Here is a 246936-nt window from a genome sequence, read left to right as displayed (position 1 = left end):
TGGTCAAGTCTGACCGCCAGGTGCACTGTCTCTGAGTCTCCCGGGAGGTGCAAAGTCAGCCTGTGCCAGTGCCTTGCCCAGGGCCACCCAGCATGAGCTACTCAGCAAACCATAGTTGGCTGCTCCTTGTGCTGGGATTGGAGGTGCCCAGGAGAGGCCCAGCTATGAGCCAGTACAGCTGCCGCTAGTGCCAGGCTTGGGGCCTCTTATCAAGCCGTATGGGGAGCTGCTGCTTGTTTGAGAGATTTTAGGAAAGTCCTAAGCATGAGGCTCGAGAGGCCACTTGCAGAGAAAAGTCCCTGGAAATGGCCTGGATGAGCTGCAGGTGGGGAGGGCGGGGCCTCCGGGAATCACGGGGCGGGGCCAACGGCGTGAGTCAGGTGCCCGCGATTCAAATATGGCGCCTGCCCGCCGGCTGTGCAGGGAGGACTCGCCACAGGAGCCATGGCCTCCGCCAGCCCTTCTGCCTGGAGGAAGCTGCCCTCCGCCTCTCGCCCGGATCTCAGGCAGGTTAGTTCCTCCCCGAGTGTCCCGGGTCCTTTCAGGCCGCTGCCCGGCGCTGGGCTCAGAGGGAGCGTCCGAGTGAGTCCGTGCCGGGCCCTTTAGAGGAGCTGCTGGGGCTCCCGCGGCCTCCGCGACCCTCAGGGACAGTCCCCGCTGGTCTCACAGCCGGAGTTGTGGGGACGTCTCTTCCCGGCCCTGGAGCCCTGGCCTGGGCGTCTTCAACCCCTCGCTCCCCCGGGAATCCCCCACCACCAAGATGTCCCTCCCCAGTTTCAACCTGGGCACTGGGTGTGGGCCCGCGGCCGCGTCTACGAGATTCAGCCCCGACCCGCCCGCGTCTCCGCCCCTCCTACCGTCTCGGTGCTGCTTCAGCTCCCTGGTTGTGGGGCTTCTGTGCAGCCGGATCTCAGGGGGCTCTGCGTGAGGGTGGGTCTGTGTTTTAGTTCAAATTTCGATGTGGTTGCGGGAGGCGGCGGGCGCAGCTGTTACCTACGCCGCCATCTTGTTTCTCTCCCGGAAGAACTTCTTAAACTTAAATTTTAGCCAAAAGGGCTTTAGAGTCACCTAAATGGAAAGCCCTCTCACATTATTTTTGTTTGTTTTATTTTTAATTTTTTTAGTGATTCCTCACCAGAGGATATTGTTTCCATTGAGTTTTAGAGACAGTGGAAGGGAGGGGGTGGGGGAGAAAGGGGGAGAGAAACACTGATGTAAGAGACATGTCAGCCCGGCCGGCGCGGCTCAGCAGGTGCACGTCGACCTAGGATCCAGGCGATTGGGGTTCGATTCCTGGTCAGGGCACAGGCCCGGGTTGCGGGCTCCGTCCCCAGTCAGGGGCATGCAGGAGGCAGCCGATCAATGACTCTCATCATGGATGTTTCTCTCTCTCTCCCTCTCCCTTCCTCTCTCTGAAATCAATAAAGATATGTTAAAAAATATATATATATATACAGGCAACTTTTATCTGAGATAGATATTACAACTCCACAAACCTAAAGCCCCTCGATATGGACATCCTACTGGTGTGTGGGGTGTGTAGTGTAGACACGACTGCCTGTGGATTGGATACAGTTTGTCCAGGCCGGACAGAGGCATGGAGAGGGGTACACCACGGACTGACGCTACGCCGGGGACCAGCCTGGCGAATGTAACAGTCAGACTTTGGTTCAGGAGAAGATGCCTTAGACCGTTGTGCTGTGAACACCACACAGGATGCTGTTGCTATGGACGGGAGCCCCGCGTGAAGCAATGTGCTGAAAATATTTCAGAAGATTAGGCCCCTAAGGCAAAGCTTTTAGGTTCTAGGGATGACTGCCAACACTTACTTTTAACCCATAATTCTAATATTTTAGTGATACCAGGTTGAAGGGAGCTTGGTAATAATTTTTTACTTGTTTTTAAAATGCTTAAGATAATAAACCATAATAAGTAAACACCTAGCATTTCTCAAATCTTGTTCATTACATAGCCAGATTCCCTTCGGCTGTGTTTCTGGGAACAGTTGTAAAATTAAACCTCAGAGGATTTCTTCTTGTTATGTGTATTTCCAAACAGCCATCTTGCAAAAAAAGAAAAATAAAGAAAAGCTCTGAGTGTATAGTTTATGAAATATGAAAACAATATGTGTTACTTTGTATTTTTCTGGATGGCAAACTGATAAACTGGTTGATTTTTATGGCCTAGAAATTTTCCCAAAAAGCACAACAGGTTAAATTAATAAAAAGTATGTCCTATTGTTTTGGCATATTGTTTTTCCACACGACCTGGTCCCTAAGCCATCCTGACCTCACCACTGTGTTATGGGTTTGTTTGTTTGTTTGTTTTTAGGAACAAAAGAGAAATAAGAAACTGATTTGATGCAATACCTCTCCTGGGGAAGGCAGTATTGCATTTTTTCCTCAGAAGGAGTGTGTAGTTAAATAAATAAGCAAGCCAGTCAGTAACTGTTTAATATGTGCCACAAACATAAGTTGCTTTATTAAGTGAGTGTTAATAAATTTAACTTTATATTTGATACATTAATACTTAAAGAAATAATTCTATTTAGCCTTTCAAAACTTTGCACTGAATCCTGCCTTATTTTTAAGTTGAAACTTAGAGAGTGATCATGAGGCGAGGCCTTTAGGAATTAATTGATCGCCGCTGTCTTTTCAAGGTGATATTTGGGGAGCTAGCTTTGGACACAGAGTACGCTCGTGGAGGTGACAAATTCATAGACTTTAAATTTAATTGACTTGATTGATTTCTAATGAACATCACCGGTAGGTTCACTGAGGAACAAAGATAATGACAGGGTAGAAGGGGACGGAAGTAGTATTTAAGGCTTGGCTTAAAATAGCTATTATTAATAGTAATTACCTAATAGCCACCAAGGGTTAGGAGAGGCATTTAGTCTGTTTATTCACTGCTGCTGTTTTAAAATCTTTACTGTCAAGTGTACATCGGTTCATAGCCGAGATGCTGTGGTTGGGGAACAGGTGGAGTGTTTCGTAATTAAATATAATCAGAAAAGTAGTAACCTATTAATATTAAAAACTCCTGGTGATTCTTTGTTAGGTTAAGGTATGGAGTTAATTTTTTTCTTTTTACTGAATATACTGTATACACTGGTCAACAATTACACAGGCCTCAGGTGCACGATTCCACAGCGCGTCATCTGTGCACTGTCAGGGCCCCTTCCACCAGCGGGTGTCCCCACGCCCGCCCCACGCCCCCTACCCACACCTCAGCAATTCCCGCAGTGCTGTCCCTGTCCATGAGCTGCTTCTCTTTTGTGCTCAATCCCCAAGGCTTCTGACATCCCTGGAAGAGTGCAGAGGTTGCATGAACAGGACAGTTTTCATTGTTCTCGAGCTTTTTCAGGGACACTTTGGGGTTGCCACTGGATGGCTGTGGCACCCTCAGTAAGTGCCGTGGTTGGTGTGTCGTTTGTTCTGAAGGAAACGGGGTCCGTCAGGCAGGCTGGACCCCCGGCCCCTCCATCTGAGGCTGTCTGCTCGCAGAGACCCCCGAGCCAGCAGCAGTTCCAGCTGGTGCTGGTCCAACCCACAGAGCCTGCAGGATGGGAATGGAGGTTCCCACGGGTCAGGTCCAACATATGCCTTGTGTTTGGCTGAGAGGCTCCCACCCCTGTTTAAGAGGAGCCAGAATTTTAAAATCAGGGGATTTGACCGTAAACTGTCACCGTTCCAGTTTTCCTCCACCAGTCAGAGGCGCTGGTAGTTTGGGGCCCTTGTCCCAGATGACAGCCATCACCTGGAGCTGAGGAGTCACTGGCCACAGAGGTCCCGCCTCTTCAGCCTTGGCCAGCCACTGGGGCAGGTGTTTCCCAAACCCCGGCCTCAGGCCCTAAGCCAGAAAGAAGGGCATTTTTCCAACACCCCGTGGGCTGTGGGGCCTGCTCTCCCAGCCTAGTGGGTCAGGCACCTCTGGTTTCCCAAGGTGCCCTAGCTCTCTCCGCATCCCCCCTCCAGCTGTTTTCAGGTGATCCTTGGGCAGGATCAGTCGCTGACTCAGTGTTGTTGCCGGGCAGAAATGTCAGCCCTCTGCCAGTCGACCCTCTGTTAGTCACCACCCCGCATCTGGCTGTGGCCAGCGCGCCCCCCCCCCCCCCCGTTGGACAAGCTGAGCCCGCTGCTGGGTGATGGGCTCCAGAAGGTGCTTCCTCCAGCCCAGGGCATCCTGTGATGTCAGAGCTCAGGGACAGGTGCTTATCTTCAGGGAACAGGGCGCAGGTTTGCCTGACCTGGAAGAAATCAACCAGCCTTCTCGAGGAGCAGTCGTCTCACCTACAGGGCCGCGTGTCCCAGTTGTACTTATGCCTGGGTTCAGGGACAAACCAGCTTTCACAGACTAGCCCTCTGCCCGGGGTCACCCTAAGCAACACGCAGAGGATGTCCAAGCCCACAGCCTTCGCTCAGAGCGACGCCCTGTGTCCACGAGGAGGGACACCTGTAATGGGATTTTCAGTAATTTGAGTGTTGCCCTCATGGAAGGAACATTCAAGGGAGAGAGAGACACAAGTAGAACTAAAGATAAGCACCACGAAGTTTAGTCTCATCTCCCACTTATAGAAAAGAGGGTTTATAAAATTGTGTTGGCCTCGGGAACTTGGAGCGAACAGGGTTCATCAGAGCTCTGGGCTTCAGGGGGCCGTGGACGGGACAGATGGCGGGAGGGAGTGCTCGGGAGAATGGACAGGGGAAACTTCTCGTCTCAGTTTAGTGGCAGAGTAGGGGCGAAGCCAGGAGGGTCTCCTGTAGGTGCTGTGAGAAGGGCTGCTAGAGATGGGCTTTGACAGGATGGGTAATGGGTTGGCGTTGTTGCCATTTAAAAATTCCAGCCACTGCCCGGCCGGCCGTGGCTCAGTGGTTGAGCGTTGACCTAGGATCCAGGCGATCAGGGTTCGATTCCCCGTCAGGGCACATGCCCGGGTTGCGGGCTGCAGCAGATCAATGACTCTCATCATTGATGTTTCTATCTCTTTCTCTCCCTCTCCTTTCCTCTCTCTGAAATCAATAAAGATATATTTTTAAAAAATAAATAAAAGTAAATAAAAATTCCAGCCACTGCCAGGAGTGACCGTCCCTTAGTCACCAGCTGCCTTTTTGCATTAAACCAAGTTAGATAACGAATGAATGAATGAATGAATGAATGAATGAATGAATGCAGAGAGATGGGCTTTCCTGTCTCAGTTGTTCCTAACGCCATCCCCAGGAACTCCAATAAGGACACATCTAGGGTCTCCCAGAAATAACCGGAGACACTGGCTTTGGAAATGATATGATGTATAGTAGGAAACACTGCGGAGGAACCTCTTGCTCACGTTGAAGACGGTAATGAGAGTGAGCTCCCCCCACACGGACCTCATGCTTCCGGGAGCCACACTCGCTCTGCAGCTCTGCACCTCCTGCGCCACCTAACTGCCCGCTCTGTGATGTGGGCCTGCGCTCGGTCCTGACACAGTAGCCTCAGAAAGACTATTTTCGGGGTTTGGAATGCGCTGGTCTAATGGAAATAGAAAATCTACTCTAACACAGTGCAGTAAATGTGAGGATTGAAACCGCCCATGGAGTTTCAGAAATGGACGCAGACCAGGGGAAACTGCACCCTGCGTGGTTGGTACGCGATCTTCCCCCTGAGCCTGTGCCTGGGCTCGAGTTCAGCCGTCCAAGCAGAGACCCCGGCCTCCTCCCCACAGGTGGGCACTTGTCCCTGCTAACAAGGGCGGTTTATTTCTTGCCCCAGTGACTGGTGAAAGTGGGTCAGAGAATCCAAACCAGACTGTGAGACAAGCTATTTTTTTTTAAATCAGGTTGCTCAATTAGGACAACATTAATCAGGGTTGAGAAGGAGCCATCTCGACTCACATAACAGAAAAAAAAAGAAACCTCTGTATAAAGAATGGAAGCAGGAGGATTTCCCCAGAGCCAGGAAACCCAGGACTTGACGACGTCACTGGAGTTCCTGGATCAAGTCGTTCCTGAAGCCAGCTGGACCCATTTATAGATTCTCAACCCTGTAAGACAATACGTCGCCTTTGTGCTTAAGCTAGTAAAATACACAAAGAAATCGGATTTATAACTTAGCGATGGAAGGAATCCCAGACACATGGTAAATTTATTTGTCTTCAGTATGCTTTAAATGTGTACTTCACAGAAGCAGAATGAAATGCAGCCTCTTGCAAATCCGGGCTTCACATAGCCTAGCAGTTGGCAGTGAATTAAGGTCCTGTTCCTTCCAGGGGACAGTGGGGGAGGGCAAGGCGGAGTGGGCAGGTGATGGGAAAGCTAACACTCAGCTGAGTTCAAGAGCAGGAACAGGGCGCACCCTGTGTCCTGAGGGCGTGGAGTCTCCGCTTCTGACGCAGATGATTGGCGTCAGGGGCTCAAACTAGAGTAGCAGGTGTGCCCACTGTGGGTGCAAAATGGTCCCAAGGAAACGGAGCAGGTCCCTAACTGACAGTGCAGTGCTACAGCCCCTGGGAATAAACTTCGTCCTCGGGGGAGACTGAGATGTAGACAGTCCCCTGGAACAGAACCTTAGAGCCTGGACCAAGTAGAAATCAGTACTACAGCTCAGGGCCCAGATCCTGCGGAGCTGGGCTCAGAGACTGTGGGAAAAACCCAGAGATCAGGAGAGAGTGACCCTGGGGCAGGGCAGGTGGGAACATGAGGCGCTGTTCTTGAGGCAGGACCTGTTGGGGGTGGACCGGGACCCACAGGGAGCTCAGGGACTGCCTCTAGGAGGCACTGGAGAAAGCAAAATATCAAATTGTGAAACATGTATGGACGGTCATTTAATGAGGGCTTCGTAAAGAAAGACACAATGAAAAGTATAGGAAGGTTCACGTTCAGAGATGGCTTGGTTGGTTTAGAGAAAATAAAATGTTGGTTTTTTAAAAAAATATTGCTTTATTGATTTTAGAGAAACATCAATGATGAGAGTCATTGATCGGCTGCCTCCTGCACGCCCCCTGCTGGGGATCGAGCCCACAACCCGGGCATGTGCCCTGACCGGGGATCAAACAAACCCCGATCGCCTGGATCCTAGGTCGATGCTCAACTGCTGGGCCAGGCTGGCCTGGAAAAATGTGGTTTTTTTTAGTCAAAGATCTGTGCTTAAATTCTAGGTTGCCGCTATATAGTTGTTTAGTTCAAGAAACTCAATATCTTTAAGCCACAGTACCCTAATCTGAAAAGTGTAAAAACTAGTATCGACCTCAGAGTTATATTAAGGATTAACTAAGAAAGGATGTAAATGCTGCTAACACCCTGCTAGCGTGTAGTTGGCCATCAGTAAACAGTCACTGTTATGATTGTAATTTAGGTAGTAATATAAACTCTGAACTTCTGTTTTTTATTTCTGATAGGTGGACAAAATACTTATCTTTATCTATAGGTCATCTTAATAGAAGACAAGTTATTTCTTTATTGCTGAGTCAAAGCAATTTGGGGGGGGGGAGATAAAATAAACACATCGTAATATATTGCTCTGCTCAGTCACCCTGTATTTTTACATTCTTGAGCTAATATCACATACCACCCCCCCGAGAATTTAAATGCAGAATCTTAAAATCGGTGTTTCTGAAAGCGAGGTCTACTTGTAGCCAAACTACCAAGGGGCTTGTTAAACACTCCGCTACCCAGGCCCTCTGAACCAGACTCCCCGTTGCGTAGGCTTCTAAACAACAGAAAGTCCTTGCCAAATACAAAAGTTTGAGTCCCTGCCGTGGGGTGACCACCGCCACCCAGTGCCCAGGACCTTCCTAGTGCCTGCACTGACCGCCCGTCCAGCGTCCTGAGAATCCCGAGTCCCAGGCAAACCGGGGAGGTCAGTCACCCTCCAAGTAGAACAGACTCTGTCCCCCAGATCCGGCCGTGACAGCCAAGCAAGGCAGGGTTTGCAGAGCCCTAGCATTTCGGCTAAGCTTTCGAAAGGCAAGAAAGATTTAAGTCGCAGTTGCACTAAAATGGCATTTTGTGAAGAATCAAGACCGGCCGCTCTGAAGAGGGACAGTCCGTTCCTGGGGTTTCATCGCCCTCTGGTGGGTGTGGCGTCAACTACAACCCCTGGGGAGCAGACAGTTCCCGCGAACTGGACTTTTCTTCAAGGTTTTTTATGACCTTTTCTGTCAGGAATGACATGTGCGGCCTCTCGGCTTCTCTCGGTCGTCAGTCTGTGACTGTGCGGCGGACGGGCTTCATCGTGCCGCGGGGCCGTGTGGCCCCAGGGTGGGGAGCGCGGTGTGCCCCGAGCCGCCGGTACCCACGTTTTCTTGGTTCCTAGTGGGGAGCATCTGCTTTACCGTGAAATCGATGACAAGATCGAACACTTACGCCTGAGTCTCTGAGTGCTGGTCTTCACACGCGGTGTGCGCTCGCCCTTGACAGACTCCCAGACGTCCCTGTGTGCTGCTCCCGGCTTCCTTCAGACCTGATGATTACACGCCACCTTCCTGACCAGTCCTTCCTGACTCCTGTGTCATATAAATAGCAGTTCTCCCCCCGCACTTCCATTTCCCTAGCCAGCGAGTCCTCCCGGGGCCAGTCAGCACCACCCGAGACTCATCTCCCTCTCCCTCTCCTTCTCAGTATCTATCTATCATCTGTCTATCTATCATCTGTCTGTCTGTCTATCTATCTATCTATCTATCTATCTATCTATCTATCTATCTATCTATCTATCTAGCTATCATCTATCATCTATCATCTGTCATCTATCTATTCATCACTATTCCTGCTAAAAAAAAAAAGCAGAGACTTTGCCTGTATTGTTTACTGTTATACCTACAGCTTCTAGGACATGATGCCAAGTAAGTACCAGGAGGTGCACAAGGTATACTTATTGAATGAATGGTCAGTTTTAATGAGCATAACACCAGCTCTCTCTGAAAGACAGCCAGGAGCCAAGCTCAGTGCACGCGTCCTTGCAAAGGAAGGTTTTAGTGAAACGAAACCACAGTAACCAAAGAACAATGATCAAAATTTAAAAATTAACATTGATATGATGATATAGTCTACAGACGTTTATTCAAAGTTTGCCAATTGTGCCAATAATGTCTTTATAGCAAGAGAAAACCCTGGCTCAAAGGTTGCTCTCTGGGTCTGCTCTAATCTAGAACACGCCTGTTTTCCTATTTTCCTGACCTTGGTAGTTTTGAAGAACACAGCCGGTGGTTTGGGAGGATGACCTTAAACTTGCCTTCATGGGAAAGGAGACCCAGTGTGTACATTTTGGCGGGAATATTGCGGACGTAGGTTGTGTGCCCTGAGCCACGTGCATCAGCTCGTCCTGTTCCTGGTAACAGTTATGTAAGTTTCAGGTGTGCGAGCCCACGATACTTGGGCCACTTCCTTAGGTGGTGTCGGCCTGTCCCCCTGTGCAAAGCCCTATTTTTCCATTGTGAGGAATAGGTACATTACGGGGGATAGTTTCGGAGGGAGGACTGTAAATTTCCTGTCACTCATCAGAGTTACCTTCACCCACTGGTTTTAGCATCTGCTGATAACTCTTTTGCAATGAATTATTACTACTATGGTTGCCAAAGGGGGTGATCATCTATTTTCATAATAGGGCTGCTTTAATCAGAAATAAGATATATTCTATAATTGTGTTTATATTTTCATAGTTTAATTATTTTCTTAATGGAGTTTTATGTTCTTATCCCCCCCCCCACGGCTAGATTTATCTAAGAGATCTATAAAAATTGCCTCGGTCATTTGGTAAAAAGTTACTGATTTTATAGTTCATTTCCTTTTTATAATAGGTAATCAATTGCATTAGCCATATTATTTTAATAATTTTAAAAGTAATGATGCCAACTATTCAAAGAGTGCAACTTTTTTTATATTTAAAGGGATGTCCTTAGGACAGCTTGTTGCCTTAACCGCCGGGTTCAGGAGTAAACATGGGCATCAGTTTTGTTTTTGTTTTTTTAGTTCTTACCTGAGGATGTTTTTTCCATTGCTTTTCAGGGAGTGGAAGGGAGGGAGGGAGAGAGAAACACTGATGTGAGAGACACAGCGATAGGTCGCCTCCCGCACGCACCCCATCCCTGACCTGGGATCAAGCCTGCAACCGAGGTGCGTGCCCTTGGCTGGAACTGAACCCAGGACCCTTCAGTCTGCTGGCCGATGCTCTGACCACTGAGCCAAGCCGGCCAGGGCCACGGGGGGTCATTTTTTGGACAGCGCTCTGATATTGGCAGCGGAGAGCCAGGAGCTGTGGGAGGGTTTTCATCACAAATGACGTTTGTTTTAATTTCTTCCTGTTTCTTAACCACGTGGCACCACGTGGTTAACGTTACGCTACAGCAAAGAGTCTCTACAACTTCCAAATTATGGTTCTTTAAACAATGCCGCTTTAGAAGCAACACTGTGCAAAAAGGTTTTTAAAATCATATATTGTTGAACTTGTCTCTGCAGCGGCGTTTATAAAATTTACCGGCCTGAGTACACACACCCAGCTCCTGTTCTAAGGATCTCTCTCCGTATGTTACGGGCCTACGGAGGTGACTGAACGGTCACCACTCCACAGTCATTACCCTCGCTGTAGGCACACTGTGTGTTGTACTGCGTGCTCACCACCCCAAGTCCAGCCTCCTCCCCTCACCATCTAGCCCCCTTTACTCTCCCCCGTGGTCTCCACAGTGTCGTCCGTGTCCATGACTCTTTCCTTCTGTGTGCTCTCCTCTCCGACACTGTGCTGTCACTTCCAAGCTGTCACTCCCCACTCTGTGCCCCTTCAGTCCACGGAATCGGAGCCTCTGGAGCCCTCTGGTGCGCTCGAGGAAGTAGCTTCTTCCCCTGTTCAGCTTTCATGTCAGCATTTGGCTCATGGCCTCAGCGCTCTGCTGGGAGGGCCACCGACTGTCCTCACACACACCTGCGAGTCACGTCAGCGTCCCGGCCTCCCTCTGCTCTCTGATAAGTCCTGAATCTGCCTCCACATACGGAAAGGGGGGGTATACTTATCAGTCGCTAGTAATAAAATGCTAAACCCAGGGTTGCTGGGAGGACTGCATACGGTGTATTCATGCAAAGGACCTGACACATCGTAGGCATTACAATAAAATACATGATGATTATTTACAGTTGACCTGACTGTCCCTTCCTCGTAAGACTTGAGTGTTCTCGTGTCAGTGTAACTCCTTCCCCCCAGCGGCCTAGGCTAAATACATGAAATGGAAACCAAATTACTTTAAACCATGTGTAGCTCTATCAGCACAAAAAGACAGCATCGTGACTCAAACGTTGCAGTAAAAACACTATACCAGGCATCTCCAGAGAAGCAGAGGAATAAAGAAGCATGAAAGTGCTCATCTTCATTAAAGAAATCCATGAGGTGTGACCAGCGATGTGGCATAACGGGGGCTTCGAAGGCTGCCTCGCAGCCACACGCACAGTGATCCCCCTAATGGTCTAGTTCAGAGTAGGGGCCTTAGAGTCAGAGTAGATAAGGGGTGTCTGGTCCTTGTACATTAAACGTAGATCTCATTTGAATTGCATTTTAACCACTGTGTTTCTGATGTCCTGAAATAATTCATTATACTATAAGGATGTCTTGAATTTATGAAAGTCATCAAACTTTTTTTCCTGGGATTATCAAATCATCGTTATCCTTACAATATCTAAAGTGAAGTGAACAGCATTTAAAACTGATTTGTTGGTGGAAAAAATTACATCTCATTTGCTTCTGGTAATTGGACCACATTTCACAATAGATAGAACGTGAAGTTTCTTAACTTTCCCCATATCCTTTGGGGCATATGGAATGGCATATTGTTGAATGAGCTTATTTTATACTCAAAATCTACAGTGCCGCTCACACAAATCATCCTAACGGCTGCCTTGCACACTTTTACTTTCATTATCTATCTAAAGGCCTCTGTTATTTCTTAGGCATTTTTATGTGACTTTCAAAATTGTGTCGATCGTGCTTCTTTATATTAGGCATACGTGTGATAATTTACAGTGTACTATGGAACTAACACTTTGGGATGAAATTTCAGATCATGGTCATACTTCCCAATCTTTCTTTTAGGTCAGTGTGGGACCTAAGCCTGGTGTCCTGAGAAAGGAGAGGGGGAGGGTAATTAAATCTTGTTGGATGCCACCAGGAGCCAAAGCTGAGGGCTTTTACATGGGAGAGACACAGAGTGAGCACCTCGGGGCAGAAGAAGTAGAACTGGTACATGAAATGTGATGAGACAGCATCACAATGAATTGTTCTCTAGAGAGAAAGGAAAGGGTGGGGATATCCCAGAGGCAACATCCATGTGAAACTCTGGCTAAGCTCACAGTCACCCATCCCACAAAGTGTCCCCTATTTTGTCTTTGGGGAACAGCAGCAGAGGACAGTGAAATTCACCCCCGGGAGAATCAGCTGTTAATGCTGAGTAGGTCTGCTATTTGGGAGTGTGGGATGGTTGGGTTGGAGGCAAGGATTCACTGGCCAGACCTATCAGACATCAGGGCATCTTCACTAGATCTGTCTTCTGGCCCACGACCCCTTTCAAGGTGCAGTGGAGGGGGGCCTCCATGGTTTGAGAACAGAAAGAGCTCTTGGTAGGTAGGGGTGTATTGTGGGGAGCCTGGCTTGTCTAGAGGAGATTGTGGAGAACAGACAGAAATGCTAGGGAGATGTGTTCAGAACTTGCAGGTCTGACTGGAGTAGATGCATTAATCAAACCATCTCACCTCTCCTAGGTGTTATTTAGTTATTGCTGTCAGTAGGCTAAGAAGCAAAGGTTAGCTTCACCTCAACTCATGCCTCCTGTGCTGTTATTAGGTTAGTTAGTAGCTGGGGGAGGGGATAAAGTAATCAAAGACTTAACCCAAGTGACAGCTACCCGGATTCCTTCAGGGGAATGAGCCAAGCCCAGTCCCTACCCCCTCCCATGAATGGGGGGGAAAGACAGTGAAATCTACAGTGTACTAGTCAGGCATTTTCCCCGATCGATTGAAATGTTAGGTGAATGAAAGGAGTATAGTGCTGAGTGGAATTAAAGACTCCTGACCACTTCTCCGTCAGAGGCCAGGGAGCTAAGAGACCACATTAAAAAATAATGATGATTTTAGTCTCAGGATCTCAATACGTCACATTCCAATTTCTCTGTAATGAATAGCTTCAATTTCCTCAGCTCAGATGACCACTGGGCACTCCTTGGCAGTGCCACATTTCTGGGGGACTTTGCGTCATCCCTCGCTTAGGTAACGTCTCTCAGTCTACCTCTCCTTTCTTCAAACCTTATATGACCCCTCCTGTTCGAGTTCTTAAAAGAGGAGCTTGCTGAAAAATAATAGCAAAATTAAAACAAAACAAAATGCCGTGAGAAGGAAACTCTTGTCCTGTGACCACGCCGACAGTAGAACCTGTGCCTTTAGTTTCCCCCCCTCCCCACTCTTATGGACTATGGACTAGCTGGTCTGCAATCATTAACCCTGCCACTTGCCACCCCCTGCATCTCCAGTCTCTCCCGCCCTCCTGAATTAGTCAACCAGGCACATCACCCTGCTCGGAACCAACCTTCCTCTGACCATGCCTTTCTGATTTCCATTCGCATCCCCATGTCTCTTCTCCCTCTCTGAGCAAATTCTCTAAGAAAATGCAACTTCTCCACGCTCCCTTTTCCTTCACTCCTCAGCTCAGTCTACCCTCTTTCATCACCACTACTCTTCAGGTATTGCTCGTATTAAGGTCATTAACTATTTTCAATTGGCCAGCCTCGAAGAGTCCTTCTCTGGACCTTCTTTGACCTCTCAGCAGATCAGCCCATCCTAGAAACACCCTCTCCCTCTGCTTCTCTCGCAGTTTCCAGGCACATGGGCCACATTGAATTTCTCTGCTCTTCACCTTTGACAATACTTTCTCTAATTGTTGGGGGAGGTCATGCAGAGGACCTGACTGCCAGTTGGTCAGTAAGCTGGACCTGGACAATCAGAGGCTCCTTACCCCCTTCCCTGTCCTGGGAATGTACCTCTAGCCCACGGAACTAGGAGCCACTCCAAGGACACGGCCTTGAGAGAGCAATGTGTTGTGACCACCTGGACAGCATACGGTGGGTAGGTGTGGAGGGCTACTCACCTTGCAACGCCCAGGACAAACCTCGGAGCTAAATTCCCTTTCTTATTAAAACTGCCACCTCCCAACCTGGAGGAGTCGGCCTCTTTCTTAGGTCTCCCCTGCCCTCGGTGTGTACAGGGGCCAGTTTCAGCTTTACCTGGGGAACCCCTGACTCCCAAGGCTTCAAAGCAACAATAGTATTTCACCAGTGATCTCATCACTGCCAAATCCAAGGAAACGTTTCAGACCTCGTCGTATGTGCTCTGCCCGTGACGTCTAACCCTGCCGACGTGCCTCTCCTCTTGAAATTGTCCTCCCAGGACTTTCTCTGGGATCTTTCTTGGCCTAAGAGGATTCTCTCCCACTCTTATTCATGGACTCCCCTTGCCCACAGTTACGAAATGCTTTTGTGGCTCAATCCCCATTGTTGGTGTTCTGTTCTTGTCACTCTACTTTCCCCCTAAATGAATCAAACCATTGGCGGTGTTGGAATGACGTCCGGCTGAGACGCAGAATGTTCAACCAATGGCCTACAGTCACTCTACGCCTAGATTGAACCTTTTTAGTTTGCAATAGAACATGGAATGAAATTTTCCCGCTGCTCTCAGAGCTTAGTGAAAGCCTCAATTTCGAGTTCAATGGTTGGTAAGAACCTCCGTATTCTAAAAAAAAAAAAGAATTGCTAGTCACATCCCCACAGGACCTGTGCAGAGACGCTCATGTGGCAGGGCTGGTGATAAGGGATGAGTGGGGGATGGTTTGAAGGCAGAATCTTAGGACTTGATGGACAACTAGGCGAGAGGAATTAGGAGTCAGAAATACTAGAGAACTGGCATTATGAATAAAGTATATGAATTGTACCATGAATTAATTGCCATGTTTATTAAATTCCCATATAAGATGATATAATTCATTAAATCTCAGGTGAAGTAATGGCTTCTCTGTACCTAAGATCCAAGATACTGATGCCCATTGATATGGTCCCTGTAAGATGGATTACTTAAACATCAAAATTGTGATATATTCACTTATAATAAGCCAAAGGAGGGCAGTGTCATGATTTTCATTATTAGATGGCGGCATATAATCAGTTATATCTTTATTGTATATTCCAAAATTCTTGTAAGTCCCTGGGAGTGTCTAAATAGTTACGAGTTACAGTCAGTGTTGAACAATATAGCACCCTCTCCCTCAAGCACCTGACAGCCCCCAGGTCCCAGGAAATAGTGCAGCGAATTGATTAAGATCGCGGGCTCTGGAGCACTCAGCTTGGGTGTGAGTCTCGCCTTCCTGTTTATGACCTATGCGGCTCCGGCCAGTGAAATACTTCTTTGTGGTTCAGTTTCCACATTTGTAAAGTGGGAATAACAGTATCTCCCTGATAAGATTGTTGTGAGAATCACACCAGTTACTATGAGGCTCTTAGAACAATGCCTGACAGTAAATTGCACTTAATTCATGTTGTTATCATTATTCCATGTTGCGGCATCATGTCATCTTTAGAGAATTATAACATCTTGAGATAGCTCCTGGGGAAACACGTGGTGAGCTGCCTCCGTTGACCCGAAAGCTGCGCTCCTGCATCAGTCCCCAGACACCCTCGTCTGAGTTTGCTGAAGGGTGGGTGAGGGTGCTTTGCTGCAGCCCGGGCAGGGCAGAGTTTCCAGCAGGGATGCATCCCGGCTGCTGAGCGCTTGGCACCGCGCCGAGGCTTCTCTCCGCTCCCACAGGGGCACTTCCACCCACGGGCCAAGTGCTGTCACAGCCCCTCCCAGGGGCGGCCCCCCTTAGCCAGCCGGGCGCATCGGTGCGGTGAGTCTTTGAGTCTTTGAACCACCGGCTCTGCATCATTCGGGGGTTTCTGCCAAGCGCGCTCTTCGCTACCTCCGGTGCCATGTCCTCCCCATCGATGCCAGGGCTCCTCCGGTGCCATGTCCTCCCCATCGATGCCAGGGCTCCTCCGGTGCCATGTCCTCCCCATCGATGCCTGGGCTCCTCCGGCCGGCCCGGGCGCACCGCGCTTGGCTCTTCCCCTCGCCCCTGGCACAGGCTCGTGCGCTTCCCGGGGGTGCGGTGCGTGGAACCGGCAGCGAAGGCCCTTTGGGGCGCTAAGCTGACTCCGGGTGTGAGTCCCGCGGGGACGGCCGGTGGCCCGCGGAGTCACGTAGTTATTTTCTGCTCGCAGGGACCTTCCAGGTCACTTTTCTGGGTCCTTCACTTTACAGGTTGGGAGACGGAGTCGCCGGCAGCCCGCGCCTCCCGCCGGGGAGCCCGGCGCCCCTCCAGCCGCGCGCCGGACTCCGGGGAGTCGGGGGCTCGCCCAGCGGCCTGCGCGCGGGGGGCGCGTGTGCTGGGGGGCGGGGGGGGGCTCCCGGTGCGCTTGAGGCAGAGGCCTGGGCGCCTGGCTCTCCCGAAAGCGAAAGGGGCGCTGAGGGGGAGCTCGGGAGGAGGGGGCCGTGGCCGGAGGCGGCGGGGAGGGAGGGGCGCGGGCCGGGGCGGGGCCTGGCCGACTCCGCGGGGCCGAGCGCAGCGCAGCGGAGACCAGGTCCTGCAGCGCCGGGGCGGGAGGGACGCGGACCTCGGCCTCGGCCATGGGTGAGTGCGCGGGACTCGGCCCGCGGGGTGCGGGAGAAAGGGGACCGAGGTCCCCGAGTCCGCTCGCAGTCCCCCCTCGGCTCCGCTTCCGAGTCCCGACCGGTCCTGGGAGCGGGCGGAGGGGACCGCGGCCGTCGGGGTGCGCCCTGGAGCGGGGCCTCGTGGGGGGAACAGGGTGCCGGGCGCGGGGGGGGGGGGGAGGTGCGGGGGGGGGCAGGGGGCGAGCGGGGGGGGGGGGGGCGTGGGAACTTCCAGCAGCAACCCCGTCCACCTCCGGGGGCGACGCCCGACCCCGCCTCGCCCCTGTCGGGGGCTGGACGTTGCGTCCCAAGGCCGAGCTGCCCGCGCCTGGGACCCCAACTGGCTCCGGGACCCCAACTGGCTCCGGGACCCCAACTGGCTCCGGCCCGGGTGCGCGCAGATCGCGGCGCTGGAGTTCCTATAGTCCACGCGGGACTTTAGTGGCCGGGCCGGGAGCAGCCCCGGGAACGCGGGTGGGGGTGGGAGAGCTGGGGTGGGGGTGGGGTGGGGTCCCGGAGCTGCGGCCCCGCGTGCGCCCCGCCCGCCCCTGTCGCGGGGATTTCTCGGGCGGAAGGCGCCCTCGGGACCCACGAGTAGCTCGGGTGGCAGCTCCCGAGTTCGCGGGCTCGGGTTGGGGCGCAGATGCCGACCCGGGGCCGGGGGACGGCAGCCTGGACGGCGGGACGAGGAGGGGGGCACCCGGGGCCGGCGGCCGCAGCCCCCCTCCCGACGGGGGAGCCTTGGAAAGACCCACCTCGGGGCCTGGACGACAGTGCCCGCGGCCTCGGGAGCGGGCTGTCCTGAAAGGTTCTGAGACAGGAGTGTTTCCAGGTGGAGACGAGGTGGAGCAGTTCCCAGGCGCGCAGAGTGCGGGTCGGGCCTCCCTCCCTCCCTCCCTGGCGCATGGACGTGAGCTCCGACGGACGGACGGAGCGGCCCGCGGCGCACAGCTCCTCAGGGGAGGCCCGAGCGTCGGTGGGGGCTGGTCTCCGACTGTCGGAGGCATTAGGATGGCTGTGGGTCCCGCACAGGGTCTAGAAGGAATGGGGCCTTTACCCTGTAACCTCCGGCCTGAGGGGTTCCCTGCCCGCAGGCCGGGCACTCATGATTTTGAAGGGACCCCTCTAGCTGGCATCTCCCGTCTGTAATAAAACAGCTGGTCCCGGATTTTGCTTCAGGCCCTTGGGTAAAGTTGCCTGATGCCACCTTCCAGGCAGGCCTTGCTGCGGGGCGCAGGTGCAGCTGACCCGGGCGCTCAGGAGAATCCTGGGCATGGTTTCTCACCCTTAAGAACCGGACAGATACCTAGTGTCATGGCTTCTTTCTGCCCCAGGGAGAAGTGGCATGTTCCGTATGGTAACTGAGGTCACTGGAAACTCCCTCCTGTTGGCGTTGGCTGGCTGGGAGGCGAGAGCGGGGAGAGGAAGCGGGTGAGAACCCAGAGGTCAGGGAGGTAGAGAAATAACCGGCATGCAGCAAAGGAGGGTGAGAGCCTGAAGCCGGGACCGGGACAGTGACCCAGACCCAGTCCAGGAGGAGGGAGAGCCAACCAGCAGACGGGCCGATGACAGAAAGAAGGAAGGAAATCCGTCCTGAAACTAGAGCAAAAACCCTCGGTCACCTAGAATCGTCTTTCCCTCTTTAAATCCACTGGCGAGAATCACAGCACTTCCTTGCTTAGAACTTCTTGTGCTTGGTGGGGGGGGGCGAGGGCCAGCGCTGGAGGCCAAATCGCTGGGTGAGGGGGAGGCAGTGTAGGCCAGTGCCCCGCTGTGCCAGCAGCTGCACCCATCTTTTCCTGCTGCCACGATTGCCGAAATTTATCGTTTAAAGACAGGAAGGTGGTGCTGTGGGGTGACCACAGCATCGGTTCCTGTTGGAGGAGAGGAACTCGCGCTGTGGGAGGGTGGGAGAGTGGACGCGTCAGGCCATCCGGGGAAGTGATGGTCGTGGCATCCGTGGTGCACAGGCTCACGCTCAAGGAAAAAGAGCTGTTTGCGAGGGAGGCACGTTGAGATACTGGCACCTCCTCTCCCTTTTCCTTGCTTCTTTCCTCAGCCCCTCTAAGTATGCAGCAAGGGTTCCCCTCCGCCCCAATCTGCGCTCCAGAAAGGGTATCAGACGCAGGCCTCTGCATTTGCTCAGAGAATTTCCGTTGGGCTGCAAGGTCCGCTTCCACCTGCAGGCTCCCTAATTGTGGAATCTCAGGCCAGTGCGCGACTCCCTTGTATCTTAAAAATGATGCTGAACGTTATTTAGCTCCACAGGTAGTATTGGGGAGAGTTTCACGAAGGGGGGGGGTGTCGAAGCTGGTTTGGAGGGGAGGAGGTGTTCTCGCTGGAATAACAGGCCCCCCTCAGAGCAGGAAGGAGGACATGGGAGCAGCTGGATGTGGAGCGGGGCTGACAGGGTGGCGTGGATTCTGAAGAGCCCCAAATACAGCCGGTTAGAAGTTACACAGCAGGAAATAGGGAACCATGGGAGGCTTGTGAGCAGGGAAGACTGCGAGGACATTAGTGTTTGGGGAAGATACGTTGAGCAGTGTTTTTAAGACCGAGGATGAACTGGAGAGGGTAGACCCAGCTGCCACTGTCATCCCGGATGACATGGCGTAGTGGCCCAGTCATCGTGGAGTTGGGATAGCCGTGGAAATGGAGGGGAAAGGTGGATGAAAGACATTTCTTACCATCTATAAAATTAGGCCATCGGGCAATAAAGAGGAGAATCACTAAGATGTTCTCTGGAGATTGGAAACCTTGACTATTGGGACAGAGTGGGTCCCTTGGTAGAATATTTAAAGGAAAAACCAGATGGTTTGTTTTCTGGTTACTTTGGACTGAAAATCCATTTTTATTTTTGAAATGTTAGTTAAGAGGTGATGGCTAGACATCTAAACACAAATGTTCAGTAGGTTGGAAATACATCATGAGAATTTAATCAGAACGCAGGACGAAAAGGAAAGATTTGAGGGTTACTGACCTGTAGTGGGGGGTAGCTCCACATGATGGTTATCTGTTTGAAGGTATGAGTGGAGGGGGTGCTGGCTGAGGGACAGGGAGAGAAAGAATAAACATTGTTTGTAGGAAATGGAGACTCACCCACAAATATGTACTGAACGCCCTCCGGTTAGGACAGGGAAATGCGACATCTTTAACATTTCAGGATTCCATAAACTTGACCAGGGAAGAAAATCAGCAGAAATATTTTGCTTGCCATTCAATTTCAGTAAAGATTGATTTGGTTAAGGAGCCATAAAATCGCTCGCTGACTTAGGCAGAGACTAATGAGACATGGTATTGTCTTGAACTCACACTTTTTCCAGGAAAAATATGCCCCCCTGGAGGCAGTTATGAGCAAGGCACAAAGAGCCGAGATTTAAAGCAGGAGTAGATGATGGTCCCTTATGTCTTTGGGTGGGTCCTGTTAGTCTCCGGGATCCTGTTTACTCTTCTGTTTCATGAGGCAAGATTCTATAATTTATGTAGCTCAGATCTTGATTCAGTAACAATTAGAGGAAAAAACATGTAAAGGAGATAAGGTCCAGCTATTTCCATTAGGGAAATCAAGAACATTTTAATGATGTTAGACTACTAGGTCAAATTTTTAAAGGCTCATTTGGCCTCTAGTATGTTATTTTCACTAGAAAATTATGAAAGTCTGATAGTCTGATAGTCTGAACCTGAGCAGAGAAATATAAACTAATATTCTGATTATCTTTGCTGTGTAACAACTATCCCCCAAACTGGTGAATTAAAACATCATTTTTTATTATCTATCATGGCCCCGTGGGCTGGCTGCTGAGCAGTTCTTGTTTGAGGTGTGCTGTGCCTTTGCTGTCCAGGGCCCGCTGGGGATTCAGCCCCACGAAGACCTGTCGGGCTGGTTGTCCAAGATAGCTCCCACATCTAGCGGGCAGTGGATGCTGGCTGTTGGCTGGAAGTCCCGCTGGAGCCATCCCTAAGGGGGCTGGGCTTTTCACAAGTGGTGGCTGGGATCCAAGAGGGAATATTCCTAGAACAAGTGTTTCAAGAAGCCCAGGCAGAAGCTGCACGTGTTCCTCTGACCTGGAGCAACTTAAGTCCTCCCAGAATGTCACTTCTGCTACAAGGATTAATGGTCACAAAAGTCATTCAGAGCCATCATATTCAAGGGCAGGGGCATTAGGCCCCCCTCTTGATGTGGGGAGCAACATGCCTGTTCAAGGAGAAGGAGCTGAGGTAGCCAAGGAATGGGTCTTGTTCCTAAAAGAAGTGTCCTGTGAGCCCGCTTCACAAAACAGACATCAGCTTTATAACTGAAAATTTGATAGAAGTTTTCTGAAACACGTATGATAAATGTGCTCCTTTAATTAGACATACGAAGAAATCTAGACAGTGACACTAAAATTTCACAGCAAAACATTTGAGTGTGTAAATTTATGCCTGGAAATGCGTTAGTAGAACGCTGGGAAAACTCAAAGTAATGTCACACAGTCAGCTAATCTTTCTTATTTTAATTTAAATCTGAAGTTTCTGAGGCTGTTTCAGATTACTGATTATTTTACCTGGAATTGAGTTTGTATCTTAAATTGTAATGTAGGTCAATTAGCATAAGTCCTTTATTCACTATCCCACTGTCACAATAGACTAATTGCTTTGGAGTGAACTGTTTAGAAGCTGGCTTTATTATTCACGTATGTGTTAATTGCACAAGATACATAATTTGAACTGGTATTGTGTCGACTAAAAGTAAGTGTACACTTAACTGTACTGTTTTTGCAAGATATGCTTCTAAATTAAATATGTAAGATGCCAATTTAACAAAACTTTAAATGTAAATCTCACTTTATTATTTTTAACAGGAAAGGGTCAGAGCTGTCATTTGTGATTACAAAAATATAGGGCTTTAGCCTAGACAATTGAAAAACAAAGAAAAATTGGGGTAAGATGGGTTTAAACTCAAGGACGGAATTCGTTTCAACCTAGAAACTTAGAGGCCTTAAAAAGAATTAGATTCTGTTTCAGCTTCGTCGATTTGAGGTCATCCTATTTTCACCTGTTTGACAAGTGATGAGGGAACTAGGATCGTGTGAAGCCACATGCTCTATGCACACTGCTCATGATCTAGTAAACAAAACCACGTCTCCAAAAAAATAGGGCTGACCTGCAAGACCAATAGCTTAGGAAATACGCTAAATACTAACTCCTGGGCCCCACTAACTGCTGGGATCAGGTTGAGAAGGTCTGGGCTTGAGCAGAGACGTGCGGTCCGACACGCAGTCCAGCCCGACCGGCGCTGGGCGGGACGTCGGGGCTGCCGTCGGAAACAGCCATTGCAGAATGCCGGCTCCCCGGCTGGCTGAGCACCGCAGCTGCAGCCTTTCCTCGCCTCTCTGCCACTTTGACATCGCCTGGAACCCCTCGCCGAGTCCCGGCTCTGAAGGTGTTCCCGAGAGCTACGTCTGGGGGCGCGGTTACGTGTCCCTGCTGCGCCTGCGAAGTCTGCAGCTGCCGCCTCTCTTCCCCACCGGTCACTCGTGCCCACGGGTGCTCTCCAGAGTTTACTGAACTCTTCCCCCGAAGACCACTAATGACTCGCAGCCTCATGGTTTCAGGTGGGATTTATGTGCATATAGTTCCCAAATCTTTGTCGCCATGCTCGGGTGTCTCCACCCAGCCACCTCTCTCATCCTCAACTTCAATATGTTGCAGCGGAATTCATCCTTCCCAGACCTGGCTGGTCCTCTCCCCGCTCCGTTTTCCCTGATGACTGGAATATGCCCGGCCTGTTGGCCTCCTGTCAGAACAGCACTTCCCGTCCATGTGGTTTGTCGTATGTGGGTGCCCCCGCTCTCCCTCAGCTCCTCACCCCTCCCGTGCTAGTGAAATGCGAAGTATTTTTATTTTGCATATTTTGCAAATATTTCTGTGGTGTTTACTATGTGCCATCGCCCATTGTAAGTGCTTCATGAGTACTTAGTAAGTCACCTAAGTGCAGATAATGGACACTGAACGCTGAGGGTGTTTTCTGCATTCCTGATTCAGGTTTTCTAAGTAGTCCAGAAAGGACACATTCACGACAAGGATATATGAGACGTGTGACAGGGTAGCCATTATTGTCGCTGTCTTCGCATTCTTTCCCTTCTAAAGAAAGATTTACAAAGAAGAAGCCGCGTCTGTTTGTTAGTCACTGTGTGTGTGAGAAAGTGAGTCCACAGTGAGAAGTCTCCAGAGAGGGCAGAGCCGGAGCAGCTATTACTGTAAGTGCACAGTTTGTAAGTAATCGGCTGCTTGGTACAAATGAAGTAGAGACCACTAGAAAAATTAGTGCTATTAATTAGTTTCATTCATTTCACAGCAATTATCTTAATGGGCTTCTGTTTACGCGACATGATAAATGCATCCTGGTTTAAATAAACTGCAATATAAAGTGGTGACCACCTCACAGGAGGTAAAAATTTTTAAAACCACCAATGAAAACTCATGTATCTCGTTGCGTCATATTAAAATCATCACTGTGACAGAATCATTGCACGTGGGGTCCCCAGCACTTTATGATAAATGAGTACTCTGTAGCGTATGCTTGATATTTTCTAGGAGAGTAGATCTTAAGTGCTCTCACCATTAAAGTAAAAACATAACTCTGTGAGATGATGGATGTGTCAATTAACTTAATTGTTTCATTTCATAGTGTACACATATATCACATAATCATGTCGCATACTTTAAGTATATACAGTTTTGTTCGTCACTGACACCTTAGTAAAGCTGAGAAGATTTAAGAAAATAAAAACCGAAATTAAAAATCAGTTTTAACATTGACTTCACTGAACAAATATTTCTTAAGGGTCAATCACATGCCCACCCTTCTTCTAATTTCTGCTGCAAAAGGGTGTTAGTTGCAGATATAAAACTCACAGAGAACTATTTGAGAATTTTATAAGATTTGATAATGGAGGTCGAGATGAAATAAACCGATTGCTAAAACCATTGGTCCAGAATGGAAGGTCGGCGGAAGCTCGGTTGGTCATCAAGGGAGGTTTTCTGAATGAACTTGGCGGGCAGGCCGCCGGGCAGCGGGTGGTGGTGGTGTGGGCGGAGCCCCAGAGGAACCTGGGCAGCCCTGGAGGTGGGGGCCACACGCCCAGGGCCCCTCTGCAGAGCTTCCCCTGCACCTGCCTCACGTGGAGGCTGCTGAGTTTTCCACTCTGCTGACCTCTGGATGGGACAGGGCCCCACCCTGAGGAAGTGCGCCTCTTTGATGTTCAGTCTGCTTGTCCATTCGGCTTCCTAATTGACCTCTGCAGCGAGTCCCTTCCTGCTCACTCTCTTTTGTTTGTAGAATACGTTGCCAGCTCTTCGGTTTTCTTCCTGTGTTCCCCAAGATCTTGCAAGCATGTCCAGCCCATGTGGGCAGCCCTTTCAACAGTAATTATTTCCATCTCTGAGACTCTATTTCACTCTCGGCTTTGTGACTCACCCCTGGATTTTGTCATGAAGTGGGATTTTTTTGAATACATATTTTTTTTAATTCTTTTTTTTAATACATCTTTATTGATTTCAGAGAGAGTAAGGGAGAGGGGGAGAGAGAGAGAGAAACATCAATGATGAGAGTCATTGATCGGCTGCCTCCTGCACGCCCCCGACTGGCGATCGAGCCCGCAACCTGGGCATGTGTTCTGACCAGGAATTAAACTGCAACCTCTTGGATCCTAGGTCGATGCTCAGTTGCTGAGCCACGCCCAGCCGGCATATTTTTAAAAATTCTTAACCCCCTTCCTCTTTTCCACTGAATATGTAAATTAAATATGTTTAATTTGTTTAAATAACACGATAGCAATTACGTGCCAGGACCTCAGAGGGCATGATTCACGTTGTATCACATGTGAGCCAAGGAGTTCCAATCAGTGGAACAAAATGTGAATGTGCCCTGGTGGTGGGCAGAGTGGGTTCTGCTAGTCCCAGCATCTCATCCTTCAGGTCCTCAACTCTGTCACCAACTCCACAGCTTCTCACTGTCCCCACATGGCCCTTACAGCCGCATCCCATTTGCTTTCTTTCTACTCCAGCCTGTCATTACTTCTTTCCTATTCAGTCACGGCCCGTAGTTACAACCACTCTGCGAATATCCTAGACCCCCTGGGCCTTTTGTCCCAAGAGCCTGGATTTTGGCAGCATAGATGGGGGGAAGGCTTGATACGAGGACTAAGAGCATGGTTCTGTCACAGGACCTTCCCGTTGCAGCCCTTCAGAGAGGGAGCAACAGGGGACTTGGCAGATCTCAGGACAGATGTAGTTGAAAGGAAGTAAGTAGCAGCGAAAATGAGAACAAAACTATCTCCTTCTGTTTTAGAATAGCAACCAGTCCATGCTGGTATCCGATGGAAGAGGCGGCCATCGTCCGCACAAGGACACTGAACATGTTCACATTCGGGCCGGGTGGCCGAGTGCTCTCCCAAAGCCGAGTCTTCTGTTTTCTTTGTCACTGTCGTTCCTCTTCTGTCCCAGAGGCTGTAGCTCATTGTTCATTTATTGGCTGTTTAGTAAGAAAAAGCCTCTAGTCTTTGATTGTTGACAGACAGCAAACGGGAGCAGGGCCTGCCCCTCGCAGCCCGCTGGCCGGGAGCAGGGCCTGCCCCTCGCTGCCCGCTGGCCGGGAGCAGGGCCTGCCCCTCGCGGCCCGCTGGCTGGCATCCTTGGCTGTCAGGCTCTTCACTGTCCTGAAAGTTTAAGGCATCTGGCTGCTTTGTTGGTTGTTTTCCTGTTCTTATGAACAATTGCCAAACCCTTTCTCATGCCTCTTGAGAACCATGACAGCTTCTAGGTCGAGTTTCAGTTCTGATCACAGCATCCTTAGAAGTAACGTTCAGGACAAGAGCCATTTCCTTCCCCGTGACGGCGGTGGAGGCCTACTGGCTGCAGGCCGGGTCAGAGCAGCCCGTCCTTTAGGCACCTCAATGAGTCTCTATACTCCGAATATATAACTGCACAGAAGCTTCGTCTCCTAGGGAAACAAATGCGCCCTTTCACTAAAGAGCAACTTCACGGGGTTAGTGAAGCATTTTTTGCTAATGTTCATTTCTGAACTAAGCTAGAAATTATTTGCACTCCTTTTTTTTTTCTTCCAGTTTTCATAATCAGGCTTTCAGTGGACTTAATCTTTTAATTTAAAAATGATTATTTGCTGAATTGTTGGGTGCCATTGCTTAGGTTACAAAGCTAAGCAAACCCGGCAACAACAAGGAGAGGTGCAACGAAGTTGCTATGAACACGGCATGACAAATACTTAAGTTTTGTTTTCAACAAAGACCCAGGGCATTTTGTAGTCCAAGATATTGTCTTGAGAGGAGCTATGGTGGATTTATTTTTCTAGAGAAAGGAAGTTTGGGAAGGTAATCTATTTTTTGTATTAAATTCTACTGCTATATAAAATACAAATAGAAAAGAATTTTTTTTCTTTTTGTTACAAGCCACAAATAATTATATTTTCTTCCTACATAAAAAATATTTTGGAGACGGGGGAATTATAAAGTGTAGACTTCTCTCAGACAGGTTAATGGTGGAAAAATGGTTATAGTACTTTACTTTATATATCAACTTAACCAGAAGTTTATGTTTTCTAGTTCATTAATTTCTAAGCAACCTGAACAAATCAGCCCTCCCTGGCAAACTCATGGCACTTTTATTGCATTTTTTTAAATTTAAAAACTCTGTTTTCAATTCCTAGATTCACTGCTTTGAAAAAGTGATCTAATCTCCCTGTTATTTGATTTTTATTTGTTATTTGTGGGCATGATAATACTACTATGTATCACCTGTTTTTGTTGACATGAATAAATAAGGGGATGCATTTAAAATAGTTTAACAAAGTGTGGGACCAAGAGATGGTACTCAATACATGTAAACACGTGTGTGTGCATACGTGCATGCACACACAAAAATTAATTACAAAAGTAAGTTTCTCTTAACTAAGTCTTTAATATTAATTTCTTTTTAAGTCTATCACACAGGAAACTCTATATTTGTATCAGACAAACTTCACTCAAATTAGTGCTTTCCCCCCCAAAACCAATGTACAGGATAGCCGTGTGTTTTCTTAGGAATAAATGGACTAGCTGTGGCTTTTATGGGTAGAAGTACCATTAGGAATAAAACAGAATTCGAAGCAAGACACCACTCAATACGTGTTTAGGGATGGTCTTAAAAATCAGAATTTGTAAAGCCTATCTGCCTAATCCATTCATCAGGCAAATTTTAAACTTGTGAATCAATATAATGCAAAAGAAAGCTATGCACTGCATATTCATTGGTGGAGACTAAATAATTTATCCTTCCTCATGTTGTTCAGTAGCATGGACTAGCTAAGATTCCTTTTCGGCTCCCCGCCCCCTGTGTGAACTTCTGGTGTGGTTCCAGATCTAGAAGGCCAACTAAAACTCAGGAGCCCCACAAATTAAGGTTAAAAGGATTAATACTTGCTTTGGTTATGGTTTAGAATTAGACTGTTGAACTTAAGAACAGAATAATTGACTCAGTCGATGTGATAATTTTTGCTTATCCTACAGCATCTGGAAAAGTTGTGTTTAAATAACCTCTTAGGCAGTGTTGTGATGAAATATTCAGCAGCATAGATTGGAGACTGGAAAACAAACCATTAGTTCACAGAATTGAAATAGCAGTGAGGTAGCTATAATGTTTGTAAAGTTATACCTCATGAAACCAGAGTTCGTTTTTACATGACTATGGCAGTTGTTCCTTGGTGGAAACTAAATTTTTTTCAAACACCATGTTCTGACCAAATGAATATTTATTTTAACTAAGGAAAGGCTAACATTTGCCTGAAACTAAAGGACAAATTCATTGGAAGCCATTGCAAAATATTTATGGAGTGTTTTTGCTGTAAGGGTTCCAGGATTTCAATGTGTGTTTTTGTGTTTGTAACTGGAACCCAAGTTCAGCTACCTGCCACCACAAAAACCAAACTCATGAGACATATGCTGGTGAGAAAGGAAAGAGGTTTATTCAAGTGCCGGTCACCTGAGGAGATGGGAGACAAAGCCCATCTCAACATCTCAATGAAAGCAGACATTTTTATAAGGTGGGAGAGGCAAAGCAGAACAAAGAAATCAAGGGGAGGAGGGTTGAAAAGTTCTCTGCATGCAGGCCAGCACAGTCCATTCAGATAAGGATCTTGAAACTGGTCAAGTGATGGGCCGGTGTGTATCATCTTGGTTCTGTGGCTAAAGGTCATCAAATCTCCCGGAACTGGGATGACTGAAGGTCTGAGTCTGTATCTTCTGAAGTTAGTTCCTAAGATTCTTAGATAAACATGCTGTTTATCTACAAGCTAAATATTCATCAGCATCGGCATTTACAGAAACAATGGCAAAAGAATGGTGGGGTGGGTTATAATTCCTACTGTAACACCTTCAGTTGATAATTTTAGGATTTACATGATCTAGGGTGAAACAGATAAAATACTGGATTAAGACATTACCTTTACTAAGATTGAATGTAAATTTAGCTCCATGGTTGGCAGTGGTTCTCAACCTTTAGTTTGAGTCAGAATCTCTTAGAGAGCTTTTAAAAATTGTGATGCTTGTACCACCCATAGAAATACAGTTTCATTTGATTCAGGGTGTAGCCAACCCACTGGCATTTTTAAAGAGCTTGGTACTTGAATCCAATATTCACTCAAGATTGAGAGCACCTGAATGGACACTAGGGTCTTTTGTTGAAAATTATTCACTTTTTCAGGATAGGCTAAATTGCAGCAAAAAACAGTTCCTTCCTCTGTGGCTCACACAATAAGATTAATTTTTCCCGTAAGTGACAGTCCAATGTGAGTGTGGGGAGGGGTGTGCCGAGGCTAGTGGGTAGGGGACTGACCCCTTTAATCTAGTAGTGTCATCGTCGTCCCCTAATGGCCTCAGAATTGTCCACATGGTAAATGAGGGGAAAGAGAACAAGGAGGATCAATGGGAGACTTCTGTTCGGCCCTGAATTGGTAAATGTATGTACATCCGTATTACACTGGACACTTTCAGTCTTGAGGTCTCCACTTAAGCTCAAGGAAGTATGAGATTCTTATCTAAATTTGTGCTCCGGAGGAAAGGAAACAGGGTGTGTGAACACATGGCAATACCACAGTTTCTCTTTCCTTAATTGTTGACACTATTACAGATGTCCCCCATTCCTCCCCACCTTTGCCCCCTTCCACCCAGCTTCCTTCACCCAATCTTCACCACATTGTTGTCTGTGTCCATGGGCTATGCATATATATGTAACTTCTTTGGCTAATCGCTTCCAGTCTCCCCACCCTCCTCGCCTCTGAGATCTGTCCATCTGTTCCACACATCCCTGCCTCTGGTCCTATTTTGTTCGTCAGTTTATTTTGTTTGTTAGATTCCACATATAAGTGAGATCATATGATATTTGTTTTTCTCTGACTGGCCTATTTCTCTTAGCATAATAATCTTATTTTACACATGGTCATAACATTTGGATTAAAGACTTTTGAAGCTGAGATCCAGTGAGGAGAGAGGCCTACGGTCAGTATAGAGAGGTTGTGTAGTGTGCTCGGGAAGGGAGAGGGTTGAACTGATGAGTTTCGGAATTCAGCAATGCCGTAGAGGAGTTCAGGGTCACATTTTCCCACCCTTTGATTATCAAAGATTCACCTCTTAGGAAGGACCCCAAATTCCTACTTTTACTTTGGTGTTAATGTCAGTACATCACACAGATATTCAGTTTGTATATACACTTTGCTAGTCTGCCTGTTATTGATCGTCTCACTGTAAGGCTGCTCATGTGGGGAAGAGAGAATTATTGTCTTTAACTTTCTATGTGAATATTGTGTTGTATAAATATATGTTTTGAATCACAAGGATTTTTCTATCAGGCTGCTTTTTAAAATAGGGTTAATTCATTGCTACTTTCAGATTTGGAGAAGAATATAGCATATTTCCATTCACCAGGAATGTCTGGGTTCTTCTAACAGGTATGAAGAGTTAAGGGTAAATTAAAGCCAACACCCCAAGGTATAAATAAAGAATAGTAAGACTTTTATTCTAAACCCAAGAAATAGAAATAAATTGCTTATTTAAATACTCTTTGACAGTATGTTCAAGATAGAATGCTAAATACAATACTGCAAAAATTTGGTTTTACATGAATATTTTTAACCACTGTAAGGATACTAAACATTTAAAAATTTATTTTCAATTTATGAAAGGAATTTTCATTATTAGCACATCAGAAATCAGTCTGTTTCATAGTTGTGTCATATTCTAAAGTCTGACTTTGACAAATTCTTCTGTCTCCAATGTGCTTTCTTCTGGGCAAGAATTATTCAAGCTGTTCTAAGATTTATTTCTTTGATTTGCCTATTAATCATTCATTCACAGAATAAAATATGTTAGCCTTTCAATCTGATTTCAATGACTGTATTAACATATTAGTCTATTCATTTGCAGAATATTTAGATGATTTTGAAAGACCCGATAGTTGCCAGTGGCTTAATTATGTAAATGCATGAACACATCTAATATCCAACCATATTACAGAATATGGGGTTTCATATATTCTTTATTTTTCTAGATATATTCAATTCTATCTTATTTTTTCTGTTTGAATCTAGGGACTTCTGCTTGTTGGTTATGCCATTTTTGTGATTTATTTGAATTCTCTGAGTTTCAGCTTCTTGGTGGGCAGTTCTACCTTGTAGGGTCATGATGATGGTCGGAAGCAGTGGGTTCTACGTGACACATGACCGAGTTTGTAACGGAGCTTTCTGTTGGATTACCATTGATCTGTGTACCCCCGGCACACAGTGCAGCCTCTGGTTCCTGACCATCTCCACTGTCACCTTTCATTTAGTGAGTAGCGTGGTACATGCTGTTGGTTCTGAATCACAATGTCACACTATAATGTTTGGTGTATTTAACAGTTGTCTACAGTGAGCAAAAAGGACAGTTTTAACATGAGAAACTGGTTTGAGAGACAGCATATTTAAACTATAAACAATGAGTTAAAACCTGTGAAGTAATTTAAAAACTGGTGAAAAGCATCAGTGTAAAGCATCATAAGATGATTTGTTAAAATTGGGTAGGACAAGTCTGAGTTAGAAGTCTGAGTCACTGAATTTTCAAAGGCAAGTTGCACATTTTTAACTCCTAGCACAGATAAAGAGCTCAAAGCAACAGTTCCCATGGTTTGGGAAAGAAAAATCTTTTCTTTCTACCTCAATGAATAGATGAGAATCATTTAAAATTACCTCTGCCTTCTATGTAGGAATTAATTTAATGCTTTTAATATAGTTTGTTTTCCATATAAATAACTAATGAAATACTTTTCAAAGCTAAGACTCTGATTCTAATTACATTATTTTATCTCGGATTAATCAATCTTTCTCATTGAACAAAAGATGTTAACCTATGATAGATTAAGTGATCAAATACTAAAATAAGAGCATAAGAATTATTAATGTCTTAATATATGGTATAAATGTTTATTTCTAAAGAGTGAGCTAGGAAACAGTAAGAATGGAAACTCTAGAAGCATTAGTGCAGTACTGAGAAGGCTGGATTTTTATTGCTCTGGTGGTTGTCCATTAATTTTCTCACTAAATAAATACTGAGTGCCCACTATGAACCTACTATGTGCCAGGCACTCTGCTGGGTGCTGGGAGCATCTCGATGATGAAGACAAGTGTGGTTTGTAATATCAGATAGTCATAAGCAATGGGGTAGAAGAGCGAGTGGGTGACTATGACTCAGACTGGGAATTGATGGGACCTGGTTGATAAATGACCCTCACCACACATTCAAGTTGGATTGAAGGCAAATGCTCTGGCAGATGGAACCTACAGTGTGAGCCCTTTTACTACTGAGAGAGAGAGAGAGAGAGAGAGAGAGGGAGGGAGGGAGAGAGACCTTGGAGAGCAGGACTGTAGCTGGTCTCTGCAAGGGGGCTTGCTGGTACTTCAGCTCTGAGTTGGACGGACTTACCCAACACAAGGGGTGTGGACCAGCAGCCGCCTCTCAGAGCCTACCCGCTGATCCTGCGTGGCGCAGAGGAGCAGAGACTCCAGCAGGAGCTGGTGTGTTCCAGAGTGGATGAAGGCAGTGGAGACATGAGAGGGGGTGGACCCCAGGGAGCTCGGTGTGGTGCAGATCGGTGCATGAATAAAGAAACAGTGTTAGCCCAGATGTCTCGAGGAACATGGTGCGGGGCCTCGGGTCCACGTTAAGAAGCTTCAGTTTTATCCTAAGAGCAGTATAGAAGCCGCTGGGGAATTTTAAGCAGAGTCGACATAGTCGCATTCCTTTTTAAATGTCACCTAGAAAGCACTGTGCGGCTGGATCCGAAAGGGGCAAAGCAGCATGAAGGTCTGCGCAGCAGGCCGCTTTCCTAGTGGACAGCAGAGGTGGTGCCGAGAGAATGGGAGGAGGACAGCCTGAGCAGACAGGTTGGGGGACGCTCGCTCCTTCCTCTTGGAGCCTCTCAGTCGCGTCGCTGCTCATCAGCGCCTCCACCAGGGGCTGGACGGAGGAGCCGACTCAGGCCTTCCCAGGGTTCTTTCAGGGCCTCTGGTCTGGAGAACCTTAGTAATTCTTTTAATTGCAATTAAGAGTCACAGTGTGGTTTGGGATTAACTGAGAATTGCACTTATTCATCCTGTCCCAGGATCTCATTAGCATGTATGATTGAGTTGGAAGTGATTTTAATTATTTAGTTGACCCTTTTAATTACTTCATTTTGCCTGTGACGGTCTGTGAGCTTTCTACACGTTTTTAATTTGATCACATCAAAGGAGTCTCAGCTTCAGGAAGAGGGGCCCTGCTGGAACCAACATCGGCAAAGCCATGTTTCTAAGTTCTGTGAAGCTCGCCTTGGGATTCGATGAAAAGCTAAGTCATTTCTTGGATCACGCTGTATTTTTGAGACTAAGCTCCATTTTGTGTAAACCTTGTTGAAGTGGTTGTTTTCGGTTGGAAGACCTAGCGTAGGCACTGTCCAAAGGCTCAGTCATTGTGGTGGTGTCTCAGCCCTGGCCTGACTTTGGAAGCTGTTGAATCTACAAAACTGAGTCTCTTAACTTTCCCACGTCGTTTATTTAACCATCCGGTCCCACATTTTACCGTCTCTGTGAGATGGGTGTGAACTGCTCTGCACACATTTTGTTTTCATTGACAGCCCTGTAGCGGCATCATTAATGGTTGGAAATGACAGTCGTGTGACCGTCCACCCCTTCCACTGACGGTTGTGCCCGGCACTGTCGATTGTCCCCTAGACCCAAAGATGAGTACATCTAATGATAGATCTAACTGTTCATGATAAATATTAACAGACATATCTGCCATCACTGCATAGAGAAGGGGGGGACTAATCTGCCCTATCAAGGAAGGAAACTTTGGTTAAGGGTTTGAAGAACGGGAAAGAGTGTGTTACACACAAAAAGTAAGAGTCAGCCAGCGGAAGCATTAGCACAGGCAAAAACCGCCCAGAAACAAAGTGTAGGAACTGTCCTGTGCTTTTATTTTCTCCCGTATTGCCAAGGAGCATTCTCTCTGAATGCTAGATTATTGACTATACATGTCGATCCTAGAGCTGCTAGAGCTGTAAGTTGTCTTTGCAGATCCTGGTCCAAAACCACCTATTTTATAGTGTGGGGCCTGAGGCCCAGAAAACCAGGGACTCCCCCGAGGGGTGTGGTGGATGTGAGGAAACATTTACGCTCGTCTTTCCAACGAGCAAGGGGATAGCAGAGGGGTCTCTTCTACCCAAAAGGCTCATGTGCTCGCGGCTACCAGGTCAGCAGCTGCAGGCACAGCGATTATAGTGAGTACATGATCGCCACGTTTCTTAGAATTTAGAAACGTGCACTAAGTCTGCGATCTTAAATCATAGAAGGTTCTAGGGAGATGTTTTTTCCATTTGCTTTTATCTGCCCAAGCAGCTTATAGTACAGATTCATCTTGAACAAACCTGGGTGATTTTAAAAAATATGTAAACTAACAGTTTTCAAAACAAAGATTTCAAAGAAAATTCTAAAAGGTCATTTTAGAATTTAGTTTGCCAGTGAAAGTGTATTTCAGATCAGTTTTACAATTTCCCAGTCGGGAATTTTGTTATTGTTACCGTCTGCTAGTCGTTAGAAATAATCCCTGGCATGAATTTAACAATCACCAAAGATTTTGCACTTTAATGCACATAAAATCACCTTTGAGCAGAATATCTATACATTTTATGATTTTTATTAAGATACACTGGAGTATTGTATTGTTTTAAATTTATTTCCAGCACAAGGAAATTTAAAACAAGTTCTAGCGCTGTTAGTAGCTGCATCTGACACAAGTCTAACAGCATTTGGCTCTTTATAAGTCTTCGGGCTGAGCTAGAGTTCTCTGAATGGGCCGAGGAAGGGCAAAGTGTGTGCGGAGAATCCTAATGTGAGGGGAGGGGCGGCATGAATGGTCGCCCGGGAGGACCTAGGTCGGTCGCACTGCACGTGACTGTCCTGTGACTGGAACATTCGCAAGCAGAGAGCAGCGGGCTCAGCTGCCACCCGCCGGCCGTGTGGGGCCGAGGAAACCACCGGCCCCCGCCTCAAGTCCCGGAGCCCGCGGCTCGCTCACGATGCCATTGTTATCTCTCTTCCTTTCCTTCTGAAACCAAAACGCTACAAACTAAGCATCTGCAGTCATTTCCTATAGCTGATTTCAACACCGTCCCCAGCCTACTTTCATTTTCTGGAAAAATATGTTAAATACTTTATTTCAGAGATTTTACTTTCAAAAAGAATCGATGATCAGAGCCTTCAAGGCCGCTATTTTTCCTGTCTCCCCCCCCCCCCCCCGTGTCACCCTCTCCCTCTCGGGCCACCCTGCACCCCCTCCCTTTTCTGGGCCGTTCTCTGGTTGGCTGGATCCTGCTCTGTGTTCCCTCTGAAGAGAGGACAGGAGAGCTGGGGAGAAGTGTAAAGGCACAGAGGGGACACATTCGGGGAGTGGCATCACGGGGAGCCAGTATTTAGGGAAGTGTTTGGTCTCGGTTTTATATGGAAGAGATGAATTCTTTAAAAGTATGCTCACATGCTAATTAGGCGTATCAGGCCCCTATTTTATGTCCGTATTTGATTCCAGCTTTAACAGCAAATCTGGCTCGGAGGGCAGGCTGGCCGAGGTGGTGACGAGCGCTCACCTCAGGCAGGTGCAGGCTCCTTTCAGTGACCTGTGTTCCTCTAGCTGGTGAGGACGGAGCCGGTCCCCGTGCTGCCTGAGAGGCGGGATCCCAGGAGCGTGGCAGCCAGGGCCGGCTGCGCAGTCCACAGTTTGGGTCCAAGTGGCTAAGACACCAGGACTGTAGAAAATCCGCACACGCCCTGTGCTATAGAATCGGGCTCCTGACACGCCTGGAGGCTGGCGCTGAGACGGCAGCCTCCTTCCAGCCATCGGACCTCTCGGGGTCTGTATCCCTTACTCTCCTGACTGAGGCGCACTGTGTCTGCAACGCTCCCTGCCTCCCCGGTGCTCCGCGCTGGTTTCCTCCGGCCAGGATTATGCCTGCAGGCCCCGGCTTCCCTCTGTCCTGCAGCCTGAGCTCCTCAATGGCACAGGGACGGGCTCTGAGCATCTGGTGGCACTTGGTGAGCACAGCGACCTAACATTCAGAAGATTCGGTCTCCCAGCAGCTTATGGATTTGAATGGAAGGAGCGACAAAGGACGCAAAGTCCTGTTTTTCTAGAGTTGCTTTTCCTGCCTCGAACCATGGCCTCATTTCAGCACAAGGAAGCCCTTGTGGCTTGAAGATAAGGGTCTCTGGGATCCCTTCTCCTTTCCCCTGTTTTACCTGGGATGGTTTAAGCTCCACAGCTCTGCATAGTGACCCTGTGAGCCTTGTTTGAATAAGAAATATGCTTGGAATGAATTTGTTTTTTTCCAGGAGGGAAAGAAGCTTGTCCATCTCCTTTAGTTTATGTCCCTTACGGCTCCCTGTTTAATAAATATTCAGCAGTGTCCAGCCGGCGTGGCTCAGCGGTTGAGCATCAGTCTAGGATCCAGGAGACCGAGGTTCGATTCCCGGTCAGGGCACATGCCTGGGTTGTGGGTTCGATTCCCAGCCGGGGGCCTGCAGGAGGCAGCCGATCAATGACTCTCCCATCGTTGATGTTTCTCTCTCCCTCTCCCTTCCTCTCTCTGAAATCCATAAAGATATGTTAAAAAATAAATAAAATAGATATTCGGCAGTGGATAGGTGTGTGAAAGCACACACACACAAACACGTACACACACAGAGGCGCACACGCACACACATACACACACACAACCAAGAACCACATTACAGGCTCTTTTGCGCTTGGTCACTGGCATTTTTTTCTTCGCTTATTTCTTTTTACATATGCTCCCCCTGGGCTTCCTCGTATCTGGCCTCTGAAGCTGCAGAGCGCTGGACGGGACGTGGCCCAGTGCTCACTGCAGCGAGGATGTGACCTTCGACCTGCGGCTTCCTTCCCTGTTACAAAGCACACGTCTGCTGTGTTTTTGTAAAAGCCAGAAAAGCAGATTTCCGACGAAAACACACTTGTTTATTGAGAGGTGGCGAAGTGCATGGGCACATGAGCTTGTTTCCCAGGGAATTTGCCAAATGCTTTTTGGTAGGAAAAGTTTACTTTGATGTAAAAGGCAAAAAGGGGAAAGGAGGCCACAGTGGGGTCTTTGAGAGGCATCGTGTGTTAAAGATCAATAATCATCTCTGAAAGCTATTGCTGAGTTGGCCTTGCAAATAAAGATAATTTAATAGCTTTATTTTTCAAGCTCGATGACTACCCATCTTCAGCAGAATCAATGTGTGCTGGTTTGTGGTACTGATTTTAAAAATTAACAGGCTTTTTAAGAGCAGTTTTAGATTTACAGAGAAATTGAGCAGAAAGTACACAGAGTCCCTACTTGCCCCCTCATCTCAACACAGTCTGTGGTATTATTAACATTTGGCATTAGTGTAGTTCATTTGTTGCAATCGATGAATCCTGTCGGTGCATTATTATTATTACCTAAAGCCTGTAGTTCACAGTAGAGCTCATTCTTTGTGTTGTGCGTTCTGTGGGCCTTGTCAGAGAGAGGACAGGTATCTGCTATTATAATAGCACACGGGATAGTTTCACAGGATGAAAACCCCGTGCTCACCCGTCCATCCCTCTCTCCACCCACCCAGGCCCCGGCCCCGTCCGTCTTTCCACGCTCACTGTTCGCCTGCGTGCTCACGAGATCTACAGTCATGTGCAGGAAACAGCGCCTGCGTGTCCCGTTCCATGATTTGCCTTTATCCCTAATTATGGAAAAGGGGCTACATCTTGCAATTAACTATCATTTTCCCCAAATTCAAACAACTTTGTAGTTAAATGTGACATGGATTTTGTTCATTGTAATGTAGTAATGCTTGGGGATTAGAAATGGTGCCGCGGAATTTGGGAATTTGAAGGAATCCTTAAAGTCCTTTAGTTTTGTTCTCATTCTACAGGTCAAGCCTGTAAAAGCAAAGCGTCTTGTCAGGTTTCAGACGCGAGAGCTGTGTGTCGTGGCTTCATGGCGTCTACTAAGTTCTTTGTCAGTGTGACCCCCAGACTTGGTCCTACAGCAGGTTTAGCTCACCCTGCTCTTATTTGCTAGGGGAGGGGACTACGGTGCAGTAGGACTTTCAGTGAGGATCCCGAGGCCCCGAAAGATTTCAGGGCAGCATTGGACTCATCACAAAATGTCTAAATTCTATGCCTAGAATTCTCTTCTAGTTTTAAAACATTTGTACTTTTTATATTCAAATTATTGAGAAACCTACCTCAAGTTTGGCCACTCTGTCAGAAAAGGGAAGCTTAGTTAGAACACCCTGGTGGCAGCTGTGTGACTTAATAGGAGCTATTTAAGAAACTCGGCCCCGATGGTTTTGGGTTCCAAAGGAAACTGTTTGGCAATGATTCTGTGTGTTTGATAGAGATGCTGCTTAGTGACGGTAACCACGGGCGGGTTACCGAACCTCTTGGCACCTCAGTTTTCTCCTGTAAAATGGGATGTGGTTCCTAGTTTCTCTCTCATAGTGTTATCATAGGGACTAAGCAGATGAAATGGGTTCCTTGCTTAGAACAGTGTCTGGCAGGAGTTTCCTAATTAATGTTAGTTGTTTTGATCGAAGAGTACAGAGAATGGACCCTCAGGATTTGTGTGTTTGGCCCTGGTCCCTTTAAACCCTGTCCAAAACCATCCAGGGTAGACGATTGGCCGTATCTGTGTTACCTCCAAAATAGTTCCTGTCCTTCTGCCGATTTTGTAGGGATATGTGCGTGCTGGGGAGGTGATGAAGCAGGAGTACGTCCCGGGAGTTTCCGTAATTGGCTCTGCTGTCACTCAGGGCAGCCAAGACTGGTCTTAAAATTCGTTGCACATAATCATACTTCAGTGGAGACTGAACGAGCACAATCCCCAGTTCCTCTAACTTTTTTTAAAATATTTTTTTAATTGATTTTAGGGAGAGAGAAAAAGTGAGAGGGGGAGAGAGAGAGAGAAAGAAACATCGATGTGAGAAACATCCGTCGGCTCCTCCCGCACGCCCCCTACTGGGGGTCGAGCCCCCAACCCTGGGGATCGAACCAGAGACCTTTCAGTGCAGGGGATGGTGCTCGGCCAACTAACTGAGCCGCACCAGCCAGATGCCCCCTGACCTCCTGATGTGTTCGTCTTGTCTGTTACCTAATTTTAAGTACGTCTGCGCCGTGGCAGCAGTCACTGGACGGTGTGCATGTGACAAGCACGTGTGTGTGCGTGTTGAGGATTCTCTCCAGGTGCGTGAGAGGTGATGTTCAGGACCTCAAGTCATGAAGCGCGGTGCTGGCCACGTAGCTCTGATCACGTCAGAGTGCTGAGCTGCGTGGTGATGAGGATGGAGACACTGCTGATTAGGAAATGTGGGTAGAGCCTCCCCATGACTTCCAGGCCCCATCCACCCAGACATTTGGAAATTAGTTCATTTTATATATTTTTTATGATTCATCTCTGTTTTCGGCCAATATCTCTGGAGCTGGTTTTGTGGAAGGATTGGGTTTGCCTCTCCCCACCATCCCATCCCAGGCTGCACCTGTCCAGTTCCTTCGACACTGGCTTGAGGGCAAGTGTTTTCTAAGCTGGGATTCCGGGCGACGTCCTGTGGGCCCCTTCTCCAGTGACACTGTTCATTCACTCATCGCGCTTGCCGGCCTGTGGTACTCAGCCCCCATACGAAGACGAGAGATCCGGTCGTTTGCCGCGGGGCGGGATTCCGATCAAGTAGCTTCTGCCCAAAGTGAAGACTATATTGAGGCGGCAGTAAGAGCGTCGACTGGGACTTTGTGGGGTGAAACCAAAAAGGGCTCCTTCGGTGTAACCACGCCTCCTGGAAGCCCTAGCGCTCTGGCAAAGCAGATAACACAGATGTCGGCAGATACGGCCACGGCTCATTTCAAGATGCGATCTACGTTCAGGCCTAATGGACGCCTGATACATACTCACTCAGCTTGACTGGAGGCCAAGGCTCTCCAGAGACGCCCAGGGATCTGTGGAGACTTGGCTTCCCGGTTGGCGGGGGGGGACCAACATCTTTGTTTAGGGTACAGTTTCGGCCAGTTTTGCATGTTGCCCCATCACCCAGCAGGGAATTTAGAAACAGGGTTTGAAAGCTGCTTTACAGTTATCAATGGCAGGGGCCTTGAAAATACTTTCAAATACAATCGCCCTTCACACACCCGAAACCTGAGGACGCCTGGCAGGACAGCAGACCCGACTGCACCATGTCTCCCAAAGGTTGTGGCTTTGGTTTCCTTAAGTGCCCACCATTCAGAAAGTGCTTTGAAGATGAATGATGCCACTCAAGCACTTTATTTGGCACAATGAACTTTTCACAGGGGAAAAAATGCACAGCGCTCGAATTCACAGCCAGTGCCGCAGGTCACGGGTTCCACGAACACCACGGCGGCAGGCACACACGAAAATTAGGTGGTTTTTATGCCTAATTTCTTTTGAGCACAGGTGAACACAGGGCAAATGAACGGCGTTGGCGTTGCAGAGAATTCATAAGTAGATGTAATCCACTGCATCGAATTTCATGAATCTGGAGAATTCATTTAACACCATGTAAAATTTTTAGTGTCTCTCGTGTGTTCCTCGAGCGCCTGGCTTGGCTTCCTCTGCGCAGGGACCTGCCGTGACCCTGCAGGGCTGTCTCCAGGTGGAAGATGCAGCGTTCCAGCTGTTGACCGTCCACGGACTTATCCCACACCAATGACCTTCATTTCCACTCTTCATAAGCAGCCTGTCCCCTTGCTCTTCCAGGGGACAGTGCACAGAGTCATCCCCTCTGAAATAGTAAATCCACGATTTTCCCGGGCAGGTCCTGCAGCGTGAGATCCTTTACCTCACCAACCTCTTCACGTCTCCACTTCCTTTGGCTCAGCCTTGGTTCACATGCTCGTCTCTTGCCTTGGTTATGAAGATGTCTGGCTGTAGCCCCCTGTCCCCCCCCCCAAGGTTTACCTGCCATGAAGTCACCGCCTGCTCTCGGTTCTAGAAGTGCTGCCAAGCCCAGAGGCTTAGACACCAGCGGCTATTGAGCGACTTGATTTCAGTTCACTTTAACTCATTTGAGTTTAAATAGCCTCAGGTGACTAGACTCTCATTAGACGGTGCAGCTCTAGACTGTGCTGTCTCTAGGACAAGTCAAGGCGCACAGTAGGTCCGGAGGAAGAGCTAGAGGGTCTAATGGTCCCATCCCCCCGCTTCCTCCCTGCCGAGCTCGTCATGACTGTGGGGAGAGATGACTCCAAACCAGCCGGTTAACGTTACTCAGCGCCTTTGAACATCCCCCGCAGTGATACTAGCGTAGCCTGTAACCCACCCTGCGTCCAGCAGGCCCCAGCTGTTGGGGTGTCCTCACGGAGAAAGCAGTGACACTGGAGTAGCTGAGAATAGTAGGCGTTAAGGGAAGCACCGTGAAATTCCTGCCGCACAACACTGTGCAGACGTTTGGCTGCTCCTGACGTGGCTAAAAGCTCCCTCTTCCCAGCGCTCTGTGCTGTAAACCTTGCAGTGGATGTCATTTGGGTTCCCGAAAATGCCATTTCCTGAGCATTTTCAGGCCTAGTGCATGAATTATCCTCTTAGTTCTCTGTGGAGAATTGCCAGCGTGAAGCACAGGCCCCAGCACGGCACAGTGTATTTATAGGATTTTCAGCTGCAAAAACTATAGAATATTGGGACCAGTTTGATGTAGAATAAACTTTCCCTGCCCCTCGATACCCTCCTTTGGTAAGCCGAGGACTGTGGTACTCAGGATGCACGCTGCGATCTCTGATGAAGGCGCAGCCCTCCCATGTCTGACTGGTGCTGAGCGGCTTCTGTTTCCGTTGGCCGTGTCCTTCGCAGAACCGGCCTCGTTAGAGGACAGTCGGGCCCTTACCCACGTTATTGTGGGACTGCGGGGCTTTCGGGGAGGCGCCTGCACAGAGGTTTGCACTGAAGAGGCTCCCACACGTATCTGTGGAGCAGGTGGGTGAATTCGTGCTTTTGACATATTCCAGCTTGATGTCGTTCTACTCAGACCTTCATCTGATTGGATGAGGCCCACCCACATGTTGATGGGCACTTCGGTTTCCCAAAGTTCACTGATTTAAATGGTAATATCATCCAGAAGCATCCTCCGAGATGACAAAACCAGCGATCACAGTAGCATAACGTGAGGAAGCCCTGGCTTATACAAGCTGCGGAAGTCTGGGCTGGAACCAGGCGCTTTTCAGGAAATTGTTACAGTCCATTCATGTTTACAACCAGCTACTGCTTCTTAACCGTGCGTATTATAGGTGCTTTCAGTGCCTGGTCTCTTACCGTTTCAGTAACCTTCCAGTGGGACAGGGAGGCTTCGAGAGGTCACTTGGCCGGTCAGTGGGAGAAGCAGACTGCGGTCCCCGCGTCTGACTGTTCATGAGCTGATGACGGGAAATGTCGGGATCGGAACCTGTGCCTGTTTCTGCCCTTGAGCCGCCACACTTGGCTCTGTGTCCACGGAGCAAAGGGGTCGCGATGTGCGGTTCTTCCTCCTCTCGCCGCTGAGCCTCCAGGCAGATATGCTGCTTATACGGAAAACGGCGTTTCAGGTCCGCTGGACAGATAATCATCTTGAAAAGGTGACATTTCTGCCCCGTGGCGAGTTCAGTCGGAAGGATGAGAGATGAAGGTGTCCTGTCGTTTATGAACATTTCACACCGGAGACGAGCAAATTCTAGGCCGTGGGAGGAAGGCTCTTTCCTGGGGGCTTTGTGTAGTGGGTGCACTCACTGTGACAGAGGCCCGAAATAATAAAAAATAAAAAAAGCTTTCTAAATATTCCCAGGAAAGAAAAATGCCTTTCAAAAAATACCTGCTTTTTCCTTCCGTGTTTTCCAAGCGCCTGGTAGAGATTTCCATTTCAGCTTCCTGACAGGGCTAATTATTTTTGATACTTTGCAAATTAATACAGCTGCATTTGTGGTTGGTGATTTTTGCTCTAATAATAGGACTCCTGCTGTTAATCATTTAAGGTAACGGGAAAAGGCATTTAAACTATTGTGTGCCATCTAAAAAAGCTTTTATCAAAATAATATTTTTTAAAATTAAAATGAGAACTATGTCCCCTCATCTCCCCCCCCCCATCCCCTCCACAGGTAATCGCTCAGGAATAGCAATAAACAGGTCGGCAGGCACTGCCCACACTGTAGACTTTCCCAAATGCTGAACTGAGTGCTTTTAACATTTTCTGAGGGATTTCTTTTTTTTTTTTACAAAGTCATTTTGCTCAGTGCTGCTTGTATGTGCTCTGGTCACTAATAACCTGATCTTCTTTCACTCACGGATTTAAAAATATATGACCTGCAGACTCGCAGAGCTACAAGTGCTTTTCCTATTTGATTTCATGAATTGTCATCCACAAAACTTAAAGTCAGTAAGCAGATAATTTTTAAAGCGCTGCTTCAATACCACCTATTCCAAGAATGCACTAAATGTGTGGAATGAAGAGATACTGTACAGCCTTTCGGTTCAACTTTATCTTCTGCATGCTTTTTAAAGCAACCTGCCAAAGGACTGAAGGGTCAGCCAGAGCAGACGCCCTTCTAAGCAGGCTCCAAGGAACCTTCATGAAGGCCCGCCCTTGATGAGAAGAAACAGGGAGTGCTAAGCACGGCTCTTCTCGTAGCACTTGATGATTTAGCATCTTAGACTAAATTTAAAAAAACTTTTTCTTAGACAAAATGTATGTTAAACATAGCTAAAATAATTTTAAGATCAGATACGAAATTTATATTATTTAACTATTTAAAAAATTTCCCTTTTATTAAAAAAGCAATCTATTTTTTATTGTAAGCAAATTAGAAATTATAGGTAAGCGTAAAAGAACGTCAGTATCACTTGTGATCACATCAGCCATTGATTAGTACTTTTAACACTTCTGTTTATTTCTTTTGAGGACATCAATGATATGTTGGGATTATATGGAACACTGGGTTCGCTGTTCATTTTCGGAGCTGTTTCTTGACTCCTGAGTTGTATGGAGGGGACTGTAGCTGTGGGAGGAGAGCGGCCAATGCTTCTCCTGCCCCCATCCCTGTACCACCAAATGCAGCCTTCTTGGTGGAACAGGCAGAGTGTCTGGTCTTTCCCAAGAAATTAGCACTTTTTTCAAGAAAATGTACTTGATTTCAGCAGTTGCCCTTTGCTTGGTAACAGCTGAGCGGTGGTCACTGTGGCTGTTGTTATCGGTCGCAGCATCAGTATTTTCGTGCTACTGGAGGCAGCGTAGGCCCAGGGCATGGCGTGGCGGCAAGTGCGTCAGCGCTCCCGCAGACGCCGGGGTGGAATCAGTTACAGTTCTCTGTTCTACTTCACTGTTTCTGATTTCCTCTGTGGTTGTATTAACCCATTGATTTATTTCTATATTTGAGTTAAAATTATGCTCTATGTAAGGCTTCGTGGGATAATCAGCACTTCCTAGTTTAGATTTTCTTTTTTTTTTTTTTTTCTTTTTTAAAATATATCTTTATTGATTTCAGAGAGAGGAAAGGAAGGGGGAGAGAGAGACAGAAACATCAATGATGAGAGAGTCATTGATCGAGCCCACAACCCGGGCCTGTGCCCTGGCCGGGAATCGAACCCGATCGCCTGGATCCCAGGTCGATGCTCAGCCGCTGAGCCACGCCCGGCCGGGCGCTAGTTTAGCTTTTCTAAAGCAGACAGTGTAGAGGAGTCAGGACGAGATGAGGTGTGTTCGTTTAGCCGCCATAACGGAGGGCACAGGCTGTGTGGCTGAAGAACAGACGCGCGCTTCTCAGCGCCCGGGCTGGAGGTCTGAGGCCGGGGAGCCCGCGCCGTCGGGTCTGTGGTGAGGGCCCTCCTTACTTGCAGAGGGCTGTCTTCGCGTCGCAACCTCACACGGCAAAGAAAAATCATCTCTCTAGTCTCTCTCGTCGAAAGGGAACTGATCCCATTGATGAGGGCTCCGCCCTCACGGCCTAATCACCTTCCAGGGCCCCACCCCCTCGTAGCTACCGTCACTGGGGGGGTAGGATGTCAACATATTAATTTTTGGGGGGACACGTTAAGTCCACAACAGGAGGATTCTGTGATAATGGAGAAGGGGTTACACAGTCCTGCCCCTTTCAAAGGGTTTATTAAGCCGCACGTAACGCCCTCAGGTGTCTCTGAAATGGGACTCGGTAGGAACGTCAACAGGTGACCTATTGCTAGGGACTGTTGCCAAGAAAAGAGTGGAACTTCACTCACTCATTTTTGTCCCTCTATTGATTCACCCGTGCGTTCGGTGACTATCTAAGTGTCCGCTGTGTCCCAGGCGTCTGGCTAAAAGTCTAGAACACGATGAGACACGGAGACTATGAGGTTTTCAGTTTTTCTTTAAAAAAGCTGCCAACATAACAAATGGAGACAATGTAACGTGCTTGAGAAGAAACCCGGATCTCGGTTCTCCTACCGACGGTGTAATTAAAACCTCGGCTCTCTCGCTGCATGTTTGCAGTTTGAATTCTAGCCGAGTGACCGCAATGCCTGCTCTGCCAGCGGCCGTTTGGAGGAGCAGGCGCGGCAATGAGAGTAAGGCCTCTGCAGGAGATGCTGCAGCGCAGATGCGCCTTTCCCGGCCTGAGGTGCTGTGGGCGCCGGGTGCTTGCCCGGGGCTCCTCTGGCGGCAGCTGGCTCCCCAGTCCTTTCCCTTGGGAAGCAGGGAGACCGTTCAGGGACGTCCTCCAGCGGAAGTCTCCCCCTGGTGGGTGCTGCGGGAGTCACACGGGAAGCTTCCCACAGGTGCCCAAGTGGGAACAAAACCAGCCAAACTAAAAGAATTTAAAAAAATTATTTCAAATGATGTAAGAGGTTAGCTAGTTGTTTTTAAGGCCATCCAGTTGGGCTTTTAAAAATTATATGTTTGAAAAGGAGGAGGGAAATCCTTTGCTCCTTTTGCGGTGTCTGACCGACGTGAGTGTCCATGCCGGTCGGGCGCCCTGGGCATGCGAGGAGCAGCGGAGAAGGCGGCACTCTGTATCTCAGCACGGGCACAGAGGTGCTCCAGTACTGGCTCCGGCACGGCTTACCTGCCCACCTGGTCTGTTCACCTGGTCTGCTCTCCTGGTCTGCTCTCCTGGTCTGCCCACCTGGTCTGCTCTCCTGGTCTGCCCACCTGGTCTGCTCTCCTGGTCTGCTCTCCTGGTCTGCTCACCTGGTCTGCCCACCTGGTCTGCTCTCCTGTTCTGCCCACCTGGTCTGCTCTCCTGGTCTGCCCACCTGGTCTGCTCTCCTGGTCTGCTCTCCTGGTCTGCTCACCTGGTCTGCCCATCTGGTCTGCTCTCCTGGTCTGCCCACCTGGTCTGCCCACCTGGTCTGCTCTCCTGGTCTGCCCACCTGGTCTGCCCACCTGGTCTGCCCACCTGGTCTGCTCTCCTGTTCTGCCCACCTGGTCTGCTCTCCTGGTCTGCCCACCTGGTCTGCTCTCCTGGTCTGCTCTCCCGGTCTGCCCACCTGGTCTGCCCACCTGGTCTGCTCACCTGGTCTGCTCTCCTGGTCTGCTCACCTGGTCTGCTCACCTGGTCTGCCCACCTGGTCTGCTCTCCTGGTCTGCTCTCCTGTCTGCCCACCTGGTCTGCTCACCTGGTCTGCCCACCTGGTCTGCTCTCCTGGTCTGCTCTCCTGTCTGCCCACCTGGTCTGCTCTCCTGGTCTGCTCACCTGGTCTGCCCACCTGGTCTGCTCTCCTGTCTGCCCACCTGGTCTGCTCACCTGGTCTGCCCACCTGGTCTGCTCTCCTGGTCTGCTCTCCTGGCCTGCTTTCCTGATCTGCTTACCTAGTCTGCTCTCCTGGTCTGCTTTCCTGGCCTGCTCACCCAGTCTGCTCACCTGGCAGCAGCGCAGTGGGAATCACCCATCTGACTTCCTCACAGGAAGGGGAGCACACATGTTCTGGCTGAGTGCGCACATGTGGTCCTTACAGGTAGGGCCAGAAAATCATTTTAACTTGTTGGGAGGATTGGTGCATTTAGGAAATCTAGCCCTGACATGGCCATCCAGGTCCCTGTCATCCCTCCGGTGCCTCCCCACAGTGCTCCCTGGGCTGCCATCCCCCTGTCCCTCGGACACTGCCCACTGCGGCGTGCTGTTCCCTACTCCTGTCCTGCCCTTGGTCATGTCGCTGGCTGCCGCGAATGGGCTCAGACCTCACCTACTGCAAGCAGGTCTCCCCTGACCACCGGGCAGACTGGGCCCTGACAGCTCACCTTTGTCCCATCGCCACTGATTCACTTGAGGGCTCTTATCGCCAACTAAATACTGTGTAATCTACTTACTCACTAATTCGCTGTCTGTGTCCCTCCCGGAATGGCAGCTACGCAGGCGGGAGGCTTGTCTCTCTCGTTCACAGCTGTACCCCGGGGCCCAGCTCGGTACACGATCACCACGTGAATGGAAAATCGTGTTAACATCAACTAATTGGTGTCAGTCGTTTAAAGTTTTACGGAAACATCACATAGTCTTTCGTGCCCCGTCTTCGCTGAGACTCATTTTTCCATCTTTGAAACGATTTAACCTCCTAATTTATTTCAGATTGGAATAAGGTTTGGAAAAGGTTTACAGTTCGTCACACAGAAACTCTGTTATGGAATCAGGAAATTGAAGCATTGGGGGAGAACGTTTAGGGGGTGCTGGCGCTAAACAAACAGCATGAAGCTTTTACGTCTTTTTGATTAAATTCGACTGGAATCCACAGCTTATGTGGCGAGGTACTCAGCGTCTTACACCCTCACACAAGAAGCTGCTTCACAGATTGAGGGGTTTTTCTGTCTCCCACGAAGAGATAATTGCTGTTCACACTCAAATGCTCGGCTTCCTCAGAGGCTTCTGTGGCCTCGGTGAAGGACTGAAGAAAAAAGCCAAACCTCTTCTCAAATGGCTCACTTTTTACACCTTTCATCAGTTTTGATTGTTCTCGTTTGAAACTGCTTTAAATATTCCTCAGATTCTTTCATGTTTTTTAGACCAAACAACATACCCCGAATGCTGAGCCTCCCAGGAGAGGGGGTGGAGGGACCGCGCGAGGCCCCCCGCGGCCTGCAGGGAGCCTGGCCCGCGGCCGGAGCAGCTGGGCTGGCGGCTGCCTCCCCCTCCCGTCCGCCTGTGTCACCTGCTGACCTGAACCGGCTGCCGCCGCCACCGGGGGACAGGTGGTTTTGCTGTGAATGTGCGGCAGAAAGGCGAAGACTCCCCAAACCGAATTTCTTACGTACATCTTCTGCCCTGTCATTGCCCTGTTCCCCATGCAAGCAGGGGCGACGCGGGCGATTGGGAGTGTCCCCCCGAGAGCATTTGTAAAGAACCGAATGCTCCCCAGTGGGAAAATGATCTGAGTCTGCTCTGACACCGCGCGTGTGTGTGTTTACGGAATAATGTGCTTTAACCCATTGTCGATGAGTGATAGGAACTGGAAGAAAATTAATATGCGTTTTGTAGACAGTTCTGCTTACTGCAAGGACGTTAAAAATAAGCAGCCTTGTAACCGCGCGCCATTGGCTGCTTCAGGCCTCCCTGTGCGCTCCTCCCGGCCTGCTCCCGTTGCTATAGTTACAGGCTTAATCAGGGTGCGCAAAGCACTTCTAATTACAGTAAATGCCAGCGCAGAAATTAATTCTCTGCATAGCCGAGGCCACCAACAGCTTGTGGCTGGTTTTGTGGGTTTTTTTTGGCACTTTATTACCACATATTCAGAAAAAGACAGTCATACATAATTTTAAAGCTGTTATTTTATGCTATTTGTTATTAACATGAAAATTAGTCTAAAGTAGATCGGTGTCCAAATAAGCAACACAAAAAGCTTATAAGAGATGAGGGATCATCTCTTATTATTAGTATTATCCATAACATATGACCTGATAGTGTTTATAAGCATTGGACACTCTTTTCTTATCAGAAAATATTACTAACAGGATGTTCCTTATTTAGAAGCCAAAATTATTAAATTGCTGTGACTAAGCAGTTGAGCCAGAAACCATAATTTGAGCATTTATATTTCTAAAAAACGGACAATTTGCATCAAAATCCCCTTTATTGAATTTGTAAAGGATCTGAGAGGTCGCTTAGTACAAACCCTTATTTCTTATTGTGGGTCACACGCTTGCATACCAGCGACAGGCAGGAATGTTTCCAACATCATGCAATGAGATGGAGGACTGGCCAGAAGGAAATCGGCTTTTCAGCTCCCATTCCAGTCATCCCGACTGTATCAATATAGTTGGAGTCGATACAAAAAAATATGTTATAGGCATTTCTGTTCATTTTTGTTATTTTTCCAGCTTAGTAGCTCTTTTAAAATATCAATGAATTATTATCAACAGTGGAGATTTAGGGTATAATTACTTTTATGTATATTTTTATTGCTAAGTTAAAATGCTGTTCTTATTTTTAATATTTTTATTGATTTTTTAAAGAGAAGAAGGGAGAAGGAGAGAGAGAAACATCAATGTGAGAGAGAAACATTGATCAGCTGCCTCCTGCATGACCCTACTGGGGGTCAAGCGCACAACCCGGGCATGTGCCCCCATCACGAACCTGGTGACCTTTTGGTGCACGGAATGACGCCCAACCCACTGAGCCACACCAGCCATGGCTACTCTTACTATTTTTGATTCCAATATATTACCTCCATTTCTGCCTTAGTAAAATGTTTGACAAACAAAAGCATTATTTTTTTTCCTCACAAAATTACAACATATCTTTTCCCCAAACTTACAGGTGAATGCTTTCTGTTAGATTGTTCCAACCAATTGCTGGTATGGGTTGGCTTGGTTATGCTCCCAAACCTAGTTGAATCGTAAAGGCCTTGGCCGACCTGCACAGTTGCAAAAGCCATCAATGTGTGGTGCCTCCCCGACTCTCCTGGTCCCAGACCTCTTACGTATTTCAGAAATGAGAGTCCACCAGGCTGTCTCAGGTTCGCCGATAAAACTGGCCGCAAGCGCACAAAGTGTGTTTCTGATATAAATAAGCGGACTGTGCGCGGTCGCCGCTGTGCCCTGTGTGGCGATGCCACCTCCCCCGGCCCGGGACCTCTGCAGCGGGCGCGCGTTTCCCAGAAACAGTGCGCGGCCGGGAAGGAGGCCCTTGGGTTCCGTTTGCGCCCATGGGAGAACCCATGGCTCCCAAACCACAAATGTTTTGCCGCCTGTTAAGACTGACATGGGTAAACGTAAGGTGAAAACATGGAACATGCCCTCCTCCAGAGACTAGCGTCTTTTTCTCTTTGCTTCTGTGTGAAATGGTCCTGCTCCACGTCTAGGCCAGGCTACGGCTGCCCTGGTGCCTCGTTCATCACAGGATAAGCCCCAGCTCCGGGTGAACCTGGTTCTGACTTCTGACCTATGTTCCAGCTCGTGGGCACCTGTAACCAGCGCACTGTGTTAGCTGAAATGGCTTTAAAATTAGTGAATTAGCGAATTGCCATTCAAATCAGTGAGGAGTGGCCCCTCTTTAATTGGGGGAGACGTTTATTGGCTTTTTATTTGGCGTTTTTAACTTGCTGGCAACAAATGAAAATGAGCCAAAGCGCCTGTAGCTCTACTTATTTCAGAGACAGAAAGCTCTTGGCTGGTGTGACAGTTTCCCACCGGGAGGAACGCAGGCTGTAACTCGTCCGCAGTTCTCGGTTCTCAGGACCTGGAATCGCAGCCGTGAGGATGGCTGTGTGAGCTTGTCTTTTTTTCCAGGGTTATTTGTTGTCCCTCTGGCAGGACAGCAGCTGTTGGCTGTATTTGCTGGGACAATATCGGGTCTTCTCACGAGTCCTGGGTTCTGGCTCATCCATACGTGTCACGGACAGAACTCAGGCTTCTGTGCAGACACTCACTGGCCATCAGAAACAGGGTTGACGCTTTTCAGTACAAGTGCCTTTCAAAACAATTTTAATAAGCCAGTTTAAGAAACTTTCTTAATTTGCAAAAATGAATTAATTTTAAAAAAATAAGATGATTGACTGTAAGTCTTAGACATAAAAACCTGAAACCTGGACTCTATTACCCATTTACTTGAGGTAGATTTATTTTTTTTACCAAACATTTAGCCACTATTTCTATTCAGTTTATTGCATAATACTTCACGATCTACTTTAACACTTAAAGTCGTGATCATGACTTTAACACTTAAAAATATTGCTGTAATGAATTGACATGTTTCTGAACTTTTACTAAATAACATTGTTGTACTTTTTCAATTATTTTTTAGCGCGTCTGGCACATTCACTCCCCAAGATCAACTTCGGATTTGTTTGTTTTGTTCCATAAAACTTTATTATAACTTTTTACTGGAGTTTACTGATTTGCTAGATAAATTAGGGGGAGCACAGGGCACTTTATCGTCATCATTTGAGTAATCAAGAAGCACACATGGAATTAAATGGGGCTGAGAGATTATCCGTCCTTCTGAAATCACATGCTGGCCTTGATATCCGCTGTGGAATGTTGTGCTTGGTCGTGACCTCTGGGCATGAGAGGGGGGATCTGAGCAATAGTTTAACTTTATCACTGTTGCTTTTAAGAGTCTACACAGAGCGTTAGCTACTTTAGGTGACAAATCTACAAAGACGGGACTGCACATTGTGGCTGACAGTGTAAGTACGAAGCAGTTTGTTATGCAATTTGTAGATGCCCCCAGAGGGATACATGGTCACTTCGGAATTATAACTAAAGGAAAATAAATTGAATATGACAGCTTTATTGTCTTGCTGTTACGTGAGTGTCTGAAAGCATTTACAGAAAGTTAACTTCCTTTTCTATATTTACATTTATTGAGCTAGTTCATTTCAACCCCCCCCCCCCCGAAATTTTAAACCCAAGACCAAGCACTGCTACGTGGCCTTGGGACAGTATAGACACATCTTAGTGTTTGAACAGAATCTTCTTGAAATCACGGTGCTGACGTTCACTGAGATGGGTCTCATCTATGTAACGTCTCCTGCGTCTTCAGGTCTGGGTGATACCACAGAGCCTTCCAGGACTGCACCTTCAGATTCACAACTTAAGGAAATGATTTAGTTTTCAAGTCACAGATTATTTACTTAATTGATCTATACCAAAGTTTGATGTGCCTGTGGCTTCCTAGATTCATGGATGGAGCCCTCTTCCTCTTGGGGTTCATGGAAAGTTTGCTTTACAAACGGGAGTAAATGCTGTAAAATCAAAATTTTAAAAATCAACTTTATGGAGGGAAAACTTACCTATAGTAAGATGAACCTGTTTCGAGGATAGAATTCAATGCTTTCGGCAAATGTGGAACCCGTGTGACCACCCCCAGTCCTCAGAAAGGCCACTAACGCCCTTTGCTAGTCGTCACTCCCTCTCCACCCACCTCGGTGACCACTCTGCTGTGGCCTCTGAAGTTGGTTTTACCTCCTTGGAGATTTGATATGAGTGGATGGAGCCCTTGTGTCTGGCTTCTTTCGCTCGCATAAGGCTCCTGAGATGCTGTTGCATCTCAGATGCTGTTAATAGCCCGTTTCTTCTACATGCTGGCTGGCTGGCATCCCATTAAATGGATTTACAATTTGTTGACCCAGTCACTTGTTGATAGACATCTAGGTTGTTTCTAGTTTGGGGTTATTATGAATAAAATTACGTACAGGTCTTTGTGTGGACATACGTTTCCATTTTTCTTCTCTAACTCCTGGGAGCACAATTGCTGGGTCACACGGCGTGTGTATGTTTGACTTTGTAAGACGCCGTCGCCAAATTGTGGCACTTGGCATTCCCGTGAGCAGTGCAGGGGCCTTCTTGGCACCGCACCTCCTCCCTGACACTGGGTACTGTCAGCTCTTTTACTCTGACCAACTGGAAGGCATTCGGCGCCGTCCCATTACAGTTTTAGTCGGCTTTTCTCTGAAGGTTGGCGCTATTGGGAACCTTAGTGTGAGCTTATTGATCACTGCACCTATTATTTTTTGAAGTGTCCTATTTTTTGCCCATTCTTAGCGGAGTGGTCGGTTTTCTTGTAATTAGTATTTGCATGGGATATCTTTTCCAACATTCCACTTTTAATCCTATTTCTTCCTTTGTATTTAAAGGTGTGTCTCGTAGAGAGCGTGTCCCGGAGCCTTGCGTGTATGTACAGTCTGGCGGTTCACATTTTATTTGTAGCTCAGGCCGCGAATGTTCTTGCAGTTGTCAGTATGAGTGGGTTTAAGTCCTTGTTATTTATTTTTTGTATTTTCTACCTATTTTTTATCCATTGTTTAATTTTTTTGGACATCTTTTGGGTTAATTGAGTATTTTTACTGTTCCTCTGTTTTATTTATCAACTGCATTTCATTTTTGTATTTTAGTAGCTGCTCTGGGGTTGACAATACGCACTCCAGCCTTTCTTCGGTCTGTCTTCATATACTGTAGATATTCATGTGTAAAGTAATAACCTTAAGACGGTGCACTGTTTTCCCCTTTCTGTCGCTGCATCATTGCTGTTATACATTTTACTTCTACATATGTTATCAACCCAGAATGCTTGGCTATTATTTTTGTTTTAAATGATTATCAAGAAATGTGTTTAAAATGAGAAAATGCCTTTAAGATGTACTCACATATTTATCATTTCTGGTTCTCTTCAGCCCTTTGAGTCGACCGGAGTTCCATCTATTATCATTTTCTGTCTGATGAAGAATTCCCTTTGCTGTTTTTCTGGTAGCACGTCCCCTGGAGATGGATTCTCTAAGCTTTTGTTTGTATGAAAAGGTCTTCATTTCACCTTTATTCCTGAAGTATTTTTCCCTGGACATAGAATGTGAGGTTGATGGTTTTCCCTCTCAGCTTTAAAAATAATGTCCCGCTGTCTTGATTTTCTGCTCTCTGATAAGAAGTCCTGATGATCTGATCTTTGTTCCTGTACGGGTAATGCGTCTTCCCTCTCTGTTGCTTTTAAGATTCTCTTTTTATCATATTTTCAAGAATTTGATTTTGATATGCCTTGCTGTTATTTTCTTCGAAGAACTGTTAACTTTTTTGGGTCAGTGGATTTAGAAATTTTATTAAATTAGGGCAAATTTTAGCCCTTATTTCTTCAAAGTGTCTTTCTGGTTTACATTTTTCTTTTTAAGACTCTAATTACACATGTGTTAAACTATTCAGAAGCCACTGAGATTTTTTTCCGAATCTCTCTGTACTTTAGTTTTCATGGTTTCTATAGCTATTTTTTCTAGTCTTTATGTCTTTGTAATAGAGCTATTAGGTCCACCCAAGGCACATTTCCCCTCCTATATTATGCTCTTTAGTTCTAGCAGTTTCATTTTTGTTTCTTTAAATCCTTCAACCTATTGCTAATAGCTATTTTAAAGTCCCTATTTGCTAGCTTCATTATCTCTGGCGCTTATAACTCAGGGCTCTTTGCTGTTCTGTTGACTGATTTCCTTCTGGTCTTCACATTTAGGATTATTTCATTGGGTATCTGTCAGAGGTTGTGAGTGTTTGGTTTTGTATCTTCCATTAAGATGCTGAAGTCTGTTTCAGCAGGAAGCTAAGTTACCTGCGGATCAGCTCAGTCCCTCTAGGCTATCTTTTAAAATTTGTTAGGGCTTATTTAAAGTTGCTTGTGCTTTAGGGCTAGCTCAGTCCTAGCACTAAGACATGCCCCCCCCCCCCCCCCCCAAGATTTCTACTGTTTGCCTTGAGCCCTCAACAAAGACTGTCTACAGTGGCTGGTTGAAGTTCAAAACTCTCTGTGCTTCCTCCAACATTTATCTCCTGGCTGTTGTCCTATATAGAGTAGAGAGAGCGAGACCTCTATAGCCAGCTTGTTGCCTGGGCTCAAATTCTACCACTTGTCATGTGCTCTAGGTGAAAGTGTGTAACCTCTGGGTCTTAGTCTGGTTGGGCTGCTGTAATGAAATACCACTGACAAGGTAGTTTATAAGCTGCAGAAATTTCTTTCTCAGAGTTCTGGAGGCTGGGAAGTCCAAGGTCAAGGTACCAGCCTGGTTGGTTGCATTCTAGGGAAGGTAATCTTCCAGTTTACTGACTTCTGGTTAGTCTCTGTGTCCTCTCACGGGGGAGGGCCTGAGGAGCGCTCTCGGGTCTCCTTTATAAGAGCACTAATCCCATCGCGAGGGCTCCACCCTTGTGACCTCAGCACTGCCCGAAGGCCCCAGCTTTTAATGCCATGGGGAGTAGGATTTCAGTATATGAATTTCAGGGGCATACAACCGTTTAGACGATAGCACTTTCCATGGTTTAATTTCTTCATCCGTAAAAGTGGGATACATTATGGTACCTACATCACAGGGCTGTCGTGGGGGTTAAATGCATGAAGACAGGTAAAGCTCTTAGAACATGTATGGCCCATGGTAAATGCTCAATAAGAGTTGGAAACTGTTGTCAGAACCTTAACACGCTTTCAAATAGGATATTCAAGATTATTGTGCAGGGGTGTGTGTATGTGTGCGTGTGTGTGTATGTGTTTACAAGGTGAAACATGTGTATGTAGTATACAGTGGTTATTGAAACCTCAGGCATGGAAGTCACATTGGGAGATCGAAGGGTTGCCAGATATAGCTAATAAAAATAAAATTGGAATTTCAGATAAACAACAAATAATTATTTAGTATACATATGTCTCAAATGTTGTATGGGGCATAATTATAATAGAGAATCATTTGTTATTTATCTGAAATTAGAATTTAGCTAGGCATCTTGTATTTTATCTGGCATCCCTAACTGCTTTTCATGAGCAGAGGAAGCAATCTTAATTCTCACACCAACTTAAGTTCAGGTTTCAGCAGTGGTTAGATTAGTCAGTATTTATTGAATATTCTCTCTGACTCAATTCCCTCACCTGTAAAATGGGCACAGTAATACTGATTACCTCATAGGATGGCTGTGTAGAGATAGGAGAAACAGGTGCTTAGGACTGAGCCTACCTCAATCTAAGTATCCGGTAAATATTCATCATAGGGTTGATGACTGTAATAATGATTTCATATCAAGACACTGTGATTGCTACTGTTACTGCTTATTTATATATTTTTAAAAAAAATTAGATATGATTTCGTGTCTCAAAAATCTGACAGTTTAGCTAGGAAGAGCTAAATACCATCACAACAATGGGTAATTAATTTATGGAATTCTGTGCCATGTATTGTCTAAATCTCATTCATTACACCACACACATAGTTACTTATCAGAGTTATTTATCAGTTTTTCAATACTGTATTGTCCAGAGACTATGTAGTATCACTGAGAAGGAACCTGCGTGGAGGAGGTAGTCTCATGCCCTTGCTGTTCGAGACGTGGGAGGAGGGAAATGCCCACTTTATCTGCAGGCCCAGTGCCAGGATTCTTGATAGAAGTTTTCACATTATTGGAATAGCTTTTATTCTTAAGAAGTCAAAGGGATTAAAGCGAGGTTCAGCATTTGAGACTCAAAAAAAACCAAACTTCACCAAGCAAAAAAGGATCCCTTCATAATTTAATTCCACGTTGAGTATTCTTGTCTAAAGGTAGCCTGGGAAACACGTAAGATAAGCTGCGTAATACCCAAAATGCCCCATGAAAGATGAGTTCATATGGAAACTTGTTTCAGAAATAACAGAGGGAAGGGTTATAGAGATTTTATTTTTGAGTTTCAGCTGATGCTCTGCTTTTGTTGTTGATGCTGCGGCCTGGTTAAAAGCCTACCTGTGCAGAGAATGATTGCATGGAGCTCATCTTCACAGTGCACAAACCAGCCGCTCTGGGCGTCTTGCCTTCAAGGTTCAGGGGAGCAGACCCCCTCCTACCAGGGTCTGATTTTTCCATTACCCCCTCACTATGTGTGTTTCTACCTCACAAGGCACTTATCCCAATTGGATTTATAATTTAATGATTTACAGTCCTCTATCCCATACTCTACTGGAAGCACAAGATGTTGGTAGAATTGTTTTGTTTATATTTGCATCTCTGCTCTAACTTACATGGTGGTTGGTACATCCCCAAGGCCCTGTACACATTTTAAAAAGAATTAATGTGCCCTGATGGCTGAAAGGAAAAAACAGTTCACTATGTTTACTTCTCGGATACTTCTGCGCTCCAGATGTATGGGTTTCCCCCACACCGAGCAATTCAGACCCTAACTGCCTGGCCTTAGCTTCAGATTCCACCGGTTAAGGGTCCGGCCCCGCAAGACTGTACCCCCCTTTGAGGGCATGCCTCGTCTAATGAACACGTGATAATAGACAAATGGATCATTTTACAGATGCCGCGCAGTGTTATTTTATTTGTACTTTAACCAATAAAGTCATCTTTGTTTAACCCTGGTCCTACCCATGGATCTGCCTTTTGGAAGAGCAGTCCAGGCCCGTAGGAACAGCCCCTGGCCCTCCCGAGTCCTCCTGGCTTCTTGAGGCACCTCTAAGAGGTTCTGTTAGGAGACCCAGAGACTTGGCTTTTAAAACATTCTGACTGAGATTGGTCATTTTGGGAATGTAAAGATATTCCTGTTTGTTTTTGAAAGTGTCTAGACACAGAAAACGCCCTGGATGTTCTGGGATTGGAGCCTGCCACCGTGGCCCAGGTCAGAGGGCCCACGTCTCGTTTCCACGCGTGTTTCCAGGAGGGCAGCTGCTGTTAGAGTGTTGTTTGTTCCATTTGCTTAATCACAGCTCTGGAACTATTGAGGGTGAAAGTGTGTTTATTTATCGCACACAAGCCTTAGACGTGCGGCAGGACGTGGCCTGGTCCATGCCGACCTAGGGTACGGGCCTGTTGGGGGAGTGCTCCCGGGAAATGTCGGTGACAGAAATGCGCAGTGGATGCATTTTCACACCACGCCTCTGTGCGCGCTAACTAAGGATGCAGCGGCTAATAGCAATCGGAGGTCTTTGCTCAAGCTGCACTGTAAAAATGAGTGTACGAAAATGTAATTAATCAGGTTAAATATGCTGCTTTATATTCCGTTTCTTTTGCACATGACAATTCAAACAGGAAAAACGACGCCCCGGCTTTTTCAGGGCTGCCTTTTCCCTGTGTTTTCGGGTCCCGGCACTGCCCACGCAGCTGGTCAGCAAACAGCTTCTGAAATGGCTCCTAATCCACGGCCCCTGTGTGCCCAGCTCTTCTGGATGAGATTTTCATTCTCATTTTTGTTGTGGACGGAAAGCGGAAGGGGGAGTAATGGCCCAGTCTTTTAAACTTGCAGTTCTTGCTGTGAAATCACAGATCCAGGCACTGCGTGTGGACAAGCAAACTAAAGGGAAAGGAGCTGGGTAATTTTCAACTAAAGAGAAAGTAGCTGGGTTCTCTTCCCAGGTTAGGGCTCATGTCACTAGAGCAAGACTTCTCCAATATGTGCATTTTTTAGAATAACGCCTTCAAAACTGCAGTCTTTTATTCCATCCACGCCGGCCTCCTTGCGCCAGGTCACATTAGAGGTGTGTTGTAAACTTCTCTGTAATACGTCAGCCTTCCCCAGCCTTCAGGACTCAGGAAGGAAGGATCTACTCAACTCCTAAGACTCATTTTATAAAGCAAAGTGTACATTTCCCTTCCCTTGCTCTTGTCTTTTTTTTTTTTTTCTGTGCCAACTGATTCTAAGAAATTGCTATTGACCAAGAGCTTTAAAAGCCATCTATTCTGGCATTTCATTTATAGAATGCTTTGGAAAAAAATTCAAAATGTAGAGAGTGTGTTTATAATTCCACACAAAAATGCATACACACACAGAAATTTTGACAACTTCAGCTGTATTTTGATTAGTACAGTATTGAAACTAGAAAGTGGTCTGGACATAATTACGCATTATAACTCATCTTGACCAATTCCACGTACATCTATTAGGAACGCTGCTTTTATTCTTATGTTGTGCTCTAACAAAATGTGTATTCCTATTATCACCATAAAATGAATAATTTTTGTGAATGATAATCTCTTAAACTACATTTACAGCAGTAGTTACCATAATGTTAACCTGGTGTCTCATGTACTGTCCACATTAACCCTGGAAGAGATGTCTGAGTACCTCTGTTGTTCCCTCACATTGGATGAGCCATACACCAATTAGGGAGCAGGGGAGGATTTGAACTCGGCTCTCGGTGCCTTCAAGGCTCATGTTCGGTCACTATGAAGCCTCCAGTGTTCATGTCAGAAGCACATTCCCCCTCATTCCACTTCTGGTGCCCAGGTTATCGCTGGAGGGAAGTCAGGTGCTGTAGGATGGCTCCCTGTCCCTGCAGCGGGAGGCCTGTGTCACTTGTGATGTCATTTTCGCTGGGTGTTTTTGGAAATGTGGCACACGCTCCAATAAGTACACGCAAAACCCCGCTCCACAAACAAACGGAACAAAAGGTAAGAAGCCCTAGTGTAGTAAACAAAATGGTTGCTCATGACCAGAATTTTCTGTAATGTAAAATCCATCCCATTCTGTTCTTCCATAAAAAAAACCTCAGTTTCCAAAAGATGTTAAGCTCACTGCATACACAAAATTAGGGCCACATCCTGCTTTTCCTAGGAGTTTGATGCTTTAGTTATTTCATGGTGTTTAACGGGTTATGGAATATTCCATCTTCTTTGTATCCCTCTGTTTTCCTTCGGAACAGGGGTCCTTGACTTTTCAGTGGGATAGGCCAGGGCCTTCCTTGGAGGATCTGAATAAAATATTGAATTTTTCCTATGCCTGTATAAACAGAATTTGGTTTTCAACCTCAGGCACTTCACAGGTCTTTAAGGGCGTCCGTGAACCATGGAACCCAGACTAAAGTCCCTATTACGTTGCCTGACTGATTAACCAAATGGGTTTATAATCTGTTTGGGCACAGCTCCTCCTGTCTTCTTTTTTTAAAGGAGAGAAATCAATCATGGCTGTGTATTGTAACTGTTCTTTATAAAGCATGGTTTTAATTTCGTGATGGTGATGAATATAAAACTGGCATAGTCTGAACGAAATCTGCGCCTGCGTCTCTTAGATGACCTGCAGCCTGTGTTTAACCTGAGATCTTTTTGTCACATGTAGTTTTGCGTCCCAGTGCAGATGCGGAGTAGTTTCTTTACCTTTTACAACTCTTGCAAGTGACTGCAGAATCACCTCCCATAAACCAACCCGTGAGTCTCAGCTGGGAAAGAGACACTCACCTTAGAATTATCAATAACTGTCAGTTTATCCCTGCCCTACATTAATTACCCAGATCCTCACGTGGCCTAAGAAGAACCTGCCTCAGGGTATTTGTGGGTGGTGGTTCTGCCGTGATGCTGAAGAGAATTTTACAGGTTATCAGAACCTAGAAGGCGATTGACTTTCGATGGCGCCATAAACGCCCTTCACGTTGGTGCGTTTCAGTGGCTGAAAGTGTCTCTAACAGCTGCAGCTGAGATTGCGCAGCTCAGTTTGCTTCTCATTAGGGCAGATTTCTGTCCGAGACAACTGCAGCTCTGCGAAGGAGGAGAGCTGTCTGATGGTCTCCCAGGCCATCAGCACCAACCTGAGCACATTAGAATCAGAGGGAACGAAATGAAGGAAGAGCCACGTGGATTTCGTAGAGCCCACCTTCCCTGCCTCGTGGGTGGTGGGGTGCAGACGGGCAAGCTCAGAAGACACAGGAACAGAGCTGTTTCTGAGCAGCGCCATGGTTACGGTCGATAAAAATAATGAGGGGAGAAGGGAAGAGCACTGGGGTTTGACAACATTTATTCCGAAGATTGGTTTTTATCTACTTGTCTGATGAAATGAAAAGACCCCGTGGTTTGCATTATCTAGACTAAATCAAAAGCCGAAAGCAAATCATAAATTTCTCTCTAAATGCTCGCTGCTAAACACTCAGGGCGGTGCTCGCTCTCCCTCCCTCCGGATGCCACGAATCTTGGGTTTAGGGGTCACGGTGAACCGTCAGGCGCTCTTCTAAGCTGCCTGCTGATCTGCGATCAGAATTCCGCATCTGGATCTTTTTCCTACCACTTGCCAGGCGGTCGTCACTGCGGCAGTGCCAGGGCTGCCTGCATCTCAATGTCTCTGGCATCCAGCTGTGGCCCCAATTCACTCTGAACGGGATGGTGTTCAGCACAATAGGAAATGACTCCATGGGCCCTAAGTGTTGCCTGTTATCGAAGCCCGGCTGCAGTTTGCATTACCAAGAGACGTTCCTGCGGAAACGCTGCTCCTCCTGCCCCCTGAATGCTGCTCAGAAGCAAAGGAGCAAGGAAATGCAGCCCCACCGGCTGTTTGGGTCCATTTGGAGAGACGGGGCCTCGTCTTCAGGAACGCCACACACTCCCCCTGGTCCTAGCGGGGAAGGATGAGTGGCTGCTTTTCAGTGTGGCCTAAGCTTGCAGCCGGCGCTGTTCCGAGTGAGCGCGCTGGGCACCGAGGCCCGAAGGCTGGTCCTTCTGGGAGATGACTCCTTAGCCTGAGGGTCTGTGCGCACGGAGATCTGAGTGGGCCGCCCTGTTCTATTTCTCCAGTTTAGGCAAGAAGCAAATTCATGAAAGGAACCCCGTGGTAGAGAGGCATGTTCAGTGAGTGAGCGCGGCTCTGCCCTGCGTCGGACTGGGAATTCCTAGGCCTGCCAGCCTCTGCACTGCTGGCTCCCAGGACTGGCTCTGCCCCTCCCCTGCTCAGCAGACAGGAGGTGCTGGCCTCTGAGGGCTCCCCAGCAGCGGGGTTCCAGCCAGATGCCGCCAGGGGGAGATGCTGGGGAGCAGGAGGTAGGGAGAAACCAGGGCATTTGCCGCCTTCTCTCTCACGGCGGCTACAGCTTGTGCATTCAAGTCCATTGTGGACTCGGCTACCTGCATCGCACCTGGACTCCAGGGACATCACCCCCTCCAGGTTGGGGACCCGTCAGCCTCTTCCTCTCACTAATCCCCATGGTGTCCGGTGTCCGCGTCTCTCTGTCCTCTGTTTGGCTTCTCACCAATTCCGCCACCGACACGACCACTTCCCTGTATTGACGCTCTTGTTTAAACTCTGAGTGGTTTTTGTTTTCCACGTCGGCCCCTAGTCATAAAGCAGGCAAGTTCCTTTAGGGCTTAAGTTAATCATCTCGAATTGAACATTTTCAGGAAATATAAACATTATCCCTGAAATCCCGCTCAGATGGAAGCTGCCACTCCTCAGAAGGAGGTTTCTGGGTGACGCAAGAACAAACAAGGGAAAAAAACCCCAAATCTTGTCAGATACGCTCCTCTTTTCCTTGACAAACACAGACTCCGGCCTTAAATAATAAATGCTGCGGGTGTTGCTTTACTTAAGTATGAATTTTGGGGTTTCTCCTCAGGCTTCCCTGGGCCCTTCCCCCCCAACCCAAGCAGATTATGTGACGGGGGGTTTGGAGGCAGGAGGCAGGCGTAGAGGGCTCCCGAAGTCAAGGGCGCTTTGAGTTGGTTCAGCTCCGAAACAGTAAGCGAGGTCCATGACCGGGGTGGAATGAGGACAGGAGGTGGGGTGGGCGGCTCCTGCGTCCTTAGAGAAATCCTCGGGGCTCTGAGGGGACAGAGATCTCTGGATCTCAGAGGGGGCTGGGGCTCACCAGCTGGGTGCAGGATTTTAGAGGATTATTTTCTGGTGCCTTTAGGAGGTGTTAAAGAAAAAGCAATATACCAGATGTCAAAGGAAAAAAATTATTCACGTTTGTCAAAGCGCAGTAAGACAGGCCTTCTTCAGGGGGGCCACAGTGATAGGTGTGGGAGCCTCTGGGGGGGGCAGAGATGGGGCACAGCTCAGAAAGCAGCCATGGAAGCGGGGTTCACAGTCAGGGAACAGGGTGGGGTTGGCGGATGTAAACAGCGTGTGGGGGTGTTTCTGGCTACCCCACCCAGCAGGGTTCTTGCCGAAGGCAGCCAGGTGGCCAGAGCTCAGCCGTCAAGGAGGCTGCGCGGACTCAGCAGGACTCTTGGTAAAGCTGGGCAGTGCCCAGATGAACAGGGACGCCTGAGTCAGGCTGGTAGAAATGCCCGAGTGGAATCGGGTCACTGAGAGAACCTTCCAAGGGCAGGATCCCAGGTACCTGTGACTCTGGGGTCCAAAGGCTGCCACCGAAACTCTAGAGCTCTGTGACCTGAGAAACCAGAGTCCGGGACTGGGGCTCATCCTGAACCCCCACTTCTAGAGTTCCCTTCTTTGGGAGATGCAGGAATGTCCTTATAGATTAGATGTAGATGGTTTGCTACCTTGGATTTGTCTAAATGTTTCGTCTGAGAGCATTTAATTTGGTCTGTGACTTTTCCTTTTTTTCTGAGTGAAAGCATCTCCAAAGGTCTCCCAAGAGTCTCGTAGTTGGGAGATGGGGATACTCCACCATCCCGCCTTGTTTTCTGTCACCTCAGCTTTCAGATCATCAGCAAAGACGGTGAACAGGTGCTTGTGACACTGTCACCCGCGCTGAGACCAGAGTAGTCTCGGAAGGTGGGAGTTGAATGATACCTGGAATCAGAGGTTCATTCATTCTTTCTCTGTTTTTAGGACTAGACTTTTGACTAATCAGTTTTGATAGGTAAGGTCCCCAAAATATCTTATAATAGGAAGTTTGGAGTTATCTGGGGTAAAATTTCAATGATTGTCACTGGTACAATTTTGTTAATAAATACATTCATATTGCTTTTTCTTACCAATTTTAGCATCTCCAGGTCCCACAAGAAGATGAGTTAATTGACAGATATCAAGGTATCCTGGAGTATAAATTCCTAGGGTATCCCAGACTATACATTCCTGGGGTAAACTAAATTCTTTAGTAACTTGTGTCTTTTCTTGGGAGGGTTGGTGACTTTCTTAGCTAGTTTATGCAAATCTGAACTGAACCAAAATTTGAAGCTCTAAGACCGGTGAGGTTGGTCATTACCTCCACCGGTATTATAAGACATTAGGAAGGAATATCTCGCACGCAGGGGGATGTGCTTAAGAAGGACCAGGGAGGGAAAGGGGAGGGGGCCATGGAGGTGCTGAAGGGTCAGGGGGAAAACAGACCAAGGGGGAGGAAGGTGTCCGCTTAGGGAGGCCGGGAAGGGGCCCGATGGAGCCGGGTCAGGAGACATAGAGAAGTGTTTAAGTTTGGACATTACGCTCTCATGTTTTATTACCCTTTCTGAGGAGTCCTTAAGGGAAGCGATTTAAGTTTTAGAGCCTCTCCATCACAATAACAAATGCAGCTCATACAATATTTGGAATTCTTTTAAAGGCTTCTCACAGAATGATTATTATTCATACCCCACGTGCCCCTCTTGTGGGCACTGAAGTTCAAAATGTCTGTGGCGAAACCCTGCCGGAGTTTAAGAGGCTGGACAGCAACTCACAGGTTCATTGAAATGACCAGGCAGCTGAGTGGAAAGAAGAGACTCTGAGACCAGAGCCTGTGAGTCCTGGGCCTGCTGGCTGCCGGGCCCCAGGCCTTTGTCCCGAGGAGTGAAACAGGAGGGGTGTACCCGGGCTGAGGCAGGAAGGGTTAAAGCTTAGGCGGCGCCCCCAGTGCGGGAGCGGAGCGCTGGCAGCGGCTGGCCCAGGGCCGTCGCGGGACCCCTCGGACAGCCACGGGGGGCTGGCCCGCGAGGGCCCAGGCTGAGCCCCAGACCCCCGGCCTGATCCGAGCCTCGGCACCAAAGCTTGGAAGGGAACCAACCAGAACATCGTAGGACCTTTATTTAAAAGTGCCGGGCAGGGAGCACTCGGAAGGCCGCTGGGCTTTTCCGTGAAGTTCAGCAGGAGGGCGCCGCGATCCTAAGAGCAGGGCAGCTGGTCAGCGGCGCTTCCTGGCGCGCGCGGCCACCGCCGTGGCGATTCGGGCGGCGTCGCGAGGGCGAAGGCCGCGTCAGAGCAGGACAGGCGCGGGCACGTGCAGGGGCCACCGTGGGCCGGCCCGAGTTCTCAGTGTCCCTTACTCATGGGTAAATACACCGACGGAATAAACGATGAAGGCATGAACAGAAAAACGAGCGGGGAAGACAGAGGGCCACAGATCTCCCAGGGGTGGCCCGCGGGTGTTACACACCGACGGGGAGCGAGGGGGAAGGCCACTCCGCAGACAGAAGAGAGATAGTGCCCGAGACCCAGCAGTAACTGGGAAGGGGTGAGAACCGATTCGCAGCATATTTTTTTCTAGATCTAAATTTTTTAAAGTTAATTAACTGAATTGCAGTGAGAGAATAGAATACTTGAATTCCTGTCTCAGGATATGAATTATTCCAATGCGGGATGCCCGTGACGTCCGTCATGGCCCACTCGGAGGATTCCTGCCCACGAGATGCCCTTTGTCCCTTTGCCCCTCTTGAGTGGAAGCTGGAGTTCAGGTCAGTCACCAACAGGCGCTTGGCGGCCTCAGACCAGCACAGGCGTCCCCAGAGCATCCGTCACAGCGGCACAAGCAGCACGCAGTGTGACAGCGGGCAGAACGCGTCGCAGATTCCAGGCCCGAGGGTCGCTCTCCGCTCCCCACAGTCCCGGGGATCACGCTCGGAGCGCGATGGGTCGCAGCCTTGCTTCCCTTTCTGTGACGGTCCCAATGGGATCTGAAATCGCGAGTCCACTGCAGGCTCGTTTCTGACTCTGCCATCCCCAGTCCAAATTTGGTGCAACACTTAGTGTCACTGGAAAAGAGAAACGAGGAAAGTAACTTTTCAGATACGGCTCACGTTCTCAGCACCGGCCCTCGTCCCTTAGGTTCTCCGAGGCATAACCACCGTCCTGACGCCAGAGTGACCTTTTTCTATGCATGTTTCCGTTTTGTTCCTGATGTTTGTCGCAGCCCCCCCAAGACCTGCAGGCACACGCCCGCGTTTGAACAAGTTGGGTGTATTTCGCCGATGGAGAGCTCACACCGGGGGGGGGCAGGATCTCAGAGGGTGCTGGGCAGGACTCAGGGTCCGTTTGGGCTTGTCTTAGGGGTTGGGGTACGGCTTAAGGAAGTGGGGCTTTGCTCTGAAGGACTCGGGTGATTCTGTTGCTGAGTGTCTTCATAAGTCTTAAGAAGCGGAGGGAGGGACTGGGTGAGGCTAAAGCTCTGGTTGGTGAAGAAGCAGCCGTCCTCCCATGCGCCAGGACTGGGGGACACTCGGTCACTACCCCTCGTTTGCTGATATCGTCATGAACTCACAGTGGCCTTGTTTCTGTCTTAGTCCCTCATGGTTGCAGATGTGCAGTAGGAGAACATAAGGACATGTGCTGTGAAACTTCAGAAGAGCAAGTTCCTAGTTGGTAGGACCAGGTCCACTCACAGGAGTGTTGTTTCAGGTATGTTCACTCAGGTTTAGTGAAACGTTTTCCGAGTTACAAACAGTTTCCAGTGGTGTGTGCAAGACTCCCGGTTGCTCAGTGTTCTCACCAGATCCTAGTTTTTCCTCCCCCTTCCTCCCTTCCTTTTTTCTTTCTTTCCTTTCGTTTAAAATATTACAGATGTCCCTTTTTCTCCCCAATGACCCATTCCACCCCGTCCCACCCCCCTCCCGAGGCCCCCTCTCCACCATTGTCCGTGTCCTTGGGCTGTGCATCTATGCGTATGAATTCTTTGGTTACTCTCTCCCCCTCCGCCCACCCTCCCTCCTCCATCCCTCTGACATTCGTCAGTCTGATCCATGCTTCCATGTCATTGAATCTATTCTGTTCATCAGTTTATTAAATTCTTTAGGTTCCACGTATAAGTGAGATCATGTGATGTTTGTCTTTCTCTGCCTGGCTTATTTCACTTAGCATAATACTCTCCAGATCCGTCCTCTTCACAGCTGCGTAGTATTCCATGGTGTGAATGTCCCACAGCTTTTTATCCACTCATCTGCTGAGGGGCACTTGGGCTGTTTCCAGATCTCAGCTGTTGTAAATTGCGCTGTTATAAACATAGGGGTGGGACTTCAAATTTACGAACACATTTGAACTCAGATACTTTTGAACCTTTTACATATGTCAAAGAAATACTTCATCTGATAGGGGGAAAAATAAGTTCTCTAACAATAAATGTTGCTTCAAGTATGTTAGGTGGATCTGATTTATTGGAGTTTTAAAACACAAGACTGACCTTTGCCTCCTTCCTTTGTTCCACTGTAGGATACAGTTTGGAAATATTGGTGCTCAGTTTCCTAAAGCAGACTGTTAAAGAGCCATGAATGCACTCGTTAAAACCGTTCTGAATATAATTGTAGGTGATGTGAATCACCCCTAGTGTGTGGACTTGTAGGAGGAAGGAGAACACAATGATTCCTCAGTGTTGTTGGTTGAGTCATGGGAGGGTTTTACAAAGATGTGCCATTCTTTTAAATCCATTCAAGATTTCTTGTAACAAAAATAAAGCCTGCCAAATAGTCATTAACCAGGGACAAAAGTGGCCATGTGATTTACACTTTGTCAATACCCTACTGCATATGAATAAGCTATATTTGCAGCTCTAAGGAAAGGAAAACCTTGTTCTTGATTTTGCTAGATAGCAATGAGAATTTATTTTGAAACTGAAACTTTTCATAGTACAATTAAAAAATTTTATGTATTTTCTAATATGAATCAATGTGTAAAACATTTTAATTGTAATTAACAGCATTATGTAAATTGGCTGTAAAAGCAACAAGAAGAGGTTGAACACTACCTTTTGCTATTGATAAATTTAGAATTGCTTTTCAGTTCCAGAAATAAGTCTGTGAATTTGGTGTTAATCCTGAGTTGACATAAAAGCTAGTGAATTGACTTTTCTTGGACAGATTTGTACCCTTGAAACATAGTTTTGATGATGTGTGCTTTTTCTTTAAAGCCAAATTTATTGTTGTAGAAAAAAACACACCCCAAAACCCCAATAAATATTATTATAGAAATCAAAGGAAAATGATTTTTGATACCCAATTCAGTGGTTAGGAAACTTTTTAAGTATGTTTGGAATAACCTGGAAATGTGTTTTTAGTATCTTTGACCATCTCATGCAATTTCACAGGCTTTAAAATTTACATAAATTATCCTTCTGCTCAGAACCCCTGTACCACCTTGACTCGGCGAATTCCTACTAATTTTTCCAAGACCCTACTCTTGTTTTTTCTTGTTTAACAAGTTCCTTGGCTTTTCCCAGTGGAAAATTAACCTTCCTCTGTATAACCACCCTGTGTTCCACACACCTCTGTTATCACCGTTTACCATCATATTCTTGTTGACAAATCTATTTCCCGACAAGACTGCTAATTCCTCTTAGCCTGCTCCTTACATCTCCTTACCTGTTCCTGACAGAGTGTCTGGCGTAGCCCCTGGCTCAGAGTGTGGGTATTACTATTACTTAAATGTATGAAGGAGGAAAACCTAAGTAAAGTAAAACATCTAATTTTAAAGAGAGTATGAAATGAGTAAAGGGAAAATGAAGTTTCAAAGATAATAAAAAGGGCAGGCTGGGTCTTTATGGTAATGTTCTTAGCTTTGTTGAAGAATAATCTTAAATGTTTAGCAAAACGCTGAGGGTAAGTTCTATGAAAAAAAGATGAGCTTTTCATTTTTTATTTACTATGAAGTAAGGCATTATATAAATTCAAGGTATTAATATTGGATTGTCATTCTTTACTGACAGTTTTATTAACCATTCCATAGCATAAAATAATTTCAGGGCTCACTCATGCCTTAAATTACTAGCTGCGTCAGCTCCCTTTAAATATTTTGATAAGTACACCACAGACCTCATGGAAAATATTAAAGGAAAGTGATGTCACTAAAAAATAATGATGGTATTAAAGACGCGCTAAATCATGCAAAATGGAAATTACGTTCCCACCTGCGTTAACTGGAAATGGATACAATGGGACATGGTTTTCTAACTTTAACTGATTAAAATCAGAAACTATGGATAAATAGGTGTACGACAAACTGTTAGTCTAAAATATAAATCTAAGTTATTTTGATCTTTTCCCCTAAGTATTTTTTAAATGCTTTTGGCTACAAATTAACTGTTGATTATTGCGTGACCTAGTGAGTGTTTAGAAAAAGCTGCTTCAATATTATTAATGATTATTATACTTATTACTATTTTTATTTTCTCGAACATTCAGTAATAAGCATTATTCTTTTTTAACCAAAAAAATATTTATCAAAATAAAGTCAATTTCTTATACATAATACTGAGCAGAGGAAAGAAAGCCATTTCCCCACTGTTTCGATGTTCCTGGATAAAGGTGCTCACCTGTCCTTGTTGTGAGAGGACAGTTGGCTCTCAAACAACATGGGCTTGAACCGAGCAGGTCCACTTATATGCAGATTTTTTTCATTAAATACTGTAAATGTATTCTGTCTTATGGTTTCCTTAATACCATTTTCTTGTTGCTAGCTTACCTTATTGTAAGAATACAGTATATAACACATATAACATACAAAAATGTGTTAATGGATTATGTTATTGATAAGGCATCTAGTCAACAGTAGGTAGCAGCAGTTAAGTTTTGGGGAGTCCAAGTTAGGCACGGATTTTCGACAGTGTGGCTGTGTTGACCCCCTGACCGTGCAGCGTGTAAGGGTGGACTGTGTATAAATCCTGCTCCCAGAGCAGGTGACTCCTGGTCGAGCGTAATAGCACGCTGTAGCTGCATTGCCGGCCTGCTCCACCCACAGCCACTTATTTCGATTGCCAATTAAAATGGCTCTGATTTAGTGTCCCCCCTCTTCTCCTGAAGCTGAAGCAGAAACGAAGCTTCCCCAGAGGTGCGCACAGTGGCCTGGGCCCCACACGTGCCCACAGGCGGACTGCTGGCTGTGCTCACCTCGGGGCTAAGGCCACTTCCTGCCGGACTTGCTGCTGGACACCCACTGATTCCCCGACCCCCACTGCGGTGTCTTCCTTCTAATCGAGCTTCCAGGGCCTCCAGCATTGGACCCCGAGGCACCCTCTGCCTCTTCAGTACCCGGTCGGGACAGTGTCACCAGTTGCTGTCACCTGTCTTGCAACTGAACTGGAATGTGATCATATCTGGCCCCTGTCTTTTGTGACCATGGGCTTCAGCCCCCATGAGAGACCCAGCTGAGGAGTAGCCTGACTGTGAGGAGTCAGACTGACTTAGTGCTGAGGGTGGACAGCAAACACGCACACGAGAACAAAGACAACGGAGGCCTGACTGTCGCGAGCCGTGTCACAGGTGTGCCGGTGGAACCCCGTTCCTCGCCCCCGTTCTTGGCGGCGCATTTTGACTACGCTGAGCAGTATCCCCCTTTCACGGTAAAGCACCCTCTCTGCTCCCCTCAGTGTGACTGCAGGTGGCATTTGCAAATGTCTGAAACTGTGCATCCGACAGGACAGACCTCACTGCGGGGATGTGGTTACCATGGTGCCCAGGAGACAGCTTTCAGAGAGACATGTATCTCCTCCGCAAAACAGAAGTAAAAACTGAAAATAGACTGCCATGTTCTCTCTCCAGAAACGGAGGCCTGCAGGGTGTTAGTAAAAGGCAACGCGTACTTGTAGCTTTTAAAACATCCTTACTCCTTAGAATCGAATCTAATGAATCTTAGTGATGACTGTGGCCATCGCACGAGTCCCATTATTACTCCCACAGCTCTTTCTGATACGAGGGTCAATATCCTGGCAATCTAGCCGGAGTATTGCATGAAGCTGCTCATCTGGGACTCATGGCACTGTCACCACACTCCTCCTAGGTGTCTTCCCACGTGAATACTATTTTTAGCTCTATGAGCCATATGGGAGTCAAACTGCACAGAGAAATCACAGCACAGCGTCTGGAAGGTTTGAGCTGGATGAAAATTTTAGACAAAAATCTCGATTTACAGATGGAGGAAAGATAAGACAAAGCAGGCATCCGACTTGTCTAGTCAGGCAGGCGATGAGAAAGGGAGCGGCACTTGCTGTCAGATCTCCCGTCTCCTTGCGCTTGCATCGTGTAGGGCATCAGGGCGGGCGGGTCTGCCGCAGGGAGGCGCGGCTCCGAAAGACAGGCGGCCCTCCACCGGCGCGCCCACGGCCACGGCCACGGCCACGGCCAGAGCCCGGCTTCCGGGACATCCATTCCCGGAGGGTTCTGGGGCCCTGGGAATGAGGTGAATCATCACCTACTGTTTCTCTACAGGTTTCTGAGCCTGCAAAAATTTGCTGTCTTATACGTCATTCCACTAGGTCTGGATATTTCTGCATTTTTTTTTTTTTTTAGGCAAATGTAATGGTGTCTTTGGGGAGATAACATGCAGAGCCTTTACCAGTCCTCACTACCTTGACTAACTTTTGAGACGTAGCACATGATTCGTTATAAAAAATGTGAAGTGTGGCAAATAGTTATGACACAGGTCATTCCACGTGGCCATCATAAAGCTGAGTTTGCGTCCTTTCGCTTTAGGGGCTACCGGCGACTCCCTTTTGCCTCCAGTTGACTATTGATTATGCCATAATCACAACCACAAGCACTTCGTCTCCTCCTTCAGCCTTCAACCCCTGGGCCAGGCATGCGGCTGTGTGTTGGTGTGTTGCGGGGAGGGGGAATTATTGTTGCAATAAATAAAACTACATATGGACTCAGGGATAACTTAAGCCAAATGAACCTGCAGTCTTGGTATCATGGGCTTGTGGACTTGCTGGCAGGCTGGAGAAACAGCCAAGAAACGGACAGGACCGAGGCAGCCAGGGCCCCGGGAGGCAGGAGCGATGGGCATGGTTACTGGCAGGAGCTTGTCAGGGCACAGCTGCTGGGGCGTGTGCCCCTCGCCCTTCCTCCAGGCCTGCGTCGAGGTCCAAGGCTCAGCTCAGCAGCACGGCTGCCTCTTGGCTCTACGCCAAGCAGGGCCTGGCCCCTCGGCTTTTGTGTTGGAGGCAGGCACCTAGATTTCAGGGGTCAGCACGCCCACAAACACAGGGCACGGGTGACACCTCGAAAGGACAGCAGAGTCCTGTAAGGTGCGGGAAAGGGCACACAGTGGAGAACACAATGCGCGGCGATCCCGCGTCCTCTCCTCCCAGCGCTCTGCAGGTGGCACGCTCCCGGTTAGTTCTAAGGTTACCGCCCCGAGGTGAGCCCTGTAATTTCCCCCTCTCCCGTTTCCCGCGTGTTGCAAAACAAGGATTCCTAAGTTCTAATTCCGTTTACCTTTTCTGGAAATTTCTCTCATCACGTATACTCTCTTGCCTTCAATTCCATCGTCGCTGTTTCTTTTCTCTTGACTTTTAAGATGTTCACTCTCTCGTCCCCCAGTTATTAAAAAGAAAGCTTGGCATTGATATCTCTCTTGCTCTGAAGCACCCCCGGGCCCCCCAGTTTCTCGGGGAGAGCCTCGCTTTGCCTCCCTTGCCCTCCACCCCCGCTCGGAAGCTGTTCAGGCCCCGCAGACCTGTCCCGGTGCAAAGCCTCCCTCTGTCGCCCCCCCCTGGGGCCCCCCGAGCACCCTGACCACTTGTCTTTTCTTGGAAAACCTTCCTTCCCTTCTTTGGCTCAAGCCTTACGTTCTATTTTTAAAGTGCCTCTGACCCCTTGTTTTCTTCCTCCTGGAACATTTTGCTTCTCTGAGAAATCCGAGGTGGGGGCGTGTCAGCGACACACCTTGTCATCGCTCCCGCTTCCTTCTCCCAGGGTCCTCACGGGCCTGAGGCTCTGCAGGGACTGCGGTGCTCCTGCTGAACTTCATGACGCCTCTTTTAGAAAGATGTCTCTTTCTTCTTGTTTTTTTACTTTTTAGACCAGCTATTCATGCACTGTGCTCTAGTTTACCATACATTGTGATTTTCTGTAGTTTATGGGACTCTTTCATTACTTTTTGCTATATGACAGGTACTCAATAAGTAATCATTATATTAATGAAATAAGTTAACACAATGCAAAGTGGGCATCTTAATAAAACTGTATAGGAAACTAGAGTACAGTAGAAACAGATGTGCGATGATTAAGCCTGACGTGGGGCGCACTACATTTTATGAATGTCAGCACAGTTGTTTACTGAGCTTTCTGAATTACAGATATTGGGATCTGGTTCTGTACTGGGAATCTGTCATAGAAATCAGACTAAAAGATGATATCACATTTTATTATGCCTTTTAAAAATTAAGAATTCACTTTAGAACTGTGCAGGAAATAATGGGAGCCCATGACATTTTTAACAAAATTCGTATGCTTTTTTGGGGGGAAAGTGAAATTAGTTCATTGATAATTACTAGTCATCTATGAGAAAGCAGGGGTGATCCTTCACACACATGATTTACTACAATTAATTGCTTCATAATTCAGTCATGTTTTTATTAGAATATATTTTATTATTGTCGAAATTATAATAACATAACCGAGTAGCACATAAGGTAGTGATTATATCTATTTTACAGTAGAAATAGTCACTTGTTACAGCAGAAAGTGTGATTAAGTTCTTAATGGTAATTTAAACAATATTTCACACAAAATATTTTGGGTATCATTTTTTTTCCTTCACTAGGCAATTTTCTTGGCAGACTTATGGATAAATTTTCAGTAGACATAAAGTTACAAATGATGAAGTAATTAACTTAATAAAGGAATATTTTGATGTAACGTTTAAGGGGGAGTACTGGGTAAATGGCAGTTTTTGAGAAAAGACTTGCTGATGTTCACTCACTAAGCCGAGGGAGGCATACACATTTCCCTTCGTTACTCATGAAAATTGACATGTATACATATATTCAACCGGAACAGTTAAAACAGACACACACATGCACAGACCCAGAAAAATAAAACTTAAAAATATGCCTTAATATATTTTCCTTCTTCCACCAAGTACCTTAAATAAAATCAGCAGGTATCTACTTGTCCAGTAAACAAAGCCATTCCCGCTGAGCCCTTTCTGAGGGTTAATTAGCATCGTTTCTAAACCAGAGGCTCTAATGTAATCCATCCTAATAGGACTTGTTAGAGAGGACTCAGATGATCACATGCTGGCTCCACAGAAAGTGTAAATTTTAGAATCTTATTTTCGCAGGAAGGCTATACCATCTGTCTCCATGTTAATTTATTGCTTCAAATGCATTTTGTGCCTTTTGTTACATAAATTTTCACACTGTTTGCTTATTAACTCTTGCATTTCTAAAACAGAATCGAAGAACTTTTACTCTGCATATTCCAAATAGTGAAGCAACTATAAAGACAAGAACACTAATTAATATTATATAGTAGTATATGCGCTGATAGAATAAATTCATAATGCTGCTTCTATTTCTCAAAGAAAGTCAAGTAGATTGAGTTCAGTTGTGTTAATTTTAGAAATATTTTAGTCTCACTCTTTGCTCCAGTTTAATAGACTTTAATTGTGTGGCAGTTCATGATTTTAGGGGTAATTTAATGTGTCCTGGGCAGAAATCAAGCTGGCTGATGCTTCAGAGAGAAAGAAATCAAAGCATCTCTTGAAGCTGTTCGAGGAAGCGCCTGGAGACAGAGAAGGGAGTGAGTCTACAGTGGAGCCGTGGGGTGGGCACAGAGTCGGGAGTGGGGGGGGGGACCCCACAGTGCGGAGGAGGGGCCAGAGACGCCGCAGGTGCAGGGAGCCGGAGACCACGGGCCCCACACCTGAAGCCCGTGCACACCTGAGGGGTTTTTCATAAAGTTCCTTTTAGGGTTGATTTAACACCTTAGTTTGCCCAATTAAAATATTCTAGGAGACAAAGAAAAAGCCGGTGGAGGGAAATGAGTGAATATGTGAAATCTCTGAAGGTAGGAGGAGAGCAGAAAGACTCAAGGACGTCACGTTGCTAGTTCTAGTGTAAGAAATTCAGCAAAAACAACATATAAGCCGTGACTGTGATCTCGGTGGAGTGCCTTAGACACCTTCTGTGGATGCCTGTCAGGGACTAAACACGTGTTCGTGGAGATTTGGTAATGAAACGGTCTGCGGTCTCGGTGGGAATATCTGGAGGGAAAAAGAAAATAAAACATTTCATCTGTTTCTGCAGCAGAAATTGTGAGCAGATCACAGATACTCACAGACAAAATGGTTACGGGAGATTTCTTGGTCTGATATTGAAGAGGCGTCACAGCGCTGTAGTTTGCACCGAGGCCCCACGCGGGCAGCGGGTCTGCGCGGGAGAAGCCCGAGGACAGGACGCCCGGGGCAGGAGAGGGCGACTAAGCCGGGAACGGGGCGCCCACGGGCGCTCAGACCAGCTTCCACCAGCTCACCTCCCACCAGTTCCTTGGTCTTTGAAAGCCTACGTTTCTCGTTTTGTGTTTTAATTTCTTTTTTAAAAATTCTCTTTAGTATTCTTGAGTTATGTTCTGGGGCGTAGTTAATTATTTGGACACAGTCTGATCCTTTTGGGGCTTCCTTACAGAGTTTGTTGTTTGGGACCAGGGCAGGGTTTTGTCTGAATTGTTTTCATTGCTGAGCAGTCTCGCCTGTGCCCAGAGCAATGGGATCATCCCCTCCAGCTGCTGGGGACAGTCACCATTTCCAGTTACGCATCAGGGGTGGGAGCCGTTCCTTCTACCCTCCCAGGTGGTCCTTCCCTGATGTTGGGGTGTCCTTCACATGCGTTTGCTGATCAGCACCCGCCTGAACACCCAAGGATGACCCCCTGTGGATCCCAGGCTTCCCTCTCTGTTCAGCTCCCTTCTCGCGGCCTCTCTGCCCGTCGACCTCCTGCGTCTGGATCCCTGTCCTCTGGGTCACCCTCTCAACCCAGGGAGCTCGGCAGGCCCTTCCTGGGTGTCCGCTCCCTGCACACCTGCCTGAACTGTCTCTCGGGGTGCAAGCTGGCTGATTCGGGGCTCACCTCACTCGGCCCATCTTCCAGGGCTCTCAGTCTTTTGTTGCACGATGGCCTCTGTCTTGAAGGCCAGTGTTTCACACGCGTGTTGTGTTCGGTCTTTGGTTGTTGCAGGTGTGAGATTAAATCCAACCCGAGTTCCTCAGCCTTGTCCACCCCCTGGGCATTCATGAGACTGACCGTTCCTCTCTGAAGCCCTGGGGTTTTAACCTGTCTGAGCTTTCACTGGTGTCAGAGAAAAGCAGTTCCTGTGAAACTTAGGCTCCGACTTTATTCATCTTCACGTTCAAGAGGCTTCATGGAATTTCGGGACGACACATGCTGTCTCTCTTCACACCTTCTTTCCTTTTCCTGTTTGCTTTTTTATTTTCTAAGAAACTGTTTCTCTCCCTGACTCTATCCTGGAGATGTTTATCTTCTGCTAACACAAACATATTTCCTAAAGACGTGCTTCTTCTATTCAAAATTACCTCCTCCGAACCTTGTTCAGCAACATTTTCAGTTGACTGGCTACATCAGACACGTGCTTCCCCTGTGCCCTGGTTTTCTAACGTATTAGCTTGTTCAAGTCAACTGCCGCTTCAGTTAGCCTCAAGGGAACGTAGGCACCTGTGGTCTAAATTAATGTGGGCCAGTTTTAAAACATATCGTATAAAGACCTTTTGATGGTGAGGGAGTTAAGAATGTTTAGGCTTATTGTCTGGATCTGCTAAGAAGGCTTAACGTTTTTATTTTTGGTAAGTGAGTGATACTAATATCCTAATATCTTCACACAAAAGTACTGCTGAGAAATAAAATCTCGGAGTCATGTGAGTTCTCCTATGTGTTGGGTATTGTCCTTTCCTAGTTTTTCCAAATTCTTTAGAATATATCCCCTTACATAAGAACATAGACTGACTCCGCTAATCTTACTCATGCTTTGTAAAGAGCAACCAAGGTTTCCTGATCCCCTTACCCCTGAGTCACTGTTCTATAGTTTTGCAAAGTTAAGAAAACAAACCTAAAAAGAACCTGTTGGATTTCCTATTATTGTCTGATTTGCACCAAACTTTTATTTAATGCTTCCTTAATAATGCGTTAGGCCGCAACTCAAGTTTTTAGTTAAGATCAGGTTAAAAAAAAAAAAAAAAAAAGGAGGGAGGGAGAAAGAAAAGCTTCTTTTGTTAATACTTTCTGATAAACTTAGCTCCAGGGTGTTTTTATTAAATAATCCCTTTTTTGGATATTGTGCCATAAAAGCCTCATTTCAATAATATTCGAGGGTTGAGTTGAAGTAATCGCTGTAACTATGCATCAGTTATTAAAGTTAGAGGCAGTGAATTCATTTTAAAGTGTGATAATAACTTTGAACCAAAGTAGAGAGTGGGTTAGCTCCATGGGGCCGCTTACTGATCAACACATCAAGAATTTAAAATAGTGTGTTATTGGATTCCATGTCTGTTGATGAAACAATGAGGTCAGCTCTGGGAAGGTCATTACTTCCCTGTATGTATTTACTCAGAAGTGAAGACCCGGGAGCCCACGCTCCTCTGCAGAAGGACGTGTGTGTTTATTGTAAATCCACACTCTTTGCTGAGTGGCCCTTGAAGATACACAATCCTGTGTCTCATTTTCATAGACCCACCCCTAGGAAAGAGCATTTTAAAGATATACGTACCCATAGTTTCTGCTTAAGTAAACTAAGAAAATGTACTTACATGACTTCTGTTAAAAAAAAATTTGCCTCTTTATTTTTTGGTGTTGTTACTGAGTAGAAAGGAATAATCAAAGATACCGGCACTGTTAACGGTGCCAGTTGACTTGAGCAAAAGAGGGACTGAATTAAGCTGTGTAGAGCAAGGGCAAGCACAAATATCATATAATATATAATAAGACCCCTTCCTCTAGCCATTGTATCTGGAAAGTTGAAAGGCCTTAAGATAATCTTCCCCTATACCGAACCTGCTTTCATAAGAAAGAGCAATGTGTAGAGAAAATTCAAAAAATAAATTCAATAAAACATAAACTCAGTACCCTGAGCCCCAGAGATGCTTATGAAATCTTGACAATGATAAGAAAATCAGATGTAAGTATTTAAAAGAAAAGGAAGAGGCATTTAATGAACCCTTAGTTCGCTTGAGATAACCTGGCTCTTGCGCAGGCTTCAAGACTTGACTGACCATGGTTTCATGATCTGATAGAAAGACAAGAAGAACAAACATGAAATAGGTTTATGTGTAAGAATGAACATCGGCAGTCTGCGTAGAGAAAATTGTCATTGAAACCCAAAATGGGCAAATCAAGACAAGACCAAAATCAGACAGACACTGAAAGACAGTTGACATGTTTGGTTTTCTATGTCTTTGACTACAGCAAAGACATCTGGGATCTGCAGCCAAGGAGCAGAGTGAGAGAGTCAGTGGACAGTTATTTGAGGCAGACATAAGAGTCTAAACTGGTCCCATAGGATTCTTACTAAAACAGGCCACAGATTTGTACATCGCTGGTGAGGGATGAGGGACTAGATCAGATAGATCTAGAGAGTGGGGATTCTCTCTACATGCACTTAGCAGGGCTCTTCCTCAACCTGGGCTAAGCAGGTCAAGGACAGGCCCAAGGACGAAGCCTAGCTGAAGAGAGGGGCCTGTCTAGAATTTGACCAAGGTGAGAGTCTTTGTCAGTCATGAGCATATCCAGTCACCTTCTACAGATGAAACGGCATCTAAGCAACCGTCCCAAGGAGCACTGGCTACATAATTTGCAAAATGAAAATGTTGCGGTGTGGTCAGGGCTCTTAAGAACGAATGGCCTGGGCGGGGACTGGTGTTCGGGGATTGTGACTTGTGGGGTCCACCATGGAGCCACAGCAGATGCTGGAGGGACAGGTGCACGTGGCTGAAGATCCTCGCTCTGAGGCCAGCCTCACAGATGACGTTGAGAGGATAGTAGAAAATGAGATTAATGCAGAAACCTCATCAAACAGAAGGTGGATCTCCAGCCTTTGCCACCTCGGGCTCACCTGGGTCGGACAGCGGCGCCATCTTATCACAGCACCTGCCCTGCTTCCAAGGAAAGGTTACCAAATCCCATGGACTTTCTAGCAGCATGTCTTCTTTTAAAAAGGCACGGTTTCAGGATTGAAACTGACTTACTGGGGACAATGGAAATATTGGGTTATCACTTTATATTTACTTACTAAGACATGGCTTTAATTGACATGATTTCCCCCCTTTTTGGAAGCATAGGAAACCTCAGGACAAACAGCTTGTTTCTGGAGCCGCAAAGAACATTTCCCTTCTTCTGATTAAATCATGACACTTATTTAATGAGTGTGTTCTGTGCAGTTATTTTCTCAGATTGTCTTTAACTTTGGTTTTTAAATGACCTTTGAAATAAACTGTTAAAACATCAAAAATAAAAATTAGCTTTAGCTCACTCCCTTTTCTCCAGGACACACTAGGCCCGTCTGAATCTGTACTATAGTTTTACAAGATGTTCCCACTGGGAGAAACTGGTTAAAGGACACACAAGAACTTCCTGTATTATTTCTTACAACTAAATGTGAATCTACAATTATCTCAAAATAAAAAGTTTAAATTAGAAGGAAAGAATTTCTCAGTAGCTGCAGCAGAGCATTAAACCAATGGTGGGCTCCTCTGAGCACAAGGTCCCATGTGACTCCACTGGTTGTCCACCCATGAAGCTGACCTGGGGCCCAACTTCTTGAGAATGGGGTCTGTGGCTCACCTATCTGGCCAATCCCTGAATTTAAAGATGTGTGTTTAAACAGGCTCAGGGTTAAGTCATGTATAGCAGGGTTATATGACTGTGTCACCCAGCATTCCAGTGACAGAGTTAGTAGGATTACAAATGAGATGATCCGATCCAGTGGGCTTTCCCACTCACCCCCCTGGGCTCCAGAGAGGGCCCCCCCGGGTGGGATCCAGATCCAGGTGTAGCTTCAGCACTTTTGTGGCAGAAAAAAATACAGACTAGGAAAGAAGAGACATTTATGTTGGAAAAACATAAGTTGTCGTTTGTTAATTCTTCTCTGCTTTCAGATGAAATCATTTTTATATTCTGTATTTTATAGCATGGTTTTCATCTGGGAAATTCTTCATGCCATCTTGGGCACACAAATAATTTTTCTAGTATCCATGGGTGTAGCGAGATTGATTTGTTTATGTTATAGTTACAGCTTGAAAGACTTCCTAAATGTTAGAGGTACATTTATAATATATGTCATATATATTTGCAGTCAGTATAAATAGGCACATAGTTAATAATTTTGACAAATTGCAAATCAAAGACAGTTTGCATTGTTTTTAAATAACATTTTTATTATAATTAAGTTAGGGGAGATTGAGGACTAAGAAAGTTCTTTTTTCTGTAAAAGTAATAATTCACATTATTAAAGTATAATTAAATTAAACTATGATGGGGTGGTTTTTTTAAAAATATATATTGATTTCAGAGAGAGGAAAGGAGAGAGAAAGAATGAGAGAAACATCAACGATGAGAAAGTCATTGATCGGCTGCCTCCTGCAGGCCCCAGACTGGGGATGGAGCCTGCAACCCGGGCCTGTGCCCTGACCGGGAATCAAACCCTGATCACCTGGATCCTAGGTCGACGCTCAACCCCTGAGCCATGCCCGGCTGGGTGGCAGTTCTTAATATTTTACATTAAGTGTGGGATGTAGCATCACAGAGCAGAAAAGAGCTGGGCATGGAACTATTAAGAACTATGCTTATTTATCCCGTTTTATTGAGATGCAATTGACATACGTCACAGTGTAAAGTTAAGCCGCACAGCGTGGTCTGATTTACACATGTTGTGAGGTGATGGCCACCGTAGGTTCAGCTACATCTGCCTTCCCACGCAGATACGTTTATTCTTTCACGGCCACGCAGCGTGGGATGTTGGTGAGCAGCAAAGGCCTCACGATGAAAGACAGGTTGGAAACAGCCTCTGCCCTCCCACCTCGCTCTGGGCTTCTGTGAAGACCAAGCTCAATCACATAAATGCCTTTCAGATCTATAGTGTAATACATACAATTTTAAATCGCATTTAGAATGTAAATTATCTTATAGAATTTAATGCTAAATTTGCCTTTGGAGAATCTCTTAAATTTAGGAGACTTTGGAAACATTACCCCTAAAAGATCTCTGTGCGAAATATTGCTATTACCTTCGAGAAACAAAGCTATTTTCTCAAGTGTTTTTATATACGCAAAAGCAAAAATAGCTAAATTTTAATATCCAGATGAACTGAGCATGGATGACTATGTATAGCTCGTATTATCATATTTTTAAATAAAAAGTTATTTGGGCTCCATGTGTATTCATGAGCAAGCACTCTTTATGTTATCTTAAAGCAAGACGACTAACCGGGTAGTATATAAAATGATGAATTACAAATACGAAAACTAGAAACCTCTTATTTTGTACGCAATGGGAATTTATGTCGTGCGTTTTAGTTCTGCCTTTTCCAGAATCCATGGAAAACCTGCTAATCTGCATATGAGTATTGAAAACATCAGCTTTTTATCTCTGTTTTTAAGAAGGACTAGCCTGCTTTCATATGCACATGCATAGTTATAACTGAGCATGCACATGAAAGACTATTCCTGCTCTTAACAATGTTTTGGTGGCTGATTGTGTCAGCGATGCCGCATTGCGGAGGTGTGCTGGCCCTTTAATGCTCTGTTTCTGTTGTCATGGAAATAAGATTTTCAAGTAGCTTTATCTGCTCTGCTGTGCTTTTTATAGATTCCCTATCAGTTTAAGTTGTTTTTGGATAAGCATCCTTATTTTTCAAATAAATCTCCAATCTTTACTGTTTTTCCCTGTTTTTATCAATTCGATTTCTTAAGAACCTGGGAGGGGGGAGAGTCCGATTTCCCAGGAGCTCCCTTATCTACAGACCCTCAGCCCTGGCCCTAAGGAGTAGGATTTCTTCTAAAAGGGCGGTAACATAAAACACGAAGGCAGGGTTCGAGTCCAGGTTCGAGCTTTTAAAATGCCTGTCATGCTCATTTATTATTGGTTGTGTAAGTACAGTTTATAGAGGGAAAGTTTTGAAACAAAAACAGAATCACGTAACTTCTTGTGTTGCTCAGCCTGTCCCTGCCCTTGGCCCGCGCGTTCCTTCGTGATCCCGCTGCCACTCGCCTCTGGAATTTGTTACCAGAGAGAGGTCTGGGGGGTTTGAACATAGATCCTGCCACTGACTAGCTTGGCAGATTATTTCAACGATCCCTTTCTCGGTTTTTTATCTGTAAAATGGGTTTGATAACGGAGTTATTGTGACAATTATATGTTTTGATATGGAGAGTACTTACGACAGTAACTTGAGCCAAACACGTGCGCTGCTAACGTTGGTTCTGCCATTGTTGCGGTCACGGTCCTCCGCCGGTCCCCCACGCATTCTTCAAGCACAGCTGGCTCTGGCCTCCTTCGGACTTTGGCCTCTGGGTTAACCCTGAAGTCATCAGCGACACCCTGTTTTCTCTCTCACAATCACCCGATACTCTACTTCCTTGACACCTATAAAACCTGGAAATTACGTTTGTTATATTAATAGTTTATTCTCTACCCTTCCCCATGTGAAAGGACTCAATACCTATTTATTAAAGTATCAAAAAATGAAGAAAATTCCATTTAAACTGGCCAGGTATGCCCCCATTTCCTAAATCACTAAGAGGCTATTTTAAAGGTAGAAACGATTCCTTAATTCCTAAAGGACGCGTTTTCCTGTGTTCTGGAAACTTATCATGGGTTGGGTTTATTGTTACTTATGGGAAGGATCTCCTTTGTTCTCTAGAGTTGTAGCTGCAGCTGCTTTCTAGCACCTGCCGCCAGGTCTAAGGACATGCTCCCCCGCTATACCGGAGGTGACCGTGTGGTCCCCTCGGTGACCTGGCCCCAAAGAAACCACTACTCTCCGTGTGTGAGGAAGTTCACTGAGGTGGCTCTCATGTTACCACGGTCTACATGGCTCTCCCTTGTCAGGAACTGCAGTCTAAGTGCCATTCTCAAGATGGGTGATGGTAGAGCGTTAGAGGTTGGGGTCCTCTCTGACTCATTCAGATGACGGTGAGTGCCCTTTGTGGGCCACGAGACACGAAGACACTCTTTGGAGTTGGAATAAACAAACAGCCTAAGTAGGGACCCATGATGGTCAACAGCTTCATGCTCTTCAGTGTGTTGCTAAAAAACGGGGGTCCAGCCTGCTCTGTTCCTACCATGAAGACGCCGAGAGGCACCGGCCGTTTGGGTGCAGTGCCTGGTTCTGTTCAAATTGTTCTCCTGTTTATTTGTTTGTTAATCACCATATTTGTTTTTAAATTTTTGAGTTGCAAGATTTCCTGTGCGTCCTGGACCCAAGTTCATATGGAATAATGAAAGCATCACCCTCAGTCAGTGACTTGCCTTTTCCAGTGCCTTTCAGAAGGAAACGTGTTTACTCTTGATGAAGCCGAAGTGGTTTTCTTCCAGTTTATCAGGTGCTTGGTTTTGCTTAGTTTTCATGCAAAGCTTCTTCTTTATTTTAACTCAGTAGAGTAACCTGGATCGTAGGTCGATGCTCAGCCGCTGAAGCACGCCGGCTGGGCGAACATCTTTCTTTTTTATTGCCTCTGGGACATTAGGCAGAGTTAGAAATGTTCCCTTACTCCGACTACAAAGGAAGCCATCTGTTTTCTTCTAACACTTCTTTGATTTTATTTGTTTTCTTCTGATTTGTTTGGAGTTTATTCTAGTGTATGATATAAGGCGTGGATGGAACTCAAAATGACTGTCTTGCACCAATACCATCCACTTAATACTTAAAAGTCCAACCTTTTAAGGAGCCTATTAACCTTTACTTTGTCTTCAGTTACCTTAAGTGAAACGCACTAGCAATATCAAGATAAAAGACCAGGGGAAAATGGTGCCTCAAGTAGCTATTTATTTTTATTTACTTCTAAAGACAGACCTAGTATCATATATAGATCACAACCCCCTTTTAGAAGCACCGTATCCTTTACTCATGTAAAGCTTAGCTAATGGCCAGCAGGTGTAAGGCACTAACCGTAGATTGGGACTGAGTGGCCGGGTCCCCTTCTATCTGTTCGTAGCCGGCCCGGCTTCCTCAGAGTAGGTGCTGATCCTCTGCAGGGAACTGGCATTTAGTGCCATAGACAGAGAATAAAGCTGCAGCTTCCTTCCTTAAGGCCATGGCATTTCATGGGAGCAGGTGTGATTTTATTTCTATTTTAACTTTTCCTGAGCAAGTGGAAATATGAGTTCTCATTTCCAGAGATAAAGAACATTATGAGAAGAGTAGATTATTTGGGGGGGGTTAGGTGCAGGGAGAGCAGACCCCGTGAGCTTTGGAAGCCAGAGTCTGAGATGCCTGTGGAATGCCCAGGGGTCTCTCTGGGAGACAGTGGGGCCCCTGAGTCGCCTTCGAGCGGGTTATTTCCTCAAATGCCAGGGGAGACGCGTTTCACAAGTCACAGCAGCCTTTGGGCTGGGTTAGGAATTAATGTTTATCTGCCATTCATGGCTCATTTGAAGTTCAGTCTTACAGTCTGAAGCTTGAGTGATAATATGATGCTAATTCTGTTTTTTTGTGCAAGAAATGGGTTCATTTCAAATCGAATGGTAAATTCTCATGCACAGACTAAGGAATGCTTTGTTTCTCTCTCTCAAACCCTTGTCCTGGAAAACATAAGTGCAACCGATGATTTTATCAGGATGGGTCGTTCCTGGAGGAGTGAGTGTGTGAGCGTGTGTGTGGTTTAACCAACACCCAGTGAATGGCTCTTTTTCTCTAGTTGCTATGCTGGGTGCTTTGTGGAATCAAAGAATACAGGAATCTGGCTTTCGGTCTCCAAGGGCGACTCATCCTCTATTTAAGAGCAGGTTTTATTTGCAGAATCTGTCCCGTCCCCATGCGGTAGTCACAGGTTGAACGGCCTCCCTTTGATTTTACATGATTTCATATCCAGCCAAGTAGAGAATGCACAGCAGAGCCACCAAGACAGACACAAGCACCAATGACTGTGTAGGAAATGCTACGGGAAATGCCAGGTACTGTCTGTGACAGAGGAGAGGGGTCCTCGATTCCCACCCCAACAAGCTCCTCCTGCCCCTTCTCACCCGACCGCAGCTTCCTCTAGTCCTGGCTAAACGCTCCTGTGTCTTTTCAACTCCCCTTCCCCACACACCGCACCACAAGCTCCTAGAAATTCCGTTTCTTCTACCTTCCAGATATGTCCAGAATCTGACCATTTCCCTGTAACCCCGTGGGCACTCCCTTGGTCCGATCTGTCACCCTCTCTCACTCCTGGCCACCTCCCTCAGTGGTCCTCCACGAGGTCACCCCGTGGGACTATGCTGGCAGATGGTTCCTGGAGAAGGGCTGAGCATCCTGCACCATTTCTCACTTTTTAAAGATTTTGTAACCACCCAAGAAAACAAACAAGCCAAAAATAAAACAAACTAAAACAACAACAACAGCAACAGTTGAATGATTCTCAGGGACAGTGGAGTGTTTGTCCCTCAGCTGAAGCATATAGTCTCCTCTGGGTGGAAGCCAGACAGGAGGCTTGGGGACAGTCTATCACCCATGTCGCTCTGCTCTGTGATAGCCAGGCTATCAGTTTCAGATTAGAGGCCTGACAAATAAATACACTGGGTTGAGTAGTCCACACCCACCCTGGCCGCTCTGGGAGCCCGCTTCCCTCTGCGGTGGCTGTGGGCGTCAGGCTCTCGGTCACCTGGCATGGTGCGTAGGGAAGGGCCACAGCACCCAGCAGAATATGCCAGCTCAGAGAGTGGGCGTAGCAGCGTTTCTCTGGGGGGACCTAGGAGGCTTCTAGCCCTGTTTCCTCATTTCTAATTCGGGAAAGGCAGCCTGCAGCTTCCTGGCCCCAGCGAGGACTCGGGAAGGATGATTTTCTCTGCTCTCTCCTGGCAACCGCTGGCTGGTTCTATGTGCTGACCAGGAGTTGCTGATCCAAGGTGCCCACTAGGGACCAAAAATAACTTGTGGCTGTTGGTTGGGGAGAAGGGTTCAGATGGTCACGATGAATCACAGTTTCTGCGCTCAGGGTGCTGCTTAAATTCTGCCCCCTAATTTCCTTATTTGTTAAACGGGGAAATAATACACCTTAATTGCTCTACTGAGAACAGTGTGAGGCTGAATTAGACTTAACTAAAAATATTTATTTGCATCTCTGTACCTCGCCTTACTCCAAAAAAGATGTGTGTTGGCCAAGAACGAAGCATGAAGGGTTGCGGATGGCGTTGTGAGCGGATTGAGGATGTGGTAAAGACGCAGAGACAGGGCGCCGCAGACGAGCCAGCGTCCTGTGGAGCCCCGAGGTCTCCCCGCTGCACATCTCCAGAGAGCTAAACGGAGCTGGGGGGGAAGAGACGCCTTGAATCTGAGAAACGCCCGAGAAACGAGCCACGTGCTGCCCGGCCTTTCATCAAGCGTGTGTCTGGTTTGGGTTTGGGCCTCCACGTGCTGGACGATGGCACTTGGCCTGGGCACAGCCCGGCCTTGCTCCCTTCTGTGCTGGATGGACTGTTCGCTTGGTCTGTGTGGCGCCGAGACCCCCACTGTCCCCTCACACTGTGGCAGGCTTTTCCAGTCCACTGCACGTCTCCTCTTCTGTGACCTTCTCCCAAAGGTGCCCACTACTCTGCTGGCTCTGTCTCTGACGGTTCCTTTCTGAATCCAGCCCCAGGGGCCCTTAATGACGATCCGACGTCCTGCAGCGAATGTGTTACGTGTCCTGCTGGATTAGGTTTGAGGTGGAACCTGTTTCTTAGTCATGTTTTTAATGCTTTGCAGCCCCCAGCAGAGTGCCCTCCCTGGGTGCGTTCCTGATGCTATGGAGAAATTGAACTTGTCAGCGTCACCGCGGTTCCCAATGGTCCGCACCTGCTCTCCCGCCCCGCAGAGGTCTGGGGGTTGCTGGGGAGTCGTGGCCTCAGGGGCTGACACACCGTCTTGCTCACTTTCTGTCATTTTTGCCACCAACCCTCCGCCTTTCTCACTGGCTCACATTCTTACTCAGTTTGCCGCCTCTCTCTAATTCCCCCCAGGAGCCTTTGTCCCTTCCTAGTGTTCTTGGGAGGTTCTCGCTGATGGTAGTTCGCCTAGCCATTGAACCCTTACCCGGGAGGACGGTGCCCGGCGCCTGCCCAGCGCCTCCTGTCTCTGGGAGCAGAACCTTTTCCGGTTGGGGGAATACTTCCCCCGATCAGATCAGTTCTCCCAGCAGTCAGAGGAACCCTTCCTTGTGGAGATGCACTGAGTGCGAACACTGGGGCCAGGCGCTGTGGTCAGCGCGAGCCCCGCTGGCAGAGGCCCCGAATGGAGGTGATGGTGGCACGGGCGGAGGGGGAGGGGCCGGGTTCTCTTCTCGCCCTGGGGTGCGGGCAGGCACTGTGGTGAGCCACCCTCCCTGTGGAGACCCGGCCACTTGGTGGGTGTGCGCGGAGGCTCCCCTTTGGGTCCAGCTTGGTGGAGTCGGCTTTCCATCTCTCGCACCCAAAGAACCTTGAGTGATACGCCAGGGGGGACAGAGGGGCATCTGTAACACTCTCAACAATAAAGATAAACTTTTAAAAATAATAATACGCGAGGTAAACAAAATAGTTCCGCGTGGATAAATACAAAAGCTGGTCTCGTCTTTGGAGATTAGAAAATGGAGATCAAGATAAAATCATGTAGTTCCTGTCACATATGCTAAAATTTTGTAAGAAAACGGAGTAATCCCCCAGTTAATGTTTCCTTCCCGATGTTCCAGCTGTTACTGGTTCTTCTGCCAGGGCCTAAGCCGGCCACGTTCTTGGAAGGCCCTGGGCTTTGTTAATTTCTGTGTTCGTACCTCGCACAGTGTCCGATACATGAGAAGAGCTATGCTAATAATGTTGAGATGAAATAATACATTAATAATATTAATGACATTAATCATAATGTGATTATATATAATTATAATAATATGTTGTCCTGATACAAAATCTTTGGAATAGCCAGGATAACTTTTAGAAACTTGTTGCATTATTTACTACCCCATTTTATTTTATACTCCTTGTGTTTATAAAGAAAAAAAATGATATTAAGCTTCCCTTTTACTGTCAGATAATTTATTTAAATGGGAAAAACACTAATTTATTTGGGGTTAAAGTTTAATTCTTAAATACTTGTGAGAGGTCAAGATTAAAAATATTTCTAGAGTCAGCTGGTCAAAGAATATTTTTGTTTGTTTATTTGCTTGTTACTAAATGAGTTGCTGAGTTCTTTGAGAAAAAGGTTAGAAAGCCAGAGTTTTAAGAAACAAATGGAGATGGGTTAACAATAAGGACCGAGGGAGCACCGACACGGGCCAGTCTGTGTGGTATCAGTGAGCTACTTTCAGAGTTGAGGAGTTGTCTAGAATTAAGATGGTAAATTGAGCCTTAAATCTAGAAGTCAAAAGTTCCATTCATGCCTTTTGAGAGCAGTATTAGGAAAATAAAGTGAATGGAAATAAAATTTCAGGGGGACCTTCTAGGGGTGGAGAGGGGTGGAAGATGCCTGTCAATTAATCTAATGAATACTTTGCCCAACAGAGAAAGGAGTTATGTTCCCGACATAGAGCCCGTCAGTGGAGGATTTTCAATTTCATGTTGAGGAGTTTGTGTTTGATTCACTGGGGCATCGGTCTGTTCAAAATAAATTACTCTGTACAGTCAGTCATAAAGTAATTTAGACTCTGGGATGGAAGCTGCGAGCTTGGAGCTTTTCTTTTTAAGAATGTGCCTGAGGAAGTAATGTTACAGTAAACAGAGCAGCACTCACAGGCATCTCCAGGTTTGACTAATAATTTATTCTTGTTCTTTCCAGGTGTCGTCAGGTTTAAGTATGTAATCTATTAAATTCAGATATCATTTTGTTTCTATCCAGTGAGTACAATTTATCCAGAGTGTAGCTCTATGGGGAGTCACAGTGATTAAATAAAGGGCATTTCTTTCAACCACTCTGTGTGTTTTGATAAATCTCCAGCCTTAATTACCAGTTGACAATGAAAGGGCAAATAGAAATAGATGCTATATTATTTCCAAAAAGAAGGAATTCTTATATAAGTTTTTTAAAGAATACATAAATAAGCCTGGCTGGTGTGGCTCAGCGGTTGAGCATCGACCTAGGATCCAGGCGATCGGGGTTCGATTCCCAGTCAGGGCACAGGCCCGGGTTGTGGGCTCGATCCCCAGTTGGGGGCGTGCAGGAGGCAGCCGGTCAATGACTCTCTCATTATTGATGTTTCTCTCTCTCTCCCTCTCCCTTCCTCTCTCTGACATCAATAAAGATATATTTGGAAAAAAATAATACATAAATAAGATAAGTGAAACTTCCTTTTCCAATTCAGAGGATGAATAGAAATCCCCAAACTAAATGTAACGGTGTTCAGCCCACTTTTTTCTTAGCGCTGTTAGCCCAGGATGTATATGAGGTGACAGACAGAAATAAGTCAGGAAACATACATCAACAAATAAATGGGGAAATCAGAAATGATGGAGACTGATGTGAAGGTGAACACATTCCGTAGGGGGAGTGAGTGAGCACAGACGGGATGCGCAGGTATAGCAAGGCCTCTGTCCCGCGTGTGCCTGGTTCCTTCCAAAGAGACGAAGGCGTGGACTCTGCGGACAGACCGGCTGCAGTCCATGGTCCACCGTGTGGGGGCAGATGCAGGGGGTGCACCCCCCACATCAAGAGGGCCAGGAGCCAAGCACGGGAAAGTGGGAAGTCCTTTGTGCGGGAGCTTAGGCATCTCGAATCTTCCCTCCGTTCCAGGGGCCACGCCTACTCTGGCCAGTGACCTGCTCCCAGGTGTGATAGGCAGGCAGGTACCTTCCCTGTTTCCCCCGGGCCGTGCTGGGCACGCATCTCAGCTGCTGCTCCCGCAAAGCTGCACCAACGGCCTGTAGAACCCGGCCTTCCCCTTGTCCTTCCCAGGCGCTCGTCACCGGGCCCCTTACAGCGGCACCACTGTGTGACCAGAAGAACCTGCCGCTGTCCTGAGACGGTCTCTGGAAACGTCAGAGGGGACTTGCATGTATTTTCCCGCCTGTGAAAGGACTTGAGCCCCGTCGGGTGTGGCTCAGCGGTTGAGCGCTGACCTAGGATCCAGGCGATCGGTGTTTGATTCCCGGTCAGGGCACAGGCCCAGGTTGCAGGTTCGATCAATGACTCTCTCATCATTGATGTTTCTCTCTCTCTCTCTCCCTCTCCTTTCCTTTCTCTGAAATCAATAAAGATATATTAAAAAAAAAAAAAAAAGGACTTGCAATGGAACGTATTAGCATAAAGACCATCGTGCTCAATACGAAGCTGAGAAGACGACTCTTATTTTTCCCTGTCATGTCTCTGTGCACCGTGCTGTGTAATCAGCCCTTTCAGAGAATTTTTCCTATCGTCTGTGTCTGCGTGAACATTCAAAGCAAGGCTTGAATCAGTATTTAAAAGCTCAGACCATCTGACAAGCTGTAGCTCTGCCTGACAGGTGGTTCCTCCTCCCTCCCCCCTCCCTCCCTCCCTCCCTGTCTCTCTGTCTCTCTGTCTTTCTCTCTCTCTCCCTCTTTCTGTTCTTATTTATTTATTTTGATAGGCTTGTTATTTGCAATATCCAATGTGGTATGTAAGGTTAGGCTTACCTGAGATTTCTAAATTGTGAAACTTTAGTTCAAATGAATGGGGGGGGGCGGAATTCATCCTTCAACTGAGGTATAAGCTGTGTCCATTGTCATTAAAGCAGCACTAAGGCTTTGTTCAGAGATGAAGACATGCTAACATGACCCGCCTTGTGGCTGTGTTAAGCACTGACTGACTCATTCTTCTATGGGGGTGAGTGTAGAACTAGAAAGACCAAAATTCAGATCCCAGTTCCTTCGTTCACCAGCTGTGCCACCTCTGGAAAGTTGCTCAGCCTTTGAAAGCCAGATTAACCCGTGTCTCCTAGAAAGGCAAGGAAACCTTCCCAACTACCAGCACCGAAGGGCAGGCCAGCTCTCCTGCTGCATGTGGCACCTGGGCTTGAGTTTCCTCATTACTTGTCACACGTCACGCAGGATTGAGATGTTTGACCCGTCTTGTGCTATGGAGCTGTAAACATCATATGACAGGGAGTTATCTCTTTTGCCTACAGCAGGTTCCTATACATGTAAAAATGCTGAATAAATACTTGTACAATAAAAAATGAAAGAAAGTAAAGGTAGTGACACTTAACTTCAGCAAGACTTGTGAAGACCATGGTTGTTCTGTGAGTCGACTGCATTATACGACTGTGCAACTCCAAAGGATGTTATGCTACTTTTATAATTTAAAAAATTCAGGTGTTTGTGATGATTTTAAGTCTCTTTGAGAAGTCAATTTATGGAAGTCAATTTCTGACCTAGACTTTACACCAGCAGCAAAAAAAGGTTCTTTTTTGGTCAGAACTTAGGAAGAAACCAACTAAGACACTTTATTTTTGAGCTAGCGTTGGATCTGTGTCTGAAACATTTGAGGAAAGCGCAGTTTTTGCACCGTGCTCGTGTCTGCCTGTCCCGTGTGCTGCATACTTGGTTCATGTAATCGGGTTTCCACGTGTCCTTTGCTCGAGGTCTGACCCAGGGGCCTAGACCACGGGTCTGCGGATTGTTTTCCCACGTCTCACAGTTGATGCTACCCCTGAGGTCATCAACTTGTTAGTTAATCTGTGACTCTGTTTCCTTGTCTGTATTTTGAGCCTTGTATCACAAAGATGACTATTTATTAGAGGAATATGTAGATATTTTCTTGGTTTACATAATAAAATGTTTTTAAAGATAAGATGAAGTGTTAAGGAAAGAGCCAGCTCCAAATGAGGGTGAATTAGGAGAAATGAGAGGGACTTACAATGAGTTTAGGGTTACGGAGTATTGTCTTCTAGCTAACACAGGAAAATAGGGATATAAGTTATAAACATTTCTTAGACATCCGAAAGGGAAATTCTGATTAACATGTATTATCATATCTGTAAGCTAGCCATTGAACTCATATTTTTATTTTTTTATTTTTATTTTTATTTTTTAAAAATATATCTTTATTGATTTCAGAGAGAGGAAAGGAGAGGGAGAGAGAGAGATAGAAACATCAATGATGAGAGAGTCATTGATCAGCTGCAGCCCGCAACCCAGGCATGTGCCCTGACCGGGAATCGAATCCTGATCGCCTGGATCCTAGGTCGAAACTTAACCGCTGAGCCACGCCCGGCCGGGCAGAACTCATATTTTTAAATAAACGACTAAAAAGAGAGAGAGGGAAATACAATGTGATAGAATGAAAAGAATACTGGATGAGGCATCTTCTCACCTCATCTTATAGGTCTTCAAGGAGACCCACAAAGAGAGTGTTGTCGTTCTCAAGGCTCACGTAGAATATTTTAGAATTCATACTGCTAGTCTACAACAAGGTCAACAGTTTCTCTTTTCTCATTTCTCACTAGTTTACAGACACAGGTTGTTCAAAATATTTTTAGTTCAAATGAGATCAAGACTTTAAAAAACAATTCTAAACACATCAGCCACAGCAACTCAGCTGTGCTCAAATGGGGAGAGGACATGGGCAATTCGTCTTCATGGAGACAGAGTTTCCCTCTGGGGAGATGAGAAGCTCTGGAGATGATGGTGGCGATGGCTGCAGAACAGTGTGAAAGTTCTGCCACATGACCGGACTCTTAGCCAGGATGTCAAGGGTACTTTCTGTGTCCTGTGTATTTGACCACAATGGAAGAATTCACCTCCGTTCTGACAGGTGGCTGCCGTAGGAGGCTACGTGCATGTTTCTCTGCACGAGTCCATATGGCTAGGATTTGAGGTGGCTCTTGTATATTTAAAAACTCTGTATATTGCTGTTGTTTTCTGTTGGTAATTTATTGTGGAAAAGTTATTTATTTATTTATTTATTTATTTATTTATTTTTATTGTTCAAAGTATTACAGACATCCCTATTTTCCCCCATTGATCCCTTCCCCCACTGCACCTGCTCCCCACCCCAGGCCTTCACCACACTATTGTCTGTGTCCATGGGTTATGCATTTATGCATGTAGATTCTTTGGTTAATCTTTACCCACCCACCTTCCCTCTGAGATTTGTCAGTCTGATCCATGCTTCCATGTCACTGAATCTGTTTTATTCATCAGTTTATTATGTTCTTTAGATTCCACATATAAGTGAGAGACATATGAGAAAATGCTCAATGTCGCTAATCATCAGGGATGCAAATTAAAACCACAATGAGGTGTCACCTCACACCTGTCAGAATGGCTCCATCAACAAATCAACGAACTACAAGTGCTGGCGAGGGTGTGGAGAAAGGGGAGCCCTGGTGCACTGCTGGTGGGGATGCAGACAGGGGCAACTACCATGGAAAACAGTATGGAGGCTCCTCAAAAAATTAAAAATGGAGCTGCCTTTTGACCCAGCGATCCCACTTCTAGGAATATATCCTAAGAAACCCGAAACACTAATCAGAAAGAATCGATGTACCCCTATGTTCATAGCAGCACAATTCACAATAGCCAAGCTCTGGAAACAGCCCCAGCGCCCATCAGCAGATGAGTGGATAAAAAGCAGTGGGACATTCACACCATGGAATACTATGCAGCTGTAAAGAGGAAGGATCTCGTACCCTTCAGGACAGTATGGAGAGTATTATGCTAAGTGAAATAAGCCAGTCAGAGAAAGGCAAATATCACATGATCTCACTTATATGTGGAATCTAAAGAAAAAGTCTGTTTTAGACAGTGGATCCCTATTGGAATTGACTGCTCGGCTGCAGTTTCCAGGATAAGGAGTCTTGGCTGCTTTTCCATTCGTCCTGCCCAGTGAGCACCTTTTTCCTTCCCTTTCACTCTCCTTCACTCTCCCCTTCATGTGCGTGGGGAAGAGAAGGCTGTGGCCTGGGGCTGGTTGTTGAGGATGCTGAAGACATTCTTGGGGAACAGAGCGACGGGCAAGGGCTGCCACATCCAGAGCTTCAGATGAGGCATCGCTGACGCGGGTTCTCAGACTTGCTTGGTCCTTCACGGGCCCCGTCCCTGGCTTTCCCCAAGTCTCAGTTTTTTCCAACATAAAATGGGGGAAATAGCATTTTCCCTGTTTTGTTTACAAATGGGTTAATGCATGTAAATATGTTCTGTAGATTGTAAAGTGCTCTAAGAATTTAGAGTGGCTTTATTTAAACTTCTTCCACTTTGAATGGTTTGATTGATTGGCGACCTCTGTGTATAAGACAAAGGAAACATGTCAATGAAGAGCTTGCTCCCTCCTGTCTGGAGGGTGGGCCGGGCTAGGTTGGTGGAAGCTGGACACTGGATGCCCGGCTCTGTGACTTCCCTGTGGCTTCCTCCTCTAGTCCCTGCCCCGAGTAAGCCGACCTCCCACTAACCCTTGGACATGTGAATATATTCCGAAGACATGGGTTTCCAACTTATTTAAATTATACTTACCTATGGGTTCAGCTCAGTTAACTAGAGAAAATAAATGCAGATGATCACAAAATTGAGAAGGCTAAACATTCTTTCATGAGAAACCATGAGAAAGTGGAATGCTGCACAAGAATTCTCTTTCTCCTACACGGTTGCTTTTGTGATGATTTAGAGTGTGATATGGACCATGCTCCTGACCCATTTCTTCAGCTGTATGTGCAGTTACTCTGTAATGCAGGGAAATTAGGATGCGAGGTATTTCTGATTAAAGGGAAGGAACACAGCTGTGCGTGTGCATGTGCGTGTGTGTGCACGCGTGTGTGTGTGTTTCTCTGTGTCTCTGCGTGCTTGCTTAGAGATGGAGACCGAGAAAGGATCCTTCTTCTGTTAGGCTCTAGGAAAGGTTTATTCCCCCTTGAGAAAGACCCTGTTTATGTTCTCACTACACCTTTTGTGCAGCCTTGAGGCCGGGGTTGTGCCCTGTCACTGGGGAGGCTGAAGTACACATGCTTATTCTCGCCAGCCACTGGGATTTGCATCCAAATCAGCTGCAGCGCCCAGGGGAACTGCTCGGCCTGCCCTCCTTACCTAGAATCTCTTCCTTCCCCCTCCCCAGCAATGGCCCTCAAAACAGTCTCTTTCAGGAGACCCCCCATTTAAAACCAGCAGTTCTGGTGAGCTAAGATCGGAACAATAAAGGACAAGGGCATCAATAGATTCTTTTGTTGAATTCTGGTGTTTTTCTCCCATTCCTTTAGGGGCCTCACGGCTCTGAAGAAAGATAATTACTTAAAACATATCTTTGGGGCTTAAAGGTTCATACTCATTTGTTTGAAAACCAGATAATTCCAGAGCCTTTTAAATCTGAAAGGTAGGAGCCTACAGGTCCTCTCTTAACAATAACCTTTCACAGATTAGCCCTGAGAATGGTGTAATTGCACGCTTTTGGGGCACTCTGAGATCAGATTAACCAGACACTCAGTGAGGAGAAGACCGGAAAACGCATTTTGCAGGGTATGTGACAGGGTTCGAAGCCACTCCTGCCGCATAAAGAGGGACAGGGATCTGGGCTTTCCCACTCCGGCGGCGAGGGGGGGATTCTGGGGTGGTGGTCTGCTGCAAGCCGGAGGACACCCCTCCATCTGCTCACAGCCCAGCCTGCTCCCACTTTAAAGCCCAGAATTCAATACAAACCTCGATTCCTTTCCCCCCATTTAAATGCAAAGCAAGGCTTAGGAATCATAGAGCCTCTGCTTCTGGGATTCGGACCAGGTTTCCCCCCAAAATTCTCAGGCTGTTTGCTTGAATACCTGCTCGGAGCCGCACGACGGGCAGCTTTGGAAGAATCGGTCGCCTTCACGGAAGAGTAATTTGAATGAAATTACACTTGACAGCCTGTCTCCGAGCACAGAGAGGCGCGAGGGAGCCTCAGCTGAGCTCCCCGGACTTGCCCGAGCCGCTGCTGTGGGAGCCTCCCTCCCGGGGAAGGAAAGTCGCCCGTTTTCCAGCGTCTAGTTGAGCTTTTGATTAATTCTGTGCAGCAGATCCTGCCGAAGAAAGGTAGCCATGGAGGAGAACATGGAAGAGGGGCAGACACAGAAAGGTACTGTGCTGAGGGGTTATTTGGGCTCCGTCATTATTTTGCGGTTTCCTCGTTTGCTTTAGGCTCTTGCCGGGAGGGCTCGTGAATGTCTCCCCCGGGAAGGCATTTTTGTTCCCCCTTCGCCGGTGTCTCACGTGCAGCCCTGGCTGGCAGGAATGTTGCCATTTTTTGCGAACCTTTCAGATATCAGTCAGGTATTAGTGCTAAGAGCATTGCAGCGCCATCGGCATTGTCTCGAGCCAGTCCTTAGACCGTCTTTGCTAGCCTGGGTTTGTGTCATGTTTCCGCGCTCGTCGAGCTGGGCCAAGGGTTTGATTCCTGGTGTGAGCACAACGCAGCCTTCGGAGCAAGTCGTAGTTAAAAATCGGATGATGTAACCGTCATTGGTACCTGTGAGGGGACATCTCCTAGAACAAAGACCAAGAGTGTATTTATCACCGTTTGGTTGGAGCATCTATTTTTAAAACAATTTTTATCTTTTTGCATGGATGCAGTTAAAACATAGGTGAAGCAAAGGTTCATCAGTTTTCAGAGGGCTCTGATGTGGGGTTTTCCTTCCTCTCGGGCTGGCTGTCAGCCCTTAACACACGTCAAGGGTACTTTCTAACGCTTTGTTACGCCTGTGTAGGTCCATCTAGATACGTTAGAGTGAAACTGTCATTTTTGTCGGTTAGAAATGGGCAAGTATTGGCAATTTCAAGTGATTCAAACACTCTTGAATGTAGATGTGTCTGGTGGTGGCTTCGGGGGGATGGTGGCTTCGGCCCCGAGGCGGCAGCGCTTCCCTTCTGCCTGCTCCCAGGCTTACGTAACGGGCAGAGAACGCTCCGTGTTCTTAGAACGCAGCAGGGACACAGGTAACGCCGCGGGGAGGCGACATTCACGAGCGGTGTTGAAAAGACCCCGCTATCAGATTGGATTTCGAAGGCATATAAGTGCATTATTTTTAAAATGCTGTATTTTACATGAGAAAATAGGTAGTTTGGAAGCATATATAGTTTTTTCATTATTCTGAGGCATTCAGCTTTGCTGGGTCTCTTAACAGACACTCTCACACACACACACTCATATACACACACACTCACATACACTCACATACACACACATATACACACACACTCACACACTCACATATACTCACACACACTCACATGTACTCACTTATACTCACACACACACACTCACATACACTCACATGCACTCACATACACACACAAACACTCACATACACACACTCACATACACACACACTCACACATACACTCACATATACTCACACACACTCACATATACTCACATGCACTCACATACACACACACATACACTCACACACACATGCACTCACATACACACACACATACACACACTCACATACACTCACATACACACACTCACACACTCACATATACTCACACACACTCACATATACTTATACTCACACACACACACTCACATACACTCACATGCAGTCACATACACACACATACACTCACATACACTCACATACACACTCACATACACTCACATGCACTCACATACACACACACACACACTCACATACACTCACACACTCACATACACTCACATACACTCACACACACTCACACTCAGAGCCCATACGATAAACACATAAAGGTTTTACACAAGCAATTGAGGGAGCTAATAAATAAGCCAATGTTTACATTTTAGTCATTAGCAGACTTGTTAGGGATAATCTGTAATAGAAACAAAATAATCTACAGAGATGTCACGTGATCTATTTGTTAAATTTTTTTTAAAAAAAAAAAACCTCAACTACCTTTATTATATGAACAGATAGCTCAAGTGTTCATCAGTGATTTGAAATGACAAGTTTTCATGGCAATTTCCATCCTTAAACGGCATCTCCATTGACTGTTTTACTCTAGGAATAAAATAGTTTAATATCTTTTTTTTATGGCACGTAATGAGATTGCTTTTTGGCTGGTCAGCTTCTTTAAGGAAAGGTAAGCTGATCATTTTCAATAGAGACGATATTCATTAAGCTAAAGAAAACCTTGAGATGAATCCTGGACGTGGTAACAGGTTGATGCGCCTGAGCCAGCCTCGGCAGCTGCCGGAATGGAGGAAAGTGATGTAATTAGTTGTGATGTTTTTTTCCCAGGGAACACTGAAAATCTTTCCTCTGTGGGGGTGGCGACAGCAGTGATGTGATGGGGAGACTCTGTCGCAGTGGGGTTTTTATGCTGAAGATGTGCGAACTTGCATCAGGAACAGCAGTGGGAAGCAATGTGTTAAAAATTAAAGAGCAAAGTTGTATAACGTATATAAAGATACGTAGCTAAAATATCCATGATTAAGCTTTTTTCTCATAATTGAGCAGGAGGTGACTTCTCTTCAGTCCTGTCCCCTGTTCCTCTGGACTGTGCCGTGACGCCTTGCCTCTGTCAGGTTGCTGTTAGAGAGTAGTGTTTGCATATTAACGCTCCCTCTACACCTGGATGGGATCGAAGTTGGAGGAGCCACCTGACAAGCAGGTGGGCTCGTCAGAGGGTTGTCAGGAGTTTGGGGGAACAGGTTGGACGGCCCATCTGCTTTCAGGGGGAGCAGCACCTGGCATTCTCTCACCTCCTGTTTTTTTTTTTAAACTGCGTAGCATTTTCTTAAATACTAGTTCAGAGACCACACGATTTTCTTCCGTCTGAAAGATGCTTTCCTCTCCCTTTTTACAATTTAAACCTGTTCTTCCTTGTTACAAATTAGAAGGACTTAAATTCACGTCAGTACTTACCCAGGTCACCTTTCAGATTCAACTAGAATGTAAAATGGAAGCTGAGAGTTTCATAAACACACTCAAAAATAATATAGTTGTTGCTTAAGAACTTGAAAAGGTCTTTCATAAGAAATATGTTTCTCTTCATGATGAGATCTCCCTTCCCCACTTAATCTGTAAAGGGGAATTGATAGCAGTCCCAGTGTTTATCCTAATTTAAGTCTGTGTGTTCAGCCTGGGAGAGAGGATAATTTACACACGAGGGTGACTTCACAGCCACTCTGCCATGAGCCCATGCCTTGGTGTGACACTGACCTGGGGTCATTCGTCTGCCTCTCCATTCCTTTCTGCCACCCTCCCCAGAGGCGAGGACCTATCTGGTCATGCTGAGTGGGAGTCTAGTCTTTAAGAAGCATGTTCTTGGTAAAACATGTTCACTAAGCGAAAGCCAGTTACTTTATCTGCTGTTCCACCGAGGCCACCATGTTCTGGTTTGGAGGGAAAGAGAAAATGAAAAACAAAGAAAAGTAGCTGTTTTGAGCTTGGCCCTTTCATAAACCTAGCATCACTGTCATCAGAAGTTGAGACCTGTGGTCACCAAATCATGACAACAAGAGTTTCAGTTACCATAGCAGGGTTGAGCCAAGTGCATGAAAAGATTTTTTAAAAGATGTGAAAAGTGTACATGTATGAGTTGGGGACATGCGACTATGTCTGGAACATTTTGCCGGATCCTGTGGGAAAAGGTAAAATGATTGAAGGGTGTCTGATTGTTAGTGGGTCAGGGAATGCCTGTTCCGGTGGCCGGGGAGGTGGCTGACAGCCGCAGATAAAACCTCAATGAAAGCATTACTGGATTAGGAGGAGGTCACCAGGTAGGCGGGTGAGTCAGTGAGTAGGAGAAGCGATGAAATTACATAGAGGTAAAGAAGAAAGTAACGAACTGGAAGAGCCAGCAGTTGGAATCTTGATAAATTGGCTATGCCAGAAACCTCGCTGACTTAATTTTTGAATGTCCTCAAACAAGGCTCAGAAGTCCATGTTGCGTGTAGAAATGTCTGATCAGCTCAAAGATTATGGCCAAGGTGTTACTCCTCATGTTTCTCCTGCGTGGTTAACCAGCAGCATATGAACTCATGCTTTCCACTTCTCAGGCTGAGCAAAATCAACCACTGACCACTTCTCCACCACCGTTCCCCAGGACAATCAAGCTTCCTTGGTGACCCTCCAGGGCCGGTCACTGGAGGAAGTAGAAGGTCACACTTGGTGTGAACCAGGCCAGCTTCTCCATCTCAACACCCATCACATGGCCACTGATTCATGGTCATCGTTCATCCTTAGAGCAACACCACTAACATAAGTGTCATGTCAGCATGTGCTTAACTTAATAAGCCAGCAGGAATATATAGATGGAAGGACATTCAATCTTAATGTCTATCTCATGTTGACAATACCGTACAATTATATTTGAATGTCTGCTCATAATTATATATTTTACATTTTACATTCTACATTTATACACACATGTCACTATAAAGGAGCCTATTCACAAAAGCATATTTATGGGCTGACTGAAAGTCTTTTTGAAATACATTTTCACCAGGGTTATTTTTGCCTTGAAAGAAGACTTTGGCTCCCAGCCCTTCCTTAGCCAGATGTCATCCCTGAGGGAGAGACACCACTACAATAAATGAAAGGGGAGGTGCTTTGGCTCTGTGACAGCAGATGATATTGGTCAACCTAAATTGCCCAGTAGTTCCAGTGCCAGACAGTGCTGCCTAAGGACTTTACAGAAGTGAACTCATTGACTTTTCACAATGACCTTAAGTGGTCCTAATACTGAGGAAGCTAAAAATCAAATAGCTTAATTAACTTGACCAAAATCACAAAGTAACAAGTGTCAGAGCCAGGGTTCGATGCAGTCAGACTAGACCAGGGTCTGACTTTTAACCACCCCCTGCGCTTTGGTGGACGTGAGTAACGGCCGGCCTGCCACACCCCTTCTCAGGGGCTCTGCTTCAGGCACACGTCTGCTGCCTGAGTCAGCTCCTCCGTGACTCATGGCTGTGCCCTTTATCACCAGCTCCGGCTTGTTGGCCAGATGTGCACAGCTTTGCCAATGGCAGCCGATCCCCAGGTGCCCCTGTGATCTATGGCCTGTAAATCTTGACTCCAAAAGATGAGCTGGGTCAATGGGGCTCCTCTCTTGGGAGCTGGGCAAAGATGCTTCCTGGTAGCCCCGACGATCTTCTTATCCCTCCATTTATTCTTATAGTGGCTGTGCCGCCCTTCTCTGGGTAATCTTTGTTCTTTGCAACTGGAAGACCTCCCATGAAAGACCTCTCAGTGCCCAGACTCTGTTAGGAGTCTTATGTAAAGAGGCTTCATGTTAAGAACTTATCCCCAGGTTTTACCTGCTAAGTGGCAGTGAACTAAATGTACACTTATTGTGAACTTGCATCTCAACTTGACACTGCTCTAAAGAGCACATTCCAAGTGATCCCTAGACTTGAATAATTAGTTCACCCTAAAGCCACTACCTACCAGCAAGTATTGGTAGTAAAATATGTGTTTTGAGAACCACTGCAAAGAAGTGAAAGAACCAAAATTAGTCAAAGTGCCTGCTTTTTTAACAGAATTATAAACTTTCGTTGCATGCTGTTGAAATCCATAGAGCAGTGGGTAGGAAAGTAACAACATCAAAACCCCTCGAACAATCATTGAAATGGCAGAATTCGCCTCTTTTTGCTTTTTGGGTGTTGGCTCCTTGCAGACTTGTGAAAAGGGGGACTTGTCTTGTTTGTCTAGCTCCGTGTGGACAAATGTCACCCCAACCAATATTGTCAGCTGCCATCTCAGCATTTGGCTAACAAAGCTGGAAGAAACAGAGATTCAGAGTGTATAGAGCCTTTAGGAGAAGTCGGTCCTCGATCCGACAGCTGTGTTTTTACCAGCATTCAGTGCTGGAGTCTGAGTAATTCACTCATGTTGTCATCCAGGGTAGTTCTGATGCCTGCCAGTGGAGAAAATTAGGTGTATTTTTCTATAAAATTTAATAGAAATTCCCGGGACTTCTGCATTGCTCTGGTTATTATGACTTCTGTGGTTTAGATACAATGATTTAGAATTTCGTCATCTTGTATTTTCATTGGATCAGTTGCTAATTATGCTTTTTATAACGTGGGTGCTATTTTTTTCAGAAATCCAAAATGCTTAATACACATGTTCTACCATCTTGTCAGGATAAAGGATATATGGTGTTGTTGTTTTTAAACAATATCATTAAAATGAGCCCATACACCTTTTAGAAAGTGCTTGATGTAGTTGCTTCATTAACCCTTGAATTGACAATCTTCAGCATTCAGGGAGACCGAGCGAGAGGCTCGGTGCTACAGGCCGAGATGGTGCAGAACGTGCTTGGGGTGATGAGCGCAAGATGGCCCTTAGAGGTCAGTTATTCTTTCATTGATCCACGAGGGCCTGGCACACGTGGGATTCGTCAAATGCAGGAAATAACGCCCCGTATGTCAGTTTGGGCCTCATTTTCCTCGGTACACCCCCCGCCCCGCAAAAGGTTTGAGTTTTCTTTCCCCCACCCGAGGGAGGCTGCCTGGCTCCGGCCGAGCCCCGTGGGCGGCACCCACGCCACCAGGTGGCACAGCTGTGGGCTCGCCGACGCTGTGGAGGTGATCCGTGTTTCCCGTGCGTGCTCTCGCCACGTCGCGACCATTGTCTCAGATGCTCTTCACCTGGAGGAGACTTCCTTCTCTGTGCAAATAAGAGGAAGAAAAACAGAAGAGAAGCGACTGCTTTCTCTCCGCCGTGAGGGAGGGTGAGCTGTGGGCCCGCCGAGGGGGCAGCCCCGGGCCCGTTTGCGGAGCGCAGGGGGAAGCAGCGCAGCGAGAGGCCGGGACGGGGGCGCCGGCTTTCGGGGGGCCCGGGCGGTCAGCGGCGGGACAGGGTGCCCTGTGGGGCCAGCACGCTCCCCAGGAAGGACGGGCATTTTGATGCGGTTCACTTGCCTTAATGGTTTTGGACTTAACTTTCCGTTGTGGAAAAGAGTAACCATTTAGAACACCTCCCTCTACAGGAGAGCAGCTCGGTGGCCTCGGTCCCTGAGAAGCATGCTGGGAACATAGGAATGTTCGCTGGCCCCGGCATGGCAGGCTGGCTTTGTCTTTATTCTCTAGCAAAGGTGAAGCCATTGCAATTTTTGGCTAATTATTATTTTCCACTAATTAATAATAGAAATTTCAATGTTTCGGCAAATAATTTATCTGTTATCTTAATGCAATTTATTTCCCCCATTAGAAGGGTTCTTTGAATTAATGAATTAGCTATTCTTTCTTAATCAAATAAAATCTAGAAGAAAAACTTTATAATTGTTTATATTTTTTATCGTTACTTGATGAGAAAAAGTTCTAGTAAAAATTCAAATAACTTGGTCAAATCCCTTTCCCCCAAACTTAGCCATTTCTTGTCAGTTTTTGAGATGCCTCGCCATATCACCTTTCCTGTATTAGTGGGTATTGATTTTCATTTTTAGTCTGTACAGTATCAGTTTTGCCCTTCAGTTTAGTGATTGCATTTCTGAACCATAGCCAACTGCCTTTCCTAACGTGATTTATTTTTCATGGAAAATAGTAAATACAGGGTGGGGCAAACATATGTTTACAGTTTTTTGTATGGAAAATAATACAGTAATTAATAAATAGTAACAGAATAAACTGTGTTTCATGTACTCACAACTGTAAACCTACTTTTCCCAAACCCTGTATAATAGCTAATATTTAAAAATCCAGGCACTGTCCCAAGCATTTCATATTGAGTATCTAGTGTCATATATGTTAATATTAATTAATATGTATTGATTACAGTTTTCTGATAAATTTCAAATGTTCTTTGACTTTATGGATACACTACTTAGTCAGTGGCTATTTAGTGACTAAAATCTATGGGCGACTAGAGGACAAACTCACACAATTGTCCAGACAACACAGAGCATTTTAATTTAATGGAATGAGATGGTCTTCATTTCAGTTCTGAGAAAAAAATGTTTGTTTTTTAAATTATTTTAAAAAATAATTTAATAATTATTTTGATTATTTCCTAGTTAGAAAATACTTTTTTCCCCACAATAGTAACATTCAATTTCAGATTTTGGATTTCTAGACCTAAATTTCTTTTCAGTGGTAGTAAAGAATTGGATTTATTCTTGATAAAACACTTTTAAGTATTTTCCAATTTAGAATTGATTTTTTTAAATTTTTTTTATAATCTTTATTGATTTCAGAGAGAGGGCAGCAGAGGGAGAGAGAGAGAAACACCAATGATGAGAGAGTCATTGGGGATGGAGCCCGCAACCCGGGCCTGTGCCCTGACCGGGAATCAAACCTCGATCTCCTGGATCCTAGGTCAATGCTCAACTGCTGAGCCACGCCCGGCCGGGCTAGAATTGATTTTTAAAATATAGGGTTGAGGTTTGTTTGAGCAACGGAAGTCTTAGATATGACATTGACTATGTTTTGTCCATTAAACCCAACCTTAGGCTCTGGAAAGTTCTGACTGTCTGAAGTAGAGCCCATATGTCACCAAACCCAGATTGATTTAATGGTTTATTACACTTCAGAGAGATTTATGGTGGCTTGTCATCAGATCTTTAAAAGTTCTCATTCCTTTACAGTAAAAGATGACTTTGAACGCTACTCATAGAATAACTGCACTTGAAACATGTAAGTCTTTTTCCTCAGCCGTCCACAGTAGCAAGTTGTCATTAAGCCATAAGGTCTGGAATTCGGAAACCACACGCTCCCGTCCGTTCCCAGCCTTAAACGCGGGGCAGCCGGCCGGCCTTGTGGCCACCTGCGGGTTCCCGGGTGACACGGCTTCTGCGGCAGCCCCGCCCCGTCCAGCCCGCTCACCTTGTACGCAACGTAACCTGCGTTTCTCACTCCAGTTCTCTCAAGACCCATTTTAAAAATCCGTTTTCTCTACTGTTATCCTTGGATTTGGTGGATTCAATGTGAGAGGTGGCTGGAATAGCGAGCTGGCGACAGTGCCGTCGTAACACCTGCCACATAGTAGGAGCTTAGAAAACTCGGATTCCTCCTCCGCGCCTCCTGTCCTCGCCTCCTCGCCGCGTAACCCACTGTGACCCTCTGAAAATAACGGCGCGAGTTTCCCTGAGGCAGAGGCAGAGCCGAGCATCACTGAACGCTGCGGGGCTCACCACCTCCGAACTGTTTCACAGATTGTTTGTTTAGCATTTGAATGTATACGTTGTGCCCCGTCTCCTTTTTTAAAGTATAACGCCCTTGTGGGTGTGGGTTTTACCTTTTGCTCTTGAACCCAACCTGCCAGGTGCTCCGAATACCGTTATATCTGATGACAGTAGTGATGATGGTGATGGTGATGATGACAATGACAATGACGGTGATGGTGGAGACCAGGGGAAGGCGGCAGGAGGAAGGAAAGCGTGCGGTCCACCATACAGGCTAAAGGACGGACAGAAGCCCTTTTCCAGACCAAGAAGACCTCGCAGTGCAGCTAAACCTAGCTTGGAAAAATGCCGCCATTGCTCCATTTTATGTCATTAGATTTGAATTTTAAATAATTTTTAAAAATGTTTTGACCTGAAATACATTCAGTAGTTTGATAGCAACCTTCATGAGAATCAGTAGATTTTTGTTTTTATTATCAAAGCGCCCACATACTTTTCACATTCCAGTTCTAACAATGGAATGAAACACACTGAGCAGTCACGTTCAGCAGGTGAAAATTATAGCTTTCGGTGATTTATAAGAAACAGATAAAGGAAATGTAGCACTGCGGCTGATAAAGTTGCCGACACCGGGCTCCCTGTGTTTATTAGTGTTGTTCAAAGAAAACAAAATTACAGGAGAAATGACAGTTTGAAAGTATTGAGGACAATTTAATAAGATAAGGCCTATCAGAGGCTGTATCTAGTCAGTCCGTTTCCAAGATCATAAATTCGAAGAACAGCATGCCGTTGAGTAACAAATTTCCTGTACCTTCATTTATGCTTTCAGGTTCCCTATTCTTTTTATCAGAATATAGCCTTTAACAATTGCCTGATGCTGTGGTTGTGTTCAGAGCACCACCTGAAAACAGGGCACTTGGCACCAGGCGATGGTGGGTGAGGGGCGTTACCAGGCAGCATCCCCCTGCAGCTTGCGGTTCTCATTGTTGATACACTGATGATTAATTTGTGCTTTGGGAGAAATGTGTGATACCATTATTTGGTGAAATTGAGAGTGAATGTCTAAAGTAATGCCGTGTTTATATGCCAATAATATGGCCAAGCCAAAAAGCATAACCCTGAGGAAAGATAATTTTATTTACTTGTTTGTTTATTATTTTTGTGGTTTATTGCAACACTGGATAAAAATGTAATCATCATAGAGGTGGCAAACAGGTTGCTGACACGGATCTCACACCACCACGGAGTGAGGACATATGTGGGTCTTTCATAATGATGTCTGGGAACAGCATCTGCCTATGAAGTGTGGCTGCCACTGCTATATGAATATTAAAAATAGTTGGCCCATTGTTTCTGATCAGTTGGAAGGGAATTTTCATCACAGTCTCAGCTGTATTATCATTATAATCTCTGGCCTCTACTCAAGTATTTTCTTTCAAGTTCAGCAGGGATACAAAAGCAACATCATTATCAACTAATGGTGCTGAGGTCCCTTCTGGCAGCTGGATTCCCCATGTCATTGTCCCTCCAAACATTGCATAATTTTTAAAATATTAAAAAATACAGGATGTATTTTTTCACCTAATATGCTCTATTCTGTTCCATCTGTATCAGGTTCCTGACACATCTCCTTATTTATTGACATATGTTCATTTCACTTCAGCCTTTAGGTATTAAAAGAAAGTTTTAAAAATGACTACAGAGTGATTTGTGACTCATTTGACTATATTGTAGATGTATTACATTGAAATGGGTCAAATTGCTAATTTTAGACCCTTTTGATCCACAAAAATTGGCACTTTAATATATCCACACTGTCAGTGTGCTGCATTTATGGAAATTTTTAATGTGTCCATTGTTCGTATGTTGAAATGGATAATATATGAGATGACATATTAAGATTTGCATAGTGTATTTACGTGGAGTATATAGCAAGCTTATCAAACATTCTTTCTCCAAAATCTTTGTGAGCTAATTAATTTGTGGTGTTATTTTCCCTTTTTAACAAAAATTAACCAACTGTTTGGAGACTCTGTTGTTCGGTGCCTTGATATATAATGACAGAGCTAACTCGTTCTGTGAGCTGGTAGGAGTTTGGTGCTTTGCGGGCTTGTTGAGACGGTCCTGAGTTAGAGTCCCATTGACTCTGCCTGTCTCCTGAACAGCAGGCCTCTCCCCTGGGGAGGGGAACGTCTGCTTTGTTTTCCCCTGGTTAAGGTGTGGCTCCAGCAATCACTTCCTTACACGTGGCACGACTCCGTGGGATCTCATCCCCCACGAGCTGACACTGTGATTCTGTCACGAGTGGGGTTATTGATCATCTAAGATGAGTTTACAGGCTTCGTGTGGTTGGGGGAGGGCAAATAATTACTTTCCATTTCAATGCTGAGTGGAACCCAGACAGTAACTTGAATTCTTGTTGTCTCTGGTTATTCTGAAGTTTTATTGTGGAAGAAACAGCAGCCTGTGTTGAAAGGGCCTTATTATGACCCATGTTTTAGAAATACGGCGAAGCGGTACTTCAGGTTTCAGAGTGGACAGTGGAGTGCCCTTTATTTTATGTAGATGCGCAGTTTTACCTGTGAGTTTTTAAGTTGGGTGTGGGGGAAATGGGGGAATGAATGGGGAAAGAACTGGATGTACCTGATCTTGCTGTAGGATGGACCTTCTTGCTTCAGACCCGTTTTGGCCCAGAGGGTGGAGAGTCTCATCCTAATTCAGATGATTTCTACTCAGTACAACTGGTGTGACGCTCACGTTATGGAAAATGGACTTACACATGGTTAGCGTACCTTGATTAAGTAAAAACAATTTACTTCTCTAACCCAGATTTGGGGACATGCCTAATTTTATTTTTTTATATTTTGTATCTATTTTTAGTTATTTATGTTCCCATTTTATAAAATCTAAATAAGATTCCTCTTTAATTTCTGTGACAGTGTTGAATCACCCATCACAAGTTATGCAGTTATTGGAATTATTTAATGACTTCCTGACCACTTAGAAATCCATATAGTTTTTTAAAAGTGTGCTCTCAGGATTATATTATTTGGACAACAACAACCACAAAATTTAAACTTTATCATCTGAAATCCACCTCACTTAAGGGACTATAACAAGTTAAGTGAAGAAAGAACTAAACCTGAAAATATTTTTGAATGATATCCTTCCAAAGGGGTTTGGATTATGCTTTTTGACTCAGGGCTTTTTGGTTGTTTTTTAAAAATATGTCATATTTTGGGGGATTACTTTAAATTGAAATATTTGGGGGTGAGTGAGCCCTCTCCCTCACTACAATATTTAAATTTGTACTTTGGGATATAAAGTTGTCAGTATTGTCTCTGTGCCCTGTATGGTTTTACTCTGTTGCACTATTATTAGTCTTTATCATAAGTTGAGATTCTAACACTGCCTTCGAGTGGTTCTTAGCTTTGTGGAAATTTCTAGCAGCAGAGGGGAGAGGGGAACAAGGGCGGTCGGCTGCGTCCGCTATTTAGGAAGAGGTCATTGAATGCTGCTGTCCAAAAATGACAGTGGTTCAGAGTCAGACAATAAAGAAATTGGTATGGATTTGGGCCCAAACAGAAACACTGTGTGTTTGGGAGGAGGGCTGATGCCCATGAGCTTCTAGAGAGGCTGGTGGGAGCTCCTGGGGGAAGTGTGGGCTCTTCCCGGGACATCCTGGGGCAGGGACGGGCCTCCTGGAGCTCTTTGGAGGGCACGGGTGGGAAAGAATAATGTTTTTTCCCATTTTTCAAAAGAAAAAAGAAAACCAGGAGATGTCACTAGGCACCAGACCACTGAACTCATTGAGCTCTCAGCTCATGACTAGCCTCGGGCAAGGATTTCCAATTTGCTTCAGTTTCTTTTATGTGAATACAGCCAAGGATTTGCCAGGCAACAAAATGGAATACCTCTTTGGAGTAGTGTAAAAAAACCCCGCATTTTATATTTCCCTTGGTAGAATTGCTTTCCCGAGGAAATCACTGTTTTCTAAGGAGAAAATGTAGGTCACGAAGAAGAAATAATCCTCACATTTCAACCCTGAGCTACGTTTTCTTTGATAAAGAATTGCCTGGGTTGAAGAGATTAATGGAAATGACACATTTGAGAAGCAGCAGAAACCAAAAGTTATAGTAAGTTTCTCCCCTCCCCCTCCCGTGTGTTGTTTGTATGCTTTTGGTAACTCGAAGTTTCGAGGAAGGTGACAAAAACTCACCACCCGGCTCTTTGTGAAACCCGAGCTGTGCTCCTCGAGTTTTCTTCTTCCCGTAACTTAAGTGCCTCTATTCACTATTTAAAGGCAGCCACAAATGTCATGAACTGACCTGTGCCCACCTTAAAATAGGGGAACTGGGCACTGGGAAGACATCTGGTTTAAAGGTAATCTTCACGTAGAGTTTAAACAACTGAGCTTCCTTAAAAAATATTAAACGATACAACAGCAACGTTTGCAAGCGGTGAGGTAATGATTTCGCCTTAAATTGTTAGAAATGGGTAACTCTTAAGAGAAGAATGATTGTGAACTGTACTTTGAAATGGATGTACTTCTACTTTGGGATTTATGCATCTCTAAGTGACACGAGTGTGGAGCAGCATCATAGTTTAATAGAGCAGCTCTCAGACTTTTGTTTACTTGAGGGTAACCCCTATTGGGGGCGTGTTAAAACATATATAGCTGCCCCCCTCGCCCTGCTTCACATGTCTGATTCACTGAATCTGGGGTGGGCCCAGGAACCTGCATTTCAAACACTTTCCCAGGAGATGCTATAGTTGTTAATCCTGGGATCACAGAAATAGAACCACTGATCTGGTAGGTGATTGCCACTGGGTAAAACTCATGGTGAATTTCCCAACTGAGATTTATAATTTGTATATTAAAATAAAGATATTATGAATTGGAAGTCCCAAAGCGTGATTGGAAGACAGTCGGAGATGGGAGTCATTTAATACAAGAACTTTCTGGATAATGACTTAAAAACTTTGCTTTTGAAAATCAAAAGGGTTTTTGAACTGTCACCATGTGCATAAGCTCTTGATTACTACAAGTGTTGTGAATGTGCAGTGATAAATAGTCGTCCCTCTGTACCCACAGGGGATTGGTTCAGGACCTGTGAGGAGACCGTGGATGCTCAGGTCTCTTATGTGAACGGTGTAGAATTTGCATATAGCCTACACACATCCTCCTGTGTACTCAAGTTATCTCTAGATTACTCAGAACACCTAATACAATGTAAATGCTAAGTAAATAGTTGTTATACTATATTGTTTAGGGAATAAGACAAGAAAAAAGCCTGTAATGTTTAGTACAGAAGCAACCGCCGTAGGACTAACTGCATGGTACACATCAGCAACAGCGTAACATTTTCCCCTCAAATGTTTTTGGTTGGCTATTGATTGAATCTGCAGGTGCAGAACCATGGATATGGAGGGTCAACTGTACAGTCCTCCCTCTGGATTATTCAGTAGATTTCGAAATTATATTCAAAGGATGATGGCAGGGAATTCATTGAGATAGGAAACTTCTAGTTTCTGAAAATGCTAACGCACATAACAAAAGTTATATATTCAACATACACAGGGCTCAATTGACTGCACATCACATTTGACTGTCGTGAGCTGTTGCTTGTATTAATACCATGGTTAATTCTCACTAGCTAGTTAACATCATAAAAAAATTGTAAGTCAGAGATCATGAAAGAGCCAAGTAACCAACCATTTCAACTGCGTTTAGGGCTGGTCTCCCTTGGCTCTTTCATGATCTCTGACTTACAATTTCTCTATGATGTTAGTTATTGTTTTGAATCGGAATAACTTTCAAGGTGAGTTTTGCATGCTCTGGGGAAGGAAGTACCTATGGGAACTTATTACATACTCATTAGCTCAAAAACCAAAAAGCAGACAGCTTGCACAGATGAAAGAGTTTGAAGACTGTCTCCACTCAGTGCTGTCCCAGGAATCACAACTCACTACTTTATCTGGGTTCCCGGTGCTGGTGCTAAGCATCACCGCTGAATGATGGTCTTCGTTTGGTAGACACAATGTGAAAGGTTTGTCAGTGGGGCAAGCGGCTCAAGTTCCAGCTCTTACACATTCATAATGAAAAGTCTAAACCGCCAGGCAAGTTAGTGGGAATAACCAGAAACATTCAAGGTGGGTTTGGGTCATAACTCTGCCCCGTACTGGCCATGTTTCAGGCCAGATAACTTCTGTTCAAGAGACATCATTTTACCATCCCTAAAACAGGAAAAATAATATCTATAGGTTGGGGTTGATATATTATTAAATGAGATTACGTTTATAAATCTAATGCACAGCCTGGTAAAGTGCAGGTGACTGGAATCTTTTTAAATCTTTTAGTACATATTATTATTCTCATTCGTGGTATTGTCCTCCTCTCCAGGCTAAAAGCCATCTCAAATATGCAAATTTTTGTGATGATATTTAGATAATTATTTTGAACGACTGTGTGCCAGCCGCTCTGCAACTTGTCACTGAACAAGGCAAACTAGATGAGGGAGCTTTTGACGAGGAGGTGGAAACAGACTACAACTTAGGCAACATCCACACATGAATAAACAGATAAATATGAAAATATCAGTGAAATGCTCGTGAGAGAAACAGAGTAACGGGTGGCAGCCAGGGTGCTGGCGTGGCCCGTCTCGTCCGAATGCCGCACTCTGGGGAGGGAGCCTGCGCGGCAGGCCCGTTCCTCACCCGGTGCGCCTCTCCGCAGGGCTGCCGGGTGGCGTGGTGGCTGGTTCTCCTGAACAAAGGACCTAAGAGAGATTAGAAAAGAGCAGGCAGGATGGAAGCCACCGTGCTCTTATGATGTGATCTTGGAGACAACACTTCATCGCTTCTGCCATATTCTGTTCAGTAGAAGCGAGCCAGTCAACTAGCCCTTTCGCAGTGGAGGAGATTTCAGAAATGCTATGGGCAGGGGTCGCTGCGCGCCCTCCGCAGACTGCCCGCCGCAGACACCCGCGGGCCTCTAACGCAACTTGTCCAAATGGAGTTTGTCCCTCCACTGCTGAACCTGCTCTGCATCCTCTGTGCTTGACCTCCAGCACTTCTCTCACCCGTTATATATGTCGTGTCCAAAAAGCCAGGAGGCCTCGGGGTCCTTCCTAATGTCTCCCGCATTTTCATCTACATCTAACTGGTCATCATATGCTCGTGCCTCAGAAATGCCCCCCAGCTCTGGCTTCCTGCCCTCAGTGCTCATCTGGCTCTTAATCAATTCTTGCCGTGAGCTACTGCAGCTGTCCCCACTCTGTTTCTCTTCATCGGCTCTCTACTCACTTTAATTAGAGTTGCTTTTCTCAAGCTAAATAGATTCATGAATTCCGTGGCTTAAAGGCTTTCATTGTTTTCGCTCCCTGTAAGACTAAATCCACGATTTCATTGTGGCACATCAGGCCCTTTGCTGTGTGGGCAGAGCAAACTCTCTCGCCCTGCTTTCCAGCTTCTCACTCATATAACATTCAAATCCTTCCTCCCTCCAAACGGCACGGCCTCTTACGATGTGTGCTGGCCCATCCTGATTCTTCCTTAATCCTCCCTCTTACCTTTCATCACATTTGTCGTTCAGACCACAGATCAGCCACCGTCTCACCGGGGACGCTCTCCTAGACTCTCACAGTCATCGTCGGCCATGAACTTCAGAGTACAGTGCATTACGTTATCAACCACTTTGACTTGTTTTGTTCCCTAGACTTTCCTTCTAGGAAAGAAGTCCAAGAATTATTCACTTTGAATTAAAAGTACTGAGTACCATGGTGTAACAATTAGTAATAAATATTGAGGGACTGAATGAGCCCTCATTGAATTTACCATGTGTAATTGCACAGTATTTTTAAAAGGAAAGTATTTGAGCTCAGAAATTTCAAGGAATGGCTACGATGAAGATAAATGTTTGATTTTAGTTCCCCTTAAGAACTTGAATTGTGTGAATCTGGCAGAGATTATAATGATATTTGTTAAGACAACGCCATTGGCTAGGCACTGTTTCAAGCGCTTTGAATGTATTCATTTACTCAATCTTGACAACAAGTTTATTAATTAGGCACTTTCACGACTCTCACAGATAAGGAAACTAATGCACAGGCGTTTTTAGTAATTTTCCCAAGGTCACTCTAATACACTGTTACTCCAGCAAGAAAGTGGCTTCTGAAAATGTGCCCAAATCAGAATAATGTAAATTGAGTAAGGTTAAGAAACATAGCAAAAGCTAAAAGACAAAAGGCTACTTATGGTAACTGGATGAAAATTGTGAGTAAATGCGATGTAAGAGCAATAAAAAGACTATATTGGATAGCTGCTGCTTTTGGGTTATTTTCTTCCTTTATTTATTTCTTAGTCTGACTTTTTACTCTTAAGCATACTTTCAAGAGTGGATACCAACACTCCATGTAAAATTCCGGAATAAAAAAAGACTGGCACAACCTGCACGCTGAGCTTTCCTTTGAGTTATTTTACTTTATTGGCAATTCTAATCCAGTGCACAACTGGGAGAAATAAATGCTATATAGTGCTGCCAGCAAACACAAGGAGTGACAGTGCACATATGAACTTTGAAATTCTCAGTGAACATTTAAAAGACTAACACATTTTTGTTTTTTTGTGTGTTTTTTTAAAAATATATCTTTATTGATTTCAGAGAGAGGAAGGGAGAGGGGGAGAGAGAGAAACATCAATGATGAGAGAGTCATTGATCGGCTGCCTCCTGCACGCCCCTCACTGGGGTCGAGCCTGCAACCCGGGCATGTGCCCTGGCCGGGAATGGAACCCTGATCGCCTGGATCATAGGTAGAAGCTCAACCACTGAGCCACGCCCAGCCGGGCACACATTTTTGTAATAAAATCAAATTATTCATCCAAAGTCAATGTTATACTGTAACCAAAACAAATACTTTCGTTTATTTGTAGCATTATTACCTGCCTTAATCAATTACTTTGCTTCTATGCTAGTTTTATTAATGACTACTTAGGCTGTGTGAAGACTCCTCAGGTTACATAATTATCAACTAAATACAATGGCAGGCTATGGTACAAGGCATTCATTTGATTGAAAGATATGCTTCTCATAAAGATGTTCATGTGTGGAGATGTTTGTGAAGTCAGGTGGGACAGTCTGCCAATTGTTAGAAAGATAGTAAAATCCACAAAATATTTGGAAAATAATTTGGTCTTGTGGAAGTGTGTGTGTGTGTGTGAGAGAGAGAGAGAGAGAGGGAGAGTTAAGTAGGAATGTTCCTATTTTGGGGTAAGCGGTCCTGTGTGTTAGACCAGTGCTCCCACTTGAACACCCCTCTCTGAGCTCTATCAGCTAAGAGAGTGCTGCTCTTCTTCTGCACAAAAAGATGTTACAATCAACCTCGGGTTCTATTTTAAATATGTAAACTTAGTCTTTTATAAATTAGCCCTCCTTCACATATAAGAACATTGATAACAACACATCCAAGAACTTTACGAATTCACATGGAATGACCAAGTGAGCTCCAAATGCCCTGGCTGCCACTGACTAGCTGGGTGGGTGACATAAAGTAAATCACTTAACCTCCATGACCCTAATTTTCCTATCTGCAGTGTTAAGGGAAGGCGCTAGAGTTCCATATCTGTGCTTCTGTTCATTGTTTGACATGCCCCTTAAAGCCGATATTTGCATTAGTAACGTAAGAACATGAGTACATTCTTGTCATCTTACTGGAACTAGAATATCTTGTCTATTAATACATTTTAGTTTTTTATAAAGTCCACTTAATTTTTTTACCCGATAAGCTCATCTGCCCTGGCCTATGTGGCTCCGTTGGCTGAGCGTCATCCTGTGCACAGAATGGTCACAGGTTCAATCCCCTGTTGGGTTGTGTGTGGGAGGCGGCCAATCGATGTTTCTCTCTCACATCGATGTTTCTCTCTCTCTTTCTCTGGGGATCAATAACTTTTTTTTAAAAAAAGCTCATCTGCCATTGATGTTATTTACAAAATAAACTCATCTGAGGATCAATATTCTATTAGCTAGTAGATAGAGCCTACACATAGATTGATGATATTAAAATGGAATTTCTAGTCAAAACACATAGAAGAAAATAAAATCCTTTATATTTTACTCATTTACTCTCCCCCACCCCAGCACGCACTTTCATAACTAAAGCAAATGATCATAAATATAATAAAGAAATGGTCAAGTGAAGGCAAAGTATTTTATATGTTATGTATCTAACAGATTAGCCTAAATGTTTCTTCCAGCCTAGCGCTGGCATCTTTGCTGGCCTTTTCTTACTCTACAACAACAAACAATCTCTCTTTTCTGTAATTAATAGCTCACCTCGTCACGTCGCAAACCCTCCAACCAGCGCATTTGCTGTCCTTGCTTTTGAACTAAAGACTTCCTTAGGCACAGTTAACAGGATTATACCGATTAACCTGGGCCTTCATACATTTCATTTTATAGCACAGAATTTACATAATTTTGCTATTCAGTGGTTCCCAATTTGAGAATGTGGTATCTTTATGTCAAGTGTAAGTGAATGTCCCCGTGGCATTAGCTTTTGTAGTAATAGGGAAGCTAGATCTACGTTGATTTCAGGCATTTTTTATTAAAAACACTCATAAAGGCAGTAACCAAGACAAAGCATTAGACATATCATCCTTGTGACATTTGCAGCAGTCTGATTATCTTAAACATTGATGACAAGCTCATTGCAGACATCCCTGTAGTCCAGTCTCTGGAATCAGTGCTGTTAGCGTGGTCGTCCCTTTATTTTGCTGGTGCATTTGTTGACAGATTGTAATTGGGTCACTGTATTGAAATGCCCCCTGTACGCTCAGAATGCTCTGTGTTGGTTGGCATGACAACCATAGTGGTCGATTAAACATGCTCAGCAATGGAGAAGCTGTGCTCCTCGGGTGTTAACGAGGTGGGGGACAGAAAGCTGTCGAGAGAGTGGCAAAAGGGACAGACATCTCTGAGCGTTGCCTTGAATTTGCTATTTCATATTTGTGTATTGTTAATACAAACATAATATGTACTAAAAGCTAAATGTTTGAAATTTACTTAGGTGATTACCCAATATATTTTTGATTTTGTGCGGATTTTAATAAGAGGTTGAAATAGCCTTAAAATATAAGTACCCTTTCAGAGAATATGCTACTACTACGCAGAACAAATATAATTGCTATAAATGGTAATTTCCATTTAGCTCTTTCCGCTTTAAGCCATCCTGTGAAGGGCATGGCAGATGACATATGCAGATGGCATGGATTGGCACAGTGGCACACAGGCACTGCCTCTGCCGGCCAGCGTCTCCACGGCCAACTTTAGGGACCAGGGGGATGGTGAAAGGACGAGCCTTCAGCGGCAGGGCCAGGCGGCAGGGACTGATCTGCTCGTCTGCATTTCAGCTCCGGCCCTTTGGCTTGAACATAACTAATAACATGAGGCCAATTTTTCAGGTCGAAAATGAAAGCACGTTTTTATAATCAGAAGACACATTATGTTTTTTGCCAATCGTTTTGTTAAATTTCCAATTAACTCAAACATTTGGGGTAGGAGGAGAAGGAATTGGCTATCTAGCAAGTTTTCTTTTAATTAGCGGCTTTTCTCTGGCTAATAAAATAATAAAGACAAGATGGAACAGGCCTAACAGCGGCTGGTACTGCAGTTCCCTCTAGGTGCCGGACAGTCACCGCGTGGGGTAAATGAAGGCGGCATCTTTTAATTCGATTTTTTATTAGTGTGTCTGTGTGAAAATTCAGATACGGATGTTTTGATTAGTCAGTGAACAGCAGCTATAAAAAATTATTTTATTTATTTATTTTTTTAAATGCATCTTTATTGATTTCAGAGAGAGGGAAGGAGAGGGGGAGAGAGAGAGAAACATCAATGATGAGAGAGTCACTGATCGAGCCTGCAACCCGGGCCTGTGCCCTGACTGGGAATCGAACCCTGATCCCCTGGATCCCAGGTCGACGCTCAACCGCTGAGCCACGCCCGGCCAGGCTAAAAAATTATTTTAAATAGGTGAAAGTCACTCCCAAACTCTGCTGTTGAGCTAAATTTTAAAAACCAACACTCATTCTACCATTTGGGGGAGGAAGGGATATTACAGATCATTTCAGGCCCGAAAGGCAGCCGGCTGTGCAGGACGCAGCGCTAGCTGATGGCGCAACCGGCCTGGAGCCCTCAGGCCGCGCTCGCAGCCGGCTGCCCGGCACCCGCGGCACCCACAGACCCCGCGGCATCCACAGCCCCCGCGGCACCCACAGCCCCCGCGGCACCCACAGCACCCACAGCCCCCACGGCACCCACAGTCCCCGCAGCACCCACAGCACCCACAGTCCCCGCGGCACCCACAGCACCCACAGCCCCCGCGGCACCCACAGCCCCCGCGGCACCCACAGCACCCACAGCCCCCGCGGCATCCACAGACCCTGCAGCACCCACAGCACCCGCAGCACCCACAGCCCCCACGGCATCCACAGTCCCCGCAGCACCCGCAGCATCCTCAGCACCCACAGCACCCACGGCACCCGCAGCACCCACGGCACCCACAGCCCCCGCAGCACCCGCAGCACCCACGGCACCCACAGCCCCCGCAGCACCCATAGCACCCACAGCACCCACAGCCCCCGCAGCACCCACAGCACCCCCGCCACGCCAGCCCGCCCCCACCGCGCGGCCCTCACCTGCTCGCCACGCGCCCCCACGCGGAGCACAGGGTGCCACGCTGTTGGCACAATAGCTGTGTTTTCATAGCCCTCTTGTTTCTTGGTCACAGCTTCTTGCCGGGAGCAGTGGGCTCTAACTTATTACTCTTTGCGTTTGTTTTTGTTTATTTTTAATTTTGAGATAGCTGTGTTCATATTTTCATCATATTTAAATGTCTGATTTTTTTCATCAAGAATTGAAGGACGGATGGGGTTAAATATTTACCCATCACTGGTTGGTATTTAAAAGTCAATCTCTGAAAAACAAAAGGGACTTTGGAAATCACCCTGTAACGTTTTAGATACAGGCTTCTGTAAAATTTTTATTTCCTCCTATGCAAGGACTAACAATAATAAAACCTAGCTCCAGTTTGTTTTAGAACTGACTTTTCAATTAAGTTTTCTAATTTTGAGACAACGGTTTTGTCTTATATTATCCTTATGATGCTTTGGTTAAAGCGTCGCAAGTATTGGACTCAAAAGTGTCACATTTTTAAAAAACCTGTGATCTCTTTGTTTCTACTTATATTTGTTATTTCTGTTAATGAACATAAACTAAATACTTAAAGATATTTCGTTGAGAAAAAATTGCCTGTTTCCCTTGACTTCAGGATTGAAAATACCTGGGTCTCTTGCCTTTCTGTGTGTGTGCGGGGTGTATGTATGGGTGTGTGTAGGGTGTGTGTGTGTGTGTGTGTGTGTGTGTAGGGTTGTGTGTGGGTGTATGTGTGTAGGGTGTGTGTGGGGGTGTATTGTGTAGGGTGTGTGTGTAGAGTGTGTGTGTGTGTAGTAGGTATGTGGGGGGTGTATGTGTGTGTGACTGTGTAGGGGGTCTGTGGGGGTATATGTGTGTGTGTGTGCATGCATGTGACTGCAGGGTGTGTGTGTGTGTGTAGGGTGTGTGTGTGTGTGTAGGGTGTGTGTGTGGGGGTGTGTCTGTAGGGTGTGTGTGTGTAGGGGTGTGTATGTATGTGCAGGGTGTGTGTGGGTGTGTGTGGGTGTGTGACTGTAGCATGTGAGTGTGTAGGGTGTGTGTGGGTGTGTGTGTGGGTGTGTGGGTGGGTGTGTGGGTGTATGTGGGTGTGTGACTGTGTAGGGTCAGTGAGTGTGTAGGGTGTGTGGGTGTGTCTGTGTAGGGTGTGTGTGTGTAGGTGTGTGTGTATGCGCAGGGTGTATGTGTGTGGGTGTGTGTAGGGTGTGTGTGTGTAGGGGTGTGTATGCATGTGCAGGGTGTGTGTGTGACTGTAGGGTGTGTGAGTGTGTGTGTGTGGGTGGGTGGGTGGTGTATGTGGGTGTGTGACTGTAGGGTGTGTGAGTGTGTAGGGGGTGTGTGGGTGTGTGGATGTGTGTGTGTGGGTGTATGTGGGTGTGTGACTGTAGGGTGTGAGTGAGTGTGTAGGGGGTGTGTGGGTGTGTGGATGTGTGTGTGTGAGTGTATGTGGGTGTGTGACTGTAGGGTGTGAGTGTGAGTGTGTAGGGGGTGTGTGGGTGTGTGGATGTGTGTGTGAGTGTGTGTGGGTGTGTGACTGTGTAGGGTGTGAGTGAGTGTGTAGGGTGTGTGTGTGTGTGTGTGTGTGTGTGACTGTGTAGGGTGTGAGTGTGTAGGGGGTGTGTGGGTGTGTGGATGTGTGTGTGTGGGTGTATGTGGGTGTGTGACTGTGTAGGGTGTGAGTGAATGTGTAGGGTGTGTGGGTGTGTGTGGGTGTGTGTGGGTGTGTGACTGTGTAGGGTGTGTGTGGGTGTGTGAGTGTGAGTGTGTGGGTGTGTGAGTGTGAGTGTGTGGGGGTGTGCGCGCGCGTGTGGCCTCTCAGCTGAAAACCTTTGTGTCCCTCTCCCTTTGCTTCCTCCCCGCGGCCTGTGCTCAGACCCGCCTGATCTTCCTCCTTCTGAAGCCCCCCCATGTCTCTCCCCCCCGCCCCCGCCCCCGCCCCCTTGCAGTTGCTTTGGCCCCGCTGACACCCGCTAATGAACATCCGCAAAGAAACAGAAAGGGGGGGCCGGCGGGGACTGCCCCCGGCAGCAGCTGAAGTGCCACGGGAGCGGGAGCGCGGGTGGGGACGTGGGGAGGACGGCCAGGGCAGGGACGCTGCTTTGCAACTAAAAACTCATAACATACATTTATTTATTCATTTTTTATATCGTTAGTAATTATTTTATTCATCGTGGTTTTTTTCAGACTCCATTGTGTTCAGTGGAATCTGACAAACAACAGAAAAGCATAAAAGAAAACCCAGCAATTGACACGCATGGTGTAGAGATAACACTACAACCTTTGGGTGATGCCTTTCTCCACGTTATTTTCTGTCACAGTCGGCGTTCAGTGTTATTTTCTGTTAGCTCCCCGCGTACAGCACAGTGGCCAGACATTTGTATAATGTGTAAGGTGATTCCCCCGGAAGTCTAGTGTCCACCTGACACGATGCGCAGTTATTTCAGTGTCATTGCCGTAGTCCCTATGGCGCACTGCACATCCCCATGCGTGTGGGGTCACATGGCGTATGTGTAGGATATTTTTTCATTCTTTATTAGACTGATTGGCTCACTCCTCATTTAACAAATACAGAACGACCACCGGCTTTGTGCCAGCTCTTATTAAAGTGCTTGGGATATAACAGAGGAACCCACTCAAAGCCTCGAAGTCCTAGCCTTCCTGGGCCTCAGAAGTAAGGCGGGAAGGAAGGGTTTCCCATGGAAAAGCACGTCTTCAGGGATGAAATGTGCTTGTCTGTGAAGAGCGATGTCCAGTAAGCGATCTGATGCATAGATTCAGAGTTTGGGAGAAAAATCCACATTGGAATTCTGTGCTTGTAAGTTATGGACAAGTAGGTGATTCCTGATGACATTGATAATTGACCTGAATAAAGGTGTTTGCAGACTTAGAAGGGACCCCAAGTAGAGATGTAAAGAAAACATTGTAGAAAGAAGCTGAGAATCGCAAAGAGAATGTAAAGTTGCCAGAAAGAACTTGCTGGGACCTTGAAGGAGGAGAGGCCACAAAGGAGGGTGTGGCCAACAGTGTCACGCTCTCCTGAAAGCCCAGGAGGCTGAGGTCAGGGGGACTCGTGAGAGCAGTTACATCTTTGAGTAGATCTTTGCCGTATTTCTCTGCAGCCTGCGCCATATTAAATAAATCACCAAGGCTTTAAGATATAGTATTTTAATACCAGGTATGTCACATCTGTGAGTGGGATGTTACTTTTCTGTGTATTGTTGGTCTTTGACACGGTAAGGATTAGAATATGCATTTATTTATTTTTTATTGAATTTATTGGGGTGGCTTTGGTTAATAAAATTGTATAGGTTTCAAGTATATAATTCTAGAATATGCATTTATTTCAAGGGCAAAGAACCAGAATAGTGGGAGAGCTAGGAACCCAAAGGGCAAAGCCCTCAGTAATCAGTGACAGGCTAATGGGAAACTGGCCAGCGGGCCACTTGTGGGACTTGCTGAAATCCATAGGGTGGCCGGGAAGGTCAAGGAGCACTTGTAAAGGTGACCATGGTTTTTCCTGTCCCCATTTAAATAATAAAGTGCCTTGCTGCTCGAACATGAAGAAGGAAGGTTCGGTTAAGTCGTGTGTTCCTGTGACTTTGGTCTTACGTTTTCTGAGGGAGAAAGGCAGCTGTGGTGGATTAATCTGGAGGTTGTGTGCAGGAGGGACCAGAGGATAGGAGACTGAGGCCGATGGTGCTGCAGGCTACACCAAGGTAAAGGCTAGATTTGGAAGGATTCAGTCGATTCAGGGGAACAGGTGAGGAAGACTCAATGGCACACATCATCTCTGGGCCAAAAGAGATACCTAGCACTGTTATCTAGGAAGTGACGGTTGTCTTGATAATAGCTGTCCAACACCGTCTGGCAGACCTCACTGTCTTCTGTTCAAAATAAAAGTGTCCAGCGCTCTGTGGGCTCTCGGAACACGTGAGGCGCCCTGGGTCGCAGGGTGGGAACCACTGGCCAGTGCTACGCTTCCCCGTGTCCTGTGCTTTTTGTACCGGAGCATCTATTGCACCCTAGTGCACTAGCTTGTGGGACTTTCTGCCCCTGCTTCACTGAGTCTGCAGAGTGCACGTGGAGAGGATCACTCTGTCCCCTGTGCCCACCACAATGACTGGCTTGTGACAGGTGTTCAATCACTAGTTGTTGAATTAATCCAGGTTATGAGTGGGTTAATCCTGTTAGTCTTTATAGACAATGCTAAGTTATATACAATGCTAATCTGTCTACTTGCATTTTTTAAACCCTGAATTAATTTCTGGCAGAGTCTTTTAGTGGAGACGCCTTAATGGTCTATGTAGAGTTTGTTCGCAATATATGAGTAGAATGAATGCAAGTGCTAAAAAAAAAAAAAAAAAGAAAAGAAAAGAAATGCATTTTAGTTCCTCAGAAGAGAAGGTAAATTGGGTGAATAATCAGTTTGGGTGCACCCTTAAGGGAGTGGCGGTGGACACGAGACTAACTCCGACAGTAGCTAAAATTCACGCCGTGCGCTTAACTCAGTTTATTCTGCAAACAGCCGTGGGAAGCCCGATGCAGAACAAGCTCCCCAGCGCTAGTGGAGTAAGACTGCATTCCCTTTCCCTCTCTCACAGCCGTGTGGGTTGTGTGGTTCTTTCTTCTGCAGGACGCTGGGGCATCTGCAGTCACGCGGGGTCTTGACTGACTGCAGTGTCCGGGGGCTCAGTCGCTGCTGGCTGTTGGCTGTGAGCCCCGCGGAGACTCTGAGCCAGTACACGTATGTGTGGCCCCTGCGTGGCGCTGGGGACATCTCAGAGGGTGGCTGGGCTCAGAGAGGGCACCTCTAGAGCAAGAGCTCGTAGAGACCCAGGCAATAGTCAAGAGGGTCTTTGTAACGCAGCCTCAGAAACCTGCGAACTCCTCCTGCCCGCGTGGCCTCCGTGAAGGCGAGTCCCCGAGCGAGCCCAGGCTGCAGGGCAGGGAAAGTGGGCCCACTTCTCAGCACAAGGCGAGGGGACGGCAGGAGTAGCCATCCTCAACCGCGCACGGAGGTACCGTTATTTCTCTCATTTTAGACATGAAGGCATGGGTTTGTGGAGAGGTTGGCAACTTAGTTTTGTGGGGGCTAAAAAATTATTAATACTTGTCCTCCTGCCTTCTAAGTTCTTCTGGTTGGGCCAATAACCAAGTTAAGAGACAGTTTAACAGGAGAAGATCAAGGTTTAATACATGTGCTTGGGGAACTCACATAGACATGATAACTCTATGAAAATGCCAAATGCAGTAGGGCAACACCGTGCATATAAGGCATTTTGACAAAAGAGAAGGGGTAGGGAGGGGTGAATGGAGTCTTAGATTTCAGAAGTGAGAATGGGCGACCTATGTGGCAGGAAGATCCTTTCTAGGTGACTCAGAAAAAATGGGACACGGGGGTATCTAGCTGACAGGTCGCTGCCTGGGGCCCTCTTGTTAACTATACTTAATTCAGATTAGCTCAGGCAGCACCCTGAGCTCTTCCTGACGCAGGTTTCTCTGTCTGAATCTCTTGGGCAGGAAGGGAGGGAGGGTCAAAAGTTCTGAGTACTTTGTTTCTCAATAAACAGCTAAAAATCAGTATCCTGGAAAGCAGCGTCAGGGGGCAGAATTTGGGCCCCTTCAGTTTCATAGCCGATAAATGCAGCAGGCAGGACTCAGACTCAGGGAACTTGCTCCCAGAGTCCACCACTTAATCCCAACCATTACTGCCTCACCCTAGCCATACTGTTCATGATGGTAATGGTGACCGAGGCTATAATCATGTACTATTCTGTTTCTGCTTAGTTTACTAGAGTTCACACTGGTTATTTATTTATTCATGGCATCATTTTCTTTCTTCAGTGGCTTAATTTTGAAGTAATTTTGAATTTACTGAAGCATTAAGTAAAGTTCTGGTGTAACTTCCCCTAGCTTCCCCGAGATGCTTACATAACCGTGGTACATTCATCCAAATGTAGCAGTTAATATTGATATCATATCATCTAATTAACTACAGACTCTATTTGGATTTTAGAATGTCATTCACAAATGTCATTTAATGTTCTAGGATCCGATCCAGGAAACTAATCGCCTTTAGTCATAGCTCCTTGGTTTCCTCCAGTGTGTGATAGTTTCCCACCTTTTTGTGTTTTGTTTGACTTGACCTTGACATGTTTGAACAGTACTGGTCAAGTATTTGGGAGAGGTTCCCTCATTTTATGCTCACCTGATGTTTTGTGTTGATTGGCCTGGCTTGTGGATTTTTGGGGAGGACGTCGTGGAGGTGAGGTCAGCGTCGGCCGGTTGGTCCAGGCGCTGTCTTCCAGGCCCCTCGCCATCAGTACCCTCTGCAGGCTGCTTTCATTAGAAGCCAGTCATTAGGTCCATCCTATGTTTGAGGATCTCCACTCAAGCTCCACCTCCTGGGGAAAGTGAATAAAAAACTTTTGAACATGTTAAAACCACTGCCAGCATTCCTGAGTATTTGAGAGAGAGCCTTGGAGGCTATGCAAATATGATGCCACTCATCCTCTCCAGATTAATCCGACCGTTCTCCTCAGGCCTGAACTTTCAATCACAAAATCTATTTTTTATAATTATTTAATATTTTTGTCTGCAAGTGCTCTGGTGCACTGTGATAAAATGAAGGGCCATAATGTAATGCAAATAATTCTTACCGATTTACCTAATTCCTAATATAATCTATTTACCAGTTAAAATGTAAAACACATTTAATATGTATATTTCACAAAATTTTACCCATACCTATATGTTCTTCTCTAACAAGTATCAAATTTCTTAAAGAATTTAATGTATGGAATATTGAAGTAAAAAAGATTTTTTAAATTTCTGATGGAAATAGATACACAACACTTACCATGAATAATTCACAGTAGTTCAATTCCTAAAGAAGTTTTCACTGGTGAAATTGCTATTAATCTAAAACAAATTCTACTTTTTTTAAAAGAATAGTTTATTGATTTGAGACAGAGAGGAAAGGAAAAGGCGCGAGAGAGAAGCGTTGATGTGAGAGCACAGCATCAGTCGGCCGCCTCCTGCACGCCCCCGCCTGGAATCCGCTAGGCAACCTCCGGGGGCCCGGGGGGGGGGGGGGGGGGGGGGGGGGAGGCCGACCAACTGGACCGACTGAGTCACACCCGCCAGGGCAGCAAATTCTGCTTTTGAGTCCGGTTTCTTGTGCAGATGAAAATGGGGATGTCAGGGCAGTGCCTGATTATTTAATAATTTTTTTATGTTTTGAACCATTACTATTGTAGGAAAGGAAGAAAACAGAAACATTGCTTTGGAAGGAAGCTACATTAATTCAAAGCAATTCTCTTGGTTTTCCTGATGTGAGGCTTAGCACAAGTGACTCCATTTTGGACCTGTTGTCTGTTTTTTTAACTGTTTATAGTTCATGCTAATGTAATATACTGTTAGAAAATTAATTATATTTAAGATTTGTTATGTTCTGATGTTTTCTAAATAAAAAATATCTTTGTTATTAATTATAAAATATGAAGTTAACCCTGTAACTTGTGAGACAGATACACTCACGGAGTCACAAGGAGAAAATGTATATTATAATTTTTTGTACTAATTTACTAAAGAAGAGAATGTTCCCTCTCTCATAATTGCATGTTACATAGAGAAATAACTTCATGTGTAGGGTAAATCGATACAGAAGAGATCCTTTATGTAATTGATTGAGTGCCTATATGGTAGGGACTAAGATACGAATTTGATTTGTGATACATTCAGTGTTAGGCAATGTTGAACCCGTTCGCAATTCGCAAAGACTCTGAAAGACTGACTGCTGGTGTTCATAAGGACAATTAAATGAAACAAAACCTATGATCGTCACCACCTCTAGCTAATATAGTAGGCCAGTTATTGAATCTAGCCTCACCAAACTAAGCTAATAATTGCCAGAAGTGGAATGAAAACCCAGGCCTATTCGTCTCCAAAGACTCTGTTTCCATAACAACAGCTGGCCTCCACCTTGCATTCACGCTCCCTCCTACTCTCTTCCCCCACCCATGCATCCATAGCTATTTGCAAAGTCTAAAATTAAATTGTGAATTTATAAAGGTTGTCATTGTATGTATGTGTGTGTGTATATATATATATATATATATATATATAGTGTTTGTTTCTTTGCTTTTGGGGGAAGAACAGAATTTCTCTATAGAGGGCTTGCTCTTGGAATTTGAGCTGGGTGAACAGGCCTTACCAGCATGGTTTGTAGACTTGTGTTGCTGTGAGAATCCTCATTTCAGTGCACAGATTCTTATTTTCCCTTTGTTCCCAGGACCCCTTCTTGTTTTACATACCTATCCCTTTGTTTATATTAAAATATATCAGAGATTTAAGAGATCATGGTGGCGGGTGTATATATAATATGTAAGTGTGAAATTGAATGGTAACCTTCAGCAGGGAAAAGAAAACTTTGCTAGGAAATTAAATATACAAAGAAATATTATTTCGGTGGAGATTCTTGCTCCACCTATTCCTGAAATTCCTCTTCCAGGCAGCTTCTTAGTCCTTGCAAACCCTTGTCATGCTTCCTAGATCAGTGCTTGAATATATTAGGACGGAACAAGTTAAACGATGCTCAGAGATCCTCACACACCTGACTCTTCTGGCAGCAGCTCAAGTGTTGACATCATGAATCGGCACAGTTTGCTCTTTCAGAGCCTGAGTCTCTCTTTCTCCCTCCAGATTGCCTCCCTCACACCAAGGTTGGCCAGGTCTTTGTTTGGAAGCCAAGAGGCAAGATGCATTTGCTCTCACTGTCAGTGACTTGAAAAAGGCACAGTAACCTAATTCTCCATAGAATTTACATATAAATTGACTTAACACAGGGGGTAAGTCTGTTCCAAATAGAACACTTTTAGGATAGACACTTAGCATAATGCTTCCTATAATATTGAATTGAAAATTTTATCTAAGAAAGTTTTATTAAGGTTCATGCCATAGATCTCTTTTTGAAAAAGCCCTTTTCATCAGTGTTATCTCATCTATTTTGTGTTTAAAAAATTCTGTTTCAACTTCTTGCCATTTTCATGGTAATTATCACACCACAAATTAATAGAGATGTCAAGTATATTGTGTCCTTGGCTTTTCATAATCTTATTTCTTTGAACTTAGTGTCAATTGATTAGTGTCTTTTGACATTTTTACTTTTTTCTCAAGCTTTGCTCTTTAGTGTCCTAGCCCAATGTCAGTCTACACAGAATAAAATATAGCCTCTCTTTTTTTGTGCTTTCATCCCAAGGACTGACTTATAAATTTATAACTTAGGTTTTCACAGCTTATTGATCCAAGATGGTTAAAAAAAAAGGGGGGGGGCTCTATTTTTATAAACTTTTAGTTGACTTTTCTGAAGAGATAGTACATTATAGTTTGGAGTGTATTTCACACATGACTTGCTTTATAATAATTTGTATACTTTTTTATATTATCAGAAATGTTCCTGATTTCTCTCTTTTAATTGTTTGGAAATTCTGTAGATAGTCCCGTAGTGTCCTTAAAGGAATGTGTAAGCAAGGTGTTTGGGAAGGAAGCTGCTACTGTTTCCCTCTCTGTGTCTGTTTTTCCCCACCTGGTTCTGAAATTCAAAACATTTGAGAGTGAGTGGGAGAGAATCGTTATTCTTTGTTGTCTGAAACATCTGTCTCTTGTGACAGTTGTTTATCTAGCAAGTTTAGTGCCTGATTGTTGTCAGATTCGCTTCGGAACTACTTCTGTACTGTTGGATTCTACGCCAAAGTAAACTATCAAAGTTTGCTGTTGTTGTTGTTACTTAATGAGATTGGCTTTACTTTTGACTGTGTTAATGTCCCCATTTTGTGAACGTATATTGGAAATACTTCAATGTTAGTATTATAGAGTGGATGGGGAAGGGTATCTAGTGACCTACTATTTGAAGCATTTAGATTTTATATGAGAAAAGTGAGTAAGCTTATTAATACTGTTAGGTAATTACCGGGTGAGTTATATTAGATACGGTGTTATTAGCCCAGGCGTTAATTACTGACCCTTCAGGAGCTATGGGTACATAGGAGAGAGAAACAAGAAGAACTTAAATGCAGATTTCTTCCCTCTCGGCCTCATGGGCACTAATGGATCCCACTTTCACTGAGCAGGTATCCAAATGGAAACAGCGATACTAACAGACATCTGGTCTGTAAACCCTGATTGTCCTTCATGGACATCAGACAACTGGGATTTTTTATTTTGATGATGAACCTCAAGCTGTGTTGAGCAACAGACTTAGTAGAACTGGGCTTCATTCATTTTGTATGTGGATTAAAGAAATAATTAAGGGCATTTCATTTGCTCCACTCCAGTTGATTTATGTTGAAGGATTTATTTTTAAAGATTTTTATGAAATGGATATCATCTTGCTTTTGATATTTCATGCTGAGAGGGTTTTTTTTCTATTTTTGAAGAGAAAGGCTTTGTTCTCTACTTGTTGGTGGATGGAAATGAGGCTCGGCCGGCCTTTGTCTGGAGATGACTGTTGCTTTTACACCAGCGATTGCTCTGTTTCTATGGCAACAGCGGGACTCTGAGGTATAGAGGTTTAGCCCAACAATGCGCGCTGATAGCCGATCAGTTTCTTTCCATAGTCAACTCCTCAACATATAATTATGGTTTCAGTTCCCCTCTTAGGAATCCAAATACAATGCCATTAATTTCTCCCATAAGTGCCATAGTCTGCACATGGCATTTTCGTAGAAAAATTAGTATTATTTAGTATTAGTGTTACTTTAAAAGATAATGCGATAAATACAGAATCAATATGAACCTTGAGAGTTGTCTATTTTATACCAGATAAAAACACTTCCTTAAATTTGAATGTCAGGATTTTATTTCTCTTTCAATTTGCAACCAGTGTATGCCAATAGGCTCTCCTGTTTTCTGCTTTTACTGTCAAGATGCGACATTAAGTGTGGTGGTAATTGCAGTGCAAGGCTTTTGTTCTAGTTGAGGCTCTGAGTGTCTGAGGCTAGAGGTTTGTTCCTCTGAATCCTGGCAGGGATATGCCAGCCTTGTCCCCTGACGTGGCGTAACGATGGCGGTGATTAATCGGCCTGGAAAGGAAGACATTGGTCTGAAGGCCCATCGGCTGCTTTTCAGTATGTCATTGGAGTAGGGCTTTCTGATGAAGATCTAGAAATAAGCACGTGTTGGTAATGAAATACAATCCTAAAGGGATGTTAATATGCTGATTGATTCCAGTGCCCTGGCCAAGACCTAGGATGAATTATCGACCGCGGGGGTCCAGGGACACTCGAGGCGCCTGGGTCTGCAAACATCTTCTTTATATTTATGGGACTGCCCCTGCTTCCCTTGGACTTCTGAATGCTAGATAATCACGTTTTCTCCCTCGGTCTATGCCAAGTAGGCAGAAAGATGGTGTGGAAGTCTGTGGGTGGCTGTCATGGAGAAAAGCAAGCGATTCTGACCCCAAGTGGATGTGCAGAGCGAGACTAGGATCTGCTCCGTGTCACTTCTCCTCCGTTTATCTTCACTTTTGTTTTCCTTTTTCCCTTTGTCCCCGGAGGAAGTGGAAGGGGCCCAGCTCACAATGGCAGGAAGGGGCTGGCCCGGCCACACGGGATGTCTTGGGTGGGGACAGGTTCACCTTCGTTCCTCGGCGGTCTGCCTGGGGCATTCCTGGATAAAGCGCTGGCGACAGGGCCTGTGACAGGTCTTTGCCGGACAGACTGTTGTAATCAGCTGGTAGATAGCCTCTCACATGGCTCTTCGCCCTTTCCCTCCCCTGCCCTTTAGCTTTTCCCGAAGCTTCTGCTCCACAGAACCTCTTTCCGAAAGGCCTTTGCCCAGCATTCACACTTGGGGTACCGGAGAGCGAGCTGTGACTGACACGCGTGCTGCCCCCGGGAGGGGCTCCTGTCTCCACACCCCAGAAGGTGTGCAGGAGGCACATTCTTCCCCTTGGCCGGTGGTCTCACGGTCTGGGGGTCTCTTAAATCAATAAAAACTAGTGCAGGTTAATGGTAATGAACAAAATTAACTTAAAATTGTAAAGCAAGGAATGCAAGGTCGTCGCTGAGGTTTGGAGCCTGCGGGGTTGCTTAGGTTGTGGCGAGGCTTAAACAGGCCTGCTGTTGTACCCGGTTCCTCGGCCACGCCAGCGCGTGACACTGTCCTGAGCAGTCAACCCACGGATAAACACGCGAGTTATCTCTACAGGTGCAGTGTCATCGCAGGCGTTGTATTTTCTTTTTATATGAGCTTGTTTTTGTATTTGCCTTTTCTGTGCTTTCATTCTGCTTTGTCTTGTAAACATCAGCTGTGGTGTTTATGAAAACCCATAAAAACTAAAAGTGAAAGCATTTAAGGCACCGAAAGACCAGAAAACAATGAGAGAGACAAAATCCAACTTGAGTTTTTGAATTTGTGAAAATTTCATGTATTGATGGCAGGGCCAGGAATGAACAGGAGTACACGAAGCAAAAGATAGGGGGCTACAGGCAAAATCAGAGTGATCAAGATTGGAGCAGGAAAAAGAGTTCCTAAAACACACACACACACACACCCAGGAGCAAAGAGAAAGAAATTTTATATTTGGGAGAGTTCACCTCTAGGTACGTATCTAGATAAAAATCTAGATTTGTCAGTAATTATTTTTAATTATTATTATTATTTTTTTTACTTTCCTTGCCAATCATTCCCGTCTTCAGAAGGTACAGGAAGCAGCTGTCAGTGCTGGCGAGTGAGGGACCCTCCGTGGATGAAGTCACGGGAGAAATCGGGTTATTATGGGTGATGGCTTTTGGAGGAGCCATGCACAGAGTTTAGAAGCAATCCAGACAGGTAACCCCCGAGCGCCTACGGATATTGTGGCCGAGGAACTAGTAGAAAGAGAGGCAGTCAAGAGGCAGCAGGGCTGAGTGTGGAGTGAGGTCATAGCTTCGACTCGGCAAGGACGTCCAACCTTAGTCTTCAGGCACAGGACCCACGCAGGAAAATTCTGGAGGGGAAGGTTGTCCTCGCACAGATGCAGCATGTGTGTAATCCCGAAGAAAGCTCATTTAAAGTAATTCAATGTTATACGAAGAAAGTGTGAGATGAGGCTGGACAGCTAAGCAAATGCCCAATCAGAATGGACTTTAATTAGCCCTTTTAAGAAGCTTGCAATTCATCCTGAGGCATGGAAAACTTCTTAGAAAAGGCTTTTAACAGCCTAAGTGATATGTTCAAATTAGCATTTTGGAAACATAACTCTGGCTGCAGAAAGATGAGATTAAGGGCCATGAGATTAAAGGTCGACAGGACCCCGGGCCGCAGGGCTGTTGAAAGGACCCGAGCTTATCTTTCACAGTAACTGAAAGTCAAGGTAATGGGCAAAGGTGCCAACATAGTTATAACATTCTCCGTGCTATCCCTCTTTTAAAATGTCCCAACAGAATGTCACTCAGAAATAAGACTTAGCCATTTGCTGAGACTGCAATCCAATGAGACAATGTAAGATTTTTCTTAACTTTTAGTATATACATTTAATAACTTCTGGACATTAATTTTACACTGGAAGAAAAACTAAAAAGTATGAAATATAACAGAATGGAGCAGTTAGCAAGTAAGTTTAGCATTTACTCTAAGTGTGGTGGCCCACGGCCAAGCCTTCTATAAGTCCAATGACAAATTAAAAAATAGGATGTGGGAATGCAGATATGACCTACTTGGTAGGTGGTGGACCCTTGAGTGTTGTCCTGGTCCCTCTTAAAACCTAATAATAGTCTAAAAGTTGACCAACGCAGCCATGGGCTCCCCAGATGTGTCACTCTGTGCTGTTTGGGTCGCTGGCCATGGAATGGCCCATCGGGGGCACAGAGAGGCCCTGGGGATGAGGTGCCATTCCCCTGTGACCGTGAGCTCTGTCTTTCACGCCACGGACTCGCGGGGCTGTGTTCTCATCCCCCCCCGGCCGCAAGCCCTGCAGGCCTTTCTGTTTCATTCAGCTAAACACTCCAGGAAGGGATCTTGTGCCTTGTCTCACTTAACTCTATGATGTAAGGAAAACCGTCCCATTTTCTAGACCAGGCTTAGGAAGGTCGTGTGGTTCATCCAGATGCACATCACGGCTCATTCAAAAACTTTGGTTGGAAAGTCAAGATTTAAATCTAAGACTGTCGACACTACACACCCAGTTAGTAAACTACCTTCCAGTTAGCATTCTATTATCGAGGACTGGAATGGATATTTCTACACCCACCTTTCAAATGGTACCTTACTTTTTTATGCATTACATCTAGATGCTGTATTTACCTCTAATATTTATGTTCAGGATGATAAGTGGTGCTCATATATTTAAACTCAACTTTTCTAATAAGTGTAAAGTACAGTATACTGTACAGTAAAAAAATTAACAGGCACAACTGCTTTTATTGGGTCACAAATTAAGTAGGATAACTTTTTTCTTACTTTACCCGCGCTATATTTCCTTCATCGTCTTTGAGTTTAGTTGCTCTGTAGAACTGAATTTTTTAGTTTCTTTTCTCCCCTCTGTTTGTTCTGGCAACTCCTAAACCCCCAAGAAATGTAATAGCCTCTTGCATGCCCCCCAACAGGCTCCTTCTTTTCTTTCCTTTGCAATGGGTGGCACCTGAGACCCCCTCCCCAGTGTCTGTGTTCTGCCAGCGGCTTAACCTGGAAGACACGATCTCTCCGATCAGCCACGTAAAGCTGACAGGATCCTTCCTCTCCAGATGCTCTGTAGTCTTTCCCGCAGCACTCACAGCTGGAGAGTCTTTTTAGAACCACTTTTGATCATTTCATAACATTTCTTAGCTTCATCAGGTAAAAGCTTTTCCTGAGAAATACATTCATCACACTGAGCGCCATCAGGCTGTAATCAAATCGTCCTTCAAAATCAGATGCTAATTAACAAAGAAATTCCTCCACTTTCTAGGTAAACAGGAAGCGTGTTGTTTCATGGAAGTTCTGATGTGGTTGTGGTTTTAGTTTGGTTATAGGGCTTAATATAAAAATATTGCCCATTAACTAAACGCTGTAACCTTTAAATTCCGGAAAAAAATGTGGTAGCCCCTTGACTCTCCCGTTTTCTCCCAGTGGTAGGAGCCTGGGGGCCCGAAAGCCCTGGGGTGAAGCATCGCTCGGCACCCATGTTACAGGCCTGGCTTCATGGGTGCCTCCTGTGCCTGATGAGCCAGGTGCCCGCAACCCCGAGCGCCCAGCCGGCCCCTGTAATGACCAAGACACAGGGAACCCCCAGGACGCCTCAGCGCATCCTTGTTCCGTCGCTGAGGCCTTCCCGCGGCCACGTATTTGATTTTATGGGCACGATAGAAACGTCCTGGTTTCATGAAACGTCTATGAAAAAATCGAATGTGAAAAACACTCCTGCTGAGAAGGTCCATCGCCTGCAACGCGCTTGCTTTCTGACCCGTGGGCAGCGACTCTGCAGAAGCTCTTGGTTTCGACGGTGCGGCCGCCCCGTCGGTTTCTGCGCTTGGCAGGCGCTCGCTGTGCGTGGTGCAGGCAGTGTCCTTGGCCGGCTTGCGAGCGGCTTTCACGTACAGAGGAGTCACCTTCCTGTCGCCCCAGGAGCTTCAGCTCGCCACGGCATATGTAGCTCTCTCCTGCCAAAAAGGGGGCAGGTTCTGAAGCGCGGCTTTCCAAACGCTGTTTGCGTCGGAGCTGCTTTCCCCCTGCGAACTCCCTGCTCCTTTCAAAGAACGCGGGCGGCTCCGGGCGCCCGAGTGTGCCGGGTGCGAGTCTAAGTGGCCCTGCGAGCGCGCATTTCAAGAAACCGCGCTGGACTCATTTATTACGCAAAGAAAGAAAAGAGAGGATAGCGGTCCTTACCTCCTCCCGGACATTCTTCTCACGCCCTGCACAGCAGTGGTGGAAGGCCAGCTAGTTTGGCTCATTAACTGCTGAAAAGGGTCATGATTTTAGGGACAGGCTGGGAAGTGAAGGGAGAGTGGACACTGGTGGCCTAACATCCCACGGGAAGACCTGACGTGTCATTAGAACTGCATCTGTGGCGGGTAAATTAGACAAATCTAAATCTATTAAATTGATGCTCAAAGACAATCAAGTTGCAACTGAACTGGAAAAAACGAAAAATGTAGCTAGTGACCAAAACTCAGCTGATGAGTGTAAACTGAAATTGCTTTCACTGAAATCGCTTGTGCAATTTGGATTGACGTTCTTTCAGATGTACCTTCCCCGGATACAGACTTGTTTTACTAAGCACCGTGCGTCTAACAAAATGGGACCCGCTGCTCCTCAGAATCTGTTACCTTGGCGACCGTTTTAGCTTCTTCATCTGTAAAATTCAAGGCAGAAGGTCAATGGAAACACTATCCCATTTCTAACACGTTTTGAAGCATCTTAATTAAATGAGCTGTTTTGGAGACCACAGATTGCCATGGACTTATCCGATAGATGATCATTTTACTTAAAAGAGGAATATTTGCTTGTTGCTATATATATATAAAAAATCCCATGAGCTTACAGTGTGCTGTGGGAATGGGAGACTAAACAATGAGCAGTCAAATAAATATATAATAATATAATAATTCACTAGATTAAGTAATAAGGAAAAGTTAAGTTCATTTGAAAGGAAAGGCATTGGACACCCTGATCTTGACTGGGGGCCTGGGAAGGGGGCTGGAGAGCGTAACATGTGGCTAGAGGCTTGAACGATTAGGCAGTTGTTTAGGTGAACGGCATTTGGAAGGTTCTGGAACAGTGAGGTGCAGGGAGGATGCTGACAAAACCCAGTGCTGTTGGGCACAGTAGGGTCAGGGTTTTGTGCAGCAAGTCAGGTTCCAGGTAGTAGGGCCTGATCGATTGTATCGAGGACTGGGACTTTATTTTAGGGGTAACAGAAGGCCTCCAACAAGTTTAACCCAAGGGAGTGACATAATTTATTTAAATTCTTAAGAAAGTCCCTGCAGTCTTCTGGGTGGAGAATAAATGTGAGATGGTCAAGACAAGAGGGAACAGGCCAGGCCGTAAAGGGTGATGGTGGCTGGCTCTAGTGCAATACTGGTGGAAATAAAGAAAAGTGGGGGGTTCAGGCTGCTTTCCACAGGAACGCGCAGGACTTGAGGATGGAACTGACGTTGGCCATGAGAAGGCGCCTGCCGGCGACGGCTCCCAGGCTTTGGGCGGCAGTCGCCAGATGGGTGGAGTTGCCGCGTGTTGGAAATGGAGAAGGCCAGAGAGGGGCTGAGTACGGAGGAGGCCCATCGTCACACATGCTAAGTCCGGGATGTCTACGAGGTGTGCCGCTTGCTCTACGTGGTAGGTTCCTGGCTGTCAGTCTCGGTATTTTACATCCATAAAGTTCCACGAGTTTTGTGCTTCATGGAAGATACACATTTTAAGTGTAGTATGTGAAGGATAAGCTCTTTAATGGAAAAACATTTAGAGAGAAAAAATTTTCCCCAAGTAGTATATTCTTGTCTTCTTAATTTGTATTTGAGAAACATCACACGGCATGTGTATTTTCTATAAAAGCAAGCAAAATGAACTGCTGCAATAACACCCAGAGGTGGAAATACCCAGGTGTCCACAGACTGATGAATGGACAAATAAATGTGATATATCTGTGCAGTGGAGTACTATGCAGCCACGAAAAGGAATGCAGCACTGACACATGCAACATCGTGGGTGAACCTTGAAAAAATTATGCTAAGTGAAAGAAGCCAGACCAAAAAAAGGAGATACATTATATTATTATATTATGTGAAATACCAGAATGGGCAAATTTTTAGAGAGAAAGTAGATGAGTCATCGCGAGGTGCTGGGGCGGGGGTGGGGGTGAGGAGTGACATTTCTTGGGTGCACAGTTTCCTTAGTGCAAATGCTCTGGAACTAGACAGTGGTGCTGGTTGCAACATTGTGAATGTACTAAATAGATACAGTTGCGTACTTTAAAGTATTTAAAATGGCGAGTTGTATGTTTACATATTTTACCACAATAATGAAGGGATCAAATAAAATATGGACTAAAACCTCATTTCCCAAATCCCGTTCCACGGGCTGTGGGCAGGTGTTTGCTGGAGACCAAGTCTGATAGCACGACCCGTAGAACTTCAGTGTTGATTTTAGCCCATTAGAGTCAGTGGCAGCTGAGGATCTGTAAAACTGAAAACTTCCTGCAGAAGAAGCAAAAGAAACTCAAAGGTGGTTTTCTTTGGTTATACAGAAGGCTTCTTAGAAAAAACCTGCCTGTTTTCTGATAATAGAAGATCTGTTCCTTAAGAAATCGACATTATTACTTGGGGTTTATCATCGAGACCTGTAGAATGCTGTTTCGCACCGTGATGTAAATTGGATATAACTGGATAGTCGGGTTATCCCACATCATTGCCTTTTACCCCCTTGATAAACTACACTTAATGAGGCCACATTGCAAACGTTAGGAATTTGACGCATCATTAGATGGAAAGTGAAATTAATTTTCATTGGCCATTAAGTAAGTTACGCTCTATTTAAAACCTCAAAATTTTAGTAACATTGGTCAAAATAATATGATTATTAAAAATGGCACATCTTACAAAAATACTAGGTGGCGATCACAGGAAGGAGACTGACTTCGTATGAGTCAGCTGATGATCATCTGGAGGGAAAGGTGACTTCAAAACAAATACATTTTTGGAGGAAGAGACAGCTCTAAAATAAATTTCGAAAATATTGCAAAATGTGTTAAAGGCAATGGATTACTTATGAAAATTTTCTGACAGCATCTATTTTTTAACAGACTTATTGAGATAAAATTCACGTATCATGACGTTCACCCATTTAAAGTTTACAGCTCAGTGTCTTCAGAATCTCTACGGGCAGAGCAGTAGTCATGTCTGAAATCATCTCCGTGATCTAATTCCAGAGCCTTTTCTTTACCCCGGGAAAGAACACGCTCCCAGGAGCCACCGCCCATCCCCTGCCTTCCCCCAGTCCTGGGCAATCACCAGCCTGTCTGCTTCCCATCCCTGTAGACGGCACCCCGACTTTACAGGGGTGGTCCACTTTGTTTTCTAGTCCTGATGTTCTGGTATTTGAAGTAGGTCCCACCTGGAGGTTGTAAGGAAACAAGAGGGACTGAAGTTTATGTCTGGCCAGTTGCACGGATGATTAGCTCTCCTCTCTTTGTTTTCCCAGCTGGAATTGCTTCCCCACAATCCTTTGTTTTTAAATCTGGCGGCTTTTTGTAATATACATGCATAACATTTCATCAGCCCAGAAATGTATACTTAGATTTGAACATGTAAGTCCGGTATTACATTAGAGTCTGACTAATGTCCTACATTGATTTCAACCGGAGTTTAAATATTTTCCATGATAAATATGGCAATGATCAATAAAAGGAATAGCAAATTGGTACTAAACATAGTGAATTTACTACCACGGCTTCAATACTTAACATACAGTAAATGTTTCCGAGTGAGTGAGTGAGAGGTAAATGCATGCGCAAATAGAAATATGGCAAACTGAAGGTATCACTGTAACACACGCTGTTAATAGACGGCGTAGACGGTCATCTCTCTCGTAGTTCATGGCAATAAGCGGCATCTCTGCTCAGTGGAGACCTCAGCAGACTCTCTGAAATGCATCCCCGAGCCAGGTGAGTGTCGGGTGCTGAGGGGATTCTAAGCCCGTCGACAGCCACCTGCGCCCGAGCAACCCGCCATCTCTCTCGGAATTTAAAGCTTATTGTTGGGTGGGTAAGAAATTGTTGGTGTTATTTATCATGTTTGTAGGCCACACATGTTAGATTCGTTTAGATTTCATAAATATTATCTTTAATTTTCTGCTGGGAGGGAGACAGTCAGATGAGTTGTATTCCTTTAGAAGTTTTATCAGTACGGTTTTAATGATTACATTGTAAATTTCCAAGATATTTATTCCAAAGCTTGAAATCTGTTACCTGCTACTTAAGGATGGCAAAATAGGCGTAAACCATGGATAAAAGTGCTTAGCTTTTGTGGGTCAGTTTTCACCGGAAGTGTTGGCGGCAGGATCTTGTTCCTCAGTGGGAACAGTGCTCAGTTACGGCGACAGTGGCCGTGCCCCTTCGTTGCTGAGCCCGTGTTTATTGAGGTCCCACCGACGGCAGCAGCGGTGAAAGCCGGGCTCCGCCCTGGGGCGCAGGCTCGGGCGCTGCCTCCAAGGAAGCGGCTCTGCTTCTCCACCCAAGACCCCGCGGCAGTAATTTCGGGAGGGCTGAGGTTCCTGATCCGGGCTAAGGGGGTAGTGAGGATGGGACAGGTAGACGGAGCTGGTCGCTGTGGGGACAGGAGGTGTAAAGGGACAGAAGGGAAACGTCTCATGCTCCAAACTTGTGGTTTTGTGTTTCTAAATTGAGTGGTTTTGAGCCCCATCGGCTTTTACAAGGGAACGTAACAGTAATTTATTTTTGATTGTGTGGAGTTTAAGGTGCCTGTGGATATATTGGAGAAGAAAGTAGACAGTTCTGGTTCTTAGGAGACGACTGACACGACAGAGAGGAACTGGGGAGGTAGAAGCCGATAATTGACACAGTTGTGACAACAGTGACATCTGGAGGGAAAGGGGCAACACGGGGAGACGGCAGAACCAGCAATATTTCTAACGTGGGGCAGGTAAGGGAGCAGAAGTGGGGATAAGACATTGAGAGAATGGCCCTGCCCGGCGCGGCTCAGCGGTGGAGCATCGACCTGGGATCCAGAAGATCGGGGTTCGATCCCCGGTCAGGGCACAGGCCCGGGCTGTGGGCTCGGTCCCCAGCCGGGGGCGTGCAGGAGGCAGCCGATCCATGACTCTCATCATTGATGTTTCTCTCTCTCTCCCTCTCCCTTCCGCTCTCTGAAATCAATAAAGATGTATTTTTTAAAAATAAATAAATAAATAAAATTTATAAAAAAAGAAATTGAGAGAATGGAGGAGACCAGGGAAGAAATGGGTTGATGAAGAAGAGAGGCTTTCAGGAAAGCGAAGCCTGTGATGTCGCATGCTGGGGAAAACACCACATAAGGGAGCTGAGAAGCTTTGCCTCGAGCTGGAGCGTAGTGACTCGGTGGCTCCTTAGAGCCTTATCAATAGGACGACCAGGCGACCTCAAATGGTAGTCAGGTTGGAGGATTCGAGGCGGAGCGCCCCTGCCTCCGGCCTCCCTCCTCGCAGGTTGGCGGTGGGCTCGGAGCCTGCTCCTGAGCCGCCTCCCCTGTTTCCTCAGTGCCCTTGGAAACCCCACCCTTTCCGAGCCTTTTGGAAACACTTGATGAGATAAACTCTCCTGAAAACAAACACAGTCAAATCAATTACAGTAAAAATAAAAATAAAACAAAGGAAAACCTCCTCTAGCAGCTGCTTCTCTCTCTCTGCGCAGATATACACACGAAGCAGAATTCCTCCACCTCCAGAATGTTCCCAGGCCCCAGATACGTTGCTCCCGGGGCCTGTTAACTCCGTTGCTTTTGTCCGGAGGCACTCATGGGAAAAGGTCGCAGGGAAGCAGACAAAGGGGGATTGTCTTTGCTGCACAGGCTCCCAGTCACCCTTGCTGGTCTTCAGCACTGAGCTTCACACAGGAATCCTTTCAATGGTGGTGACTGAGAATAAGCTATTTAAATTCTACCCATGATTTGCATGTAATGCTGATTCTGTACCAATTTAAATAGATGTAAGGAATCCAAACATCTGTAGGGCAGCGTGCCTTACGACCCATCTCCCTATGCAATTGTTTGTATTATACAACTAGCGATGTTAGTAGGATTTCTGCCTTAAGTTAAATGTATTACACAGCAGAATTTGGTTTCAGCAGCCATTCTGTAATTTTTGACTGTTTGATTAGATCAGGGCATCCAACCATGTTTTATATGGTAACAAATTATTAACCTGTATTTCCTAACTCCCTAAGATTTTACTTTAACTGAAGAAAAATTGTGTTTTAGAAGCAGTCATTTCTATATGTTTATCTTAGCAAGCTATTGGTCAAATACGATTTACTATTTTTAAGCTGTTTTTGAAGTTTTTTGCTTTATGTTTTCTAGTTTTAGATAGTTCTCAGATTTAAGGGATAAAATCATCCGTAACAAAAAATTTTATTTTTATGAAAGAAATGTATGAATAACTTGATCATATATAAAAGTTCACTTTGTGTATAGAGCTGGATTGAGAGGTTGAAAGTCCTAAGAAGTCCTGGTGGCCGAACCCACTGGGAGGTGACTCAGGCTTCCAATGGTTCATCTAAGTATTTGTAAAATGTCCTTTTACTACCTGAAGATTTAAATGTTTAATATTATAGGGTTATTTACTTATAAAAATGTGGTTGATGAATGACATTAAGAAAAAGATTTCCTTATGTTTGCAAAAGAGCTCAGCCAGCTACCACCCTCTGCATTTCATATACGGCAGATTTCCCCAGTGAGTATCCTTAGCACCTCTCACTAATGCTTGAGCCTTGATAATTGTCAGTCCTCAAATTGGGAAATGCCCGAATGAAACTACAGGCCTTAGTGACGTGGAAGCTGAGAGAGAACATTTGTTTCCAGGGGTAGAGAGTGTTTTTGTGTGTTTGTAGAGAATATGGCAGATTTGTCAGCCGGCGACCCTTGAAGGAAATCTCTACCCATAGATATCTGATGAAATGCATCTAAATTATTATTATTTATAATTGAATAGGTATTGACTAAGTGACATGACAAGAAATTTTGGGAGAAGAAAGAGGTAAATGGAAACACAGATTTACCAGTTTTTAAAATCAGGCAAAGAACTTAGTGGGATTAGAAGTTGTGCTGCCAAATGAAAACACAGTGACAGAGCCTCTATCTGGCCCCCAGGCTGCAGCTGCGGCCCTGTGATGCCTCCCCTGACGCGGGCCTGGCAGCGAGCAGATCTGGTTAGACCCTGGCTCTCCCACTGCAACCCTTCTGCCGCAGGCAAACCCGTTCATATTTCCATGGTTATAAAATATAGATGATAACAGAAATTCTTATAAAATAATTGGCTTGTGAGATGGGAAATCTCTTCCAAATGCATTATGTTTCTCAGTGACAAGTTAATGTTAACCTTCAATTATATGAGGAATGTTATACAGGGGCTACAGTAAGCTCTCCTAATACCTGCCACTGCAAGACACTAAGTATCTGAGTTTGTTACAGAAGGGTAATATCGTCACATCAAATGAGTCTCTTTATTTGTATATGTTTTTAGAATACAGGATGGGATATTTCTTATCACTGTAATATAAATGTGTCAGTTACTAAAACTAATATAAATCCTCCAAAATCCCTTGCTACTTCAGACTTCATAGATAAACTTGATGAAAAATAAAGGGTATTACATACACACACACACACACACACACACACACACACACACGTGCAGAAGAACCTGTCCCCCGCTTTTAGAAGGTATGGACCCTGTATCATTTACACATTAAGTGTCTAACTCAAAATCAGGCAGTAAGCGCACATCAGTTGTACTGTGTCACTGAGTCTCTTTTTAAACAACTGTCTGTTGGACACATGGGTGCAGGTGCTCTCAGGGGCACAGCGTCGTGATCGGGGACCGTACATCCCGGCCTCTCAGGACGGTCTCTTTATGCAGAGCAATCTCAGTGACTGCTTAATGTTCGGCTTAGTTATTAAGAACATCTCCTCCTCTTTTATTCTCACAAGCATCCTGAATTGGAAAATAAATTTTGTTGTCACTTATATTTCATCCTATAAAAAAAATCTCTGAGGTGGCAGCTTTAGATGAGAAAAGTAACGGAGTTTCAGGAAGGGCAAGTAGCTGGTCTAAATCCCCACCCCTGGTACGAGGCTGGCCCAGCCTGTTAAGCCGGGCCTCTCAGCCTCCACTCCCACTCTGCCTAACGTTCCCTCTTTTCTTTGTTTCCTCCATTACTATTTGCCCCCCATACCTTCCCCCGCCTCCGGTCCCTTCCCTCCACCCTCTGCCCCCCACAGTCACCACACTGTTGTCTGTGTCCATGACTTCTTTCTCTTTTCTGCTCACCCCCTCTTCCCCATCAACCCCCCCCAACCAGAAATGCCTGCGGGCTCTCTGTCTAGGAGCCTGTCTCTATTTTGCTTGTTAGTTCAGTTTGTTCATTAAAGTCCACATATGAGTGAAACCATGTGGTACTTGACTTTCTCTGACTGGCTTATTTCACTTAGCGTAATACTCTCCAGGTCCATCCATGCTGTCTGAAAGCGTAAGATTGTCTTCCTCTTCACAGCTGCGTAGTATTCCACGGTGTGAATGTCCCACAGCTTTTTATCCACTCATCTGCTGATGGGCACTTGGGCTGATTCCAGATCTTGGCTATTGTAAATAACACTACAATGAACATAGGGGTGCATATATTCTTTGAAATTAGTTTTGGGGGTTTCTTCAGATAAATTCCCAGAAGTGGGATCACTGGGTCAAAAGGAAGCTCCATTTTTAATCTTTTGAGGAACCTCCATACTGTTTTCCACAGTGGCTGCCCCAGTCTGCATCCCCACCAGCAGTGTACCAGGGCTCCCCTTTCTCCACACCCTCGCCAGCACTTGTTGTTTGTGGATTTATTGATGGAGCCATGCTGACAGGTGTGAGGTGATATCTCATGTGGTTTTAATTTGCGTCTCTCTGATGACTAGTGACACTGAGCATCCTTTCATATGTCTCTTGGCATCTGTGTGTCCTCTTTGGAGAAGTGTCTACACTAATGCTTTGTCTAGTCCCGTTCAACATCCAGCATGATCTTCTATCATATCTGTAAATAAAACTAAGGCAATTTGCGATGCGTGCTTTACGATTTGCAAAGGTTATGGAAGAGTTTCAGAATCGAAGGCTGCACCTTCTGCTCCAGCCTCACCCCAGCCCCCGCTATGACTGTCCTACAAATGTGCCTGTTGAGTCTCACTCTGTATCTCCCTAGGTTCATAGGCAGACCTGTGCCATGAGTAAATGAAGTCTCAGTTCCTTTTTCTCAGGGTTCCTATTTTTGTTTCTCATCGTTAGGAAGGGCAGGTAAACATTTGATTTTATTAACTATAGTACAGTGACAAGCTTACAGTGACAGTCTTTCATTTGCATGGCATTCATTGGTTAAGACTTCTGTTCTCACTTCAGTAACTAAGAGAGATTAATCTCATGGTAATGATTTTTTATTTGACCAAGAACCTTATAATTACTTCTGTTTACTGAAATACCTGCCATATTGATTAGATTAGTAGCTGAAGTAACTGGGAAATGAAGTCTTTACGTACCGACTCTGTTGCTAAATTTGTTAAAATCTGTAAACAATGTTCTAGTCTTAATCTCCAGGAGTCTGGTAAGAGTTCTGGTGACAGTGTGGAAATCCAGGATGGGCCCAATGGCAGTGCATCCCCATCTTTGTGGTTGTGTAATACATGGTGCAGTGTTTAATTTGAGGTCATTATTTCTTTATGGCTCTGGATTTGATTTTGATTTTTTGAATTTTAATTTATATGTGACCAGAAATCTATATTGAATGTAGATTCTATTGGTAAACATAACTGTATTAATTCCAAATGCACATGAATGTAGGATATTGGATATAAACTCTGCATCTTTTAAGCAACTTTTTTTCTTATTGAATTATAGGTTTTTACTTGGCAATTATAAGCATAGGCTTTTACGTGTATAAAAGATAATATTCATTTAACAAATGCTAAATGAGCACCAACTATGTATGAGTGGGAGTGATGATAATGTTGGGATAAGAGGTAGACGGTCCCAGCAGACAGGGAGTTTACTTTCATTAAACGTTTGTCTGGGATCAAACATGAATGGAGCCTTTGTCCCTCCAGGAGATTTGCTTCCCTGTCATGAGATGGTCAAGGTCATGTTTGTAGCCTGTTTCTCCTGGATTTTCCTCCTTCAGTTCTGGTGTGAAACCCTTCAGGTCTTGTGGTTCCTTAAGTGAAAGGAAAATGATCGTAGCTTTGTGGTCCCTGTGTAACCAAACAGCAGCCAGCATAGTTCTCATTCAGAGCCTCATCATGAGAGTAAACCACTGGAGTCACTGTAAATCTCTTCTCCCAGAATATCATCTACACCGATAGGAGTTTTTAAAAAATATTGCTGTGTCAACAGTCGAGAGAAAATTTTACATTATGCATAATATAATTTTATAAATTATTGCATGGAATTTGGTCACATGGGTGAACTAAAAGAAAATAATAAAAATTATCATACCATTGGAATGCATTTCTCACTTCCATTAATTAAAAACCATTTAAATGTCTTTCACTCCAGTTATTTTTCCCTTTCTTCCAAGTTTAGTCTTAATATGAACGTTGTCAGAGGGTTGGGAAAAACTCCTTTCCATCGTCTGAATGTGATCATATCTACCTGTTGAAGCGGCATCAAGCGTCAACCGTTCCCATCGTCAGCACAAAACTCTGTCCTCCCTGTTTTCATTCCAAACAATGTCCGTATTTAGTCAGCAGTGTCTTTAAGGATTATCCGGCCTAGGACTTTCCCGTGATCTGAGAAGAACATTGAGCTAATGAGTTTACACAGCAGCTCTAAGGATAATAGAGTCAACCATATACCCCACACAACCCCCAAAGGCCTTTTTTAAAATACAATTTTGCTGTTTTAAAATTATAAAAAACTAGGCACGTTTAAGTAACTTGTACTTATTGGGAAATAGAACTCTGGCGCGGCCCTGCTCTTAGTTCTGTGGGGCCTCCCGTGATTCCCTCCCAGTGCCAGCTGGCCGCAGACGCAGGCCCGCCTCGCCACGCTGTGGAGCACGCTCCCGGGTTGCCTGTGGCCCGTTAGGCTCCGGCTTCGGTTCTGCTCTCACGACTCCAGTGTGTGGTTTTCAATATAGTTGAGTTGACACCGCGCTGAAACTGGAGGAAGAGGTTTGGGTGGGTGGCCGACCTGGCTCACCCCACCTGCATATGGGTAACAAACCTCAAAAAGAGCAGCAAATAGTGGGGAGCCCTGGAGAGAGCCCCTGCTGCCGTGCCCAGGGCCGGACTCTGCAGGATCCTACCTCCTGGCCTTTGACCTCGGAAGCTCCTGGGCAAGCGCGCGCCCCACTTGGCGGGACACTGCCCGAGTGGCACCCGCCCCGGAGGCCGCGGGCCTTGGCGGTGCCGGGTCCCCGCGGCCACCCTTCCTCTGTCCCGCAGCAGCTCCCGCTGTGGCCTCACAGCCGCCGGAGTAACTGGCAGGGGCTGGAAATGAGCTTTGTGCGTATTCATAAAATTCAGGGGGTTAGGAATGTGGGAGAAAGAGATTTATGCGAATTACGGGTTTTCACGCGAGGGCTGAGCTCGCGTAAGGTGCTCCCTGTGGCGACAGAACACGGGACAGCTACAGGCATGTTCCATCCGCACGTGTCCCCGGCGCCTTTGTCATCTCCTCCCTCTAAACCTTTGTTTGTCAGTTGCCACATCCAGGAGTCGTGTGGGATATGGTCAAAAGAAGCAAAGGACGTTAAGTATCTGGGGAGGGGACAAAGTCGTCAGGAGTGAAAATCTCTATGATAAAAAAAGTGTTTCTGTTTGGTTTCTGTTTGGTGCTCAGGGCGCCCATTCAGACTGTAATAGAAGCAACAAGGCGCCAGGCTCATGCTTGGCCCAGAGTCAACATCTCCTCTGCGGTATTTAAAAAGGGTTATTAGTGACTTTGAACTAAGGCTTCCCTGACCTTTAGGGAGCCGAGTGTGTGACAGTCGCTCCTCTAATGAGAGGAGAGACAAGAAAAGAAAAACATTATTCTGTGGGTTTAAAAATATATTTAGCTTTTTAAAGCCTCTGGTGCTTGAGAAAAAGGTCGTGCCTGAAGAAATGCCATTTCCCCTTCGAAATCCTGCCATTCTGCCTGTTTCCAAATATGCTGTGGCCGCTCGGCTGCTCCTGCCGGTACTCCAGAGAGCAATTCGTTTGTGAATCATTGTAAAAAAATTACCTGTTAGAGACCCATTTTGAAACTCCTGCTCATGTTCATGGTAAAACAGCCTAATGTAATTATCAGGGGACAGTTTGTTCTCTATTCTGTAGGTATTTTGAAATAACATTTGGCTATAAGAAACATACTTTAAAATAGTCTTATCATGTTAATGTTTCAGGCTGTGGCTTTAAATTTTGCCTCATGCCAAACTTTTGTACATTGTAGTAACTATGCAATAGAAATGTTTAGTATCCACCTTTCCGGGGGAAAAAAAAAGATTCTTAAATTTAGAATAAGTGTGTAAATTCCAGAACATCAGACTGTGTTAGAAACGTGTCATTAGGTGTAAGGGTATTGTTGTATCTACGAATGTCAACATGAATTTTTGTGAACTAAATTAAAGTAAGAAATTTTCTATGAGTAATTCATGCTATCATTTAAGAAAATTTGTACTTTTTATTTTTGAATTTTTCCTTCACAAGTTTAGTTTTGTAATTAGGAATTGTTTTGTAGTTATTTTAGCCACTGGCTTTTAAAATATTTTTATTTTCAAGAATTTCTTCAAATTCCTAGATTACATTTTAAATACACTTCAATCCTATTTAAATTATATGCATTTGGTCATGTATTTAGAAAGTGCTCACGGATGGTTCCATCTTTGCTTTTTTCCACTGGAGTTTTGATGAGCACTATGATCAACACATTTTTTATTATCATATATTTTAAACATTGACCAATATATATTTTTTTATTTTTTGACCAATTTAGTGTTAATAATGTATTTTTTCAAGATTAGCTTTAAAAATGTATTTATATTTTTATTACTTTAAAGTAACACTATAATAAATTATAGATCAAGATACTGTTTGTTCATGAGTTAAATTATGTGCAAAGCATTCATAAAGAATTCAGATCTTCCCCTTAAAAGCCTCATATATCCATTTAATAAGAATAAGCTTACATTGGATATAAACACTATTTTTTTTTTTAAATCCACAGAATATCTGGCATAAGCAAACAGCAAAGCTTACGTATCCTGGATACCCCATTATTGGAGCAATACTTAACAAATGATTTTCAAAATCATAAAAAAATGTATGGAACACCAGTAAATAACTTGAGATAAATAAATTTAAGAAAAAATATTGTCCTCTTTTCTTACATTCCTTTGCTTAAGAGGCCATAGGTTTTTACTCCTGTTGTCAGTGTCGTCGGCTTTTTCTGTTTGGAGTTCAGTAGCCCTGAAGTGCTCAGGATCCCCTGTGGACTCTTTCTTGCTGTTTTTGGTGGAGAAGAATGTGTTTTGCTTTTGTTTGGTGGAGAATCCTATTGCTACCCCTCAGCATGGTGTAATTATCAAAGCAGAATTTTAGAGGCAAATACATCGAGCCCAAGTCCAAGCATTGCCAGGGACTTGGACGGAAGGTATTGCGTGATGGGTGTTCTAACCCCAGTGTTTGCTCCTGAAAGGTTAAGATCAGACACTGCACGAAGGCTTTTGGGTGATCTCCGTAGCAAACCGGTACAAACGCGGTTTCAGTCACCCAGGAAGAAATATAAGCTGATTTTTATGGGGAAAAAGTATGGGACAAAAAAAGGAAAACCAATGTAGTAAGTAATATCCATTTTCCAAGTTTCTATGTCTCGCTCCCAAAGTAGGGAATGAGCAAAACCCAGAAATGTTTGTCCTCATAGCTTCTGCATTTTAGTGAGGAGAGTCAGTAAACAAATCAACATGTAAGATAAATCATGTCAGACCTGGCGAGCGCCGTGGAGGAAGACAAAGCCATCCTGGGGTGGGTAGAGAGGTCAGCTTTAAACTGGACGATTCTGTGGTAGATTAAAGACGGCTGCAAACTCTTTACCACCCCTCCCAGTCACGGTCCGAGTCGATTTCCCAGTCCCCCCGAATCCGCGCGGCCTGTGAGCACTTTGACAGAGACTGTGATGAGACGGTGCTCTGCCCTTCCTGGGCTCAGCCTTTCAGACCGTCGGAAACTTGCTTTCTCCTCCTCGAGGCCCTGCTCGGACAGAAGCCGCTGTGCCTCAGCGCAGTGAGGCTGCCTGAGTGGCCCCTGGGGGGGCCCCCGAAGTGAGACGCAATGAGCCCAAGTGAAAACTGTCCCTCTGAGTCCAGCAAAGCCATGAAGGGTGAGAAACCATAATATGCTGTCGTCTCAAGCTAACGTATTCTGGGGATGGCCTGCTAGGCAGCAGTGGGTAACCCACCCACCCACCCAACCAACCACATCTTGAACAAATCTGAGAGTTGTGAGGAGACAGGCCCAGCCAGGATCTATGTAAACTGGCTCATTTATTACAGGAGAAGATGAAGGGTTTACCTGGACGTCTGGCACCATCTGCACAACCCTCGCAGGGGTCTGGACTCCGCAGCCCACTGCTCCCCTTCCCTCCTTCCAGGGGTTCTGCTCGCTCACTAGAACCCTGTCGTCCCGGCTGCTCTCCCCCTCTGGGCTTGTTTATCACAGTCAGAGAGTATGGTTCCCATCACTGTTGAAGCAATTAACTTTCCAGCCTCAAGGAAATCAGTTTAATTAATCCAAACATTCTTGCTAAGTCATGTTGACCAGTACAGGATGTTCCATAATTAGTGATATATTTTTTTAAAACCATCTTAATTGTAAATATTACCATTCTAAAATTTTTCATAGTAAAAATATTTTAAAAAGACAAGCATCACTATTTTTCTGGAAAATTCACCCACTTTTCAGTATCAACGCTCAGTAATCATTTGAGAAATCACCTGTATGCAATTAACCCTCCCTCGTGGGGTTGGAGATCACGCAGATCAACACATTCCAAGTCTTGGCCTGTTCCTGATGCATTGGAGCTGTTCCAAAAATTCTCACTGCTGCCATTTAGTTATAAGCTGCATATTTTGTTCAATAACTTGTTCAAAACTCTTCGAGTAGATCCCTGTATTACACGTATTTCTAGTTTATCCGCTCGTTTCCAAGCACGTTGGCATCAATTGCGCGCAATACTGCCTGGTTTCCACGGGCTCCTACCTCTGCGCGTCAGAGTCAACCAAGCTCTCCGCAGAAGCAGACGTTTCCAATGGAGGGGATCTGGAATCTCTATTTTTGACAAAAATCCCTGATGATTTTGGTACTCAGCCACAAAATCAGCCGGCCGGGCATGGCTCAGCGGTTGAGCATTGACCTAGGATCCAGGCGATCCCGGTTCGATTCCCGGTCAGGGCACAGGCCCGGGTTGCGGGCTGCAGCCGATCAGTGACTCTCTCATCATTGATGTTTCTGTCACTTTCTCTCCCTCTCCTTTCCTCTCTCTGAAATCAATAAAGACATAAAAAAAAAAAAGAAGAAATTCTGCATATTCATTTCCTTTTTCAAGAATTTTTTAAATCAGGAAATAACTTAAGCACAGTATTACAGCAGTGACTAAAATATCGAACATTAAAAGCTGTCATTTGAGGTTGTTAACTTGCTAATGCTACTTTGTCCCTAGTCATTCCAATGTTTACCTTAACTCTGTGCTTTGTTTAGGCCAGGAATAGATTTAAATAAAATGTTATAATATTGGGGCATTATTTGAGCTATATTCTAGAATGCTTTAAAAATGTAGGCAACAATGTCATCAATTAAATGCCTGTAAATATTGAACTTAGCAAACAGACTTAAGGAGAAAGAGAAACTTTGATTAGTTCCATAACCATTAACAAATTAGATCAGTAGTTAAAATTCTTTCCATGAAGGACACAAGTGACCTGAAATATTTTACTGGCTGGTTCCACCAAGTATTTGCTGTGCAGCTAAACCTTATGCAGACAACCCCGGGTCATAGGAAAAGAGACCTGCTTTACATGACTAGTATAAACTTGATCTAAAACAAGAAAACAAGAATTAGCTGTCGGTTACATTCATTAACATAGATGTCCCTGTCACACCCGTTCTGTTTATAACCTCAGTCTATGTTAGTTTGTTTCAATCTGTAGGGTGTCCCCCCAAAATATATACACACTTTAACAACTAATAGCTGCAGATTATATTACATTTTGAAAATGAAATGTATTTTAATAAGCACTGCCTTTATAGTGTATATACATTTTGGGGGGACACCCTGTACTTTACCACCACTGGCTTCTTAGATGTTCCTCAAACACTGAGCACACGCTGGGCTTAGGACATTGGCGTTGACTTTTCCTGTGAAACCCTCTTCTCCCAGACGGCATCTTAGATAACAATCTCTTGTGTGGCTCCTTTACCTCCTTCATGCCTTTTTGAAAATATCATCTTAGTTATTCCTTCCCTGAAAAACAAGGACACCGAAGCCATTAGTCCAATACTCCCTCCCCCTCTCCCCTGTTCTGGTTTTCTTCTCTGCACTTCTCGTATCTCACATATATTGCTTCTGCATCTTGTTTACTATCTGTCTCCCACCACTAGGATGAAAGTAGAGGGGTTTATTTTAGTTCCTGGCACGCGGTGAGGGCTCAGTAACTATTTGTGGGATGAATTGATAAATGCAAAAGTATTGAACAGAATTTTAGCATGACAAATTCAGCCTATAGGGTGCACTAAAAAATACAGTATGACTCAGTTGGATTTTTCTCAAGAATTCAAGATTAGTTTAATTTAGGAAAACATCATTAACATGGCAGAGAAAAATGAAAAACATAAAATTATTTCAGCAGTTGGGAGGGGGAAAGCATTTTATGGGAATTCAAAGTTAAAGAGACCTTACCTTCTTTAACCAATATACCAACAGCAGACATTACACTTAATGGTAAAACATGGAAAGTGGTCTCTTAGTGTGTGTGTTTAATATCAGGAACAGGAAAAGGTGCCTTTTATCATTACTACTACTCTCCTCACTGCATTTTACCCAACGAAGTCAAAAGAAAGGTAAATAAGAAGGTACAAACAGTGAAAATAGATAAAGCTCAAAATGTTCACAGATGGTATGATTATCAACATAACACTCTCAAAATAATTCGCAAAATGAAGATATTTCAGAGGATCCCAAAGAGAATTTTTCAAAACTTCTAGATGCAAAAGCACTATAAAAATACCAGTCAGAATCCCAATGAGTGAAATGGTGGAACCTGACAAACTGTTTCTAAAATGTATATGGTGATGTAAAGGGGCCACGGATAGCGTGACACACACATGGAAGATGAACACGCTGGGGAGTGTCCTCCACGACAAACCAAGAGCCACTGTAAGGCAGTGCGGTGTGGCCCGGGGGAGGCCCGCAGGCCGGTGGAGCAGAAATGCAGACCCAGCCTCTCCGATGCTTGGCAATGACAGGGCGCTATTGTTGGTCGGTAGAGAAGAATCAGCTCATTGGCGAAACGCGCTTGGAAAGTCTGTCAATGAGTAAACGGTCGGCCTCTTGTCAAGCTCCTTTGTCAGCCTCCTTTCCATGGTCCATCTTCTCAGCTGTCGGTCTCCCGTGCCGTATTGTTGGTTTAGATTCCTTTCCTGTTATTTATTTTGGAGCCCTCTGTGGAGTGAACCAAGGCAAAGGCTTGTGTTTACTTCACAATGTTTAAATGGAAGTAAATTAACCATATAGCTCATCTTTTTTAAAAATCAACTATCTCAAGAGTTTTTATTTCCTTTGATGTTTTTGTGTTAGGATAAGTCAACCTATAACCCACAAAACATTGGGCCAATGCTGATGTTTCAGACTGTGTTGCAAGTCTCCTAATCCCTTTAATTCAGTGTTAATTCATTTGAGAAAATGCAGCCGGGAGCTGGAGCTGAGATATGCTTCCTGGTGTATTACAGGTAGCGTCTCCTCCCATCTGAATTCTGTGTTCGATATTTGAACCATCTATTTGAGAATGAGTGGGCCAGATTCTCATTATATCTGGTCCTCAAAATGATTCTGGTGCAAAGTACTCTTTCTTGTCTTTATGATTCCTGAAAAAAGATGTTTTCTCCAGTGCCCACACTCCACTTGCTATGCTTGCAGTGGTATCAATTTAATAGATTTGTTTCCCATCCGAGGTGCAAGTGAAAATGTGGGGATGGGTGGCAGCAGAATCCGCAGCCTTGAAGCACGTCCTGGGCCAGGAGCATGGTTGCCGTGGCGACGCACTGGCCCAGGCTATTTCCCGCTGTGGGTGGGAAGGAGCTGCCTCCCCGCCAGCAGCCACGTGGGACCCTGGCGCTGGGGAGAGTGCTGAAGGGAGGCGCTGCTCCCAGATGGAGCTCTGAGAGGCTGTTCAACCCAACAGGCGACTCAGCCCCGCAGAAGAGCAGGGTAGTTAGGATGCAGCCCAGCACAAGGGCAAAACGTGCAAGATGAGATGCTCAAAGCTCCTTACTGTCAAAGTTTTGCAGAGGATCAGGACTTGAATGGAAAGATTCTAGCCTGACCTGGAAGGAATGGCTGTCTAGAGGCATGTGCATTAGTCAATAGGGGTAATATAATTCTGAGCAATTTAAACGGCAGTACTTAAATAGAGAGTAAAAGAAGTATGTCCATTTAATTTGGAGATCTTAAACTCATTCAGAAATGCCTATTAACTCAGGGTTGCCAATTTGGGTTTACTCGGTATTGCAATTTATCTCATGTTTTTCTAAATTTAGAAGTCACTACTCAATTAAGGCTATAATTAGTGGCTATGACGCTAATAGCACCCGATACCCAGGGAATATATAGTCTAGGTAACTAGGCTTAACTTGCATGGAGGCAGGTATGGGTCCATCTAAACCACAATCGAGGAAATGAGAAATGAGTAGAAACTGACTGAATTAGAAATGGAATGAATCGGACGTCCTCTGTGCCATTTTGGTGTTCACCTGAGAGTTACCACTTCATTTGCTCCTGAGCCCAACTCCTTCTGGCTTTATCTTCACTCTGTTATGTGCTTTAGGTCTAGGACCCAGCGAAGGTAATTCCTATCTATGAATTTGCAGTTTGCACTCTTTTCTTCATTCTGAAGGGTTTTGCTGGACATGCCGTTCTGGTCCTGCAGTAGGAATCTCGGTGCCTGCAGCAGGCATCTCATAAACCGACAGCAGATGCTCAAGAATAACAGGGGAGAAGAATCACAAAGGAGTGGGGTTCGAGACCACGGGGCTGTTTGGGGCCCTTGCCAAAATTAGGAATAACTCTTCCTTGAGTCGGTACTAATTTTATTTCTTTTCTTTTCATTTTTCCATGATCAGTAAGATGTCAGTTTTACAACATGGAGAGACTGAGAATAGTCCAAAGATTTTTCTGCTCCCCTGTTCATCTCCACCCACAACTGTGTTCAATGGCATTCAGATACTACACACACTGGTCTCGTCCATCTGCCGGAGATATTTCCTCCCATCATACGAAGTGTCAAGCTGTTCTAACCTTTCCTAGTCCCTCACATGGTGTGTGTGTGTGTGTGTGTGTGTGTGTGTGTGTGTGTGTGTGTGTGTGTCGGGGGAGGAGTGTTCAGGAAACGATTTTGCATGTACAAGCAAGAGCTATGGAGGCAGGGAGGTGCTCCCCCTTCCTTGTTTTACCTCCTCTGGGGTAGATGCGCTGAGCTGTAATTCTCTTAATGACCAGTATTGAAGTAGCAGACTAGCCCACCCTCTGAGTAGGAAGTTACCCCTCATGGGAGCTTTGCAATCATTGCAGGTGTCATATGTTGCTACAAACATAGATGCATCCAGATAAACTGCACACAGATCTCCCTATGACTTACGTACAATAAATAACAGTGCATTTTCCAATCCCCTTTATCTGTTTCTGAAGAAAGGAAAAGTCAGTTATGTGGAGAGTTTTTGAGGGGCTTTAGCATTACAGAAAGAGACTTGATTGACAGGTCCCGAAAGGAGAGAAGTAGGAAGGAATCTTTGGAATCCGATGTTTCTGGGGAAGGAATGAGAGACAGAGGTGGCCTGAGGTGAGAGGCATCATCCTCCTGTTAGCCTGTCACCCTTTTACCTTAATGTCCCTTCTCACCAGTGGCTGGCACAAAGTAGCTCATCAGTATTTCTTATCACAAAACGCAGAGACTTAGGCATTTCTAGTCAGTCTTTTAGAAGAAGACGTCTAGCAGTTACCTAGAAAATTCTGATGCTTAATTTGAATATTAACAACAATGGTTTTCTGATTTCTCAGACTACATGCTTAAAGCTATCTTTTGAAAACTGAAGCTAGCCCGGCCGGGCATAGCTCAGTGGTTGAGTGTCAACCTAGGATCCAGGCGATCGGGGTTTGATTCCCGGTCAGGGCACATGCCCGGGTTGTGGGCTGCAGCCGATCAATGACTCTCTCATCATTGATGTTTCTCTCTCTCTCTCCTTTCCTCTCTCTGAAATCAATAGGGATATATTTTTTTAAAAAAAATTGAAGCTAAAGTGAAAAAACTTCAAGAGTGATTACTCTGGTCAAAGAAATTTTGAAAGCCATATGACAATGCAATAATAGTTAATAATGTTAAAGTTACGTCTTAGAATGGTAGGCATTTGCTGAGTAGTTCCTCTGTTGTGCACTGTTTTATGTATTAACTCATTTAATGCTCACAAGAATCATTTGAGGGAACATCTTACTGTCACCTTTTTGTAAATAATGAAATCAAAAGAATAAACTTGCCAAAACACACGCGGTGGCGCATTAGGACTCTAACCTGCCGTGCTCTCTCTTTCCCACTGTGCCAGTGGCTTTCTCATTTTGTTTATCATGCAGCGCAGCAAGAAACAGATTTTGCATTATGAGTCACTAGAAAAATAGCATCCATAAATATCTGAACTGAAAAGATTCCGAAATAATTTGCCTTACCACATACAATGTACTCAGACATTGTCTAGTCTGTTCTCTTTCGCTTTTAAAAATTGATGGTTGAATTTCACTCGATTGGGTTCCCAACTAACAGATTTTGACTCACTGTTTAAAAGATACAGCTACAGGGAGTTCAAAATAATAAATTTCACTGAAATAAAAACTTCAGCATGTGAGACTTGAGAGCAGTGAAGTCATGATGGAATGATATGCGTGCATGTCTGCGAAGATTAATTGTTAGAGGAAGTCTGGGTGGACAGGAAGGGCTTCTGTTGGTTTGGGGTAGACAACAAAACCATCAGCAGAAGCCAGCATTCTCTTGTCTGGAGAAAGAGTCTATAATTAAGGAACTTGACATTTATACCCTTCAGAACAGCCTAGGACTTGATTGACAAGGTTGACCAGATGTCATCTACAAATGCAAATATACTTTCCCATAATGCTGAACTTTGGGGAAAAAATGAATTAGATAAACAAAGTACTAATTTCTACCTTTTTCCTGTTTCCCTGTGCAGGGTGTTTTGAGTGCTGTATTAAATGCCTGGGAGGCATCCCCTACGCCTCTCTGATCGCCACCATCCTGCTGTACGCAGGCGTAGCCCTGTTCTGTGGCTGCGGTCATGAGGCGCTCTCTGGGACTGTCAACATTTTGCAGACCTACTTCGAGATGGCGAGGACTGCCGGGGATACACTGGACGTCTTTACCATGTGAGTCATTCTGTGTGGCTTCTTGTTTCCAGGGTCTGTGTGCACCTTGCTGTGTGTCGAGTGAACAGGGGCCTAGAGTTAAGTGAGGCAATGTTTTATAGGAGAACGAAATTCTCTTCGGTTGTGAACATGAGTGAGAAGGACATTGACTTTGACCATGAGCACAGGACACATCGAGGAAGACCAGAGGCCAACTTAATCTGGACTTAATGTGTGTATTCCTTTGACTATAGTATTTTGTCCAAAGTTCAATCACCATTAAGCAGAATGCTCGCATTTCTGTTGCTCTTGTCATTTGAGCAGAGGCTTTTCTAATAGAATAGAAGAGAAGACAGGGGACAGAGCCTGGTACAAATGTAGACTCTACTGCTGATTCTAGGAAAATCACCCAAACCCTCTGGGCACTCAACCATGTATGCTCCATCATCTTTCTTTCCCTGTCTCGCAGCAATGATGCGACTACGTAAGTAAACATGGTGAAAGGTTCTTACTGACTGTCTTCTGCAAAAGGATAAGTTGTAAGAAATAGTGAGCTCCTTTCTACAAGCAACAGTCATGCTTAAAATGTACATTTCATCCATAACATGTAAACTCCTGGGATCACTAAATTATGGTTATTTAGTGTATTCTGAAAAAATAATGTAAACATAGTCTGGAAGTAGAAAAGAGTTTTCTGTTCAAGCTTCAGTTCTTATTGCCTGACATTATAAGTAGCAAAAGTTTAGGATTGAATTACAGAAGAATTAATCTCCAATAAATTCCCAATTCAGATCATTTATTCACGATTTCTTGCTCCCACAGTTTCTTGCTTTTGTTTCATTCTTGAGACTGTGTGATTATAATGTTTTTCACGCTGCTTTATTTTGTCATTCTAAATGAATGAAAACCTTCTTAATTTGTATACTTTTTCTGGAATAAGATGCTTGTAGAGTTACAAGTCTTAGTGGTTTTATGACTGGTAGGGCAACTTTGCTTTTGGCTCATAGCTCCATCAAAGAGGAATTAACCACATTTCTTATTTACCAGGGCAGTTCCTACTGGCCTGGTGTAATTATAACCTCAGGCCCTAATCTAAGAAAGCACTTGGGCAACTGAGACAACCTTCTAAGTAGAAGACAACTTTTCTCCAACCCCAATTGCAGAAAATATAACATATTGCTAATTTTAAAAATAATCCATTAGCTACAGGCACATAGATTGTCTTGAATAAAGTATTGCTTATAAGTTGTATGTGTTATTTTATTCATTAAAGTTGCTGATTTCCATGAAAATGAAAAGAGAAAAGGAGATGCGCAATTCTATCAAGTCACAGAGCAGGAATTCCCCACTTGAGGGTGGAGGGCATGTGCCCTTGGACAGAGTGATAGCCAAGTTTTTTAGGGAAAGGAAAGTCGAAATATTTATGTTTATCTAAAATATACTGGTACTGCTCGGCCGGGCGTGGCTCAGCGGTTGAGCATCGACCTGGGATCCAGGCGATCAGGGTTCGATTCCCGATCGGGGCACACGCCCAGGTTGTGGGCTCGATCAATGACTCTCTCGTCATTGATGTTTCTATCTCTCTCTCTCCCTCTCCTTTCCTCTCTCTGAAATCAATAAAGATATATTTAAAAAAAAAAAAATATATATATACTGGTACTTAAAAATTTAGACCAGTTGGCCATAAAATAAGAAATACAACAAAGTAAGTGTGTCCAACTGGGAACCACCCTCTAACCTCACCACCACCACCACCAACTACCACCTCACACACACACACACACACACACACACACACACACACACACACACAGAGTTATTAAGAGGATGAGAGAGTTTTTATATATACCAATGTAACTATTTTTTACAAATCAGTTCTGAAAAATTAGCATCATCCATTAAATTGAATTATTTAAGTCCACAGTAGACAGTTTATCAATTTCCATTATATCGTATAGCATGAATTGATCCTTGATAGTTTATAAATGATCTTCATCATTTGAAATATAATTAAACTGTTGAAAATTATTTGGATTGTTGCAAGTTAGTTTTGGAGAACCTTAAGGAAATGGTTGCATGGATATATTTTAATGTGATAAAACTGACATTTTCTTTTTAGTTTTATTTCAGCCTACACTGGACAAAATATATTTTCACTGTGCATTATTTTAAGCTACCACAGATGTCCTTAAAATCTCCAGATTCTCTACATTTAGGCTACATCCAAATTGATAACTTTAGTTTTGGAGTAGGCATGTTAAAGAAATACAAGCCTAATAAGTGCCATGAGATGGTTGTATACATCTATCAGAAACCAATTGTCAAGATATTTATTTGGCATTTAGACAGTAAACTTGAATATATCCAGAGCTCTGCTGAAGGGGAAGGAGTTGTATGTGTGGGAGTTCGGGAGAGAAATCAGAGATTATGCTTAATTTAGTACTTTTACCAAAAGTTGGTCTCCTAGATTGGAAGTGAAATGTGAAATCAATAGTGCGTGTTTGGAATGGAAGGAATGGCACTTTGACCGGAATAAAAGCAAGGATTCAACTGGTCTCTCCTTTCATATTTCAAATACCTGAAATTCCTGTACCAGACCCTGTGAAGCTACCAAGTGAATTCAGGCTCTCTGCCAGCAAGCAGGTCACGAAAACACAGAGGGAAGATACGTGCCATTAGCTGCTGGCACAGTTCGTGCCAACTGACACCTTCAAAGGTTTTATAAGGGTTCAGACAAGGTAGAGATTACCCCAGGGGCTGCCTCGCAGGGATATCAGCGGAATAGCTAAGAGACAGAGGCAGTGAAGTAGGGAATGTGAGGCGGAGGCACGTGGAAGCCCATCGCAGGCACAAGGGCAGGCAGGGTCGGGAAGAAGATGCACCAGGGCGATTGTGAAGAGAGACTTGTCGGCCACCCTGAGTCGTCCACAGAGAGCTGATTCCTTTTCTCCAGAGTCTCGTGCTCGATTCAATCAGATCAAGCGCTGCTGCGCCACACGCTTAGAAAGAAATGAAGCCTGTGCGCAAAAGATAAAACCAGTTGTCCAAGACTCCAGCCTCCCACCTGTGGTCCTTGGAGCCTGAGGAGTCACTCCTGTCTCAGCTTCTCTCTCTCTCCTCCGTCTCCTCGTCTTAAACACACACACGCATCTCAACAGGGCCAGTGTCTCCAAGTCTGCAGGAGACAGGAGGGACGGGCGCACTGAGGCATGACTCTCCCACTTCACTAATCTGTCCAGCATCCAAAACCCACTTCTCATGAGCAAGCTTGCAAATAACCTCCATTCTCATGCAATCTCTATTTTAGACAGAGAATTCTAACCACCGCCAGCGCCTGCCAAGGGAAGGCCATCTGAAATCGGAAGCGTGGCTCCTACTCTTCAGCTGATGTCACCCTTTCAATCCTTTTGTCAAATTCTACTTGAGACGTGGAGACCTCCAGAGAGAGGGAAAAGAGCGAATTTCACAAAGATTTTGGGACCGATTGATACATATTTAAGAATCCTGCTGTTCCTCCTCATTTTCTTGGCTTCCCAGAGGCTTTTCTCCCTTAATCTGTCAGTTTAGTATGTCAAGTCCATGGTCATTGGCTGGCCCAAGTGGTTGTGACACTAAGTACGTAATTTCACCCACGGTTCCCGTTAGGGAATATTCCCACACTCTAAGTACATGTTCTGTTATTTGGTGTAGCTGGTTAGGCCCCCAGCACTGGACACAGCTCCCAGCTGCACCTCATTCAGCTCCATAAGGAGGCCAATTTTCTGATTTGTGATTCAGACTTTCTCATCTGCGAGCCCCTTGGCAAAGCGTTATCGCTGTGCTTCCTAGGTGTCCCTTGACTGAGTGAGCAAGAACAGTAGGTATTTTACTTCTGCAAAGCAGATTCACATATAAGACAATGAAATATGGAAACTGGCTAGAAATTTAGATATTAAACAATTCAAACCACTAGCTTGGCTCAGCGACTTGGCTTCTTGAATAACTTCCCTGAGGACTGAGCAAGGGACAGCCTTATTCACAAATACACCACCACCCCTAAAATTTATTAGACAGGAACTGTACTGGGGTTTTGACAAATTATAGTGAGGGTTGAGGAACCAGTACTATTGATTTCCAGAGTGACTATATTTCATTTTCAAAATTCTATGACGGTGACTTGAGGTCAGTGCATCAAAAACTGAGGTTTCTAGGTAATGAATTCTTTGATATTTAATGCACACATTAAAATTAGTTTCTGTTTGCCTAAAGCAAAAGCAGGCAGTAAGCTCTATAAAACAGATATATTGATTTTGCTCTCAACTAACACAATGTGTATATAAATCTTCATCTGCTTGTAGTTCATACTTATTCCTTGGGAGTTAATGAAATGGGAAACTGTTATCAGTAGCTTAATGGATGGGAGTGAAGATGAAAGGAAAGCAGGCATTCATGGCAAGATAAACCCAGGTTTCGTAGGCTCTTGGAAGTCAACCGCAGTGTGCAGACCATCTGTTCTGACCCAGGGGGTTGACAATTAAACCAGATGGCTGAAGTCTTCTACTTATAAGAAGTTTGAAGATCAGACAAATTAGTATTGATATGAGAGTCAAAAATAATTTTAGTTTGTAGCTAGAACTTCAGTTAGAAAGCTGCACTGAATCCCTGACTTCTGATAAAATAAACAGTGAACCTCTCCTTGGACAATATTTCAGGCAGACTAGTCATCCTCAAATACATGTTTAAATAAAAAACTCCCCACAACCACTGAACAAGTACATAATCTATGAGGAATTGAGACAGAGAGACCACATAGTCTGTGCATCAGATCACTGATTCTGGGGCCAAACTCCCTGGTTTTGTTTCCTTTCTACCTGTCTCACCTTGGACAGGTTACTTAACCTATCTGCCTCAGTCCCTCATCAGTAAAAGGGACTCACTAATGCTGCCTACTTCCTAAGGTTGTTAGGAACATAAAATGAGTTGGCATTTTTAAGCGATTGTAACATGGTTTGCGCATTATAAGCATTAGCCCTTCATGAACATGATGGCAACAATGGTGGGGACCATGGTTATCATAATAGTGGTGACATTGGTTATCATAATGATGGTGACCAAGGTTATCATAATGGTGATGACCATGGTTATCATAATGATGGTGACCAAGGTTATCATCATGATGGTGACCATGTTTATCATAATGATGGCGACATTTGTTATCATGATGGTGACCAAGGTTATCATCATGATGGTGACCAAGGTTATCATCATGATGGTGACCAAGGTTATCATCATGATGGTGACCAAGGTTATCATGATGGTGATAACCATGAGTGGTAAAAATGTGAGTAGGGACATAAATTTATATGTGCTTATAGGTACTTGTATGTATATCTGTGCCAACACCATATAGTATTAATTTTTTTAACCTCTCCATTCCCCCTGTTTCATTAACCTTATGCATCCTAGATGTACTAATTACCATTCTCTGATTTGTAACTGTTTGGTCTGTTGTGAATGGCACAGTGAGTGGCACATAGCATAGCCCAGTAATTTTTGCTAAATGAATAAATTCATTAAAAGAGAAACCAGAATTCATGCATGCTGATGGTCATGGTTATCATAATGATAGTGACCAAGGTTTGTAAAACTTGTAAAGGTTAGGATTAAAAATAGATTAAAATTTCACTTATTATTGGGAAAGAATTATATAAGCACTGTAAGAAATCACAAAGGAAAAGCTTTTTAGATTTGACATAATATAAATTAAACTTTACTCATTAAAGTATTATTAAAAACATTAAAATGTATACAAAAACTGAGAAACATGTTTTCCACTTACATGACAAGAGCTTAATTCTAATAAACACAGAATTAATTCAACAACAAAAGATGTATATTCTAGTAGAAAATTGGCAAGATATAAAAGCATATCCCATTACAGAATACAAAATGATTACCTTGTAAATATATCTTCATCCACAATACTAAAATAAGAAAATGAATTAAAATAATACCATTGTTTTTTAACTATCAACTTACCAGAAAAATAAAGTGATAATATCTGGTATTGGAAAATAAAGAGAAAATAGGCCCTCTTACTTGTTATCAGTGCATCTTTAATTTGTCACAAACTTTCTGGGCACCATTCTCACAAAATATACCTTAAATTTTTCTAGGAATTTCTGTCAAGGAAACAACCTGCACTGTACCCAAAGATTTACCATAGTGTTTATAATAGTAATGTATTAGCTCCCTGTAGCTTCTGTAACAAATTACAACAAATTCAGTGGGTAAAAAACACAAATTTATTATTTTTTTACAGTTCTGGAGGTCAGAAGTCTGAAATGGGTCTTACTGAGCTTATTGAAATGGGCTGAAATCAAGGTATTGGCAGGATGGCACTCCATCTGGAGGGCCTAGGAAGAACCCATGTTTTTACTTGTTCCAGCTCCCAGAGGCCACCTGCATTCCCTGGCTCCTGGCCCCCTTCCTCTTCAAAGCCAGAAGTGCAGCATCTTCAGCTCTCTCTCTGAATCTGACCCTGACTCTTCTGTATCTGGTATACTTTTGATGCTAGTTGGCTGCTGAGAACAAGACAGATTGGGGCAGCATTTATTGCTATAGAACTGGAACTAACAGTGTCACAGTCACCAGAGGGAGCAAGATTATGAGATTCTGAAAAAGAAACCAGCAAGCCTGTCTGATTGAGAAACTACACTTACAGGCCCTTTAAAATCACAGCCCCCAAAAAGGTTTCAGTAACCCCCAGAATGTCTAGCCAGGCTGATTGGTGAGGGTCTTCTTCTATATAAAGCTAATTCTTTAAAGACTGGGAGAGGTAGCTATCTTTTCAAATGCAAGGACCCACAACACTAAATTACAAGACACCCAAAGAAACAGAAACACAGCCTCAAAAAGGAACAAAATTAATCTCTAGAAACCAATTTTCAAGAAATGGAGTTATATGAATTATGTGACAGAATTCAAAATAACCATAATAAAGGTGTCTTATGAACTCAACAAAACAATGCATGAACAAAATGAGAATATCAACAAAGAGACAGAAAATATAAGAAAGAACCAAACATAAATTTTGGGGCCAAATAAATGAACTGAAAAATTCACTAGAGGGGTTCAAAAGCAGGTTGATAAGGCAGAATAAAGAATCAGCAAACTCTTAGACAAGTCATTTGAAATTATCTAGTCAGAGGAACAAAAGAAATGAAAAAGAGTAAAAAAAGCCAAAGGGACTTATGGGACACTATTAAGTTGACCAATATATCCATTGTGGGAGTCCAGAAGAAAAGAGAAAGGTGCAGAAAGCTTATTTAAAGAAGTAATGACAGAAAATGTCCCAAATCTGTTTAAGGAAATGGACTTCAAGATTCAAGAGCCTCAGTGGACTCTACTTAGAATAAATTTAAAGATAATCACATCAAGACATACAATCAAATTGTCAAGTGTGAAAAACAGAATTTTGAAAGAAGCAAGAGAAAAGCAACTCTTCGCCTAGAAAGGAAACTGTATAAGACTATCAATGGATTTCTTTGCAAAAACTTTGCAGGCCAGAAGGGCGTGAGATGATATATTTAAATTGCTGAGGGAAAGAAACTGCCAACCAAGGATACTGTACCCACCAAAACTACCCTTCACATGTTATAACTTGTCTCGGGTACAATTCCATGTAGTATCTGTTAGTGATTCTACCTAAGAGGCTTACTCATCAAAAGTACAACTTATCTGTAAAACTGTATATTTTTATTAGTGATATTATCAACAGAAAATATTAGTGATTATTTACAGTAAGTATGACATAAAAAAATCAACTTTTAACAATATCAAAAACATGAGGTTGTGATTTTCTCAAAAACAAATGCATCATTAACCATAAAGCTTTCTTCCTCTTTTAATGTAAGTTCTTAAAACTCAGTGATATATACATACATCTTTATATTTGATGTTTTGTCATAATTAGAGAAATCATATGCTGATTACCCTGCTTATCAAATGAAGTTGAGCAAACTCCTTTGGAAATGTGATTCACTGCATATCCAAGACTAGCTTGGTGTGAACCAGGGAAGGAAGGTGGGGAGGGAAGAAGAAACTTACAGACATGACGAGCCTGTCACCAGATACTGGAAGTGGCAGAAAAAAATGTCTATAAAAACATTAGGCATGTAGAACAGAAATGTTTCTGCATCCAGTCTCCATTATGAACATAAATGTCCTGTGGCTTTCATTCCAAAGGAGCCATGAGCCCTGGAGGATCCATTGCTACAGGTCAGACATGAAGAGTTGGTGAAATAAATCCCCTTGTCTTCCCCCCCAGGATTGACATCTTCAAGTACGTCATCTATGGCATTGCGGCCGCCTTCTTCGTGTATGGCATTCTGCTCATGGTGGAGGGATTCTTTACCACGGGTGCCATCAAGGATCTCTACGGGGACTTCAAGATCACCACCTGCGGCCGCTGCGTGAGCGCCTGGGTATGCTGATCATCCACGTTCAATGTGTAATGTGTTTACTTCAGTTGCACACAGGTGTTTGTCTTCATCTGCCAAGGATTTAAGTATTTTTTAAACAGGAACATCCCTCCTGTGATCACTATCTTAATTCTTAGTATTATTTTCTGAATTAAGATTATTCCATGTGAAAATTCAGTTTCAAATTCTCAAATCACATGCAACACAACTGTTTTTATTTTAGAGGCAGCAAAACTGTCAATTGATTTATGATTTTTTTCCATAAGGGATTTGAGGTTTCAATACAATATGTAGAAATTCCAAAAGAGAAAAATCCATCTGCAATTTATAGGCAATACTTGTGTCTTTTCTCTTTAAATACATATCTGTGTATTGTACCTTAAATTTGGGGGGGGGGGTGTATCATCTAATATCTTTTTAATAGTGATATAAGATAAGAATTATACATTTATATTAATTTAGGTGCATAAGCTCTACCATATGCACCTAAATTAATACAATTGTATAATTATACACGTTTGTATAGTGGTCAGCACATTTTTTGAAAGTGTTGTTTATTATTTGGCTACTTTTCAGGGATAATCTAGATTTAGATCTTTGGTATGTGAATCTGATTAATTAATACCATGTGACAAACTCATGTGGCAACTCCCATGAGGCTATCTGCTGTCATTCTCTTCTTCTGGTTGATGTTTACCTGCATGGACACTTTATATAATGAACCACTCTTCTGAATGTGGGAAATATGCTTATAAATCCAGTGACATGTAACTTGCATGAAAAAATATCATCAATCTGTGTCATTGTGTGGATTTGAGCCTACATTTAACCTCAGGGCATGTGCCTTCTGCTTTTCATCCATCTACCAATACATGCATCTGTCTGTCTTTTTATTCAACATCTAAGCCCTGTTTGAACTAAAAATCCACTTATCCTATCCTGAGGCTAAGTCTCTTATTCAACTTTATCTAGGATACACAAATAGCCTTTTACTATATTTTATAAATATTAAAAATATTTATGAAATAAAGGAAAATTTTTATTTTCAAACTTAAAATCATATTTTACTCTGTTTCGATAGCAAAAGTAAAATTAATATGCACGAAAGACTTAGATTTTAAGTTTATAAAAATCATTAAAGGAGGAGTAGAAATTCACATTAATATCATTATATACTAAAATGACAGGGGAGTCACCATATTTATAACGTTATATAAACATGATTAAGTAGCTTAAATATCTATGACATGAAATGGTGTGCATTACATTGTAATATAAACCTGACACAGTTTTGACTCATTGTGCGCAATCCTCTCTAACTATCTCGGGTCATGCTTTCTAAAGTTTAGAGAATGTGTGGTGAGGTTCTTAAGATAAAGTCATGAATGAGACAGGCATTGAGATTCAGGCAAATTACTCCTTGTACATCAGAACTGCCACCGTGGCGACTCCCCAGCAGGCTCAGCCACATAACCCGTCAGGGTGTCCTGTTTGCCACACGCAGCCCTTACCGGTGTCGTAGCCGCAGCACTGAAATCCTCTGATACTGCGGGTTGTAGAATCGCGAAGTTCTCCTTTCCGGTGAATGACGCGTGTTCTCTCTGACTTCTCGGCCGCAGTTCATCATGCTGACCTACCTGTTCATGCTGGCCTGGCTGGGCGTGACGGCTTTCACCTCCCTGCCTGTGTACATGTACTTCAACCTGTGGACCATCTGCCGCAACAGCACGCTCGTGGAGGGGGCCAATCTCTGCCTGGACCTGCGTCAGTTCGGTAGGTGGCTGGCTGGCTGCGTAAGAGCGCCTCACGGTGTTTCCCTAAGTAACTGCCTCAGGAATATGCCCAAGCACGTTGGAGCCACCATCGCTTCTTCTGCCGAGGAGGTGAAGCTGGTAGAGTGCCCATTCACTTGTAAGGCGTTCTTTATGCTTACGGGCGTTTGAGACGGATCGGGAGTTGACCTCACAGCATGAACATGCGATCGCCTGTCCTGACTCCTTGCCCTTTCCCAGGCTCAGTGGGACGTGTGCATCCTATGCTCTGTGTCCCAGGATCAGTTACACAACTTGTGAGGTCCAGTCCAAAGACCACCTAAGAAATAGGCACTTCATTGTCTCCTCACATAGAACAAAGATACTTAGCATTTAACAATAACAAAATCACAGAATGTTAAATAAATCCACAGTCCTCTCTGATTATTTTTATTTAGGGCTGAAACCTCATGTAACAATAATAGTATCTCACGTGTACGTGGGCTTGTGATGTGTAGGCCTTACTCTAAATGGTTTATATATACGTTGACTTGTTTAATGCTCACAAGAGTTCTGTGTTGGGGACACTATTGCTGCCTTCTTTATAAAAGACAGAACTGAGGCACAGGAGGGTAAGCGACTTGCTCACAGTTACACATCCAGTAAGTGCCCGGGCAGGATGCACCCCCGGCAGGTAGCTGCAGCGTCTGTGTTCTGAATTCCACGTCCGCCACCTCTCCTTTGGAAGCAGGTACTGAATTACGAATGTGGAAAGGTCGAGTCCATTCTCACCTGCCCCATTCAGAGTTCTGTTCCTTCATTTGTAAAACCGTGGCAGCGACAGATTTCATAAGAGACGTGCAAATCCACATGTTCAAATGGACTTTTTTTTTTTTTCTTTTCACAAAATAGCTATTAAAATCTCACCTGTTAACATCTGGTAATGCTGTAGATGGTTTCCTCCAGTGAGGTTTCCTTGTGCGTCAGGAAAATGGGAATCCCTTCATGAGTCAGTATCTCCAGGCCCTGTGACTCTGTGGAAATGCTGTAGATAGACTGTAGGGGCCAGTACAACTGTTCGGTCGCCACCCCTGTCTGTCAGACCAAGTCCTCAGGTCCCTCTTTCTGATCCGAATGAAAAGCGGAGGATCTGCTCTGCGCATGAAGGTCTTGGCGAGAAGATGATAGGAGAATGTGGGCGGCTCTTCCACAGGGGCAGTTTCCACCATGGAACCACGTCCCACATAAACACAGGAAAAGGACACCTCAGCTGGTGGTCACAGAACAGCTGCTTGGAAAACCACGGCTCTGACTCCAGTCCTTCCCCTCAATGTCTTCCGCTTATTCTGAAAAATTAAATTTGGAGAGATGTGACTAGTGTCTCAGAGAGAGTTGCCAGGTAAAATACAGGACATCCAGATAAGTGTGAATTTCAGATAAACAAGCAATATTTTTAATGCTGTATGTCCCAAATGTTGTATGGGACGTACTTAGGTAAATGACTTTGCCTAGAGCTGCTCTTGAACCTTAGCTCTTTTTTACAACAGTTATCAGGACTGATTCCAATTTAGCTTTCCTCCTACCAGGGGAGAGAAGGGACTTTCCAGATGCCATGCAACCTTTCTGTCATCGACGGAGGCTTTCCGTGTTCCCTACACACACAGTCTACTGTCTGGTAGCTTTCATTTGCCCTCCAGATAGTGGATCCTTCATAAGAACCTTGGATATACATCAACTGTCAAGTTAGCATCAAGGGGCATCAGGGTAGAAAAGAACCACTCCCCAAAATTTGAAGTTTAATTACAATAGACATTTACTAATTCATCCAAAGGTAATTGAGAAGGTAAGAACACCCCATAAGGAGATTTGCAGCTGTCTCATGAGCATGTACATAGCACCTTTTCTCTGACAAACGGGGAGTCCCCGCGTCACGGCACTGTGCCTGCTTCGTCTCCACTGCACCTCCTGGCCTTAGTCTTACCAGCGAAGTGAGGAGCACACGTTTCAACTGGGTCTGTTGGGAAGCAGAGGCGTTAATTCCTACAGTTGAGAGGTTTTAGAATGGCTTATCATATTAGGGTTTACTGTATTTCAAAATGAGTCATGAAATCCTTTTACTTCCCATTTTAATTTTTAATACTTTTATAATAAGTCTTGCTGTTCTTCAGTTATGTGCACAGTGATTTAATGACATTGAATGTATTAGGTATTTATCCCAGTAAATTTGTTTCATAAAATATTAAAACTGGTCCCCATCATATGATCTAGATCCAGGATTTAAAACTGTGCTCCGTGAATACCTGGAAATTCGATGGAACTACCTCAGGGCTGACAGGGAGAAAGTGATCCAGGGTGGACAGCGCTTCTCTTGGCCTTTCGGCCATGCCCGCCTCTGGCCCAGCAGGTCCGCCCACGAGCAGGAGCAGCTTGCTTTTATCCGATTTCCAGAAAGCCCTTCGCAGTAGGGTTTCATTTCACTTACTTAGTCACACTTTTCCCTACAAATATTTATCAGGCTCCCATTATGTTTAAGCGCTGCACGTTGAAGCGTTGGAGATTTGAGGTGGGAGAGAAGGGGCCAGGAGAAGCTGGAAGGGGGCACGTCAGGAATTCCGTCTCCTTGAAACTAACACTGCAGGCGGTAAATTATTTGAAAATTAAGCATTGCTATTTCCTAGTGGAGAGTTAATTCCCTATCACCCTGTAATGGATCATAGTATCATAATATCTGCTAATTCTGTTCACCACCAACTGGCTAACAACCTCTTTGATAAGAATCAATAAATAATAGTAACTGCACGCACACATTATGCTTGTTTTCTCTGAAGCTTTTCATATTTCAGGCGCAACCAGTTCTTGCAGAGCCAGAAATATATGTCTTCTGTTTAGCCAGCTTAAGTGACATTTAAAAAAAAACAAAAAACAACACTAGAGAAAGGCCGTGGCTGCAACCCTAATGCATGAGCTTCCTACCGTCCTCTCCTCGCCCCTTGCGCTGTGGGCCTGCGGCTTCGCTTCCCAATCCTAACTTGTTACTTGCTGTTTAGAAACTGGAAATGTCATTCTGCATCTTTTAGCTGAAAACTTTTCTATATCTCATAAGTCAATTATATAAATGTATTCAATATTTAGAAATATTATTAAATTTGAATAATTTTCTTTTGGGGGGGTTAAGCCAACTGGGTCATTTATAGAGATATACCCGTGATTCAGAATAATCAAGTGCAGGGCCCTGGGGGAGCGGGGCGACAACACTTAGTACAGCGATGGAGAAAGGGCCACTGAGAGTTGTCGTTTGAAGGGAACGAGGGACTTGCAGATGTTCTTAGCAGAGGGAGGAGCCGGTCCAGAGTCACCAGGGCAGCACTGTGCCCGGCACCTTCACCAAGCCACAGAGGCCAGTGGGCTGAAGGAGAGAGAAGCAGGGAGGACGGGTGGAGACCAAGGCTGAGAGGTCATGGAACACACGACGGGGACATTGTCCATTGACGGGCTTGAATTCTGATGGAAGGAGAGAATATTTGCAGGTTTGGGCAGAGGGAAGCCAGAGGGACTTCTGTTGTGAAGGGGCACCCTGGCTGCGTGTGGAGAAGAGACTGTGGCGAGAGGACCAGGAATGTCGGTGAGCACTGTGAGCCCGTAGGAGAGATGGTGGCCCAGACGGACCAGGAGACAGGCGGGGCAGGTGGGAGGACGGACAGGAGGACTGGGGAAACGGACCAGGAGACAGGCGGGGCAGGTGGGAGGACGGACAGGAGGACTGGGGGAATGGACCAGGAGACAGGCAGGGCAGGTGGGAGGACGGACAGGAGGACTGGGGGAATGGACCAGGAGACAGGCAGGGCAGGTGGGAGGACGGACAGGAGGACTGGGGGAATGGACCAGGAGACAGGCAGGGCAGGTGGGAGGACGGACAGGAGGACTGGGGGAATGGACCAGGAGACAGGCAGGGCAGGTGGGAGGACGGACAGGAGGACTGGGGGGACGGACCAGGAGACAGGCGAGGCAGGTGGGAGAAGAGGCCTGACCCGATGTGTTTGAAGATGGGTGGCAAGCACCAGGTTGCCTGTGGGGGTGAGAGAACAGGAAGACTGGAGGAGGAATTTACTTCCTACTGAGCAAGTGGGAAGGTTGATTTGCTCTCAGATGAGATGGGTCAGCCCATGAGAGGCCCTTGCTCGGGGGGGGGGGGGCGGGGCAAGGGAAGTCCAAAGCTCAGTTTGAAGGTGCGGATTGTTAGATGTTTATTAGAATCTAAACGGGGTTGTCTGGTAAGAAATCAGGTGAGAGATAGGGGGCTGGCTGTGTGGATTTAAGAGTCGATAGTATGGAAAATCCAAAGCCCTGAGACTCAGTGACATCAGCAAGGGAGAGGGTGACGGAGGAGGGGACGCTGGACGCGCCGATGAAGACGTCCTGGGGAGGGGAGGAACCTGGCAGGCCAGAGAGGGAGCAGCAGGACACAGACGTGGCGGTGCCGTGAAGAGAGCGGGAGGAGGAGGGCGTCGGGGCCTCCACCCCTCCCGGCAGGAGGCGAGCTGAGCTCTCCTTGGCCTGTAACGGTGCCGGCCTGCGGTGAGCTTTACAGGAGACTGTGTGGGGGGCAACCTCGCTGGAAGGGGAGGAGTGGAAGTGAAACGGAGACCTGTAGACAGAGAGCTTGGCCACACTCCCTCCGGTTTAGCTGTGAGTGTGAACGAAGAAATGGGATTCACATGAAGGACGCCCGTCAGGGACCAGGGTGGAGGGGGAAGGACGCCCGTCAGGGACCAGGATGGAGGGGGAAGGACGCCCGTCAGGGACCAGGATGGAGGGGGAAGGACGCCCGTCAGTGTCCAGGATGGAGGGGGAAGGACGCCCGTCAGGGACCAGGGTGGAGGGGGAAGGACGCCCGTCAGGGACCAGGATGGAGGGGGAAGGACGCCCGTCAGGGACCAGGATGGAGGGGGAAGGACGCCCATCAGGGACCAGGATGGAGGGGGAAGGACGCCCGTCAGTGACCTGGATGGAGGGGGAAGGACGCCTGTCAGGGACCAGGGTGGGGCAGGGGGCCCTTCACCAGGAGCCCCTCAGTGGTGGCGGTTTGTTAGACAGACCCGATGCCCCCAGCCAGCTGGCGGAGAGGAAGGGCACAGAGGGAAGCTCCGCCTTCTGTGTGGGGCACGGAGACTAACTGAAGTACCCAGCCAAGCAGAGTAAGCAGACTGGCAGCAGCCCCGTCGAGCGCCGACGGGCCCTCCCCGCTGAGCGCTGTGACCCTACAGGCCCGGAACCAAGTGAGAGCAGCGAGCGCTGAAGGCTTGGGTATCGCTTGCCCAGAGCCTGTTTTTCTTCTTGTATGTTTGTGTTCGACACTTCAGTAGCTCTGAACGCAAACCTAAGACCCGTTTCAGGGTGGACCTGACCCCTTCTCTGAACCGAGGTCGGGGCAGTGTGTCCCCTGCTTGCTGGCTGGGATGCGGCCGCCTGGCCACGGCCTCAGGCTCGGGCTTCGTGGCTCTCTGTTGAGTCCACAGATACTTAGTTTTGATAACTGGTGCTCCCGCCGCAGTTGGTCCATAAACCACCTGGACCCAGGGTAAACCTAGTGAGATCACAGCTTTTTATTTCCCCCGCTGAGCGCTGTTTTTGATAGAACAGAGAGAAAGGCCTCCTTCGGGCAGTTGCTCTTCTAGACTAACGGGAGCTGGGTGCCAGCTGCGTAAGTTGAGATCAGACTTCAGAATGGCCTGGGCCTAGCTAATAATCGCAGTAACTGCGACGCCTACACCCTTACACCAAGGGCCCGAGCCCGTCGCCGGTGACAGGGCCCTGAGGTTCTCCTGCCAGGCTCCGTGAATTCAGCCTGAGCACGTTCGACCTGCTGGAGGCCAGGAGCCTGGAGGGGTTGCATCTTCACCCATCGCTCTACTCATAGCTGTCACCCAGCCCTGAGAGCCGGAGCAAAGTCTTCTGTTGTGACAGTCACCTGGCATAAAGTGGAACTTGCTTAGATTCTCTCCGCAGGAGTTTCCTGTTCTCTCTCCAGGCTCCTGAGAACATGCACAATGGTAACGCATTTTCTCCGTGTTGTAGGGATTGTGACCATCGGAGAGGAAAAGAAAATCTGCACAGTCTCTGAGAACTTCCTCCGGATGTGTGAATCCACGGAGGTGAGTGTCCCCACGCCTTTAATTTTGTCAGAATTCAACTTCATTATTCTACACTCAGTAACCCCCTTTTTCTTTCAGAAGCAACTTTGCTTGCAGTGATGTTATGGGGGGGCTAGAAAATAAAGATGAATGCGATACTCTGTGTTTCAATAAAAATTTTAATAAATATCTTAATTTTTTCCTAGAATATCAGTTCAAAAAGTATAGTTTTATTTTAAAAAGAGACAGCATAGCCTTATATTGTTATATTACTGAAAACCATCATTGTTGTCGCGATCTCCTCTTTATAATGAAATCGTATTAACGTGATGCTGTTGCCAAGGCTTCAGCGATTTGCAGGAGAAAAGAGACTGTGATGATGTGTTTGGAGTGAGTGAGGCTCGCTGCTCACGTCTGTTAAAGATGCACAGAGCTCTTATTCCCTTCTGTGCGTGACCTTGACACACCTGTTGGTTCTGTGGTTTCCTCTGCAGCTGAACATGACCTTCCACTTGTTCATCGTGGCCCTGGCCGGAGCAGGCGCAGCGGTCATTGCCATGGTAAGAAGACCTCAAAGCCCCTGGGCTTTGCTTTTCTATTTACATTACAGAGGTATTTGCTTGTAGAGATGATAATATCTCTAATGTCTGAAATCCACAGGAATCATTTATTTTATTATCAGTAAAAAAAAAAAGAGAGAGAGAGAGGGAACACTGGGTTAATAAAGACTTAACCTAAGGAAGTATTATCATCACAACAGAGATAATATTTGGTCATTAGTGTAAGGGGTACAACACTCAATAATATGGTAACATCAACAAAAATAAGCAAATTCATCGGCATGTAGACATTCGATTAGTATTCGCATAGAAACGATCTCTGCGGCAATATGAGCGTGTCCACATGATGTCCCAAGTAATAGCATCACCCCTCCTTACAATACCCTTTTCTCCTCCTTAAATAAGAACATAAAAGAGCCACTGAGCTGCTTAGGAGAAAGGAATAGTTTTCTTAAGGTAAATCTTGGTAGTTTTATGTCCTGTCTTCTATGTCTAATTTTCTTCAGAAGTATTAACAGGTCCTTAAAGTCAGGCTCTTAGCGAGTTTGGAGGACCTGCTCTGTGCCACCCCTTCTCCCTGTTGGCAGCTCACCAGGAGTCCCAGCTGCTCGCTGGGACGCGGAGTGTCAGCAGGGAGCAGATGTAATAGTGAGCTCGCCAATGTTCTGGCCCATTCAAGATGCAAAAATGGTGAATCGATTTGAGTTTATTTAATTCTTTGCCTAGGGTGCCAATACGTTGTCTGAGGCGTTAAAGGAACACCTTTTAAAAAGTGAGAGCTTTTCATCTCTTGTCAAAGACTACATATAGGACTGATGAGACAACACTAATGTGCTAAGGAGCATCTCAGACCAGTTATTTTTAGTGACTTGATGCTCCAGTTCATATTAAGATCTGATTCGGTTTTATTAAATATGATTTTTTAAAATATCTAACAAAACCAACTAGGTCAGGATTAAAGCGAGTTTTCAGATATTGTCTTAATTTTATGTCATATTAACTAGTCAACATTTTAGATTTAGTGTAAAATCTCTGGTAGGAATTTTATTTCAGAATATGAGATGCTTAATACGATCATGTCTGCTGATTAATTGGAGGGATCACAGTGAAGCAATAAGCAACGACCTTATAATCTTGACCTAAGCTGGAAGCTAAAACATGCCCTGAAGAGGCTCCCACATGGTCTGTGCAGTGGATAATCTTAGGGACATGTATGTTCAAGCACTACACACCCATGTATAAGAGTCTGTAAAGGACTTTTTGCAAAGAGGTGATAATAGAGCTTTGTTTGCATTTGCAGCATCAAGGTGCATGTAAAATCCTGTGAATAGTACCTGTATAAATGAATAATGTTATTTAAATGTCCTTAACAAAAAAAAAATTAAAAATAAAAAACTAAAATTAAAATCAAATTGTCCTTAACAATGCCTACTCTGAAGTGATTCTATCAGCAAAAGATTTTAAGATATAGAAATGCAGAGGCTATGTATTTCTTAAGGAATCTATGCTTTGCATAGCTTTAGATATTAAGTAATAAGCAAATTCTGTTTCAAACAGCAAGAGATTAGAATATTTTTTTATGTACTAAGCATATTTCTGGATATCCAAATATATGCAAAGCTTAAGTTCCTGAAGAAATGCGTAGCATCTAAATACTGACTTGCATCAGTGTTTCCGTTTTATTAGCTCTGGTAATAGCTTAGGTCTTAGGAGGCTGGGATAATATAGCTGTTGCTACTGTTCCTGGCACTAATGCTACTCCCTATAGGGCTGCTATTAGCTAGTATTTCTCTAAGACTTACTCTGTTAAAAGTGCTGTCAAATGCTCTATGTACGTGAATACACTCAATACTCATAATGTAGCCACTGTCACAAGCCTCATCAGGATCTCAGTCACTCACCAGGTAGCTGCCATCGTTATTTCCATAGGATAGATGAGAAAAGTCAGATGAATTCTGCTCAGCCAAAACACTGAAAACATCATCTGTAATTCAAGGCAAGGATTATCAGAATTTGTACTAAAATTAACACATGCTTAAGTACTACAGTACTTTTTGGAGAGGTTAGGAAGTTCTATATGGTGCCAGAGTTAGTGGACTTAGCATTGCCCCAGGTCCCAGCGATGGTGTTTACCAGCTGAGGGACAGTGAGGAGCCGGGAGGCTTGTGTCCCCTGAGGCCAGATGAGATGGCCAAAAACCACCTGGGAAGCACCAGAGTCTGACCTAAAGTGACCCTGAAGCTCAGATATGAAGACATACATATGTAATAATAACTTAGGGGCCATATTCCCCAGGACTTTGAAAGGAAAGTTTTGAACATCTGAAAAGATAGCCTTTATTCATGTGGCAAATACTTTGAGCACCTACCACTTGCTGAGCACTCTCCGCAGCACTTGATATTTTCACAGCAACATAAAAATGCCACATAAAGTTGGTACTGTGTATAAAGCGTATTCTGTTCTCACTATGAAAAGGCCATGGACTACACACAGGGGTGGGGAACCTTTTTTCTTCCAAGAGCCATCTGGCTATTTATAGCATCATTCATGGGCCATACAAAATTATCAACTTTAAAATAAAGCTCCTAGATTTATTGAATTCCGAGTCCCACCTGTGGTTGCCTTGGCAGGGCCAGACCAAATGATTTCGCTGGCTGGGTGCCCCCCCACCCCTGGACAAGAACATCACTCACAGCTCCTGCTTACCTGTGGCTTACAATTTTCATTAACCAAAATGCAAAATTTCAGGGGAAATGGAACATTCTGAAAATATCTTAGTCTTACTGGTATGCATGGTTTTCTTACACTGTTGTGTAGGAAAATCGTGGGTTTTTTTTCTACCGTCTGTTAATTACCTTAATATACCACAGTAGCCACCATTTAGGATCGACTTTGCATTCTTTATGTCCATCTGTACTTTAATAGAACGATCCTACCTCCTGCCTTTCAATGTACTCTTGGCTAATCAAAAATTTAGTGTCCTGTTTTACTAAATTATGGATGAAATATTGCCCCCACCGTTCGAACTTAGAGAAAGTAAATAACCAGCCACTTGGTTTCCCTTTCCTGTTTATCCATCGAAATCCATCACTTGGGAAACTGCATTTTATCTCCTATGGAGTCAACCCAGGTCAAATCAAGATCTTCATTACTTGAGTAAATGTATTACTCCAGACCGATCAGGAGCTTCCTTTTTGAACATAGCGCTATTCTAGCTATTGTGAATGTCTATAAATATACAAAATCCATATGTAGTTTGAATCTTAAGGGAACTGCAAATTCTACTGTATGGGAAGTTAATTAAGTCCCCAGGCTTATTTGGAGGCTCCCATGATCCCTCTTCCTGTTTCACAGTGGACAGTAGTATGTCCTCCCGTTAAGTCCAGCTGTGTACCGGACTGTTTGCGAGTAGGGCTTAGAAAACCGACAGATGGACGTGAAGTGGATAGCCTTATGGTTTGGGCGGATGAGGGCAGAATGCACAGGAAAGATCACATAAAAAATAAGAATCGGTCTGGGATACTTCAGAGTTGAAAAGGAATATGAAAAAGAGATAGACAGTGAAAAAAAGAACGCCAAGGTGTTGTCTTATAGTTGGAGTAGTGAGCAAGGACTGTATTTTATTTATATCATTCCTATTACCACTGAAATTTTGGGCCCGTTTTATCAGTGACAGGTCTTATATAAGTATACAATTGGACCATTTCTTTCCTGATAGCAGGTGTAATGAAGACACTGGACAGACGTCCTGTATAAATGATTTTTGTCGTTGACTAGGTTCACTACCTTATGGTTCTGTCTGCCAACTGGGCGTATGTGAAAGATGCCTGCCGGATGCAGAAGTACGAGGACATCAAGTCCAAGGAGGAGCAGGAGCTGCACGACATCCACTCTACTCGCTCCAAAGAGCGGCTCAACGCATACACATAAGCAAAGCCCCCTTCCTGCCGTTCACATGCATTGGTGTTTAACTAAGGGCCATCCAACCATCCAACCTTGTGAAGAATCAAATGAAAGTGCTTCTCATCAATGATATGGAGGGTGACTTAGGAATCACCCGAATACAATTCTTTGCTGTTTAGCACTTAACTTCCGAATTTGTTAAATTGGTGTAACCAGATCTCTTCTATAAGCTCCTATCCAGCCCTTTTCTTTTTTAAATTTCCCAAACTCATTGAATAATAATTCTTAAGATCGATGAAACTAACATTGTCAAATGCAGAGATTTCTTTGATTTTTAACCACTCCTTGTGTGTTATACATAACACCTCTTGCATTATTTCTTATGTTTTGAAAAGAAAAAATAGCTTTTTATACTTTTTAGTTTTGATTTAGGTAACTAGTTTGACTACAGGTAACCTTCAAAGGGACCATTGTACATTCCGAACAATAGACAGAGATGCTATCGTGATGACTCTTCTTGAAATACAGAGATATTGTCAGAAGATCAGTGGCCACGTTACTGTAGGCTCTGGTTGATGTTCTCAACAATCTAAGGTGCAATTTCTAAATTTGTAAGAGTAGGTTTAAAAAAAAAGTGCTTCTTATCTTTGTTAACATTGTATTTTTCCTTGATGTACGGAAGAGGTATTTCCCTCTGATTCTTCAAGTTTACGTTGTGAGCATGTAGACACAGTGATGCTAATGCATGGCTAGCTGCCTTTCTAAGACTGTGACACCAGGCTTACCTTCTAAAGTTTAGTACAGGGACGATTTTAATGGAAATAACTCCTGTGGACAACCAGAGAAGGGTCTCTTTGTGACTCAAGCAGTGGCTGGATTGGAACTTGAATGTGCTAACGTGGAACATGAGTCACCTTCACGAAGGTGGTGTATGAACAATAGGCACACTAACCCCTCAGAAGTTGTTTTACCCACTTTAAAAAGGTTTCGTGGGTTGCACCTCTGTAAACTACCCCTCCAATGTGTATGATATCTTTGAAAAGGCTTCCATGAATACAATAGCTTTGCTTGCAGCCTTCCAATCTACGTTGATTTACCTGTAGTGTTTTTTAAAGTACAGTTAGAGGCCACTATACCACGTATCCTTTTGAAGCGTAGTGGCATATTTGTGTTTTTATTTCTCGTAAGTCATTTTAACCAAACATTCATTCATATTCATTTATAAGAAGTACCTATATCAAAGGAATATTAAAAAAAAAAAAAAAGCAATCAGTATTACTGGACCAAATCTGGTGTTTGTTTTAACCTTGACTCTTGATTATTTCTAATGCTACAAGAATGCTGTAAAGTGTCTCTTAAAATTATGTCGCCTGACAAGACATTTTTGTCAGTGTATAAAAACTAGGTAGTTCTGTGCACTGATTGGACCATTGTGAAATCTCCTCTCAGCGTAAGTGCATTTCTGATCAACTTTCTTGAGTGAACAACCTTTGTACAATGCCGGGCCATGCATCCGTCACCCACAATCTTACAAGTTCTTGTAGTATGTAGGGATATCGCTGGGGTTCTCCGTGGCATGACAATGCATCCGTAGTATTATTTAATTAATTTGGGGGTTTGCTTCTTTTTTTACTATTATCTTACTGGTTCAACATTTTTCTGATATATGCAGTATTACAGATATTCAGCGAAAGTATTAACGGGCCTCTTTCAATCCTCTATGGTAGTGTTTCAGTTCTGTGTCTTACCGGTTTGTGATGATTTTTAAAACTGTCTTTTAAACTTATGTACCAATGTCGACGCCTTTGCTTTTTTTCCTGGTATTAGAGTTTGTATTTTCCTGAAGAGTGCTTTGTAGCAGGCATTACAGTTAATCTGTTTTGTACATAAATGTGCCAACAGCTTGATGGTGGCGTTTTGAAATGTAGAGCAAAGTGCTTGCAAACTGTAATAAACACACTTGTGTACTTTGTGTACTTGTGATTAGTTTCTGTCATGGTTTTGTTCTTTTCTTGTTTTGTTTACTCCCCTTTCCGGTGTGTGTGCATCGTTTCAAACGCAACAGGCCCTGTTTCCTGCAGACTCGTGTCACCTCGGGAGAGCTGACCCGTCACTTCAAAGTCCAGTGAAAATCCTCCACATGGTCACAGAGGGTCAATGAATGCCAGGGAGCGGGGAGAGAGCGACTCATTCAAGGCATTAGAGGTCATTGCATTTGGCAGGTAATCACGATTCCCCAGTTACACTATTTTCTCGCCTAATTTTTGTTGTTTTGTGTTTCTTTTAGTGCTTCATAAACTAGCAGAGAAACAAAAAAGACTAATTTGATTCAAAAGAAAAATGATTTCTCGGTTCACTTCAACATATCAAGGTGAGAACAATGAAATGAAAAAATATATATATTTTCTGGACTTTTTGTTTGCTTTGCGTGTGATTTCCTCTGGCCAAACTAGAAGTGATATCAATTTGAAAGTAATAAAATAGTTTCAATAAGAATCTTAATTTTCATAACGCCTAAAGTTCTATATGAGTCTTCAGCTATCTGTGTGTTATTATGAAGGGCGATTTGGAAACTTCACAGACTTAGGTTACAAATATCTACAATAATTGTAAGTAGATACACACAAAATGCCTTACGCTTTAAAAAGTTACTTTTAAGACAATAAGAAAATGATCCCCTATCTAAATCTTCTCAAATGGTAATTCTTATTCTTTCTATTGTCCATGAAATTCTTAGCGTAGCAGCAAGATACAGAACTGCATGTTAAAAATATCAACATGAACAAAATTTCACACTGTCTGATTTTCAAAAAACTGGTCATTATAATCTTTGAAAACGTAAAAGGCCATGCCTCTTTGTATCCTACCCGTCGATCTTTAAAGTGCATACTTTCCCTTTGGGAATTCCCCCCTGACTGTGGGACATAGTTGAGAACCAACTGTCTGCTGAGCGTGTTCTGCGCACAGCTCCCTGGGCTGCCCGTGGGGATCCTCCCTCCGCCCGTCTCTGCCCCACGCCACGCGCCAGCCCGAGGGAGAGAGGCCTCCCGGCGGAAATGGACACCCCTGATCTTCACCAGCCCTGTCACGGGTGTACTGACAAGTGAGTAGGTTAAGAGACAAAATAGCTAAGTGGGGAGATACTTCCGTCTAATAGATTTGAAACGAAAGGAGAAATAAACCCTCCCCGTCCCTCTGGATACCGGGGGCCCGGGAGCCACCCGACAGCATTGCGAGAGTAACAGTGATACTGAACGTAGACATACTCAAGTGTTGACATTTTAAAATTTTTATTTATTTATTTGAGAGAGAAAGAGGGAGGGGAGAGAGAGAGAGAAACATTGGTTTGCTGTTCTACTTGGTCATGGAATTAATTGGTTGATTCTTGTTTGTGGCCTGACTGGGAATCAAACCTGCAACCTTGGTGTATCGGGATGAGGCTCTCACCAACGGAGCTACCCAGCCAGGGAAAGAATTCACATTTTCTGTTCTCTGAATTGCTTCACAAATTGTTTTTGATTCAGATTTTATAGGAGTTAGAACAGACCATCAGCCGCACCCCAGTGACCTCATGTCACTCCGCGGCCTAGAGTGAGCCGTTTCTTCTAAGGATTCCAATCACTTTGTCTGCAAAAGTCAGCGGGTGAGATCTGATTTCTCTGCATGTTAAATGTACTAATGAGAAATTGCTGAAAGATGATTTGAAGCCCTCTGCCTTATTGTGCTGTGTGAGTTTCGAGTACTAACAAATTAGGAACATTATTAAGACTATAACAGTTATAATTTAGATGGTTTATTTTAAGCTCGGGATGGACACTGTTTTGAACACATCTTTGTATCCCCTCCAGGACCCCAGCACAGTGCCCCAAAGAGTTTTGGGCTGAATCGGTATTTGCTAAATGAATAGATTTTACAGCCTCTGTCTGTAGCTACAGTCTCTCAGGGGAAGTCTCTCAGGAGCTTGTTCAGAACTGGGATTTGAAAGAACGATCTCACTCAGGGAACTTAAGGGTGAACACCCCTGCACTGCAGCGAGCTCGCAGCAGGAAACCATTGCACCGCCGATCGTAGGGACCTTCGTGATCATCAGAGTTCCCCAGGCCCGTCTCTGCCTTTTCTCCCCAAACCGCCACTTGCACACATGCGGACTTCGTATCCCATCCCACTGCCCGGCGCAGGCCGTGGGCTGCGGGGGCCTCCGTGGGTTGTGTCTTTCATAGTTGGGACGAAGGTAGAAACTCCCTCTCTCTGGGGCTCTTCTTTCTCCACAGGTAGGTGTTGGGAGAAAGTGACACAAGGGAAAAGGCAAACGGTAACTCCTTAGTAGTTATTTGAAGATTCCTAATACCCGTCTCCAAGGAAATGTAAGGATGCGTATTCCAACCAGCAAGCCGCCTTCAAAACTCGCGGGCTGGCTGACGAGCCCCGACTTGCTCTTAAAATTATTTCCTTACAATGAATTTATTGATCCACACGTTAATTCACCCACCAATTTACTGATTTTACCCTGCACAGGGGACGGACGAGAGACCCTTCCAGCCCTCAGGGAAATCCTAGTTCTGCCAGAGTGGGGGTATCCAAAAATATCCCCAGGAGACGTGGGAAGGGCTAAATTTACCGTGGGGCAGATCCAGAACAGAAGTCATCAAATGTCTTTGTTTTCCCCCGTGATCAGCGGAAGAAATACTCTAAAAACGAGGGAGGAAGCCCTTGTTGGGGTTTGAGGAGGTGAGCGTTTGAGGCAGGCCCTTCTCGGGCCACCGGCGACCCGCGTCAGATCCGCACGCACATGTCCTGCGGTGCTTGGACTCATCTCCCGGCCTCAGGCCGCCTAGGACTTGCGATTGGAAAAGTAGTTGCATCAGATGCGTCGCTGCTCTTCCTTCCTGCGATCCGACTATTGTGAGTGGCCTGAACGTTCTCCCTCGCGCTTTCTGTGGACGGGGAAATGGCTGAATGGAGAGTCTGTCGCAGAGAAATTAAAACGCAGCCCGAGCCCTTTCCCGGGAACTGTCGGTGCCGCTACGCAGAGCCACGGGGCACCCTCGGCGTTCCCCGCCGCAGGCCTCCAAGCGCAGGGCACACCTCTGCACCCCGACACCCATCTCGTTTTCATGGCCTTGGCAGGGCCTTTAAATCACCCCAGTAAGTGGCGCTTTCTGTTAAACTGCTGATATTTATACAGAACAAAAAGCTGAATGAAAGGAACATTTTGTGATCAGCCCTGCTCCCCAATCTACAACACATTGGCCAGCACAAAACACATCTTTTACAGCACTCGCTTAGTCTGGTTTCAAAACTGATAGTCAAGGCACGTTGAATTGTAGAAATTAACAAAGATTTTTCTCTTCAAAATTAATTAAGGAAACCTGTTGTGGTTTCTGCCCTCTCTCCATTTAAAATACGTAGTAGGTTTCACATCAGAAAGTAGCCACTTCAACTGTCAAATGATAGATTAAATCCTCACAAAATTAATTTCATTTTTTAACGACTGGAGCTTCTCTGGTTTTGGCCTGTGACCAAAAACGAGACAAAAATGCTGAGTGTGTTTACTCATGGCCGTGGCAGGGGCAGTTTAGCTCAATGGGACACCAGTGAATATTCCCTGGAAAATTTGATGGTTTTAGTCCAAAGAAGCCAGTGCTTTATTCAGTCTTATCTACCTCGCTCTTCTAAATGCACAGCCAACCCCCAGCTGGAGCCAAGAGCCGACTTTCGCTCCTGGTGACATCTCTGAGAGCGACGGCGTTTCCTATTTAGATGCAGCATTTCTATCAGACTGATAGGCCTAATTGGTGTTAAGATAAAAATACATGCTTATGGAATAAAAGACTGGCTCCTTGAACCCATCAGATAAGCAGGTGTGTTCTTTGGTAAATAGTTTATTTCCTTATCAAAACTCTGCCAGGCACGAATAGATCTCCTAAAAATTAATAAGGCCGCAGGCTCCGTCACTAAGTAATCACTTGCAGGCAATGAGTTTGGTCTTCGTTCTGCCGGCCAGCTCGTGGCCACGTCTGTGCAGAAGCATAGCTCCGTAACCGGCTCTTCATTTTTGATCCGTATCATTTGTACTCCTATATGGGGTGCAGAGAAGGTCCAAAGGGTTCAGTAGAGCTCAGGCTGGAAGAAAGGGACCTGGTTTCCAGAGCAGTCCTCTGGAGTGGCGGAGGCCGCGGCCGGGTTTCGGGGAGGCGAAGGGAATGGCGCTGGCGTGCCCCCCACGCCGAGTCCAGCGTCCAGCCCTCCCCTGCTCCGCGGGGCGGCCCGGAGATATGCCTGGGGGAGCTCAGCGTGCAGGACCGACCCACCCCTTTCTCTCTGGAACTTACCACAGAAGGTCTTGAAATGCCAGCTTAAACGTCTCATTACGTCTTGACACCTGCCTCCAGGCACACGCTGACCTCTGCACCCCAGACGTCGCCGACAGTCTCCCCGCCTGCAGCCCGGCCTCCCAGGCCCGAGATTGGCCCTCCTGCCCCCCTCGGCACCGCTTTCCGCACCCACCGCCAGGCACCACGCCCAGCGCCGCCAGGCTGCAGCTCCAGCACCTCGCTCCTCGCAGCGCCTAGACACGGGCGGGTGGCCGTAGCCTTTCTCCGCTGCGTCAGGGACGGAACGTGGCCCCCCATTCTCATATGGAACTCTGGTCCCTGACGCCACGCGCTCAGAGGCGGGGCTTCTGGAGGCCACTAGCCGTGAAGGGGAGCCTCAGGAATGGGCGTCGTGCCCCTACAAGAAGGGGCATGAAGCTAGTAGCTCCCTCGCTGCCATGTGAGGGCACCATGACAGAAAGAGGGCCATCGACACACCGGGAAGAGGCTCAGCAGACACAGGGTCACCTGCGCCTTGATCTTGGACTCCTAGCCCCAGAACTAAAAGAACAAATGTTTGCTGTTGTTTTTCCTACAAGTGATGCCCATGTAGTTGCCACAGTTAACACTGGATGGCAGGGCAAAGGGGTATGGGACAAGGTGTGGGTTCTGTCTGGAGGGTCCCAGGATGCCAGGTGCTGGAGATGCAGCGCCCAGAACAGCCGAGCAGGGGCGCCTGCTGCACAGGCGCCTCCAGGCTGTGGGCCCAGGAGGGAGCTTGGGTCTGTGGGTGCTTCCAGGTCTGCAGGACCAGCCTGCACAGGGCCGCTTCCCGGGCCTCAGAGGGATTTGGCTCAGACCAGGAGCTCAGCCCTGGCCTCGGTGGTGCCCATCTGTGTGGGAGGCAGGGCAGCTCCACAGTCTGGGGTCTGGTCCAGCCTCACCAGCCCTGCCCAAGGTCAGCCCAAGGTCGGCTGCCAGCTCCTCACCACCCAGAGCTCCAGGCCATCCGCCCTCTGAGGCTGTGCTGCCGAGGCCACCTGGCTGTCCCCTAGAGGATGCCAGGCAGGGACATTTCTCCAGGGTCAGGCCGAGCTCCAGGGGGGCAGCTTCCTTCCTCACCATCGGCCTTCCAACGCCCAAGCCAGCCCAGGTGAGAGAGGGCAGTGCCCTCAGCCTGCCCACAGTGGTGGGGACCACAGGTGGAGGGGACTAGAGGGCAGCGTGCCCAGGAGGGTGTGCCAGGGATACAGGCAGCAGGGGACCAGGCTTGCAAAGTTCACCAGGATCCCTTGGTGGGCCCATCTCCACCTCCCACCCTCCTGAGGCCCAGTCATGGCAGCTTCCTTCAGGGGCAAGGCTGCGTGGAGGAGAGGGCAGGTAAAAAAATAAATACATACCTGCCAGGTAGCCTCTCCCTGAGCATAAATGTGCTCGGGTGTCTTTGCTTCAGTGCCTCTCACCAGCCCTCCATTCACGTGCTGCCTGACTTCACTCCTCCATGCTGCTGGGAGAGAGAGGAAATCAATGACGAGAGTCATGGATCGGCTGCCTCCTGCCGCCCCCTACTGGGGATCGAGCCCAGAACCCAGGCCTGTGCCCTGACGGGGGATCTAACCGTGACCTCCTGGCTCATAGGTCGATGCTCAACCCCTGAGCCACGCCGGTTGGGCCTGTTAGGTTAATTTTATCACTCTCAAAATTTCACATCATAACAAACAATTGGTAGATATCGTTGTGCATATACCTTTATGTCTATTTTTATCATTTTTAAGGATAATTCCTTTATTATGAATTTCAAAACCTCTTCTAGCACACTGCTTATGTGAAACAGAGAAAGGCATTTAACTACCTGAAGGCACACTCCTCATTTCTCAGGAAAACGGTATCTAGTTCATAAGGTGGTTTTAGGGGTCAAATGAGACGATGAAGGTCAGACACGTTTCAGAGTGCCTGATATACGGTTAAGGGATTAAATTTGGCGCTACGTATTATAGTGTCTATGATATAAATTAGTAGTAGTATTCTTTTAGTTGTTTTCTTTAATTACCTTTTCGAAAAATGGAAGCAATTTCTACCAGCAGCGTATGAGAGAATCAAGTTTTCAATAGTTCAACAGGAAGTGACATGATCAAATGTGTCTTAGTATACGTGTCCTTTGGTCGTTGAAAGAAACCATCACTAGAAGTCCCAACCATACTTCCCCAAAGGGCTCACTGGCCAGAGAGTGTGACAGCTCCCGGCCTACACCGCCAGGGGCCCAGGGAGCCGGGCTGTCATGATTATCGGTGACCAGCTAGGAGTCACTCTCCCCCTATCCCCATCCAGAGGAGATCCCCATGCTGGGTCTGTCTCTAGGTGCACACCTTTCTGAGGAAGGCGTTGGTCAAGTCTGTGGGTAGGCAGGGCTTTGCCAGCTGTTTTCATGGCCCAGATGAGAGAGAAAACAAGGCAGTGCCAGCAGAAGTGGGCATTAAAGAATCCGGAGAGAGTATGGAGGTCAACAGCATTTGGTGACCACCTGTCATGGGGCGAGGCAGACAGGGAAGGGGGCCAGAGGAAGGGCAGACTTCTGTCTCCAATGTCTGGGGACATTGTCCGGGGATGGTGTCATTCAGCAGCATGAAAGAAACCTGGTTTTGGAGAATGAGATTAGCTTAGTTTGGGTCAATAAAGTTTGCATTGTGTTTGGATGTCCAAAAGGAGATATTTAATACGAAGTTGTAGTATATGATTAGATCTGCAGTGTGCATGAGTCTTGATTTTGACACATGCACATTAACAGCCAGACAAAAATGCTGTGGGAGGCCCGGGCCAGGTTGACTCAGTAGTTAGAGCGTCAGCCCGAGCACTGATTCCTGGCCAAGGGAACGTAGCTGGGCTGCAGGTTCAGTCCCTCATGTATGGGAGGCAACCCATTGATGTGTCTCTCACGTCGATGTTTCTCTCTCTCCCCCCACGTCCCCCCACTTCCAGTCTCTCTAAAAATCAATGGAAAAATATCTTTGGGTGAGGATTTTAAAACACACACACACACACACAAACGCTGTGCAGAATGTGTGCAAATTCGCTCTGTTTTAATGGCATTACTGCGCAATCCACTCAGCAGCTGGGCGCAGGGGATCAACAGCTGCTGTGGAAATGAGATTATTTAAAAGAAGCCGAGGGAGCAGGTGGATGCCCAGGGTCAGAGCCTGAGTGTCGCTCTCTGAGGAGAGCTTGTGCAGTTACCATGGTATCTGGCAGAGGAGAGATGAAAGGGGGTGAAATCCACGGAGGACGGCACATAGCAGGTTTGTGGTGATTATGGGACTGTCACGTTCTGCAGACATCCACGGGCCTGTGTTTGCAATTCATGACTAGCATCGGGAACCAGGCAGCCCTCTCATCGCAGAGGAAAATGGGCAGTGCGTGACAAATTAGAGCCAGAATAGAGGGGAGAGGGGTGGCTATAGGTGGGTTTCGGCCCAGCGGGGAGGAGGTATTCTGCTGAGCGGAGGGAGTGCCTGGAATTTCCCCCATGTGCGGATTCGAAGGAGGGGTGCTGGCTTTAGCAAATAAAAAGACAGGGCACTCAGTTAAATTTGGTTTCAGATGTAACAAATAATTTGTAATATAAGTATGTGCCAAATATTATACATTTTTATACTAAAAATATTCATTGTTTATCTGAACTTTATATGTAACTGGGCAGCCTGTCTTTTCTCTGGCAACCCTAATTCAAAACGAACAGTCACGGAACGACTTGGGGAAAGTGGAACGGACCTCTCTAGCTTGAAGGTTCATTTATTCTACTCATTTCTTGGAAGGAAACTTTTCAGGCAAACGAAGATTAATAGTTCAAAGTCAAAACAATGACAGCTTTGCCCAGCCAGTGAGGCTCAGTGGGTTAAGCGAGGTCCTAGGCACCAAGAGGTCACCCATGGGATTCCCTGTCAGGCCACATGCCTGGGTTATGGGCTTGGTCCCCCGTAGGGCATGTGCAGGAAGCAGCCGGTCACTGTTTCTCTCTCATTGATATTTCTCTCTATCTCTCCCTCTCCCTTCCTCTCTCTCTCTCTCAGAACATTTTTTTTAAAGTAAAAAAAAAGAATGACAGTTTTAACTTAGAGAGATGACTGACTCCAGAGCCTGTGACTGTCAGCAGCAGTGTTAGGAGACTGTGTGGTACCCTGGACACAGGTGTGGGTGAAGGTGGCTCTTGTACTCAAGAAACGGATGGTCTTGTGGACAACTGCTGCCCACATTAATAATAGGAACGCGGATTCTGAAGACTATTAGGAGGTGGGAGAGCCCATCTTCCTCCGTTTGACCATGGCCTTTAAGACTAAGAAGACAAAAACCCTTGGGCTTTCACTGTGGTCTCCAGAAGGGTCTTTCCACCTCTGTGGGACTCCTGTCAGGTAACACCCCTGACCTCTCTCCTGCCTTTTTATTTTCTTAGCCATAAAGGAGACATGATCCGGAATTATCACTGGCTTGGAAATTCCTCTGGCCGGAAGGCAGAGCTGTGCGGGGGTGACTGGGAAAGAACCGCCAGGGCTGTGGGGCTCCCGGCGCCTCGCCCTCCAGCATCCCCGGTGGGCCCCGCCGCTGGGCCGCTCTGCTCTGCTCCCCCAAGGCCAGGAGGGGGCCACCGGCCTCAGGCCGATGGGGTGCGGCTGGGCGGGCTTGTCCTCACTCGGGTTTGGCGTTAGCAAGACCACGCGACTGACTGACCTTAACCCACATCCCCGAGCAGCAAGGAAACGACATATGTTCGGAATCTGAAGAGGGGGAACGTTGCTGTTCTACATCAGATCATAAAACACTACTCACTGTCATTTCACACCTGCTTTATTTTACATATTTAAAATGTTAACCTTCATCTTTTTTTCAAATAGAAAAGTCACATCTTGAACAAAAATCCTTAGGGTATGAGATTCCTCTATTATTTCGTTGGGTCTTGTTGTGCATAAGAGGCTCTGCACGTGCACCCAGAAGAAATCCCTCAGGGGTCAGTACACGTGGAGGTAGGACATTTATTTCCCATCAAGGCAGGGAAAGCAAGCTGGGTCCCTCAGGAATCTGCGAAAAGCCCCCGCGTGTCCCGGAGGCCCAGTCTAGGGAGACTTTGCCTTGGGAGCTGGTGTTGGGTAGGGATACAATATCCACCACTTTCGACAACATTTTTTGTCGTCGCTGCACACACCGATGGTGTCGTCTGTGCTGGTGCAGCTCGTAGCCTTGCAAACGCCTTTGAGAATGAGGCACTGTTTTAGCCCCGGGATGACGCCAGGCCTGGCTGCACAGGAAGAGATTAGACAGCACCGTTACGTCAGCACCGGATTCTGGTGATGCGCACAGACAGAGGAGCTTACAAAAACTGGCTTGGGATGGAAGAGATGACTCCGCCTCCATGAGAAACCAGACAGCCCTGCTGGTGGGGCTCGTGGCTGAGTGTCATCTCACGCACCAGGAGGTCTCTGCTTCGACTCCCAGGCAGGGCGCAAGCCCGGGTTGTGAGCTCAGTCCCCAGGACGGGGGTGCAGGAGGCGGCCCATGGGTGGTGCTTCTCTCTCATCCATGTTTTTATCTCTCTACCCCTCTCTCTCTGAAAATCAATAAAAACATATTTTTTTAAAAAAGAAAATTATTTTCTTAAAAAAGAAAAAATCAGACACTTAAGTCAAAGAAGCGCTTTCAGGGGAGGGGCTGAGACTGGGGACCAAGCCCATTGGAGAGGGCAGGCCGACTTCTAGAAGCTTGCAGAGGGCAGCGCTCCTCTGGGAGGCACACTGTGGATCGCGTGGGCAGTGTGTCACGGTGGGGGGGGGTGGCAGGCAGCGGGTGAGCGCGGGGCTGTTCGCCGCCCCCCTGCTGAGTTTCCCGGGAACAACGCTCTCATCTCCTCTTGCAGACAGCCCACAAGGCCTTGGGTTTGCACCTTCCCCGGCTGCCGCATTTCAGGGCTCGGCCAGGAACGCGTTTTCCACGCTGTTTAGTGCCCCTGACACGCAGGTTCAGAGAGCATTTGGCTCAGAGCCGAAGGGTAGTTTTCCTGAAATCTGTCCGTATGTCTTCACTCGCTTGGCAGCGGAGGGGCCCGTAGCTACGTGTGCGGCCCGCGCAGTGGTTTCCCTTAGTCTCCGTGGGCGTCCCCCAGCCCTCCCAGCACAAGCGGGCCCACTGTCCCCCTGCGGCCACCGTGGATGCTCCCTGATGGAGTCACTCTGCCTGCGCTCACCCAGAGAAGCTAGTTTCTGAACCATCCTATTAACCCACCTGGATCTCATTCCGTCTCCGCTATCCTGGGATATACTAGCCCTTCACTAGCCTCCTGGTATAACCGATTTGGGAGAGACAAACCGGGGCTGGTCGTGACTGTCCTGGAGGGAGGGGACATCACGGTTTCCAAGGGCTGCCTCTGAAGGACGCCTGTCACATTCATGCGGCGGCCAGCTCTGCTGCAGAGAACCCCTGCTCTCCTTTTCCTTTCTCACTGTGGCGAGGACACTACACCTGAGATCTCCCCTCGTCCACGGTTGAGTGCACAGTTCAGTACGGTTCACTACAGGCTCAGTGATGTCCAGCGGGTCTCTGGAACTTACTCATCTCATGGGGGTGAAACTCTGCCCCATGGAACAGCAGCTCCCGCCCCGCCCCCCAGCTCCTGGCAACCCCCATTCTACTCTGTGTTTCTGTGCATTTGACTATTTTAGATTCCTCACGTCAGTGAGACCCTGAAGCATTTCTCCTCTGTGACTGGCTTAGTTCACTTCACATCATGTCCCCCGATTCCCAGGGTCGTGCATCCTGCCCACCAGCCTCCCGCCTGCTGTCACTGGCCCGGGCGGCTTCTGCCCGTGAACTGCGAGTCTCCACGTCCTCGGCGGCACGCTGGCTGCACGGCCTCTGCTGCTCTGTGTGTGCGCTGGGACCTGCTTCCATGGAGTCTGGACCTCGGCGCCGAGGGGAGGAACTTACTTTGGGAGAAGAGAGAAGGGGCCTCTTCCAGGGGAGGCTGGAGGCACAAAGGACAGCAGAGGCCAGGCTGGTAGACGCTTTCAAGCCCAGGCTCGATCACGACCCAGAGAATCCGCGCAGAGCCGGAGCTGGCTTATCTACCTTCAGATCATGGGATTAACAGGGAGGAATTCTGACCTCCTGACCCCTCATGACTGTCCTTTATACCCTTTCTCTACTTTCACACGGTTGCTGGTGGCCCCTCGGGATGAATTCCATGTGTTGACCTCAAAAGATGATTATCTCAAGATTAGGAAATAAGGAGGACACTGAAAACCTGACACTCCTTCTGTGGTGGAAGCAGGAGGAGAGACTGAGGAGAGAGTGCTGGAAGCAATGAAACGAAGGGCAAGACCCGTCAGGACACCCCCCTGCCAGGCGTGTGGGCTGCCTGGAACCCCCAGGTGGTCCTAGTTTGTGTGTGTAAACTGAGACCTATGCGTCATCTAGCCCAGTAATTAGTGTCACCCACACACAGAGTAAAGTCTGGCTGCCTCGCCCTCTGTGTCCTTGAAATGCCCCGCACCCACTCAGCATTGGTGCCATATGCTTTTCACTTTGGCATCATTTCGTAAAAGGCAAAGATCAAACAAATGAGCGCTTTGATTGCAATTAAAGGAATCGTAGAGATGAACCAAGGAAGAGAGAGAGTTATCCAGACTATATATCTATGTTCAGTGGACACAGACCTTATTTTGAGGGACCTGAGCATTCTGTCACTAACAGTGGAGAAACGGATGTTGTCAGTTCTTACAAAAAGCTGGGTGAACTAGCCTGAAGGTGACCCTCTTCCCTTTTTTATTTGATTCTACATGTTAATATTCAAACTTCCGAACCATGGGTCTTAAGGATGTAACTCAGATTCTTAAAGTGCCTCTTTCATATTTTGTCTTTTGCTTAAAAGTTGGCCATCGAAGCTTTATCCCTCTGTTCATGCTTTTTCCAGACTCCCCTGCTCTCTACTGGTCCTTCACAAATGGATGCGACCCTCTCTTGTTGAGCTCTCTCTTGGGCACCTAACTTTTCCCGTTCACAAACATTCCTCACCGACAGACTCTCCCGCTTCCATTCACTCACCGAGGCCAAACCAAGCTCATTTTCACTCTCCTTTTGCGAGATGGGGCCCTGGTAACAGCTACTGAATTTGTGTGCTAATCCTCAAGTCCCATGTTCAAGCTTCTCTCCCTCTCTCCCTACATGGGCCGCATTTTCTAATCACGGAACTCTTGGACCTGGTTTTCTGTCGACGGAAACCTTTGTCCCGCTTTGCAGGGTTGTCCTCATCAGTTCGAAGGCAGGCGAGCCTGTTGGAATTCCGAATGGCTCAAGCCCGTGCAAGAGGGTCTGAGTGACAGTGACGACGGCCACTGGGGAACTGAGCGTGCCCGAGGGCCTCCTGAGAAACCCAGCTCTATAATTATTCACCGTCTTACCTTTTGGTACTATGGTCACAAAGAGGAGGAGCACAGAAAGGAGGGGCTGGAGTCTCATGGTCGGCTGCCCGGTGAGAGGTGAGTGATCACGGCCGGTGGAACACGGAGCCTTTTATGAATTTCTGGGGGACTGACATTCTTCTTGGTCAGTGAAGCTTAACAAGTAAAAAAATGAAACAGCTTCCGTTGGAATATCTCCAGACCATGGAGTCTCTAAATTTGGTGACAAATTAACCTAATTACAGGAAACCAGATGGCCAATCCTTCACTTTTTCTGTGGACTCTCCAGTTCCGCAGAGGCCAGTGCCTTTGGCCAGTTGTCTTTTGAAGGAAGTAGGGTTGAGAATGTGGATTCCTTCTTACCAAAAGCCCTCTGACTTACAAGGAGACTCTTCCACAAGACACTCTTTTCCACAATACAGATAAGAGAATTGCCCAAGGATCTTTTTTTTTTCCAAAATGAAACTCAATTTCTAAATTATTTCTTAAAAGAGAGGTTAGTGTCACATATGTACAATGTTCTTAATAGCATCTGAAAGGTAAATACACTTAGTTCATGTGGAAAACTAACATTTTTTACCTGTCATCAATCCTTTGTCCTGCATGACAAGGATGGTGACGTTGGGAGGGTTAAAACATCGGAGATAAGGAGCTCAATATTTCCTCAATAGCCATCTGTTGTCAAGACCATATGTCTAGTCAACTGTAATTTAAAAACAGATTTTTTTAAAAAATGACTGTATGTCTACAACTTAAAGAGACTCCCTATCCTCACCCCAAAGTATAGGAGTAAAGTATTGAAAGCTTAAGAAATGCCTTTGACTAGCAATCGATTGACCTAAAACCAAGTAATCAATGCTAATTTTCCTACTGATCAGTGGCTTAATATCACATTCATATATATATATTTTTTAATTTATAAACTTTCATATGTGGTGTCAGCTTTGTTTTTGGAAAAAATGTACATACTTTTATGTCTTCTATTTTGATGACTTGTTGTCATTTTGATGTTTGCCAAAGAATTTCTTCTTTGATCCATTGGCTGTTCAGGAGAGTATTACATAATTGTTACATACTCATGAGTTTTCCAGAGTTCCTTCTGTTGTTGATTCTTAGTTACATACCATTGTGGTCAAATAAGATACTTGATATGATTGTAATCCTCTTATATTTGCAAATGCTTTTTTTCTATGGCCTAAAATATGGTCTATACTAGAAAACATTTCATGTGTACTTGAGAAGAATGTGTATTCTGCTGTTGTCAGAATGTCCTAAATATATCTGTTAGGTTCCTCGGGTCCATAGTGTTAGTCACATCTGCTGCTTTCGCATGAATTCCCTGTCTGGACTGTGTTACCAGTAGGGCATGAAAGATCCAAATCACTGCTGGGTTGCTGTTTGTCATCGCTGTTAGCCTTGTGAGTTTTTTATTTATATATGAACGTACTCTGACCTTGGGTACTTAGATATTTACAATTTTTATACCTTATTGATGGATTAATTCCTTTATCATTATATAAGACTTCCTTTGTCTCTTTTTACCACTTTTAGTTTAAAGTTTATTTTGTCTGATATAAAGAATAGCTAGCCCTGGCCACTGTGGCTTCGTTGGTTGGAGCATGGTCCCGTGCACTGAGGGGTTGCTGCTTCGGTTCCCCGTCATGGCACACGCCCAGGTTTGGGGCTCATTCCCTGGTAGGGGCCTACAGGAGGAAGCCAATCAATGTTTCTCTCTCTCTCTCTCCCTCTCCTTTCCTCTATCTCTAAAAATCAATAAAAATATCTAAAAATAAAATAATAATAATGGCTACACTTGTTTATTTTGGTTACCACTTGCTTGAAGTATCTTTTTTCGTTAATTCACTACAGAGTCTACGTGTGTCTTTAAAGCCAAAGGGAGTCTTTTGTAGGCAGCAGATTGTTGGATTTTGTTTTTTAAATTCATTCAACCATTCTGTATATTTTGATTGCAAAATTTAATCAATTTATTTGAAAATAATTATTGATACTTAAGAACTTACTATTGCCATTTTGTTGATTTTCTGACGATTTTGTAGATCCATTATTCTTACCTTATTATCTTGCTGTCTTCTTTTATAATGTCATGGCTTTTAGTATCAGTAGGCCTTCATGTCATGCTCTATTGTGTAATTACTACAGGTGTCTCCCTGGGGTTACCATAAGACTTACATAAAATATATTAAAAGTATAACACTATTTAAACTGATAGAATGCAACTTCAAAAGCATTCCTAAACATTTTATGACAATGAATACACCTTATTTAAAGTAGACAAATTTTTTTGAAATTCAAGAACCACCAAAGCTTACTCAAGAAGTTATCGATAAAACAAATAGTCCCAGATATCCCCAGAGAGGGGAGAGGGCAAAGGATCTCTCTCACCATTTATGCACTTTGCTCCTGACCTATGGCCTGGCTCGACTATTTTAAGGCCAATTTTGCCCTAAACCTTGTCAAGACTGTATCAAATTACATGTTAAATGTCTACACTCTGAGAATTAAAAAAACAAAGATTGCATTAGAGGAAGAAAAAATGGTAGTCCTCACCACGTTTTTCTAATCATCAAGATTTAGTACATGAGTGAAAATAAAACTCTTAAGATCTCCTTTAAGGGACATGACATCAGGAAAGGAAACTGAGGACCTCAAACACGAAGGAAAATGAACTTGAAGTCAGAAGTTATGAAGCATCCAAACAACTACTTAACAGGAGTACCAACAGCCTGCTCTTCAAAGAGGGTCAGCATAGGGCTACAGGGAAATTCCAGCTCTGTGGCAGAATTATGTGTCTAGGAGAGTAAAACATTAGGAATCTAAATGATCATAACGTTTCTCCATAGGAGTGACACCAGAATCTCCTTATTAGTTGAAGTTTTCCCTGTTAGAGTACTTAATATACATTTCTGTTGATCTCCAACCTCTCATGCTCTCTCTATGCTTGTTTGCATCTCTTTCTGGGTATCTGCTCTACAGTTACCATCTTTATGAATTATCCCAAATTATTCCTCTTGCCCTCTTTCCATTTTCTCCGCTTTTCATTATATACATCTCTTCCCTTTCTGGACATTTTCTGGATTTTCTCTGTATTTTGCCTTTGCCTTTTCTCTGTGTGTCTATTTAATTATGTTTTGTATAATTATATTTTCACCTTTGTAGTATTTTTGTTAATCCTTTGGTCTTTCTGTGACAATTAAAAAAAAAAAAAAAAGTATTGTTAAATAAATAGACTTTCTCACTTTTAAAGACATTGTTTGGATCTGAAAATGAGTCTAAAGAAGTAGCATCTGGGTAGATTTTAAATCACTATTTATTTATTTTTATTGACACAGGAAAATAAAAGTGGGTAATAAAGTTGGGCTAAATCGAGATATATATTTTAATGTTTTTAGATGCAAAGAATTTTCCTTTGGCTGCTCTGTTTCCCTCATTTCACTTTATCCTCGGCTTAATGGGGTCTTGGTATTCCGAATACACGACTGGTGTGGGGACTGGCATCAGGATCCACCATGCTCGGCAGCACTTCCACCGTCTTCGGCAGCCACCGATTATGTCCTCTATTATTTTGCAGACATCTCTTCTGCAAATGCCTAAGAGATTCGAACAGTGGGCTTCAGAAGCGCCCAAACCACTTCTTGCTGCGGAGAAAGAGCCGGCGAGATCATTAGTCCGCGGCCGAGTCGCTCTCAGTGTGAGAACAGAGGCGCTCTGGAGGGAGCGCTGCTACCCGGGGAGAAGGGGCGCAGGCCCCGCTCAGTGGCTCCACGCCCAACGCCCCCCTTCACCTGACAGCCTGAGTGTCCACAACACCCCTCCTTCTCTTGGGAGTTCTTGGCCTTGCTAATTTATGCTTCACAAAGAACTTTGGTAAATGGCAAACTGAAACAACAGGGGCACAGACAAAATAAGTTCGCAATACACCTGTGTCTTCACTTACTCCTTTATATGGGTCTTCAACAAAGATTTACTAAATTTCTTCTATTCGCCAGGCATTTTTCTTTGTACTAATAATAGGACAGTAAAAACGGCAGAAATGTTTCATATTCTTACCGCAGTTACATTCAATAAAGAAAATGTGGCAATACAAGAATAGATGAATAAAATCACTTCAGTAAGTGGCAAGTGTTTAGAACAAAATAATACAGTCATGGGCCAGGAAAGGCCTGGACGATGGAGTTGATAAAATGGACAGGAGAGGGTTTCCCAGGAGGATTAGCTTTTGATCTGACGTCTGAATGGTGAGAATGAAAAAGACGTTCCTCTTCCTGGCTTCGTTTATTTGAAGACTAGAAAGACATGTGTAGATGGAGCATATTGGAAAAGACAATCCTAAAATTCATATGGTACCATCAAAAAAACCCTGATAGCCAAGGAAATCTTGAGAAAGTAAAACAAAGATGGAGGCATGATATGTCCTATATTCCAAAGCTATATTAATCAAAAAGATACAATACTGCTCTAAAAAACAGACAAAATAGACCAATAGAACTGAATTGAGAGCCCAGAAATAAACCCATGTGTAGATGGTCAACTAATATTTGACAAGAGAGTCAAGAATACTCAATGGGGAAAGGATAGTCTCTTCAATAAATGGTGCTGGGAAAACTGGATATCCATATGCAAAGCAATGAAACTAGACCCTTATCTTACACCACTCCCAAATATACACTTGAAGTAGATTAAAGGTTTCAAAGTAAGACCCGAAGCCATAAAAGTCCTAGAAGAAAACATAGGAATAAATTTCCTTGACAGTGGCCTTGGCAATGGCCTTTGGATATGACACCAAAAGCACAAGCCATAAAAGGAAAAATAAATAACTGGGGCTGCATGAAATTAAAAATTTTCTTCACAGCAAACAAAACCATCAACAAAATGAAGAAGAAAAGTACAGAATGGAAAAAAAAATATTTGCAAACCATACATCTGATAAGGGGTTAATATCCAGATATATAAGGAACCCATACTCAATAGCAGAAAAAATAATCCAATTAAAATATGGGCAGAAGACTTGAGTAGACATTTTTTCAAGGAAGACTAACAAATGGCCAACAAGTACATGAAAAGGTGCTCAGCATCACCAATCTGCAGGAAAGTGCAAATCAAACCCACAATGAGACATCACCTCACACCTGTTAGAACGGTTGTTACAAAAAAGACAAGTGACAACAAGTACTGGTGAGGATGTGGAGGAACGGGAGCCCTGGTGCACCGTTGGTGGAATGTAAATTGGTGCAGCCACTGTGGAAAACAATATGGAGATTTTTCAAAACTTTAAAAACAGAACTACCATGTGATCCAGCAACCCCACTTCTGGGTATATATTCAAAGGAGAAGAAGCACTATCTCAAAGAGACATCTGCATTCTCATGTTCATTGTAGCAATATTCACAATAACCAAGACACAAAAACAACCTACGAGTCCATCATCAGGACAGATGTTGAACCCTTGATGTTGAATCTGCTGATGGATGAAGGAAATGTGGTGTATATACAACAATGGAATATTATTCTGCCCCAAAAGAGAGAAATTCTGTAAACACTCTGGCTTTTCACTGAGTGCGGAGCAGCTGCTCTCTGAGGCTGGTCATGGGGCAGGAGCCCTGAGAGACACCTCCTAGGGTGCAGATGTGGAGCCTGCTGAATGGAAGAGGGTGTGGAAGAGCCAAGAGAGGCTCCATGGAGTGCTGGCCATGGCACAGAGTGATGGCGGAAAGCCCCATGGAGGAGATTCATGGGAGGGGATTCAAGAATTCATTTTTTTATATATTAATTTTGAAATTAAACATCCCTATAGAGATATAAATTACATGGTTGGATATTCATTACAAGTCTAGAGTTCAAAAGAGAGCTCCAGGAGGGGAATTTAAAAGGACTGGATGGAGAGAGAGGATAGAAGGCCAAGAACTGAGCCTTGGCCGCGCCACTGCAAAGAGTGATGGGAGAAAAGGCAGGGGCGAACCACAAAGGTGCAACCTGTCCCACAGAGGACCCAGGAGGAAGCCTCAAAGTGAAAGATTTAGACACAGAAACAAAGACTAGGTGGCCACAGAGCTGAGACCGCGCGAGGAGGGGGAGCAAGGCGGCCGCAGCTGGACCACTGGAGCCTCAGCGCGGCCTCCTGGACGGGTGTGGAGCCTGAAGCGCCCCATGCAGCTCTGACTGTCACTGATGCCGGCTTCCACCGTGAGCAGGCGAGTCCACACGGCCTCATGACTCAGCCTCCCCTTAGCGTTGTCCACAAGTTCAGCAGAGGCTGGGGACAACATTGGCAGCTGCATTTCAAGCAGCAGAATTTTCTGTCTGAGCCATTGCCTTAGATAGCCCTGGTTGGTATCATACGACCCTGGGTGAAATTTAGAAAAGCTTCTGGCAGTTAGTGCATTCTAAACAAATCCTTCTTTGATGCAAATAAAAATATTTCCAAGTGCAAACATGAAGACTATCTGGTCTAATATGTGTCTTCTACATATGCTTGTCCCACTGATATCCAGTAGCCTTGCCTGACCTGCAAACTAAACTCTTTGTACACCATTAACTATTGGCCTCTGCACCCCGGGAGTGTTGTTTCCAGATGCACATATGAATACTTAAGTTACAGACTTAAGGAGCACTGCTATGCACCTCAATCATCGCATCTGAAAATGATGAGTTTGAACCTGATAACTTAGCAGGAGGGATTTCTGAGTCCATCAAGGACCACCTTCTGTATTTTCGTCTCCACTCCCTAGCCCAGTTGCTTTCTTCCTGCATAGTGAATGCGCTGGTATTCCAGTGTGTGTTCCAGCCTCATTTCACGGGACTAGATTTAGGCTTTTGGAACCTCTTTTGTGACTGTTATTTAGCATAAGAATCCCTTCCTAGAATGCAGACCAGCACTTCATCTTTTCAGTAACCCCTCCTCTTTCTGAAATCCAATTCCGGATCTGTGCCATTTAGAGAGAGTGACCCTGTGGCCAGTGTGGCTGGCATGGGTCTGGTTCATGCCTGTTGTTCTGATAAAGTAATAACAGGGGTCCCTTTGCTTTCCCAAAGTGTCTAATTTGGATAAAAAAGGTATATGCGCAGCCTCCTTTTACAACCATGGACATACCTCTTCCATAATGAGAGCCCATCTCCATCCCTTCAGGAGCCAAAGACTTTATGACAGAGGTCTCCAAGATATGCTCTTAGCACAGCTCCTGGTGATGGGATTCTGTCCATCTCTTCTGACCTAGTGAGTAGATATAATGACAGACGCCACTGCCATTGAAGCCTTTCAGATTTCCCTGCCTGCAAATCAGTCATCGTGCCTCACCAAGACATACCAAGATACAAAGTGTGGAGGAAACGATGTGGGACCTCATCAGGCAGTTGGGTCTATTTTAGCCTGTTATAGACTTAGTGACGTTGTTGATATTAAGTCTATGAATCCACAAGACTGATGCCAGGGTCCTGTCTGACCTCCCAGATAGCCTTCTACACCACAGACCCCAGTGATGAGCCACCCCCTTACCTGGGGGCAAGAGAGTCAGAAGGAGGAGAGTGGAGAGGAGCACATGGAGCCTCATGGTTGACCAGCCGGTGAGGAGAAGAGGCATCAGAATGGTCAGAGCCCAGAGTCTCTGAGCATGGCCGGTCCCCCGCTTTTTATGATGCTCCCCAGACCAGCGGTTTGTTCTTGGTTAGTAGAGCCTGACCAAGAGAGAATAACTCAGTCTCCCACAAGAAGTCTCCAGGAACAAAAGTACACACTGTGCTGGTAACTCTATGGACAAGAAAGCCAAAGGCAATGCTTCCCATTTCCCTGGGGCCGGGGTAGCCTCACTGTCCGCTGTGTTCTCTCCTGCTCTCCTTAGACACATGCGTGTGTGACCACTGGCCGTACCCTGTGACCTACTGTGTGCCAGGTGGTGTCATAAAGCTGGGTTACACCAGCTCAATCAAGCCAGATAACGAGAGGTGAAAAGTCTAATGGATGCAAGCAGTCACATGTGTAAGGGACACAATCGCCCCAAGACAAGAGTGGTTCTTTCTACCAAGGGGCAGCAGTGGGGAAGGGGTGACGGGAATGTCAGGAAAGGCTTCATAAAAAAGATGATTTCGCCTTGGCTGGTGTGGCTCCACGGTTAGAGCGTTGGCCTGAGCACCGAAGGTGCCTGGGTTTGATTCCCAGTCAAGGGCACGTACCTAGGCTGCAGGTTTGATGCCCGGCCCTGGACAAGGCGCGTACAGGAGGCAACCAACGGATGTGTCCCTCTCACATCAACGTTTCTCTCTCTCTCCTTCCCTCCCTTCCACTGTCTCTAAAAATCAATAGAAAAAATATGCTTAGGTGAGGATTTGAAAAAGAAAATGAAGATTAAGAGCTTGCTGCAAAAGTTTGGTGGTATTCCATTCGTACAGCAACATTGCTGTGTCAAAATCATATTTCAACCTCTTTGTGGGCTTTGTGACCCTTTAAGATATACTTTTATAAATGTTTATATTTTAATGAAAACCTGGCATTACAGAAAATGTAGAATACAATTAAGTCCTTGGAATTCCACTGCTGAAATTTAATCATAGCCGTACATTTTAGGAAACTTTTCCCAGAACAGTCACTACAACCATTGTACTTTGTCTTAACCGGAGTTGCACCATCTGGATAACAATCGAGTCTGCTCAGTGCTAGAATCGTCAGCCTCTGCGACGGCCCGGTGCTCTCTGCCTCCTTGTGGTCACGCCATTGTGCAATGTCCTCCCCGGGAGTGGGCTGGGCTGACGAGCAGGGTCCCGCAGGTGGGGTGGGATGCCACTTCCTAGATTAGGTTTCAAGAACACGATTTTTCCATCTTGGGGACCCACCCCTCCCCTTTCTCTGTTACACTTGAGGTTCACAGCTGCATGTAGTTATCTTCCCCCTCACTGGTATAAAATCAGCCACCTGGCAAGGGGAGTCAGAGCAGAATTTCCAGGGTGGCCAATTGCTCTTCCATACTGCCAGCATTATTGGAATAAATGCTCATATATGATTCAACCCTGTCTCTGCTTAATTTGGCTCAAGTAGTGACAGGCGTCCTCGGACCCACTGTGTCCAGTTTCAGAAGGCAGGCCCTTCCCTGGTCTCCAGACTCCAAGCTGCCCACTGGCCTCTTGGCAAAGGAGTCTGGGAAATAAATGTAATGTGCCTGGTCACGGCTCCCAGGTCATCGAGGAGCAAAGCACAGAAGAGGGAAATTGGAACAAAGTGACAATGGGAAAGGGCAAACGCCAGGTGGAAGCAATGCTTTACTTAGTCTTAATTACCGAGTTGGAATTATTTTTGACACGCAAACATTCTAAGTGAGTCCACTGCAAGCTCATTTGTGATTTCTTTGACAGATTTGAAGTAACCCAGGGAAACTGGTCCCTGGATTGGTCTGGACCTGGGAAAGAACTAAAATTCTTTTGGGCAATCGGATCTGAGGCTAATTGGGCCAGAAGTGTGTTAGGCCCTGAAAAAAGTGTAGAAGCAAAAACAAGAGAGAAACAATGTAAGAGTGAAAACATCAGCCATGGTGCTGGAATGTCCAAGAAGGGCTCTCAGGTGCCGCCTGCCCGGGAGTCAAAGGCCCAGCATTTGGGGAGCAGACGCAGGAGTGCGGGTGCCTCCCTCCCACGCAGAGGTGACACGGGTTTCCAAGGGGCAGTGCCCATGAGGCCAAGCATTTGTCCCCTTCTGCTTCTTCTCAGGGTCGAAGCTTGGAACAGAGTTTTCAGACCTGAGCACTTTGGACATTTGGGGCAGAGAATTCTGCTTGAGGGCCATTGTAGGATGTTTATAACATCCTGGCCTAGACCCACAGACGCCCCTGGCACCGCTCTGGTTGTCACAACCAAAAGTGTCTCCAGACATTGCCAGTTATGTGCTGGGGCGAAAGCACCCCCGTTGAGAACCCTGGCTTACAGCTCCTCCATCCTCACGCAGGTTTCTTTCCTTCATTTTATCCAGTTATTTGGACAGTTCTTAGGTCTCAGGTATGTCTCTGGGGTCATCCGGTTGCAGCTGACTTTGAATGTACCTGGGAAGAGTTGGGGTTATATGCCTGATGTTAGATGGATAACGGCGTCCTGCCAGACAGGATGCTTTCCTGTCTCAGTAACAGTGCATGTTGTTTTATATTTGGGACTTAGAGAGGGGACAGCGTAGGCTTTTCTGCATGACTGGACCTCCTCCAAGCCTCAAAGGTACAGGGAAGTTATGGGGGTGGAAGCTGGGGTGACTCTGGAAGGACTTGTTCTGGTTGGAGAGAAATAGCAGATTCTTTTATTTTTTAATTATTAAAAAATTTTTAATTACAGTTGACATGCAATATTATATTAGTTTCAGATGTACAACACAGTGACTAGACATTTATATAACTTACGAAGTGATCCCCCAGTAAGTCTGGTACCACCTGGCACCATCCGTAGCTATTACAATATTACTGACTATGTGCCCTATGTGGTGCTTTACGTTGCCACCAATCTGTGCTTCTCAGTCCCTTCACCTTTTCCACCCAGGCCCCTAAACCTTCTCCCATCTGGCAACCATCAGTTTTCCTCTGTTTCTCTGAGTTTGTTTCTGTTTTGTTCGCTCGTTTATTTGTTTTTTAGATTCCACACATAAGTGAAATCACACTTCTCTGTCTAACTGACTTCACTTAGCATGAGGCCCTCTAGGAAAGCACGTACAGAAAAGTCTTATTCCTGAACTCTGCCGCGACCTTCAAGGTTCAGGGAAGGAAGCCAGGAGCTATGGGAGGTCAGCATCGAAAGCGGAGACATGGCCAGAGCTCATACTCGTTTCGTTTTGAGTCAGATTCATTGAGCTATGCCTTACACACAGTAAGTTGTACTCATTAAAACTTAGTGTACATTTCTATGGAAAGTGTATATATTGTATAATACACACCACCATGAATACCTAGAGAAGCTCTTACTTCCAAAATTCCCCTCGTGGCCTTTTGGATACATCTCCTGACCCCAGCCCCTGAACATCACTTAACTTTCTGTCCCTGGGGTTGGTGGTTTCTTCTTTCTTACCTATTTTTTCTTAAGTGAGTTTTATAGTTTGTTTCTTTCAAAGAATTTACCCATTTTCATGAAAGTTGTTGAATTTATGGAAATAAAGCTATGTCTAGTGATGCTTGGTTACACATCTAATACCTGTGGGATATATAAGGAACTCATCCAGCTCAATAACAAAAAAATCAATAATTTAAAAATGGGAAAAGGACCTGAATAAACATTTTTTAAAAAATGGTACAGCCACTATGGAAAACAGTATGAAGTTTCCTCAAAAAATTAAAAATAGAACTACCATATGATTTAGCAATTCCACTTCTAGGTATACGTACAAAAGAAATAAATTAGTATGTCAAAATAGAGCTGCATACCCATGTTCACTGAAGCATTATTTACAATAGTCAAGACATGGAAATAACCTGTGTGTTTACTGATGGATAAATGAATAAAGAAAATGACATATATATGCAGTGGAATATTACTCAGCCATTAAAAAGGAGGAAACCCTGCCATTGCGACAACATTATGCCTAGTGAGAAAAATCAGATGGAGAAAAACAAATACCGTTTGTCACTTCTATGTGGAATCTAAAAAAGCAGCAATATGGAAATAGCTAGTAGATTGGCCCTTGCTGTGGGTGGGGAGGGGCAGTGCAGGTGAATAGGTCAAGGTAGTCAAAGGTACCAACTCCCAGCTGTAAGATGAATAGGTTCTAGGGATCGAATCTACAGCATTTTGTATATAGCTGATAATAGCATACTTGAAAGTCGCTCAGAGTGGTTCTTAAAAGTTTGCACCACACACACACACCCCAATGGGAACTATGTGAAGCGATGAGTGTGTTGGATAATCTTTCGATGGTAAGCATTCTGCAAAAAATATACATGAAAAGAAAACTGGGCAAAGGAACTGAATAGATATTTTTGCAAAAAAAAAAAAAATGTACAGATGGCCAACAGGTATATGAAAAGGTGTTCCAAATCACTATTCTTTGGGGAAATACAAGCCAAAGCCACAATGAGATATCACCTCTCGCCTGTTAGAATGACTGTCGTAAAAAAGACAAGAGATAACAAGTCTGGAAGAACGTGGAGGAATGGGAACCTTGTGCTCTCTTGGTGGGATTATAAATTGGCACGGCCACTGTGGAAAACAGGACAGAGGTTTCTCAAAAAAATAAAAATAGGACTATACAACACACATATTATATAAGATATATAATGTAATATATTAATATTATTCAGCCTTAAAGAAAAGAAAATCCTGCCATTTGCGACAACATGGGTAAAGCTGGAGGACACTGTGCTAAGTGAAATCAGTCAGACCCAGAAAGACATCACTGTTGATGGCACATGTGGCGCCTAGCGCCGCGGTTAGCGGGGTGGGCGGGCAGGGTAGCACTTGGGGAGATGCTGGTCAAAGGGCACGAGCCCAGTTAGGAGATGACTAACTTCTGGAGACCAAAAAATAAAAAATAAAAACCCTCGATTCTCTACTCTCCCCGTGCCCAAGGGAGGCTCTACAGCTTTTCACCCGAAAGAAGAGTCTAACAATGATCGTTTCTTTACACAAAGTAACTAAAACCGTCTCTAAGTGGACCAAAAGGGCGACGTCAGGTGAAATAATGTCACAACCCTCCGCCAGAGATGCCCTGTCCCATCCCTGGAATGTGAACATGCCACCTTACATGGCCAAGGGCCACTGAGGCTGACGGTGGGATTAGAGCTGCCGGCCGTCACCTTAGAGCAGGGGGCTGTCGCCTTAGAGCGGGGGGCCCTCACCTTAGAGCGGGGGGCCATCGCCTTAGAGCAGGGGGCCGTCGCCTTAGAGCAGGGGGGCCGTCGCCTTAGAGCAGGGGGCCGTCGCCTTAGAGCAGGGGGGCCGTCGCCTTAGAGCAGGGGGCCGTCGCCTTAGAGCAGGGGGGCCGTCGCCTTAGAGCAGGGGGGCCCTCGCCTTAGAGCGGGGGGCCCTCACCTTAGAGCAGGGGGGGCGTCGCCTTAGAGCAGGGGGGCCGTCGCCTTAGAGCAGGGGGGCCCTCACCTTAGAGTGGGGGGCCCTCACCTTAGAGCGGGGGGCCCTCACCTTAGAGCAGGGGGGCCGTCGCCTTAGAGCAGGGGGGGCGTCGCCTTAGAGCAGGGGGGCCGTCGCCTTAGAGCAGGGGGGCCCTCACCTTAGAGCGGGGGGCCCTCACCTTAGAGCAGGGGGGCCGTCGCCTTAGAGCAGGGGGGGCGTCGCCTTAGAGCAGGGGGGCCGTCGCCTTAGAGCAGGGGGGCCCTCACCTTAGAGCGGGGGGCCCTCACCTTAGAGCGGGGGGCCCTCACCTTAGAGCAGGGGGGGCGTCGCCTTAGAGCGGGGGGGCCGTCGCCTTAGAGCAGGGGGGCCGTCGCCTTAGAGCAGGGGGGGCGTCGCCTTAGAGCAGGGGGGCCCTCACCTTAGAGCAGGGGGGGCGTCGCCTTAGAGCGGGGGGCCGTCGCCTTAGAGCGGGGGGCCCTCACCTTAGAGCGGGGGGCCGTCGCCTTAGAGCAGGGGGGCCGTCACCTTAGAGCATGGGGGCCCTCACCTTAGAGCGGGGGGCCCTCACCTTAGAGCGGGGGGCCCTCACCTTAGAGCGGGGGGCCCTCACCTTAGAGCAGGGGGCCGTCACCTTAGAGCAGGGGGGCCCTCACCTTAGAGCGGGGGGCCCTCACCTTAGAGCGGGGGGCCCTCACCTTAGAGCAGGGGGCCGTCACCTTAGAGCAGGGGGCCGTCACCTTAGAGCAGGGGGGCCGTCACCTTAGAGCAGGGGGGCCGTCGCCTTAGAGCAGGGGGCCCTCACCTTAGAGCAGGGGGCCGTCGCCTTAGAGCAGGGGGCCGTCACCTTAGAGCAGGGGGCCGTCACCTTAGAGCAGGGGGGCCGTCGCCTTAGAGCAGGGGGGCCGTCGCCTTAGAGCAGGGGGCCCTCACCTTAGAGCAGGGGGCCGTCGCCTTAGAGCAGGGGGCCGTCACCTTAGAGCAGGGGGCCGTCACCTTAGAGCGGGGGGCTGTCGCCTTAGAGCAGGGGGGCCCTCACCTTAGAGCAGGGGGCCGTCGCCTTAGAGCAGGGGGCCCTCACCTTAGAGCAGGGGGCCGTCGCCTTAGAGCAGGGGGGCCTTGGCGCCTCCCGCTGGGCCCGGGGCGTCACCGGGGCCTGGAGGGAGAGCGAGGCGCAGAGCAGCCGGGAGGCGAGGCGGGGCGATGCCCATCGCGGGCTTTAAAGAAGCATGGAGCCTGGCCGCTGGTGATGGGTGGCAGTGACCCCCCACTGATGTCACAAAGGAAGGGGACAGTGCCCAGAAAGGGACGGCCCTGCCCGCTGAGCCCTGGTGTTGCCCTGAGACGCGTGTCAGTCTTCTGCCCTGACGAGTGTCAGCGACCAGGGCCCGGCCTCCAGCCGCGGGCGCAGGCGGTGTCGGGGCGGCAGAGGAGGCGGAGGCGAGGTGTCCAGGGTGGGGGAGGCTGAGTGGCGCGCCCGGTGACAAGTGGGAACCCAAGGAACCCCTGGCTCCGCAGGAGCACGTGCCGGGGCCCAGAGCACCCCCTGTCTTTGAAAAGGGGGCGCGGGCAGGGTCCTCACTGGGCTGTGGCCCTGCCCGCGCTGCAGGCTTCTGGCGAGGACTCGTGGACCCGGGCGGTCGGGCTGCAGGGCCCCCGCGCTGTCGGGGAGGAGCCCGGAGGCTGCCCAGTGGGGCCGCACCTTCCCGGCGGGAGAGCGGCCTCGCAGGGACGGCCGGAGGGGCCAGCGGGGGCCAAAGCATGGGCCCGAGGGAAGTGTCCCCACCAGCCAGGGGCTCCTTCAGCCCCGACGGCGACAGAGGGGAGCCAGAGCACAGGAATGTGCGAAGCAGGCTGTGCGCTGCTGGGGCTTTATTATTATTCGGTGAGGAATCGGCGGGAATCCCCGGAACGGGGAGGCGCAGAGCGGGACAGAGATGAGAGCGAGGGACAAGGCGGCCCGACGGCAGGGCACCTCGAAAGGCCTCAGTCGGGACTGGAGGTCGTGGGCTCGACCTGAGGCTGGTGGCCCAGGGGCAGGCAGCAGGCCCGGCCGCTCAGGCATCTCCCCACGTGGATTTCCGTCTCGATGCAGAACTCCTGGCAGGAGCCGTTTGGACGCTCACAGATCTCCCTGAAACTGGCCCTGGCTGCGCAGAGAGGGGGGTGGAAGCGTTTGTTCATCCCTCTCACTTCTGTTGAATTGCACCCAGGGGAGAGTGTCCAGAAGCAATCTTCTGTGGATTGTTGCTGTTGTTTGATACCTTAAGCCAACACTTTAAAACCTGCTTTCACACACAAATTTGGCTTTTTGGCGTTCTTGGTGAATCTGGGCCACACTGGGTGTGCGTGAGTAACAGCAGGCCAGGCTGGGGAGCCCCGCGCCCTGGGAGCCCGAGGGCCAGCAGCCTCAGACACTCCGGGCACCACATGGACGCCATGGTCCTCCTGCAGAGCCGGCCCCAGTCGGGTCCCGTAAGGCTCGGTGCCTGAGGCCTCAAACACTGGCTTGCTCTTGGCTTTGCCTTTCTTTTGGTCGTGTTTTATTTCTCGTAGTTCTCACTTAGGAAACCTCTCCTCCATCCCCTGCTAGTGCTCTGTTTGGGGGCTTGTTGGCTGCTCCCCAGACTACAGAGCGATGGAGGTGGCCAGCCTGTGACTTCGTGGAAGTCAAGGGCCATTGGATCTGTTTTTCCCTCGTATGCTGCTTCCTAGTGACGCTTGACAGATACCTGAGAAAGGGAACTGTTTTCCCACCTCCACTCTCCCCCCCACGACAACCCCCCCTCTACTTCCTCCAGATTAGTTTTCCTAAAACAGAGTTGAAATTTGCCTCACAAGCTGCACCCCCCAACTCCCCAACGGCCCCCCAAACCTGAAGTACTACCTACCTGCTCACAGTAAGAAATCCTTTAGAACACAGACTTAGACAGGCAAGTCTGCATTCACCAAGAATAGGCATGTCCCCCAGTATATTTTCTGTTGAAGACTTTGGCAAGTGTCCCTTTTCAAACAACAGAAAGCATAGCAACTGACAACCTTAAAACAGAAGGGGGTGGTCCACATTGACACAGCTGACGCCGTTGCTACTCCTCCCAGCCCTGAGGCCCTGAGTTCCAGGGAGAGAAGACAGTCCACCCCCTGTAGAGCTATAGGTTGCTCACCCCTCTTTGGACCTACACGTCCAGGAGCTGCAGGACATTTCCTGGTCTCTCTTGGGTATCTGGTCACCCCCTTGGGTGGAAGCAAGGAGATGCCCGCACAGATGCCCCGCACCTGGGATCCATGTGCTCATGCTGAGTGCAGGAAGATACTCTCCAGGGCAGTGTCATCTCTGACCCCTATGTTTAAGTTCTGCTTCAGAAGACTGGGTGTTGAGAAAGAAGAGGGAAAGCCAGGGCTGACATGGAGCGTCACAAGGCAGAGCCAAGACCAGGGGACCAACACTATGGAGGGGCAAAGAGTTGGAGAATCCTTAGACTCACAGGAAACCTTTCACAGAGACCCCCTTGCCATTCCCGTCCACCCGGGGTCCTATAGCTCTGGTGTAGCCCTCATGCCCACATCTCGGGGTAACTCGGCATCTGCGAACCTTTTGCTGAAAGCAAGTAGAGGAAGGAGTTTGCGAGGTCAAGACTTCGTAGGATGACACATCCTTTTGTTTTTGTTGTTACCTAGATCTAGAAACTGCTAGTAAACTTGCCTAATTAAATTTAATTTCATGGAGCAAATCGGGTTTCAAGCACTTGAAACACCCTGGACTTCATTTCATGTGGGAGTGGCTGCAGAGAACGAAGATGTGGCTGCAGATCCGTGGCTGAGGGCTGCAGGCAACGGGCCCCCAGATTTGCTATGAGACCCTTCTCAGGGCACAGGGGCCAGGGCTTCCACTCTGAGCGCTGGATCCCCTCCAGGCCTGGTTCCCACCAAGGCTTCCGCAAGGCTGGTTTGTTTACCTGGTGGAACTTGGCTCATAAGGAAGAGGATGGCCAATGCCGTCCTCATGGCTGCAGAGAGGAGAAAGCTGGGTGTCGTTTCCCGGAGGCAGGGAGAACTTCCGTCCAGGGCGCGCTCGGCGGCGGAATGTCTTTGTCTGGGTAGGAAGGGCCCTTCTGTGCCTCATTAGGGATGGTCATGGACAGAGGCGTTCCAAGGAGATGCAATAGGCCTTCACAGGGAGACCAAGAATCTGTGTTTTGTTGGACACTCGGCTCATTAAGAGGATGTGGGCACAGTTTTGACCAGAAGTCCTTGTGAAATGGGAACATAAGCTACAAACGCTTTGGCAACAGATTAAAGTCTATGCACAAAGAGCTCTCTGTTAAGTGATGATAAGTCGGGCACATTGGGAAACCAGCCAGGTTGGTCAGCGCCTAGACATTTTGGTAGTGAGCACTTACCAGCTCTTACTCGCTCTGCTGATAATTCATCCCCCAACTCCTGGCCTGAACGACCAGGGGCTCTGCTCACGGTATAGAGCTCACCCTACCACAAGATAGTTTGCTGAACCTATATTTGGATCCCCTTCACTTGCCAGGACCATGCTTTGCTCCCCAGAATGCAGGAGAATGTTGAGTCCTGTGGTTATATCCTGCCAGATCCCCCCCTTCAGGGCAGTGAGATGCCTCTGAACATGGAGGCAGCAGCTCTGGATTTAAGTTTGAATTTAAGTCTCTGGACATGCTGCTAACAAGAGGTCCGGGCACAGGCAGGACAAAGCTCCACCTTGAATCTCAGCAGCATCTGTTGAGTGTAGATCAGGGTTCTCTCAATCATTACTGTGCACAAAGCCAACTGGGAAAGTGGCTTTAAACTGCAGACACTGAGATTCACTCCAGGAAACAGTTCAGTAATGTGGAGGGGAGACTGGAAGTCTGCATTTTTTAATAGGTTTTTATTGATTTTTTTTTTTTAGAGAGAGGGGAAGGGAGAGGGGGAGAGAGATAGAAGCATCAACGAGAGACATCAATCAACTCTGGGGCCCAGGACCAGCTCTTGAGACGGCATGGATGGTAGTGAATAGCATCTGGGAGCCCCCTGAGACTCAGGGAACATTTTCAAATCACCTTCGGGGGTGGGACACACCACTGGTTCCTACTTGGAATGACAGGAGAGGGTGTCCAGGCCCTCCCTCCCTCAAATTTTTCTAGTCAATTTTATACTCTGTGAACTGCCATTACTGACAAAGGGCGTCTTTTGATGCCTGAGGTTCTGGGAACGGTTTAAGTCCCCTCAAGTGTACGGGGAAGGCTGTATTCAGCTGCATGGAGAGGCACAGTGAAGCTGACTGACCGCCTGAGCAATGCAGAATTCCCCGTCCTCCAGGGACAGCAAGAACTACTGCTGTTGGCCTATGTTGCCCCCTGCTGGCCAGGCAGCACATAAGATCATGCCACCCAACAGACCCAGGCAGAGAGGCGGGACCCACGCGGACGGGCAGGAAGGGCCTGGGCAGGAGGCAGAGGGCAGTCCCGAGCTGAGGGCCCAGGTAGTGATGGGGCTGAGAGTTCCCTGCAGGCAGCGCTGCTGTGGGGTACGGATGTGGCTCTGGTCTGTCCAAGCACCCATCTGGGTGAATTACTGGGTGAGAGCTGCTGAGTGCTCTGGGGCAGGATGAGACCTCTGTCCAGTGTTCCTCTCCTCCAGGGGCTCATGCACAAGACCCCATGCGCACCATGCACTCCTGAGGGCTGGAATGAGGAGGGGAAAGATGTGGGGAGCAGGGTCCATCTGACAACTCTAACTTCCTCAGCTGAGCTGTGTGTAAAAACGGTGGCATTCCAGACAATGCTGAGGACAGACACATACGCATGGCCTATTTCATTTACATACAGTTAGGCTGTATTTAAAATGTAACTTATCATACTGGCATCTAAACTTTCAATTCGTTTGTAAAAATCTGAGTCCACACTCAGGACTATTAAAATATAAGGTAAATCCGAAGTTATGAAATTAATGTGTACCTGTGTAAATGACTGAATTTGGGAAAACTCTAGGTAATGTACTTACCTATGGGCCTGCATCTTCCAAGCAGCACCTTGAGCTGAGATGAAATTTTTTGATATCATGGAAGTATTTTAATAGAAACAATTATAGGGAATATTCTCTTGGGCTTGTGTATTTTGGTTATTGTAGGTCATTGTAAATTTGTGTTTCAAAAAAATTTCAATGTTAATAAAGTTCTCCCAACTATGACATTCTATAGTAACTTTGATTTCTGAACATTGCTCCTTAATCTGTGTCCAGGTCCCCACAGTCCTAAGAGGAGTGAGATGAGGTCAGGTGTAGTGATCTCAGCCCTGGAGACCTAGAGGAGCAGGGGTATGATCACCAGAGCTTTTATTGTCCTTATGCCTAAGAGAATGTTTTCTTCCAGAATTTAAGTCCATTTCAGTCTAAATATTTAAAAAAATCAAAAAACTTACAAGTCAGAGAAACTTGGAATAGACATGAGAAAACCAGAAGAGCTGTTCTTTGGAAATACCTTTAAGAAATTTCTGCAGCATGAGTAGCTGGGATGTTGTCTTGCCAAATTTCCTCCAGCACCAACTTCAGAATTTACAAGAGAAATTTTCACTCACATATTTCATATTATTTATTATTAATATAAATGGGGTGATTGGAATTTGAAAATCCTGTTTGCCACTGCTTTTAAATGTCCATGTGAAAAAGCAGGTATCCAATCACATGTGTCTGGAAATAATGAAAAATTAGGTTTTCAACAGTGGAAAGCAAAACCTCCCTGTCTCCTAAGGAGCACACTTTTCACAGTCCTCACCATCCACACCTGCCATGAAACATTCCGAGAAAGAAAGCAAAAACACGGATTAACACAGCTCCTCTTTCCAATTAGAAACTCTTTCAGACACTTGGGAGTAAAGGCAAGGAAAATGGGAAATTACAAGGTATTTAGAAAATGAGCACTTAGGCAAGGTGGAGGGTGTCCTCTGCATTTGCACTGAAGGCACTGGAATTTATCATGCTCAAGAAATGCAACCCAACAACTTCAATGCAGAGGAGTAGAGGCCCGCGTGCTCACATACACATGTACCCACGTGCACACGTACACAGGCACACATGTGCACACGTACACAAGCACACACATGCACAAGTACACAGGTACACAGGCACACGGGTGCACACGTACACAGGTACACACGTGCACAAGAACACAGGTGCACAGGCACACAGGGTGCACACGTACACAGGTACACATGTGCACACGTACACAAGCACACACATGCACAAGTACACAGGTACACAGGCACACAGGGGCACACGTACACAAGCACAAACGTGCACACGTGCACAGGCACACAGGGGCACACGTACACAAGCACAAACGTGCACACGTGCACAGGCACACAGGGGCACACGTACACAAGCACAAACATGCACACGTGCACAGGCACACAGGGGCACGGGCACACACGGGCACACGTACACAAGCGCACATGCACACGTGCACAGGCACACAGGGGCACGGGCACACACGGGCACACGTACACAAGCGCACATGCACACGTGCACAGGCACACGGGCACACACGGGCACACGGGCACAGGCGCACACGTGCACACACGCTCCTGCACAGAGGCAGGCATCCTGTTCGTTCACGGGAATGCTCAGCCCTCCAGCCTCGCTGCCAGTCCCGCCCGTCAGGTCCCTGCCCGAGGACGAGCGGAGACCACGGTCCGCGGTGGTCAGGGTGCGCCCGCGACCCGCACGGGGAGGGCGCGGTTCCCATTTCGTTCCACGGAGAAAGGGGAAGGAGAGGGTGCGGTGCTCCGATCCGCCCGCCCGCACGTGCTCGCAGCGAGGCTTTGATTTAAACCGGTTTCAAGCGGCTGACAGGCATCGGTGGCTCCGCAACTCCAGGATTTTACAGTGAAGCGCGGGAATCACTGAGCGTGAAGCCCGGGGGGGGGGGGGGGGGGGGGGGACAACCCGAGGGACACGCTCCGCACCCGCCCGAGGAAAGGGGAGACCCCGGGGCTGTGGGCGGAAGTGCAGGCCCGGAAACGCCCGGGGGCGGGGCGGAGGGACGCCAGGCCCCGCCCACAGGCCCCGCCCCCTCGGCTCGCAGCTTCCTGCCGACCCGGAAGCGATGCCCAAGCGGCGGGTCCCGCCCCCTGGAGCGAGTCGTAGTGTTCGCGGTTTCGGCTCCCACGTGGATGCCCAGCCCGCGTCCTCCACCCCGCGCCCAGGGCCCCGCCGTCAGCGGCCAGTGCGCTGCGGGCCCGGGCGCGCTCCGGTTCAGGTAAAATCGCCCCGCGCCCGGACCGCCCGACCTCCCCGCCGCGGCTCCCTCCCCGCCGCAAGCCCCCGCCCTGCGCCTCTGCAGCCCCAGGCCCCCGAGGCCCCCATCGCGGCGCGGTCCTGGCACACTTCCGGTTCCGCCTGCACAGGCTCCGCCCCCTGGCCGACCGTCCGTCCCCCCTGCTGTGCGCCGGGTCCCCCGCCCCGGGCTCCTCCTGGGCGGCGCCGCCTCGGCCAGGTCGGGGCGCACGGCAGGTGGCGGGAGGGGACCCGAGCGGCGGGAGCGGGGGACGGGGAGGCGGCCACCCGGGCAGAAAGCGCTGCGCTGCGTGAAGGCGACCGAGAGGGTCTCGGGGCTGACCAGCGCCGGGGTTGACCAGCAGCGGGGTAGACCAGCAGCGCGGGGCTGACCAGCAGTGGGACTGACCAGCAGCGCGGGGTTGACCAGTGCCTGGGCTGACCAGCAGCGCGGGGCTGACCAGCAGCGGGGCTGACCAGCAGCGCGGGGCTGACCAGCAGCGGGGTTGACCAGCAGCACGGGGCTGACCAGCAGCGGGGCTGACCAGCAGCGGGGCTGACCAGCGCCGGGGTTGACCATTGCCGGGGCTGACCAGCAGCGGGGCTGACCAGCAGCGGGGTTGACCATCGCCGGGGCTGACCAGCAGCGGGGCTGACCAGCAGCGGGGCTGACCATCGCCGGGGTTGACCAGCAGCGGGGCTGACCAGCAGCGGGGCTGACCAGCAGCGCGGGGTTGACCAGCAGCAGGGCTGACCAGCAGCGCAGGACTGACCAGCAGCGGGGTTGACCAGCGCCGGGGCTGACCAGCAGCGCAGGACTGACCAGCAGCCTCGCTGGGCACGAGGGAAGGGGAGGCCCCAGATTCGCTAGAGCGCTGCTGAGAATCCCCACTTTGTACTCCCTTTTTTTTTTTTTTTTTTAATATATCTTTATTGATTTCAGAGAGAGGAAAGGAGAGGGAGAGAGACAGAAGCATCAGTGATGAGAGGGTCATTGATGGAGCCCGCAGCCGGGCCTGTGCCCTGACCGGGAATCAGCCCCGATGGCCTGGATCCCAGGTCCACGCTCGGCCGCTGGGCCCCGCCGCCGGGCTGTCCTCCCTTTTCAGTGCCCCACGCGCGGCGCAGATGACGGGTCCTGGCCGGCTTCCGGCCGCCGTTGCGTGCGGAGGACGCTCGGTGCGCGGCCAGCAGTTTGCGCGGCCAGTGAGCCCCTGGGAGACCGCGGTGACCTCTTACCGGAGCGTCGGAGCCCCCGGACCGACGAGCTGGGCCCTCCGCGGCCTTTCCCCGTGCGATGGGGGAACGGGCTGTGAGCTGAGGCTCTCCCCGGGGGCCTCTGTCCTGTCGGAAGAGGGTCAGGGGCTGGGCTGCGGGGACTCTGGGAAGAGGGCTCGTGTTCCTGGGAGACGCCGACGCTCGCGAGCGGGAGGAAACCCGTTTGGCACGTACTTGGCCTTAGCGACCTCTGCAGTGTCTTAAAGTGGAAATAAAGAGGTGGATCTTGTAGAGCCTCCCTTCAAGGGAGGGTGTCTGTGAAATGCTTAATGTAACAGATCCTGTGGAAGATCGGCAGTCATGGCAAAGAGCTTTTTTAAGTTCATGATATATAATGAGCCATAGAAACTTCACTAGACAATATTAATGTCCTCTTTAGCAGCATCCAGTAGGAGCACATGTATCTACGGCCAGAAGAATTTCTCACTGAGCTCCTGTTTTCCGTCAAAAGGCCGAGTGACATATGGAAACATCAAACTTAATGTAGAAAACATTCCTCTCGCCTGGCTTTTGTTTGGTCTCTCTGTGGTTTTCAAAGTGGCTCATTATTTGTTGACTGCAAATACTGCTTATAGCCAAAAGGATGTTCTAGAATAAGCGATGATTTGAATTTCCTGTGTAATCTACACTCATGTAGCAACTGTCATCCTTTCTCTTTTAAAAATATTAAATGGATTTTTATTTATATGTGTTAATTGTTCCAAGTTGCTGAAATACAAATACATGAAAAATGATAAGAAATAAAAATATATCTGGAAAACAATCTATCATTCAGAGACAACCCCTGTATTGGTTCATTTAAATGTTTCTGTGTGTGTGTCTTCCAGGGAATCAGGCCTCCAGGGAGGTGCCCAGACTCAAGGACCATTCCCAGCCCTGACTGTCTTGGTGCACTTTCTGCCTTGTTTTCCACTCCACCACCTTCAGGTATGTTCTTCTGGAATCTTGCTTCTGAGCCTGGGGCTGCTGGTGGGAGCCTGGAATAGTCCTTCCTGCAGTTCTGTAGGGCAGCATGAGCTGTTCCCTGGTTCTGGGGCACACTTGGAAATAATAGAAAGGCTCCAGAGGGCAAGGCCCTCCTCTCTAACCTTCCACACTTGTTCCATCTATTCCTGGGCCCTGAGGGGTTTTTAATAATTTGTCAGCCATCCATTACTAAAGTTATTGAATAATTTTTAAATAATGTTCTGCTCCAAGGCAAAGGATTCTTTGAATATTAATATTCAATTATGTTTTCACTCCTGTCTCTTTTATACTTCAGCCATTTTAATAGCTACTGCACTGTTTTTCCCCCAAGTAATTTTCATTGAATTGAGTTCTTAAATTACATGAATTTGTGGTTATTGTTTTGAGAGAAATACATACCTGTAGCAGGAAATCTTCTTGTCAACATAATGACTGTTTAACACAGGACGTTTGGAACGTTTGTGGGAGCTGGCTGGGGTTTTCCATAATCTAGGAAAGATCAGCTCCCTAGGGGCTGCTTTGTATACAGTTCTAATCCGCTTATGATCTTTTTTGATGCCCACTGCTTGGAAGCGCAGACAGAGCACAGTGATTCCTAGGTACACTCTTCCCACACAGGGCTGTCCTACTTCATGTGCCTAGGGCTTTCCTGGATATCCCTATATCTCATTAGAAGAAAAATTCTAAAGGTAAAACAGTGTATTTTGCATTTCAATCTAAATTTGCCTTGAAATCAAAACTCAACATAATCCCATGGCCAATGCCTTGTTAGTTTTCCTAGCTCTTCCTTCCCTCTCCTGGGATTCTCCATATTCTCTGGATAACTCAAACCAGTAAACCATATTTATGGAGTACCTTGGGCCTTGTGAACTGGCCTGGAGAGTGGCTACCTTTTCCCAGTTACCATATCCTTGCATTAATCCAGGGCTTCTCTTTCAGATCTGATCAAAAACTCTGTCCTCCCTGTTGAGTGACTCAGAGGAAGATAAGAGGAAGCAGTGCCCAGAATCCAATTATCATCCCCCACACAGTTAAACAACTCTCCAGGGCCTCAGCCCCTTCACTCACCCGAGGAGGCCAAGGAGTCAAGTTCTCCATCACTGTACGTGCACACAGCGGGCAGAGAGCAGAGCTTGGTCTCCACCCGGGCACTGCCTGTTCCTGTGATGCTGAATACACTCTCCTCCCTGTGCCTTACAGAGAAGACTCAAATTTCCAGGTATGGACTGGCATCCAGGGATCAGATGTTCTCACTATTCTGAGAAGAGCAGGTACTTCTCAGGGTAGAGGCAGGTGTTTGAGGGATGTAGAGCACAGGGCCCAGCCCAAGCACCCTAAAATGGAAAACACTGGTGCAAGAGCTCAGGGCACAGTTGGAACAGGGCATCCAACCCCTTTCTGGCCTTGTGGCCATGGAGGAGGACAGCATGGTCAAAGGTGGAACCTTGGGCTCCCCTTGGTTTTGGAGATGAATGTCAATTTTCTTCTCTGCAGAGTTTGTCAGCTTTGGAAGATGCTTGTTGAACATTCTTGGAGATGTGTACCTGACACCTTACAGGGTATGTCCGGATCCCATTTGGGAAAATCTTAAGGGACTCCTTTGTATACTTCATGTGGCAGTTCTCACACAAAGGCCATCCTGGGCTCCTAGAAGGGGCAGATGTGATGGTTCAGTGGATCTCTGATACTGTCTAGGGCCGAGCATCAATCATTCCACTCCCTGATTCAAGTTGAAGGTGGTTCATTTTTGTTCCGTGATTATCAGAATGTTTGACTATTGCAGGGACAGGCTAAATGGTTCTGAAATCATCCCTGCTTTAATTAAGGAAGTAGGCAAGAAGATGTGAGTTATCACAACAGTGACCTGCAGTGTCCCAAGTGTGAGCAGTTCATACTCATTAACCCATGAAAGAGTGTGGGCCATCTCTGCACTTGTGTATCACCAGCAGGTAGGGAAGCCTGGTAGGTTGAGTTCATAACCCGGCCCCTTGACCTCTGAGTCATCCAGGTCCAGGAGAAACTGCTTCAACAACGTGTTGGCCTTAGGGCACTTAGCAGTCCATGATGATGACAGTGGTGATGGTGATGATGACAATTTTTTTAAAATCATATACTAAAAAGATTTTTCTTCAAAAACAATTTGTTCTTTTATATCTCTATATCTCTATATATCTTAAGATTGTTTAATATTTTCAAAAACAGTTAAAGCATATCCTACTTATAGGCAAATCAATAGTGAAGCTAAATCATTTATTCCGGGAAGCCCTAATCCTTTGAAACATGCAGTGTCTTACAGCCCGTAATCATTAGCTGAATCTGACTGAAAGAAACATACAGTGAATTGTTTTTCTATTTCTTGGTGGTAAAATATGCAGACTAGATACCTGAAAAATATGTCCTTTGAATGTATAATTTAAATACAGCATTTCTACTTTAGAATCTGATACAGCCTGAAAGATGTCAATATACCACAAGTCCTCTTGAAAAGTGAAGAGTAGGATAGACCCCTTGCTTTAGCTTCTCTACAGCATTGCCCATAACAACCAAAATCCACAAAATAGTGAGACTTCTGGGAAGAGATAAATCTTGTTTACTTTTGAGACTTTTAGAAGGATGAATAATTAAGGACATAATCTGTTGGTGAAACAATAGACAAACAGATCATTGAAACACAATAGGGGGCCCAGAAATACACCTACACAATATCGTCCAAACAACACAATGGAGAAAAGAAAGCCAGCAATAAGGGGAGGGTAACAACTGGAAATCTACATACAAAAAAATGAAACTTTGTTATAGTACTAAAGTTTTTGAATTCTTCTGTTTATGCCATTTGTTACACTGGTAAATAAACTATAATCATCAGGTTTACTGTGAGGATTAAATAAGTAAATATATGTCCATATCCAAGCACAGTCACATTTGATGCAAATTTATCTTTTTTTTTTCTTCTTTTTCTGGACCTCAGGTACAAACAGGTGAGTTAATCCTTCTTTTGCTTATAACATGTTGTTTTCCATGAAATCCCTCTGATTATTATTGGTATTTTAGGGGAGAAGTTAGAGTGTATAAATGCTTTCTTTGTATGTGTCTCTCACATTTGTGTGCGCTGTGTAGATATACACGTAAACGTGTGTGTGTGTGTGTCTGCAGTGAAGTCCAGGGACACTGCAGCTGACGGAGGTTAGTGGAAAATAGGGTTTCAAGGGTTTCAGCTACGACCTTACGAAAATGTGATGTGAGCCAACTAGAGTGCCAGCCATTCTGTGTTCCCTGGGCACCTTGACCTCGGGGACCAGGGCAGTACTTGGTAGTAACTGTGACTCGTGTACATCCTCCTGCTCATTTCTGGTGGCAGAGATTTTAAGGACCTGACTGGTGGGATGGACACCATTGATTCCTCCGAATGGAATAGTTTGGTGAATTGATGAACTCCATCATAAAAGGGGTTCTTAGTTGCTTAAGGACTTGAGAGCAGGAGGGAGGGAGTGCCCAGAGGGCTCTGAAGATTGGAGAACCCCTGCTGGTGCATAAGGCAATAATAATGACACCTGAAATATTCTACAGTGCTTACCTGCAGGTGGAAACCAAAGTCTGCATATGGCGTGAGTCAGGGATTGCTGTGCCTGGAAATCAGGGAGGGGATTGAATGACTCTGGATGCTATGGGCTAATTAACGTACAAAGCTCAGTAACTTTGATATTCTTATTCAAGAGGTTTCCGTATTTCTATGCTGTTTATTACCAACTCTAGACATATTCCTCTTTCTTTTGGCCCTGGGAGAGGAAAGTCGTATGGGCATTTCTACTAGAGTGCACTGCATGTTTATTGGATAGGCTGGGAGTCACATCCAGGTGAACACTGGAGCTTCATGACTGGAGGGTGTGGAAATTGTGCACAAGACTGAAGTCTCATGACTTCTTTCTCTGTTCCCAGCTTTGCCTGCTCAGTACTTGAACTGTTTGTGAGTGAAAACCCAGAGGAAGACACCTGACAGCTGTGTCACTGACCATGCAGCCACTGGTGAGTAGGGAATGCCTCTTTCCACTGAATTCGCTCTGCTGTTGACATCAGCAGGCAGGTATCTCCTACTGGCCTAAGCAATCAGGAGGAATTCAGAGATTTGAGCTCCCCAGGACTCTCAGATGGCTGTAATGGGTCAGGAACACCCCAATAACTAATATTGTTCCTAACATTGTACTAATTTGCTCCAGCAGGTTGTGTATTTACAGAAGAGATGAGAGAAGCTTTCGTTCTCAGTCCATGGCCTCACTGGGAAATAATTCACTCATTTATCATGATATTGGCTACAGTGGTGTGAGGGTGGTGGTGAGTAGAGATGAGCCAGGAGCAGAACATTAGAGTCCAGTAGGGAGGCAGTGGTTTCAAAGAGAGGCCAGTCACTCATGTTACAGGTCCCTGGTGAGGGTGTGACAGACTGAAGGTAGGGAGATCATGAGGAATCAGTCATTAATTTCTTTCCATTTCTAAATTTAAGGTTCTGATAGAATATATTTTCCCTTTCAGACACTTCTTAAAAAGATAACTTCTTAAAATTATCATTATTATTCTTGTCCCCAGTCACACATTTTGCCCTTTTGTAATTAACTTTTTCTCTCATATTTGGTAACTGGAATTCATGTGTAAAGAGTATTATTCCTTAACTGGGCATGCAGGGCAGGGAGTAGAGCACAGTAAAATGTAAGACCCTGGGGAAATTGTTGAAGAGCTAGACAGACCGAAACCAATCAAGAGGCTTCCCTTGTCCTTTAGCTGGAGCCAAGGTAAAGCTACAAAGGACACAGTGTTAACTGCTCTTTGAGGTTAAGATAAAGTCAAGAATGGGAGGCCTCATTCCACAGGACTGTCAGCCAGGACTGTCCTTCAGTGCAGCCTCTGAGTCCTGGCTTGTGCTGCTGAACATCTGACCTGTCGTTTGTTATGAGCATCTGAGTCCTATAGCAGTAAGACAGCTCCTACTGGAACCAAGTTCTGCCTCGACTTGTTCAGTTCTGAGGAATGCTGGAGATCTTCAAGATATTCTGATACGTTAATGATGTGTAATGTCTAGTGTTTAATGCAGGTTTTCTAGACAAGAAACATTTCATACATTAGTACATTGAATCTTTCAACACTCATAACAGGTCATCAAACCCTTTCATAGACGAGGAGTCTGAAGCTCATCTAAGAGAATAATATAACCATAGTCATGGTTTAAAAGTGACAAATCATGATTATTATTTGCCTTAATGATATGTTTATAAAGTTACTTGACATTAATCAGGAAGAGAGTTTTAGTTACGGATTTTTAAGGGCAATTTTTATAACCATGTGTCTGGAAGATACAATCAGTTTTGGAGTATTTCCAAGTTATAATCCACCATACTTCATATGATATTCCTTTTCAGTAAAGGCTTATTAACTCAGACTGTGTATATGTCTGTGATAGATCTAAAAGGCAGATGCCAGCTCAGCACTGAGAACCCCAAACTCTTTCTATACACCAAGCTCCTCAGGCCCCTTCCTCAGTGTCATCTCCACCCTCCTACTTTGGACATTGTCAGGATTGTTCTGTCTAAACCAGAATGTCCATGATATTTTAGGAATCAGTGACATTTGAAGATATAGCTGTAGACTTCACCCAGGAAGAGTGGGCCCTGCTGGACACACCCCAGAGAAAGCTGTACAGAGATGTGATGCTGGAGAACATCAGTCACTTGGTCTCCCTGGGTAAGTGTCAACTTTTATATATGTATGTAAGTAGGTAGGTATTCACTCACTCATTCATCCATTCATTCAGTCAGTCAGCAAGTATCTAGAATACCTTCCACAGACCACTCCACTCTACCCTGATCCTTCATAGACCTTATAACTACGTGGAAGAAACTTGTCTCTTTTCATTTACTTACCCCTAGTTTGTCACCCCACTAGAATGTAACCTTGATCCCAATTTAATATCTTTCTTATTATTCAATATCCAACACTTAGAGCAGAAGTGTGACTTCAGTGAATATTTTTGAATAAATTGATTAAATATTTCTAAGGTTATTCTGTTATAGTCACTATGTTGAGCTTGAGACAAGAGTAGTGAAAATGCCAGAACTTGATTATTCTTAGGAGCTTATGTTTATTGGCATCTGTTTGAAAATAATAGTCAAGCCACCTGGGAGACATTTAATTTCCCCATTTTTGGAAAGACTGAATATTCTGCATTTTCTCTGAATGTGGGTGTAGACATCAGCACTCAGAGGTCTCACTACTGGAGACACCTGGTCTGGATTTCTTCCCCATTTTCTCTTTTCACGGGGGTGGTTCCTGGAGTGACCTTCTGTGATCTTATTCTTCAGCAGCCTGTCCTGGTTGCATGATAATGCACTTTTATTAGCACACATCTCAAAACCCATGTACCTTTCTTCCACAAACAGGGTATCACATCTGCAAATCACATGTGACTTTCCAGCTGGAGCAAGGAGAAGAGCTGTGGAGGGAAGGAGCTGGATTTCTCCAAGGCCAGAGTGCAGGTGAGCAGCAGGGGTTAGTGCTTCAGTGTGAGCAGGTGCCTGTTCAGTGACTGAGTACATCCTTAGAATATCAAGTGAAGGTTTTAGGAAGTGAGTGACATTTTCCTAAAGGTAGATGAAGGACAACGGAGCAGAATTCTTCAGATGTTATCATTATTCCATACACCTTTCACAGTTCATGGGACCTCCTGCCATTGGCTTTAGAGAAGAGGATTTTCATGTGCTTATTGAAGTTAAACTCTCACATAAAAACTGTTGTTCTGATCCTCCCCTTTGAAGGTTTTCCCTCTCTTTACCCAACATCTCATCTCCATTGTACTTTTTTCATATTTCAATCATAATAGTTGATGCCCTAGAGTGTGTTTCTACTTTCTAGACTATTGCCCATCAAAATGCCAATTTTTGAGACATACTCACATGGGCTTGGTGCTTTTCAACATTTTCATTACCCTAAAGCCATTCTAAATTTTTTTTTATAATTATTTTAGGCAAGGAAAGTGCTGTAAAAAATCAAGAAATGATAGCCACACAACATATCCTCAGGAAGGACACATTTACAATCATGCCACTGGTAAGTTTCATGGGTGTTGGCCCTGGTTATCCAAATTAAAACTTGACAATGGAATGTAAGTAGCTGAGCACAATAGCAAGATTTATGTTAATCTGGGATTAAGCTTTTTCTGAGCAAAAAGTTTTGGGTAGTTTAAATTTAGTGAAGGAATTAACCTAAGCTCAAAACTTTAACCAGAGATCTTAATAAAAAGGATGGCTGCATGCATATTGCTTGTGTGCCAAGTCTTTGAAATGTATCGAATTTTTCAAAATTGATCTGTAAGCTGTGCATTTCGGATGCTACAAAAGAGAAAATCTTTGTGTGTGGAGTAACACACCATGTGTATGCAGGTAACATGGGAAAGATTTTAATTGGATACCACCACTGAAAGATTAGTTTAGTGCTCATATATAGAGAAGTGAATGAATCAACATATATGGGCAAATCATTAACAGCCTTTTATCTCTTTCTCAAAGCAGAAATCTCACACTCCAGAGGATCCCTATGAATATAATGATTTGGGAGATTTCATTCATAGCTCAACAGTGACTCAACATGTGTTAACTCACATGGAAAAAAATACCTGTTTCAGCAGACAGTGTCAAAAATGCCTTAGTGACCAGTCATATGTTAATCAACATAAGCAACTTTACACCAGAGTTAAATCATATGAGTGCCATCTGTGTGGGAAAACCTTTAGTAATTGCTCTAGTCTTAGAAGACATGAGATGACTCACACTGGAGAGAAACCCTACCAATGCCATATCTGTGGGAATGCCTTTATTCAAAGCTCTGACCTTAGAAAACACAGTCTCACTCACACTGGAGAGAAACCATATGAATGTCACCTATGTGGGAAAGCCTTCAGTCAGTCATCGAACCTCAGACAGCACCAAAGGACCCACACAGGAGAACAACCATACGAGTGTTGTCAGTGTGGGAAAGCCTTCAGTAAATGTTCTGCCCTTAGACGACATGAGAGAACTCACACTGGAGAGAAACCATATGGATGCCATCTGTGTGGGAAAGCCTTCAGTCAGTGTTCTGCCCTTAGACGACATGAAGGAATCCACAATGGAGAGAAAATTATGAATGCCTTCAGTAAATATTCAGACCTGAGATGACATGGGATTATAAGTGTAACAAGTGTAGAAGAAACCTGTCATAGCTTTAACATTTAAGCACACTGAGGATTCACACATTGAGGAATGATTGTGGAAGATCCTGCAGTCACTCTTACTCATCAGAAATGTGCAAATGTGTATGGTAGAGAATCCATTTTTATGGCATCTATGTGGCAAAAGCTTCAGTCAGCGGTCTGACTGCAGGTGAGATGGGGGAACTCACAATGGAAGTATAAGGAATGCAGAAGTCAGCAGCAGCTCTCAGCTTTATGCTAGAGAATTCACACAGGGAGAACCCCTCAGTCTGTAATCACTGTGGGAATGCTTTCATTTTAATTCATGGTGAACAACGTGAGAAAACCCCATTGGGGGAACCCCGTGTATGTAATCACTGTGAACAAATACTCAGCCAAGCTCCAGACATGATGCACACAAGGAAATTGATGGAATAACCTCTCAAACAGGATGTACAAGGCCAAAACTTCTTCAGTAATACCAGTAATATATCCTTGGGAAGGGATTCAGTGAAAACTTAGAATTCCTTTATTCAGAGAAGAACACTGGCACAGTGAGAATTCGAACTGTACGAAACACTCGGTGTTACGAAATGACAGTCTTCAGTGATCATCTGTTTATAGTCAGCACTACCTTCCTCACAGTGAAGGAGACAGCAGTCCTACACTCAAAGTGGAGAAAGCTTCAGCTGGATTTCACACCAGAAAACTAAGTCCAGGAAAAATTAAACCCTCTAAGAGAGCCTCTTAACATACTATTTAGCAGAAAAAATAACTATTCACGGTGAATTGTGGCATTTAAATGTAAGAGTGATCTGGGCATATTAAATGCAGAATTTTATAAGAAATTAGGTTAAGCTTTTTTAGTAGATTATTGTTTGTAAATGTGAAACAATAAATCCTATTTCTGAAAAAGTCTTTTTTGGTGAAGTTCTAATTTTCTTAGGCAGTTGTAAACACACAGATTTGAGAGTCTGCACTCCTTGGCATGTGGGTTACAGGTTGAGCTTGTCTCTCAGTCGTCTTTTCTCTCACAGCTGCTTTCACACAGCTCACCATCAGCTGTCTCCATCATTGCCCAGGTGGTGACAACAGGAACCTTCACCCAACTTGATAGGTTTCTCCATGTGCTGTGACCTGAGCCCAGCAGGGTCATGGGGGCAGTGTCATAAGCATCTAGTATAAATTGTTGGATAGGCCCCAGCCCTGTCTCTGCCCCTGGGCAGTGCTGCCTCCCAGGCCAAGAATTTTTGGATTATTTCCATGGTACTTCTGACTCAGACTAAGTGGGGGAGGAGTTCCGCCCACAGCCCCATCCTACACCTTACTCAGGTAGTCCTGAGTTATGCACATACTAATTCCATAAAGAAGCACTGGTGTGCTTCCATACAGCAGCCCTGAAAAGAAATCTCCAGCAAGATAGAACCCCCTAACCTATCAGATACCACATAAGCCTTCTTACCAGTAAGTTAATGTACCCTTCCCCAAGGAAAATGGAATTTCTCACAAAAGAGGTCTCCCTTGCTTCGCCCCAGGGCTTGGAGGTATATTACCCTTCAACCAGCCCCAGTCCTGGACCTGAGTCTCAAGGGGAAATGCTCTCAAGACATAAGTGGGCTGAGATTTGCTCTTCCCAAACGGGCACAACCCCAAAAACAGCCGGACAGCAGTGAAATGAGCACATCTTTGGGTGAAACTTGTAAGTTCTTATTTTTTAGGAATCTGCACAGGTGATTCTGTGCAGCCAAGGTAGAGACCGTCTAATGTGAGGAGGATGTTCATCCAGAATTCAACTTCTTGGCCCCCTGGCTGGAGAGGCAGGTGTTTTCAGGCAGGGACACGTGGAAGTGTGAGCAAGAGTCAAAAAGAACAGATTCATGGTGAGAAGCTCAGACCATGGAGACAGACCCCAGGCATTGTGATTTCCGCTGTAACAGCCCATGAGACCTTGTTACTGAACCTTTCTGTGACTCAGATTCCTCAGTTCAAAGGTGGAAGTAGCTTAGTACCTTTATCTTAGAGTTGTTACGAGAATTGATGTATTGATACCATATACACCAAGTTATTACAGGTGGTGGGCACTTTGTGTTGGCAAAAATATTTTACGACTACTATACTTGAAACCTGTGCCCCAATAAATTCAATAAAAACAAAAAATAAAATAAATTTACCTTGAGATCTGGGTACACCACTCTTTATCTCATTTTTATATTTCATAATCACTTTCTAAAATAAAATCAGGTTTTATTATTACATTTAATCTGCTTAAGACAAAATATAATTTATCCCCAAGCTGTAGTTGACTTCAGCTGTGACCCTGGGCAAGTACTGAATCTGAGCCCATTCTGGTGGCCAGCCAGGAACCACACCCTCTTCCCAGTGGCCTCCAGAAGGGAAGGGGCAGTCTGGCTGCCTGCTGTGGGTGGTGCCTGTGCTGCTGCTGGGATCCCCAGGATCGATGCCCACACTCAGAGAAGCTCACATCCCAGTGGGATTGACCTCACTGACCTACATGCATTAGTATGTTGAGCAGTTGTAGTGAGATCAAGGGATACGGGGTGGTAACTACATGACTACAGGTGGCAGAATCACACAACTAGCTTCATTTGAGAGGCACATTGACAACTTGCCTGTTAAAGGAAGTTCCTCAAAGGAAGGCTCCTTCCAGAGGCAACAGCGTGGGGCCACCACCCAGAAGGGAAGGGACCTTTTTGGTTATTAGTAGAGTGTGGGAGCTCCGCAGGAAGAAGGTGCTTCCTTGTCCAGATGAAACCTCTCTGCCTGAAAGACTGGGCATCTCTGGGTCAGAAAACTACAAAGGAAAATGTATTACTCTTCTTATGAATGTATAAACCAAATAATAAAATCTTCTATCTAAATGAAAACAGCAGTGGATTTAAAAGATTTCACCATGGCCTGGCTGGTGTGGCTCAGCAGTTGACTATCGACCTATGATCCAGGAGGCCGCTGGTTTGATTCCCTGTCAGGGGACATGACCGGGTTTGGGGCTCGATCCCCAGCCGGGGTGTGCAGGAGGCAGCCGATTAATGAATGACTCTCTCATCGTTGATGTTTCTGTCTCTCTCCCTCTCCCTTCCTCTCTCTGAAATCAATAAAGACATATTAAAAAACAAAATGATTTCACTATGATGGCCACAAACAAGAGATCTACCCAGATCATCTTTCGGTGATTCACCCAGATTCAAAGTAACAGCATAAACATAATGGATAAGCAAGGCCTGAAAGCTTTGTTAATTTCTGTATTCTCTCAACTGTCTATTCCAAAACGAGAAAAACTATTTTTTCAGGTTAATTTGCTATAATAGCTGACAAATAAAACTGTATGACCTAAGATGCACAGTGTGGTGCTTCACTCTACACAGTCATTGGAAGAGAAGCCCTACAATCACGGTCTTGAACACATCACCCCTTCACATCACCCCCAACATGTCTCACTCGTGAGGTGGGAAATCCTAAGATCTTATGTCTTGGACAAGTTATAGGTGTAATATTAGAAAATTGTGTTAAATTAGGTAAGCCCTCATCAAGTGTTTTAGAAAACATTAAAACACTCCTAACTGAAATATGTCACATTAAATGAGCGGCAGTTAACACATTCAGAGCTGGGAAAACTTTCCACGAGAAAACACGTTTGATAACATTCAAAGTTCCAACACATTCCATCTGAAGAGATGGGGAGCATATTGAAAAATTAATAACTAAAAGAATTAGGCTAGCATGGTGTGTGCAGCTTTATATGATTCCCAGGGTAAAAGAGGCTTATTTTCAGACCGGACCAGTTAACTCTGACTTAACTGGGAGGGTGATCCTGAGAGTGGACAGTCCCACCCTGTCCCCAGGGAGGGAGGGAGTGGGTGAGTTAAGGTTAATGGAGCGACAATCAGGGACAGGCAGCCCCTGAGAAGAGGGGTGGCCAGGCTGAGCCCACCCCCCTGCAACCCCACCCCCATGGAGGGAGCTGAGGGACAAGGGTTCCAGGGCCTAGACTAGGCTCACCAACGGGATGGATTAATCAATCACAGATGAAACACAAATCAGAAGGTCACAGGGACTTCACATATATGCAAATTATAACGTGGGAAACTACCCAGAAGCCCCCAGTACAAACTGGAGACGCCCCACCTGTGCTGGCGCCAGTGGGGGTGGTATCCCTTGACTTGCTTCAGAGGCCTCCATGCTCCAGGAATAAAGTCGAAAACACGGCAATGGAGTGACTTGAGTTTCCCTTCCTCAGTGTCTCTTAATAAAACCAAGACTGTGCCTCAAACTATCCATGGCCAGGTGCCAGTGGAAGAGAAATGGCAGAAAAAATCAAGCATCAACCCACAGGAGGCTGAACAAACAAGCCCCAGTTCATCTCCATCCCCCTCAGGGAAAGACTGTCACCTGGGGACACGGAGCCGCATGTGTCCACATGAAAGACTCAGGGACAAGGACCTGAGTCACAAGGCAAAGTACAAAATAATCCAGTCCCAAAAGGACAAAACTGGGGGCTCCTTTCCTGAAAATTTTTAGTGTCCGCTTCCCAGAGACAGAGGAGACGGTGGAGGCAACCGGTCTGCAGAGCAGAGGAAGACAAGGTCATTTTCTTTCCCTGTTTTTTAACAAATTCCATTGTCCCTGGGATTCAATTCCCTTTAGTTTCATTCTCCCTTTCTCTCTTATTTTTTCTTTCATTTGTAAAAAAAAAAATTTATTTAAACTATATTTTTATTTGTTTTAGAGAGAGAGGGGGGGAGAGAGAGAGAAACATTAACGTGGGAGAAACACCAAACAGCTGCCTCCTGCACACCCCTGTTTGGGGATCTAGCCTGAAGCCAAGGCGGGTCCCCTGGGGAGGAACAGAACCCGCCACCTCCCACTACCTGGGACCACACCCAACAACTGAGTCACACCTGCCGAGGCAGGAACAGGTAGTTTTCCTAGAAACTGAGTGGCAGGAGGACACCTGAGAAGCTCAGGAGGTGGCCAGCGGCGATGGCTGAACTCACAGGGACCGGCTAATGCCGCAAACTCGGCACTCGGTGTGTTTCTAGACATACACATATGTTTAATTTTTATTGTTGACAATTTGTCTCCTATTACCCCCTCCCCACTTCCCACTTCACCACACTGATGTCCCTGTCCCTGAGCTATGCATATATGCATATAAATTCCCAGTTAATCTCTTATGAGCATATCAGTTCTGAAATTAATCTCTTATAGGCATCTCACCTCCTTAAGCAAGCAGAGGGCAGAGGGGTGAGCAGGCTTTTTCCACAAGTGTCCGTTTTTCTTACTCAAAATATATCCTCTAGCTGTAAGAAAACGGGTCCCTATAAAGGGTAAAAAAGCCTGAAAATGATAAAGGACCGAGGATTACGCATCCTGTCCACCCTGCTGTCCTCCAATGGGATTATGCTAATTGTGGTCACTCCCAGGCCCCACCTGACCTGAGCGCAGCTTATAAGTCTCCGGGGACAGGAAACCCTCCCAGTGACCCTTCCTCGGGCGCCCTGGAGGCCGCATCCAGCGCAGTGGAGCTGGTCCAGCGCCGACCGTCCTGAGGTTCCTCTGAGTTCGGGTAGGTTTCCTCTGAACTGGGCCCTTGGATTGTCTCTGAGACCCGGGCACTGGGAGAACTCGGGAGTGATGTGGCTCTAGGCACAGGGGTCAGGATTCGTTCCTGTTCATAGAAACTCAGAGAGAGACAGATAAACTACGTCTTAAAGATGCTAATTGTTACCCCAAGAGCACATTTCAAGGGAAACATTCACCATTTCATTTGTGGGACTCGGAGGGTGAGCAGTTGTGGAAACTGGGTAGACTGGGCTACGGGCACTGAGAGCTAAATAATTCATTTGTTCAGACTTAGTTTCAACTAACTCACTTTCAGTTTATTAGAACAAAGTTAACACTAAGAAACTGAGGATAGAATTATTTTAAAAAAACAAACCAACTCCTGATCCTCAGCTGTGAGGCTTCCAGTCTAGTAAAGGAGAAAATATTTTTTCTCAGTGAATCTGTATTTGAAAGCTGCCCCCTCTCCTGTCCAGGGGAACGTCACGTTTCCCAGGGGGGAGCAGACTTTCTTTGGCGTTTCTCGCGTGGGGGCCTCAGGTCACTGGCAGCATCGATGATGGTGGAAACCTGGGGAAGCAGAGTCTCTCTGTCCTGCAGGGCACCTGTTCTAGACCCAGACAAAGTCCCGTAGTTTAAACCTCCCGTTCATGGGGGCACAGCCACACTCACCAGGGGGCCTCAGGAGGCTGGTCTGAGCCCTGTCCTGGGGCGACAATCAGGAGAGGAAGGTCCAGGGCCGGGAAGGAGGGAGCACAGGGAGGCAGGTGTTTTTCTAGAGTGGTCATGAGGTCCCTTCACCCCACTTGGAGCAGAGGGTGGGCGAGGAGCTATTTTCAGTGAGTGATTTTGAAAAAGTTTCCCTTTCCTTTTTTTCAGGTGTTCCCCAAATTCATAGCTGAGACAGACGGACGTGAAGCTCCAAGGGGGTGTGCAGATGGCAGGTCGTTACCCACAGAGTGTGTCCTGCAGACGCCTGACGGCCCAGAAGGGGAAAAAGCAACAGAGGGCCCCAGGAGCACACAGGGCTCCCCCACCGCACGAAGAGGACCCCATGGTGAGTGGGGCTGGGCTCTGCGGGGAACCTGGGGTTGGCATAGATGAGAGAGACAGGGTTTGGACACGGCAAGTTCTGTGCCCACAACTGAGGCGGGCGTCCTTTCCCGTGTAAGGGTCGCCTGCCTTGGGACAACCTATCCAGGCAGACTGGTCCCTTTGGACTCAGAGCAACAACCTCACTTCCTAGACAGTGTTCTTTCTGTGCAGCCTAATTTGTGCCCAGTTCTTTCCATTGGGGCCTGTGTGTTCACGCTCAGACCTCCAATCCTTCCTCCTCCCTCACTAAGGTGGCCTGTGGGATGCACCATAATAGCCTCTAACTGGTACCTGGTGAGCCCTGGTTCTGTCCCATGTCCCCCATATCCCTCCTCCCTAAACCTGTGCTCAGCGTCCCCTTTGCAATCTGCCTGTGTTTTGTGCTGACTCCCGACCTCTTCTCTCCCCACAGGTGAAGTGCAAGGACTGCGGGGCCTTTGGGCACAGGGCGAGCAGTGTCAGGTGCCCCATGAAGCGTTGGAATGGGGCCCTAGCCCCCCAGGCCCTGGGCTCCTGTAGGATGAAGGAGAATGTGAGGCCGTGGACGCCCAGGCACCTGAGGGCCCCGGGGCCCGTGACCAGGCCTGAGGCAGAGCAGGCGCAGAGAGCAAGGTGAGTCCCGAGGGAGGGTGGAGCCAAACCCTGGGGAACCTACGGAGCCCGCGCCCCCCTTTCCCATACTGTCTGCATGGCCATCTCCAGGCCAGACAGGGACATGGGGGGAGAGAAAATCCCCGTGTCCTCAGGGTCCACACCCAGAGTCTCACTCCCTTCAGGGGAATCACTGAGGATTTGGGCCTGAGTGGGGGTGTAGGGGGAAGAGGTGGGGAGCAGAAAACACCAGGTGTCTCTGAGAATGACAGGCAGAGAGGCCTTGGAGGGAAGGGAACGTCCCTCCTGGGAAAACCAGGAGGGCCCCCTGGGGGGAAGGGAAGGGTCAGAGCAGGGAAAGGCCAGTCTGGCTAAGGCAAGGGCCTCATGCCCTGGATCACACGGAAACAGGGAAAGGGTCTGGGCCACGGAAAGGTTTGTCTGCACTGGGACAGGACACGGAGGGACTCACTTCTCCTGTTCTGTCCTGCAGACCTGAAGAACAGAGACAGGCCCTGCTCCAGAGGTTTCCCAGGAGACCCGCCGGGAGGCCCCAGCCAAGCTGGAAGGAACAGACAGAGTCCTGTGACTACGTGAGGGTGAGTGTCCCCAGTCTTTCTCTATTTCTTGGGGCTCATCCCGACTTCCCACCTTCTCTTTCTGGGGGAGGGCATTGAGAATCTCCTATTTGGCCCTCGTGGTTTCTGCTGTTAGTGTCCCAATGTCATTTTTCTTGGTGCCCTTGATTTGCCCTATTGTCACCTGTGTGCCAACCATACAGGGTGAGGCAAAAGTGGGTTTGCAGTTATGCGTTTGGAAAATACTGAGATAGTAAATTTATAATCAAAACAACAAACTCTGGGTGTCCCACACCCACAACTGTAAACCTCCTTCTGCCCACCCTGTTCGCTGGTGGCGGGAGTGGGCGTGGTCTCATTAGATGCTTCTGGAAGCCAGGATCCCTCAAGGGAAACTGGCCTGGGGAAGTCAGGAGTTCTGATCCCAAAGTGCCCGTCCAAAGTCATTAGTAGTCAAACTGCCTTCCCAGCGCTATGGTGACCATTCCCTAGAGGAGGGTGGGAAAGAGCTTGTTCCCAGGTCACTAACAGGACACAGTTGTAAGAACGTTTGTGTTTTTGCATCTAGTGTCCAAAAGGCTTCACGGGCACCTGGTAGCTTCTTTCAGACTGAGCAGCACTGAGCTCAAGGGCCCCATCATCTGTACACTCATTGCTGGTATAGCATTTACTGTCCAAATCTAGATTTAAGACTTTATTATGCTTTCTTTAGTTTTATTTTGTACTTGATGTGAGGAAATGCTAATGTGTAGCCTCTGTGTTGTGTCCCCTACAGCGTCCACAGAGGCCAATGCCCGTCCACACGACCCAGAGGAAAAGTGTCCCAGGCCCCGTTCTGAATTCACACAGCACCCGACCTCCTGCTGCACAGGGCGTGGGCCAGGGCTCCAACCTCAGCCTCAAGGCACCTGCCAAGAGAGCCGTCCAGACCTCCACCCAGGCCTGCCAGAACCCCCAAAAGAAACCCAGACTTGACCCCTGCCTGCCCTCCCAGGAGAGCCCGCAGGGACCTGACCTGCAGCCTGCCAGAGCGCTGCTCCAGGCTGCCCAGGCCTGCCCTGGGCCCCAGCTCCCAGCAGCCCCCCAGGGGCCAGGCCAGCCCCTCAGAATGGTCTTCACGAGATTGGTCAGAGGCCAGTGGAGCTCCAGGCTCCTGACAGCCGCCTCCCTCCCTCTTGCTGAGGAGCCCACCCCTCCTGCTCCGAGCACCCCCACCTCGGATAAGGCAGGGGGAGTCCGTGTCCGTGTCCCTCTGAGTGTCCTCTATGAGGACCTTCAGGTTTCCCATTCCTCTGAAGAGAGTGATGGCCAGTGAGACAGTCCCCATCTGTGAAGGCTTTTTCTGTAGCCTCGGGGACAGGAGGGGATGGTGGATCTTGTGGGGGTTCGACAGGAGCAGCTGTTTGTGATGAATCCGAGCTCCCCCCTCTCCCCGTGTGCTGTGTGGTCAGACGGTGGGGACTCAGATCATGCTGGGGACACACACCCCCAGTTACTGCAGTTTTTATTTACATAGGTGAAGTGATATTTCAAATGGTACTTTCTTAATAAACCAAAGTTGATACCTATAGAAATGGTATGTGAAGTGAAGTTTTTGAAAATGTAGACCCATTGTATAGGAAATTAAGTCAAGGTGCAATAGTTCTTCTAAAGTCTAATGTAAATAGGAAGCTATGGACTGATGTGTAACAGGCGGGCACCTGTCTGCTTTGGGGAACCTGGGAAAGGGCCCGCCTGTGGTATCTGCATATTTTAAACAGTGCCTGTCCTGAGGTGGGAATCAGGATGGGGAGTCTCCCATGACTTTGTACATTTTGTTATGAGATGTTATATTAAAGTTCCCTTTTATAATTTTTTCATATTAATAAAATTCTGAAAAAATATGTCTTGTGATTGATTTTCCTTTCTGATCATTTCAGATCATTTTTAAAATGTTGACTCTTCTGCAAAGCTCATGTCCCTGAGAGTAAAGGGGAGTCGTGTATGACGGTGTCTTATTAGAGGTGTAGACCCTCAGGTACTCCCGGCTGGATGCTTCACTGTAGCCATATTTAAGACACGGAACTGAATCTGGGGTGCCTTGAAATAAGATGAGCTTAGTAAGCAGCTGAGTCTCCCTTTGCCCCAGGTTGGACTCAGTTGAGGAGTTTCCACAGACTCATATTCCTGAATCCCAATCCAAGAGACAGGAAGTTGCTCTATGTTTCTACCAGCCAGGCACTGGCATGTTAAAGCTCTCCAAGTGACTGTAACGGGCATCGTGTTTGAGAACCACTGGAGGTAAGGGTCCAAGATCCTACCTCAGTCAGAAGCTCTCCCCATTCTCTACCTTAGGAAAAGCTCAAGGTCGGGGCCCCGTGAACCCTACAGCTCTGTGGAGAGGGTTTCCTTAGAAAGAGCACATGCCTGCCCCTTCTTCCTGCCCCGTAGAAACCATTCCTGGTGCAACCTTGGGGTGTCGACCTCACTGTGATAGTCCATATGGGTGCACCGTCCTGCCCTTAGGGGAGACTGTACATTCATTCACATCTCCTCAAACATTAATGAACATTACTATTAGAATTGTCAATGTTTTTGCCATTATAGTCATCATTTGATCATGGTTACTCCTCCCCCGTGATTTTGGTTATCTTACTTGGACAAGTCCTGTGGTTGTGGTCATACAGCATTGTGTACAGTTCCTCTACTCCTGCAGGTGTTGATTTCATTACAAACACGAGTATTCACAGCAAGTGCTGGAGAGACAATGTTCCTACCCCGTGTCGTCCTTTCCCAGGTTGATTTTCTGATGTATCCAGGTCCCCTCTAGGGTAGGGACTCTCCCATGCTTGGTGGTGAGACTTGAGGAGATTGTTACACATTAATTAAATTTCCTAATAAAATTAATAATAATTAACATTATTAATGAAGTTAACAGGAAAAAATGTATTAAAGACTGACGAGAAAGACTGTTTGATGGGCAAGTCAGGACATAGTCAGCAGGTTAAGAGTGGCTCATATGAATAATTTCGGAGCTTTGGGTATAAGAGGGGTCCGTAGCTGACTGACACCTGACCCTGGCATGAGGAAGGTGGCAGAATGTGGGTGTCCCTCCCAGGTGGGTGCGCTGGGCAGGCGAAGCAGCTGTGGCTCTGGGCTGGTTCATCTGCCTCCCAGAGCGGGGCCTCCTCTGAGGGCCTCCCTGTCCCTAAGGTTGGCCGCCCTAGGGCGAGGCCTCTTCTCCCCAGTCAGAAAGGCTTCTAAAGATGTCAAACATCATCGTAGAAGGAAAATGGAAAATATACTCACACATAACGAGAAAAGTCTGATTGCCCCACTTTAAACACAAGTTCGCTATGGGAGTCTCCTCACCTGACTGCGCCGTCCTCCCGGCGCTAAGGCTCTTCCCCCTCCCGGGGCAAAGGAGAAGACAGGCCCATGCACATTCGTCTGCTAGGTACTGAAAGTGCCAGTGAATGAAAAGGGCTTGGCAATTGCATGTGTCATTGTCACGGAGCACTTTTACGAGAAGTCATGGGTAGGTTGTTAACCGGGAGCCACTTCAGCCATGTGGCCCTCGGAGGAAGGGCCACCTCAGAACACAGCATCGAAGGGGGGGCTTGTCTCAACAGAGCAACGTTCATTCAACACGGGAAACCTTCGTACTTTTACTCAATAATTTGATCTTTCAGAAGCATTCAGAACTCCCTAATATGTATGCTGCATTCTGAACTCCATCTGGTCTGGGAGCCAAAACAGTAACAGTAGGAAATAGATGCCAGGAACAGTAGGGCTCAGAAGGAATCAGATTCCTCTGAGGGCTTTTCTGTCGGAATTTGTTATAGATTAGAACATTAGCATAAGCAGCAATAAGCTGGCCCCGACTGAATGGGCACCAAAAATGAGATAAATGCGGCTGCCGGGACCTAGGGCTCAATGAACTCTACATTCAAATTGGATTAAAAAAGATTAAAGGGTAGCAACTGTAAATCAAAGCTCAAAGTGATATAATGTTTAATTCGATTTCAGGTTGGGTGATACCAGAACCTGTTTAAATGCTAAGAAAATGAATCAGGTTGAGTGAGAGTCCTTTAAGATAAAGTGTATACATGTTAAATTATGGGGGGGGGGAATCATGATATGGCAGGAGAGAATGGGAACCAGAGTCGAGTAGAAGTAAATTACTTAGCTGAGATCAAAAGCAATTCCTTTCCCCTTTGTGAGGGAAGTGGGGATGGCAGCGAAGACAGTGCAGAAATAGGAGACATCTAGTGTTTGAAAGGGTCTACGTGCAAAATTACCTATTCCCTTGGGGAAATGCTGTATAGTCCATCTGGGGAATGGGAGGGAAAGGATGAGTCCGTCAGGAATGAATGCTGAAGGCAGAGGTTCGAAATGCCCTAGTGACCTGACCTAGCCCTGCCTAACCCAGTAGGCTGCCAGGCAGTTTTTGAGAAGTGTGTCCTCATATGCAATAGAATGCTGACTATGTCCCTGGTTTAGTGATTTCCTCTTGGGAACCAGGGATTTTAAGCCACAGGAATTTTAAGCCACAGCCATAAGAATTTCTTTCAACTGTGTTAATCAACTGTGAATGACCCGGAAATAAAATTACTTACTGTATTTGGCTACGTAGTAACGTTTTTATGTCCCCACTAACCAAGAAATAAAGTACAAAATTATATCATTTTTTAGATAGTTAATAAATTCTGAACAGGTGTTTGAAAGTACTATGTGGCCAGTGCCCTAACCCTCAAAGTCTCCATCCCAGGAGTAGAGCTCACGTGTCACCTCCTCATTGGTATTTCAGGTTTCCTTCTCTTTCCTTTTCCCATGAAGTCAGAGTGTCCTACAGAAAACCCCAGCCCACGTCCATGGAAGCCCACTGTGCCTGGTGCCCAGCCCAAGTTCCAAGACAGGGAATGTTTCCCGGACGTAGAACGCACTCGGGAAGGCCTACAGGCGAATGAAGGGATTGACGGGTCTAACAGCCCTTCACAAGGTCCTCGCTTCAACTCTGCACGAAAATCCCATCAAATTGAACAAGGTATTGCCCTCAGGGTATGTCCCCAGAATGTAGCCGTGATTAGATTTACCGGATGTCTTCCCAGGATAAAAGGGACTCAGACTCAGGACCAAAGCATTTGCTCCTAGAAGAAGCCACTAAGCGGTTTGGGACGTTGGGAGAAGGGGAGTTGCTGCCTGGGGAAGAGGAATTTGCCTCGACATCCATTTGGCTTCATCATCTCCTCCAGTTTCTGGTCCGGTGAGTTCTCCAAACACTAAGATGTGAGCTGGCCTCGTTCCCTTAAAATTAAATAAGTCATATCAAAGCTGCTTCTCATGATCTTCAAATGTTATTGTGTCAATGTTCATTCCACCACCACCCCTCGTTTCCAGTAGTTGACTATTTGTGTTTCTTTTCCATTTTTGTCTTGAATCTATTTGCAGTTTTAACTGCTTACCGCAAGATCCTGGATCTGTGTTGTCCAACACAGTAACTGCCAGGTCCATGGGACTGTGAGATTTAAATTAATGAAATGAAACAGTAAACTTCAGAACCTCAATGGTGTGGGCCAAATGCCCAGGGCTCTGTAATCACGGGAGTTTGGCAGTGACGGGATTGTCCCATATGGAGAGAGCATTCCCTTCACCTCGGAAAGTGCCATTGACACTTTGATCTGTGTCTTATGCTTTTATTTTCTTATGGTTGTAGATGCTTCATTTTCCGCTTCTCTGAATTAATTTCTTTTCATGAGTTTCATCAAGTGACATCTTTCACTTTATTTCTCAAATGCTTTGAGATAGGTGCGTATGTTTGTTTTAATTATTTAAAAATGAACATATATATAAGGCAAATAATTTTCTGTGAATATTGTTAGCTTTGTTCCATTTCTATTTATGTAGAAGATAACTGTATTTAAATGCTATTTCTCATAATGTACTTAAAATTTTTGTGCCAACATTATTTAAGAAAAAAATTTTGCCCATTAATTTTTAGTTGACAGATTATGCCTTTTATGGTTGTCATTATTTTCTGGTTTTAGTTCATGGTTTATAAGCTGGTATCTTTCCTCCATCCTGATGCAGAAACCATTTGAATGAAGGACCGATGGTGCACTTTAAAAACAGATCTTCTGTTTGAGGTTATGGTGCTTTCATATACAAAATTCTAGAATAATTGTAAACTTAATTCTAGTTTCTACTTTCTGAATTGCTTTGGTTGTATTGGATGTTCAAAGACATGAAAGGAAGAGATTTGATTTGTAATCCAGGCTGAGATGATACATTTTTTCACTTTTAGCATTAATTTGAAGTATACTGGACCTAGTCAGTCTAGTGTGCCTTTTGAATTGGAGAAAGAGGGTAACCAGTGGGTAAGAATGCAGAAATGTTTCTGGATATTTTGTTGATAAAGTGAGTCACCCCAATGGAATGTGAGCACAGGACACAAAAAAATTGTAAATTGGTAAATAAACTATAATTAGCATGCTTATTGTGGAAACAAAATAAGCCAATATATGTAAATCTGCAAGTACACAGCCACATTTAATCCAAATTTCACTTTTCTCCTCTGGCCTCAGGTAGAAATGGGTGAATTAATTATTCTTTATGATGCGATTTCATTGTTTGTCCGTAAAATACATTTAAATATTATTGGTACCTTAGGGGATAAATTATAGTTTATAAATGTTTCCTCTCACACACATGTGTATGCATATATTTGTATGTGCATATACATATGTGTGTGTGTATATATAATAAAAAAAGATGTTGCAGCTAATGACGATACAGAACTGGATTTGAGGGTTTCAGCTACCGCTTGACAAATGACTAGATGGACCAACTAGATTCCTCAGAAAGCCCAGCCATTGGGTGTTCTCTAGGCACCTTGACCTAGAGGACTGAGGCAGTACATGGTAGTAACTCTATGACTCATGTATGTTCTGCTACTTTCTAATGGCAGAGATTTTAAGGACCTGACTGGTGGGATGGGTGCCATTGATTCCTCCAAATGGGATAATCTGACGAATTGATGAACTCCGTCATAAAACAGATTCTTAGCTGCTTGGGGAATTGAGAGCAGGAGGGAGGGAGGGTCCAGAGGGCTCCGTGGAGGTTGGAGAGCCCCTGCTGGTGCATAAGGCAGTAATGACACTTAAGAAATTCCACAGTGCTTGCCTGCAGGTGGAAACCTAAATCTACATATTGTGAGTCAGGGATTTATGCTTTGGAATCAGGAAGGGAATTAGATAATTATAGATGCCATAAGCTCGTTAACATAGGAGCTCAATATTTATCATGTTCTTACTCCTAAGATACCAGTTTTTGACCTTTACAGCAACCACAGCTACAGCCCTATCACAATTGACCCTGGAGAGCAGAGGCCTGAGCATGTTATTCTTAGTGTCCAACACTGGTTTGGGTTTGGTAGGCTGGGTGAACACTGGGGCTCCCTGAGAGGTGGGACTGGAAATTGTGCACAAGAGTCGAGTCTCATGATTTCTTTCTCTGTCCCCAGGTTCGCCGGCTTTGTGCTTGGCCTGTCTGTGAGTGAAAACCCAGAGAAAGACAGCTGTCAACCTAGTCATTGACCATGGAGCCACTGGTGAGTAAAGAATATGTCTTCCTACAGAATTACACCCTCAGGACCATTAGATGGCAAGTGTTTCCTATTGGCATCAATGTCCTGAGTGCAACCGGGTGGTATTCAGGCATTTGAGTTCCAGTGAAGTTTGCCCAGAACTTTGGGGTAGTGATCATGGGTCAGAAAGTCTTCAGTAACAAATCTGCTTCCTAAAATTACACAAACTTAAGACACTCTTCACCAAGCTTGCTTATTTACAGAAGAGATAAGAGAAGTTACCTTTCTCATCCAGCCGGTGGCCTCTCTAGCCAGTCCTTAACACATCAACTGTGCTTTGGTTATAATTGGCTTAGGATGGTGATAATTGCGAGTGACGAGTGATAGAAGAGCAGAAAGTGACAGTCCATGGGGTGGCAGCTGAGTGAGAACATGAGCATAATTAATCCAGTATTAGGAGACCTGGAATAAGGGCTGCTCAGCGTGGGGAGGAGCAGGACAGTGGTTCAGTAAGAAGGAGATATTATTTAATTTTTCCCAATTAAAAATCTCTTACAGTTCTTAGAATGCAGTTTCACTTTTGAAAATTTCTAAAAGGTATAACTAAAAGTATAATTCCCTCTCTTGTCCCCAGTCCCACTTTTATCTCTTAGTAAAGGGATGTGTAGGGACTAGGATTTTCTTAATTGTTCCCCACGTGAAGGAGAAGGGCTGTGGCAGGTAGAGTAAGCCCTGGGTCCTGTGTAAATATTTGGAAAACTGGACAGACTGAAACCAATCAAGAGGCTTCCCTTATCTTTTAGCTGGAGCCAAGGTAAAGCTACAGAGAACACAGTGATAACTGCTCTTTCAGGTCCCAGATAAGTCAAGAATGGGAGGCCTCATTCCACAGGACTGTCAGCCAGGACTGTCCTTCAGTGCAGCCTCTCAGAGCCCTGGCTTGTGCTGCTGAACATCTGACCTGTCATTTGTTATGAGCATCTGAGTCCTATAGCAATAAGAGAGACGGCTCCTACTGGAACCAAGTTCTGCCTCGACTTGTTCAGTTCTGAGGAATGCTGGAGATCTTCAAGGTTCTCTGACATTTTAATGATGTGTAGAGCAATGTCGTGTTTAATGCAAGTTCTCTAAACAAGAAACATTTCATACATTAGTACATTGAATCTTTCGACATTCATAACAAGTCATGAAACCTGTTTATAGATGAGGAACCAGCAGTCCCTCTAGGGAGATAATTTCAACCAAAGGTCATGGTGTAAAAGTATCACAACCTCATCATTGTTTGTGTAGTGATGAATCTATAGATTTACTTGAAATTAATGTAAAAGAGATTTTCTTTATGTATGAACTCAGTATGTATGTTCCTATGGATGTGTCTGAAAGGCAGATATCTGCTCGGCACTGACAGGGACCTGAGTGGAACTCCAAACACAGATTGATCTTTCCATACACCCAGCTCCCCATCCCTCCTCTGTGTTGTCATCTCAACCCTCTTCCTCTGCACACTGGCAGGAAGTGCCCGGTTTAACCGGAATGTCCATGATGTTTTAGGAATCGGTGACCTTCAAGGATATAGCTATAAACTTCACCCAGGAAGAGTGGGCCCTGCTGGACACACCCCAGAGAAAGCTGTACAGAGATGTGATGCTGGAGAATATGCGTCACCTGGTCTCTGTAGGTGAGTCTTAAAGTGTGTGCGTATGTGTGTATGTGTATATGTCTGTCTGTCTGTGTGTATGTATTTGTGTATGTATGTGTATATGTATGCATCCATTCATTCTCTCATTGAACAGCTACATAGAACTCCCCACCACTATCCCATTCCAATCCCTGTCTGGATTCTTCCATAACGCTCCTAACTGATTAGAAGGAAGATTTTTTTTTTTTTACATTTTATTTTCATCTCCACACTAGAATGTCATCTGGACCACAACTACATATAATTTTCCAACTCCGTCTCCAACACCCAGAATATAATGGAGAAATCAATGGAGATTATTAATTTATAAATGATTCCTCAAATAGTTTAAAATACTTTTAGGTTCTAGTGAATTTAGACGCTTCAGAACAGAGTATTGGAAATAAGATAATTTTGATTATTCTGTTTGAAATTATGTTGACTGGATTCTGTTTGAAAATAATATTCGGCCCAGCTGGTGTGACTTAGATGGCTGAGAGTCATCCCACGCACCAGTGTGATACCTGTTCAGGGCACATGCCCAGGTTGCAGGCTCGATTCCCAGTAGAGGGTTTGCAGGAGGCAGCCGAACATTGTTTCTCATTGCTGTTTCTCTCTCTCTCTCTGTCTCTCTCTCTGTCTCTCTCTCTGTCTCTCTCTCTCTCATTCTTCTTCCTCTCTCTGAAATCAATAAAAACATATTTTGGAATGAAAGAGAAAATAATATTCAACACACTCTGGAGACATTAACCTCTCACATTTTGAGAAAACTGAGTATACTGGATCCTGTCTTTGAATTTATCATGCGCATGAGCATCTAGCCCATGATAAATGCATGCTTTTGCATTTCTTCCTGGTCTGGTGAAGAGCCTTCAGTGTCTTCTCTGTTGAAGGTGTTGTTGCCAAGACTGGCTTTCAATCACCTCTTTGTACCTTCTCAGTAACCTTCCTTAGGCTTGGTGATAGCAATGGTTTCTTAGCAGGGTACTCAAAATCCACGTACCTTTCTTCCACAAACAGGGTATCAGATTTGCAAATCAGATGTGACTTCACACCTGGGCCAAGGAGAAGACTTGTGGAGGGAAGGAGCTGGATTTCTCCAAGGCCAGAGTGCAGGTGAGCAGCAGGGGTCGGTGCTTCAGTGGTGCTTTCTCAGTGACTGAGTACATCCTTAGAATATCAAGTGAAAGTTTGGGTAATTGCATTATACATTCTAAATTTTAAGAAAGGACATTGAGGCAAAATTCTTTATATTGTTATCATTTTTCTGCATGTATCAATCACAAGGCATGTGTCTTTCCTCCAACTTTCTTTTCCTTTATGGAAAAGGGTAACTGTGTACTTCTTGCAACTGGTCTTTCATAGAGTGATTGTCGTCCAGATCGCCCTTTTTAAGGTTTTACCACCATATGCTGATCCAACATCTCTTCACGGCTTTCTGTTTTTTTATATTTCAATCCTGATATTTTTTTCCTAATTGACAATGACCTTTAAAATGTCTCTACTACCTAAAATATTTCCTTTGATACACTTTCTCTAATGAAGTGCCAGGTTTGGAAACATACTTATATTGATCTTAGTGCATTTATACATTTCCGTTCACCCAAATGCCATTGTAACAATTTATACTTTTTAAACCACTTTAGGCATGAGAAATCCCTTTAAAACCAGAAAAATGATATTAATGCAACAGATCAGCAAGAAAGGCATTTCTCCCATCATAACAATGGTAAGTAAGTCTCATAGGTGTGAAATCTCATCATCCAACTTAAATATGTGGCAGTGAGATAAGTAAGACATGAGCACAACTGACTTGGTGGAATTATGTAATTACCTTGGGATTAAGCTCTTTCCAAGCAAAAATTGTGGATAGTTTGGAATCAGTGAAGAAACTAACATGAACCAAAACAATAACCTGAGCACTAACAAAGGACAATGTCATAAAATTTGCTCACTACCTAGTTGCTGAAACATACTAAAGTCTTCCAAATTTATCTAGTAACTCTGGGCTTGGGATACTATAGAATAGAAAATATTTGTGCCTGCTGGGTAGTCACATAACATGTGTATGCAACAACCACTTGAAATATTTTCACCAGAGACTATTACTGACTGATACTCTAGGACTTATATGTAGTGAAATGAATGTGTGGATGTATGTGGGCAAACCATTAACACTTTTTCATCTCCTTCTGTAAAGCAGAAATCTCGCACTCCAGAGGCTCTCATTGAATGTACTGGTTTGAGTGATGAATTTACTCACAGATCTGCTCCGACTCAACATTCATTAATTGACATAAGAAAGAAAACTTTTGGCAGAAGACATGGTTTAAAGTCACCTCGTGAAGCGCCATGCCTTACAATACTAAATCAAATTCACACTAGAGGTAAATTATGTGAATGTGGCAAAGCTTTCAGTAATTGCTCTAGCCTTAGACGACACAAGATGACTCACACTGGAGAGAAACCATTTAAATGTCACCTATGTGGGGATGGATTTTTGCAAAGCTCTGACCTTAGAAAGCACAAGCAAATGCACACTGGAGAGAAGCCTTATGAATGTGGTCAGTGTGGGAAATCTTTCAGTCAGAGTTCTTACCTTAGACAGCATGAGAGAACTCACACAGGAGAGAAACCATATGAATGTCACCTATGTAAGAAAGCTTTTAATCAAAGATCTTACCTTAGAAAACATGAAAGAATCCATCGGAGGGAGAAATTTTATGAATGTCATCAGTGTGGGAAAGCCTTTAGTCAAAGCTCTGGCCTTAGCCAGCACAAAAGAATCCACACGGGAGAGAAACCTCACATATGTCTCGTGTGTGATAAGGCTTTCTGTCAAAGTTCTGAGCTTACACGTCACAACAGAACACACAGTGGAGAGAAACCATATGAATGCCTTCGGTGTGGGAACGCCTTCAGTCAATATGTTAATCTTAGACGACACCAGAGAACCCACACTGGAGAGCAGCCATATGCATGTCGTCTGTGTGGAAAATCCTTCAGTCATTGTTCCTCCCTTAAGCGACATGAGGGCACCCAACACAGGAGAGAAAATCATGAGAGCCTTCAATAGGTAGTGTGACCTGACATGATATGTAATAAATGTGGAAGAAACAAAATCAAAGCTTTAGCATTTAAACACCAGCAGACTCACACATTAGTGAAACACTCAGTAAGCAATGTGGAAAAGCTATTTATCATCATACTCCTTAAACCAGGGAAGCCTTTAATATGTGAGTGGATCCATATGTATGGTATCTATGTGCCAAAGCCTTTAGTCATTAGCCTGATCTCAGGTAATATGATAGAACTCACATTGTAAACATACTAATATAGATGTCTTTGGCAACAGCTCTAAACTTGGAAGACACTTGAGAAATTGTTCAGAGGGTAACCCCTAATGCTTCATTTATAATTATTGGTAAAATGAACAAACTTCACATGGGGAGAAACCCTAAGACCGTGATCACCATTAACAAACATTCAGCCAAGTGCCAGGTCTTGTGTGCACATTAAAACTCAATGAAGGAATAAACACTAAAACAGGAAACCAGGACATGAAGCCTCTTGAGGAATACCAAATACTTCTCTACACATTATTCACCCTGGTTATGTTACTCGGCGTAAAATCACAAGAAATCTTTTCTACATTAAGCAACACTTGTGGTAAATATGAGGATTCATACTGTACCAAACACTCTCTGTGTCAGGAAGGCAAGTCCTTATGTGATCACTTATTTCTTAGTCAATCTTAAGATTCCGACTCCAAGGAGATGGCAATCCTAAAATCAAAGCAGAGGAAAGCTTAGGTAGATTTCATATCAGAAAATATGACTGTGCCTGTGGGTGGGTGTGGGTGTGTGTATGTGTGTGAAAACTTCTAAAAGAATCCTTTATCACACAATTCAGCAAATAATTGAAACTTTGAGGAAAAAAAACTTGTTTATAAAAATTGTGGCATAAAAAGTTGGAGATAAAATGATCTGGAAATATTGAATGTATAATTTTGTAAGAAATTCAACCTTAAATATAACAATACTTGCAGATACTTGAACAATAAACTCTATTCCCAAAGCAGCTAAATGTTGGTGTTCTAGTTTTCTTTATGCTGTTTTAAACACATACATTCAGGTCTGTGCCCCTCTGCATAGAGGAGAGATCCAGTCCTCAGGGTCACACAACCCTTTCCCCAAAAGCTCCTTCTACATGCCTCAGTTCCCTCTCTCCATTTTCTGTCCAACACCATCTGCCTCCCTTCCAGTCTGGTGATGACACAAACATGCCCCACCTGCAAGGTGTCTCTGAGTTGCATGACCTTGCTCAGGCAAGGTCATGGGGGCCTATCAAAGACATCTCACTTAAAATTGGGCTTGGCCGCTGTGGCCTATGTCTCTGCTGCTGGAAGCAACATGGAGGACAGGAGACGGTTCTGAATATGTGACCAGCAGAAAACTCTTTGTTATGTGTTCTAAACTTCTGAATTGAGCTATAGGTGATGGGGAATGAAGGGGCAGTGAATTCCATAACCACATTCTATATCTTAGTTAAATAAGTCCTGATTTTTCATCCACCACTCTCCCCAGATTACACCACAGCTCTTAATCTCCCCCACCTTCCAGCAGCTGGCCAGAAACTAAAACTGCAGTAAGATAAAATCTCTAATCCCATTAGCCACTACTTAAGATGTTTGATATTTTTAAATTTATCTTTGTTGTTGAAAGTATTACAGTTGTCCCATTTCCCCCTCCCACCATTGACTCTATCCACATCGCTCCCACCCCCTCACCAGAACACAGACAATAATGAGGTGAAGCTGTTTTTCAAATAATTAACTCACTTTGCTTTCTCCCAACAAAAGGAAGGTTCTCACAAAGGGGACTTTACCACTTTGTTCCCAGGATGAAAGTGTGGTCCTGCAACAATCACCCTTACTGAACCTAAACATCAAGGAGAAATGCTCCCTGGAATTCCACTGGGCTGAAATCTTGAATCTAAATGACAACAGCTGTGATGCAAAATAGCATCCTAAACATAATTTATAAGTAATCCAACAAAACTTTATTAATTTCTTCTTTGCTTCATTTGACATATTTCCAAAATGAGAGAATCTATTTTGCAGCTTAACTGAGATGACAACTGACAAATTTAATTGTATATACTTAACATTGACAATGTGGTGATTTTTCTCTGCATGTCCATTGGGAAAGGATCCCAACTGCCATCAAAGCCACACACCATCACTTCATATCACCTGACACACCTTATTGTATGTGCGTGGCACGACACCCAAAAGTCTATTCTTAAGTAATTTTAAGTGTAAGATTAGGAAATCTATTACAGCAATTTATAATGATAGGAATTTATAGTGGAAAAATGATGAAATGATGCTACCACATTTTATAAATGATGAGATTAGCCATGACTACTAAGAAAAGACTAGAAATACAGACACCAAATCTCTGCACAATTCCATACCAAACCCAATACTTTCAGTCAAACTTCCCTGCTGTAGAGGCAGATAACCAGACAAGGAGCCCCTGCTTGCTTCTCACAGCCCAGGGCCCTGACTCCCGAGCAAAGACGGCAGTGAGCCCTATAAGAAACACACCCAGCATGTTTACATTGGTTGAGATATGTGTCTATATACCACATCCTACCAACATGTCATATACACAAGAACACTAAAAATTAACTGTTACTTAAAAAACAACAACACACACACACAAAACCTGGGTCAATGGCCAAATCACCAAAATATATTGCATTCCTATATAATTTCAAACGATTAAAATAACATTACACGGTGGGGTGATAAGTGAAAAGTGAGGCTGAATAGAGCCGATAACATTACACAATGACTGATGTTGTCTACAATTAGTATGGTGACCACATTGTAAGGTTTAAAAATATCCAATCACTATAGTAAAGAGGGGAGGAAACTAAATAACAAACATAAAATTGTATACCAATGTACTCAACCAATATATAAGATAATTTAGAAAAAAGATTACTGAAAATATCAACCACAAGCAAAGAAAAAATCTTCAATTAGGAAAGAGTTTATAGAGTGTTTTGGAAAAAGGGTAAAACACCCTTAACAGAAATATGTGACATTAAATGAGTGGTAGTTAAAATATTCAGAGCTGGGAAAATGTTCACAAGAAAACACTTTTGATAACACTCAAAGTTCCAACAGATTCCATTTGAGGAGATGGGGAGAAAATTGAACAATTAATAATTAAAAGAATTAGAGCAATGTGATGTACGAACCTTGTGTGATTCACACATTAAAAGGAACTTATTTTTGAGACAGGACCCAGTTAACTCTGGATTAACTGGGAGCAGGATTCTGAGAGTGGACAGTCCCACCCTGTCCAGGTGGAGTGTGGGTCAAGATGAGCTAAGGTCAGAGGCAGGACCAGCGAGGACACTGAGCCTCTGGAGGGCAGGTTGGCCAGGCTGAGCCCCTGAGTGGAGGGACCCAGAGGGTGGGGCTAGGGTTCCAGGTCTCAGCCTAGGCTCACCCTGGGGCTGGATTAATCAATCACAGATGAAAGAGAAATGAGAAGGTCACTGAGAGTTCAAATATATGCAAATTATAAAATGGGAAACTACCCAGAAGCCCACGGGATGACACTGGAGAGGCCCCACCTGTGCTGGCGCCAGTGGGGGTGGTTTCTGTGGAGTTGCTTAGAGGGCGTCACCATTGGGAATAAAGTAGAAAATGCCCGAATGGGTGACTCCAGTTTCCCTTCCTCAGTGTCTCTTAATAAAACCAAGACTGTGCCTCAAACTATCCATGGCCAGGTGCCAGTGGAAGAGAAATGGCAGAAAAAATCAAGCATCAACCCACAGGCTGAACAAACAAGCCCCAGTTCATCTCCATCCCCCTCAGGGAAAGACTGTCACCTGGGAACATGAAGCCCCATGTGTCCACATGGGAAGACTCAGGGACAAGGACCTGAGTCACAAAGCAAAGTGCAAAATAAGCCAGTCCCAAAAGGACAAAACTGGGGGCTCCTTTCCTGTGAATTTTTAGTGTCCGCTTCTCAGAGACAGAGGGGACGGTGGAGGCAGCCGGTCTGCAGAGCAGAGGAAGACAAGGTCATTTTCTTTCCCTGTTTTTTTAACAAATTCCAATGTCCCTGGGTTTCAATTCCCTTCAGTTTCATTCTCTTTCTCTCTTCTTTTTTCTTTTATTTGTAAAAAAAAATTTATTTAAATTATATTTTTTTCAGAGAGAGAGAGAGAGAGAGAGAAACATTAACGTGGGAGAAACACCAAACAGCTGCCTCCTGCACACCCCTGTTTGGGGATCTAGCCTGAAGCCAAGGCGGGTCCCCTGGGGAGGAATAGAACCCGCCACCTCCCGCTACCTGGGACCACACCCAACAACTGAGTCACACCTGCCGAGGCAGGAACAGGTAGTTTTCCTAGAAACTGAGTGGCAGGAGGACACCTGAGAAGCTCAGGAGGTGGCCAGCGGCGATGGCTCCACTCACAGGGACCGGCTAATGCCGCAAACTCGGCACTCGGTGTGCTTCTAGACATACACATATGTTTAATTTTTATTGTTGACAATTTGTCTCCTATTACCCCCTCCCCACTTCCCACTTCACCACACTGATGTCCCTGTCCCTGAGCTATGCATATATGCATATAAATTCCCAGTTAATCTCTTATGAGCATATTAGTTCTGAAATTAATCTCTTATAGGCATCTCACCTCCTTAAGCAAGCAGAGGGCAGAGGGGTGAGCAGGCTTTTTCCACAAGTGTCCGTTTTTCTTACTCAAGATATATCCTCTAGCTGTAAGAAAATGGGTCCCTATAAAGGGTAAAAAAGCCTGAAAATGATTAAGGACCGAGGATTACGCATCCTGTCCACCCTGCTGTCCTCCAATGGGATTATGCTAATTGTGGTCACTCCCAGGCCCCACCTGACCTGAGCGCAGCTTATAAGTCTCCGGGGACAGGAAACCCTCCCAGTGACCCTTCCTCGGGCGCCCTGGAGGCCGCATCCAGCGCAGTGGAGCTGGTCCAGCGCCGACCGTCCTGAGGTTCCTCTGAGTTCAGGTAGGTTTCCTCTGAACTGGGCCCTTGGATTGTCTCTGAGACCCGGGCACTGGGAGAACTCGGGAGTGATGTGGCTCTAGGCACAGGGGTCAGGATTCGTTCATGTTCATAGAAACTCAGAGAGAGACAGATAAACTACGTCTTAAAGATGCTAATTGTTACCCCAAGAGCACATTTCAAGGGAAACATTCACCATTTCATTTGTGGGACTCGGAGGGTGAGCAGTTGTGGAAACTGGGTAGACTGGGCTACGGGCACTGAGAGCTAAATAATTCATTTGTTCAGACTTAGTTTCAACTAACTCACTTTCAGTTTATTAGAACAAAGTTAACACTAAGAAACTGAGGATAGAATTATTTTAAAAAAACAACCAACTCCTGATCCTCAGCTGTGAGGCTTCCAGTCTAGTAAAGGAGAAAACACTTATTCTCAGTGAATCTGTATTTGAAAGCTGCCCCCTCTCCTGTCCAGGGGAACGTCACGTTTCCCAGGGGGGAGCAGACTTTCTTTGGCGTT

General features: G+C 45.7%; 4 protein-coding genes across 13 annotated transcripts; 2 read left to right on the top strand and 2 right to left on the bottom strand.

The window, feature by feature from the left end:
• The first annotated feature begins 15662 nt into the window (after nt 1-15662).
• GPM6A (glycoprotein M6A) lies at nt 15663-176723 on the top strand. 7 transcript variants are annotated; one of them, XM_081125048.1, is made up of 8 exons: nt 16569-16665; nt 133662-133887; nt 153762-153954; nt 162242-162398; nt 164015-164168; nt 170222-170298; nt 170772-170837; nt 174615-176723. In XM_081125048.1, exons 2-8 carry the CDS (start codon nt 133695-133697, stop codon nt 174765-174767), a joined length of 993 nt encoding a protein of 330 aa, XP_080981174.1. In that variant the 5' UTR covers nt 16569-16665; nt 133662-133694; the 3' UTR covers nt 174768-176723. The 7 variants fall into 7 exon arrangements, with proteins under 7 accessions (XP_080981180.1, XP_080981177.1, XP_080981174.1 ...); XM_081125054.1 differs by lacking the exons at nt 16569-16665; nt 133662-133887 and adding an exon at nt 15663-15882; XM_081125051.1 differs by lacking the exon at nt 133662-133887 and having other exon boundaries at nt 16564-16665.
• Nucleotides 176724-186156: 9433 nt separating this feature from the next.
• Nucleotides 186157-189550, bottom strand: LOC308553611 (beta-defensin 130A-like; the record flags this gene model as incomplete). Its single annotated transcript, XM_081129644.1, has 2 exons — nt 186157-186338; nt 189493-189550. The coding sequence occupies 2 exons, from the start codon at nt 189548-189550 to the stop codon at nt 186157-186159; spliced, it is 240 nt and encodes a 79-aa protein (XP_080985770.1).
• A 3392-nt stretch (nt 189551-192942) lies between these two features.
• Nucleotides 192943-197087, bottom strand: LOC308553610 (beta-defensin 109-like; the record flags this gene model as incomplete). The annotated part of the gene is made up of 2 exons (XM_081129643.1): nt 192943-193148; nt 197003-197087. 2 exons carry the CDS (start codon nt 197085-197087, stop codon nt 192943-192945), a joined length of 291 nt encoding a protein of 96 aa, XP_080985769.1.
• Nucleotides 197088-210619: 13532 nt separating this feature from the next.
• Nucleotides 210620-222175, top strand: LOC308553818 (zinc finger protein 705D-like). Of its 4 annotated transcripts, none has more exons than XM_081130140.1 (9): nt 210620-210784; nt 212907-213006; nt 213985-214264; nt 214540-214604; nt 216982-217068; nt 218649-218775; nt 219471-219566; nt 220055-220137; nt 220599-222175. In XM_081130140.1, exons 5-9 carry the CDS (start codon nt 217057-217059, stop codon nt 221241-221243), a joined length of 963 nt encoding a protein of 320 aa, XP_080986266.1. In that variant the 5' UTR covers nt 210620-210784; nt 212907-213006; nt 213985-214264; nt 214540-214604; nt 216982-217056; the 3' UTR covers nt 221244-222175. The 4 variants fall into 4 exon arrangements, with proteins under 4 accessions (XP_080986266.1, XP_080986264.1, XP_080986267.1 ...); XM_081130138.1 differs by having other exon boundaries at nt 210631-210784; nt 220596-222175; XM_081130141.1 differs by lacking the exon at nt 210620-210784 and adding an exon at nt 210943-211021.
• Nucleotides 222176-246936: the final 24761 nt, after the last annotated feature.

Source organism: Miniopterus schreibersii (assembly GCF_964146895.1).
Source record: "Miniopterus schreibersii genome assembly, chromosome: 2".
NCBI lineage: Eukaryota > Metazoa > Chordata > Mammalia > Chiroptera > Miniopteridae > Miniopterus > Miniopterus schreibersii.
This window is presented reverse-complemented; position numbering and strand designations above follow the sequence as displayed.

Coding starts and splice junctions, on each gene's coding strand:
- GPM6A (XM_081125048.1), top strand. CDS start 133,695: ATGGAACTGACGTTGGCCATGAGAAGGCGCCTGCCGGCGACGGCTCCC. Junction 133,888..153,761: donor TGTGCCGCTTGCTCTACGTG/GTAGGTTCCTGG, acceptor TTCCCTGTGCAG/GGTGTTTTGAGTGCTGTATT. Junction 170,299..170,771: donor GGATGTGTGAATCCACGGAG/GTGAGTGTCCCC, acceptor TTTCCTCTGCAG/CTGAACATGACCTTCCACTT.
- LOC308553818 (XM_081130138.1), top strand. Junction 218,776..219,470: donor CAGTCACTTGGTCTCCCTGG/GTAAGTGTCAAC, acceptor TTCCACAAACAG/GGTATCACATCTGCAAATCA. Junction 219,567..220,054: donor TCTCCAAGGCCAGAGTGCAG/GTGAGCAGCAGG, acceptor TAATTATTTTAG/GCAAGGAAAGTGCTGTAAAA.